Below are 288,358 nucleotides of genomic sequence, written 5' to 3' on the forward strand. Positions count from 1 at the left end.
TCTTATCATTATCCACCTAATTATTTACTATAACCCTACTCTGGCTCTAATGATCAACTCAAAATCCCTTTTGTTCAGGACATCCCCAGTCCTTTTCCTTCCCTCCCTATTTCCTTACCACTGTGAACTTAGGATTTTCTCCCTTGCCACACCACAACATGAACTCCTCTATAGAAAATATCATTTAAGTATTTTCTAGTTTTAAAATTAGTATCTAAACTATAATAGGTGTTTAAAAAATAGGTGAGGGAAACTTAGTTTTCATATTGGCTCATGTGAAATGCCTTAGGTGTGAAAAAAAAAAACCACCATCTATTTATCTGAGGACAGACTTCCTCATAAAATAGGCTTCCAGTTCTATGCAATGTTAGTCAATCTTCTCACCTATACTACCCCTCACACATGTGTTGACATAGGATCAGAAATAACGATAATGATGTGATTCAATCATTTAATGAATCTGGGTTAAATTTGTAAGTGAACTTTTGGGTAATGGGTAATAATTATAGTTATTTCTAAGACATTTACAACACTACTTTTATATTTGAAAATCTACAAAGACTTCAGGACAATATAATAATCATAGCAACATTTTATGTAATGAAGCTAAATAATTTCTTTGAGTGAACACTTGAAGCAATTAAAACCCTTCTCAGATTTTCATATGTCAAATCTAGTTGGAAGATAAATTTTTGTATATGCATTATGCATAGATATATGCTCATAGATACAAGTTCCTCATCAGGTGATATCTAGACAGATGCTAAGGAACTCATCTTGGGGGAAGATTTTTCAAGATTATGACTTAAAAAATTAAAATAAAAAAATTTATGAAAATACAACTCAGAAGAATGAATGGAACCTTCCAAGCATTATTTCTTCTCTTCATTGAACAAGAAAGGCAACTTAGTAACTTGCTTCTACAGAATTCAGACCCTTTTAGAATTTACAGGAACAGCAATAAACACCACATAATCTAAAATCCATACAATCTTACAATCTTAAAGACAGAAATTAGTCATGTGTTTTAATGATAACTTTAATGCCAAGTTATTTTGATAAAAGAAACTCATAACTCTGTTAATGATGAAGATTAGGTTAGGATAATATTAGGGTGGAGTAGGAAATAAAGGAAAGGTAACAAGTTTACTTAATTTTAAATATATATTTGGAAAATGAGTGATGGGTGTATGTGCATTAATTTTTGTTCTTTCCCATTCTTACAAAAATATGTGACTTAAATGAGAACTAGGAAATTTTTAGTTATAAGGACATGGATTCCAAGTCTAAAAAATTAATCATGATCTGGTTTTGTGTTAGAGATTACTAAAATTTTCTATGCTTAGTGCTATGCTGGTCTCTTAATATCCCCCTAAGGCCTATGTGTTAAAAGCTTATTCCCCAATTATATGCCCTTGAAGGAAAGAGCAGGACTCCAGTCCTCTCCTCATCCCTGCCCCCATCTCCCAATCATGAAGGGAGTTTTGCTCTCCCATGTGTGCCACTGCAGACTCAAAGCAATGGGGATGAAATCATGGTTTGACACCTGTAAACTATGAGCCAAATAAGACTTCTTTCTTTATAAGTTGATTATTTTCTGTATTTGTTATATTGACAGATGCTGACTACTCTGTTTAAAAATGGTCCTTTCTTTTAAATGCTCAAAATACTTCTGCATACACTTCATAATGTAGATGCTGTCACCTATGATGCAGGTAAAAAGGGGAAAAAGGGATGGATTTTAATGCTAAACTGATTAATTTTCCGTTAACACACATCCCCTTGGTGGCATGAGAATTTTGACCATTTCTATATGAAAATGCAGTGAGGGGCTGTAGCAAACTCTCTCTAGCTCAAGAATGGATGGTTAACTTTCCAGGAGTTTGGATAGCTGGTTGTTAAAATATTTGGTGGATTCAAATTCAACATAGTGGGAGTGTTTATACTGAGAATTAATAAATTCTACTAATTAGGTCTCTTTTTTTTCTTTCTTTTTTCCCCAAAGAGCCTGTTTACCAGCACAGCACTGAAAATCCCTCTGTTGCACTCTACTCCATTGTACTCCCAACCCCAGCTCTAATCTTTAGGCCTACAAGCCAGAAGGAAGGAGCCACAATCATTATGTAACCACTCTTGGCTAATAATTCCCCACAATGGTCTAAAAATAATAAAAACTGGTATTCCTAATTTTAGGGGGAGAAATGCAATAGTGTCACATCATCCTTGCTGATTGTAGCAATAAATAATCAAAGGCTTGAGACTCTATTGTTCAAGTGATTACTAGATAGCAATTTTCAGAATATACCAAATTAATATATATTTTATAAAAAGGCCCCATCTCTATTCATAGCAATATATTAATGACAAAACATAAATGTGTGGACTGTCTTGGGTTGGATGTTTAGTCAATTTATGTAAAATTTATATTTAAAAACCATGACCCAACATTAGAATTTTGTGTAATTTCACACATCTGAGTCATTTGTATTCAAAGTAAAGTACACACAGCTCAGGGCCAAAAGGTCTAAGGACTCTAGGACGCTCCTAAATGTCTCTCTGTCCCCACTATTAACTTCACCATTGGAGATGCCTGTCCCAAGATAAACAGGTGATGAGCATTAATGCTCATTTTGTAAGAAATGATGGACTCAAGAGTCTGCTCTATCAGGCTTGTCCATTCCATAATATTGGATTTAATTATTTGAATTTAATTTATTGATTGAAGTTTAATTTCAAAAACAGAATTAGCATTATCAGTGAGGATCCAGCTTACTTAAATTCTCATGAAATGAAATAGGAAAGTGTTATCTTTGATAAATTCCATCGTGCCCTGGGAGAAGCAGAGATAATGGTATTACAAAATTATCAACAAAAAATCTGCTTTTCACTCTGCCTTTACTAAAGATTTACCTTTATCTCAGTGTCTGCTTATGGAGAAACCCAAATGAAGATAAAGACCAAAGAAACCCCACTAGGTTGAAATCCACATCCTCTCTGAGGATTGGGTCTTTAGAATGCAGATGCTATGTTCTAGGCTGGGACCCATTTTCTCTGGTCTAAGAAGCTTTCCATATAGGCTGGACACTGGTGTGGCCATGCTCATCTAGCAGATAATGGCTCATTAGGACCTCGCTCTGGAGTCAAACATAACTTAAGGGACACACAGGACGTCAATGAACATACAGAAAGTCAGTGCTTGGAAAGACCAACAGACTTGGCTCCAATAGCCCCTCCTTCTTTCCTACTCCTCCTTTCCTACTCTCCTCATTCCCCAAGTAGGAATAATTCATATCTTCTTTTGAGCCTCTCCTACCCCTTGCACACTTCCAGCCTGGTACTAATCATGTTGTTGTAATCATTTGTTCACATCTATCTCATTACAATAGACAGCAGGCTGCCCAAGGATAAAGATGAATGTTTCCTTCATTGGTGTGTCCCTGCTACTCAGCAAGATGTTTGAAACCATAGACATTTTGGAGACATTTAATAAATGTATGATTAATGAATGAGTGCATGAATGGATTTTGTATAACCTCCTTCCAGGATCTTCAAGAGTAATGGGTGATGAGTCTGCATAGCAGAGCATCCTTCCCTCATGCTAAAGCAGGATGGCAGGTGGGTCACAGTTCTGCTGACATTCCAGGCTAACAATGAAGCAGGTGATGAAATGGGGCTGAGCTTGGCAGCTTCTCCCTGCTCTGGCCTTGAGGTGTTGTTGTTGTTGTTGTTGTTGTCATTGTTGTTGTTTTGTCTGGAACTATTTCTTGGAAGCAGAAATCAAGAGGCTGCCTAGCTGCACTGAACGTTGGTGCTTCCTAAACTGAGAACAGGCCCATGCTGGCCTGCAGATGTGGCCATTGGCAATCTGCTCAATAGCTATACTCAGTAAGCCACCAGTTCAGCAGAGGACAAGCTACAAGATGGTGACTCAGCCCTCTGCTCTATACAGGCATGGTGGCAACCTAGTCTCACATTAGAATGGGATGGAATGAGAGAAGTCTGTCACACATATTCTGCAGCTTTTCCAGGAACTGTACTGTCACTTCTGAGTACAAAGAATGGGGCCTACTAAAAGCCTTTGGCTCTTCTAGTTTTCCAGTGAGCACTGTGTTCTCAGTCTGCAACACAGAAGCTCCTTCCCTCAGAAAAAAATTAAATGAAAAATTAAGTCCAGACTTTACATTCCATTAGATGAATAGAAATAATCAAAAGTTTTATTCACAGTATGTATACCAGGATGTACATAAATAAATGGTGAAATAAATTATGCTGTGTCCAAGCTTCAGAATACTATAATTTAAAAAATGAATGAAAATTAGCTATGAACTGACAAATAAGTCTATGATATTTTAAGTGAAAAAGCAAGCAATCTAATTTATGCAAAAACATCCTATATGTGTTTCTGTATACCTGTGTGCTCTGCTCTGTAAATGTTTATAAGATGGACACAAAACTATTTATTGTGATAGAAGATGAGGAATAAGTTTAATGTTTTTCTATAAATAATTATAGTTTACTTAAATGTTTATATAGTGCATCTATTTCTAATTTAAAAACAAAACAAATGAGGAAAAAGAAAAATAGACAAATAGACGATATCAACAGTTTTTTTTTTTAAAAAAAGAAAACATAAAATTGTCACAAATGTATACTTTAACTAATTTAAAAAAAATCAGGATCTGGGGATATGGCTTAGAGGTAAATAGCATATTTAACATGCACAAGGCCCCAGGTTTGATCCCTGGCACTAAGAAAAAAAAATTACAAAGGGGGAAATGAAGGGAAAGGAGTGGGAATGGAAATAGGAAAGACAATAAAAAAATGATTCATACACAACTTTCTTTTGCTCATATATGAATATACAACCAGTGTAACTCCACATCATGTACAACCACAGAATGAGACCCTAATTGGAATGGGTTGTACTCCATGTATGTATAATATGTCAAAATGCACTCTACTGGGCTGGGATTGTGGCTCAGCGGTAGAATGTTCGCCTAGCACGGGCAGGACCTGGGTTTGATTCTCAGCACCACATAAAAATAAATGCATTGTGTTGTGTCCATCTACAAAAAAGATTCATTCTCTCTCTCTCTCAAAAAAAAAAAAATACACTCTACTGTTTATCTAAAAACAGAAAGTAAAAAAAGAGAAAAAGCAAATTAAAGGAACACTGAGGTACTACTTTTGTTATATCAAACTGAAAACTACTTTTTAGTGTTAATAATAAGTCTGGATAAGAATGTGATGCAGTAGAACGTGATGTGAGAGTTTATACAATTTTACAGTGGCACATTTTTCTCAGAGCAGTAAAGGCAAACTGAACTTTTCAAAGTTCTACTTTTGTATTTTACTCATCAGCAACCAATTCTAAAACTTATCTAAAGGAAATAATCAGAGATTTGATTATTGAATATTGAATATTCAGTTAGCTATGTACACGTCTTTTAATTTCCCACAAACTTTAATATAGACTATCTTATTATTTTTGGAATCACATTGTTCAAATATACATATAACTGCTTTGAAGGTCCATTTGAATTTTTACAATGTCCAGGGAGTTCCAGTGGATCCAGCTGGATTGTGCCTCTACATCATAGCCAGTCATATATAAAAAGATCCTGGTATGAAGGATCTGTGTTTGAGGGTTTGGGCCCTGCACTGGGACAGTGTTTTGAGGCATCTGTATTTTTCATGCTGAGAATAAAAGAGCTCACTTTATCTCACCACACTCTCCAGGAAACAAATGCTTCAGATATAGTCCTGGCACCAGCAAATGCTTCCCAGTTGTTTCCACTAATGCCTCATCTTTACATAAATATTACTTTTGTTGTGAGTTTTTTTTTAATAAGAGGAGAGAAGATTCTTGGGGAAAATGTTTTTTTTTAAAAAAACCAATTTGCTTTTAAAAAGTATTTCTTAAAAGAGTTATACTGTATGCTTAACACAGGTCATGTTATAAAGATCCTTGATAGGAAAATTCCCACCAATTTCCTCATTCCTTGGGAGGCACAGATCACAGGAGAAAAGGTATCCAAGTGAATCGCACTGTTTTCTGTCCCAAATTGCTCTATTCATATGAAACACATTTAAGAAAACAACGGAAACCACAACCAAACTCGTTTGAAAACCAGGCTGTCTAGTCCAGGTTTGGTAAACATCTATACTTTGCACTTCTTCTAAAATAAACACAAAACACTGGTGTTGCTGGAGTTTTGCCTGTGAGTGCTAATGAAAACACCCCACATGGTCCAGGGCTACGTGACAGGCGAGTGTTACTCACACAAGTACCTGGGAAAAGCAGCAAGCTTCATCTCTTGATATAGCTTGTCACAATGCTTTTAAATTACCTGAATTTAAACCTTTGGTTTCTCTAACGGGCTCCAGTATTTATTTGATTCTCTTGGCTTCTAATTTACAGTGTCCTACCACACATGAATTTCATTCTATCTCTTAGAGTATGAAAAATTATTCAGTATTTGGGAGAAAATAGACTGGAACTTATAATACCTCATATTTGGCTCAGTATTTATGTGACTTCAGGCATTTTTTTTTTACCATGAAAAGCTCTCTCTAGATGCTAGATGCAAAGGCACTTAATAGGAATTTTGATTATAATTTGAAATGAAATAAATTCATTTCCAAATGATGTGATCAATGGCAGAATAATCTCAAGAGGAAGCAGGATGGTCAACTGGGATGTGTATTCAGTCTGCTCCATGGCATGCACATGGTATGCCTCTGAGTAGCATCTACATACTCCATGTATGTGATGCATGTGACATGTCTGTGCACAGCTACTGGACCAGTCTGTGAGTTAGGAAAGTACTGACTCCAGGACATGTGTTCTTTGTTCACCTGTTTAATTCAAAGCTCTTTGAATATCCCAAGTGATCAGAAGATCTTTGAAGCAGGTTGTATTCTGTTCCTATCAAATTATATAAGTCTCACTTGTCTTTTACATTATGATCACAATGTTCCAGTTAATCAAATACAAATATATTTTATGAAAGAATAGATCTCGATGCAATTATGATAGGCTACTTCTTTTTGTTTTTTAAATAAAAGTAAGTTTATAATGGTCTACAGAGTCTTCCAAAATGCCTCCTGTGCAAAAGCGAAAGTCTCAGGCCAGCCCATTTAAACACTGGTGCAGATTTCTTGCTGTATGTGGCCTATAAGGAAGAAATGGTTGCCTTAAAATGAGGAGCTTCCCATGTGTTTGTAACTACATTGTGCTTAAATTTTCTTCATCGTAAGAGTCTGGATACTCTACAAGTCCATTATTTTTCAAGTCCATTTCTAGGGGAAATTACTTCCAAGCTCCAGTTTACTTATCTATAAAATATCTGTTAAGCCCATGTAAGAACTAAATGAGACTCCTAAATTGCAAGAAATAAAATCAAGAATCAATAAATGAGATGATATCAAACTGAAAAGCTTCCTCACAGCAAAATAAAGAATCAAGAACACGTACAGAAATTCTACAGATTGGGAGAAAATCTTCACCACCAGTACCTCAGATAATGCTTAATTTCCAGCATATACAAAGAACTTAAAAAAACTTAACACCAGAAAAATAAATAACCCAGTCAATAAATGGGCAAAGGAACTGAACAAACACTTCACAGAAGAAGAAACATGAATGGTCAAAAAATATATGAAAAAAATGTTTAACATCTCTAGCAATTAGATAAATGCAAATTAATACTTACACTGAGATTCCACCTCACTACAGTCAGAATGGCAATTATAAAGAATATAAGTAATAATAAATGATGGTGAGGATGTGGGGAGAAAGGTACACTGAAACATTGCTGGTGGAATTGCAACTTGGTGTGACCACTATGGAAAGCAATATGGAGATTCCTTTGAAAACTTGAAATGGAACCACCATTTGACCTAGTTATCCCACTCCTTGGTTTATACCCAAAGGACTTAAAATCAGCATACTACAGGAACACAGCCACATCCATGTTTATAATAGCTCACCTCACAATAGCCAAGCTATGAAAAACAACCTAGGGGTTCTTCAATAAATTAATGGATTTTTTTAAAAATGTGGTATATATACACAATAGAACATTACTCAGGATTTAAGAAGAATGAAATTATGACATTTGTCAGTAAATGGATGGAACTGGAAAATATTATGCTAAGTAAAAAAAAAAAAAAGACCAATCCCCAAAACCCAAAGATCAAATGTTCTCTCTGATTTGTGGATGCTAACCCCAAACAATGGGGAGGGGAATAATAGAAATCCATTGGACTAGACAAAGGGAAATGAAGGGTAGGGAGTGGGGAGAGAAATAGGAAAGACCGTGGAATTAACTGGACATAATCTTACTAGCCTTGTATACGTGACCAGAGTAACTCCACATCATGTTCAACTATAATAGTGGGAACCATAATAGAAGAAGTTATAATTTATGTATGTATATTCTGCCAAAATATATTCTATTGTCATATATAACTAAAAATAAAAATATTTTTTTAAAAAAGAAAAAAATGAAATGAGATAAGGTATTTAAAATATAAAGAAATACAATTCACCAACAAACATATGAAAAGATCTTGAAAGTCAATAGTCACTAAAGAAATGCAAATCGAAATCACAATGAAATACTACTTTACATCACCTAGAATGGCTACAACTTCTTTGAAAATTGAAAAATAACAAGTATGGAGATGATATGGAGAAATTAGAACCCTCATGTATTGTTGGTGGTAATGTGAAAATGGAAATTGAAAGCTTGGTGGATCCTCAATAAATTGAATATAAAATTATATCTGATGCCTTAATTCTACTCCTGACTACATACCCAAAAGAATTGACAATAAGTGCCAAAACAAAAATGTACATATGGATGTTCAGAGCAGCACTTTTCATAAGATCCAAATGATAGAACAAACACTTATGTCCATCCAACTGATGAACCAACTAACAAAATGTGGTATATCAGTGAAATTAAACATTATTCAGTCTTTAAAAAGAATAAAATAATGATACATACTACAGCATGGATGAACTTTGAAAATATTATTCTAGCTAAAAGAAACCAAGTCTAAAAAGATCTTATATGAGTCAATTATATCATTGAATTTATATGAAATATCAAGAATAAGCAAATTCATAGAGAAAGAAAATAAATTAGTAGTTTCCAGGGACTAACAAGGGGAGAACAGGGAGTATAATAATAATAATATAATATATAATAATAATAATATAATATAATAATAATAAGGAGCTTCTTTTGGATTGGTAGAAATATTGTGGAACTAGATAATGATGGTGTTTACACAAGATGGTGAATACAAAATGATATACTAAATGTCACACCAGTGTCATTCTAAATGGCATTAATAGTAAATTTTATATTATCCATATTTTACCACAATAAAATATTCTATTACCTAGGAAGTATTCAACAAACATTCGTTATTAGTAGTAAATAACTTGGCATTTTTATATGCTTTCAGTATTATCATGTATTGGGTCTTATGCTCTCATTATTTAATTGATGTATTTCTTCTCCAACTAAACGTTATATTCCATCAATTCACTACACAGGGCCTTATCACCCCTTTCCACACCATCCCTGAGTGTCATCAAAACCACCTGGTGAATAGATTTAAAAAGTGCTAAGCATCTTATCTACTATAGATCTTATCTGTGGACCCATTTTTGTCCTGAAATTCTAGCAGGAGAAGAACTCACTCCATTGTATCTCTACAGGGCCCCTTTTGAAAGGCACTGATTAGTTGAAATTGTTAATACAATATACACCAGAAAATTCACACTTTCACATGAATTAAACAATCATTAAAAAAAGAAAAGAAAGAAGATGAAGGAAGAAAAAGAAGCATCTGAGACTTTGGTGGGGTGTAACTGAGGTGACAGTGGAGTCTGTAAACAAGAGCTTCATTGAGTGGCTCTGATCCACAGGGAAATAGGAGAAAACAATTCTCTGGAGGAGGGAAACAGCAACTTAAAGGAATTTGGGAAGATGTGAGAGGCAAATTTCACCTGTCTGAGAATTTTACCAAGATCTTCTGTCTTGTCCAAAGCAGTTAGGCAATTATGCCTACCTGCCATACTGGCCCTCAGTATGACAATCAGTGAGAAAGAAATGGATGGATGAGGTCTAGGGTCGGGTTAAAATTCCTACCCCTCCCCTTTATTACCACAATAACTAAAATAATAACAGCTAACATTTATAGAGTTTACCCTGGGCCAAGTATTTTACATGGTTATTTTATTCACTCTGTCCACAGGCCCTGAGATAGTTACTGTAATGAACCCAAATTTTTTTTAAAAAGCAACTGTGGCTTAGAAAGGTCAAGCAACTTGCCCAAGCTGCCAAGCCAAGCCATGTTGCCAAATGATGTTGCCGAGCCTACTGGGGTGGGATTCCAGCCCATCTAGAACCAGCACTCCAACCACTCAGTAGCAGTTCTATCACCCTCTCTCACTCTCAGTGGCAAACATCAGCCTGGGCTCAATGGGCCTAGGAAAATCAGTCCCAGCCAGCAGCAGCAAATTGCAAACTGAACATTGTGGGGTGTTAGGAACCTTTGGATCGTTTTCCTCCTTGCTCCTCTGTCACCCATCTTCCCAACCCAGCTTGGCAGCTATAATTGTCAATAACCAGGCAAGGTCATTGTAGCCCCTATCAGGAGAGTATATCAAATGATCACTCTAGGTTGGGTTTGCATTTTTCCTTCATGGAAAACAAACTAATTTTAACATTATATTGAAAAAAATAAATAGTAAAATTTATAATTGGTGCAAATCTTATTGGTTGTTGATACTCATGGATATCAACAAGTGCTATGTTTAGCTTGTAGGAATATCTGTAACTTGTTTTATTTTATTTTGACATATACATGGAATGTGTGTTTATGGGTTACAGTTAACACATCTGCTTTGTCATCTGATTCCCACATTGATAACTTAGGTCTGCTTAATAAAAAACAACTTTAGACAACTCAAAACCCTGCATTGAATACCTCCTAGTTTCTACACTAATTATTATATAAATTGGGCCAATTCACTTTACATCTACACAGATTTGTTGATCTCATTTACCTGTTTTCCAAGCAGTTGAAAGGAAACTAAAAAGTTGGATACAGAATATCTGGGTGCACAATGTCACTATAACCAAATCATCTCAGTTATTTTTGTAACTTTTCACTTTCTTCCCCAGTATTTCAGCAATGTGTACAAATTAATCTACATAGGCATAATTTGGGAAAGCATAGGTAGACTTAAACTATTAGCATCTATTTTTCAATATATTTTTCTCTCCAAAGGGCTCGAAAATTCCTTGTGTATTTTTTCTAGAATTGCCATTATTTTCCTTGATCTGTAGCATTTTAATTTCATAGCTGAGGAATTATAAGGCAACAGTTTTTCCACATGATTAATTAGAAAACATGTATTTCTTCACCTTACGGAAAGCAGGGAATGTATCAGAGTTCAAACCCAAGAGTGTGTGACCAGGAGTAGCTGTCCCTTTCTTACTTGATCAGAGGAATAGAGTGATTAGATACATGTTAAAATCTGTCCATGCACATGTGGTAACGTGTTACTCCAGACACCCAACAATCCTCTGCTGCCCCCACAGACCGCCTCACCGCACACACAGGCCCACATGCCGGCAAATGGCAAAATTGATGCAACCAGATGGGTGAGTGGCTTGAGAGTTGCTCAGGCCATATGATGCAATCAGAGATTTAACTTGATGGAGATGTTAATTACTTTGTGTTCAGATAAATACTATAATGTGTGGGGAAAGGAACTATTATTTGGAGTTAACTCCTTCTTTGAAAGATGCCTTGGCTGTCAGGAGGCTGCTCTGGCTGGTAGCTTTAGGGATCTGTGCTCTCAGCAAGGCTTCCTGAAAAGATAATTAAAGGACTCTCACTTAGCTGAGTACATAATGTTTATATCAGGCAGACACTAATGAAAAAAAAAAAAACACTTCTCAGTATTTGTATTTTGACTTCTGTGTTTCTGTAGGAATCCACATAAAGCATGTTAAATTTGTATGTCTGTTAGTTCACAGGGCACTGTTGAACTTTCTTACTTTCAAAATAGTAACTGCTACTGACTCTGAAATGGAAACTAAAAAGTTGGATATAGATTGGCATTCATTTTCTTGTCTGACTTGAACATCTAAGCACCTCATTGGGAGATCATGCTGCTTATAAATAAGTACAGCATCTGTCTTAAGTAAACACCTAAGAGCCAGTGTCTAAATTAGATCATAGATGAAGAGACATATGCCCCAGATCAAATTAACAAGAGCATTAAATATGTAACTGAACCAGTTTTGACCATACCCAAGACATAATGTAAGATGATAGGGAATGCCCCAAATAGTAGCTAAATATTCAGCCATAAAATAAGTACTGAGTGGCTACTATGTTTTTTAGACTACTGCATGCTCTGGAATATATGTTATTTCTTCTTTCAAGGAAATTACAGCCAAGACTGAAGATGCAAGAGAGGGGTAAATACTAATCTGAGATCCCTAGTCAAAATTCATTTCCTTTTCCCACCATGATTTCAGTTTTGTTTGGGGAGCAGGGGCTCTGCCTCAAGTAATGAATAATGGCACCTTTTTTTTCCCTTCTCCCTAGCCTCTCTAGCTCAGGATGACACACTTATCATTGATATTTCTTTTCACCTTGGGAGAGTTATATGAACTTAGAGTGTTTAGAGCTATAGTAGCTATTTTGTAGTAAAGGTGAAATGCACATGGATGAAAATCTAATGGGCTGATGGAGGTAGCTCAAAGACATTTTTGAGCTACTGATAAAAATTTGGAAGCACAAAATATCCCTACAATTTAATATAACTATAGCCTAATGGTATCAGAAGGTATTGGAGATCATTGAGCCAAAACCTCTTATGTTGGGTTTGCATGGACTATTCAGGAACAAGGAGCCTGTGGAGGAGGAAGTACCCCAATATGAAATCTAGGGCTCAAGATGCTGATTTGAGAGTTAAAAGCATAGTTATGTGATAAAGAAATAAACTGAAAAACTGGGTGGAGCAAGCAGCTATCAAAGGAAAGTCTTAAGGGGTTAAGGGGCAAAATTACTTATGAGCCCCAAATAATAGGTCTATAAATAAAGAGAACTAAAGGAACCATCAATGGAGTCAGAGAAGGAAAGAGGAGTAGGAGCATAATGAAGAAATCAATGTCAAAGAACCCTGAAAACAGAGAGTTTTGAGGAGTTTGTAGCTATGTCAAAAGTCTCAAAAAAGTCAAAGTTGGATTTGAAGATATTTTCCTAAAAATGGGATTTCCAAACCTTTAGAGTTAGAACATACTTTTAAATTTTATCAATTTCCAGTCTGTGCTCATTGTTTCCAAAGTCTCTAATTTTGTATCATTCCTGCCACTCTATTGTAACTTTTCTTCAGGGATCAAAAATGAGCTTTTGGAGGTTAGGGTATAGCTCAATGTCAGAGTGGATATTGTTCTTAGCATGCAAGAGGCCTTGGGTTCAATCCCCGGCACCAAAAGAAAGATCTTCCCCTTAGAACTATGTTGTTCAATATGATAATCATGGAGATATCCACATGTGGATATTTACATTTAAATGATTAAATACAATTAAAAATTCAGTTTATCCATTGCATTAGCTACATTTCAAATTCCACATATAACTAGTGGCAACTATAAAGAACAGAGCAGGCATGGAACATCTCATCATTACAGATAATTCCATTAAATAGTTCTGTACTTCAGATTCAGAGGAGTATATTTTTACAGGATAAAAATGTGCTACATTTTCCAACTGCAGGTCACAATGTAATGTTAGAATAATCTGATCTTTTTCTTCTTTTGTTCCTGTCATCAATTTAAATTTCCACTTAAATGGATCATTGTGAGAAATAGTTAAAGTAATTTGCCACTATCCCCAAATGTCTCTGGTGGTTATGAATGTCTATAAAAGTTGTATAATATTATTTTCATATTTAAGGGTCTGGATTTCCTATGTATTCCTTGAGTCTGAAGACTTGATATATGACATAAAAGGAGAACATAAATGTTCACTGGGAAAGCAAGACTTGGCATTCATACTCTTGTCTGACTTGAACATCTAAGCACCTCATTGGGAGATCATGCTGTTTATAAATAAGTACAGCATCTGTCTTAAGTAAATACCTAAGAGCCAGTGTCTAAATTAGATCATAGATGAAGAGACATATGCCCCAGATCAAATTAACAAGAGCATTAAATATGTAATTGAACCAGTTTTGACCATACCCAAGCAAAGTAAATTGACCCTAAATTGGCATCATGCTCTTGGTAATCTTTAGTCAAATCAACATCTGCTGATTATCATTATTCTTGATGCAATTAAGACACAGGAGTAAGACATATATTGTACTCTATACAATATTTTCATAAGAATATGTTATTCTGGAAAAGGCTAGTGTAATATAACACTTGTAGAGATATGCATCTCTGAGACCTCTGCTGTATTTTGCTCTTCTATTGTAATCACCATTTTTATGTTTATAAACTTCAAGACTTTCTGGTGCTTCTCTCCAAAGATACAAAAGAAATGCACAAGAAGCCTAGTTATGTAGATTTACAAACTTTATCTTTCTGGCTTCATGTCGATGTCTTTCTCCTTTCCATCACACATAAATGCATTCACACATGCACACACACATACCTGGAGGCTTAGCTGGGAAGAACACCTCCCAATAAATCCACTTAAATTATAACTGCATACTTCACATTTCCTGGCGTACAAACCAGAGAAAAAGAGCATTTCTGCTCTCTTTAGAACTGGATGAGGATTATTGAGTGGTGACTGTGAGAAGACATTTTCCATTCTCCTACTCTTGTCTGCCTGTCTTTAGGAATGCTCAGGAAAAAAGAATGCTAGGCTTATTTTTCAGTTTAAAAATCACCCAGTAATTCCTGTGAGTCATCACTTGGAAGAGTAATGTGATTCCATCTCATGGCTGAGTAAACACAGAGATCTGATTTCTGGCTAGGGACAAATTTCAAAAAGCAAATATGAAGCATATAGTCAATTCTTTTTTTCCCCTCTTCTGAGCAGTCCTGCCAGGCATCCAACAAGATGGTGGCAATCACACTTCTTATGTGAATGCATGATTTCCACTTTTCATTGCTTTTGTTGTTGCTGTTGTTGTTGTTAAAAGCATGGCATTTCTTTCTTGATTGCTTTTTCTTCCAACTTGGGGGATATTTCTGATTATTCTTACAAAGTTAACTAATGAGTGAGTAAGCTTGTTTCAGGACAAAGCATGAAGGTGTATTCTGAGGGCAACTTAATATGGGAAAAGTTGAAACAAACTCTAAGATATACAAATAAAACCATTTTTTTTCTATGTGTATTCTGAGGGCAACTTAATATGGGAAAAGTTGAAACAAACTCTAAGATATACAAATAAAACCATTTTTTTCTATCTATGTGAGTTTATAGCTGAAAGATGAGTTAAAAACGAGGTATGAGGGTAAGTAGGGATGGTCAAAATATTCTATGCATTTTTATGCATGCATAAACCCATGAGGATTTGTCTCATCACCTCATTTTTCACTCCTGAAAAAGGAGCTGCAACTCATCCCTCACTCAGAGCCACGGGACTCAGGAACACTAGAGAAGAAAGATATCAATCTGGTCATTTTAGGAACTGAACTTTCATATGAGGGAAAGAATGAGACAAATTTGAAGACAGGTGGATCTAGAATGTATCTAACATAGAGGAGAGTGGCTAAGCTGAGGCAGGATCTTATTCCAGATCCTCCCATCTCCTTGACCATGTGGAATAAACTCTTGCTTAGTTAAACCATTGACTCAGTTTATGACCAAGTATAAGCCATCTCCACCTGATCTCTCTCTGAACCACCAATCTCCTTGCTTCATAAATGAAGGATTTGGAAACCCATAGAACTTTAAGGTTTCATGAATAAAGAAAGAAGGAACAACATTTCCTTCAGACGAACACAAGGCTTTACACAGTAACAGTAATTTTATTCTAGGGCTGTTCAGGAGAGAGGCTTCCCAGAGGGCATCTTGATATCCAGTTAGGGGATGTACACTTAGTGTATTTTGCTTCTTGCACACTAACTCACATAGCACTGTTCTGTGCAAAATGCTGTGTTTACTCATCTGAAGCAACTGAAAACAGGGAACCTGATTCTCCCTGGGTATTTGCCTCTGTGGAACTCTCACATAAACCAACATGATTAAGAAATCTAATTGCTGCATAATTTGAATTTTTATTTTCTTGTAGATTCCATTTGGATATAAAGGTTTATGGAGACAAGGACATCCTTTAGCGTGAAAGTTAGGGTGGAGCAGTGGTACAGCACATGTTGCTGGGACCAATGTTGGCTGGAGTTCCAGCAGCAGCACCTGCACCACACCTTGGACTTTCTCTTGCTACTAGAGCCCCTTCTGCCTTCCATATGGCAGGCCTGAGGAATGGTGGGATTGTTGCCCTGCACCAAAACAGCCCTTATTCAGTACTGGAGCAATGACTGGTGAAAATTAATATGTAATGTCCCAGCTCTGTCTCTCTTCTAGGTGCTTTGTCTACACTGACTTGGGGAGGGGGAGCATTCCCTGTGGATTTAGGCTGCATGAACACATAGTGATAGCTGGCTCCCTAACATACCCTGCATTAGCTGTCTTCCTTCCTTGTGTCACTTCTTCACTTTCTTCTGGTTGTGGACTATTGTCCCAAACAAACAATTTGCAGTTAAATTCTTATCTCAGAGTCTGCTTCTATGGAAGGTTGAACAAGGTAGGTGGTTATTAAACATTTGGCTTTTATATAAAATCCAATACATTAATATATATTAGGTTTATTTAAAGGGAACTTTTGTAATATGGTTTGTGTCACATAATCCTAAGCACTTTATAGCTATAAATCTCATAAATCCTTTCAAAACTTTCTAAGTTAAGGTACTAAATAAAAATTGTCATTGAATTTTCTGCCACTATAGAAAATAAGTACACTTGATATTTTTTAATTTTCAACAATGAGTTAAATTTCAAAATGGATAAACCTATAACTATATATTAAGATTTTTAATTATTTCTATAACTATATATAATCTGAGATAACTTGGAAGGTGAAAGGATGAATATCTAAGTATGTCACTATTTGATACTTTCAGTTAGCGTATGCTGCAGTTTCTCATTAAATTGGAAGCAGCTATAATAGTTACACCCATTTTTGCTGAATTTTAATAGTACAACTAATTCATATTAATTCAACTAGTTCATATTATTCTGCATACATAATAACAAAATGACCTCAAATAATTAAAACACATCTTATTTTAGCATATAATTTCCTTCATTAAGATATGAAATCTGAAATCAGATTTCCTGGAGTAAGATCCAGGTACTGATACTTTCAAACCATACAACCTTGAGCTAATTACTTAACTTCTGTGTGCCTTAGTTTACTCATCTGTAAAATTGGTAATCAATGTGATAATTGTAATTGTTCCTAATTCATAGGGTTTCTGTGTGGATCAATAAAGTAGCAACCATATAACGGTTAGAGGTTTCTGGCACATAGTAAGGAATCAATCAAAGGTAGCTATTACTTTCACTGTTATTACTCCCTAGTGTGGGTTTCATGATATCACTCTCCCATTCTTTGTAGAAGCATTCTTCTTATTCAGGGGTGAATCATTCCCTGAAAAAATGTGGACAACTGTGGATCGATATCCTTCTTTGCTTAGGGTAGAACCACATCTCTGTGAGAACTCAGACCTTCTTAACCCTTTCATTCCCTGCCCCCATACACCTCTGATGGCAAATTGAATCAAGAAATGAAACACAGTTACATTATTGAAGCCGAACAAGAAGTCTTCCTGAAATCAAACACTTTCCTGGCTCTCTACAACAGTAGGTTGCTAATGATGAGGACAGAGAATAGTTAAATTGAGTCATCCTCCCTCCTCCATCTTCTTGCCTTAGTGACATGGCAACTGGGTAATCACCTTAGTTCTCCTCCTCCTCCCCCTGCTGTGCCCTCCTCCTTCATCCTGGATGCTTCTCCATTGTTTGAGACCATATTACTCATTATATAATGTGTTTCCTTTCAAACTGGTATTTCTGTTGTGAGTCATCAATTGACTTGAGTGTGACTTTTAATTTTATAATTCTTTGGATGGGCAAATTTCCCCATCTTAATGAAGGATGAAACAATTGGAGTGTTGTGCATGTGCCTTTATCTTCATAAATAGGTCTTCATGGTTTTCCCCTTATTTCCCCATGTTTCAAGATTTCCTGAAAATTTAATAAATATTAAGCCTATACAGTCAAATTAGGCAAACAAAGATAAACATGATCTGTCAGAAGCAGACTATAGGATTTTCCTCCACATTCTAAAAAAAAATATTCTTTAATTATTTAAACTGCACATTTCTATTGAGCATTTACTATGTGACCAACATTATCTAGGAATTTAAAGAAAAACAAAGAGGGGGAGAAGGAAGAGAAGGAGGAGACATGAGCTTGTAATCTTTTGAGAAAATTCATAATTCAAAATCACTAAATAATTAGGCAGTTCAAATGGTTTAGTACAAATGGGATACATTTAGGAAGAATAAGTATGAGGTATATTTTGAACATTTGATTTTAAAGTTATGGTGAGCCTTTGAGGAGATCTGCCCTTCAACTGGATGGGAAGATGAAAGTGGAACATGATTAAAGGGTAAGGTGGGAGTCTGAAATTTAGAAATTAACCACTGTAGAGGTCACAGCTAGAACCACCAGATCTGAGAGCACTCTCTGGAGCTCAAGAGGCCATGAGTACAGAGAACTGAGGGGATCACAGCGGTGTGATCATTAACCTGAAATGTGATAAGAAGATCAAGTCGGATGAGAATTGAGGAATACTGGTTGAATGTTATCACATTCAAGAGAGCAATTTCAATGTGATGGAGCTGAAAGTCAGAATGCAAAGCGCTGACACTGAAAATACAAGGAGATGGCCAGATTGGAGCAGAAAAGGGATGAAAAAGATGAAAGAAATCAGAAGCAAAGGTAAATTTTAGGAGAAGCTAAGGAAATTTAAGTTTCAGGGACCCTCACTTACATGGACCCCTTGCAAGGCCTGGTGAGGAGCCCTACATATGTAATCATGTGATCAAGTTTTATGAGCTTCACAGTAGTAAAATGTTTTAACTGTAATTAATTATAAGACCTTTCTCTTTGCACTGTAATTCCCTCTCCCCTTACTGTGAATTGCAATTAAGAGGAAGTTGAATTGTAGACACTTTAGTTTGGATTTACTAGGAATTGTGGGGTACAAAGTCACATGTAGGCATATTGCTGGCTGAATAGATGTAAAAATACTTTATCTAAATACTACTGCCCATTCTATCCAAATCATGACAAGAGACTATCAACCCAAAATTGGTCAAGTGTTGTCTATTTAAAAGTTTGTAAAATATGTCACTTAAAACTTCAAATTCCCTCTAATCTTGCAACTTATATATCAAGGAAATGATGTAAAATTTCCTAAAGTGAGCAACAATTCTAAAGTTTAACATGCAACTACCAAATATGGTTCTGAGCCTGAAAAAAAAAAGACAACTTTCCCAAACTAGAGGTAATAAAAACCAAAGCTTAATCAACTATGCTAGGAGAAAAATCTGAATTATTCTTCTCTTCTTGATATAAAAAAAGTACAATTATAATATTGACAGATGAAAAGTTCTTCAAAAAGCATGATGCTTCGATGCTTCATCTAGATTTTTAAATTAGCTTTTTAAAGGACTTTAACTTGTTATAACTTGTTTTTGTCCTTCTAAATATATATTTATGTTATCTCATTCCTCTTGCTATGCTTAAATACCACAGACTGGGTAATTTATAGGTAGAGTCCAAGAGCATGATGCCAGCACTGGGCAAGGGCCTTCTTGCTGCATCAGGACATGCAGGAAAGCATTTGAATGGTGAGTCAAGAGTAAGCTGAAAAAGTTCACTTTTCAACCTATTCACTCCCTTCATAACTCATTGACCCACTAAACCATAAATGGATTAGTCTATTCATGAGGACATAAGACCCAATATTCTGTTCCAAAATATCCCACCTCTCAACATGCTGCATGGGGGATGGAGTTTCTAACACATGAAATTTTGTGGACACATCAAAACCATAGCACTTTTTAAACAAATTTTGTATACTTAAGCTTTACTCAAAACAAGGATATATTTGAAGTGCCCAGATTTGGGTGGTCTTCTGTTTTGTTTTGTTTGATTTGTTTGGGTTTTTTGTTTTTGTATTTAATGGAAGGAGAATTTTAAGGGAAATGGCACTTACTGAATTCCTACCAAGTGTGACAAATATCCTGATTTCATCCTCATAACAGCCCCTCTCTTTAAACAGTGTTGTACTTGTGTAAATGATGGAACTGAGGATCAGTTTCCAAGGTCGCTCTGTTGGTGAGTGGTATAACTAGGTTTGGAGGCAGAGCTCTCAATTTTCAGAGCCCACACCTTTTCCATCATACTACACAGTCAGCTGGATATGTGCTGATGAGCAGAACAACTTGGGGGACCCTAAGCACACAACACACACACACACACACACACACACACACACACACAAAACATAGTATTGTGGGATAAAAATTATTTGCATAAAACTTGATATTAATTTTTTTTTACTAATTGATCAACCCCCTGCAAATAGTTTCTCACTGTATCTCAAAAAGCAACAGTGGCCAGGTGCAGTGGCACACTACTAATCATAGATATTAGGGAAGATGAGGCAGGAAGATCACAAGTTCAAGGCCAGCCTGGTCAATTTAGTGAGCCTCTGTCTCAAGACAAAAAGTAAAAAGGGCTGGGGATGTGGTAGTGTGCTTGCCTAGCATTAGCCATAAGTCAGATTCTCAGTTCTGGGTGGAAAAAAAAAGCAAAAGTGTATGCCTATAATACTAAAATATTCAGTATTTCTCGACATCGACCATATTACAGTTCATTTTAACTATATAATAAAATGGAACATTGCATTTATGAAAGCAAGTATACTAATTACTAATAAGAAACTTCAAAGAAGTGGGCAATAAAATGTGTCCAGAAAGTCATAAGGCCAACATCAAAACTGGAAAACTAGTTGAATATCTTTCTTTAAAGCAAATGTCTTGTCCAGAGTTAATGTAAAGTGTGCCAATTTGGACTTCCTGGCTTGTTTCCACTTTTACTCTGCAAGCATCTGTCAATTCTCTGAGGCAAGATGTCCATTGGCTGACTCCCATGTCCTTATATAACAGGAAGAAAACAGCTCAAGCAAATGTGTGCTTTTCTAGAATGAGAACTTCTATTATGTATAAATATATTCCCTCCAAGGTCTTCCATTCTATTAAATGCTTCCACATCTATAAAGGTACTTTTAGCACTTTACGAATTGGACAATAGAATGTTTTATAAACATTGACTCGATTATCCTCTTGGGGTTCTTGAGTGTTTATAGAAAGACCAAGTTAAAAATATGTGATTATATTTCATTATTTTTAGTCACAACAAATGTCAATCAAGATGCCATAGCATGACATTTCTAGCCATGGATTTATTTATACCATCTGAACATACCTGGACTACAGGAAATAAATTATGACAGACGAGAACTTTATCGGAGGTGACTGTTATTGGGTTGAGACCCATTCTTCCCCGCATGTGAATTTCTGGGTAATTGAATTCTCTTATAGTAATTCACATTTCCTGTGCTAATCTATATAGATTAACATTTTTATAATGAATCTGCCAAGTTAGGCTATTTTTGAAAGCTTATCAAAATGATTCATTTTCATCAATATTTTTACAAGATAGAGATAATAGCTGAAGTACTCTGAGAATTGAACTAAATATAGTGTCTATTTGTAGTTAATTAAATGCAGAAACTTCTTCTGGGTGTCTATATGGAAAATTCTTTAATTGTTCTTGTCTTGTGCCTTAATATAGAACTACAATGTAGATGATTAAAGCTTCTGTAGTAAGTTAGCATCACATGTTGCAATTGGTTTGAATGTGGGAAAGTCATTGCCCTCATAACAGTATTAAGAGGTAGAACTTTTAGGAGGTGATTAGATCATAAGGGCTGTATCAAACAGTTGGGTTTGCTCTTGCTAATGGGTTGTTGTAAGAGTGAGTTTGGCCCTATCTTATTTCCTCTGTTCACCTATGATGCCTTCTGCCATGTTGTGATATGGAAAAAAAAGTCCTCACCAGATGTGACAGTCTTGAACTTGGCCTTTCCAGCCTGTAGAACCAAAACCAAGTAAACTTCCATTGTTTATGATTTACCACCTCTGTGGTATCCTGTTAAAGCAGCAGGAGACGGACTAAGACACATATTTCAACTTCAGTGAATTTCACTAGCATCAAGGTCAAATACATTTCCACTCTTAGAAGACCAATATTTGAACATTTTTTTTCTGTATTTGTTTTGGTTCATTATAATTGTAAATAATGGTGGAATTTGTTGTTACATATTCATGCATGCACACAATATAACAATATAATTTCACTACTATCTTTCCATAGTATTTTCCACTTTCCCTCCCCTCCTCCCTCTCCCTAAACCTTTTCTTCTCCTCTACTGATATCCCTTCAATTTTCAGGTGACATCTTACCCAAATCTTTCTTTAGCTTTTCTGATTTTTTTTTTCAATTTAGTGGTTCTGTTTAGTTAAACATGATAGTAGAATGCAATATATCTTATTCTAGTTAGGACCTACATCTTGCAGATATACGTGATTGTGGGATTCAATATTTGAACACTTTGATGACTTTTAAAATTTTATTTTCTATGTACATGAGAAATCAATAAAAGTTAAATGACTCTATAGCAACATACTTTGGTGTGAATCCAGATATAATCTTAATAGTGTTGCTTTATTTTCTTAAGTGACTTTGTTCTTAAATTGAATTTGATTTAAATTTTGAGTACATGTTGTCAGGCACCATGACGACTGAATCAACTACTTAGTACCAAATAGTTAACCAAAGAATTCATTTTGTTTAGTGTGGAGCATTAACATTTAAAAAACAAGTTTAGTTATTAAATTAATTGCTACATTGTAACCTTCCGTTCACATACTGCCCAGTGCCTACTAGAAGCCAATAACTATTATTTAAACTAAGGACTGAATGGTGATGCTATTATGCAACTATATCTACTTGGTGGCGGCCATAGTGAGGCAAATGCAAAACAGACCATCAATGGAAATACTTATATGGAATGGGGATTAATTTGTAGCATAAATTATGTGCCATATGTTATTTAATTTTTCCACTTCAATAGTGTTTTTAAAGATTATATCCTGGGGCACTGAGTTTGTGGCTCAGCAGTAGAGCGCTTGCCTAGCATGTGTGGAGGCACTGGGTTCAATCCACAGCACCACATATTAATTAATTAGTTAATTAATTAATAATATATTTTTAAAAAATTGTATCCAGGGAAGGGAGTGGAGTCTGAAAAAACAGTTAGACACAGGAAAGTGAAACTGCTCAAGAGGACTCGGGAACCAACTACAATAGGCAATTTAAACTTAGGTCAGTCTTCTCTTTCTGACCACAAAACATAGGTTTAGCTATGATCAAAGAAATGGACTTAATCATTTCTCAAGGAGACTTTAACGTCTTGATTCTTGACTCCACTTTGCTTCATTTAGCAGAATTTATTTCTTATACGACATTTTTTTCTCCTGGCACTGTGGATTGAACCCAGAGGCTCTTAACCACTAAGCCATATCCCCAGGACTTTAAATTTTTTTTTCTGTAAATTTTGAGACAAGGTCTCACTAAATTGCTTAGGGCCTTGTTGAGACTGGCCTTGAAATTGTGATCCTCCTGTCTCAGCCTCCCAAGTTGTTGGGATTACAGGTATGTGCCTCCATACCCAGCTCTTGTACGACATTGAAGTATAAACTGGAAAATGTTATTCAGGATCCACATACATTTTAGTGTGTCTTAACAACAAAAAAAAACTTAGACATATAAAATATTTATTATATTATATATTAACATCTTATATTTAACATATTATATTATATATTAATATCTAATATTAATAATGAGGAAAACCATGTGAACAACAATTTCCCATGCCCAGCTGAAGCATATAGGGTAAGGACTCTGACAGAATCTACCTGTATCTGTCGGGTACAGTGGTGCACATCTGTAATCCCATGTGTCTATGGAGGCTAAGGCAGAAGGATCAAAGCCGGCCTCAGCAATTGTGAGATGCTTTGCATCTCAGTGAGACCCTATCTCTAAATAAAATACTAAATAGGGCTGGGGATGTGGCTCAGTGCTCAAGTACTCCTGAGTTCAATCCCCAGTACCAAAAAGGAGATGAAAAAAAAAATCTACCTATATGTATATTTGCTTATCAAAAACAAGAACAGATAGGATCAAGAGTTTATTGTACTCACAGTAATGGCTTACTTCCATAACTCTTGAGTTCTAATGACCCAAGGCAATATAAACATCATGAACAAATAGGAATATTCAAAGAATGTTCTTCTGTGGCACTTATTGGCCTGAATTATGCTAACAAGCCTCTAGTGTTAACAGGGTTACATGATTTCATGAGGTGCAGACAGGACTTTAATATAGATGTTAAAGTATGCCAGATCTTTTCACAGACTTTCAGGGACTCTAAAAATTGTTCACTACTTAGAAACAATGCAATTTGATAGGTAACCTCAAGTAAGGAAACAAACAATGAAGAAATATCTGGCTACTTCATAATTTTACAGATAAGAAAGGGAAGACACAGACAGTTCATTTGTTTGTCTAGCCTCACAATTCACTGGTGAAATAGCACAAACACCAGTCCTCTCTGTTTTGCAACATTGCATAGCTTCCTATCTACATTGTCTATTAGATTTTTTTTTCTTAAACACACACACACTTACATATGCACAAATTGCTACAGTGAAGGAGAATGGACTAGACATGTTCCATGATGGGTGTTTCTGGATCCTGAACATTATTGGCAGAACATAGCTATTTCCTACAATGTTGTGGCATTGCCTCATCCTGTAAGAGTTCTATTTTGGTCTCTTAATTGAATGTAAAGATACAGTTGTGTGAGGGCTTGGACTGTGGCTCAGCGGTAAAGCATTTGCCTAGCACATGCAAAGTGCTGGGTTTAATCCTCAGCACCACATAAAATAAATAAACAAAATAAAGGCATTGTGTCCAACTACAACTAAAAAAAAAAACATATTAAAAAAAGATACAGTTGTGTGTAGTGGCTTGTCAGTAGTTACAATGCATGTAGTAGCCCAGGGTGAAAAAGATAACCATAGCATTAAGAACAATTGCATCTCTGTAAATATTTGATAAAAGTAATGTCTAATACATGTTTGAAGCCTTCTGAAAGTAAACACCTACATGGTTGTATTGCTTGATTCACTCCTTTACTGCAGACACAGGTGTAAAGCAGAAATCTCTCTTCTGGATTGACATAGGTAAAGGGCTTATTAGAAGAAATGAAAGGAGCTAGATATCCCCACCTTCTTTTTAAACCTGTGCTTCTTTTATTTAAAAAGCCCTCCATCTTTCTAAATTATAAATGCTGTGCCATATGTATTTTTAGTTAATTCCTGTCTCTTCTAGGCATGTTCTAACCTCCAAAAAATGCTGGGAACATGACTATTTGTAATACAAGTAGACTCCACTAGAGTGTACCATATGAGCCAACAAACCAATTAGATAAGTGTTTTAAATCTCAGGATGGAATCATTAATCATAACTTTAATCATCAAAGAAGAATTTCTGAACATTAAGCAAATATGCACATTGAAGCGGTTGGCTTGGAATCTTATTAAGAACAAGACCACAAAATGTATGTTTACTGAATTTATAACTGTTCTGCACTATGTAACTTGGCTCAAGGGAACATTAACATTACATTTTTTCAAAGGAAAAATTACTTTAACATGCGTGTCACATCGTAGGCAAGCACAGGCTATTTGAATGTAACTTATTACAGACTTTTTACTAAGGGTTTGATGGGCATCCGTTTTATGTTCTGATGCACTGAAAAGGAGAGGAGAGGATGTGTTCCAAGACAAAGCAAAAACAAAACAAACACCAGAAAATCTGGGCATTGAAATGGGGATCATCGAAGGCTAACTTAGTTGAAGGAATACAACATGAAAACTTGGTCCCCTAAGATAGTCTTAAGTGAGGAGTGCTCCCAGGGCCTTTATGGAAAAAAGTACCAAAAATGAGAAACCCAGCTGGACTGACACCACAGGGATAGCAAGGATGGATGGGGACTCAGGAGGAGCAGAGGGAACCATGGTCCTGGAACACCATGTCATCCTCTGAACTCTTAGAAACCTGGTGTGATTTTAATGCTAACAAAGAGAGATGGTGAGAGGCAGTGAGTTGATATAGAGAAATATCTCAGAGCAGGAAAATGAAAAGAGGTGGCTGAACTTTTACAGGAAGAAAAGAAGTGGCTTACAAACCCCACCAGAGAGGTCCTTACACAGCTCATCCCACTACCAAAGCACTGAAATCCTGTTCAGGAGGCAAATCATGCTTCCGCAAACCACTCCTCAGGAGTAAAGAAGAATCCCAAAACTCTCAAAAGTTTTAGAGAGAAATGCTAATGATGTTTTAAAAATGCTTCTCCAGTCATATGGATTCAATTGCTGAATAGATCACAAGGAGAAAAAATAACAAGGATATACAAGGATAGAATCAAAGAACATCAAAAGCATGGACTGTTCTCGAGGAAATTGTGTCAAAACAGCACCCATAACATTTCCCACAAATTCTATTGGTTATTTTTAAACAAGATACATAATTATACTACAAAGGACCTAAAAGCAGCCATATGTACCAGTTTAAGTTCTGTAAAAGCAGTAAAGTGATATAACACAGCTACTGAATGTGGTGGGTCATCCAGAAGAGTCTGAAACTATTGAAACCAAGATTATATTATGCAAGGAAAACATTTATTATGTGATAGTTACAAGAAAAAGATATTTTTCTAGACTATGACTGAGACATGAATCTACACACACCCACAGAGTTTAGGGAGTTGTTGATAGAATTTTCTGAGTGGGTATAGACACCTGCTTGATCTTTGTGAACAACCAAAAAAAAAAAAAAAGAAAGAAAGAAAGAAATATTCCATACTGGGAAGTGGGAGGTCTCATAATTTAGGTAGATATCTCCAGGTAAAGACAAAAAGTATCTGGGAAGATCTTTTGTGTAGGAACATCTGCAAAGAACCCTCACAGAGATGTGTTCACAGAACGAGACAGCCACACACATTGGGCTTCCTTGCCCTAGAAAGCCCATGAGAATTAGAATTACAAATAATTCAGGGTCTCATGCAGGAATGCATTGCTTGGACCTGTATCTTCACAGAATGATTGCTTTCTAGATACTTACTGCATGTTTTATCCACAGAAATACAATCATAATAACAATATATAATAATTTAAGTTGACCAGAAATATCTTTCACAAGAGTTCTGATACAAGATGGGAATGGGAGTGTTTTGTTGTCATTTAAAAAATCAGGAAAAAAAAACTTCAAAGTATATTGAATCTTTTCTTTCAAGTCAATACTTCCCTAGTCCTAGACTTTTTTTCTTTCTTTGCCTGCCTTACAATTTCCCATTTAAAATTCTTTAAAAACAATTGGACTTAGTGTGAGACTTTTTAAAACATACTTTAAGAAAAAAAATAGTATTGGAAGATTCAAAATTACTGGATGTACAAAATTAAAGAGTTATTTTATCATTCTATGAGAAGAAAATGAGAAAAGAAAAGAAGTGTTTAAAAGTGATTCTGTTAAAGATCTATGACACAGATCAAACTGCCAACAGTATGTAGCAGAATCTCATACTTAAAAAGATAGAGATAGATCAATAGAGAGAGATACATATTATATATGTAAATAATATAAAGTATAGAAACATCAAAACCATTTCATATTAACAATATTTTATAAACAAGTGGCATATTTGTGAATGATTTTTCTTTCTTTTTATTAACTTGCATTTTCCTAATCTTCTATAGTTACCTTGCAGTAATTTCAACAATAAAATAATGTTTAAATGTATTTTAAAATAAAATGTCTTATTTTCATGTAAATGCCCCTGGCATAGTCCGGGATGTCAGAATCGATGACTCAGAAGGGATCTGACTGCTGTATTTTGGGTTTATTTTTTTTTAAGTGAGTCATGGCAGTTTACTCAGAGTGAAGTAGTGCAGAAGACTATAAAGGCGGGCATTGTGCTGATAGAGCTCAGCACTTCAGGCTCTTTCCTCACCCTACCACATCCTCAAGGATACACCAAGCCAATTTAAAGGAGTCTGTTGGTCTGTCTCCCACTAGCACCGTTAACTTTGTGCAGACCCTGCTATTCACCCAGGCCTTATTCCAGAGATCTCTGCCTATTTTGCCTTGACCTCAGTTTTGCTTAGAGAGTTCCTTTCTTTATTCTTCTCTCTAGCTTTTCCACCTCTATCTTTGTGTCTCAGGTAACAACGTGTGTCTTTCTGGGTGGCTTCGTCATGTTCTGTTTGGACACTATATCTGATATCCCTTATTTCTGAAGATGTATTGAGGGGTTTTTCATGTGGGGAAGGACCAAGGGTTGTAGCTCCTGGCTTGGCTGAACTCTTTGAACAGCTCTATTCAATACTCAAGCACAGTCAACCTTGGGTGGAGAAGACCCAGCTGTGATGCTCTCTCCCAGTAGACTGAAGGAACAGCAAGATGATGGGAAGTACAGGTATGTAATACCAGAAAGCTTGATAAGGTGGCCAGTGGTCCCTGTCTATAGGATCAAGGCTCTAGCTACTAGGTAGTATTTACAAAATGATCTTCAATCTTGTAACAAGAGCCAAATAAGAGAAATGGAAAATCCTAATGGTGGCCTCACAGGACTAGTAAATGAGTCAAGTTAATGGAACCAGGGTCTCAGCATGGAACCAAAACAGTTAGAGATTCAATGGTAAGAACTAGAGGAACAAGAAAATTCAGTCAGGATCCCCACTCCAGAATGCAAAAGCTACAAAAGGCAAGTTGCAACTTTAAGACCAGGACAAAAGTCTTAAGGATTTAGTAGCCAATCCCAATAGAAGGGGTATGAAGCAGAAGGTATTGATTCAGGATCTGGGAGACATGTCAGAGATGGACCAGAAAGAGGCTTGGAGAATGAGATGGGAGCCCAGATAGTCCATAGGTATTACCACCATCATCTTTGTAGTCTTTCCTGACTTCGTATGAATTTATATAGGTTTTTTCATTGGTTTTGGCGGGTATTTTTTGGATATCAGGGATTGAACTCAGGGGCGCTCGGCCACTGAGCCACATCCCCAGCTCTATTTTGTATTTTATTTAGAGGCAGGGTCTCACTGAGTTGCTTAGCTCCTCTCTGTTGCTGAGGCTAGCTTTGAACTCTGATTCTCCTATCCCAGCTTCCCTCGCAAACCACTGGGATTATACGTATACACCACCATGTCTGGCAAATTTATAGAATTTTTAAGGCTAATTATCACCAAAGAGAATCTTTCCAAATATTTAGCAATTTGTACATTTACTAAAAAGAAGCAAGCATTTTATGCCCATGTTGTATGATCATCTTTGAGGCTGTCTTATTGTTACCCTTCCTAGAAAACTAACCTGTAATCTTAGCAGAAAAGACTTCGCCATGCATGCTGTGCTGGTCACCAACAAGAAATATCTGTTTTATGGCGTCAGAGTTATGCTGAGACCCAAAGGCAATGAAAAAAATCTATATGATTGAAAGTATTTTATATTAATATTAGAATCAATTCAAGGAAAACACCAGTAGAAAAGTCAGACCTGTGTTGCTTGCCTTGCATTTCTTCTGAAATTTAATATTGTTTTGTTTTAAATTATGAATGAAAGGAGAGGCAGTATAGTCCTGGTGTTTTGAGTCTCAGAAATATAATTTGTATACATGAAACAGATCACTGGCACCATGATATGATGCCATGATGATTGCATAATTCTTTTGCATGAACACACATACTCCACCCCAGCCAAACTAACTTTGAGAATATCTTGTAGTAAAATCTTTGCCATTGAGTTTAAGGATTTGGTCCTTATAAAATGCAAATATTTGCTAGGATGGGTAATACAATAAAGCCGTGTCCACCACTGATACCAAGAAAGAAACATGGGGATACCAGAAAGCAACAGTGGAGAATAAGCGCAGTCCAGGAGACTAGGACCTCAAAGACAAAAGAGACCATCTTCATTATTTGCCTGTGAGAAATACTGCATCCTTAAAATAAGCTTTCTGCAATCCCTTTTTACAAATAAATGTGTAAATAATTCTGTTGATTTCCCTATGACTTTTAAGAGCTGATCTCAAAATAATTTTCTTTCAAAAAAATCAAGTAAATTATGATAAGCAAAAAGCGAGCAGTTTCTTACTACATATAGCTGCTATCACCAGAAGTTCTTGTTTTATAACTCATTCAGGAAGACATATTTTCAAAAACTTAAAAGTGAGAATAGGGATTTCTAAGGAGAAATGATAAAGAATTGAGAAACAATTGAAATTCAGAAGTTTAATATTTGCTTCATAATAAAAACAAAGGTTTGTGTGAGTGAAGATATTACAGATTTTCCCTTTTATTAATTTAAAGATTAAGTTAATTTAATGCATGATAATTAATTACTGAAAATGTATGTGTTTATATATAATTTAGAAAGAATTGTTTCACTATTTATTATTTTAAATCAAGGAATTAGAGTATCTCTTAGTCAAATGCAATAAATATCAATAACCATAGTGCCAGCAAAGAACCTTGAAAGTAAAATATCATGAAATTTAGAAAGAACGTCCAACTTCAAAAAGCACTTAGGATTATAGAAGAATAAGTAGTAGTGACTATCAGGTATAATCTCAGACATTTTGTAAAGAAAACCAATTTCCCCAAATACCTGCTCTAATTTGGAAATGACGAAGCAGTATATTTTTCACATGTCCAACGATCCAAATATTATAAGCACAATAGTAAACATTTATTAATTACTCAACAATAATAGACTTCCTGGTGTCTCATCTCTCAAAAATTTGTTTTCCACATACCAGTTTGAAACACCACTACATCTTCTGTGAATATTTTTAAACAAATCATATTTACTCTTTTATGTAATCTTCAACTTGTTAGTTACCACATTTCTTTAACCTGAATCCTCAGGTTTCTTAAGAATTAAACATACAATTAAAAGTACCCATAGAATTCTTAAAATATTCATTCAGATTTAATCACAGGAAGAACTTAATGTAAACCCTTAAACCTTATAGGACTATGTTGGTCTTTTCTCTATAACAAACCTCCTCAACTATCTGTAAGTTTCAACAACTACCATTTATTTAGCTCACAGTCTTGAAGGTCAGTAACTTGGACTGAGTTCAATAGCGCAGTTACCCCAACTGGGAGGCTTGACTCATCTTTACTGGGGCTCACTTATGCATCTGCAGCTATCTGCTGAACAAGCTAGGGATGGTCAGCTATTGGCTACAGTGTCTGGCTTCCTCTCCACTTGGCCTCTCATCCTCCAACAGTTCGACTTCTTCATACAGCTGGTCATACAGTTTCAGTAGCAGCAAATGGAAGCATGCCAAGTCTCTCAGGGCCAAGCTCAGAAGGCACATAAGATTGCTTCTGCCACATTCTACTGGCCAAAGCAAGGTCAGTCCACATTCAACCTCTGATGGAAGGAGGAGCAAAGAATCGTGGCCTTTTTTTTTTTTTCAATTCCCCATAGCTCTCAATTTATTTTCTTTCTTTTTCTTATTATCTACCAAGATGTCTTCACTATCAAATTAGTGAATTAATTTGAAAGTTTATTTTCTATTTTTTTCCCTTGAAATAGTGCACATTTCTCCAGACCATATTTGTTTCTTTTCCTAGATGTCTCCCTTTTCTCTGAGGTTATATTTATGTACTGCTTTGTCAATTACAAAGTCCTTTCACCAAATATAATTCACTTCCTATAATTATCAAAATCACGGGTAGACAAAGAATTTATAATTTATAATTAGGAAACTATCATTCAGAATGGCTAAGTTGGTTATTGTAGTTTATGTGAACAGGCTCTGGGAATCAAAAGTTTATGTGAACAGGCTCTGGGAATCAAATGTTAAATTTTTAGAAGTCTTAGGAGCCAGTTGTTAAATATACCATTATTAAATATTCAATGCTACATGTTTACAAGTAAATAAGTTATATTAAAAACATAAATTACACTCAAAATTCATAAATTCATAATTATTTTACATTTTACAATTACCTGAGTTTATTTACATCCATTATATCTATGTGGTGAAGATGCTCTATAATAGTGTGCTACTTTCTGTACATTTCCTCAATTTCACATTTAGCACATCACATTTGTAGCTTGAAATCAGCAATAACTGCAAATAATTAGAGTTACTTACTTCATGAAAATTAAGATTTGATTAATTTTTTGTTGATTCCCAGACTTTTGATGTTAATAAACATTAAACTTAAAATGTGTAATGTATATATAGTTTACATTGTGAACATCACAAACAATTGAGGAAATATTCTTCCAATATCTAAAATTCTATGACATGATTTAACAAAGAAGTCTTCTCATTGATGAACAAAAGAAGTTTCAAAATACATTTTCAATACTTCAGTTTTATTTTACCCAGTAACAGGAATGAAAATATTGATCAATCTTCATGTTGGAATCACACTCAGAGACCAAGTGCTAATATTTATCAGTGCAAGTTCACATAGCTAATAAGGGTCAAAGTGGAGATTCAAACTCAGACTCAGTCTCCAAGGTTTAGTAATCTTTTTCTCAAACGCCCATTCCTTTCTATCAAAAAGATGTCAGAAGAGGGATAGGACTACAATTGCTGATGGTAGACACATGTTTAGTTCCTGTCTTCCCTTTCTTCCTATCTCATAGGTTATCTTTATTTTAAAAAGCTTAGTATCAGGGTAGTTTGATTGTATTAACATGCAAGGATTTTAGATCTTCAATTTCAGGAGATATAAGCCTATTCTTCACATTAGAGTTCAGAACTGTAGGCCAAATCAACAGTATTAAGTCCATGGGCCTTGGGTGGGCCAGATGTGCTTGCTGCCACTCATCAGCTGTGTGACCTCATGGTGTCCACGCCCTTCTTTCCCCAAATTTAAAATGAGGATGATAATAACAACAATTATGATTATTGTATGGGATTTTACTCAATTTAAATAAAATAATTAATAAAATGTACTTTGTATCATGCTTAGTACATACTGAGGATTCTAAACCTGTTAGGAATCATGAGTACTACTCTTTAACTAAGTTACAGGATGTGGTAGGAGGAAATGGATAAGTATGGCAGAAGGTATTACTTGGTTGACCCAGTCCCACACATACCCCTTCTCTCTAGTTATCTTCTAATGATTGGTGTGGGGATGGCAAGGTAACCCGATTTGGGACAATGAAGTAATGGAAAGGAAGGATCTATTTTAAAAAAAAAAAAGAACAAACATGACTTGACATTCTATTCCCATTATTCCAGCTCAAAGGTAGAGCAGGATGAGGCAATAATAACATAGATAGATATTAACATGGTAAAGATGATGGTCTGTGGAAGACAGAATGCATTCATATCCTCAGTAATGCTGAGCTGTCTGACACCTCATGCTGCCCACCTCTGCACCGCTTCATAGATGAGAAAAATGCACTCCTGTCTCCCACAGCCACTGTAGAAACATTTTCTATTATTTGTCACTAAAAGTATTTTTAACTAATAAAATGAGTATATTAGAGGTTTAAGGGTCAGAGAGGAGGGATGGGGGGCAAAGAGAGGGAGAGAATCAGAGAGAAATACTGAATTCATAAAAAATAAAATTAAGAACAAACACCTTCTGATTATCAATAGTACATATTTTCTTACCCACAATTTATTACACAGTCAGGAAATTAATAAAATGGTAGAAAATGTCAAATAAAAGGTTCTATAACTCAAGAAATTACCTGTGGGAAAAAAGAAATCCTTTTTATTCTAATGCATTCAAGAAAATGAATGCATTTTATTCTAAGATCTACCTTCAGCATTCAAGAAAATTCCTGACAGGAGACAGGAAGTCTAATCTGAAGAAAGCTTACCTAAAAGAATGAACCACATAATTGTCAGAAGGAAAAACATTTTTTATGAAGTGTGCCGTCCACACCTTTCATAGTAGAACCACACATTTCTGCTATGTATTTCTGAACTTCTAATGAAGTTCTTCTAATCAAGAATTGCCTGGATACTGGGAATATGGCCTGTAACAGATGATACTGCCTTGCTAAGAATAGCTCATTTAGGGCAAGTTATCATTTTTAAAAATAATGCTGAAGATGATAAGCAATATTTACTACATTTAATTAAGAAAACATGTTATTTTCTTTCCTAACTTCTTTTATTTAATTTACAGGGGAAAAAATAGCATCTAGCCAGGCAGGACTTCCTCTGCAACTCTGGTTTTCTGTGTATAATAATGTTAGAAAAGAAAGACACTTTCCTTTGTGAGTTTTTAAAGTTTGGTGAATAGTTGCCTGAGGCAATGTCTTCCCTGAGGCACTGTCATCTTAGTTGGTTCAGGTGCTATAACAACATGCCATAGTCTGGGTGGCTTATAAACAACCTAAATTTACTTCCTACGCTGAACGCTGTGAGAGCCAAGATCGAGTCACCTGCAGATTCACTGTCAGGAGAGAGCCTAGCATTTTTCATTATGTCCTCATAACAGAGGGTCGGAGGTCTGTCTTGGACCTCTCTTATGAAACACTAATCCCATTTGTGAGGGCAGAACCCTCAAGACCTAATTACCTCCCCAAAGCCCCACCTCCTAATGGCATTGCTTGAGGGCCAGGAGATCAATATTTAAATATAGGGGGGGACACAAATATTCAGACCCTGGCAAGCATCTTAAACAACTCACAGTATAATAAGATTAAACTCTTTCCCTTTACAGAGTATGATTTTTTTTTCCACATAAAGAAATGAAAGCACCTAGAAAGTGCTGAGTGGGAGGGGGTTGGGAGAACTGTCCCTGGTGTTTGGGTCTTTCTAGGGCATAAGGTTCTGGGCAGCCCAGAGGCAGCACTGAATAGGGAGATCCCAAAGGCCCCAAACATTTTACCCTTCATAGCCCTACTTTGGTTTCCTATACCAAACCTGGCTCAAATATTCTTTCAGCCTGATTTACATCTTCTCATGTCTGATGTTTCGACTTCCCAGTCCCCTCCATTATTCTACATTTGATTGGTATTTTATTCTTCATTCTTGTCCTTTCTCAGAATGATTTTCTCATTCTATTTTTTTTGTATTCCCTTTACTCAGGCTTGGTAATCAGAATAGCTTCTAATCCCCGCTCCCTACCTTGTGTTCCTTCCTCATTCTGTCAATATTCTGGTGAGCAGTGGCCTGGTGAGGAGGTTTCCTAGTGCTCAGTGCCATCTATTGAGTAACCTGTGCTAGCATTTCACCAGGCATGAAACTCAAGTTTATTGGTCTGCATTTTCAAGATCTACCTTCTGAAATTTGCTTACACTCATGGTGCCTAAGTCAGCTTTTTTGGCATTGTGACAACTCAGAAGAGGAACAGTATATCTTGGCTGACAGTTTTAGAGGTTTAGTACATGGTGGGCTAACTCCATTGCTCTGGGCCCAAGATGAGGCAGATCATCATGGCAGAAGAGCATGGTGGAAGGGTGCTACTCCATTCATGTCAACCTGGAAGCAGAGAGAGGGAAGGGGAAAGTGGCCACAGGGAAAATGAACCCTTCCAGGGCACAACCTCCAATAATCCATGTCCTCCAGGCATGTCCCACCTGCCTGCAGGTACCACCCACTCAGTCCATTCAAATTAGGTTACCGCTCTCACAGTCAAATCATTTCACCTCTGAATATTCCTACATTAACATGAGAACTTTAAGAGAACACTTCATACCCAAACTGTAACCCATGGTAACATCTTCTACTTCTGTGCCTGAACTCTGGACCATGAATCTGAAAGTTAATTCACTCTGTGATCATATCCCTAAAAATCTTGGAACAACAATTCATGTTTACCCAAAGTCTTAAAGACATTTAAAGAAGCAAGTCAATGATTATCTCACTTAAGCTGGTCTTTCATGCCCTCTTTATGATATGTACTTCATAAGTTCCAGTTTAAGTAATGTTTTTCTTGATGGAGCAATTAAAGAGAGTTGAGTTCTGCCTTTTTTTTTTTTTACCATCTGTTAATATTATAACGTCTGCCCCACGCCTTGGCCATATCTCTTTTTGTTATTCTTGCTCTGAATTTAGCTTAAGAAATAGATCAGTCCAAACCCTCCAAAACACCTGTTTAGCATGTCTACAAGATTCAGCACAACCCACACTTGAGTCTTTCTAATATTATTATTTCAGCTTTATGTAACTCTCACATATAGATCCTTGAAATTTTAGCTCCCTTGTAACTCTCACATATAGATCCTGGAAATTTTAGCTCCCTTGTTATCTTTTGTATGTTCCCCTTGTAAACATCTGTTAATCAAAATGCACAGAGGAAACAGCAGGGAGCAACAAAGAGGATCTGTTCTTCTAATCCCTAGTTTACATGCCTGACAAGTCCCAGAGTTCACCTCTTCGACATTATAAATAAATAGTATTATTACTTTCTTTAGAGACTTGTATCGCTTCCATTTCACCAAGAGTTCTTTATTATAGATTAATAATAAATGTACATTGGAAGTGACTCTTGTTGATTTCTTAATATACATATATTGCGATGCATTGTTAAAAGTAACAAAATTATTTGATTTTAAAAAACAACTTTTTTGTAGTTGTAGATGGCCAGCATGCCTTTATTTATTTATTTATTTTTATTTGTGCTAAGGACTGAACACAGTGCCTCACATGTGCTAAGCAAGTGTCCTGCCACTGAGCCACAACCCCAGTCCATCCAATTATCCTGTTTTTCATTATTAGAATGTGGCTTTCTAATGGAGTTGAGGTCTCCATTGCTATCATTTCTCTCTCTCTCTCTCTCTCTCTCACTCTCTTCTGTGTGAGTGTGTGTGTGTGTGTGTGTGTGTGTGTGTGTGAGAGAGAGAGAGAGAGAGAGAGAGACACGAATCTTCTCTATACAACTGAACATAATGTGGAATACTTAACAAAATTTCTCTTTTCTTTCATTCTCTCTTTCTCTTTTCACTTCAAAGCCCTCTAAATTTACAGCTCTTAGAATCATAGAAACAGACTCATTTCTATCTGGCCCTTATACTCCTTCTTGTTCTGAGCCAGGCATACTCTTCCATGGCTTGATTTTAGCCTCTGGTGACACTCTCCCACATGGGGTGACAATTATAAAATCATCTGTACCTTCTAGCACTAACATTTCAAATTTCTTTCCTCCATTCTTCATTATCACATAAACATGAGCATCTAAGCCACATGCCTGGCTCTGATGAAAAAGAAAGAATACAAGGGCCAGACAGAAGCATGTGCATGTTTATGTAATTAGTCTTCATTCCTCCACTCTCCTCTTTCTCTCTTGTTCTCTCCTTATCAAATGTTTGTTGAGTGCTTACTATATACCAAGTGCAAAGGATATAACCACGAACAGGAATTTACAGTCTTAGGAGCTTATAGATTTCAATCTCAGTGGAACTTTGAAAGTATTTAATGTGCTTCTTTCTGCAACTTAATAAGTATTATTGGTTGAGTTCTTGGCACATACATAGAACCAGGATAGGAAGTAAAATAATCAGAGCAGAGTGGCATAATGAGTTATTGAGTAAGAAAAAGAAAAATGGGCTTTAAGACCATGTCTAGATTTAAACCTGATCAAGGACCTCACCATGAGACTTAGGTATGTCACCCCCCATTCTCCTCATCTATACAGAGTGCCATCTTGTAATGTTATGAGAACTAGAGGTGTGTGTGTGTGTGTGTGTGTGTGTGTTACTAGTAGTGTGCACATGTATATATTGGTCTAATCTGGAAAAAGACTTTTGATATAGTATCCACAGGATTAACTGAAACATATTCTGTATCTTACCTACAAAAAAGAACTCATTATTTACCCAAATTATAAATCTTTCAACTGAATATTCTCCTTAGAATGATATGTCAGTTTTATTTCTATAAATTGACCTGTGAATTTCTCAACTTGATATCACACAGAAGGAATTGCCAGCTTTAAAATTTAACTATTGTACCATTGTTCTATTGTTTTGCCTAAGATTTTGCATAAAATATTCATTTTGTAATTATTTAAAGTTGTGTTGTCCCTGTACTTCATGTATAAGAATCACATATAGCAGAAAGTGATATAGTCACAGTATCAATTTCAAGTGTTTAAAGCTCTCTCAGCATTTTTATTAAAATCCCACAGTATGATGAACATTTTTTCATATGTTTGTTGATTGATTGTATACCCTCTTCTGAGAAGTGTCAGAGAAATGCAAAACAAAACTACTCTAAGATATCATCTCACTCCAGTAAGAATGGCAGCTATTATAAACAACAACAAGTGTTGGCGAGGATATGGGGGAAAAGGTACACTCATACATTGCTGGTGGGACTACAAATTAGTGCAGCCAATTTTGAAGGCAGTATGGAGATTCCTTGGAAATCTGGGAATAGAACCACCATTTGACCCAGCTATTCCTCTTCTCAGACTATACCCAAAGGACCTAAAAACAACATACTACAGGGACACAGCTACATCAATGTTTATAGCAGCACAATTCACAATTGCTAAACTGTGGAGCCAACCTAGATGTTCTTCAGTGGATGAATGGATAAAAAAAAATGTGGCATTTATACACAATGGAATTTTACTCAGCAATAAAAAAGAATAAGATCATGGCATTTGCAGGTAAATCGATGGCATTAGAGAAGATTATGCTAAACGAAGTTAGCCAATGCCAAAGAAACAAATGCCAAATGCTGAATATTTTCTCTGATATAAGGGGGGTGACTCAAAGTGGGGTAGGGAGGGAGAGCAAGGGAGGAAGATTACCTCTAGATAGGGAAGAGGGGTGGAAGGGCAAGTGAGGGGGAAAGGGAATAGCAAGGATGGTGGAAGATGATGGTCATCATTAAACAAAATACATGTATGAAGATGTGGATCTGGTGTCAACATATCTTATATACAAACAGAAATATGATAAATTGTAGTATAAAGGTGTATTAAGAATTGTAATGCAAAAAAGAGAGAGAGTTCATGTATAATGGCATAATTTGGCATGAACATACTTTATATACAGTTACAAAAAAATCATGCTGTGAATGGATAATTATGAATGTAATGCATTCCACTATTGTCATATATGTAAGAAATTTTTAAAAATCCCACAGTATGAACCAGTGTGGGCAGAAAAAGCTCTCTGATATTACTTTGGGTGTGGGTTTCAATAGATATGTATCAAGATGTTACTCTAGCCTTTCTGGGTTTTTTTGTTTGTTTGTTTTGTTTTGTTTTGTTTTTCATTGTATGCTTTATAACTGAGTCAGTCTTTAGAAAACAAAGCTGCTTCCCTGATCAGCTTGTCACCAAGCTCCACTCAGTCTTTAATAGACATACCTCCACTCCACACATCTGCAGCCCTCGGAGACAAGCCATTGTCATCCAGTGATGGGCACGTCCATTGTTGTGGGTCCTCCTCACTCATTTCCACCTGCTCCTTTTTTGACTTGGCCTGGCCTTTGCATCAATTACATGTGATTGTACTCCTCACCTTGAGACTTGTGAGTTTCTGGTCAACACCTTGAGTCTCCATCGAAGATTTTGGCTTGCATATATACCAGTAGTGCTTTTTAGCTGGGGTTTCCTCAATAGCAAAACAACATCATCTGGGAATTAATTTTCTCAGTATATCTTTTTAATCGGCTTATGTGTCAAGAACCCTGCCTTGAAATGGAATTCTTGGGCTTGTCCCTTATTCCCCCAAAGAAAGACTTACAACAAGTTTTTCTCAGCCCTGTCCAACTATATACCTATGTTTTTCTCAGCCCTGTTATTATGATGGCTTCTACATGTCATTCAATCACAGCCTGCTCTCGAGACAACACAGATGTAGTACTAATAAGAGTAAATGGTACATAAGAGATGTGGTACTAATCATAGACTGAATTTCCCTTGTGGATCTGATATCCAGTACATTTGAAATGGACATTTCACGTTGTAGCCCTCTTTTACTCACTACTCTATTGCCTAATCCTTACAAAAGGTCTATGCTTCAGTTTCTCATTTAGAATTCTAGTCTCAGCCCCAGGTCTGGGATGTACCTTAAGTAAATGAACTTTTGGGGACCCTGACTCACCCAGTTCCTGCTGGTATAGTTCTACCACTACAACCACAAACAGCTGTCCTATGACTAGTCCCTCACATGGAGTCTCATCTTAAGCCTAACTGGACCATTTGACTGGTTTTGAGCATTATCTATTGTTGGTCCCATCTACCAGGTTGGATCTTGTCCAACTTTTTTTTTTTTTTTACATCTTTTAGAATCAAAACAAACAAATAAAAAAACCTTTGGGTTTTTTTCTTATGCTACATTTTCTTCATTTTTAAACATGTTTGTTAGTGCATTATAATTATACTTAATGGTGGAGTTCATTGTGTCCTATTCATACATTATATAACATAATTTGCTCCATTTTATTTTCCAGTACTTCTCATTTTCCTCCCCTCTTCCTATTCTCTGATACCCCTGACCCCCCCACACACACACTACTCTACTGTTCTCTCTTCTATTTATTTATTTTTTAAATTAGTGCATTATCATTTTATATAAACATGTGATTCATTGTGATATATCCATACATGCATATAGCATAATTTGATCAATTTTATTCCACAATGCCTCCAAGTGCCCTCCCCTTCTCCCTCCCCCTTGATCCTCTTCCTGTACCCTGTTATCCTCTCCAGAATTACAGTTTCTTGAGGCCTCTACTCTCCCTTTCATTCCCATCCTGTGGAGGTTTTCTACTTGGTTTCCACTTCAGCATATGGCTTAATCACAGTGTGTGATAATCCTGCTTGTCTGAGTTATGGCATGTGCCAATACTAAAATAATCAGGTAACTTGTCATCCAAATCAGGACATTTATATATATATTTAGTCGTAGTTGGACACAATATCTTTATTTTATTTATTTATTTTTATGTGGTGCTGAGGATCAAACCCAGCATCTCGCACATGCTAGGCAAGCACACTACCACTGAGTTACAACCCCAGTCCCAAACAAGGACAGTTTTGAAAGTAAAAATAGGTTATATTAAATACCAGAGTAACAGTTGTCAACATGAACTCTCCCAGGCAAATCAGGTGACCCTATCAGGTGACAAAAATAATGACAAGTGTTCTATATTTTGCAGGTACACAAGCATTAATGCAAAAGTACATGTATCTTTCCTGAATGTTACCATCAAAAGAAAATCTTTGCCGCCAACAAATGAACATAATGGTCTTCATGCCCTCACTAACATGCTTGCTTATCAACTTTATCTTATTTTATTAATGTTCTTTTGAACTTTGCCACAAGGGAGACTCTAATTTTTAATGTAACATAGGGTCAATCAAAAGGGAAATCATTATGTTTTTTTTTTCATTGCCTGAAGCTATCTCTCTTCAGAAATTGTTTGGAAGCAAAACTTATTCTGTATGCAATAAAAAAGCATTTTCCACAGTCTACTATAATCACTTCTAGAGTATATATTTCATTGGAAAAATCTTCCATTTCCCCTGTTGTGACAAAATTCTGTTGTGTTCTATATATAGATAAGTGAAGTCCACCATGCACTATCCTATGAATTCTTGCAATGCGCTGGCTGTTCTGTCAGGGCAATGAGATGTAGGCCTTACCTTGTCAAGACTTCTACCAGTATTATTATTTTCTTGGCAAAAAAAAGTGAAATATAGGCCAGTATTTCTATATGTGTTTTTTAAATGTTTGACATCTATTGTCTCACTCACTTTATCATTAAAACAAACCTATGAAGCTGTATAATTAGCCTCTACTTTACAGATAAAGAAACTGAAACTCAGAAAGATAAAGCAATTTTGGTCAAGGTCATCCAGACACTGAGTGATATGGTTAGAATGGGAACTCCCATGATCTGACTTGCATGTCTGTATTTCAATCCATTGAGCACCACTAACACATGCCATAGAAGAAAAGGTACAGTTTTTGCCCCTAAAACTCACAGAACATAGAAGTGCACAATGTATATGAAAGCCAAGTGGACAAATTGTTGTTTTCCAATATCACATTGCTTCAAGAAAACTATATAATGCCTATTGGAGAAGCACTGGGAGGGGGAAACTTCACTCTGCCTAGAAGACTCTACCCTCTGCATGTTATTGAAAATAACATCTAAACTGGCCATGAGCAATGAGTAGTGACTCTGTCAGATGCAGAGAAAGGGAGGAGGCAGCCCAGTATTAACAGAGCCATGAGTTATTGGGCAAAGCAGACACTCAGTAGAAAAGGCGAGAGAAGACAAGGTGTCTGGAAACAATCAGGAGTCCAAGGCCTCCTCAGGACCTTGGACTTCGCTCTCTTGATAATGAGGTGTCTTTGAAAGCTTGTAGCCAGAGAGTTCTGTGACCAGCTTTCTATTTTAGAAAGACAATAATTGTAGCAGTATGGAGCACTGGTTGGAAGAGGCAGAAAGGAGAAGCCAAAAGGCCCATTTGAAGTGTACTATAATTTGCCATTATTGGAGCCACAGATAATCAAAATCTAAACTAAGATCCTCAAAATGATAATGGGAACTGGAAAGTGGGGAGGGTGCTGAAGAAAAGGCTTCACAATTAACAGGATCTAGAAGAAGGAAAGGGCAGGATCTTAGGGAGAGTGAGTAGAGCAAAAGAAGCTCTGCAGACCAAGCCTGCACTCTGAGAGAAGATGAGCATTTCAGGAGGTCAGTGAAAGTTATGGAAAGAATGGCTCCAGATTGTCTAGCAGGAGATGAACAAATGAAATACTCATTTATTATGCAAATAAGTGTATCAGGAGTACTACATGCCATTAAGACATGTGGCAAAACTAATTTCTTATTCCTAGACTAAAAACATTCTCTTTTATATAGTGAAATGCAAATGTATTATTTTCCAAGGAAACAAATAAGAGCATGTAAATAAAATGCAATATGGAGGTTAAGTGAGTGCCTTAGTTTAAATTCAGTAAATGTGCACTCAACTCATAAGAAACTGGGTTGAGAAATATGCTTTAGGTTTTTCAGGCTGTGGTATAGGCCTCTCAACAACACTGAACTGATGTCTTTTATTTGAAAAACAAACAAAAAAAAAACCTTAACTTCTTTTTTCTCCTTGTGCAATTTTGGTCATGTTCCAAATAATAAGCGAAGTCCATCCATGCACTAGCCATGAATTCTTGGGATGTACTAATGTTCATCCGTCATATTAATGAGATGTGGGCCCTACTTTGTTGAGTCCTTTCCTAAAGAAGCCAGTATGTTCAAAACAGAAACATTGGTCATATATTATCCTGGTTAGCATCTTTGCTGTAGAAATAAAGAAGTTGCAATGAAGTCAATTAAATCACAAGTTGCAGAAACTTCCAGACTTAGGTTTTTAGGATATCTATGTCAGAGACATATCATTTTAAATCCACATACAGGGAAGAGGCAAAATTCCCTCCCCATTTTCATCAAATTGTCCTTTTAAGAAAAGGCCACAACAGATAGTGGAGGATTGGAGAAACTTATATTCTCATAAACATTATCATTGCTGTTGTTATCAGAGAGAAATAAGATATCTCTTGGTGACCATATCTGGACAAAATGCATAATGCCAGGTATATAGACTTTGGAATATTATGGCCTGTGTTTAAATCACAGACCAGCTACCAGAAAGACATGCACCCTCCAGCAAGTAAGTCACTAAACATTTTTGGGTCATCAGTTTCATCATCTGTAAAATGATGATAATTGTACACATCTCAGACAATAGTTGGGAGTATCAAGTGAACTAATAGCTGTAAAGTGCTTTATAGGAATGCCTGACATAGCAAATATTTAATAAATATCGATCATTATTAATATCAAACATACCAAACAAAGTGGGCAAACCCTTGGCATGTGCATTGCCACATCCCATTTGAGAGCACAGTAGTCTAATTAACTTGGACTACTTATATAGAAATCCATAAACATAGTTTCTCAACCAGCCACTACCTTTTGACTATGATGAAACATATCTCACAGGAAATAGAAATCCTAGAAATAGTGCCAACTCAAGAGCACACCATGAAAATGCTTTAAGACAGCAGTCCTTACAAGTCAGGTGCATGCCTATAATCCTAGCTGGGATTGCAGTTGAGGTAGGAGGATTGCAAGTTTCAGGCCAGTCTAGGCAATTTAGCAAGATTCAGTCTCATAATAAAAACACATACAAATAGATGATAGATAGATAGATAGATAGATAGATAGATAAATAGATAAATAAATAAAGGGCTGGGGTTATAACTCAGTTATAGAGTGCCACTGGGTTCAATTCCCGGTACCATAAAAAAAAAAAAAAAGAAAAAGAAAATAGCACTTAGAGGTATTTGTGGTGGTTTTCATGTAGGAGGTGAGTTGCCTGACAGAAATAGAGAAGGCAGGCTCAATTTGGCAGACTCTGACAAGTGTAACTCCCATTTTGTGGGAGCTTCCCGGGCATATGTTTAAACTTTGACAGTGATCTTGTAAAATACCTTCCCTGAATAAGACTGTCGGTGATATTCCACAGAGGTTTTGTCTGTCAAATGATCCCTTGCACTTGACATCCTACATTTCACTTCCTTACACGGAGCTTATTTTAAGTCAGATGTGGCAAAAACAGTCACCAGGCTTAGTACCTAGAGCCTTAAACAAGTTGACGAGCCTCACAAAAATTAAGCCCTACCAATAACATTTTAGGCTCCCCGATTGGTTAAAATACATTCATCAGCTGAAGTTCCTTTCGCACTTACTTTGTACCATAACAGGGCTGCACCTGAGTGATACAGAAAAGTGTGCCGAGTTTTTCTACTCTTCAAGGAGAGCAAAATTTTAATAGGCAGAAAAGATTCACAGGCACATAGTAAGAGCATGATAGGTTTGCTGTCAGACTAATTTTTGGAGTGATATAAGCTCAAGGAGAAAAGGATAATTAAATGCTCTTCCCAGAATCAGCTAAGCAGTTAGTGGCAAGGTCAAGTCTAGAATAAGTTTTCTCAATAGTGCCTAATGATTTAATGCCCTGGATTGGATCTACCTTTTTACCAAGTTACTCTGCACCACAAATCCCTCCCACATGAATTATCTCACTTTTCATAAAACCTTTTCATAAAACCTCCCTTTTCATCAAGTCTTTCCATTGTGGTGGTTTACTGAGTGATGGACGTGAGCGCATAATGTCGGTATGACTGTTTTGCTAAGGTATCCTGCTTCTCCGTCAGTGATAAGAGGCAGTGTCGTATAAGCAGAAGTCTGAAAGGAGAAATTTAAATGTTAAGAATGGTCAATCGATATACAATTTCTGCCACCTAATGGTTTTTCAAAGTTATTTGCATGCCTGGTGCAAATCCTCTAAATGTAGGCATAAAGAAGACAAACAAGGGAAGTAAATGAATGCCCAGGAAAAGGCCTGATGGTTCAGTAATATAAGGAATGGTAACAGAGAAAGGATGCTTTAACATTTCATCATAAGTGACAAAAGAAATGTTTATTTTTAGCACGGATGTTTTTGTTTTTGATACAATAATACACTTTCAAAATGTCAATATTAAATAGAATCGAGGAATAATTAGAGAAAAGAATCAATACACTGATTCCTTGCACTACACCATATTTGAGTATTAGTTCTGAAATCAAAATTATTTCTATACAGGAATGTTCAAGGGAAAAGTAAATTAGGATAATTTGAGGGGATAGGGCAGGAGGAACAAATGTCATGCAGGGAAATTCAAAATAAAATTCAAGATAGGGAGCTTTCTGCGTTGCTTCTAGATAGAAATCTAAAAATATTCTTTAAAAAGGTTTTGAATCCTCTGTTATAAAATGGGGAGTAAATCAATGAAATGAGTGAAGTAAAATTCAAACAACAAAACACATTCTTCTTTAACTCGAAGGAGCAGTTATAGTAGGAAAGGGACACATTTGCCAGCTCAAATAGAGGGAATGATAGAGTCTTTGCTTGTCTCTGGTGCAGATGCATTCTACAAAAATTGATTTACACACTGGTAAAAATACTGTTTCTCTTCTCAAGGACTGCAAACAACTGGTTTTGTTTTATTCCTCTTCTCATAGCAGTGACAACTTTGACATACAGATTGCACATAAAATGGAACATAATGCACCAAGTACAGTCATCACTCAGGCCAAATACTGCCTTCATGTTGAGGTTTGGGAGGAACCACCAAAGAGTATATCATTAAATATTCACCATATTTCCTCTCTCCTCCTTCTCAGGAATTGAATACTTCATTGTAATATGCTCAAAGTGTAAAGTTGGTGTGTTTTCCCCAATAACACACCTGCTCTCTAAATAGAGCTAGCTTCTATTTTAAGGAGAGGCTAAGCTGAAGTCATATCCTGCGATAAATTTCTTGTTTCTTTTGCAAAGGTATTACGGTACACTGCTACTGCAAGCAACTATATCAAATCCAAGCTATATAAACATGCCAAAGAGTTGATAACATTAACTCCTTTTGATCAAATTAGTAATTCATATTGTTCACACTTTTTATTCATAAAAGCATAAGTCTTCAAATAGTCTCTTCTTTCCCTTTTGAGGCCAACATATTATATTTTATGAACTTGGAACTTTTAATTTATGGAGTCAGAAAATTTGTGTTTGCATCTCATTAGCTATGACACCTTGATAAGGTCACTAAATTCACTGTCACTTAGTCCCTTACTGTGTGAAATAAGGTGTTTTAAGAGATGGTTCCAAAGATCTTTCCTACTTCTATCTCACTCAGTTTATGAACACATAATTGAACATATTCTCAGCATTCCTGTGACTACATTAGCAATAATTATATGTTGATGGGCAAGTTAATGATATTTGTTGGTCTTATATGACTTATAACTCAACAAGTAAATCATAATTTAAGATTGAGTCTGTTTATAGATCTGTTTAGAGATTATAAGTTTAAGGAGAAATGAATTTTAACCAGATTCAATAACCTCAATGATGTTCAAGATATTGTCATGATTTGGTTTCCATATGGTCTGCAGTTTTAGATTCACAGCAAAACTAAGGGGAAACTATAGAGTTCCCATATACCATCCCCCACAACACACATCATCTTCCACTATCAGTACCAGGATAGTACATTTGTTATTTAAAAAAAATGAACCTATAGTGACACATCATTATCACCTAAATTCATGGTTTAAATTGGGAATCACTTTTTGGTATTTGGGTTTGGACAAATGTGTAATGACATGTATCCATATTATGGCATTAAAAAATTAGTTTCATAGTCCTAAAAAAAATCCTCTGTGTTCTGCCTATTCATTCCTCTATCCCTCATAACCTCTGGCTACTACTGATTTTTTGATTTTTCTAATTTTTCCTTTTCCAGAATGTGATATAGTTGGAATCATAGAATGTGTAGTATTTTCAGATCAACTTCTTTCACTTAGTAATATGCATTTTGTTAGCACAAAAAGACCAGGCCAGACACAAACTCCATGGATCATCTCAGCCTTTTATTCAGGAATAAAGTTTCATGCAGGAACAAGGTAGGCAGGAAGGGGGTGATGTCTTTGGACCCACTTTCCTGGTGGAAAATGAGCCCAAACAAAAGAAGGAACTGGGCTCATATGTGTTATACTGAAAGGTGGATTAATTAATGAGTGTGTCAGCTTGGGCACTCGGGAATTTGGGGTCTGTTTTCCAGGGCAAAATGGAAGGGAGTCTAGGGTCAGTTGTCAATTTCTAGGATTTATCTTACTTGACTGGATGGAGGGCCTGGAGTCGGTGATAGGTATCTGGAAAGGATTTGTTTAGGGAAGAATCAATGCTTTGGCTTCTTCCCAGAGACTGCCTTTCTAGGTTTGATGTACACCTCCTCCCCAGGGTTTGTTTTATCATCAGGAAAGAATGTATCGGGAAAGGATCAATGCTTTCAATGTATGGTTTTCTTTCTCATTCCCTTTTCCCAGCCTCATTATTTTGGGGTTTGTCATTCTCTATATCTAATACATTTAATATTCCTCTATGCTTTTCATCTTGATAACTCCGTTTCTTTTTACTACTGAACCATATTACATAATGATAGGTTTGGATGGTAGGAGTTTATTCATTTATCTATTAAAGGATATCTTGGTTCTTTCCAAATTTTAGCAGTTATGAATAAAGCTGCTATAAACAACAAATATGTGCAGGTTTCAAGTTTAAAACTAATTTTGGTAAGTACCAAAGAGTATGAGTGCTGAATACTGGATCCTATGGTAACAGTATATACATAGTTTTGTAAAAAAAAAAAAAAAATCTGCTGGATTATCTTCCAACATGGCTGCACCATTTCACATTCCCACTAACAATGTATGAGCACTCCTATTGCTCCACATACTCAAAGAATTTGTTGTCAGGGTTGTAGATTTGAACCTTTTTGATTGTTAAGTAGTATCTCATTCTAATTGTCATTCCTTAATAACATAAGATGCTGAACATCATTCACATGCTTTTCATATGAACCTATTTATCTCCTTTGTTGATGTGTCGATTCAACAATGTTTTATGCCCATTTTTAAATTGGGTTGTTTGGACGAAGAGCTTGAGAAGAATATTTACAGTAAACAGGGATGAGAGGTGGGAGGGAAAGGGAGTGAGAAGGGAAATTGCATGGAAATGGAAGGCGATCCTCAGGGTTATACAAAATGTCATATAAGAGGTAAGGAGGGGTAAGTCAAGAGAATACAAATGGAAGACATGATTTACAGTAGAAGGGGTAGAGAGAGAAAAGGGGAGGGGAGGGGAGGGGAGGGGAGGGGAGGGGGAATAGTAGACAATAGGACAGACAGCAGAATACATCAGACACTAGAAAGGCAATATGTCAATCAATGGAAGGGTAACTGATGTGATACAGCAATTTGTATACGGGGTAAAAGCGGGAGTTCATAATCCACTTGAATCAAACCGTGTAATATGATGTATTAAGAACTATGTAATGTTATGAACGACCAATAAAAAAAAAATTAAATTGGGTTGTTTGTTTTCTTGTTTTTAAATTCTTTGTATATTTTGGATAACAGACCTTCATTAAGTATGTATTTTTGCAAATATTTTCTCCATGTTTGTGGCATGTCTACTCTTTCTCTTAACATTATTTTTCACAAAGCAGAAATTTTTAATTTTAATGAAGCTCAACTTGCCAATTATTTCTTTGATGGATTTATTTAGTTTTGTATCTAAAAAGTCCTTGCTATACACCAGATCATTGAGGTTTTCTCATATGTTATTTTCTAGGAATTTTATGATTTCATATTTTTATTTTAGGTCTATGAAGCATTTTGAATTAATTTTTGCAGAGAGTATAAAATAGTTATCTATATTTCTTTTCTTTTTCTTTTCTTTTCTTTTTTTTTTTTTTTTTTTGCATAGGGATGTCCAGTAGTTCTGGCCCACTTGTGAAATAATGATCTCTGCTCCACTGTAGCGTCTTTGCTCCTCTATTAAAAAAAAAAAATCAGTTGACATGGGTGCATTTCTGGGCTCCCTATTCTGTTCCATTTTTCCAGATGTCTATCCTTTCACCAATACCACATTGTCTTTAGTAGTGTCACATTAAAGTAGTTCTTGAAGTTGGGTAGTGTCAGTTTCCAACTTTGCTCTCCTTCAATTTTGAGTTGGCTATTCTGGGTCTTTTACCTCTCCATAGAGACTTTAGAATCATTTTATTGTTATCCACGAAATTACTTACTGGGGTTCATATTAGGATTGCATAGAATCTATAAATCAAGTGGGGAAGAACTAACATCTTGATTATATTGGGAATTATTTTCCATGGATATGGAATATACCTCCATGTATTAAGTTCTTTGATGTCTTTCATCAGAGTTTTGGAGTTTTCCTTATACGTCACATACGTATTTTGTAGCTTTGATGTGCTAACATAAATGACAGTGTGTTCGTAATTTCAAATTCCACTTGTTCATTGCCAGTATATAGGAAAGTAATTTACTTTCATTTTATTTAGTTAGTTTTTGATGCTGGAATGAACCCAGGACCTCAGACATGCTAAGCATATGGAGTGATTAGCTTTTGTATAATTACCTTAAAGCGGAAACCTTCATTTATTAGTTTCAAAGTTTTGTTTTAGTTTGGGTTAGGGTTTTTTGTTTGTTTGTTTATTCTTTCAGATTTTCTACATCGATAATCTTATCATCTGCAAAGACAGTTCTAGTTTTTCCTTCTCAATTTGTATACCTTCAATCCTTGCTAGGACTTCCAGTGAAATGTTGAAAAACAATTGTGAAAGGAGACATTTTTTGCCTTGTTCCTGATCTTAGGAAGTTTCAATTTCTCGCAAAATTTACATATATTATTACTGGGATTTTCATAGGTATTCCTTATGAAGTTCAAGATATTTCTCTCTAGGGCAAAGGCTGTGGCTCAGTGATAGAGTGCTTGCCTGCCATGTGTGAGGCATTGGGTTTCATCCTCAGCACCACATAAAAATGAATAAATAAAATAAAGGTATTATGTCCATCTACAACTAAAATAAATTCTTAAAAAAGATACTTCTCTCTATTCCTAATATACTGACAGTTTTAAAAATGAATTGGTGTTGAATTTTGTCAAATGCTTTTCCTACATATTTTGGTATGATAACATGATATTTTTCTTCTTTAGCCTATCAATGTGGTGAACTACATTAATTAATTTTCAGGTGTTTAACTAACCTTGCATTCCTGGAATAAATCACCATGGTGATTTCTATTTGTTACTTTTTGCTTGTTGGTATTTATTTATTTATTTTTTTAAATTTTGTTTCCTTTTGGTGCTGCGGATTGGACCCAGGACCTTATGCATAATAAGCATGTGCTCTGCCCCTGAACTGTACTTCCAGCTTTGTTATTGGGTTTGATTTGCTAAAATTTTGTGTGAATTTTCATATTCACACTCACGAGGAATATTGGAATGTAGTTTTCTTTTTATAAAATATGTTTGGTATTGGTATTACATAATGTTGATCTCATAGAATGGGTTTGGTAGTGTTCCTTCTGTTCTGTCTTCTGGAAGAGATTGTAAATAATTGATATAATTTCCTCACTTAAAAGTTTGGCATAATTCACCAGTGAACACATCTGTACCTTGTACTTTCTATTTTGAAGCTATGATATATATAAAATGCCTATTTAGATTATCTCTTTCCTCTTATGTGAGTTTTGGCAGATATTATGTTTCAAGGAATCAGTCCATTTCATTTAGGTTATTAAATTTAAGGGCATTGAGTTAGTTGTTCGTTATATTATTTTCCTGTTCTTTTACTTTCATGGGATCTGCAGTGATGTCTCCTTTTGCTAGTTGAATTTTAAATAAAAAGTTGAACATTTCTGAAAAAAAAATTATCTCTGGGGATAAAAAACAGTTGTTTCTTTTTGTTTTTAAATGGCTTACAGCTGATAAACACTTAGCAATTAGTGATGCTTGATGGAAAAAATAGGTTCTTCATTTACATTTTCTATAGGAAGAGTACATATAATCTGATTTTTTGTATTAGTTTTAACTCCTTAATAAAAAAATTATATAGCTAAAATTCTTTAGGAAAAAACCTATCCCTTCAATGTGCTCCTTTGTAAAATAAAAGATGCAGTTTTAAATATATATGGAATTCCCCCAAAGTAATTCAATAGAGTTTACACTGCATACCCAGCATTCTATTTAACAGTTTTTGAACTTCTGCTCTTTATAAAGAAAGAATTCAAGACTTAATTGTGAATGTTTCTTTCATTTAACAAGTCAAAAACCACCCTTCTTGGAAATTTTGGTCATTTCCATACATATATTCTTTGGAGTCTTTTTTTTTCCAAGAAAGTCTTTCTATGATAGTCATCACACAAAGTTAATGCATTCATGCAAACATCTAATTTACAATAAATTTACAAAATTTACAATACATTTTCAATGATTTCCTGCAAATTTATTAAAATATTAATCATGCTTCTAACTACAAGGAAATAGTTATTTCCATGAGTTATTTTGGAGTCCCATGTAAATGTATTATTAATTCTTATTTACCAAGAACTACCTGAAAATATTTTGAGGTTTCTTATAAAACATTATTTCAAGATTTTTTAATAAATCCAGAACATATCAATTAAAGGTTCTATTTCTTGGCATTGTAAAACTTTTTTTTTTTAGTTTTAATTTTCAAACTGAATTTATTAAAGCACTGAGACTTATAATGAAGAGACAGATAATAAATGCAATAAACAAAAGAAATCAATTCCCCCCACAAAACCAAGATTTGAAAAAGATAAGCTTTACTTGCTATAGTCATGCTAATTTAATTTTCATTAAAATAATACAGCCCAAATTTGACTACTGTGTCCACCTCCTAAGCTTTATTTATTTGTATTTATTTGTTTTAATTAGTTATATATGACAGTTGAATTAATTTATGCACTTTGATATATCATATATAAATGGAATATAATTTCTCATTTTTCTGATTGTACATATTGTAGAACCATATCAGTCATGCAGTCATATATGTACATAAGGTAATAATGTTTGTTTCATGCTACTATCCTTCCTATTACCATTTCCTTCCCCTCCTCCCCCTTCACTCCCTTCCTCTATCTAATCTAAGGCAAATCTATTCTTTCCTAGTGGTCCCCCTTATTGTGAATTAGTATCTGCATATCAGAGAAAACATTTGGCCTTTGGTTTTTGGGGATTGGCTTATTTTACTTAGCTTGATATTCTCCAACTCCATCCATTTACCAGCAAATGCCATAATTTCATTTTTATTTAAAGCTGAGTAATATTCCATTGAATGAATATATATGTGTGTATACATATATACATAATGTATATATATTTTTTTCTTTATCCATTTATTTATTGAAGGACATCTAAGTTGGTTCCATAGTTTAGCTGTTGCGAATTGACCTTCTCTAAATATTGAAGTGGCTGTATCACTGTAGTATGCTGATTTTGAGTCCTTTGGGTATAAACCAAGGAGTGGGATAGCTAGGTCAAATGATGATTCCATTACGAGTTTTCTGAGGAATATCCATATTCCTTTCCATAGTGGATGTACCAATTTGCATTCCCACCAACAATGTATGAATATACCTTTTTCCCCACGTTCTTGCCAACCATTTATTGTTGCCTGTATTCTTGATGATTGCCATTCTGGCTGGAGTGAGATGAAATCTGAGAGTAGTTTTGATTTACATTCCTCTAATTGCTAGAGATGTTGAGCATTCTTTCATATATATAGTAGGCCTAGGATCTGACTTCCTTAAAAAGAAGTAAAATCAAGAATCAATAAATGGATTGATTCAAACTAAAAATCTTCTTTTCAGCAAAAGAAACAATCAATGTGAATATAGAGCCATCTTTACCACATGCACCTCAAATAAAGCATTAATCTGTAGGATATATAAAGAACTCAAAAAACTTAACACCAAAGAATCAAATAACCCCCTAATCAATAAATGGGGTAAGGAAATGAACAGACGCTTCACAGAAGAAATACAATTGATCAGCATTATAAATCTTCATGTTAACTTTTTCTAACAAAATATTGTTTTAACCACAGGAACAATCAATAAAAATTATTCAGATAGAGAATTAGAAACAAAACAATTTTTAACTGTTGTTTATTATTCTACAACTTTCCACTGATGGCATTGATATTTGATTCATGCATATTTAAAAAAGCATTTAGTAAAGATGTTTAGTAAAAAAACAATTTCAAAAACCAATTATATTTCTGTGACTAAATTCATTTTCTGCTATTAAAATTTGGCTTTTATGAACTATCTTTGGACTTCAATAGGACATTTAACATTTTTAACTACCTTAATTAATTTTTTCATGTTAACACCAGGATTTACGTTGTTTCTTCAGACCTCTTTTCATTTGTACACCATTCACAATGACAGTGCAATGGAAAAGAGACCAGAGTGAACCCAAAGGAGAGGTGAGATGATGAACATCAGATCCTGAGGGGATTTCCTTCCTGGTTAGTGGAAAGGAGAAGGGTTTCCTTGTTCCTTTCCAGGAGGGAGAAAATTTCAAAGTAAACGAAGAAGCTGAGGGGAAGGAGAAGTTGGTGGCTAAAGCAAGGCATACTTGTCTTCTATTTCCTTGCCCTACGCTGCTCTTCTCTCCTCTTGGCTCTGTTCAGTTAGAATCCTTTACTTAGAAGGCACAGAAATTCATTCAGATTAATTCTCACAAAGATGTAATGTAAGATATTTCACAAAAAAAGAAATCAGATGACCAGCATGCTTATGAAAAAACACACGATATCACTAATCACCAGATCAAAGCAAATTAAAACATAATAAGTGTCACTCCACGCCTGTTAGAATGGCTACATCTAAAAAGACTAAAGATTACAAGCATTGGCCAGGATGTACAGAAAAGGGAACTCTTGCACACTCTTGGTGGAATGTAAATGAGTACAGCCACTGTGGAAAAGAGTATGGAGGTTCATTTAAAAACTGAAAATAGAACTACCATATTATCCAGAAATGTCACTACTGGATATATATCTAAAGGAAATAAAATCAGCTATGTAGAAAAGACATCTGCACTTCCATGCTTACTGTAGCACCATTCACAATATGCTAAACATGGAAGTAAACTAAGTGTCCATCAATGGATGAATGGGTTTCTTAACCTGTGGTATATATACAGAATGGAAAACTATTTAGCCACAAAAAAGAATGAAATCCTGTCATTTGTAACAACATACATGAAACCGGAGGACATCTTGCTTAAGTGAAATAAGCACAGAAAGACAAATATCACATGATCTCACTCATATGGAATCTAAAAAGTTGATCTCACAGAAGAGAAGAGTGGTAGTGACTAGAGGTTGGAAGAGATTGGTCAAAGGATTAAATTTTTCAGTTGGCAGTAAATCCAAGATGTCGGTTGTACTATGATTAGTAACATGTTCTAATTTTGAAAACTGAAAAGAGAATGGATATAAAGTGTTCTTACCCCAAAAATGGTGAGGTGATACATGTTTATTAGCCAGATTTGGTTTTTCCACAATATATACATACTTCCAAACATGTAGTACACAGTAATAATATATAAGTTTACCTGTCAATGTAAATAATAAAATAAAATAGTCAATGATTTAATGCCAAAATACAGAGATTTTTGCAGATATCTATCCAAGAACAGAGACACTGAAAGTGATTATGAACCATATAAGATTCTCTCTCCCTCTCCTTGCTAATGTGGCTTTACTCTCATGACACCTCTGTTTTATTTATGCACCTGCTCCATTTGCATGCCTCTATTGTTCTCTTCTTACTTACAAGGTGGAAGTAGTTTCTGTTTCCCCCATGCCTCTGTATCCTGACTCTACATCATGCCTTCAGCTTCAGTTCCCCTTTCTAATTCACTCGGTTTCTCACTCCCTAATTCCAAATCCACAAGACATTAATCTTACTGGCTCCAGTTAACCTTTTAAAGCCAGGGTCTTGATTGTCCCTATCTACTTAGGCTGATAGATAGGTATGGGGGGGGGGGGACTATGTATTTCTCCTTCTGTATTTCTCTCATTCTTCTTTCAAATAGTTACTGAATACCTATTCTAAGCTTTTTATTGTTCTAGCCTCAATCTGTTTTCAAGAAACTAATGAATTGTTCAGAAAAAGAAAAAAAAAGCCACCTAGCAACCACTATAGAGTATTGTCATAACTGCTGCCATAAAGGGTGCTGAATTAGCACTCAGAAAGAGCACTCCAAGAGATGGGGATGACAGGGAGGCTAGTTAGGTAAGATGGGACTCGAGTGAAGTCTAAAAGTACAAGTAACTGGTTTTCAAGATAGCGGAATAGAGGAGGTCCCTTTCCTGGATGCTTCGTGGCATGAAACCAAGAAAGCAGACAAGCAGCCTCTTGGCAAGGTGGGTGAACAAAAAAAAAATGGGGGTGGACAATTTACTGGAATTTAGAGGAGAGGGAGGGGAATGAAAAAAAAAAAGGAAGAAGGAACAGGAAAAGGGAAGAACAGTGGAATGAATCTGTCCTAACTTTCATATGTGCATGATGGATGTGTCACAGTGGGTCCCAGCATGGGGTGTATCCACAGGACACTAATTTTTTTAAAAAAAGAAAACTGTAAATGGATTGAAGAAGGATGAGTGGAGTGAGGTTGAGGAGAAGGGGGTGACGGGTGCATTGGAGCGGGACTGAATTAGAGTGGATTGTGTTCCATAATTTTGTGATTAGATCAGGGTGTATCCTGGTATTGTAGATAACGAAAAAGAATAAATAAAACACACAAAATAGAAGAATAAAAAAGATCAATCCCTCCATGATACCTCAAAGATTTACTATATCTTGAATATACACAAAAGCAGGGTGGGAACCGGTGGGTACAGCTGGATCAGCAATAAATGAACCCATTAGTAAGACTTTAATGAACTCAGTGTAAGGCCTAAATTTTTAGTGAATCTTCCTCTGCAGGAACCGGAAGATGGTTGATAAAGCTTTCCAGATTTTAAACAGTATAGGTCAATATAGGTTTCCAGATTTTAAATGGTAAAGACAATCTTTTCTCTTTTTAGAGGGTTTGCTGGCTTGTTTCACCAGCATGATCTCCTAAATCTACTTTAACTTTCCAGTGTGTAAGCAATAAAAAAAATGCTTCTTAGTGCTAAAAAAAAAATAGACTCCAGTTACCACAAACCTAGAAAAATGGTTAACTGTTTTCTTCAAGTGTAGCTTAATCCTCAGCCTTAACAACTCCTTGCCACCTGATTTCTTTTCCCCAGCATGACCATAAGGGGCAGGAGAGAGAGTGGGAGAGAGAAGGTGGGTGAGGAGAAATGTGTGCTGCGAAGAGAATCTTGTTTTGAGGTTTATTCTAGAAGGGCCTCAAGGACCAAATTCAACCCCGGCATGAAGCCCCAACCCTCTCTCTTTGAAGGCACTTAACCTCAAAAGGCAGAGCAGTAGTTCTGGTTCACTTCCAAGGGGAAGCAAAGCTGTGTGTGAATTGAGATAACTCAGTGAGGAAGAGTAGTGGGAAGAAGAATAGCAGAGCACATCAGCGCCCGCCTCACAAAGACTGGCAAGCCGGCCAGGGCAGGGCATCTGCACACCTAAGGTTTGATGAAGCCTTCCATGGGCCACAGAAGTGCAGCTGGGAACAATTTAACATGAGTGGTAATAGCTGGAAAAAAAAAAAACTAACATCTGACAGAAAATCCCAGAGAGCTGGAACTGAGGCCCACAGGCTTTCTGTTTGGGCTGAAGCATGCAAAGGCTAAAAGAAGACAAAGCATAAATGGTGCCCTGAGGTCAAGACGCTCAATCGTGAGGTGACACATGGGATTCTTAACAGCCAACCAAGCTGGACTGTCTTGGAAACTTGGTTAATGACCTTTGTCTTGGCTACTACATCACAACAATATGCAGTAGCCAAGGAAAGCTGCAGAAGGCTTTCTGAAGTTTCACTTAGGTAACCTCCTGCCTTTGACACCTAGAAAACCAGAAGGTTCCCCTGAAGAGGCTGTACCTCTCAAATCATGATCCCTCTGAGTCTCCCATGGTCCTTTTCCTGGTTTGTTCAGTCAGCTGTAATAGAACACACACAAAGCAGGTGAGTCACAGCTACATGAATTTGTAGCAATACTTTTATTGGTGGGGGGGCATAAGTTGACCAATGTGATAGCATTTGGTAGAAATTTGTGAGTCCTCTCCTAATTTGTTAATATTTCCATCTTCCTTTACAAACCAGAACTATTTCTCTCAGCTCTCTCATCAAGGAGAAAGTAAAACTCCTTCTTCTAACAAGTTCATCCTTATTTCCAAGTCATATCTATTTAATTGCTTACACTGTGAACTATCATTTGCTTATAAAATCATCTCCAATTACATATCGTTGGATCAGAAACTTGAAGTTATCCATGCTGTAAATCACTTCTTTCTGTCCTAAAACCTTCTCCAAATGTGAAATTTTCTTCCATTTTTACCAATGACTTTTTCCACCTCCTAGGGTTTTCCCCGGGGAAAGAAAGGAAATTCTCCAAGGCCTCCATCTGGTCTGTACTCTCTATACAACATCATCACATGAAGTGTCATCATAGTGCCTCTTCAGATAGACTTCATCGGTTGGTTTTATGCCCACTTGAATTGTTGTATCATTTAGTCTTCATTTGATTTGGGGGAAAAGGTGGGGGTTTATTTTTGTATCATAAGTTATGCTGTGTCAGTAAGACAGATGGAAATCAGAGAGATCCAAGACGTTGAAATACAAGTATAAAAGATCACAGTTGTGTGTCTGTGTGTGTATGTGTGTGTGTGTGTGTGTGTGTGTGTGTGAGAGAGAGAGAGAGAGAGAGAGAGAGAGAGAGAGAGAGAAGAAAAAAAAGAAATTCTCCTGATTGAGTCTTCATAGAAAATTCTAACCTGCTGCAGTAGCTAATCCTTTCTAGTCACTTAGTATATTGCTAAGTTAATTGAGGCAGTCATTTTTCCCTTCCTCTTGTAGCAGATATTGGTGATATTTGTTACAAACCTAGACAACCTATTTTTCTCTCTTCCTTTCCTAAATAGGACCACAGTCATCTCTGTCTAAAACAAAACTCTCACAGTTCAACAGCCATGACATTACATTTGTTTAATTACAATGCTTATTTTTACCAACACCCAGCAGCCTATTAGTGAAGGCACATTTTTAGAAATCTAACAAATAAGCAAATACAACCTTAGATCACAGACACAGCTCTCCTATCTTGTTTTGTACAAAAGAGAGAGAACACTTATCACACCTACACACTATTCTTTTTTCTATTTCATCTACTTAAGTGCATTTTCTGGAGAAATGACACATGGTTTCTAGTATTTTAAAGCACAGCTAAGATTTCCTTATTGAGAATTAATGTGGATACCCTCTGAAAAATCTTCTGTAATGAAGTTTAATTTCTCTTTCATGCTTGAAAATGGATTAATAACTGAGAAAATAAGTAAAAAAAATAGTATGGGGGCACAAGCAGTTTAGAAGGCTATAATAGTAACCCGGGAGGACTTTGATCTGGGAAACTGCTCAGAGACTGCATTGATTAATTCTTCTGAACATATGAAGGAGGAACAATATTAATCTTACACAAACTTCTCATGAGTATAGAGAAACAGGAAAATACCCCAACCTGATAATGAGGCCAGTATAACCCAGCTAATAAAACCTGATAAGAACATTAATAAAAGCCAAACAAAAAATTAAATAAATAATTGAATATCCATATGGAAAAATAACTTGACCCTTAATTCACACTAATTGCAAATGGACTATAGATCTAAATGTGATAGCATTGAAGATATATATATATATATATATATATATATATATATATATATATATATATATATAGAACCCAGGGCCTTGTGCATGCTAGACAAGCACTCCACCAATGAGCTATATCCCCAGCCCCAATATATTTAATGGTTATTAATTTCCTAAAAAAGACACCTAAGTATTAATCATAACAACAGTGGTAAATTAAATTTCATTAAATTAATAGTTTATCCTTATCAAAAGATAACATTAAGAAAATGAAAAGTCATAGAGAGAGAAAGAAATTTTCAATACATGTATCCAAAAAAGAACCTGTACTCAAAATATATTAAAAATCACTGCAGCACAATTAGGAAAAGGCAAAAACCTAGAACAGATACTTTTTTATTTTATTTTTGTACCAGTGATTGAACCCAGGGACACTTAACCATGGGACCACATCCCCAGTCCATTTTTATATTTTATTTTGAGACAGAGTCTTGCTAAATTGTTTAGGGCCTCTCTAAATTGCTAAGGCTGGCTTTGAACTCACAATCCTCCTGCTTCAGCCTTCCAAGCCACTGGGATTACAGGCATGTGCCAATGCAACTGGCCAGATGCTTCTTAAAATAGGATATCCAAATGTTCAATAAGGACAGTGCTGAAGATCAACAGCAAACAGAAAACTGTAAGTTAAGACCACAATGACACCATAACACTTTTTCCAGCATGGCTAAAGGTTTTTTTGTTTGTTTGTTTGTTTGTTTGTTTGGGGGTTTTGTTCCTTTTTTAGATGATACTCTTATGGTTTGGATAGCAAGATAATAAGTGTTCCCCAAAAAGTCACATATGAGACAGCACACAGGAGTGGAATGGTTGGAATGTGAGAACTATAACCTAATCAGTGGATCAATCCATTGATATGGGTGGTAACTGTCTTTGCTTCCTGCTTTCCACATCCTGAGCTGCTTTCCTCTACCACAAACTTAGGCTATGATGCTCTGCTTCACCTTTGGCCCAAAGCTATGGAGTCAGCTGACCATGAACTGAATCTCTGAAACCATAAACCAAAATAGACTTTTACTCCTCTAAGTTGTTCTTATCAGGTCTTTTGGTCACAGCGATGCAAAATCTGGCTAAAACAGAAAACAAGAGTCCAAGGGGGATATAACACAACTGGAACACTTCTGCAATACTATTCAGCATAACTACTTTAGCAAAGTGATTTGCAATATCAAAGTTAAACATAAAAAATTCCTATGACCTAACAATTTGAATTTTAGGTACCTACCTCAAAGAAATGGGTACACTTTCATTCTCTAAAACACAGACCAAAATTACTAAAGCAGTACTACATATAATATCCTCCAGCAAGAAGCACTTTAAATAACTTTCAACAGAAGAATGAATAAATTATGACATATTTATACAAGGGAATGTTTTACAGCAATGATAAATGATGAACTAGTGATACATGCAACAATATGACAATTTCATGGAAATGATGTTGAACTTAAAAGTTGCCACAAAAGGGCAATTTGGGCCAAGAGCCATGGTGCATGCTAAAATACCATGATTCAGGAGGCTGAGACATGTTTGAGGCCAGCCTGGGCAATTTAGCAAGACTCTGTCTCAAAATAAACAATAAAAAGGACTGGGGATGTGGCTCTTTGGTATAGCACCTCTGGGTTAATCACCCAGTAATGGGTGGGGGAGTATATTTTGTATTATCTCATTTTAAAAAGAAAGGCAAAACTAAGCTATCATGACAGGAATTTCTTTGGGTTCATTTTTTATGGTTCTAGGGATTGAATCCTGGGCTTTCTGTATATGCTAGGCAGATGCTGTACCACTGAGCCACACACCCAGCCCTAGGATTTTCTTTGTAAAAAGCTCCCTGAGTTAGCTTTCTTGTCACTGTGGAAAAAAATAACTGACAAGAACAATTTAGAGGCATAAAAGCTCATTTTGGGCTCATGGTTTGAGAAGTTCAGTCCATGGTCAGCTGACTCCATTGCTCAGGACCCAAGTTGAGGCAGAACATCATAATGGACTGGGGCAGCAGAGGAAGGCTGCAAAGCTCATTGCAGCTAAGAAGCAGAGAGAGAGCTGGAAAAGCCAGGAATGAAGTATAATCCCCCAAGGACATGCCTAATCTGCCTAGAGTTACCACCCTGCATGCTGTACCACTTTCAAAGTATTAATCCATCAATTGGATTAATCCACTGGTGAGGTTACAACTCTCCTAATCTAATCATTGTACCTCTGAACATTCCTGTATTGTCTAACCTATGAGTTCTTCAGAAGATCCCTCATCTCCAAACTATAACACTGACCAATGATTATAATGCTAATAACCACTAATACAGAGAACCACTAATACAGAGAACCACTTATACAGAGAGGAGGTAACTGAGGTCCCCGCTGGTGAGGTAATTTGATCAAGTGCTCTTGAGTCCTATCTTTGTTTTGCTTGTGTGAATAAACATTGCCTCTGCCATTAGGGGAAAAAAAGATTCCACCAGAACTTGATTATAGTTGTTGCACACAGAATCCCAAATCTTAAATTGTTTATTTTGTTCCTAACAAACCAACTCTATGTAGATTCCACCGGCTGCCTGAGGCCTGTGATATTCTCTCTCTCTCCCTTTTCTCTCTCTCTCTCTCTCTCTCTCTCTCTCTCTCTCTCTCTCTCTCTCGGGCACTTAACCCACTGAGCCACATCCCCATTCCTTTTTTGTATTTTATTTAAAGACAGGGTCTCACTGAGTTGCCTAGGGCCTCGCAAATTTGCTGAGGCCGGCTTCAAACTCACAATCCTCCTGCCTCAGCTCCCAAACCACTGGGATTACAGGTGTGCTCCACCACAGGAAAATATCTCTCTAATTTAAGAGGGAGCAAACATTTTTCTCTCTTCCCATGAAAACTCTGTTAGATTATTTATATTATTTTAAGTGGAAAGTTAATGAGTACGCATTAAAAAACATAAAGGAAGCTAAATATATCTTTCTCATAGGTATCATTTTCATATTTCTACTTAACATTAGCTAAACCAATGTTCTGAAATCCACAGTGTTCATCTTCCAATTTTTCATGTTTTAAACTTTGTATTCATTTTTAAAAATTACTTAGAAGACTGGGGAGTAGCTCAGTGGAGAGCACTTGCCTATCATGCAGGAGGTCCTAGGTTCAATCCCTAGCACACCCCCCCAAAAAAAATCATTTTAGAAAGATCCTGAAAAGATTTGGGGAAAGGAGGGTTTCTCTTCCCATCAGGAGATTGAGAAACAAAGTGTTTGGTCCATTACAAAACATTTATTATGTTCATTCAGTGTCTTAATTCTACATGACAAAATAATAAAGGCAGAAAAATGCTAACATTTTCTGTTTTGGCATGAGCCATGTGGAATTCATTCAAATCAATAAAATTCAAAGTACCTCCAATATAAACAAAAAAGATGTGTTATCACTTTGCACATGTAGTTATTAGCAATCAAGAGAAATAGCTCAATGAAGGAAAGTAATTGAAATATTTGTGTGTAAAAAGAATTTGAAGATGAACTCCATGAATGTGGGTATTGGCAACCTTTCAAAAACCACAAGGAAAGTTAGGGAAGACTAGTAAGAAGAGTGACCAAAAATAATCACCTTTATTTCAACAAGTTAAATTGGTAGGGAGACCTATTTTGTTGTCATCGTTGTTGTTTTTCTGAAATCTTTAGGTGCTCTTAAATACTTAATTCTTTTTAAAAATTTGCTCTGTCAGAGAATTGTCACCTATACAAAATGATCTTTGGCCTAGAGATATGTTTCCTAAATCAGTGTATCTGAATCCCACCTCATTTTCTGTTGGTAGAAGCACTGATTCTTAACCTCTGTAGCTTTTATCTTCAGATTTATCAATGGTACTAAACAATAGCCATCCAAAGGCATTTTCTTTTGGGTCACTATTTTCTCATCCTTCCCAACACAGCTGATAAATTACAACCACTATTGAATTTCTCTCCATAAGTATTCTATCCTAATGCACCGCCAGTGCCAAGGGCTTTCTGAGATCTACCTACCACCAGAATTAGAGGATTGGGATCCCTCATTGCTTACTGGGCAGTGATCCAATGTGAATGCTCCATCTTGTTTCCTGCACTGTCGGGCCACTACTGGTAATAAAGTCTCAGGTTGGCATCTCTAGTTGGAGAAATCAACTCATGCCACAGAGGGGCAGGGGCAGATTTGGGCACAGGAATGTGTCAAACTGACACAAGATGTTGAAGCCTCAGTTAGTGTCCCTGGGAGGTAGAGCATACTGGCTCATCAGAGCAGTGCCACGTGGGTCCTTCATACCCTGCCACCATCAGTCATGGGATGTGGAAAGCCTGGAAGAGTATGCTCTTGAGGGAGTGATCCGTCTACCATTAAAGCAAAACCAGAGGGATTTTTCCCACAACAGAGATCCATGAGCTCAAATGCATCAGGTCTCCAAATTGACCCCAGATTGTACTTGAGAAACTATAAGTTTCCTTCAGAACTGATCTTAGTAATTTGCAACTTAGAGTGTGGACAGTCAAAACTTTCCCATTTGCTTTGGAAAATAATCCAAAATCTCACTGACCTAAATACTTGGCTCGGTGTAAGGTAACTAAGAAGATTCTTTAAATGTAGTTTTGAAAGAGATTTCTATTTTTATTGTCAAGAAAGATTACAGATGAAAAAGGGATTTTGAGGGGAAAATGATGCAATTCTAACCATAAGAGATTTAATATCAACAGACAGAAAAGGATTGTGGAGGGAATTCACAGCATACCACAGAAGGTGTTCGAGTTTAGACCCCTGCTTTAGATATTATTTTCTGAGCCCTGTGAGGACCAACTGCTAGTGAATTCCTTCCACAAGCACACCATCCTGATTCATGGCCAGTGCCAGGGGCTTTCTGTGATCCATCTACCACAAGAATTAGAGGATTTTCTAAGCTCTATGACCATTTCCAAAAACCTTAGCCTTTTCCAGTCTCCCTGAATCCAGACCAGAATCCCATAAATCTGTAGCTTAAATTCCATCCTCAGCTCTTAAAAACTTTAATCTATTCCATTATTACATCTAGTAGATATTTTAAAAATTTTAATGTAAGAGCATTAATCCATTTTTAGAGTTTTCTTTCTTCTCTTTCATCATAAAATTATGCACCACATTACCACTAGACTGTGGTCCCTGAAACAGCTGCCATTGACCAAGAGAGCAGCCCAACGGAGAAAATAGTTGTTAGTTTTCTGTCACTGGGACAGTATAACCAAGAGCATCAACTTATAAAGAGAAAAGAGTTTTTATGGCTCACAGTTTATGAGGTTTCATTCCATAGTTGGTGGGTCCATGGCTTGAGGGCCTGTGGGAAGGAAGCATCTCCCAGTAGGAGTGTGAGGTGGAGGAAGGTGCCCACCTGATGATCAGCAAGAAGCAAAAAAAAGAGGAAGAGACAGGGACCAGGTAAGGGTCTTAATATGACCCCCAAGGGCACCTCCCCAATGACTTAACTTCTTTCTACTAGGCTTCACTTTTTTAAAAAATTTTTGTGGCACTTGGTACTGAACCCAGGAGCACTTTATCACTGATTTACAGGGTTTCACTAAGTCACCCAGGCTGGCCTCAAACTTGTGATCCTCCTGCCTCAGCCTCCTGAGTAGCTGGGATTACAGACATGCATCACCATGCCTGGTTTATGTCCCAGTTCTTAAAGGTTCCACTATCTCTCCATAACACCATGTGCTGGGGACCAAGCCTTTAATATGTGGGTTTCGGAGAAATATTTCAGATCCAAACTAGAGTAATAGTTTTTGAGGCAGAACATAGATATTATCTAAGAACTCCAGAGCTTTGTATGAACTAATTTGAAATCAGCTTCTATGCACTGGACTTCATAAGGTCACACTATGCATTTCTGATATTAAGCCAATAAAGGTATTTTCAATAACAGTTTCAACAAGAACACTAAACCACTATTTTTAATCACCTTATCAAATGTAAAGCAAATTCCTTTGTTTATCTATGGACAATAATTGAATCAAATGTATTTCTTAAAAAAAACAAAATTATTTAGTATCATAAACTTAGACCTTGTGTCATGTATTAATAATCAAGATATATGGTTGGATCCTATCAATATTGTAAAAATGGAATATCAACCTTATTGTAAGAGTTCACATTTCATTCCAGAAAGGTAGGGAGGACTCTTAGGTCTAAGACTTCCTATGAAGATTAATGTTCTCATTTAGCCATAAAGGTATCCTTGGAATTCTTCCCTCTGTTCAATTAACTTGATTAGAACAATTCAGATGCAATATTTTCCTCTTATTAAATTCACACCACCCCAAATTTTCCTTAAACAAAGCAAGGTGAACATTACGTCCTTGGTCAATGAGAGCAAGTGACAATTCCCAAATTTTCTTCATTTTCTTATATTGCTCCCTCTCCCTCCTCAACCAGGTATGAGCTCCTTCATAGGAGAAAAAAAATCTAATTTTGTTTTCTATTACCTTCAGTACCTGGCACAAGTCCACTTGACAAACAGTCCCAAAGGGCCTGGAAGAGTGGGACAATTGAATACAATTTTACATTTTGGTGGGGGTGAAGCTGTGTCACATGTCAGCCTGATGGGCCTATTTAATTAGTTCCAGTGAGAAGGCAGAAGAAGGAAGTGGTGTCAGTGATGTAGAACTCAATCAGCAAATGTAACACAGGCCAGCCCGTGATTCTTCTCCTCCTGCCACCCCACAGTCACTGTCTACCGGCCTCCTCCATACTGATAATCACTGTCTGTCATGCACAGTGGCCTACGTCTGCCCTCTAGCCAAAGGATTCAAGTTGATAAAACTGTTGGTCTAGGGAGACAATGGAGAAGTGGCCTTTGGCAAGATAACCAGCCCAAAGTCCCACATCTGTGTAGGAATGGCCTTTATAGTAGGGGATAAAATCACAGACTTCCAAAGCTGCTAGAGGCCTCAGAATTCTCTAAAACCCTGTTACTAAAATTGTTATATATAAATGATCTTTATCTAGGTCCATCCACATTCTCACAAATGACAGAACTTCTTTCTTTCCTTCTTTCTTTCTTTCTTTTTGCATCACAACTCTTATTACACATATAGAGCACAATTTTTCATATCTTTGTATATACAGTATGTTCATGCCAATTCATGTATTTATTGATTTTTTTGCATCACAACTCTTATTACACATATATACCACAATTTTTCATATCTCTGTTTGTATATAAAGTATGTTGACACCCAATTCGAGTCTTCATACATGTACTTTGGATAATGATGTCTATCACATTCCACTATCCTTGCTAATCCCCTGCTTCCTCCCTCTCCCTCCCACCTCTCTTCCCTATCTAGAATTCATCTAATCCTCCCATGCTCCCCCTCCCTACCCGACTATGAGTCAGTCTCCTTATATCAGAGAAAACATTTGGCATTTATTTGTTTTGGGGGGATTGGCAGACTTCACTTAGCATTACCTTCTCTAACGCCATCCATTTACCTGCAAATGCCATGATTTTATTCTCTTTTAATGCTCAGTAAAATTCCATTGTGTATATAAGCCACATTTTTTTATCCATTCATCCACTGAAGGACATCTAGGTTGGCTCCACAATTTAGCTATTGTGAATTGTGCTGGACTCCTGTAGTGCAAGAATTAAAACCAAGAATCAATAAATGGGATAGAACCAAACTAAAAAGTTTCTTCTCAGCAAAAGAAATAATCTATGAGGTGAACAGAGAGCCTACATCCTGGGAGCAAATTTTTACCCCTCATACATCAGATAGAACACTAATCTCTAGGGTATATAAAGAACTCAAAAAACTAAGCACCAAAAAAATAAATAAATAAAAATAACCCAATCAACAAATGGGCCAAGGACCTGAAAAGACACTTCTCAGAAGAGGATATACAATCAATCAACAAATATATGAAAAAAAAATGCTCATCATCTCTAGCAATCAGAAAAATGGAAATCAAAATTACTCTAATTATCATCTCACTCCAGTCAGAATAGCAGCTATTATGAAGACAAACAACAACAAGTGTTGGTGAGGATGTGGGGGAAAAAAGTACACTCATACATTGCTGGTGGAACTGCAAATTGGTGCAGCCAACATGGAAAGCAGTATGGAGATTCCTTGAAAATCTGGGAATGGAACCACCATTTGACCCAGCTATCCCTTTCCTCAGACTATACCCAAAGGACTTAAAAACAGAATACTACAGGATTTCGTTTTTTATAGATGGATAGTGTTCCATTATGTATATATACCACATTTCCTTATCCATTTTTCCATTGATGGGCACTTAGATTGATTCCATGTCTTGGCTATTGTAAATAGTACTGCAATAAACATAATGCTTAGATATTGCCTTGATGTAACTGAGTTCATTTCCTTTGGGTACATACCAACTAGCTCTAGGATTGCTGGATCATATGGTAGCTCTAATTTTAATTGTTTGATGAACCTCCATACTGTTTCTAATAGACATTTTAATGTACAGAGGGGTTTTTTTAAAAAAGTCTTTATGTGGCCAATCTATCTTTTGCTTACTGAATATTCTGGTTACCTCAAGCTTAGAAAATATTCTTTTATCCAGACATTTATTCATTTTTGTTATTGAGTAGTTACTTTCTGCCTTGACTTTTACATTCAACTGTTTAACCCTTCTTGAATGGACATTAGTACATAGTACAAGATGAGAATATAAAGAATTTTTTATTTATGAAAAAATTGCTTTACTACAACTTACTGAATAATTTTCTATTCAATTGTGACACATATATACATTTTTGCATGTATGTGAAATTCTATGTATTATGTCTTCTCTCTCTCTCTCTCTCTCTCTCTCTCTCTCTCTCTCTCTCCCCTCAGGATTGAACTCAGAGGTGCTTAACCACTAAGCCACATCCCCTTTTTGTATTTTATTTAGAGACTGGGGCTCTCTGAGTTACTAAGTGCCTTGCTAAGTTGATGAGGCTGGTTTGAACTTGGGATACTCCTGTCTCAGCCTCTTGAGCCACAGGAAATATATGCATGCACCACCACACCTGGCTGGATTATCTATTCTTGAGTGGACAACACTGTTACTGCAGCTCTATGCTCTATGGCATGCTAACATACATGACTGGAAATTATTTTTATTCTTTTTCAAATTTTCCTGTATATCTTCATGCATATATGTTTTGACTTTTTAATTATTAGTTTTTCATATTATATTATGGCAATAGAGTTTCATGGATAGAATACTGACTTTTTGTTTACTAGAATTTCTACTTTCCTAATACAGATTGGATTTTTGCAAATTTTTAATATGTGAGTTTAAAAAGAGTACGTACTCTCTAATTAGAAGATGCAGAAATCTATACATAGTCATTAATCAGTTCTGTTATTTCATTGCTAAGATCTTCTATATCTGTACTAATTTTGTTTGAGCTACATATTTTTGAAGACTGTGTTAAGTCATATGCCATAAACATGGACCTGTCAAACATGCTTATTATTTTCTTAGTTTTGGCTTTCTGTATTTTAAGACAATGTTGTTAAATACTTAGAAGTTGATGATTTATTTTCTCATGGACTTTCTTTTAATTGCAATGTCATTCCTCTTGTTCCCTATCAATACTTTTGCCTCAAATTCTATCTGTAACATTATTATTGTGTTTATCTTTCTCTAATCTGTGATTTTTTAACTTCTCTATATGCTTTTGTTTAAATTGTGTCTATTAAAATGTTGCTGGATTTTTAGAAATCAAATTAGATAATTATTTTTTCCTTTGTGAGTTTAATTCATTGGTATTTGTTTTAATCGTTGATACATTTGGATTATTTATACATTTTATTTGGGGCTTTGTTTTTATCAGTATTTTTATTTACTTTTTTCTCTTTCCTTAGTTTCTTTATTTAATAGATTTTTTTCCATATCTCTTATTTTTTCCCCTCCTCTTTTATTTGTTTTAATCGTTGATACATTTGGATTATTTATACATTTTATTTGGGGCTTTGTTTTTATCAGTATTTTCATTTACTTTTTTCTCTTTCCTTAGTTTCTTTATTTAACAGATTTTTTTCCATCTCTCTTATTTTTTCCCCTCCTCTTTTATTTGGAAGCCATATGTTGGTATGTTGTACTTCTACCCTTTTGGTCATTATTCTTAAATATTTGTGTTTATATCTATATTTGTGTGTGTGTGTGTATACAAATATATATATATCAGTCTTGGTTAGTATTTCTATCTTCCTCTCAAATACAAAGACTTTCCTGCAATTTCTTCAGCCATTCCACCTACTATCTTGTTAATGTTATTTATAGTTTTATTTTTCTATTTTTATATAAAGATTGTTAATTATTTTAAGTAGTTTAATAATTTTTTATTTTAATTTTATTTTTTCTTGAGTTTACAATTGTTTCCTGGATTCCATACCTCCATTCTTAATTCAGTGTTCTTAATACTTCCATAATTTAGAAAGTGTTTATAAAGAGTAAATATGTTTCTGAGTATGTCTTGCTTTCTTCTTTTAGTTTTAGTCCATTTTTGTATAGTAGGTTAGCCACCCACAATTTTAATTTGGCAGGTGTATTCCTTCAGCCTTTAAAGATATTGCCCTATACTTTTCTAGCATCCCTGGTTCCTAAGGATAAGTCTATTACCAGTTTCAAGGTTCTTCCTTACAATATAATTTGCATTTTCTCCTTGGTAGTTTCGATAATTTTATTTTTTTATATTCAGCAATTTTACCATAACACATATTGATATCACTTTAGTTATCCTACTTAATATTCACTATATACTTTCATTATGAGAGTTCATATCTTTCTCCAGTTTAGCTACTATTTCTTCAACTATAATTTTTCTTCCATTCCCTTCTTCTGACACTTCTATTAGACATGTCAGAGCTATTATAGTTATTATCCATGTCTCACTTCTCCTTCATAGATTACATCTATATGCCACTCTGAGCAAGCTCTTCAGTACCATCTTTCTACTTTCCAATTTTATCCTTGACTACCTCCAATATAAAGTATATTACATTTTAGAATGTTTAATTTCAATAATTAGTTTTTATTTTTATAGCTTCTAAATGCTTACTTTTAATGTCCTTTTAATTTTATTTATTTTGTCATTTTGAATCACTATTTGGTACATAATTCCTTCATTTAACTCATTAAGCATTCTATATATATATTTTTAAAATTTTTGTCCAGATCCATATATATGTATAATGGAGAGAGAGAGAAAGAGAGAGAGAGAGAGAGAGAGAGAGAGAGAGAGAGAGAGAGAGATATTATGGGAAGTGGGTTACAAAATTGCAAATGCTAAAGTTTCTCAATCTGCCTCTTGCAGTTTGAGAACCAGAAGAGTCAGTGGCCAGTAGTATAATTCATGCTGAGTTTGAAGGCCTGAGAAGCAGGAGCACTAATGTCTGAAGACTGGAGAAGACTGATATCCCAGTTCTAATAGGTAGAGTAAATTTGCCCTTTCTCCACCTTTTTGTTCTATTCAAGCCTAGAAGAGATTAGTTATGTCCTTGATGTTGTTAACTCAGTCAATTTGACATGAAATTAACAATCACAGGTGGCTTTCTGAGAATAAACTTCTTCACTAATTGTGGAAGTTGGTCATATATGATGAAATTTTGATTTGTATACTCATTTTGAAAGAGAGATTTTAGTGTTCTGTTTTCATTTTCTTTCAATTTGCTTTTTGTATCATATTTTATTAAGATTTTCTAAGTAATCAAAATGGATGGTATGGTAATAATCCAAAACCCAAGACATGGAGGCTGTGAAAAATGAGCAGTAATTGTAACCCCAAAGAGTCCAAATTCATTATCTCAATCCCTTCACTCTGGGACTATAGAAGAATTAGCCCAGAGTGTAATTTTGGGACTCAATGATAAAGAGGAGTGGCTTGCCCCCATACTATGTCAGCTCTTTGTTCTTCCATAGTAATACTGATGGATATTGCTCTGAATGCCACTGAGATTGTGTTCAGATGTGTTAACATTTTCAATTGATTTGGAAAGAATTGATATCACCACCCAGACTTCTCACCTAGAATGTGGACTGTGTGAATTTCCATTATATCATGTCCTAAAAGGATAGTTTACTATCTCTCAGTAAACTTAAAACAAAACATGGTTCTTGATCAATATTACTAAATTAACATCCTAGGATATAGCCAAGATACAGGAACATTCAGTCTTCATATGACTTCTCTTCAGTCCTACAAGGTCTTTTCTATAATTAACACCACTCTGTTTCTTGCCATTAAAGGTTACCCTGAGCAGTGCTTCAGGCCTGTAAGACATGAGTGCATTTCTCTCCCTGGAGTCGCTTGCTATTTTGATAATTTAGATCTACATCTTCTTGGACCAGTTTCCTTCAGTCATCTGTTTCCTTTTTTAAGGGCACTGCAAGGCCCAAGGCCAGAAACACATGGCCATGGTCCAGGAACAGAATTGGTCTACAGGGCAGAGCATAGGCAGTAGCTGATGGAGAGCATGTGCGCATGTGTGTTTATGTAAATTAGTGCATGCTAGAAACACCTGCTTATCAGCCTTTGGATAAAGGAATCTTTTCTTCTAATTGTTAAGCTCTACCTCCCCTACCTTGCATTTTGTTGACTACAAAGTATTTGTTCTGAATGCTAATTGTTTGAGAAGGGGAACTATAGCAATCTAATGAATAAATATTCCACTATGCTCACATTTAATCCATTTAAAATTTATTCCAAATATGAGAATTAAAGCTTAATTTGATAAAGGCAGGAACCTGTAGAACTGTAACCCAGTTTTATTTGGCTCTGTATTTATTCAGCAGTGGGAACTTTCAAATGTTTATAGCTATTAGCATGTTAAATGCTAGAAACTTAATTAACTATGTTGATTTTAATTTATTTCTATCTGCTATTTTCAAAAGAAATGTTACTTGACCTGCTGACCACGAAGGAAAAATAACATTTAAAATATAAATATTTGTTCTAAAATTGCCAAAAGAGAATATTTGCCAAATGCAATAATTTCTGAAGTATGTCTTAAAATGATAAATAATATAATATATGTATGTACATGGATATATGTTTATTCACACATTTTTTTTCCTCAGAGATCACAAAGTTTAAACTGAAGCCAAGTTTCAAGGTCAACAAAATTCCTGATGCTACAATAACAACTAACACCCAAACAAAATAATACAAAATCTCATTAGGCAGAAAGCACATAGCCAAATGATCTTGAAATGTGTATTGCATGGGTCGTTTCTTTTGGAGCCACAAAATCAATTTGTCACAAGATAAAATATTTTCAATTAAGCATTTTCAGTTAAACCAGTTTACTATAGCACCCTGTTACTCTATTCAAAGAACAAAATACAGTATTTATAGATACTTCTTAACATTAAAAATAGCCTAGTACAGTAGCATGCCTGCAATACCAGTGGCTCAAGAGGCTGAGGCAGGAGGATTACAAATTCAAAGCCAGCTTCAGCAACTTAGTGAGGCCCTAAGCAACTTAGAGAGACCCTGTCTCAAAATAAAAAATAAAAAGGGCTGGGGTTGTGTCTTAGTGGAAAAGTGCTCCTGGGTTCAATCCAAGGAAGGAAGGAAGGAAGGAAGGAAGGAAGGAAGGAAGGAAGGAAAAAAGAAAGGAAGAAGGAAATTAAAAATAGATACCAACAATTATTCTTAAATTCTACATGAAAACAAAAGCCCTAATTTCAAATAAATTAAAGCAAGTTATTACAGGGAGGAACTTCTAAAATGTTAGTTACTCCTCCACAATTACACTGCAACACTTCAAGGTCCACAAGAAGATGAACCAGAGATTCAGATCATCCCTTTGGTTGAATTAGGTCCTTGCAATTTGCCACAGATCATTCAATTACAACAAAAAACTCTTGAATAATTGTAATAATAACCTGAGTCTTTAACCCTGTTTATACTATGGCTCCAAAGAAAAGAGTGCTATCCTGTGTAAATCTTTGGAGCAGGAAGCAAAAAAAAAAAAAAAAAAAAAAAAAGTGCCATTAAATTGGAAACATTGGAGAGATAGTTCTTTTAATAATCACAGAAAATTGCTAGGCTACAAATTAGCTTTCTACAAATAAAAAGGATCCATTTAAAAGTACATCTTAAGTATATCTTTCATCCTCAAAGTTCAGAAACGATGTGAGCCAAAGCTATTTCTCCAGGTTCCGAAATGTTCCTTCAACATTCCTTCTGAGGATTTAAATGGATTTAATCTTTATTAGAATTAAATTTAATAAAACTTCTTATTTCAAAATGTCAATGATTGGAATAGTTACTGTAACACAAGTTTTCTGTTCCTCATCCAACTGCTCATTACTAAAGGATTTGATAGTAGTACCTTCTTCAAGTTGTCCCTTGAGTTCTTAAATTCTGAAGTATCTTAAATATCAACTGTATTCATTTCAGCTGTCATTCTAACTTCTAACCCAACTCTGTCATTACTAATCACAGCGGCCCAGTTAATCTAAGCACAATACAAAAGAGAAGTAATGAGTGTGTTCTACAGGTTCAGGAAAGCATATATGCCAAGTCCTGGGTTTCTGGAAAGGGCAATTTGCATTACTGAATTTCAGAATGGGATAGATGTTAACAACCTTTGTTACAAACTCTTACACCAAACGCCAGTATCCCCAACAAATTATATACAGCATCTGGCCAAACTAGTCCAACTCCAAGAAATTCGTTATTTTTCCTGACAGAGCATTTTGTTTTGAATAGTTTTAAAGTGTATTATAAATGATCTTAATTCTATAATCCTAGGTCTGCCTTCATGTAACATCCACCAACTGGGACTCCTGTATTTACATAAAGAAAATCTCTTCTTTCTTCTCCAAGATAGCACTTAGAACATTTGAAGATAACGATGACATCTACCCATTCTCGTGTTGCCTTTCCCATTCCAAGTTAAATTTGGGCATATTCTTCAATTTCATGCACTTGCCCTTTTATAAACTTACTCAAATTTGCCTATATCCCTCTTAAAATGTGGCTTTCAGGACAAAATAAGCTGTGGGTGGAATCTGACCAATAAAAACTGAAATTGGGCTAACACCTCCCTATTGTAAATTCTGTTCTTGTGCTTTTGTTCCTTAATATGGAATTTGCTTTTTTCATAGTGATGTCAAATTGTTCATAGTTCATAAAAAGTCCCTGAGCTTTTTTATCTGATATGTTGTCAAACTAGTCTCCTTAATCCACTGTTTATCCTTTTGAACTTACATGAAGAAATTCTTTGCTTCCTTGTGCTCTGAATTTAATTGTTAAAAATAAAATCAGAAAAAATACTTAAATTCTACTAATCTAGGCAAGTCAGAACAACTATTAAAAATCTCCCTTAAATTCTTTCTGACGTGCTTAGTAGTAATCATAGCATAGATGCCATTTCAAATTATTTCATTTCATATTATGTATGTTTTCATGCTTCTTATATGGATTCCAAATTTTTCAACCTTTTAAAATCTTATGCAAAATTTCCCATCAGATTGATATAGCACAGTTTATGCATTCCTAGTTTTTATTATTGTGAATAATCCTATTTACTTCTTTGTAATAAACTCCCAGGATTATAAGCTCTGTTCAGGAATCTACAGTACTCTTGCCAAAGTGCTTTCAAATGGAAGGAGGTGCTTGTGCTAGGTTTTACTCACCTCTTCAGGAATGATGATTCTATGGACTACCCTCTAAGCATTTAAGGACATCTTTGTTTCCCTAAGGTCAAGGCATGGATCTTACAAATATTAGATTTAACTTATTAATGTTAGAAAATGAAGAGCAGTTATGATAAATCTCTACTTTATGCCAAGCATCTAGCTGGACTATACAAGAATCTGTTATAATTTGACCTTGAGTTACCTTTCATAGATAATTTCCTCCTACTCTCCTCTCTTCCTCCAGGCAGAATGAATAACTTCCACCTGTGTGTTCCAGTATTCTTCTGCATAAGTGCATGAGTAAAAGGTCATGGGTAAAACAAACAACTCATGAAACATTGTTTGATGATCATTGTCTACAAGTTTATCCCTCACCTAAACTATGAGGTTTTCAAGGGAAGAATGTGGTCCTCATTTCTCTATCACCGGTTATCTACAATTGTATTTAACATAAACAGTGAGGGTTTTATGATGAACTAAATATACTCATTCATTCTTGTCTACAATGGTACTGAAATTATAATGTTACCTTGTTATTATAAGATGCATTCCATCAATTATTGTTAAGGTTGAATAGCAGCTATGGTGTGATTGTTAGCCCTAGGTATATGTGGAGGACTACTACCAGGACTCCCCACAGATAACAAAACCTGCAGATGCTCAAGCCTCTTATATGTAATGATGTAATATTTGTATATAACATATGCATATTATTCCATACACTTTAAATCATCTCCTGATTATGTATAATGCCTAATCTAATGCAATTTTATGTAAATAGTTGTTAAATTGTATTGTTTAGAGAATAATATAAGAAAAAAATTCTGCACTCGACCAGTACAGAGGCAACCATTGTAAGTCTTTGTAGTACATGAACAAGACAAGGTGAAAAATGCTCAAGCAACCTGTGCTGAAGAGCAACTGAGGATCTGAAATAGAGGGGGACCAACAGAAGGATAGCCCTACATGTCACTTCATTTGTGTGGATTCCGCATAGTGCTCTGCACACAGTAAATTCAAGTTTTGCTTTTGGGAACTTTCTAGAATTTTAAAAAACATATTCAATTCACCATCTATGGATGCGAAAACCATAGATATAGAGGGCCAACTATGTAGCACTTATCATTTACCAAGTGTTATTTTACATACTTTTCAAACATTAACTCAATCTTCACAAAAACTCCTTGAAACAAGTGCTCTGTGAGGCAGAAGCAGAGATATTAAGTAGCTTTTCTGAAGTCACATAATTAATAAATATTAGAAACAAGATATGAATCTAGAGACTTCAGAGTCCATTTCTCCTAATCCCTATTTTATGCTGTCCCTATTTTACTCCTTTTAATATTAATTTTGATATTCACTATAATCAATCAACTAGTCTGTTTTCCTTTATATAGTATTTTATTTTGCAGTTTAATATTAACTTTGTTAAAATTTTAAAATAATTACCATCCAGGTCAAAGATGGATTATGGTCCTCAGAACCCTCCTTTCTCAATAGGTGGTCATTTTTTATATTGATTAGTCCAACTTGATATCTGACTCCCCAAAGTGGGCCCCAGGCATTCTCACATTCCTTTATTCTCCAATTCCTCCTGTAATCCTGACCCTAAACATTTTATCTGTTTCCCTTTCCCAGCTAGGTCTGAGGTTCATTTTATCTATAGCGCTTTCCTCTTAGCTTCTGCCAGCCACCACTGTTGGCTAGGGTGCTGCTCTTCCAGCTAGACAGCCTGCTCATCTCCGTGAAGCCATCCAGAAACTGCTAGGCAGACTGTACCTTTTCCTGAAAATCTTCCACTGCCTTGCCCCAACTAACAGACAGCAGCACCCTTAGCCACAACAAAAGGTTTCCTTTAAGCCTGAACCCACCTCTCCTTTCAAATGTCATAATCTTAAACTTCTGTTACACCCACAGAGACTTTGGTGTCCCATAGAGTGTTAATGTAGTCCCCCACCCTCCAAAGCACAGCATAGATAGAAGCCTAAGCCCTCAGCTTTGCATCCTCTGTCACTTCTTTGCTTATTTTCCACTGGCAAGGACACTAGTCTCACTTGCAGCATGGAGAGAACCTATTGATCTTTTTCTTTATTTCAAAGTTTAGAAAGTTTTCGTTTTTGGAAGACATTGGGACAAGAAGGCCAATGTCACACTCCTCCTTTAAAGTCTAATCTCTTTAATTTTCACCTATTAATCCACCTTTCAGGATTTGTCTGAACATGAATTTTGTTCCTCATTATATTCACATCAGCAAATTTACCATCTAAAACTTGAAAAGAGTTTTTTTTTTAGATTTTATTTCAACTGACTCAAAATTATTGTCAAATACAAGATTGCTAACAGTCACTGAGGCTCTCCTATTTAAACACTTAGGGATTCATTCATCTATACTGTAATCCAGTCTAAATTTCTCTCTAATCCACTACGTTGCCATAAAGAGACTTTAGAAAATGCATTCCTGAAATCCAGGGGGCTTGTTTACACAACTTTGCCTAATCAAATGACATTTATTTTAACTTTAAGGAAGTTAAAAAAATCCCTAGGGATTTTATAATATGTGTATTTTTTATTGTTATCTTAATTGTATTTCTCTCCCATATTCAGAAGTTATAAATGTGATGTTGGATATTCCTAAATGGCTGTTGATTATCATTTCACCATAATAGTCCCTATAGGTTTGAAATATAAGACTATCAACCAGCCAGGTCCCAAGTTTTATAGTTTCTCAAAGTTTGTCTGAGTTGGTCAGTTTTCTCAGGAGAACCATTAATATTTCAGAAGGTAAAATTGATTGTTATTTTATTTGAGTCATCAAAAATTTCTTGATCACTCGATTTGCATTAAAATAGCTATTCCATAAGAAATGTAGTATAAGTAGGTCTATTTCTCTTACAGTCATCAAGAAATACTTGGATTTTTTATTTGCATTATTTCTTTTTAAATCTTTTCATTAGAGCATCATAGTTTTACATGAGAGTAAAGTTCATTTTAACATAAATCATACACACATGGAATATAATTTGCTCCATTGGAATTATTCTGAGAAAAATAAACGAAGATTTTATTTATTCCTTTGTTTCCCCACAATCAAGCTATTTCAGTTGCTCATAAATCTCTTTCCACTCTACTCCAAGGGAATCTCTGCCTTCCTATGAAGGACTCCCTTCACTTTTTCTCCCACAGTTTCATAGACCTGTTCAAAAGCAATTTCAGGTGAAACTGGAAACACAAAGTTTCAGGTACATTTAACTCAAGTTCAGTGATCTAATCACTTACAGAATTCAACTTCTGCCTCAGACATTGCTTTGCAATACAAAATAAATTGTCAGTGGTTTAGATTTAACAAAATAGTCTCATAGCCATGACCTTTCACAACTCAGAATTAAAGTTTTCAAATGATTGCATTAAAAAAAAAAAAAGAAAAACTCCACCCTGTCCAACATTAACTGTAGCAGCAGGGAGCATAACAGAAATGAAACCCTTTCACCTTCCTATGAAATTCTTGACATGTCCCAGTGCTTATGGGCATTTCTTAGCTGAACACATACAGATGACTTTCAATTAGTTTTTTCCCCCAGCAAGTTCTCAGTATATTTTTCTCTAGTGTTACATAGCTAATACTGATAGTTTAACCCTTTACTAGTCGGACAACAGTAATTCAGATCTCTATTTTAACTTATGTGCCTTTAGGGCATGTTTATTTTATTAGTCCAGTAATCTCTTATTCCTGTGAGCAAGACTGAAAAGAATAAGCACTTTGTAATTAGGAGATTCAGTAACTACCCCCATTAAATACTAGAAAGCATAAAATCATAAAATGAGAAAGCTGGCACTGTGTTCGATTCCTCATATGCAGTGTTGTTGGAGTGATGCATTGACAACTCTAAGGGAGCAACTGTTCACTGGTATGAAAGGCATCCTTTCACTTCAGCACATCATGAAGAGCAAAATGTCCAATACCTACACTCTTTGTTTTAATCATCGAATACTATTTTGTACATGTATTCTGTGAAATCTGGGTCATTTTCCTTTAAAACATAATTATACAAATAAACCTACAACACAAACTACCTCTGCAATCACATACATTAAATTTCAGGTCAGTGATGCTTATAAATGGGCAACTAACATTTTTGCACATTTAGCTAAAGAGCCAGTTTCATTGTGAAAGTTAACTATCTTTCTTTGTGATAATTTGCTTTATTTTAATGCAGGCATCAAGCAAAAATAAAATAAAATAATATAGAGTGAAAAATATACTTGTGGACTTTTTGGGAAAGGTTAATGTTTTCACTGAACCATATTTTACAGAGTGGTAAGTATAATGGAAAAGGTTAAATCCCCATATTGTAGTAATGAGTAAATTTTTCTGTGTGACAATATGAATAGCTTAATAAAAGAAACTTGCCCTTGGGTGTATGCTAACAGAATTACCACGCATCCTTATATCACAATTAGTGACACTGCATACTCTCAGGCATCTTAGAGTATAGAAAACACATGCACAATGGGATATTATCTAATGCACCAACAATTCAAATGCACAGGCAATGAAATGGTTGCCTTTGGTATAGCATGTCTGGAATGAGATCTTCAATATTTCTCAGCAGCAGGTGCTGGGTATATAAATACACATCCAGAACTGTACATTTGGCCTCTGTGATGTCCCTTCTCTGACACTTGTATTTTTTTAAGCCCCTGATCTTATTGCTTATTTCAGAATAAGTTACCTGAAGTAATTGTCATATTCTTTAGATTAGAATAACTAGTGTACATTGTCATTTTGTGCAGCTATGAAATCTATCTAGAATACTTCTTTTAATACAGAGGAATTGTTTATTCTAACATAGGTAGCTTTTTCTTTTATAAGAAAGAACTCCATGTATTTAATTATTTGGATATAAAATTTATTGCCTAGTACACAATCTTCTTATTAAAATCTCTATGAAAGACACATTTTGTGTAGGCTACATTTGACAAGTTACTTATTGACCCCTGAGGCTCATCATCTGCTCTTGAAACAGAATGACTACATGCTTTAATTCTCTCTAGCCCACTAATAAAAGGCATTCTTTATTTTACAAGATTTGAGAAATGGCATATGCCATATAATCAAATAGACATGTCCTTATTTGCTTCATTTTGAAGAATTGGAATATCACTTTACAATCTAGGCCATTATACTATATGTTTAGTGATTGATCAGACCCATTCTGAGTTATTTAACACTGCACAGAAACTCCTAAATAAATTCTGGTTTATCAAGGTCAAGTTAGGCTGTGCTACAAGGACAGGACCATATCTAGTTGTTTAGTCTATGTGCAACATCTAGGACAGAGTCAGGTACATAGAAAGATATCAAGAAAGGCTTTGGATTTATATCTACTATAGAAACCAGATGGCATAATCACTTGCAGTGATGATTGGGCCACTCAGTTCTGCCATCATCAGAGGCTCTTCCAGGACTCAGGAGAATTTTTATTGGCCTATAAAAGGGATAACTCAAGGGTTCCATCTCAGATCTTACCTCCGAAACTATAAATGCTATCATGAGCCAAACTCAACAACAATGCTATTTTTTCACCACAATGATATTTATAAATAAAATTGTAATGATACAGGAAAATACTTTAATTTCAAATAACATACAGGAAAATTGGGATAGCACCATGATCACAACCATTTTAGAATTATTAATACACTAAAAGGAAAGATAGCAACATAACCACTCATGGTCTCTGTGTATCGTGGGTATTTTCTCACTTCTTCTTTCCCATATTGTACTTTCTTTTTTCTTGGTGCTGGAGATTAATGGAGGATCTCATGAGTGCTAAGCATACACTAGCCACTAAACTACACTGGGAGCCACAACTGTTTTTATAATAAACAGAGACCATTTCTACTTCCCTGTTATCTTATGCATTTAAAAATAATAAACAGCTATTATTTGTGCCATTTTAACACTCTCATGTTTAAAATGTTGTAAAATCACTAGTCATTTTTCACTAATTTCATTTTTAGATAATTGCTCAAATAACTTTTGCAGCTTAAGGTCCATACTTTCACAAGTAACTTAAATTAGAGAATAATTCTGTTTGTGTGGTGTTCTCAAAGATTGGGGCCTACACTAGAACTTGTACACACACACACACACACACACACACACACACACACACACACACAAACGAACATGCATTTAGAACTGTCAATCTATTTCTCCTTTTTATATTAAAGACAAATATCTCATCATTTTTATATGTTTCCCCATGTTAACCTGAATTCATGTTGGATGTTAATTATAACTAGTGAGAATCTCTGGAAAGAATCATAAAAATTACTTTTATTATTATCTTTAGAAATAATTTTAGAAAAGAAACTATTACTTGAGGTTGCTAAATATTTTAGTTCCTGGAATTGGAAATATTAATTAAGTTTTGGAATGAATTTCCTTTGTTTTGAGAAATTCACCAGGATGGAACTTTTAGTTATATAAAAATACCTACCATTGTTCCTGGAGAACATTATAATTTCTCCATAAATCTGAATGTAGTAGCTACAGAATAAATCCTTGTTCTATTGGGAAATGTAAATGGTTGCATTTTAGGTAGACTGTGTCTTGTAGAGTTAGAGAACTGTTTTCCCTGAATATGGATGTATGCCAAATGTCAGTCCCCATCACATATTCAGATAGAATTACCCCAAATGTGGGGAATACACATTTACCTATTGAGGTTGTACTATCTGAGCATTGACTGTTAGCCCATGCCCTGCTTCTTGTACTGAAGGACCAGGCATTTCCAATATCCAACTATATCTAGTTAGATAGGGTGGGTTAGAAGGGGTGGGCCTGGGCCTGGGAGAAGGAGAGACTCTTTTCAGGGGTCCTCAAGTGAAAGAATGTGGAGATTTTCTCCTTGACTGGAGCCATGGACTAGCCTCCAGACACAGGGGAATCTTCAGGAAGCTAGGCTGGACCCCCCTACACTGGATTCAAGTGACCAGGGGGGTAAATCACAGAGGCACTGAATCTTCCACATAGTCAATAAAGCATCATTGTCCTTGGCATTGCTGAGACTGGGGGATGGGAGACATGGTAAAGAAAAGGTAGTGTGTTTATTCTTAGAGCAAATCAGTCCAGCATGAATGAACAGTGTCAGGTTTCACTATAAATGGCCACAGGTGACTTAGAGTCCTGGAGTTCAGAGTGGCTAGAGGATGGGTTAGAGGATGAGGAAGTATTCCCCAGTGATTCCCAGGAAAACTTAAGGAGAAACATCTTAGAAAAGGTATCTCATATTAAACACTCTGGGCAAATAGGAGTCAGCAATCATTACGGTTTAAACAGTAAAAGTATATGACCCAAGCTAGAGAAAAGGGTCTGGAGCTTATGCATATATAATATAATCTTTACAATACACTCAAACATAGAATTTGAGACAAAGACAATCAGATGGCCCACTTTCAGTTCTCAGTTTAAGAAAGCACTTCACTCACACAAAATAAGTCTGCCATAGTGTGCTTTCAACTCTACCTAATTCCTGATACATTTTTTTTCTGACTCCACTAAGAGATTACAGTTTCATTCCTGTAAGTCTCTTATTGTTAGAAAGTTCTTTCTTATACGATCCTCTTCTCCACGCTAACTTTCCTCTCCTGTTTTATTATAGGGAGAGAATCTCGCCCTGCGCATCAAAGAACACATTAAGTCATTTCAAGTAGTAAGATAGAATAAATCAACCTTACAATCCTTATGGGCTTCAGGGGGAGTCCACAAATTATCAAAATCCTATGAATAGACTCAGCATTCTTCCAAGGAGACTGGGAAAGGGACTTTAACCACTTCTTTCCTCCATAGGCCTATGACTCCCACCGCATGTTTGAGATCACCTGCAACCAGCTCTGGGAGAGTCTGACCCTGAGGCAGAGGCAGAGGTAAATAATGACAAGTGTCTAAGGGCCACTGAGCCGGTAGAAGCATCTGGACTCCCTCTTTACGTTGTTTGATCAGATTGGGTTTTTTTTTTTTTTTTTTTTAGAGAGAGAGCAGAGGCAGGGGGCAGGGATCCTTCGCCATCCTCCCACAGACCTCTTCAACCCATGTCATTCCTTTTCATCACTTGTCTAGTGGGGAAGAGTAACATTGTGGAGAACCCTAAAAGTGCTGGTATTGTTTTTATTTTGGTCAGGCGTGAAAGAAAGTTACTTTTTTGCTCAGGTTTTTGAGAGTAAGAGAGGAGCCATCTTAGGTCTTTGAGAATCTTCTATTCTCCTCCTTTCTTTTTATCCCAGGGACCATAGTCTCCTTCATGAGGAATGTCTAGTCCAACCCTTTAAGGTGAAGGTTGGGCTCCCAACTATCAGAGTGCAGTTCACCAGTGGAGGTTCCAGGGCTGTGCAAGTCACAAAGAGCCAGTGACCTTTTAGCAACTCACCATCAAGGGATTCCAAGTCTAACCTGAGGGACTGGAAACCAGGCCCAGGTTGAGCAGGATGGAAGGGCTGAATGAATGAGAGGAGAGAGGAGAACAGTGAGGGGTAATTGCAAGAGGCCCCATTGTGTGTGACTGTGCAAGGACTCCATGGCTTGGATCATTTCACCAACAAATCTTTGAAACTGCAGGACTGCTCGCAACATGAATTATTCGAGTGTGTGGTGGTTCCTGGACTTGTGAGCCTGTAAGGGCTTTCTGGGCATCCTGGCTTTCACCCAGGCACACTGCAGGAAACTAGCACTTTCCCCCACAGAACACAAAGGTGGCTGCCTCAGAAACACCTCAATCAAGAATATACTTCCTATCTCATTCATTCAAGGCTAGGATCTCCATGTTTTTCAGGGTGACAGCTTCCTAACATAAATAAGTATATATTTTTGGTATTGTACAGGAGTAAATGATTTTCTTCAGAGCATTCTCTCTCTCTTCCTTTAGGTCTTGTGGATACACCCGTGTCTTAAGAAGACAGCTATCCAGTGTCTTTGCCCTCATTCTAAGGTGAAACTCAGATCATGAAAACAGGATCCCTGGGAGGTAACCTAAGCTAACAAGCTTTGAAAAAAAAATTCATTGGATAAAATAAAATATTTTATTTATAACACTGGCCATAAATAAGAAAATGGCCTTTTCATCTTTTGTTGATGTTATTGTTTTTTAAAAGAAACTATAACTGTGGTTATTGTCAACAGTTCTCATATATTTAAAATTAATCATTAATTTAATGTTACAGGTCCCTTTAAGTTGTTTTTATTTCTTTTTAATTGGCAAAGAATTGTATATATTTATTGTGTACAACATGAAATTTTATAATATGCATACATTGTATAATAGCTAAGCAGCTAAATTAATACTGTTTTATAAGTTTTAAGCTCAAAAACATCACTTCCTTTTAAAAAAGTATTATTAAAATCTTATTAATTACAAAGTGAAAATTTAGTTGCCAAATGATTTTTTAAAATGATCTATATCATTATGATGATATTAATATACAATATTGGTACATATGCCTAATTTTTGTATCACTTTTTCCTTCAGGACAAAAAACAATGTGCTTTTTGTTTGTTTGTTTGTTTTAAATTCACCTAAATACATGCAAGCTAAAATCTGCCCTTAACAAAAAGATATCTGTCCAAAAAGAATTATTGAGGCAGATTACTTTTGATTACATTGAAAAGGTCGGCCCAAATCTTAGACAACAAGGAAATTAGAAAGCAGTTAAAATGACGAGACAGTCTGAGATTACCAAGGGATTCCAGTGAAAGGAACAATCAAGACAACATGTGGAATTCATTTCTCAAGTCTTCACAAAAGAAGAGATTTTCACCAGTACAGAATGACCTAAATGAATTGTTGTCCAAAGTAAGAGGAGGTACTAGCTAAGCCTTCAACTGTCTTTGACTCTACAGTCCTTTATTCTTACCTAATCTTCCTATTCATATGGTCCTGATGTTTCAAACTACATCATTAACTTACTTCTTTATTTCTCTATAGTGCAAAAATATGCACATCTAATTCCAAGCTTTGGTGATATTTAAGTACATTTAAGTCAATAATTTATTCCATTTGGAAAAGGAACACGTGGAGGTTCAGTCTTCTGAGCTTGGTTCAAGGGGCTTTGATATCTGAAACTGAGTGTTAGTTGATACTGGTTAATTTTCTCCTTAAAAAAAGTTATTAAACTCATTAAGACTGAACAGAACAGTTTATCCTTAGATCTTTATTTTGTTCAGGCTCCCATAGCAATAAATTCCAGAAGGAAGGCAATATCCATTTGTCAAAAAGCTAGGAAAAAGGACTTGTGATTCATATATATAAAAAACATACATAGCAGATATTAGCATTTTAAGACTGAATATGTCCAATACAAGTAAAAATGCAAATCTTTGTATCTTGTTAAAGAAAAAGGGGAGAAATAAAATGAATTAAAGAATAGAAATATATACCTGGCGATTTCCATATGAAGTACAGTATAAGTCTCTTATTCACATGGTCCACTGTGACTCACTGGGGTGATGGGATGCCTTTATGGGGTAGGACTACAATCCTTTCAGTTCATGTTCTGCTGCCATAGGGCTGCTGTGGGAGATTGTGAAAAGCATAATATAGGGACATGAGCAAGATATGGGGATATAGAGGATGGGCATCCCATGAGCTTATGAAGGGGTGGTGCCAGTGGCTGAGGGTCACAAACGTCCTGCTTGAATGTATCCTCCTGATGATTTGGATTTAATCCTGAAATTCACGAAAATTCGGTGGAGAGTTTTAAACAAAAGAATGTGATCAGAGTTCTTTTTTTAAGAAAATCCACTTTAGCAACAGTGCTGCAGAATTCCAGAGGAGTGAAAGAGGAAACGGGAAGATGAATTAAGAGGCAATCCAGGAGAGAAATAGTGAGAGCCCAAGATAAGACAGAGACAGGTGGAAAGTGAAATGGTGCAGAAGGGAAAGTATTCAGGAGGCATTTGGGAGATGGTAGATGGCCTGTGGGGAACAAGGGAGGGGAAGGAGTCCAGAATAGAGTCAGCTGCTCTGCTTTGGACAACTGGTTTCCTTCGGGTCAGTGGGCTTATGGAGACACCCCTTTTGGAGAAGACATAATGAGTTCAGTTTTCCATTTCGGTACTAGGCACTTGAAAAATTCTTTGTACAATTGAGCCTTAGAACCTCCTCTCTGTGTGTCAGTTAGGATAGATTAGAATATTCTGCAAAAAGAAAGTACCCAAAGTTTCAGGGGCTAAAGTGAAGGTTTGTTCCCCACTAACTACATATCCTCCACGAGTAACTGAAAACTCTATACCAACCCAGCAACATGATTCCCACCCCATTTGAAGCATGTTTCATTCATTCGACCAATATTGAGCATCTACCACATGCCAGGCAGAGGAATATAAAAATGAACAAGACAAACAATAGGCAACATCTGTATCATCGGGGAGCTTACAGTCTATCAGCAAAAGTAGAAACTAAACAAATAATTACAAAACACGTTATTATGATTGCAATAAGAACTGGGAGGGTGAGTAGACTGTACAATGAGAACAGAAGAACAGGGCATGATGGAGTAATCAGCAAGTTGAGAGTTGGTCATACAAAAGTCCAAGGAACATAGGCAGAGAGAAATGCTTATGGCAAGATCAAAAGGTGGGAAAACCATTGGTACACATGTGGGAACTGAAAAAAAAAAATCCAGTATGATTGACACAATAATTGAGGGAAAGAAACAGATGACTGGAAACTGAGTCAGAGGTGAGAACACAGAGACATCATACAACAAATTAAGGCGTTACCACATTAAGCTAAAAGCTATAGGAAGTCATTGGAGAGCTTTATGCAGGGGAATGACATCATCCACATGCACATGCGTGCTGTTCAAAGGAAAATTTTACAAGATTAATTATCAATGTGTTGTACACAAGGGTGGCTCAGTCCTTCACCTTCTTCAAGTATTTACTCAAATGTCCCTCCTTCATGAGGGACCCTTTGACCTCATTGTCTGAAATGACATCCTCACTTCCCACACCAGCCTCCAGATCCGTTTTTGAACATTTTAGACAATTTACTTACTTGTTTATTTATCCTCTGCCTTCTTTTGCTAGGCAGAATGTAAACTCCACTACAGCAAGGACTTTTTTCCCTAGAAAGTACTTGGCTCCTGGGTGCTCAATGAATATTTGTTTAATTAATGGCATATCACATTATTATTTAAATCTTTATTTTAAGATGGTTTATATGTGACTGTTTATGATTTAATATACTTAGTTTAAAATAATTGTTTCCCAACTGTGTGGTCCCTAGGCAAAGAATACACTGTGATTTATTTCTAAAATATGAAAATTGCTCCTGAAGTAGAAATTCTGTAAAAAAAAAAGCACCCATCTGCTTATTAAAGCTATGGGAAAATTGTCTTAGTTAATAAAATATATCAAAACTTTGAGCATATTTTGGGAAGAAAAGAAAGTAAAATTTAGTCAGGAATCATGAGTCACAGTGACATATAAGTATTTTTATACTTGTTCCATACCCATCAAAATGTACTGCTAAGTTAACAAAATTGTAGTATTTTCACAAAACAGTAGTGATTAACCCTTTAAGCCTACTTTTGAACAATTATTGTAGACTTACTAGAATGTGTTTTAAGAATTCATCTGAAGTTGGCAAATTACAGGTTGAAACAATGTTTAGAATTCCTTGGAGAAAAGCCATTCAATTTGTAAAAAGTATCAGGCTATCTCCTTTCATTCTCTGTGCATGTGACCTCCTATAATCAATGGTTCCAGTGTATCTCAGAAATTAAAATTTCCAGAAAAATTTATTTCCATTGCCAATGTTACTACCCATGGTTTCCCATTGAACTCATTTATTTGGTATCTACTATGTTTGAAGTACTGTGATAGATATTGATCCATTTATTTGTTGGCTCTCTCATCAAACATTTATTTATCTGTACTGAAGAGAGGCCCAGATTTTATAGGCAAAATCTGATCAGATAGTTGCATTGTCAGGAAATTAATTTATATATTAAAAAATGAAAAAGACTTAAAAAAAAAAAAGAAACATAAGCCGGATGTGGTGGCACACACCTGTAATCCCAGCAGCTCGGGAGGCTGAGACAGGAGGATCTTGAGTTCAAAGCTGGCCTCAGCAAAAGCGAGGCACTAAGCAACTCAGTGAGACCCTGTCTCTAAATAAAATACAAAAAATAGGGATGGAGATGTGGCTCAGTGGTTGAGTGCCCCTGAGTTCAATCTCTGGTACTCCCCACCCCTAAAAAAAGCAATATAAAATTAACCCCATTTTTTCCCTACTGGAGAATTACCCAGGTGTGGTTTACCACTGAGCTACATCCTAAATTCTATTTACTTTTTATTTTGAGACAGGATCTCATTAAGTTGCTGAGGCCCTCAGTAAATTGCTGAGGCTGACCTCAAATTTGCGATCCTTCTATTTCAGTCTTCTGAGTCTCTGGGTTTATAGGTGTGCACTGCCCTACCCAGACCAATTAGCAATTTTAAAAGTTATTTTTGCTGTAAACAAATAAGAACATGAGATTATGATAGAAAATCATCTTTATACTAAATACATATAGATGCATTACATCAAAATTGTCACCAAAGAAGTAAATGAATTATTTTGATTATGTGTTTATCACTATAAGGAAACATGTTTGCATATTATTAATAGCCTAGTTTCTAGATCATGGAAAGACAGCTTACAAGTGACACGATAGTGCCAGATAACAATTGGACTAAATAAGGCCATGTTCATGCTGACCTTGATTTCTTGTCTCTGCACCCTTCCTTATAAATGGGACCACTTTATTCATATTTGCCAAAACAATGCTATTCAGATCAGAACCAAGCCTGATACAGGTAGTACTTAAGGATGACTTTTAATCATGGTTCTAATTTTTTTCCTACTAGCACTCCTATCAAATTTGGATAGTCTGCCGCTAAACTTTTCCCTGGGCTCTGCCTCTTTATGACATATTTGCCTGGATAATCAAGTGCTACCTGCTTGCTCTTCTGCTGCTGTAGCCAATAAATACCAAGTTGGCATGTTGAATATTACCGTTTGTATGCAATTTGGGCTTAAGTCACCTGCACCCTAAATCCTAGATGTACACTGAGGTCCACATCCCCCCCTTTTTCTAATCTATTAATGGACCCACCTAAATGAAGTGTTTGAGTACTTGTTTTTAGATGTACTTTGAGCAATGTATTCTATATAAACTTACTTATAATTATAAAAATAGTCATAAGATTATATTAGACTATTCTTCCATATATGGAAGAAAATCCACCAACTGAAGACAGCCTTGTGTCACTTAATTTCCCAATTAATTCTGCTTGTTTGCTGTTCTTCTGGAAACTTCCATGTGGGGAAAAAAATGCTTATCATAAAATGAGTACATCCCTACTTATCTGAGTTCAGATTCCCCTATGTAAGCTAGCCCATCCACAATCAGGGCCTTTCATGTACTCTGTGGGGTTAAAAGCCATAGGGCATTGTTTGATGCTAGGCACTTTGGTTTCCTGAGTCAAGGAGGCCAAGATGATGCTGGCAAAGTTTAGAGGCAGTGAGGTATCAAGTCCCAGAGGTATATGTGTAATCTTCCAAATGATGGTGACACTTAGAGCTGTTAGTGAGTATCTCACTTCCAGGCTTTCAGATGGTCATTATGGAGAAAAAAAAGAAGAAACAGAGACCCTTCAGCAATGAATTACTTAACTGAGGCCAGTACACTGTTATGAAAATGATTCTTCACACACACAGCATATGGAATGAAGCAGATGAGGTCAAGATATAGAAACACCTCCATGATAGCCAGCTAAGGCTCAGACAAGTGCAACTAGAAAAAGCACAAGAGATATTTTAAGGGTTTACTGATGTCCAAAAGTGGCAAGGCTACTGGGGGATTATAGCTCCCTGAAACTTGATGTACTTAAGCAGATGTAATCACCATTAAGGTTTTATAAGGAAGAGATTGTGTGGGTCAGGCAGGTTTCAAACATAGGTAGCCACATAGACCCTTACTGTTGTTAGAAATCAACAATATTTATGCTTGTAGTTCCAAATGAGCTACAAGTACTCCTTACTAGGGAATATATGATGGTGACGATCAAAAACATTCCCAAATGCAAAGTACAGCAACTGACGATAAATCATACAGTTGCCAGATGATGTTCCTTGTTGAATAATGTTAGGCTAAAGGTTAAAATCCCCCCAAAATTTCAAAGACACAAACAATCATATTTGTTAGTACAGATACATGTGCATCTTCAAAAGTTTGTGGAGTACTAACGAAAAATACTTTGATGTCTCCAGGAAACATTGTTTACTTATCAACTTGCTTATTTGATCCATATTTCATTACTTTTGCCCATGAAAGGGGAAACTAGGATTTTCTTGTAATGCCAATGTTCATTCTGTCTTATCAACAAAATCTGAGTGAACCTGACAGAGACTGTGGAATGATGTCAGTAGCAATGGAAACAAATTGGCTGTCTCTCTACATCTATCAGATATAAGAGATGAACCATTAACATCAGCACAGGTGTCATTAAACCAAATGCACATCTCTGATAAGGCCCATCTAGAAGCAGCTGATACAGACTTAATCCAAGTGCAGACATGATAATGCTAGAGCATTTCTTGAATTTTGTTCTTTTTATGAATATATTTAAAATCACTGACAGTGATAACAGAATGAATTGTTTTATCTTGAAAAGACAAAATTTTAAGATTAAGATATCTATTTCTTGAGTCATAAAGGAAAAGAAACACAAAAATCAACTGACTTGTTTCTCTGTGTGCAATCATTGGCACTCAGCACTATTTTAATCTATTTTCCTAAGGGAAAATGTGATCCTCGGCTGAAAACTTAGTTCTCCAAACTAATATTTTAAAAGAGACAAAATTATATATTTTATTTCATTATACTTCAGGGAAAGTTAATTTGGAAATTCTGCCATGAGAGTGGCAAAGTATGTGAATAAGCTGTAAACTTAGAGCCTGCTAATTTGGTAAGCTCCCACAACAGTGCTCTGTCTTAAGCATGACTCCTGAATGTCTGAAGCATAGGACAAAGGAAAGCACTGGAGGCAAGTTGAAAAGGAATTCAATACTGTTACTAGAAGGAGTGAGGCCTTACTTGTCCCAACCAGTTAGTTCAAACAGTAACACAGCTGTTCATTCTCATCTAGTTATACAGAACATCAAATAGCCTAGGGTTTCCATTTCTCTTTAATATTCTCTTTACTGGAAAGCCAAATGGTTGATGGATAAGAGATGTGTGTTATGCGCATGGGCACACACATACACTTGTCTCTTTCAGGAGGACTTTTTTGAGTTCGCCAGTAATCTATGTATGTTCGAATTACACCATTTGAAGGAGTATGCACTTCTCCCACCCCCACTACTGTATGCTGGAGCTGTACAAAGACAAAAGACTTTGTCTTCTGTAATACCTATGCAATGAAGTATCCAGTGGAGTCAGTCACTCCCTAAGCAACCCAGAATGTAAATCAAACAACAGAAAATGGAAGAAAAAGCAAAATAGTGAGAGGAAAACATCAAGAGATGCACACTTGAAATGAGACAGACTGTTTCAGTTCTCACATATTCTTGAGTTAAAGTTTACTTGGGAACTGACTTGGGGAGTAGCTCAGTGGTAGAGTGCTAGCCTAGCATGCCTGAGATACCACATTCAATCTTTAGGACCAGGGGAAGAAAAAAATAAATAAACCTGGGAAATCTCCTTTTTCAGACATTCTGACTAATGATAAATAAAAATGATTAATAATAAAGAAAAACTCATTCCAAAAATTCTCTTACAATCATCTTTATTTTTTATTTGTTTATTTATTTTGGTACTGGGGATTGAACTCAGGGGCACTCAGCCACTGAGCCACATCCCTAGCCCTATTTTGTATTTTATTTAGAGACAGGGTCTCACTGAATTTCTTAGTGCCTCACTTTTGCTGAGGCTTGCTTTGAACTTAGTGCCTCACTTTTGCTGAGGCTTGCTTTGGACTTGAGATCCTACTGTCTCAGCCTCTCAAGCCACTGAGATTACAGGCATGAACCACTGTAACCAGCTGCAATAATCTCTTTAAAATAGGAAGAGCACAAAATAAAACAGCTCTCTAATGTCTCCAATGACTATTTGCATGCCTGTATATGTGCTCTGCTTGAGCTTTTGAACAATCAACTACATCAGACCAATGCATGGTGGTTAGACCAAAAGAAACTTAGTTTCCACCTAGGTTATCAAAACCTTCCACCTTGGGCCATTTCCTCATGGAAGCCAACCACCATGTAAGAAATGGAACTCCCCTGGATCACTTCACTATGCATAGCTCAACCACAAGTGGAGGTGCTCCCCCTTAAACCCCAGCTGAGCTCCCAGGCAATGGCCAATTTCAACTGTCAGATGTGGGAGTGAATAAGCCATTTTGCACAGCTCAGCCTCTGTTGACTATAGCCCCAGCTGTCACCTGATTGTTACCACATAAAACATTTTAAAGGAGAACTACCCAATAGAACCCTGTTAACTCACAGATTAGTGAGAGAAGTAATATATATATATATATATAGTTTTAAGCCACAATGTTTGTTATACAACAATAGATACTGAACAGTCACACTAGAGTTAAAACAAGGAAACAAAATAAAAATACTACATTTGAACTTTTTTCACACTATAATGCATATAAAATGCACATATTCCTTTGAATATGCCAATTGTCATAGTGAGTTCATTGCTAACCTGTGTTTTAGGCAGAACAAGACTTAATAAACATGTTTGTCCTGGCTTGGAATATATATACTTCATTAACTTTGATTCTTAAATAACTTGAGTAGTTTTATGGATGAAGTGTTATACTTCCAAAAGATGATTTCATTGTTCGAATTGTATACTGAGACTTTATGCAGCCTACAATTTTTCTTGTCACACTAAAATGTTCATCCATTTTCTGGTCTCTTTCATTTTTCTCCTTATAAAAGAGAAGCAATCATTTCCTCTTTATACAAGTGCCAAGTGCATTCAACACATCAAATTTTGCTTTTTGTTGCCAATAGCTTTTTTTTTTTTTGTACCAAGGATTGAACTCAGGGGTGCTTAACCACTGAGCCACATCCCCATCCCCCCAGCATTTTTTTTTTAACTTTTTAAATTTTGAGACAGTGTCTCACCAAGTTGCTTAGGGCCTCACTGAGTTGTGAGGATGGCCTTGAATTTGTAATCCTCCTGGTTCAGCCTCCTGAGTTACTGCAATTACAGGAGTGTGCCATCATGCTCAAAAGCATTGTTTTTGATTTTGGTTAGAGATGTCTTATTTGTATGAAGGGGAATGAATATAATCCAATATGATTATTTTGGACCTTATATTTTTTTCTACTTGGACAGAAAAGCACCCCTGAATAAAATCATCCTTTACTTTTGCTTTACAAAAATGTTGTTTTTGGAGTAGGATAGGAACTGTCCAGCTCCACCTAAGGTTGTTGTCTGAGGTGATCAGATTTCTCTCAGCTTTATTTCTATTTCTCATACACCTGTTGTTTCTTATAAATAAACTGAAACAAAGAATTTGAAGACATTTGTCCTCATGTGTTGATATAAATGATTGGTTCATGTGTAATTATTATTGATTTGGGTTTTCTGTATTGAATTGGGTACTCAGAAGTAAACATTTGAACAAAATTAGAGACAGAAAAATCGGTATAATGGCATACATATGCATTTGCTCAGAAAATGGTGAATATATATATTTATAAAAATTGGGGGTTTCTTTGTAGGTAACCTCTTTTCTGACCACTGAGAGAGATTAGAAAATCTATCAATTTTTGAAAACATCAAATGTCAATTCTTATTCTTGCTTAAGATTTATTGAATAGCATTTATTATGTGCCTTCAAAAAGAATATGTTGACAAGGAATGATTTTTCTTCACCTCAATGTATTTCTTTCATTTAGTTAATTTTATTTCAACTTAGTATTTATAATTGTAACTCTAGATTCATGCCTATAAAATCCTGGCATCTCTTAATCTTTGTCACTAGAAATATTCTACTATTTCAAAGCTCCACAAGATCTTCCAAAACAACATACATTTCAAATGTTGGCACCACCCTTGACATAATTTAATTTGTATATAATAATTCTATAGTTGAGGGATTTTCATTTTTCTGCTAACACCCATGACAGGACATTGTGTGGTGATACTCTCACATTCATGGCACACAATGTATGCATAGCATATCTATCCTATGGCTCCACATATTTCCTTGGACTATATGGTATTTCATACAGTTGTAGGATTGACCTTGAAGCTATTACAATTTATTTTTGAAAAGTAAATCATTCACAGATTATTTTAATTATTATTGGAAACATGTTACTTGCTCAAAACCTATTAATAGTAAGATATGATACAATTTCACTATGAACTGTTGGAGAACCACTATGTTACATAGTATTTTAAAATTTTACTTTAATCTCCTAACTTGTTGACATATGTTGTTCATAACATTCTCTTATTCTTTTAATGTTTACAACATCTATTTCCCTTTTGTTCCTACCATTAAAATTTTGTGTCATTTCTTTCCTTTTTAAATCACTCTCACTAGAAGGATTATTGACTTTTATTGATCTTTTCAAAAATAAATAGCCTTTGGTTTCATTGATTTTATTGATTATTTGACTTTCTTCACTTTCATTGATTTTCACTTATCTTCATGATCTCATTCTTTTTGTTTATGTTGAATTTAATTTTTTCTAGTTTCTTATGGTTGAAACTTACACAGCTGTTTTTAGTTCTTTGTAATCTAAGCATTTTAATGCTATAAATTTTTCTCTAGTCACTGTTTTATCTGTATTCCAAAAATTTGTGCATTTTCATTATTCTTTAGTTCAAAGTATTTTTTAATTTTCCTTGTGAGAAAATTATATCCACAGTTTATTTAGAATGTGTTGTTCAGTTGCCAACTATTTAGAGATCTCCAGATCTCCATTAATGATTTGTGTGATTGTAATTATTCTAAATATACTGAGTTTAGCTTTATGGCTTAGAATATAATCTATCCTGGTGAAAGTTCTATGTGCAATTGAATTAAACGTGTGTTCTACTGTTGCTAGGTATAGTATTTTATAAATGTGATTAAGTTAAATTGGTTAATAGAGGCTATTTCAACTCATCTTACCCTTACTGGGTTTCTGTCCTCTCAACTACAGAGAAAAGAGCTAAAATCTTCAGGTATAAATGTGTTTCTCCTTTTAATACTTTCATTTTACCATTGTCCTATTTCGAAGCTCTGTGCCTAGACACATAAACATGCAAAGTTGCTACATACTGTTGATGAATTTTTATCATTATGAAAAGTGCCTCTTTATCCCTATTAATATTTTTTATTGTGAAGTTTACTGTCATATTAATATTGCCAGCTCTTTTCATTAGCTATATTGAGGTGTAAATTACATAAAATAAAGCTCCACAATTTTATGTATATAAATTGATGAGTCTTGAGAAATATATGCAGTTGTGTTCCATCACAGTCATGACATAAAACATTTCCATCACTTCAAACAATGCCCCTCTGCCCCTTTGCAATCAACCCCTCCCCCAATCCTGATACCTGGTATGTTTTCTCTATAGTTTTGCCTTTTCCAGAATGTCATACATCAAAAACAGTATATAGTGTTTTTGGTTTGGGCTCCTTCTAAGTAATTCCATTGTGTGGAATACTACATTTTTAAAACCCACTTACCAGTACAATAACATTTGGTTTTCCTCCAGCAGGAGCCCATTGTATGAGCTGCTACAAAATTTGAATAAAAATATTTGAATGGAAATGTGTTTTTATTTCCCTTGGGTAAATACCTAGTGTGGTATTGCTGGGTCATATAGTGAAACTAGTATTGGAAATCTGACAGTGGTGGTCTTGGACTGTCTTTCTTTAGTCATGAAGCTTCTAATTAGTGCTTGAATTAGTCCCAGCAGTTATGAAGTCATGACTGCATACTGAAAACTGCGCTCGGTGAAATCGAGGCCTAAACAACAAACTCTTGGTATTTGTAAGTAGACATATACATCCATGAGGCCAAACAGAGGTTACTTGTAGCTGGAGAAAATGTTGGGAAAATTAACATATCAAGTTCTGAACTTAATTCTATTGTGAGAATTTTAAAAAATAGATTAATATGACGATCTTTTAAAATGTCAAATACACGAAGTTATTAACCGAGTCCAAACCATTGTTGGGAAATTCATGAATAAGATACAAATATGCACACTCAACATCAAAGTGACATAAGATGTTCAAACCCTGTATTTAATTGGCAGAAATTACTTTTTTAAGGATACACATGATCACTGTCAAATGTAACCTATACTCTATTAATGACTTTCTTAATTATTCGTCCTTCCGCAGACCTCAGTATCCGTTTAAAGCTAAAGTGGCTAGTATTACCTGCCCACCCCAGCTCCCAGTTGTAACTGAGACAAGTCCAGGAACACTAAGGAGCAGAGGGCACACAGGTAAGGGCCGTGACAGTCAGGCAGAATCTGACATTTAAAATCGCCCTGCCCATCTGGGCCTCCGCTGCCTTTGACAGGCGGGCGTGTCAGAGACTGAGTGTGGGGGAGAAGGGGCTGGGCTCTGCCAGGCAGCGCGCGACGACGCCCTTGCCTTGGCCTTCACAGAGCAGAACCGGAGCAGACCTATAGCTCCACGAAGACAACGCCCGGCGCCGCTCACCGTGCATCCCGCAGTGGCCCGGCAGGTGTGAGCGGAGCTCGGGCACCGGGTGCTTGCGGGTGCGCAGCCAGCGCGCGGAGGGGTTGTTGGGCGCCAAGCGGAGAGGGTGACTTGCTGACTGGGTGTGGGCCTCCCTGCCTCCCCACATTCACTCCTAGCTCTTGCCGGAGATGCTTGTGCGCTGCCCCCCTCGCCTTTAAGCTCGCGGCCCAGGGGGGCGGCGTGTGTGAGTAGCTGGGAGGGGGCCGCGAGGCACTCCGCAGAGGGCTCGCGCGGGTTTGTCCGCCGCCGTCACCTGACTTCGTCGGAGGAACCACAGCTGAGGTGGGGGCGGGGATGGGGACGCAGCGCGGAGCTCTAGAGAGACGCGGCGGCGCTGGCGGAGGAGGAGGCGGCGGCGGGCGGGTACTCGTTCCTGGGGCTACGGGCGGCGGGCGCAGGGACCGCGGAGCTAAGGGCGGCGACCGGGCCAGGGCAGGAGGCATCGCGCCCCGGGGCCCCGGGTCCGCGCACGGCCGCACACACCCACCCGAGCAGCTTTCCTCCGCGGCCCAGGCTCCGCTCATCCTGCGGCGGGCGGCGCCGCTCCAGGGGCGGGGTGAGTACCTATGGCCCCAACTCGACCGCCTCCCCTTTACCAGGGCTGCGCGGGGATCCGGACCGGATAATCCTAGGGCGCACCGAAGGGCAGCGGCCGGGTGACAGCTCTACGGCGCGCTGGAGAGCAGGCGGGGGGCTGGGCTGTCAGCCCAGCTCTGCTCCAAAACCCAGAAGGATGAGGTGCTCAGGCACTCGGGTGACTCCGCACAGTCCCCGGCGGCCCCTGCAGCGGGATATCGGGCTAGGGAAGGGGGCCCGGGCCAAGGGCCTCGTGGGCTTTGGAGGCAGAGGCGAGGAAGGAAGGGGAGGCGAGGGCATAACATGGCGCAACGCTAGGATAATCTCCACCGCGACCGAGGGAGGACGAGCCCGTGGCTGCAGCAGCTTGGAGAGGAGGAGGGAGGTGGCCAGGGCTTGGATATTTGATTCATTCTCCGAAGCCTGCAAACTGTTGAGAGGAAACGCTGCGGCAGCTGAGAGTGGGATGTGGGGCCCCCTGTGGGCGCAGCGTCCAGGGAATAACCCCAGTGCACACCGGAGCTAGTCCCGCACCTGAGGATCAGGTTGCAGGAAAAGTGCTGGTTGAGAGAGGGACACCAAAGGAGTAAGGCGGGCTTCATTAGGGGGTGGGGAGATTGGGAACAGTGTCACGATGCTGGACTGGAGCCCTGCTGGGGTTCCGTAAGGGCTCTACTCCAGGCTATCACCCTCTGTACCGCGTTGGATGAGCAGGCTTGGCGCGTTGCTGGCCGGGAGAGGTGCTGCCAGGGCGGGGTCGGAGGAGGAGAGAGCCTCCGTGCGGAAGGAGGAGGCAAGGCCTGGGTGCTTGGAGAGTAGGGAATGCGGGTTAAAGCGGGACTATCTCTCCTTCTTTCCTGCAGAAGACCAGGCTGTAGACACGGCAGGAGAAGATGTCGGGCCAAACGCTTACAGATCGAATCGCCGCCGCTCAGTACAGCGTGACAGGCTCCGCTGTCGCGAGAGCAGTCTGCAAAGCCACCACTCATGAAGTGATGGGCCCCAAGAAAAAGCACCTGGACTGTAAGCATCTCTTTATATAAGTGGGACATGCGCACCGCAGACTCGCCGGGGATACCGGCTGCATGGCCTGGCTTAACTGTCGGGAATGCTGCAGCCTTGGGGCTCCCAGCCGGGTTGCCCCTGAACTGGAAATCTCCAGCTGTGGGGATGTCGCCTTGGGTCAATCCTGAAACCTTATCTTTTGAGCTCTGTTCTCCTGTTGACCTCCAAGGTCTTGGAGGGGAAGTTAGAGATGCTTTTCACCTCCCCTTTCTTTCTCCACAAGCCTCCCTTCTCCACGTTAAGAGAAATCAGAGGTTCCACAATCAGAATGGTGGTGGTGGGGGGAATGAAATCCTGGAAGGTCAAACTTGACCCTTTAGTATTTTCCTAAGTATATTTTGGGTAGTTCTAAAGTAGTACTATCTTTTGATCTTTTTCAACATTGCTATTGAGGTTTTGTGTGTGTGTGTGTGTGTGTTTCAGAGAGAGAGAGAGAGAGAGAGAGAGAGAGAGAGAGAGAGAGATGTCACCACACCAAACTGAAATAAATTCAAGCAATTGAATGAGGAAAGGACACTTCTGAGATAATGGTGATTTCATTTTACACATCCTGGCACACTTCTTTGTCCCTTTCTCAGAAAATGCTAGGTGGAACGATTATGCCTTGATCACAAAATGGATGTACTTTCTTGGCATTGGAGATGGTGCAATTTTGGATTAAAACACGTAATTCATCATACTTTTTTCATATTAGTTATTTAATGGAAAAAGGCTTTATTCTCATTTGGTATCTATATATTTCTGAAAGGTTTCATTTGATTAACATTGTAAGTCTTTTGTTATTGAAGGGTAAATAGGGACACTTAAAAAAAAAACAATTTCACCTACTTTGGTAGTGAGGCTCCTCCTAAGTAAGGCTACATCAGAATGTATTTTACAGTTTCTGTTCAGTCTTTTTGACCTGCTTAGAATCTTCTGTTCTATTAGATGTTTGTTGATAAAGATTCATGTTGGCATAAGACACCCAGGTATAGCATGCCCATTTCTCCATCTGGCTTCCTTTGCCCATTTGCTAGTTTTCTTTTGCTTCAGACCATCCCCCACTGCTTCTCTCCTGCAGCTGAGAGAATGGCATCAGTGTTAGAACTGACTCTAGCCCTTTCATCTGCAGAAGCAAAGCTTGAGGAGACTTAAAACTGGACATTGTAAGACTTGTCCAGCCTTTAGAACCTGTTGTCTCATAGTATTGGATTTTTTTTTTCTAGAAGCAATTCTGAAAGGAGAACACCATTACTCCTTTCCTGAGAGAATGTTTAACAAAACTTATTGATTACAATATCACATGTTATACACGAAATACAGGATAAGAGAGAGGCCACCAGGGCCAGGGCACCTCACAGAAGTGGGAATTATAAATTTATGACCAGCTCATTTTGTTGCAGCATGCTGAATCATTTAGCCATTTTTCCATCAGTTTCCCCAACTCTGAGAGGATGACTCATGTCTTATTGGTGTATGTCATCTAGAAAATTCTCATAATAAAAAAGTAGAGGTTATGGATTTGCAAGATACCGATCTATCATAAAGATGATAGATTAGTACATTTCAGACAACATTCACTGGTTTGAGCATTTTATTAAGACATTATTCAGATAAAGACTGAGTTTTTTAAAATAAAAAAATTAGTCACATTTGTCTGTTAGGTCTGGAAAAGTTCAAGTTTTTGGAAATAGGATGTTTTCCTAGTACCTTCAGCACATATTAGTAAGGGCAATTTCAAAAATATAGAAAATAAGGGGAAGATTCCATGTTAAAAGAAAGTGGCTGAAATAGGCATTGGTATTGAATAATTAATATGATTAATCATACTAGCCAAACATTTATTGAGCAGTTACTATATGCCTATCACTGAGCTTTACATTATCAGTCTGTCACCGATTAAGTCCAGTAAGGGTGATTAACTTCTATGGCTTTTAGCTACTGCATTTAACTGCCATCTCTAGTTTATTTAGTAATATTCTCCATTGGGAAGGAAGAAAAGGTACCATATTAACCTAACTGGTCTAATCTTAAGAACACCTATCCCCTTTGCATGACTCTGTAAAATTGAGCATCACAACCCACACATGTATTACAGTCTCTGTGCATGAAAATTTTTAATTCTGTCACAGAAATGAAGGAAAAACAAGCACTAAAAGACTATTGGTTGGTGTTTTTTTTCTTTTTAATGTTTCACTTTTCCAATAAATCATAAAGTAAATTATCTTCCATTTAAAACCAGCCTGTGGGTGAAATTTGGGAGGATGGTATCATGCCACTAACATATCCTATTCTCAAAAGGGATGATATGGGAAACCTAAATATATGTTGTTTTGTATGCATTTTAAGAGGACACCTTTGCTCAGAATTTCTTGTGAAGTTCCTTGACAAAGCAGTAGACTACCTCGGTAATTTGTGCACAGGTTTTAGGTAACATACCAGTTATAAAAGTGAATCATACATGTGAACACATGTAAAACATGTACATGCATAAGTAAATTTTGTCTGTAGTTACTGACGCATTCTTAAGTAGTCCTTGGTGTTTTAGTTTTGAAAATATTAAGTACTGGTTGGGAGGAAAATGGCACAAAATAATAGAATTTGGGGATTTGATGTGGGATAGAAGTTTAATATAAGAAAAATCTGATCACCAAATTGACTTTCCTTTAAGTTTGGTTTGATGTAAATAGTAATAATTTAGGTTATTGTTAGTTTGATTTGTACATACATTTTAGTTTAGAGTTTGGATTGGGAGATTATAAGAATATAGATAAGGATCTGTAGTTTTTTTAAGTGATTTGATTTGTTAAGCTCAGAATCTTTATGAAATATGTACTTAATATTAGTTAAAGGATTGGTGTAAAAGATAATCTTTTTCACTTTAGGTTGAAAGTCCAAGAAAATTACTGGGGTAAATTATGTGATTTATAAAATGATGCTTAAATGGCATATGATTTATATGTTCAAAGAATTGGTGTACATCTTGGGGTAGAATTGTTTATGATGAAGAGATGGAGATAAAATGAAACTCTATACATAAACTCTATATAGTCTCACATTTTTTTTCTTTTTTTCAGTATCAGTATGTTTTTTGAAGGTAAAAAAGATTCATGAAACCATCACCATAGTCAGCAGTTATATTATTAAATGTAAAGGATAAACTTTAATGATCTACATAAAGATTATACGTTTATGGTACTTTGGGATTACACAAAACTTTCATTCCAGAATTTATACTGCTATAATAATGTTGCCCTTTACACAGGAAAACTAAAGACCTAACCAATATTAGTTTGACATTAGTTTTTCTGGAACCATATGTACAGTCTCACCTTTTTTACCCTTGTAACTTGTTGTGCATCTTTGATAGCACATTAAACATCCAGGTCTCACCAAATATTCACCTTCTTGGTTATAGCTCTTTTCCATCTCAGTGGGTTTTCCTGCTCTGGTTTGTGGTTGATGAACTAAAGGATAGTTCCAATAAATAATAAAGTAAAAAGATACTAGACTACCCAGGATCTACCCAAGTACTGTTCCAAGGTTAAACAAACAAACAAACAGAATTAACACCTGCAGAGGGAAATTTGGAAAGTTGGCAACCCTGACATAAGATTCATTTCAGTTAATAGTGCTTGCAATTGATTCCTGTATATGCTACATTGTTAAAGTACCCTATTTAAAATCATAAAAATTCAAACTTAGACATCACTATTAACATCAAATCAGACCTAATAGAAAGTCAATTTGTTGATCAATAATCATATTTTTCCTCATATTAATCTTCCTAATACATGAATTTATTTATCCCACATAAAAATCAAGTGGGATATGAGTTCCAAATCTCATGTTTGAGGTACTAGAATTTCACCAATGATTCTTTTCCTCCCAAATTAAGAAAAAATAAGATTGTGTTTCTTATAAGAATATCTGGTGAAGATAGTAAAAGATACAAACATTTTTGATTCAAGGCAATATTGGTTCCTGCTACTTCAATTTTATTCATAAAATATCTGTAAAAAAGAAATTTCAATAGCAAAATAATGAAAATTTAAACATAAAAACTAATTTGCCTTACATAAACTTGCCTAGTACATGTAAAATATATTTGATTCATAGAAATACATTTGCAAACTAATTTAGTAGATACCATATGTTTATATTGGGGATAATAGGGCTTTTGGGTGCTGAAAGATCAAAAAAGTAAGTAAGGCTTATTAAATAAAATTAAGTAAAACAACATATAAGACTTACTGAACACTAGGATAACTTTCAATATGAGAAATGCACTAACTTCCTGTAAATCTATTTTACTTTGATTTCAGTTGTTCTCATGTAACTCTTTGATATTGTCTAATCACACCCTCTTACTTTCTTCTACTTGGGCACACTCTGTTCCTTCTAGATTTCATCAGAAAACCCAGCCTAATTATAGAGATGGTTTAGAACAGACTATATTGTTTTTTAGGCAGTCAAGAAGAGATGGAAGCAATGGGTTGTACTTTAATGTCTACCATCTATAGTAACCTCTTTTGTTTACTGAAATTAGTGTTATATCCTATCTGTCCTGTAGGTGATGGCATCTTATCTCAAATTAATTCAGGTAAGGATAGAAGCAACAGATAACAGTTATAACGTTTTACAAGGAAAATACAAAAAAGTGAAATTACCAAGAGAAACAGTATTAGTGATCTGTTGTGTAAATGCACCTCATTAATGATAAAGCCTTTATGTACTCAAACAGATGTAAGCCAGGTTTAAAATAGGCAATGTATTAAAAAGGAGAAGAAGAGATGGAAGAGCAAACCCTGTTGGGTCTCCTCTTGCCCTGCAGGGGTTCTGTTTCTATGCTTGAATAAATCTTACTCTTATACTCACTCATCCTGGTCTCTGGATTAAAAGAGAGAGAGAGAGGGAAAATATACTTCACTTAATCTGGTTATCATTTATATTACAAATCCATAAGGAATCCAGTGTGTGATTCTGTGATGTTCTTGGATTATGCTCAGCCTTACAAGAGGGAAGAAAAGAGATCATGTGAGATTCAGAGGTTGGTAGGAGAAGGGAAAGTGGAAGAGTGGCAAAGAGTCCTAGGTAATAAGAGGAAGCACACTTTAAAGATGACTTAAAAATAGTTAAACAGGGTGGCTGGGCCCAGTGGTGCACACTGTAATCCTAGTGACTCGGGAGGATGAGGCAGGAGGATGGCAAGTTTGAGACCAGCCTCAGCAATTTCGAGGCAAAAATCTTGTCTCAAAATAAAACAGAAAAAAGACTGAGGATGTAACTCAGTGGTAAATCACCCTTAGCTTCAATCCCCAGCACCAAAACAAACAAGCAGACAAACAAAAAAGTTAAACAGGGTGTCTATTAAGAAAGTAAAGATTTTTTTATGGATGTTCTTATTTTCTTCTCTTCAGAAGGATCTTTTTTGCTATATAAAGTTAAATATATTTATGTCAGTCTCAATGCTTTTTTTCCCATTTGGTGATCAATATGATTCACAGATACTTTCTTAGAACCAGTAGAAAATTAATAATTCAAACTGGTTTTTATTTTGTTTATTTTTTTGGTTATTGGGATTTGTACCCATGGCCTTTGTATGCTAAGCATGTGCACTCTATCACTAAACTCCACCCAGGCCTCAAAAAACTGATTTTTCAGATGTTGCTTTAGTGATTTAAAGCAGATGTGTATATGGAAAAATGGTGAGTGTGTATGTGTATATAATTATGCAGTTAGCAAATTCATATCTTATTTTCAATATTAACTTGCAGTATTTTAGATTAACATCTAGAGTTTAGTATATTGGCACATTAGTTTTAATGTTTAATAAAATGGCTTCTAAATACTTATTTGTACTTTCATCTGTGCATTTGGTTGCTATAGAGCTTTCTCTTAGTTTTTTATAAATATCCTTTTAAAAACTTACCTCATCCCTTGAGTTGATTGATGCTGGGATAGAATGGTATTCTGACTTTATCTTGGTTTCAATAACTTGGTAAAGAAGGTCAGAAGAGACACATGACCCTATTCCCCCAGGGCTGAGTATGCTTTCCTTAGAGAGCTGTGTTTTGGTGACTCAGTGCCTGAGCCAGACTCTACAGGGAGTGCCTTCAAATGTAATCACACCACATTTCAATCATTTTAAAAGTCACATTTTTTGCCACTAAACTATTCATTGTTCAGTTTCTTTTTTTGTTTTTTGTAAATTTATTTGACTTTTTAAAGAAATGTATCATTTGCTTGTGAATGGAAATGTCCCCCCCCCCAGTTTCTCTCTTTTTTTCTTTTTTTTTAAAGAACAGATGAATGAGATATCCTCGTGTAAATTACTTTATGACCTGTAAGAAAACTATCCCATGTACACATATTCCATAGTGAATTTCATGTTCCTGTTTATCTACTAAGCACTATTTGAAAAAAAAAATACATAGAAGGAAGAGCAGTGGAGTAGAGGAAAGGGAACCAGGGGAAGGGAGGAAGAGAGGGAAGTGGAAGTAGTAGGGTATAAGGTGGAGCAAATTATATATATATTTTTTATTTTTTTGGAGCAAATTATATTCGGTGCTTGTGTAATTATGTCAAAAATGAACCCCAATATTACGTATAACTATAATGCACTAATAAAAAGAAATTATAGGCTCTCCCTCAGGACAGTTAAGTGAAAGCACAAACCAGAGAGAGGATTGTATCTCGAAGCCCAGAGTCTTTCTTTAGATGTTTTACTTTCTCTTCACTTGTCCCAGGTGTGTGAAAATCCTCTCCCCCTCCATTGCATACAGAAAGTTTCTCTGTTAGACATCTTTAAGGAGATTCTGATGTATTCTAAGGGATTTTTAGATGTGTTATTCCTGGCTACTCAGGAGAGAGAGAAGTTAAAGTTAGATCTTTGCCCGCCTTGTGTAGTTTTGGTTTCCATTTGATTATTCTCCCAGGGTTAGCACTTTTATTTTAAATTATAACTCTTCTTTTCTACATGAATAATTCTCTGTTGTCTGTATCTTTAACCCTCCCTCCCCCATTCTTTGTATCATAAGCATTTTCAAGTACCTTCATTTAAAGTAAGCAGGCAAAACCACCCACACACAAGTGTCTCTGGACTCTGTGACCTCTTCCAGCAACCAACATGTCATCCCCTACTCTTTTTTTTTTTTTTAATTCTACAACCAAACTTCTTCAAACTGATCTCACTGTTTCAAAGAAGACATACACACATCTTCTACACCTCTCTGGCTATTCCCCATTTTCGATTGGCTTAATTTATGCTTAAAATATTAGAATTGCTGTTGGGTAGTCATTCATTACCTGGTCAACTGACCAAGCCACCGACCTGGGAGTTTTCACTCAAATCCAGTTTATGATCAGTTATTTTAAAAATTCTCTGAAATCTTCTTTAGCTCACTTCAGCCTTAGTTTACGTGAGTAATAAACCTCATCTGTAATGAAGAATAATAGTAGTACCTCTCTCACTTTTGGTGAGGAATAAGTAGGATAATGCACATAAAATGTCTACCCCAGAGTTTGATGCACAAATCTTCAGTAATCAGTTATTAGCACTGCTGCTACTGTTAACCATTTCTAGTACAATTGATACTATTTCTACTGTTGCTGCCACTAGTACCCTTACCTTTACTACCACCACTGTAACAACTACACACATATCCTTAGTACTTTGGCCCCTTCTTATCCATGCTTGCTTTTGCCCTCTCCTTTTAATTATGTCAAGTTTTACTTTAATTCCAACTTTCCTCTTTCCTGGAAGCTATATACTATTTCCATTCTTTTAGTGATTATCCTTGAGAATTTAATATGCATAATTTAAAGTAATTTCTTTCCCCTTTCCAAAGAAGTTTAGAAACTTAATTATCCACTTCTGGTTTATGTGCTGTCACTGTCCTGTGTTTTAATGTCACCATTGTATTAACCTCTAAGGCTAGCTATTATTATTTGATAGAGGCACATCTTTATTTATGTACATTCACCTTGTAACTGAACTTACCATTCCTTCCTATGTCTAGATTTTCTTGAGTTACATCTTTCTGGGGGTTTCTTCAGTGAGGCCCCTTACTGGTAAAAGGTTTTGGTCTTAAAAACTTTTATTCATGATTTTGAAGGATAATATATCTGGATATACAATTCTAGAATGGCAGTTATTTTCTCTTTGAAGATAATATTTCACTCATTTGGCTTCCATTGTTGCTCTTAAGAATTAATCAGTCAGGGGCTGGGATTGTGGCTCAGTGGTAGACAGCTTGCCTAGCATGTATGAGGCACTGGGTTCAATCCTCAGCACCTCATATAAACAAAATAAAGATATTGAATCCATCTACCAACTAAAAAAATTTTTTTAAAGAATTAATTGATCAGTCTACCTGACTTTAGGTAATCCCTTTGGGTTTTTTTTGTTTTTTTGTTTTTTTTTTTTAAAGAGAGAGTGAGACAGAGAGAGAGAATTTTAATATTTATTTTTTAGTTATTGGCGGACACAACATCTTTTGTTTGTATGTGGTGCTGAGGATCGAACCCGGGCCGCATGCATGCCAGGCGAGCGTGCTACCGCTTGAGCCACATCCCCAGCCCAATCCCTTTGTTTATATGGCTGCTTCTAAATGTTTCTGTGTGTCTTGTCCTTCTGTAGTATATATGTGTCTAAAAGTTCTTTTCCTTTTGTTTATTCTTTTTAGAACTTGTATTTCCTGAATCTGAGAGTTAATGTCTTTCATCAGTTCTGGAAAATTCTCTACCTTTCAATTATCATTGATTGTTGTCTATACCTACTCTCTTTCTTTAAGTGTCCTTCAAATACAATTAAATATATGTAAAACTTATTTTTTATATCTCTAAATATACCTTTCATAAGTTCCAATGCTTTATTTTGTATTCTGTATATTTTTTCAGGTTATTAATCTTCTAGATTACTAATTCTCTCTTTAGCTAGTGTTTCCTCCACTTTTGTACGTCCTTAATTTTTAATTTATTTATTTAGATTTTTAAATTTTGAAATTCTCTTAATTTGCCCATTATTTGAATGTTCTTGCTCACATTTTGGAGTTCCTGTCTTATTTCTTGACCATTTTTAACAAAACCAATTTTATATTCTGTGTCTCATAGACATGCAGTTCTGTTTCTATAGTTATTTGTGTCTGACCCTTGATCATGATGATTCCTCCTATATTTTTGTAATTTTAGACTCTGAGGTCATGTTGGCTAGGATTTCATCAGTGAGAATCCTGGAAAGCCTAGGGTCAATTAGAATTCGTATTTGCTTTAGCAGGAGGACCTGCAGTTGATTTCCACTCTTAGAGTTTTTCCACTTAGTTCAGGTTCAGGTCCAAAATCCTTATCTATAATTTGAAAATCATAAAAGCTCAGAAAACCAAAATTCTTTTTGTAAATAATTTGGTAGCAAAAGTAGACCAGATATAATATTTATACCAGTTATCATAAAGGTTCATATGTTGAGCTATAGAAATATTGTCATATTATGGTGCAATGTGCAAATTTTACTGGGATGCTAACATTGTGTATCTACCATAATACCTTTGTTGAGTCTGAAAAATCATGAATTGTGAAACATATATGGCTCTAAGGAAGCTAGATATTATAGAATGGATCTGTAATGTCAATTCAAATCACAAACTTGGGCAAGGGGAAAGCTGTGGTTACTGATGCCCCAGAGAGCTCCCTCCTCATCTAACCAGAGGGTACACTTAGTGGAGCATGTTTTCCTGTTGACTCCCTTTGATAAAAGGTATTATTTTAATGTTTGTTTGCTTGCCTTTCTAATTTTACTAAGGATATAACCCAGGGAAAAATCACAGCTTTATGTGAAGGATTTTAGCTCCAAATGGTCATAGTAGTTAATCCTGAAGGCCTTGTCTCCTGTTTGCCATGAGAGACATCAAAATCCAAGCTTCTAGGCCACTCAGATTAACAACTGCCTTTAGGGCAGTGTTTCTCTTCCATATTCCTCTACTTTGTAGTTTTCCAAAACCTCTTTCTTTTTTCAGTTCTGCAGATTGCTTTCATTTTCTTGTGAGTTCAATTAAATGGATGGAAAGATGCCTGCAATATTTATCTAGATTATTGGGTGGTTTTTATCCTTGACAAATGACCATTTGTGTGCTGGAAATGGAATCACCCTGACTTCCTGTCTTTTGTTCTTATACACACACACACACACACACACACACACACACACACACACCCTGTAGTTCATTCTTAAGCACTTTATAATTCATCAAATTTTCTAAATTGTGTATTATTTGGGGGATCTTTGCAAATGTTTTTTTTCTGTATTTTAATTATTTTAAGTTTCATATCTAAAACCTAGCTTTAGTCCTTCCTTCTCAGACCTTAGATGGCCACTGTGCAGAGCATAGATCCCTCTCATATCATTCACAGAGCCAGAGTGGGATTCTGTTTAGTAGTTTTTCCTTTCTCTGGTCTGAAGTTTATTTTGGGCCACCTTATTCTTAATAATTAACGGAGCAATAGCAGGTTTGGGGGAATATTTGTTGAATGATTTTTTTATTACATACTTCATATTTCCCACATGTTAGACCTTTCTTTCCTCACAGACTTTCTATTTAAAGATTTTACTTTTATCACTCTCAGAAGAGCAAGGAGATAAATTTGATACATTCTCTCAAAAGACCACAAAAGCAATAGAAGTGGAATATTGGAGAAAAACAAAGAAATAAAACCATTAAATTGCTCACTGTATGTAGATAATCCATGTTTCTTGATGGCTACTCAACATTTGCATTTTTGTGATATGATAAAAACTGGGGGGAAATTATAACCTTGATTTGAAAAGTTAGAACAATGAGCAAATTAGTAAATTGGAAAAAATGTTAGATATTTAACAAGTATATCTACAGTATTTTAGTTGAGGATTTAGAGCATATGTGTACTTCTCTGTGTACTTCATCAATAATTAGATATTGAAATGATTAGGTATTAATATTAGAGAAAATCTGTTGCCAGCATGTTGTGTGTGGATATGTGTGTATCCATTTTTCTTCAGTTTGTTTTTAGTTGGTTAAGGTTGGGTAGCATTGTTTTTCAATATTCACTTTTTAATTCATAAGCATATACATCATGGTGAGGATGGTTATAAGAGAAAACAATTTCAGAAGTGACTACAAACTCTGAATTTACATTCCACTGAGATTATTCACTATTTAGTGTTATTTTTCACTAACATGATAGTATTACCATTGACAAGTTGAGAGATAAGGCTGGAGATGTGGTTTAGTAGTAGAGAGCTTGCCTAACATGTATGCGTGAAGCCCTGAGTTCCATCTCCAGCATTACCAAAAAAAAAAGCAAAAAATCAAGAGCAACAACTTGGATTTAGAAAAGCATGAGAAAAGGAGGGAACAAGCACCTAAAACTTAGGGTTGTTTTGTCTTTGTAAAGAGAGCAATAAATGTTGGACATGTTTAATTTTGTTTTAATGCTGCATTTGGAGAACTTAGAAATTATTTTTCGTGTTGAGGTTTTCAATAGCTTGCTTAGAATAATCTCATTATTTATTCATTTAGCAAATATTTGGATATTTCCCAAGTGCAGGAATTGTTCCAGGAGGCAAGGATACCATGGTGAACAAGATACATACAGCCCTTGGTATCAGAGAGCTTGCGGCTTTGTAGGGGAGATAGAAAATGAAAGAAATAATTGCAAATGATTAAAAAAGAATTCAGTTTTAACAGGGAAGGTGAAGACCACAGTTTAGGTAGGTTGCATAGGAAGTCTTGAAAGACAAATAGTACACATATCAGTGAGCTGTGAGCAAGGGCTGCTGCAGGTTCTGTCAAGGAAAGGCTCACAGAAAGCAAGGCTCATTTTAGGATTAAAGAAGTTGAAGTTGGCTGGAAGACTGAGTTAGGGAGGCAGAGAATATTAAGCAATGACACTTCAGCTGTGGATGGACATTGATCTGGAGGGCCTTTGAGGTTGGCTCTCAAAATTGTCCAGCCACTTAATTTTTACAAATAAAGAAGTTGAGTCTCCAGAGAGGCAAAGTCACACAATCTGTATGTGTTAATAATGATTAATTCTTACTACCCATCTTGGCAAGGGTTAATGTGTCATTGTTTTGCTCGCCTAGTTCTAACTGCTACATATGTGCCACAAGATTTTACCATAATCTCATTATTAACTAAGTTAGTGTTAATGTGTAGTGTGGAGCTCATAGCCCTTCCAGTTCTAGCAAGGTAATACAATTAGACTGTTACGTGTAGTTTTGCTCTGTTGTTTTTTCCCCTTACCCCATTTAGGTTGCAGTGTGTTCATGATTTTCTGGTCTCTTCATTAACTATTTTAACATAAAATATTCTGGTTTGGATTACTCTTACATGAACATGAATGGCAGGTTCCACATGAGGCTAATTTGAGGCTACACTAGTGAGTTGAACCAACTGTTTAACACCTGCAACTCTTCACTGTTTTGTGGTTCTCTACTTGTTCTTTTTTTCCACTATAATTCTCACCATGGTTCCAAAGGAGTAGCTTGATTTTTACCTAAACTTTTGCATTGAATTGAACTGCTCTAGTGACATTGATACACATATATATGCATGCACATGTGTGCACACACACACATATGCATATATATATGCAGTGGATTAGAGATTTTACTTTGGTCCTTATTGTAGATTGTACTAATCCTTTCATGGAGTGGTAATGTGAATTAAGAAGTATTTCTTCAGCATTAATTTCTCAGCTAGAAAAGGAGTATGAGTTGGGTAATCAATTAGTGAGAGTATAAATGGGCATAAATATGCAGGAGAGTGGGTTGTCAATATCACTCAAAACCCTTGAAAATCCTTTGATCCAATAATTTGTCTTCTACAAATGTATCTCAGAAAAAATGGAGAAAATTATGCATTCAAGGGTGTTGTGTACACATTTGTGTATATATACACTCAGAGAGAAAGAAAATTAAATACCTAAATACTTTATTTTAAAATGATGGTGTCTCCAAACCATAATATACTAGACAACCTTGAAAAATGAAGTTTTAAGTATTTTGGCATGGAAAAGAGTTTACGAAGATCTGGTTTTCATTTTTTAAGTATATATATCCCAAAATAATGTATATTTTGGAAGAATATATGCAAAAATGTTGTCTATGACTTTTGCTTTCTATTTTATTTCCATATTAATAATAACTTTTGTTTGCATGTTACAAGAATATAGATCAAACTAGTTTTGGGGGGAAAGAGAAAGAATTCAGCTCTGGAAACCAACATGAGGAAGAGGCAGGGATGAAATTGAACTCCTCTGGTTCTTGCCTCACCTCATATTTCTATTTCACATAACAGTTGTGAAGCACTGCTTCATTCTTGTGGACTAACTTTCTCAGAGAGTCTGGAAACATACTAAGCTCCCAGGCTCACATCATTACAACCTCACTGAGAGAAATTGACTCTATTCCTTTAGCTAAAGTTTCACAAAATCATAGGGAATCATTTTTATCTCCTTAACCCAGGTCATGATTGATCCATGTATGTGGCATGATACTATGACTTTCAGTTCCAACCAGAGCTATGTCATTGAGAATCCCAAGGGCTAGTGACCTGATACAGTTTTATTTCTTGTTCCTATCACTGCCTGCTCTGTGTGGTTGGTTCCTTCCACTCCTTCTATCTGGGTTGTCTCCTACCTGGGGTTGAGCTTCCTTCACTGGCGTCTGTGCATCTGACTGAAGAGGGAGGAATACAGAAAGGAACATATTGCACGGAATAAAACCAGATCTAGACATCATTTCTACTTATATTCCATTGGCAGGAACTCAGTTAATGGTCTCACCAAAATATTGAAGAATCTGGGGGGGGGGGAAAGTGAGTTCAGGAGAAGGAAATGGGTTGTGAATACATAACATTGACTCTACCATGCTCATAGGGAAAAAAATTGGGTTATTATTTGTCACCTCTATCTTTAAATTACTTTCTTTATGTCACTGAATTTATGGAGATTTCACTGCTATGGTAGTGTGGTCACTAAGATCTTGTAATAAACTAGCAACTATTAATTGTTTTCAAGGATTCCAGATAATTCTGAAAATGGATAATTAATGGCAAGCCAATAGATTTACTACATATTCCTTCATCTATAGTAGACTTTGCAGAGTTATCTTTACTGCAAAGCTTTGATTTTGCCTTAGATTTCATCCACGCACAGTACTTTGTATTTCCACCATCCATTGTAGTTGACACAAGCTGAAACAAATTTGCTATCTCTAGTCTAAGCAATTTCTTCATCCTAGATATTGAGACAGCTGCTCATTGGATTCACATAGATGCCCAGAACTGACATTCAGCATGCACAGCTCTAAGCCAGTATTCATCTGCCAGTGACTTTGTCTTATGAACTAGTAATTTAGTGATTTATGTGTCTAGGCCTTGGAAGGAATTGTTTCTCTCTCTGCTGATATTACTCAATTGCCTCAAAAATTTTAAACTTTCTCCAAGCATCAAGTCTGTTATTACTCAGTCACCTTAAAATATGAATAATGCAAAGCATATTTGAATTTTAGTACTCAAGAACTTTTCTTTGGGTTGCTTCTGAGCACCTGCATAAATATGGTTTCTTTTCAATTTTAATATCACTCTTGATTCACTTGGCTTAGGTAGAATATATTAGCAATCTCCATTTTTCCATAAGATTTAAGTGAAGAAAAAAATCAGGGGGAGGATAAAAGAGGGGTTAATATGTGCCAAGCACACGACCATATTTATATATGGTCATATTAATATGGTTAATAGCTATATTAATATATGGTTAATATATGGCATGGACACATAGATTGCTATGAGCACTGTGAGGTGAATTCTCCTGTCCCCAGTTTACATAAGAGGAAAATAAGACGAGCAGAACCAGAAGCTCATCCAAGGCCCACCACTAAGAGGGAAAGAGTTGAGATTTCCTCGGGGTTCCTCTTGCAAGGCTCATGTGTGTTTTCACCTTTGCATCATGCTTTTACTCATCTGTCTCTAGTGTCATGAGTAGGAATACTATAAAACAAAAATCAAAAGAGGTAAAACACTATATGATTGATTTCCAGAGGGAAAAATTGGGTGATATCTCAAAGCAATTTATTAGCTAATTAGCTACATGAGTTTTACCTTGTGAAGACCCATCTCTAGCTAATGGGGGAGTAGGAGCCAGTGATTGTTCCTGAGCCTGTCTCACCCTCATCAGGTATGTCTTTGGAAGATTTGCTATTAAAACATTAATTTTACAAATCTTGCTAACTAAACACCTTGAGAGGTGCTGGGAGTATAGCAGAAAGTACGGGTTTATCATCAGAGGCCCTAGTATAATTCTAGGCTGTTGTTGCTTTCTAGCTGAGATCTTGGCCAGATGAATTTAATTTCTTTGGAACTCAATCTCCTCTTTTCTAAGGAATCATGGGGTTATGGTAACAATTAAATGAATATATTTGCTAAAAACAACAACAATAAACTTCAACCCCAAATTACTCTACAAATTATTATTATTAGAGGAAAAAGTGTTTTGAAACCCAACAGTTATTTTCCTAGGTATCTTTCAAGTATTGTATGCAGCAATAAACATGCAGAAAGAGCTCAGTCTGAGCTGCTCTGTGCTTACCTTTGGCATCTGCTGATAAATGGTTGTTTATTACTAGAAGATATAGTTTCATAATTTTGGTTTTGTTCATTAACAAATGTTAGTACTAATTGTACTTCATTTTAGTTTCATAATTTTGGTTTTGTTCATTAACATGTTAATACTAATTGTAAAAACAAAGCATAATATATATTTGATTAAAATTATCTCCTAAAACACAATTGACTTTAGAATATCTATTATGGTTTTCTTTTATTATTTTAGAGTATTGAGACTTGATGATATTGTTTTAGACTTGATTTTTTTTATTTTAAACTTTTCAAATAGGCTTTTAGTAAAAGAGAGTTATTGGTTCTTTAAGAAAAATAGTGGTGTTTGCACACTGAAATGTTTAAAACACATAGAAAAAAAGGTTAAATTACATGAAATGATTTTATTACTGAAATTGGATTCTTCATGGTTAGCATTTTATTCTGCTGTTAGGTTATAATTGAAGACATAAATGGAAATGGAGAGGACACTAAATATAGTTTTTCATTAAGCACTAGTACTTTGCTGTTGAGAAAAATTCATAAAATACTTGAAAAAAAGTTGGCCTGATAGTGAAGTTAATTATGATGATCAATATTTGAAATGAACCTCAGTATTTACATTGTATGTACTTTTAGTGAAATATATCCAAAGCCCTTGACAATTTTTAGTACTAATGGAAAGGCTAACAAAACTGAATAGGACGATATAACAAAATTGAGTCAATAAATAACATTAAGCTTACTGATGTTCAGCTGGGCGTGGTGGTGCATGCCTGTAATCCCAGCAGGCTGAGTCAGGAGGATTCACAGTTCAAAGCCAGCTTCAGCAACTTAGCAAGGACCTCAGCAACTTAGCAAGACCCTGTCTCTAAATAAAATACAAAAAAGGGCTGGGGTGGCTCAGTGGTTAAGTGTCCCTGGGTTCGATCCCTGGTATACCCCCACCTTCCAAACAAAACAAAACAAAAAAAAAAGAAAGAAAAAAGAATACTGATGTTCATTGTTCAGGTTGAAGACATTTTGAAAAACTGTTAGTACATAACTGAATCATTTTAAATTTTACTTGTAAAAATTTAGTCCTTATACTCAACTAAACTAGTTAAACTAAGTGTAGCTGTGGTTTAAAAACATAACATTTAATAAGCTCTCAGGTAAAAAGTAACTTTAGGGAGGTCAAATAGGTCATGATTACGAGTTCTTTTATTTTTAAACATTTTTCTGTGTTCTTTTGTTATTTATTTCTTAAAACTGCTATACTTACCCAGCCTCTATTTAAAAGTGTGAAAACAGCAAACATCTGCCTTGACTTAAGAGTACTATTTTTTATTTGAAGTTTTAATTTTAAAAGCACAAGAATTAATTTTCATAGTCGAGCATTAGAGTTGAAATGCATGAGAAATTAAATGTTAGCAATTTCTACATCATAGCATGACTCATTGTATCTATCAGATCTTAATTATCTTATTTTAAATGATGTTATATTATAGTTTAAATAATATATTTTATATTACATGAAAGTTATTAGAACTATTAATGCATTTCCCATAATAATTTAATAATTATTTCCAGACTGCTAGTTAATATGGAAATCAAACAAACCCTTCCTATCTCATTTTTCTTATATGTGCATGGCAGAAGAGGTAAAATTGAAGGGTGTTAGAGAATGAGATGCATAAATTGCCTGTTATAAAACTAAGTCTCTCAAGCTACAGATTCACTGTTCCTGGTTAAGAACTTACTCCTATGAAAATGCAAAATATTTATTGCTGGTGGCCTTCTCTTTCCCTGGAGGTTTGTCAGTCAGTATGGATACAACCAACCAAACAAAACACTTGTTCAGTGGATCTATTGCTTGAGCAGAGAATTGAGTATTTTATTATTAATGTGTAACTGAGCTACAGTTTGTGTTTTCTTGGACCTACAAACCTTCTTTCAACAAGTGCTTCCTAACTAATTTTGAGATCTCAAGATATGTTCTTGTCTCTTTTGAGATACATACTAAAAGAAGGATAAGGATATCATAGGTCAATTAAAAACTTGTGCTAAAGGAGAGATACTTCAAAAAAATGTTACATTTGTCTGTAACATGTTATTATTCATTCCTCAATAGATTATTCATCTTAGTAACACTAGGAAGTACTCCTTGAAAATTTTTCAGATACTCAAGTTATTGCTTTCATGATCATAATCATTAGGAAAACCCTCAATTTGTGATATTCCCTTTTATCCTTATGTTTAAGAAAACTTACCAGAGAAAAATCTTATATTAATCATGAATGCAAAGAAGATTTTAACTGATTACTTACAGATGAGGAGTAGGAAGAGATGGTTAAAATTAGTGAAAGTGTTTTAATATATAAGATGAGAATAAAGTAAATGATGAGAAATGAGAAGGAAGGAAGAGAGAAAAATGAAAGCAATTATAGTAAACTACTTAAGATAAAATTTTCTATGCCAACAAGAAGATGGGGAGCTAACTGTCAAAATGGAATATGTAATACAGAAAAGAAAAATGAGCCAACTAAAATGAAGAGAGGGGAGGACTGGAGACAAATACTTGACATGGACCCATAGAAAATTAAAGATGTGATGATTATATTCACAATTTTTGAGGAGTGATGTCAAGTTTTATTTAATAAATTGTTTTCTAAAGGTATGACCTTATTCTTTTTTTACTGTCTTCTCTTACAATCTTGGTACTTATGTTACAGGAGGAAGGGTACACCGTCAAACTGAAATTGAGTGAATTTTTGCTAAGTTTTATTTACTTGTGTGGGGGGAGTATCAGGATTTGCCCCTAGGGGCACTTTACCACTGAGCTACATCTCCAGACTTTTTTATTTTTTTATTTTTTTTTTTATTTTGAGTCATGACTGTGCTAATTTTCAGACTGGCCTAGAACTTGGGGTCCTCCTGCCCTGTCCTCCTGAGTCACTGGGATTACAAGCATGTGCCACTGCACCCAGCTTTAATGAATTTTTCACTGCAGGCTATAATATATATATATTCTACTAGGCATTGGTTTCCTTGCTTTTATGGTTTTATAATCTGCTAGAAGAGCAAAAACAGAACATTTAATTTCAAGAGATTAATTGGGTAATTGATTGAATTACTATGTGCTATCTGTGTCATGCTATATAGTCTCATATATATATAAAGACCTCAAATATAAAGAGATGGCTGACAATTCAGTTACCATAATGACTGCTGTGTTGTCAAGCTGTCTTGACCTGCCCTCAGTTCCCCTTTCTTTGCAGGGTCCTAAATGTCTTTGTCACTAATGTTCTAAGCTTCATTCTGAGCCATGATAGGTGTCCCACCTCAAGGTGAAAGGTCTGGGACCACAGGTGTCTGCATTACCTCTGAGCAACACCAGATTTCGTCATTGAGCTCAGTAAGCAGAGAATCTTCATGAACCTACCACTGAATGAGACACTGCAAGAAAACAGAAATGACACAGCAGTCTCTGTTGAGAGCCTTATAGGACAAATGTATCCGCAAGCCAATAACAATACACCATCACACAGGATATAGTGGAGGTATGACTGATAGATTCTGAAAGCACAGAGCAGGGAGTTGGCCACTTTTGCCTAAAGTGAGTCAGGAAATGCTTTTCAGAAGTGGTGATGTTTGGCTTGGCATTGGGTAACAAACAGGAGTTTACTAGATAAAGAAGTGTGACTGAAAATGGCATGTTTTTAGTGCATAAGAAAAGAGAGGTAGAGTGAAGCTGTGTAGAATCATGGAAGCCAGCCCTATTAATTATAAAGGAATGAAAAACCCATGGCAAAGTTTTAAACAGAAATGTTCCATTATCAAAAATTTTTAGGAATTACATCTGGTTGAGACTCTACATATATATTAGACATACATTAGTGTGTCAAGTGATAGTAAGAGCCCAAACAAGAATGTTATGAAGGGCATAAAATAGAGAGGCATGATTTGAAAGGAAATTCAGATATAGGAACTGTGGGGCCATTTTGGAAGTGTAAGGAAGGGAGGTAGAAGTCCATTGTTACTTAAAATTTCAGACTTGACCTACAATGGAGTCAAAGTTCTTGGGTGTGAAACATTTTTTTAAGACATCTCACACTCAACACATCCAAATCTGAACTCTCTTTCTCATCCTTTCTCCTGTTTTTTTTTTCCACTCAATCATCCACATCTCAGGTAGTAGCAGCATCTTTCATCCACTTGCTCAAGGTGAAAACTTTTGAAGTCTTTCTTGACTCCTTTCTTTCTCTCCTACCCCATTTTCGTCAGTCAGGAAAACCTGTTGACTCTACATCTATACAAAACATATAGAGATGTGATTACTTCCACTGCCATTACCAATCCCAGCAACCAGCATTTCTTCATAGGATTTCTATAATAGCTTCCAATTCTGCTTCTGTCCTTCTTCCTTCCCCAAGTATATTCTCAGTACAGCAGCTCAGGGAGTCCTTTCAGGACTTGACTTCTACCATTTCTACCTCATACTGGGCTTCAGCCACACTGGCCTCTCACTGTTCCTGGGCAGGTCATGCAGGTTCCCCAACCTTGGCACCAACTTTTCACGGCCTCAAATGAATACTCTTTCCTCAGATATCTGGATGGATGGTGGGGTGGGCATGATGTGATACATGGTATAGAGGAAGAGCAATAAAATAGGTAGGAAGGAAACTATATTATTATCTTAAGTTCATACAGGTATAATTTGAAAGTTCTAGCAAAAATTACATTTTAGCTTAATTTTAAGTGAACTTCATCACAAACATATGGCCTATTTAGGATATTCTCATCATTTTCTGAAGGACATGAAATAATGTGCTACTCAATTTTTCCTAAAATACTGTTTTTCATTATCACAGTATTAGGTAAGAGCAACTAATTCTGTACGATAAGCACACATTCATTTGAAGTGACTGACAATTTTACCACAAATCCCCCTAAAATGCCTCATTCTGCCAACATTACAAGAACTCACCAGACCCTAGTACCAGCTCAGCAAGCTGAAGAGTTCACAGCAAGGTTACATGAGGCATAGAATACCTAACTAATTGCAATCAAATAAATCATGTTAAATCTTGGATTATATCCATTCTTTAGGGTCAGAACTTAATAAACTTGACCTTTATCAAGAAGTTTAGAATTTAATTGAAAGTTGTTAACCAAAAAGACAAAAACTAGTGAACATTGCTTTTTCTTAAAGCACTAAAAATGCCCTTTAACAAAAATATGAACTTTCATGCCCATCACCAACAAAAAAGCATTATTGTCAATTAGTAAAAGCATGCAGTTCACACACTAGTAAGAATTCCTGTGTACCACCACCACCCCAATAAACACTTTAGAAGTTGCCATTCATTTTATTTTCACTTAGTTGTATTCTCATGGGAGATAGCAGTAAGGAAAAGTTTGATCGAGCTTTGCTAATTGAAATTGGAACTAGTAAATTCAGTATCACCATTGAAACACTCCATTAATTCAAATGGATATAGTCATTGGCCTTAAAGATATTTAAGCTGAAGTATATTACACTTGAAATTTAGCTGAGCCATCTAAAGCACTAGGTAGTATAAAAATAAAGTATGAAAGTGATCACTTCCCTGAAAAACAGCCTGGGCTCAAATTGGGCCCTAAATTTAAGTAATTTGTTAGCTGAATTAGTCACCAAAGACCTACTAGCCACATTTTAAAGCACTAAGCTTTGTCACTGCTTTGAACAAAGGAGACTCTTCTTTAATATTTAAACTCTGGCAAAACTCATTACACTCTACCCTCTGTTATTTGTTAAATACTTCTGTGGCCAATAACTTGGGGAAGAAACTAAGTAGCAAATTTTATGAATTACATAAATAGGACCAGTTTATTCATAAGAGTACTGAATGTCATCAAAATATTGCTTAAAGTAGTTAGCCAACATCCTTTCCCTGAGAGACTTCATCTAATATCATCTGTTTTGCAGGCTGGTACAAGAAGAACTCAAGTAAAAGATATGAGGAAAAAAATCAGGGTTGACTGTATGACGTAAAGGAAGAATAGAATTGAGGCAACTGCATGCATTCCAGGTTCACAGCAAATGTTTAATGCATCTGCTGTGTGCTTAAGCTATATCAGTGAGCAAATGGTAAAATGCTTTCCTTGTGGAACTTACATTTGAGGTAGGGGTAGAAGAGTCAGTAAGCAATAAACATAGTAACCAAATTAAGTACTATATTAAAAGGAAAAAAAAAACTTTCCTGAAGTTATTTAGAGTAAGAGTGCAATTAGTTTGAACAGATGTTTTGAGAACCTTGGTTTGGTCAAATGCAGAGAGGACTGGAGGGATGGCAAGGCACTTGATGGGACTCCCAGCAGTTCACACACAGATGCTTAGGAACTGGGAGGTGGTGGTTGTAGGGAAATTGTGAAGTAAGGCTCGAGTTGAAGACATGAAGAAGTTCATAACAGTGTGGTGTCAACATGGATAAAAGGAAAGAGTCAAATGAAAAGGTTCTAAGTCTAGTTTAGCACCACTGAATGTTAAAGAAGGAATGAATTAGTGTGTGATGGTCTTGAGACCTGCTAAAATTAGGGATACCCCATTTTTGTGTTGGTTCTTGCTTCAATTCTTTTTAATAACAATGAGATAGATGTTTTCTGGCAAGGAAAATCAATGAGTTTATGATTCCCTTGATTCTGTCTCTTAGTCTGTGCCAAGCAACACAGTAGGCATTGTTCCTACTGTTTCTGGTTGTCTGTCAGAAATAGTGTTCCAGTGCAGAAAAGGCCCTGTACCCCCATGCTGGTGGGGATCCCTGTATGGCATGGAAGAGTGTTCCCCAGCCAACAACTGGCATCCGAGTTAACGTGGGGTATGTTCTGGCCCCTATTATAATAACCTTATTTGAAGCTAAGTGTGGCACCCATTATAACTCTTGCCTTGTCTGGACCCGAGGGACGAGCTTTGCTTCTTTTTCTAACAGGAATGCAGATTAGCAACGGCGATGGATCTTTAAAGAGAGTTTTTACAAGTTCTATGCAGATATTACATGTCATCACCCCCCTCCTTTTTTCGCCACATGTTTGTTAACTTCTGGGAAATAGACATAGATCTTGTTGTAACTCATCTTAAGAATAATTGTCATGGTTTTCTCTCTCCATCTGTTCTTTTGAAAAAGAGAGTCATTGCCCAGGAGTGGGGGTGGAGGTGAGTTGGGATGGATTATAGGCTTTCCTGTAACTCTGATTACTTTCAGTGTGATATTAAATTGTTTCTCATTTTTTGAAAACAATTGAATAACTATTGCAGGTTTTTAAAATAAGGAGGAAAGGAACATTTATTCTAGTTCTCTCAAAAAAGGTTTTTTAAGCTGGGCATGGTGGCACATGCCTGTAATCCCAACAACTGAGGAAGATGAGACAGGAGGATTGCAAGTTCGAGGCTGGCCTCAGCAATTTAGCAAAGCCCTAACCAACTTAGCAAGACTTTGTCTCAAAATAAAATTTAAAAGGACTAGTATTCCGCTGAGTGGTAAAGATTCCCTGGATTCAATCCTCAGTACAACAACAAAGTTTTCCATATTCACTACACATTTCAGGAATTATGCTGGAAAAGCAGAGCTCATGGTCTAATAAAGTGCAAAGATATGTTAACAAACCTGCTGGATATTGTGAGATGAATTCTAAGGGTACAGAGTGCCATGTGTTTGGCAAGGTCCAAGGAAGCTCAAAGGAAGTATTGTCTGAGCATCCAGAATGAATGGGAGCCTTCAGGTAGAGGGATGGAAGAAGAGAATGCCAGGTCAGGGCAACAGCATGTTCAGAGACATACAGGTGTGAAATAGCATGTGTGGTTCTGCTTAGAGGCAGCTGTGTATGAAAAGCTAGCAGGAGGCCTTGTCAGACTTTCTCAACCTGTTTCCTTATTTGAACCATAAAACAGAACAAGATTTGAGCAACTACTTTCTCAATTTTCCCAGTGATAGTATGTAACTAGTCCAAAAGCATGAAAGAGAAATCAATTGGTTATATATAATGTCTGCTTTAGGGTAGTAGGGAACTCAGGTTGAGAAGGACTGTATTATATGCAACTATTCATGTTCTCAGTAGAATAACATGATCACATCTTTGTTTAGAACTATACTTTTAGGAGCTGATTAAAAATGGCAAAAGAGTTATTGAGCAATTGTGAATCGAGTAGAAGATAGTAAGAACATTAAAATAGATGGAGAAATAGTTTTAGAGCTATGTAGGAGGCAGGATGTGTACGAGGCTGGTTCACTGAAGATGGAGAACAAGAAAGAAGATGAGGATGATGCAGCGCTAAAACACCAAAGTGCCTTTGTGGGCAGCAGTACCATTACCTGAGCTACACAAGGTAGGTTTGAAGAGCCTGGGACGATTTCCACTTTTGTCTTGCTGATCCATATTAGATTATTCAGGTCTAGAAGAAGTATAGGCATGGATGAGATTGCTTTATAAAAATCTTGACACAGAAAAGAGGAGGACTGGGGAAGTCATCTTGTGACACCAATGTTTAAGGGATTGGAAGAAAAAGAAGGGTCAGTAATGTACACTGAACAGGAAAGGCAGAGATAAGAGGCCAGAAAAGTCTGGCTCCCCAAACCCAGGAAATATGACTTTAAAAACTAAGTCAGCATTTGCTGTTTTATCATTTATTATAGCCATTCTGAGTAGGGTGAAAGATTATCTCATTGCAGTTCTGATTTGCATTTCACTGATGGCTAATGATATTGACCAATTTTTTCACATATTTGTTAGTCATTTATATTTCTTCTTTTGAGAAGTGTTTGTTCAGATTATTTGTCCATTTTTAATTGGAATACTTTTTTGTTGAATTTTTGAGCTCCTTATATATTCTTATATATTAACCTTTGTCAGATGAATAACTGGTGAATGTTTTCTCCCGTTCTATAGGTTATCTCTTAACGCTATGCATTGTTTCTTTTGCTGTACAGAAGCTTTTTAGTTTGACATAATCCCATTTATCAATTTTTGCTTTTGTTTCCTATGCCTTGGGGGTCCTATCCAGAAAATCATTATCTTGAAGCATTTTCCCTTTGTAGTTTTAGATTTTACATTTAAGTCTTTAATCAAATTTGACTTGACTTTTGTACAGGGTCAGATAAAAGGACCAAGCTTCAATCTTCTGTCTATGGACATTCATTTTTCCCAGTGCTATTTATTGAAGAGGCTGTCCTTTCTCCAATGTATGTTTTTGATGCCTTTATTGAGAATTAGTTGGCTGTGTTTGCATGGATTTAATTCTGGTGTCCTTATTCTGTTTCATTGGTCCATGCATTTATTTTTATGCCAATACCATACTGTTTTGGTTCTTATGGGTCAGTATTATGTCTTGAAATCAAGTATTGTGATGCCTTCAGTTTTCTTTTTGCTCAAGATCTCATTGGTTATTTGAGGTCTTTGAGCTTCCATATGAATTTAGGATTTTTTTTTCTAGTTCTGTAAAAAAAAATAGTGGTATTTTGATGGGGATTGAATCTGTAAATCCCTTTGGTTAGTATGAACAATATTAATTTTTCCAGTCCATGAACATGGGAGGTCTAGGTCAGTACTATTCAATGATACAAAATGGAGTTGGGAGGAGACCAGAGAGTGCCCGTCAGCTTTGGCAGGTTCAGGACTCTGATGACCCTGGGACAGATGCAGTAGGATGACAGGGACGATTGGGTTACAGTGGGTTCCCAAGAAGAAATGAAGAAAGTATGAATTTATAGATCTACAGTTTGACATGGGGTCAAGAGAGGACTTTTATGTTTCTTTTCCCTCAAAAAGGGGCTATTTTGAACATATTTTGAAGACACAGGGAAATGGTATTTTAAAAATAATAAAGAATATAAAAAGAGTAAGAAAAAGGATAGAAAGAAAGACCTGGGGGAATTAGAGCCTAAAAGAAGGTATGGGAAGGAGGTGAGGACTTTTCCTTTTCTATGGTTGAGGAAGAAAGAGTGGACTTATCATGTCACCAAATGCAAGGATGGTCCAGAGAATGTGAGGAAAATGCCTGGCAACTTGTATTGCCCTGTAACTTAAAAGAACATTGCTATGTGCTTGTTGCTCTCACTTCTGTTACCTGACAATGGATCTCTGTGACCCAGAGAGTTTCAAATTTAAACTCTATTATCTCAGCTGTTTTTTGAGTCCTGGATTTCTGCCACCATTCTTCATTATAGACTAGATGGGGGAATTGATCATCTTCTGTGCAAGATATTGTGTCCAGTGTTGACTAATGTTCTTTTAACATTAGTTAAAAGACGAGAATTAAGTTTGGAGGAACTAGAGCAAAACTAATTGCCAAAATATCCTAAACACTGGTCGTAGCTCTCTTGGGGTACTACTCCAACCTAGTTTCAGGCCATGAGATTTCCTAACTTTTACTCTAGATATGAAATTCTCACGGTCAAATGTTCTATCAGGAAATATTTGACATTGTCTGGAGATATTTTTTATTGTCTTGACTGGCAGAAGGAGGGCACTAATGGCCTCTTGTGGTAAATTCCAGGGGTTCTGCTAAATATCTACAATGCACAGAACATCACCACCACTGCCACCCATCCACCCCACCCCCAGCTACACACACACATACACACACAATCAAGACTTATCTGGCCCAAAATGTCAATAGTATCAAGGCTAAGAATCCTGTTCTAGACTAAGCACTGGAGGATTTAAGAAAATACCTTTGAAGTTTTATATCATACTTCTTAGTTGTGAGCATGAGAAGTTAATAAGGAGATAGGAAGAGAGATGAGAATTAAGTTTGGAGGAACTAGAGCAAAACTAATTGCCAAAATATCCTATATTTGTGAAGCTCCTTGTCCAGTGAGCATGCTCAGAGCACTTAGACATGGATAGTTTTAAAGAAGAGTTGGATCACTAGAGTTTTTGGCGGAATGTAACACTGCCATTTTTTCTTCCATTTTAATAAAGGAAAATGAAAAGATCAGAGGTTATTAAATAGGATAGGAGAGAAGTATCTACACAGAAAGTTTGAAATTTTAAAACCTTACCTTTTGAATTGTATAGTAGGTGTGTCTACTAAAGGGGTTAAAGATACTAATATGGGTAAAGTTTCAGGCACAGATATTGGTATAGGTATGAATGGGCAAAGGGAAATTGTACTATGATGAACTTTTAGCCCTACATTTTTAGATTTTATTGAGAGAAGTTCAGCTGTCTCTTTGACATAAGTTAGCTGTGTGAGTTGAAAGACTTTATAAATATATTTGAGTTAAATCTGAGAGCTGTAAAAAGACACTGAGATGTTTAATAAAGAGCTGTTAAAACTTGAGTAAATGAAGCATTATCTGTACTATAGAAATGTAACTATATTTTGATTTAGCTTAATGTTTTAGAAAGAATATAAGTAGACATGGGTAATATATAACTTTGTTGCGCATCATGAACACTGAAGCTTTTTCAATCTTAGAAAGTGCTTTCTAAGAACACTGTTCCTTCAGAAGAATGTTCTTTTTTTTCTGTACTGCATTTTTAAATTGCATAGGGAGTTTTAGATAAATGGAGAAGTACATTCCAAAAGCCACTCTAGCAGGAATAGAGTCCATCAAGTATTTAGATTGTAAATTTTTATCACTTTACAAGATCTTTTCTTGAACCGTACATGAGGGGAAAGGAATCCCATGCGGTAGTGTTCTCCCTATTTGCAGAAGCATACTAAAGACCTAAAACAGAGGCAAGGCTAGAATGCCAGGAAGAGGGAAAAAGAAAGGACAAAAGGCCATCATAATCTCCATGTTTACTTTGAGATGCTTGTTTAATGACCTTTACATAAGGGCACACTCCTGCCTTTAAGGTAAAAGTATGATCTCAAAAGCTATAGTTCAGAATTATAATGATGTATCTGAATGCCATGGACCATTGGTGTCAAAAGACAACACTTGGGATCATCGATGAGATTTAAACAGACAAATATTCTAGAGGAATCCTCTTGAACTATACACTTGCTACTTTGGCTTTTTGAATAACTCATGGGTAAGCTTTTCTGCTAGCCTCCAGGCAGTGTGATAACCAAGGAAGCAACAGTATTGGGAAGCTCTTCAGACACTAATCAGCTGGGGAAAGAGTTCATTGGCAAAAGTGTCCTCCAAGACACTTCCCAAGCAGAGAGGACTGTCACTTAAGGGGGAAAGGGAGCCCTCATATCCAGTCACTGTAAGCATCTAGCAGGCAGGAAGATGGCTCAGGCAGTGGCTGGATGAAAGTAGACTTGAGATACCCAGCTCTGGAATGAAGTCATCTTCTACAGTTTCTTTCCTCACTGAGAATGAATTCAGGGTGGTCATTCTTTGAGGGAGAGGTGCTTCTTCAATTTTTATTACCCCAGTAGTGTGTCTCTGTGTCTCAGAGGGGATACACATAGTCAAAATGGATTTGCTTATTAATGACTTCCAGCTTGGCTGATGACATCCTCCTTGACAGAAAAGGATAGTAAGGAATTGGGTTCTTCTGGGTAGACCTCAGTGAACTTCTCCAGGCTGGTAGACCCTGAGAAGGGACACTTGAAGAACTCAGACCAAGATGTCCAGGATCCCCCAGAGAATATCAGACTCAGGATCTGAAGAGTCAATGCCATCAGAATCCATGGGGAGATGTTCTGGAGCGGGCAACTAGGCCTGCAGCTGCTGCAAAGGTGCACATAGTCCAAGGGTGAGACCCAGACTTGGTCCCACTCCATTCCTATTGGCCTCCACCTCTACTTGCTCTTCCATATCAAGAGCCTGCATCCCCAAGTGCTGTCTTAACCTTTGGTTCTCAGCTACAAGGCCATGAATTTTCTCTCTTAAAACCTGATTTTCTAGAAAAGAAAAATCTCTTTTTCCAAATCTACTACTTGTTCCATCTCACTCTTTTGAGCTTTCTTTCATCCTAATTTTTTGGTTTCCTCCTCAGTGTCTTCTTCCTCTCAGGGCTCAGATGCATGAGGTGCTGTTACTTGTGCACCTGGCCACCAGTGCTGTCCTTTCATGAAGAGCAGGGCCTGGCAGTGGTGGCAGGAGCAACCTGGCCAGACTGTGGGGAGTCCAAGACTGTCTAGAACAATGTCCTGATTAGTATTTAAGTTCTTCAGGTATCTCACCACAGCCTGTATTAATCCTATTGTACCTGAAATACTACAGAAACTAATTGTTGTTAGAACATTTTAAGGATTGAAAACAGTGTTCTCTTTGGAGATACCAAAAAGATCTTCCCTGACCTTGCTCTGCAAACTATAGAGAAACTAGGATTTTTTTACCTGCTGGATAGATAAGTGTGGAATGACTTGGTTGGTGGATGCTCTCAGCTGTACAGGGCCTTTCTACAGAAAGAGATAGGGCCTCAGGGGCTGACCTTCTCTTAACTTTTCTGCTGCTACCATCCACCATCTGTTTTGAATTTTTAACCAGTCTTTACTTCTTTTCTCCCACATCATTAAGTGGTCTCAACAACTTCTCTTCAGTGTTTCTACTGAAATATAAAACATTTTTTCTAGTTTTCCTTGTTTCCTGGTAACTAAGGGTATAAATGGAGAGAACCCTTAAATTATTTTTTTTCTTTTCAATGGATATTTTGTTTCTCTTTTTACTTAAATCCTACATTAAAGAATAAATATGTTTTCAGAGCTAAAGCTCTATTTCTTGATATTTCAGAAAGAAAATAGACTCAGGTCTTTTTTGAATGTTTCCTCCTAGGAAGTAAGATGAGGGCTTTGAAGAATTAAAAACAGTAAGGCTTTGGGTAAGGTCAGAGAGATTTAATGTTGGGAGATGCTGCCAAAGATTCTCACCTAAGGGAGAAGAAGGAATGGAATGTGGTAGGCAAGATTCAGTCCTGCATGAGACTTGGAATGAAAAATGGAAGAAAATTCTGGAGACACCTTCCAGATAAGGTTCTAGAGACAGCAAAGAAGAAAAATCCCAGATGCTTGCAGCAGCAGTTGCCATTTCTGAATACTATTTATTTTTAGGAAACACAAGTTTCACATATGTGGGTAGGAAGCTTGATTGGAACAGAAACCCGATGCCTTGTTTCTGCTGTTTGTGTCCTATCTCTAAGGCACTGCCTTTCCTTATGGCTCCAGAGCGCTCTACAGGAAGTGATGAACATAACGAGTTAACTGAGGATGAAATAGCTCTTCTTTTCTGAGGATAGAGTAGGAAGTGATGGGCTATGGTTGAAGCATGGAGAATGTGGGTTTGATGTTTTAAAAGACATGCAGGGCTACTCAGTGCTAGGATATGGCAAATTTATCAACATGGTAAAGTCTTCTTTAGAGACTCCCCCAAAATACTGTTTTGGTGATAACTTAAAGACAACCTCTTAAAAAGCTTTTTTTTAGCCCAAGGTTATGTGAAAGAGAAACCAAACCTTAAGGCCATCATGTAAATAGGTCATGCTTTAATTTACCTGACACACTTGAAGACTAGACATAGGTAGTTGATCATCTTGTGGCAGTAGCAGGAAATAAGAAACCCAAGCTGCATGTATCTTTTAAAATCTCCCTAGCAACCGAGTCAGCAAAGGCCATCCTTCCAGCACTTGCTGCCAGCTGAGAGAATTGGCTTGAGATTCTTTGAGGATTGCCCAGTACATCAAGATCTTCTGTTTCAGTGGTCTTTTATAAAGGGCCATCTCTTACCTCTACAGTGCTGTCAACTTTTTTAAAATTATAGGTATATATTTTTGTACTGGGGTTGAACCCATGGTGCTTTACCACTGAGCTACCTCTCCAGCCCTTTCTAAATTTGATTTTGAAATAAGTTCTCCCAGAGTTTCTCGTGCTGGCCTCTAACTTGCAATCTTCCTGCTTCAGCCTCCCAAGTAGCTGGGATTACAGGTGTGTATCACCATGCTGGCTTTACTTATTGTTTTAAAGTTCTGTTCATATAAATTGTTGTCTACTTCTAAAAGCACAGAATTCATTTGAGAAACCCATAATAATTTTTAAGAAAACACTCAGAAGAAGATGAGCTATAAAAGCAATGTTAGTATTAAGGCTGGTGAGCATATGTAATTAGTTCTACCCCATAATGAAGACTAGGGCAGAAGGTCCTATAATTTGTTTAGGGTCACATTGTTAATCCTACAAGTAGCTATATACAAATCCTGAAGGACAAAAACATAATGTTCCAATTTTTGTTGGTAAAAATTTTCTGTAATCCCAGGGACTGGCAGTACTTGGCACAAGGGCTACTTTCTTTCCTCTACCCCACTGCACCACTCCAAAGGCATAGTAGTATGTGACCCTGGTTTTCAACTCATGTGGGCAGTTGGGATATTTGGAGCTAAGTCATGGGGCTGCATTCTGGAGTCATGCTCAATAATGCATAATGTTTATTTTGTGAAGTTGCTGATGCCTGAAGCTCAAATTGGACCATGTTTAGAACATTTGGGGGTACAGTTTGCCAGTGCTTCTTAAACAACGGATGGACTCTGAAACTTTGCTTTCATGTGCTGTGTTGACAGTGAACTTGCCATTGGATGTAGCTCAAACATGATCAGGACAGAGCATGGAGATGCCTCTCAAGTAAGGTCAAAGAGAGTGACAGCAGAAGTTGATGGAAAGAGAAACCAAGTACAGGCACATGCCGCGTCTCTGCACTTCTCTTTCTTTTTTCCAGAGATGGTGCAGAAGGCAATTCATCCAGCTGTTCAAGTGCTACAAGCTCATCATTCTTGATTCCTCTCAGTACCTTATACCTGTCCCCAAACTTCCCACCCACCCATCCAATCTATCGGCTATTCCTCTTGGCTCAACGTTTGGAATATCTGCAGTCCTACCTTTTGTTTTCTACTATTGCTGCACTGGGACAAGCCCATCCTCCCCTCTCCCCTGAACTATTGAAATCACCTGCTTTGTTTCTTTAACTCCATTCTCCTCACAGAGTCTGTGCTCCTTAGAGTTGCCACAACAATTCTTCAAAATATAAACTGGGTTGCATCACTCCCCTGATCTAAAGGTTCCAGCAACTTCTCAAAATGTTTTGAGTGGAATAGTAAATCTTTCCTGTGATCTGTGACACACTGAGCTATCAGGAACCTGACCATATCTCTATTTGGCAACTCTCTCCCGTTACACTGGTTTTCTTGCTTTGTCTTGAACCTGTCAGGTGTGTCTTCATCTCCAGGCCTTTGCATTTACTGTTTCCCCTGCTTGTAACAGTCCTTCCCATGATGATTGATTGACCCTGAATTTTGGTCTCTTTGACTGTCATTTCCTCCAAGAGGCCTTTTCTGGTCACCCTATCTGAAATAATACCAACAATCTGTATCTGCCTGTCTTTGTATTATTCACCCACCCTGTTATTTTCTTTATTTTTCATTAGGCTTCTCATCTCTGCCTGATGTTGTATATCTAGTTTCTCTATGTCCTCTCCCTTAGAGAATGTGAGCTCCTTGAAGGCAGACCCATGTCTGTTCTGTTCCTTGCTCTATCTCTAGCTAATAAAACAGTGCCGGGAACACTGTAGTTATTTATTAATAAATGAATCAATTGAATTAATTAACAAAGTATGCCAAGTCCTTTTCAGTATAGGTAGCCAAAGGTGACTGATTATAATTGTATGTTTTTGCTACACACACACACACACACACACACACACACACACTCCTTATAAGATATCAGGGCCTGTGCTGGATACTTTGCTTGTCTTATCCAGATAGGTGCTTTTATTATACCCATCATAATAATGACAAAATGGAGGCTCAAAGAGACAGCTTTGCTCAAGGTCACACAGTTATTAACTAATAGAAAATAATTAAAGTAGGTCTGGCCTGACTTCCAAATCTTAACTAGATAACTGTGCTATATATTACATCTCCTAATTTTTAATGTGCCAAAATCCTATCAGAGAATAAATAGCATAACAGGGATTTTTTCTGTATATATTTTTACAAAGGACTACAAAAATTATAGAATATATATATTTGTTCCTTTGAGATGAAAGAAGTTACTCAAATACTCTAGAAACTAAGTTTCATGGAAGATCACGTGCAGTAATATAAAAATACAAATAAATTATTCAGTTGTATTAAGTTAAGCAAAATTTTAAAAGCTCCCATTTCATACCTTTCTAGTTAAAGAAAAATGTTATGCAAATAAAAGCCATCGTGTTGGCACATTTACAAGATGCTTTTCCTTTCCCTCTCTGAGCTTAGTGTCTATTCTTTTATTTCTTGCCCTTTTCCTTCCTGTCACCTACACTTCAGGGCCATCTTCTTTTGCTCTTGCTGTCCTTTCCTTTGCTCTCATTTGTGTAGCTGTCAGCATGTCCTCTTTAGGTGTCACTCCCTGCAAGCCCCCACTGGATAATTTCATTTTATGGAGAACCCTTAACCTCTCCAAGATGTGCCCCAGTTCTCCCAGAACTTCTCACCCTCTCTTCTTTTGGGAAGTGAATGGGAGGCCCAGCCCCCTTCTTCAGGGTCTCTTTCTTCTCAGTCTTCCCCATCTTACCTCAGAACTTCTGGATGCAAGATTTACACCATATAAATTCTTGTCACATTATCAGGTGCTCTTTCTCCATGAGAATAAAGTAGTCCTTCACTCTTTCCTAAAATATAATACTTTCCATTGTACCCTCTATCTAGTTCCTGTAATCAACTCACTGAAGCTAAACTTCTGAGCAAGTAACCCCAGATGCCTGGAGATATTAAGGAGCAGCAAGATAGACAAAAGGTGTTAGAATTGGAAGATACCTTAGAAGTCATGGGCCTGGTTCTTTTGTTTTGCTATGTCATGTTTCAGTTTCTATCTATTAGCAGGTATTTGGCTATATGTAACAGAGTGTTCAAACTAAGGGCTTAACATGATTTGCTATCTTCCTTAACAGTAAGTCTGAAGGTGGAGCCCACCAGTATCATGCAGACCCAGGTGTTTTCCATGTTTTCTCTCTGCTACTTCAGCTAATTGGTGAAGTCTGGCCTCCTATCCTGAGGTGGTCATGCTCTCACACACATACACAGCTATAGCCTTGTGAGGGAATGGAGATGTATTCAGTTTTCATGCATCTCTGTATTACAAAGGAAAGCTTTTTCCCAAGTGACCCCAGCAGACTGCTGCTCATACTTCTATCTAGGAGGAAGCCAGGATTGCCCCGAAGTGACATGTTAGCTTTCTAACAGGTAGGGCATAGACAGGGACAGGATTCTTCTGATGCAGAAGAGGGAAAGAAATAGCTATTGGTGAGATAACATTCACGTCTGTCATTTGTACTAAGGCTGACAAGAAAAACTTCTGAATCATCCACATCACTTTTTTTTTGTATTGTCCAAATTGAAAGAATTTGTTTCTGTTTACAAGTGTTTGTAGGTTTAAGCTTCTCAACTAACAAGAGATAGCCAAGAAGTAAGGGAGGGTGGGTAGTAGTTTTTGTTTTTATAATAAAAAAAAAAAACAGCAGAAATTTATTTCTTATAGTTCTAGAGATTGGAAGTCTAGCATGGCCAGGCTCTGGTGAGGGTCTTCTAGATCACAGACTTCTGACTTCTCATTGTGTCCCCATGTAGCACAAAGAACTAAGGAACTCTCTCAGGTCCATTTTAGAAGGGCACTAATTCCTTTCCTGGGAGCTTCACCCTTATGACCTAATCACCTTCCAAAGGACCCTTCCTCATACTGTTACATTGGGGCTGAGAATTCAGCAATGAATTATGAGGGGGATGTAAAAATTATTCTATAATGGAGGGATGGAGGAAAGGACAGAGGGAAAGGAAAAATAAATTTAAAATAACTAGTGTATAATTTTGCATATATATTAGTTCATGTGACACATAGTGTGAGCTGCTACTATGTGATAAAATTGTATATTAGTCTGTCACTGGACTTTGTTGTATAGCTTCTTATTTTCTTTTTGTGGAAGCTCAGAGTTAGACAATGATATTATGCTAAAAGAATGGCCAATCTTTGTTCTTCTTTCTGGCATTCAGTCAAAGGGAACTTGTCCCAGTAGAGCTTTATAAATCATATAATTAAACTTAGGACTGAGATTTTTAGATGTAATAGAGGATACCTTTCTAAATTTAGGCTGCTGACAAAAGTATATATAACAATGAAACAGAGAGTAACTAATCCTAATTTTTGATTCAATTATATCTGGTAAGAAATATTAAAGGAAAATTTCTTCTAATACCTACCATTAATTTTTAAATTATTTTAGATTGAGACAGATAATAAGCCAGTTATAACCATCTCGAATTATTGTGTTTTATATATGTCAGTTATATACATCAAGGCCTGTGTTAGGTTTCAAGGATCCAAAGATATAGATATGACTTCATTCCTACCTTTAGAACCTATAGCTCTAGTGGAGGAGAGACATATAAACTAATTACTATAATTCTGTGTAATAAGGACTACAACAGTGGTATATAAGGTAAGAATTAGCATAAATGACATTGTCTATTCTGTAAGGTAGTTAATGTCATCCTCATTGCTAAGTGCATAAATAGAGCCACAGAATGATCCAGCTAACTTAAGTAGCAGAGTCAGGCTGTGAACTTGCTTCCTAGGCTGCCTGGAAGAGAAGATTGAAGTCTCTCTTCCATTTGAAGGCAATATCTATCAGAAAAGACTCCATGGTAAGAATTATTAAAGGAAATTTAACTATTTGAGATTGACCCTGGGACATAAAACCTCAGTAGGGTGATAGCAGAAACATTCTAGGAAATGAGAACAGCACAAAAAGGTATTGTAATTTATGGCAGAGAAGATATCAAGAAGGTAGTTGAATCTTCTAATGAAAGGCCTTATCCTCAAGATAAAGTATAAGATAGAAACCCTATACTTAAACTTATACTTTAATTAAATATCTTTTGCTCAAGTTTTAAGGTATAAAGTATAAACCTGAATTATTCATATTTAATTCAATGGACAGAATTACTCTTTTCCCTTTTTTTGTGTGTGTGGAGGGTACTTGGGGATTGCTCAGGGACACAAGACCACTGAGGCACATCCCCAGCCCTGTTTTTTGTATTTTGAGACAGAGTCTCACTGAGTTACTTAGCACCTCACTTTTGCTGAGGCTAGCGTTGAACTCGCCATCCTCCTGCCTCAGCCTCCCTAGCCTGTATTACAGGCGTGCACCACTGCACCGGGCTCAGAAGATTTCTCTTGGGTAGTTAATTTGCCACAAATATATCTAATTGTGCTGGAGGTGATCCAGAGAAGAGATCATAGAGCAGTCCAAACAAGAGGCAATGAAGGCCCTCTAACAAGGCCTATCTAATCTAAAAGATATAAGTAGCCACAGATTGGAGCACTATTTAGATTAGTTGCTATTTTTTATTTTAGTGAACAATTGTTTACAATGACTAAAAGTTATTTTCCCACTACAACTATTTCTTTCATGTTCTTGTGAATGAGTTATCTTACCTCAAAGAGGTTTTCTAAGATAAATTTTCAGTTGCTTAAAATCTCCCAAAAGAGAGATGCATAATTTGTGGCAAGATGGTACAACAAGGAGGGTCAGTATATACACTCCTGCCCAGAACAACTGAATAAAACTAAACAAAGGTGTATTAAATAACATCATTAGTCATTAGGGAAATGCAAAGAAAAGCCACCATGAGATGCATACCACACCTGTTAGAATGGCAAACCAAATTAAAAAGACCATATCCAAACTTGGCAAGGATGTACAACAACTGGAACATTCATACACTGCTGGGAATGTAACATGATAGAAATGTTTTGGAAGTAGTTTCTCAAATATCAAAAATTACTCAACTAGTCTACTCCTAGGCAATTACCCCAGGGAAATGAAAGCTTATATCCATTTATTTTATGAGTAATTGTGTATAAATACTCATAACAACTTTATGTAATAGCACTGGAATTACCCTCAAATTTCATTAGCAGGTAAATAAGGAAACAATTTTGGTATGTTTGTGTTATGGAAATATATCTCAGCAATAAAAAGGGTCTGAGCTATTGATACAGGTAACAAGATGAGTGAATCTCCAGATAATATTTCTGACCACAGGAATCTAGACCTTTTCCCCACCAAAGAATAGTTTGATTCTCTTTATATAAAATTTAGAAAATGTAAACTAATTTATATTGACTGAAATTAAATTGGTGGTTGCCAAGGGGCAGTAGGGAAGGGAGTAAGGAGGGGGAAGAAAGAATGTTAAATGGGCATGAAGAAACCATGAGGGTTGACTTAGGTTCATTTATTTATTTTTTTGTGAAAATTTTATGAATGCATTTTTCTAAATTTTATCCAATAGTATACATTATAATATGTGTAGGGCTTTTTTTGGTAAACTATACTTCAGTAAAGCTGTTTTTCAAACTACCAAAAAGATACCAGCTATGTCTTCCTAAGTTTAAAACTTTTAATTCTGAGGACTCAAATATGACAAGAAGCATTTAAAATCTCTTGGATTTCAAGAATATTTTTTTCTGAATTTTATAGCTATATTTTGCTTTCATTTAATTTTTAAAAAATTCTTTAAATGGAAACCAGTTTTTTTTGTTGTTGTTGTTGGTGGTGGTGGTGGTGGTGGTGAAGAAGTGGAGCAGTAGAAACATACATAATCTACTAGTAAGACCATAATTTGATGTCATTACAATGAAAAAACATTTTCAAGTTAAATGTGTGCATGCCCCACTATTGAACAGTTCTCTTTCTAGGTACATATGAAAATAGCAGTTCTAAAGTGATTTCAAGACTCTTTTATGCTCTTAAGTTATTGAGGAACTTTTGTTTATATATTGAGTGCTTTTGCTTATGTCAGATATTTACTTTATTAGAAACTAAAACTGGGAAAGTTTTAAAATATTCACTTTTAAATGACAGTAATAAACCTATTGACATGTTAACACAAATTATACTTTTAGGGGAAATCATTATTTTCCAAATGAAGAAAATTAGTGAGAATGGTGGTATTGTTTTATAATTTCACAAGTCTCCTCAGTGTCTTTCTCAATAGAAGACTGTTTCTCTATTCCTATATTCAATTTGCTGGAATGTATTATTTCATTTGAATATAGGAATAAAATTTGGCCTTACAGACATATGTGGTTGGAAATAGAACTATCTAAATAGCCTTTTCAGAAATTTTTGTATATTCTTCTTTGGTACTACACAACTGTCCAAGAGACAGTTTCTTAAAAAGAAGTTGCATTGTTGAATATGAACCACATCTGTGATCATTTTGTATTCTGTCATATTAAAGTCTGTTGGTCTGTCTTGTACTTTGAATGGATCTTTTACCCATGCATTATTTTGTAACATTATTCACTAGTCATTGGAAAATATTAGTTTATTGAGTTATTCATATCTTTCAAACGTTTACACATTTCATTACATAATTATTGATAAATGAAATTAATGTCACCAATAATATCAAAAGATTTTCTGAAAACAGGAAATATGTCAAGCTTGCTGTGGGAGAGTTGTTTAAAATTTTGATGCTTGTTTGAAAGATTAAATTTTGTCATTGATAACTAGTACTGTCATTTTCTTTGAAGTCACAAGCTCACTTTTTTTTTAATCTTTGAAAAAATATCTCCCACTCTGTTCTAAGTCTGAATCACTATAGTTTGAAGTCTGTCAAACATTTTTTAAAATGAAAATAGTGGTTCAGGAAAAAAATAGTTCACCTCAATTCAATCTGGAGTTGCTTTGCTGTGAAACAGCTATTGATCCTTTTATGCATCACAAAAGTTTTACGCACACTTCCCATTTAGTGACATAGAGCAGGACAGCAAACATTTTCTATGAAGGCTCAGATAACAAATATTTGGGGCTCATGGATCACTGAGTTGAGTTGAAACTGAATTTGTTATAACTATTCAACTATGTCATTGTCGTGTGAAAGCAGCCTCAGATGATATATAAATAAATGAACATGGCTACATTCCAATAAAACTTTCCCAACATAGGAAATTGGCAAGATTTTCCCAGTAAGCATATAGTAGGCCAGCCCCTGATATAGAATATTAAAAAGATTAGTATAATAGCAGGGTCAGTGGCACATGTCTGTAGTCCCCACTACACTGAGACAGAGGCAGGAAGATTACCTGATTCCAGGAGTTTAAGACCAACCTGGAGAACAGAAAGACCCCATTTCAAAAAAATTATATATATATATATATATATATATATATATATATATATATATATACAGTAAAAGTTATTATTTTCATTAAATCTTGAAATATATATACATATGTATGGTTTGTGTCTCTCTTAAAACCAACTTTCCTGCACTTTCAATAAGTAACATTTACTAGACTATCAGCCCAGAAATCTGGAATAGTCCTAGATTGCTTTTCCTTTGCTTGTAATATTCATTTGCTCACCTGCAAATCCAGTCAATTGTGTCTCCTAAATATCTTTCTGCTCCTTTCATTATCTCCTTCCATCTGCACTGCCTTCTCATCAGTTCAGTTTCACCTCTTTCATTCCTGACTCTCAACGAGGCTTTTTAACAAACTGCTTTCCTGTCTTATAGAACATCTTTCCATACAAAGGAGATTGTTCCTTGTCCTGTGCCTCTCTTATACCTGTCATATGGTATTTAATAGTCACTGAATAAAATAGTCATCTGTAAAAGCCAAGGTTTTTTGGGGGGTTGGTATTTTTCTGCTGAAAGACTAAAAGGAGCTCCTCTTTATCCAAAAGATGAAATTCAATCTCTCAAGTGTGAAATATGACACTTTATTGTCCATTCCCTAACTCTTCAGCTTAAGTGTCCTCCTTCCTATATATCACACATACCTAGCCCACAGATCACTGTGGCTCTCCAAGGATACACACCTTTGAAGGACTTATACTTGGTACACTTGTTAAAAAATTTAACCTTCTCACTTTCTCCCATCCCATTGCTTACTTCAGGGACCCACTCAACTTTCCTTCCCCATAGATTCTTTCCTAATGCCCCCAATATATTCTCAAAATGCTGTGTATATAATAGTACTTACATATGATTATTTTGAGCACTCACTCTCTCAGACATTTTGTAGCTTTTATAATATTCTGAAAGGTAGTAATTATTTGCCCATTTGAAAGATGAAGGCTTGAGTTAAAGAGAGATTAAATAATTTTTCCAGATTACACATTTAGTTGGGTTTGAGCTAGGCTCTGGATCTGGGTTTTCTGCTCTATCATGTTGACTTTCTTTACTCATCTCTTATAGGATTTTAGCTCTTACTACATGTATTTGTCTCCTCTGTGTTTATAGAACCCAGTTCAAAAATAAAATGAACAGAAGATTTGTGACTGGCACAGAATCTTAAGGACAAAGTAGATACATGATATAATCTCAGGAAACCATATTATAGCATAGTGAGTTTTTCTTTTTCAAAGAGGTATTTATGTTTGGGGGAAGAATGTTTTTTGTACATTTTGCTCAAAAATCATTTATTTTGCAGAGCTCTGAAGCACTGTACAGGAAACAGACATTAACGTGACAGCCTCCATCTTTAAGGAGTTTTGGTGTGGCAGGTTTGCATCTAATGTGAAAAAACAGCAGGAACAGAGTGATTCTGGTGTTAAATTAGAGGGTTTTCACATGTGGGACTGTATTTAAAAAAAAAAGTACCAGGAAAGCTTTCCTGAAGGATGAGTAGAATTGCAATGAAAGCAAATACTGGGAAAATATTGACAGTATAGGAATGAGTGAAAACTGGAATTTGAAATAAATATAAAGCATATATAATTTATATATATTTATTTTAATCTTCTCCATTTATAATTCAAACAATTACTAATATCCTTAAGTTTAAGCAATAAGAGCCACTTCAGTGATGGACTGTCAATTTTTGCAAACCTTGTTTATTGTGGATAGAGATAATGTAAATGTGTAGCTTAATGATTATTGGGTGCAAATTTTGAGTAAGAAAAAAGGGTGGATTCGTCTCTGCATTTGTTGCATGGGATGTCCTAGGAATTGGGGTATCACATGTGGTTCTCTGCAGGGTGGATATGGCTTATAATAAAACCCATGCTGTATATGCTGTTCTAAGAAGTCCATCTGTGCCATGGAAGCACTCACCACTGCATTGCCTCGGTGTGGCTTAGATTCTGTTCTTTTGTTCTTTATCACATGACCTTTATTTGCCCCAGATAACTTTTTGACACTAAGCACTTTTTTTGAACACTGAGCACCCCGTGTTTAGCACTATATAATCCCCACTATACCTGGAGTCGTATAGATATGGACATGAATATATTTTAAAGGTTTTACTGTCTTATAAACTCAGGTCAAATCATAGTAATTTAAAGCATGCATGATATTCTATGAAAGCTCAGATAAACATAATGGAATTTTTCTTTCTTTGCTTTTATTCTGACACTCACATGATAAGTATATTAATTAGCACTCTTCAAAATTAATCCCAGTGATTAATTTTAGCTATCATGCTTCAAAAAACACGTGTAAGTTTTTACCTTCAAATGGTGTTTAGGATAAGTGCCTATGCATTTGAGACATTGTTTTTAGAGCAAAACAAGACTAACAAGTCTTAGCTCTCCTGAAGTTTGTAATTTAAAAAATAATATCAGTCCAAAACAGATAAAATTCAGAAAAGAATTCAACTAAAAAAATAAACTCAAGAATACATAAATAAATACATTGGGTAAATAATATACTTACTGTGTCTATTTATAAAACTATTATGGTTTAATTTTTTAAACCAGTAATTTCGAAGTAATGGTTTAGTGAAGAGGATTAAATATTTAAAGTCTGAGGTGAATTTGTATATTTAATGGTTAACACCATTGATTCATGTCTTTTATTTTTGTAGACTTGATCCAGGCTACCAATGAGACCAATGTTAATATCCCTCAGATGGCTGACACGCTCTTTGAGCGAGCAACAAATAGCAGCTGGGTGGTTGTGTTTAAAGCTTTAGTGACCACACATCATCTCATGGTGCATGGAAATGAGGTAAGCTAGATAAACTAATTTTGGGGAGGAGGTGGGTGGGTAGAGGAGGAAGGCATTTATGGAAGAACATGGCAATGTTAAAAGAGTATGGCTCTTTAAATTTTTGTTAATTTGGAGAAGAAGAAATCCATGGTTCAAAATCACCTGGACAAAATCATAATCTTTGGGGCTGGAGATGTGGCTCAAGCAGTAACGCACTCGCCTGGCATGCGTGTGGCCCGGGTTCGATCCTCAGCACCACATAGAAACAAAAATGTTGTGTCCACCGAAAGCTAAAAAATAAATATTAAAATTCTCTCTCTCTCTCTCTCTGTCTCTCTCTCTCTCTCTCTTAAAAAAATCATAATCTTCCATTTGATTATTTTTATGAAAATAAATTTAAATTAGAGCTGGTCTTAGAGATACCAAAATACTAAACATTACTTGTGCCTAAAACATAAATACTATATAAGCCTATTAGTGAGGAAAAAATTGTTGTTAGGGTAGAGGAGCAATAAGACTATTTTCCCCTTAGAAAATGTTCCTTATTCCTTTGAGTGAAAATGGCTGTTATAAAATACTTAATTTTGGAAAATAATGATAAAATTACAATTATTCCTTTTCTATGGAATACCTACTAAATTCTATGAAGTTTTCAGTATTCCTATTACATGCAGAAATTAAAGATCATAGAATTTAATTCTAATTTAGTGGGTATTAGTCAAAGTTTTTCTCCCTTAGAGAACATCAGAAAAATATAAAGCATTATGACCAATAAAAGAGATCACAATGAAAATTTGTTTAAAAAAAAAACTTCCCTTTGGTCAAAAATTTTTTAAAGGTCTGATTTGATAATATGGACATTTAATTCTAATTTTTGTGTTTCAGAGATTTATTCAGTATTTGGCCTCTAGAAATACATTATTCAATCTCAGCAATTTTTTGGACAAAAGTGGATCCCATGGTGAGAATATTTAAATAATTATCTTTGCTAATGCTTTGAGTTTAATGGGAGGTTATTAATGTGGAATCACTGCAACTCATAGCTTAATAAATATTTATGTTTATATTTAAGAAAAATATAAAGTAACTATATAAAAGTAATTTTTAAATATTCAATTGTAGACAACTCCATATTAATTTTATTTTTTATCATTTTTGATGTTCAGTTCAAAAATTAACTGTGGGTATACTAGACCTATAGATTGTTTATGAAGGTGCAGAAGACAGTGAAATGAAAGATGCCATCTAATTTTTTTTAATGATTTAAATATTAAAGAAATTTTCTTTATAGACTTATAGAGTTTGAAATGCAATCATCTGTTCATTCACCATACTTATGGCTGTCTATATGGCAAACACATCAAGCAGGTAGACTATTAGCAGAGGGCTACTTGGATTAAATATGAAACATGTTGTTATTGAAACAGTGAACAAACATGCAAGGAAAAATCAGAAGAGACATTGTGTACAAGGATGGTTGAATAACTAAACTAGTTATTCTGATTTGGCTCCAGAAATAGGAATTTAAATGAGGTCTGCTGATACATTATTTGACCTCATCATTTAAGGAGTTAAAAAAAATTCTTAGTACTACACAAAGTATCTTATTAATTAATTTTATTTCCTCTCCCTTCTCCCCTAGGTTATGACATGTCTACCTTCATAAGGCGCTATAGTAGATATCTGAATGAAAAGGCTTTCTCATACAGACAGATGGCATTTGATTTTGCCAGAGTGAAGAAAGGGTATGATATTTTTCTTTCCCGTGTTTACTGGAACAGGATACGTCCTTGAAGCATACTTGATTTATTTTAACGAAGCTTATGTGCCAATTAATTTTGATCATGAAGGCCTAGTTTCCAACCACCTGAAAGATGATCAATAAATAATGTTATAGAAGTTAGCCATGAGGTTGCCATATGCATTACTTTGTTCATGTCTTCATGCAAAGAAAATCTGAGTAGCTGCTCAGAGTTTACATGGTCTGAAATTTTATTTACTAAAATTAATGCCAAATTCTTAAACACATGAACACCTTTAAATAATTGAAGAGGGAGAGAATTGGCTAGAGGTATTTAAAAGTAGAGTGACAATAGATGACAATAGCTATTTCAGGGGTTTTGAGGTAAAAATTAAAATGCATGTGTTGTGGAATCTGTTTTGAAAGAAGTAATACTGTCCTAAGAAATAAACACATTTCATAATCATACTAATTATTAATATTACCTATTGATTAGAAAACCTCATTGAAATACTTGAATTTTAACCCATAATTACATTTATTTACCTCTAAATAGATGTTTGAATCTCGTCAAGAGTGTTCAGCCAAAAGTTTGTACACATCTTTTATCTGTTCCTAACTTAAAATAATGGTAACGTATTGTAGAAGGTTTAATATTTTTATTTTCAGGAACCCACATGAAAAGATATATCTGTATCTTTGTCATAGCTGACCTAAACTTAACTTTGAGCTACCTTTTTAGCATAGTGATGGAAAATGCAAACTTGCCTTCTCAATATATCAGTTTCTTCTAGGTGAATACTTCACAAAACTAGGGTTTTTTTTTCCTGCATCCCCTTATCATTAGAGATGATTCTAGATCATACACCATCCTCTGACTTCTGCCACCATTCCTGATGTTCTTAGTTTATTGTGACTTCTCTGTAATATGTCCATGACCTTCTTAGAAGACAGTGCAACCCCGTGTGGGCCCTTAAGGACACTCTGGGATGCTTTCTCCAGTGCTGGGAAGGGAGAGACTCTGAAGGTGACCACTATCACCCTGGGTATTTCCTTCAACTGTTGTGATACTGCCACTCCTTGACCATTGCTGAATGCAGGGACTCCCTAAGAGGTTTGCCGATGTATATAGGGCACACTGTCCCTTCTGATGCCCCCTCCAGCACCAACCTCCAGTCGGGTGTTCTACCGCTAAACTGCCATCTCCATTTGAGCAACAAGTACATGCCAACATGCATTTCCTCACTGGATGGTGATAGCATTCCCAGGCCTACAGGTTTTGTAGACTTCCAAGACATGTTATCTCTTTCTCAAAAGAACAAAAAATGGCTATTATTTGTGTTACAGATTTTTAAGAATCTATTCAAAAATTCAACTGACCTCTTTTATCAGGCTGCATTGCTTTTCTGCCTGAGAGTAGTGCAGATAGAAAGAAAGCATCACCTGTGTGGTTGAGGATTGAGATTGCACAAGAGGATATAAGAATGGGAAATAGCCACAACCTCATAATGCCTCATGTTGATCTCACAAGATGAACATGAACATGGGAAGGGGGTATAGCTTGGAACAGTGTGTGTGTGTGTGTGTGTGTGTGTGTGTGTGTGTGTGTGTGATGTATATCTTGGATTTCCCGTAAGCAAGGAAGTTTTATCCTTTTCTTTTTAAAACTTATTGTAGGGCTGATGGCGTAATGAGGACAATGGCTCCTGAGAAGCTACTAAAGAGTATGCCAATACTGCAGGGACAAATTGATGCACTTCTTGAATTTGATGTATGTATCTCACCAGAAAAATGTTCCTTATATAATCAATATTGCCTTTCCTTTGAAGATGGGCTACAGGTAAATCCAGAGATTTCCTCAGGAAGCAGCTTTAGGTTTTTTCCTTCATTTAAATAAATTTGATGAATACTTAGACCGTTAAGCACAATAGAGAGGATTTGGGTACCCCAGTTTGGAAGTAGCTTGTCAAGTGTTTAAGTCATGGAAAAATATGAGTCTTGAATTCTTGGAACCTTCTGTTCTGAGCAGGATGGTGGTCTCCTATTGTGCTTGACAGGATGAGGTATCTACGAGATGTTACCTGCAGGCAGCTAACTTACTTGATCTGCCGTTGAAAATCATTTTATGGGGATAGCTTAGGTGACACTGCACCAAAGAGAATTAATTATCTTTGGTTCTTCCTGGCAGTGTCAGTGATTGGTGTCTTAAATCTATATCTGTATTTGGCTGTGGTGGCAGCAGCTACACTAAGCCACACATGTGATAAAGTCACATAGAACTAATTACATACACACTCACAAATGGGTACAAGTAAAACAAGGGAATTGGAAATAAGATTGGTTGATTGTGTCACTGTCAATATCCTCATTGTCGTATTGTTTTTGACTATAATTTAAGATGTTCCCTTTGGGAGAAACTGGGTAGATGGGATATGAGATCTCCCTGTATTACTTCTTAAAACTGCATGTGAATTTACAGTTACCTCCAAATAAAAAATTTAAATAAGAAAACCTGACTCATGAAAATAAGACATTTTTTTTCACATGTTGGAAAAAATTTAACTCATTTCATCAGCTTTTCTGTATTTTGATAGTTGCCTAAAACAAAGGCTTTCCTCAAATATTAGAAGCTTAAAGTCTCTGTTAAGATTATGTGACTTAGTCTGTAATTGAGCCCCGTCATACCACCTAACTCCTGTGAAATTTCAGTAAAGGCAGCAAACCATCTTGTTGGTTTTGATAGATTTTACAGTAAGGACTTAACTACATATCTATGGAATGAGTTGCTTCTCTTAATTTTTTTTCCTTTCCATTTATTTTCCTTTGCTTTATTCGCCCTTCGTAAGGGTTTTTTTCTGCCTTAAAGGAAAAAAGTCATAAAAGCAGTGGGGGGTGGAGGGGACAAAGTCTAAGAATTGTGAACAAAGACTGAGGAGTGGGAAGAAAATATTCTTCTTTGTTGGTAATGGCATATTTAGTAAATGGTTGAATGGCTGTGAGTCTCAGTGTTTTAGAAGTAGCTGGCTAACAGGCTGGGTTTGTGACTCAGTGGTAGAACACTTGCCTAGCATATGTGAGGCACTCGGTTCAATTCTCAGTATCATATAAAATAAATAAAATGATGATCTATTGACAACTAAAAAAAATTTCTTTAAAAAAAGAAGTAGCTAGCTAAGATACAACCCCTCCATTCTTCCTGAGATCCCTACAGGCTCCTTGAGCCTGAACCTTCATGGTCACAGAGACTTTAAGATAGAGGAGATGGAAGAAATGTAATTTAACCTGGTAAAAGTAATAGAAAATCAGGTGTCCAAACACTGAATTTGACTGATCTGTGGTTCATTGGTCAACAGAATGTGTATACATCTTTAACAGCCTAATTTCATTAACTTAAGTTAAACTAAAAACTAAATGCAGAACAAGATGCCATCCATCTTTTGATATTATTATTGTCACTAAAGTTACATTTGTAGAATACAAGTGAATTTCTTAGTAATTGGATTTCTTAGTAAAATTACACTTTAATGTGATTTGGGAAAAATATTGAGTTGATGATATGCAGCTGACATTAAATTTTCATCTGTTTCCAGGTGCATCCAAATGAACTAACAAATGGTGTTATAAATGCTGCCTTTATGCTTCTTTTCAAAGATCTTATCAAACTTTTCGCTTGCTACAATGATGGAGTTATTAACTTGCTCGGTAGGTGAAACTACATAAACTTGTTGGGCTGATGGGATATGTGGTAAAACTGACAAACTCTGTGGGATGAGTCTGTTGTCTCACTTCTTGTGCAGTAAAGTGACCCTTGGCAGAAGCAGTGTTGTGTAATAAACCATGATACTGAATATGTCCACTGATGATGGTGCTAGCAGAGCAATGTGGACTAGAGAAGGACATTCATTTTTAAGATATTTCAGTGTAGAGAGTTTGCTACTGTCTTCTCAGGTAAAAGGAATTAGTCATCAACCTGTTCTTTGGTAGGGGGCTGTCTCTCTGGACTAGGATGCTATGATGGAAGCTTAGCATTGATCTTGGGCATTGGCTGACTGAGAACTCAGTGGTAATGATAGACATTATCAGCCTTGGGGGTGGGAAGCCTGTGTCATTCAGCCTATTCACAACTTCCAATTCTGACATCATGGCCACTTCCTATGGTGTTCTCTTATCTCTGATTATTGAGAGCCTGTTTGTTTTGCATTCACATGAGATAAAAGTAATCTTGTGCTATTTATCTATTCTGAAGGTCCATCCACTGTCATTTCCCCAAACCTTCTTGTCACCATGCTTCAATTTAATTTTTCCAAGTCCCTTGTCATCCAGGTCAATCATTGATTTGATGTAGTTCCATGTGTCTTGTCAGCTTTCCTTTGACATAAAGTAGAAAATTGGATACACTGCTGAAAGTTCAATTTAGTAGGAAGATTTCTTTCTACTGTCAAGGTCATCCCTTTGTGGAGATATGATTCATCAGATCACTTCCAGCTGGTTCTAGCATGAGGAGCCATCTCTAAACCAAACTTGAATTTTTCATTCTTCAGAAGCTGGTCATAAGGAGCTCCCCAGAGGCCATAGGTATGATTTGAGGGAGAAATGGACAAAACAGCAATATAGAAGAGAGAGTAGTTACACTGGGAAGATAAACTTTCTGTTCATACAACCTACCTGCTGATTCATGACCTCCTTAAAACTGATCTCTTACTAAAACTTCCATTTAATAATGGAGTGTACTTGTACTTATTTACCTTTATGGTTTTGTATATTAAATAACACCCACTTTAGGTCTGAGTATCACTTAAAGTTCTGTGATCAGAATCTAAGTCTCTAGAAGTAAACCAACAACAATTTTTCCAAAGGAGTGGCTATCTGAAGATGTGGCTGTGCTCTATAGCACAAGAGGCCTATACTGGAGCATTTCAGAGGCATTCTATAATATTTAAATCTGCTGCAAACATTTTGAGTACCTTTAGATCTCATAGAATGAAGCTCATGTAGCTTCAGGTTGGATTAGTTGTGGAACCTGGGATAAAGAAGGGCATTTCACAATGACAGAGGGGTCAATTATCCAGGAAGATATAACTGTCCTTGGTGTGTATGCACCTAAAATCAGAGCATCAAACTACATGAGGCAAAAACTGACAGGTCTGCAAGGAGAGAGAGATGAATCCACTAGTACAATTAGAGATTTTACCACTCTATCAGAAATGGACAGATTCCCCTAGGAAGAAAACCAGTAAGGACGTATTTAAACTTAACAACATCAATGGAATATAAAGGACATCCACAGATTATTTTATCCAACAGCAGCAGACAACACATTTTTCTCAAGCTCGCATGGAACATTCATCAAGACAGATAAAAATCTGGGCCATAAAACACATCTTAACAAATTTAAAAGAATATAAATAATATAATGTCTGCTTTTAGGTCACAAATAGAATTAATCTAGAAATCAGTAACAACAACAAAAACAACCACAAAAATCGGGAAAATCCCAAAATAGGTAGATATTAAGCACCATACTTCTAATTAACACATGAGTCAAAGAAGAGATCTCAAGAGAAATTCCAAAATAGTTTGAACTAAATGAAAATGTAAACAAAATCTATCATAAAATGGGGGCTGGGGGTTGTGGCTTAGTGGTAGCATGCTTGCCTGGTATGCATGGGGCACTAGGTTCGATTCTTGGCACCACATACAAATAAGTAGAATAAAGGTCCATCAACAACTTTAAAATATTTTTTAAAAACCTATCATAGAATGTGGGATTCAGTAAAAGCAGCACTTAGAGGAAAAATTATAGCATTTAATGCATTTACTAGAAAAAAATAAAGGTCTAAAATTATTCACCTAAGCTTCCACTTTGGGCAAAAAGAAAAAGAAAAGCATATTATCTAAAGTAAGAAGAAAAAGAAATAGTAATAAATTAGAGCACAAAACAATAAAATCAGAAACAGAAAATCAACAGAGAAAATTAATAAAACCAGAAGCTGGTTCTTTGAAAAGATTGATAAAAGATCAAGTCTCTTGCCAGCTAACTAAAAGAGGGGGCAGGGAGGAAGGTTACTTTACTAATATCAGAAATAAAAAGTAGACATCTCTACAAATCCTACAGACCTGAACAGGATAATAAAAGAATGCTATGACCAACTCTGTGCTCACAAATTTAATAACCTGTATGAAAAATTTCCCAAAAGACACAATTTGCCAAAATATACACAATAAGAAATAGGCAATCTAAATAGGCTATAATGTACAAAAGAAATTGGATCAATAATTAACAACCTTCCAAAATAGAAAGCACAAAAACCCCAGATGGATTCACTGGTAAATTCTATCAAACATTTAAATGAAAAATTAAACCAATTTTTTATAGTCTGCTCCAGAATATAGTAGAGTAGGGGATGTTCATAATGGGTGAGGTTATGCATGTGTGGAGTCAGGGCACATCTGGAAAATCTCTGTCCATGTTCATTTAATTTCGATAAAACTTTTAAAAAAAAGGAAAAAGTCTTAAAACAAAATTGGGCATGTCCCTTTCCTATATGCACACTCAATCTGATTAAGGTCCCTGTTTGAAGACCTGGAAAAAGTACATTCAGCAGTGTTCAGTGACCTTCATCAGGATATATGGATGTCACTAAACTCATATTGCTGGACCTGGCTCAGAATTTCTAATCCAGGAGATCTGAGGTGGGGCCTAAGAATTTGCATTCCTAATAAGGACCCAAGTAATGCTGTTCCTGTTGGCTTGAGGACTTCAATTTGGAAACCACTATAATTAGAGCCACTATCAGATGCGGGAGATTTGAACCCACACTTTTTTGCATGTTCACCCAAATTGATAATTATTAATTACATTAAAATCTAATATAATATTCTTTCCTGCCTAGCAGCTTTAGAATCCATTCTAATTCTCCAGATTTTTGCCTTAAAGTTAAGGTTGCTAGATTCAGACAAGTACTCCCTCCCCACTTTTTTTTCTGAATAAACACCCTAACTTTCACAAGAGAGACCACAGTAAGGCTGTCTGGAACTTTCCCACCTATGCAATAATTCAGTAACTCACAAGATCAGACTCCTGTCTGACTTTCAGCTATGACAACCCTGTGGCTGCAAGAGATAAGATTATTTTAGGGGAGGAGTGCCTTTGTCTGAACTTGCCTTAAGCCAATAATTTAAAGTCCTGTGTTTTCATTTTCTTTTTGAAGCTCTCCAGTGGAGACCTGAGCAGCTGTCCACTCCGTGTTTCCATTTGCCTTGTTCCTGTTGTGGTTCCTATCCCATGGTTTGATAAGCTGCATTCCAACTGCTCATTTCACAAAAACTTAGGTGGTAATTTAAATAATTGACTTGCCCCTGTATAGAGCATGGACTTTAAGGATCCTATTTTCCATTAGACATAGGGGATGATCACTTTCATATCTAATTGGGTTATATATCTAACCCCAATTTGACAATTTGAAAGTCTGTTTTCTGCATCTAATTCAGGTACCAAATACTGTGTCTATTCAAGAAACAGAAACTGCTCCCAATATTCTAAATAGAAAGGAATTTAATGAAACTTGAAGCTATAATGCAGAGATTGAGGAGTCATATCAAGTGGCTGTGGCTTTAATCATTACTCCTCAAAATCCAAGAAGCCAGCTGGGTACAGTGGCACATGCCTGTAATTCCAGCAGCTCTGGAGGCTGAGACAAGAGGATCACTAGTTCAAAGCCAGCCTCAGCAACAGCGAAGCACTAAGCAACTCAATGAGACCCTGTCTCTAGTAAAATACAAAAAAAGGGCTGGGGATGTGGTTCAGTGGTTGAGTGCCCCTGAATTCAATCCCTAGTCTCCCCACAAAAAAAAAAAAAATTCAAGAAGCTGGGGTAGAAAGTAAAATGCTGTTGGAGAATTATTTCACATGTTGATGATCTAACCTATCACAAGCAATAGCTGAAAAGGCACAGAAAAGGAAGGTCTCTTCAGTGTTAGCTTCCAGATCTCCCACAGGTCTGTCTCATTTGTAGTGCTAAATTTGTACCCAAAACCCTGGCTTTAGAAGAATCCAGAGAGAGAATGAAGGTCTGATGCACCAATCATCAACATCAAAGTGGTCTTAAAGGTTTTATCTTTAGTGGATAACAATTCTTGCCCTACATGCAAAGTTTAAAACCAAATATATCTTTGTATCAGGTTAGAGTTTATCAGTAAATCAGATAAAGTAGACTTTCCTATTATCTTTCATGGCTACACTTACTTCTCCTTCCCACTTATAAATGAAAGCTTTTGCTAAAGTTCACTTCTAGCCATTTACTTATTTGCTTTTTCTGTATATTTTTCATTGGGAAACACACACACACACACACACACACACATACACACACATGACTATTATCTCTATTTTGATGAGTCTCAAATCCATTATTGTAGTTCTTACCTTTCTTCTGAACTTCAGTTTTGCATGTCTTAGTATTTGTGGACACTTAAATTTAGATGTTGTGTTCTTACCTAGAACTCTGAGTATCTAAAACTGAACTTTTAAACTTACCCTTCCTAATCTCCTTATTTCTGTTTATATATAATTAGTCTTTTAAACCTGAAACATCAGTTATCTTTGAGTTACTCATCTTCCTGAAATCCACAGCCAGTCAGAAAAAATTCTCTCATCTTGTTTTATTGCCATTTTTGCTTCAGGAACATGGATTTAGTGTCTTTGCAATTAAACATGTTCAGTCATGTGATTCTTCTCTAGTGTTGTCCTGAACAGCTACTTAAAGATCTTCTACTCTACTTTCTCTTTAGGAAGACTTCAGAGAGAGAGATGGTGTTAAGAATGCAGTTAGTTTCTCTTTACATTAAAATAATAACAATTCAAGTGCTGACAGTGTGGCTTAGTGGTAGAGCATTTGCCTAGCATGGGCAAGGCCCTATGTTCAACCCCAGAAATGCCCTACGCACAAAACAGGAGAATAATAACCACTCAAGACTCCCCCTCCTTTAGTACCAGGGACAGAACTCAGGGGCACTTAACCACTAAGCCGCATCCCCAGCCCTTTTTATATTTTATTTTGAGACAGGGTCTCCCTAAGTTGTTGAGTGTCTTTCTCAGTTGCTGAGGCTGGCCTTGAACTTTCTATTTTCCTGCCTCAGCTTCCCAAGTCACTGAGATTACAGGAGTGCACCACCATATCCAACCATTCAAGACATTTTGTTAAATGTAACTTGAAAATGTTAGTCTACTGGCTACTAGCACAAAGGGAGGAAAGTTGTGCCTTTTTCTATTAAAGATTTTTCAAAAGTGGTGGAAATATGTGTTCTTGCCTTGTAACATTGTGGTGAGGTGCTGCCTTCATTCAGCATTGTCAAGCTGCTCTTGTTGAACTTATCTAGAACACAGATATGCAAGAGAGTATCCTCACTGTTATGTTTTTTGTTTACCAGATAGTGCTAGAAACTAAACTTATAAATATTTTGTGGGTTAGTTTAATAAAGGACTTCCTGACCGGTACTTTACAGGTAATGTTAGGATCAGTTTTGATGCTACAAATCTTCACAAATGTTTTATCACTATCATGAAACTTACTTCCAAGAAAAACATTCCCGACAAATAGGCATTAGTAATAATGGAAAAATCTAAGCTTGTCTCTCAAGAATGAGATCCCTTTACATTTGGTTTCTTTCCTAGGTTACCCTTCAAAAATTAATACTAATATGCAAAGGAGATTTATCAGAACTTTGCAAATATTCATGTTACAAAGGTCAAATGTGATCATTTCAAATACTGAAAGATATGTTATCTTCAGTATAAAGAAATATAGAGTGTCATTTTGGGGTGACCTATCCCTTCTGTAAAAGAAGTACTTTCTCTAGATCCTACCCTGGTCTCTGAGAACAAGGGAACCTCATATATAAGTATATAGTACAAGCTTTGCATATATAAGTATATAGTACAAGTTGTCTTTCTGTGTTGTTACCACTATTATAGAAACAGCTGTGAGATTATAACCTGAAGCTATAGTGATTTAATGTGTTTTTTTTTCTAAATCCTAACTACCATGGAAAATATAGAAATCCAGAGGAGACAGAGAAATTTTTTTTTATTTTGATGCAATTGTTTATTTTTTTTACTTTGTTTTGTTTTTTAATGTATTGGGAATCAAACCCAGGGCTCATGCATGCTACACACTGAGCTACATCCCTAGCCCCTAATGCATTAGTTCTAAAGGGAAATCTAGATTTTTCAGTTTGTGTCACTGCTTGAAGATCAAATAAATAAATTTAGATTACAGTAAAAAAGTAATTTAGATATATGAAATTGTTTATGTGAAGATTGTTTATAAAGAGAGGGAAAATTATATTTTTCCATAATAAGTTCTTACTTTCAAATTTTTATATGGAAAAAAAAGATTTCTTATAGTGTCATGATTCTATTGATAGCATTGGGAAAACAGGATAGAGTAAATAAGAAAATATCCTCAAATTTAGCCACTTTTTGAAAACCTCACTTCTCTCTCAAATCTTAACAAGTAAAAAACAGTGAGTGTTTCTTTTCTTGATCTTTTGGCTTCCCTTAAATACCCTACAGGGGAGGTCTGTGTTAAAAGTAAAATTACCTGAAGACTGTCAACAGAAGGTAATGAGTAGCTGTCCTACATAATTAGTTCTTTGCATAATTATATATTATTAAACTTTTCTTGAGAAAATTAAAAATACTTTGAGGTAGTAAAATTACATATTGAATGACATAAAGAACTCCCAATTATGAAAGACTATAAAAGTAGCATGTGTTTAATCATTTGCAAATATAAAATATTGGACTTATAAAGAAGATACTTGACCATCAGTTATAATTCATTGCTCTGCTGTGTTGCCATCTACAATGTCAATAATTATTGACTGAATGAATAAAGTGCTGGTTTTCCTTAAAACATAGATGAGAAAAACACATTTTCATACTGCAATTATAACAGAGCTATGCTAACTTAATGACTGTGAATTCTAGTGTTGGAAGTGCAAAAGAGAAAAGTGAAGTAATTCTATCATTTTTCAGTCTATAAGGTTGAGAAAAAGATAGAATTATAGGCTGCAAAGTCATAACAGGTTTGGTAAACCAAATGTTATTCATAAAACTCCTCTATTTTGGAAAGATCAGTAGAGTGAACAAGGCGATTGAGGGGGTGGAAAGAAGGATAGAAAAGGGAAGAGCAATGGAATGAATCTGACCAAACTTCAAACTTGCAGATGTACGTACATGAATATAGCACAGTGAACCCCAGTATCAAGTATATCCACAAGATACTACTTTTATTTCTTTATTTGTTCTTTTAGATAGATATTATTCATAAGTGGAATGTAACATCCCATTCTTGTAGTTGCACATGATGTGTAGTTTCACTGATTGTGTATCCCATATAGGAAAATAGGAAAGTTATATCCAATTCATTCTACTGACATTTCTAGTCCTATCCCCCCCTACCCTTCATTCCCACTTTGTTCTTCCCTCCCCCGTCCTTATTGTGCGTTAGCATCTGCATTTTAGAGAGAACATTCAGCCTTTGGGATTTGGGGATTGACTTATTTTACTTAGCATGATAGTCTCCAGCTCCACCCATTTACCAGCCAAAGTCTCATACTTTTTTAAGGCTGAGTGATATTCCATTGTGTATATATACCACATTTTCTTTATCCATTTGTCTGTTGAAGGGCACTTAGGTTGTTTCTATAGCTTAACTGTTGTGAGTTGAGCTGCTATATACATTGATGTGTGCCGAATGCCAAGTGCCAATGTCTCGGCTTGGCACAGAATCACGAGCCACCACACAGCTTTGTAGGTTCAAACAGCAATTCTTTATTCCGGATCTCACACCAGCTTCCACACGTGTTCAGGGGCAATTCCCAATATGTCCGATCCCCAATCCTACTCCACGAGGCTTTTTTCAAATCCCATTTTAATCTCACGAGAACTCAAAGGGAACAAGCAGCAGGAACACCCTAATCCCAGCAGCCATAATCTTCAACCTCAACTTCCCTAAAACCCATATTCTTAAACTGGGAAACGCCTTAAACCAGGAACACCCTAAACCTAAGGACCGGGATACTTCCTCAAACCTGCAGGATACTTCCTCAAACCTGGATCCACCCTCCATCACCTTGAGCAGGGTCATCTTACTAAAGCATACATGCAATGTCCCATCGAATGTCCTAAGCAGCATGGGGTACCCTGGCAAGGAGATTTTGATGCGTCATACCTACTTGGTAATGGCCCTCAGCAGATGTGGCTTTGCACAAGACACTAATTTTTTTAAAACTATAAATAAATTGAAGACAGATCAGTAGAGTAGAGGGATGGGAGTGGGGAAGGAGGGGGAGGAGGAAGTGCTGGGGACTGAATTAGAGAAAATTATATTCTATGCTTTTGTGTTTATGTCAAAATGAATCCTATTGTTTTATATAACTAAAATGAATCAATAAAAAAGGTTAAAAAAAACCTCTATTTTATAATAAAAATACATTATAATGTTTGAAAGAAATCATTTTTGACCCATAAAAGCAGCTATTAATTTATATAGAATACATAAAATTTAAAGAATTCTTTAATTCAGAAAGATTTACAGATTATCAACCTACTATATACATATAGATAGATAGATAGATTGATTGATTGACTGATTACTGGTTTATAATGACCTGATAATAAAATAGGGATGCTGTAGAATACAGTCAGAAAATTTGAGGCTGTTATTAGAAAGAATTTGTTATTTTCTAAGACTAAATACTGTGATATATAGATCATGAATTGAACCTTTTAGACAGTTCATGTATCTTTCTACTTTAACTTTTTATTATTTAAATAATCTCATATGAGATATATGACTACGTTAAACCATACACCTTTCTTAAACTACTCAGATCCCTTTTAATAATTATAGGTTTTGGTTCTAAGTGTTTTGATTCAAACATTAAGCTTTAAGTAGTAATCCCAACATAAGCTTGGAATAAAATAGAATACTCCTTTCAAATTGCTTATTACTTTATCTCTTATAGAAAAGTTTTTTGAAATGAAGAAAGGACAATGTAAAGATGCTCTAGAAATTTACAAACGATTTCTAACTAGAATGACACGGGTATCTGAATTTCTCAAGGTTGCAGAGGTAAGTAATATCAATCTTTTTTGGGAAATGTAATTTTAAAACTACTAGTTCATGTATCTGTAGTGTATAGCAGAAAGCATAATTTGGCAAGATATCAGCCACCAAGTCACAGTGATTGGACTAAGAGTGGCCTTAGAAGTCATCTCACCCAACCTGTTATTCAGAGCTATAACCTACACAACCTTCTAATCAAATGATGATTCTACAATTTTTCTTGTCTAATAAGATCATTTCTGCATTGCACGATGGTCCTTTGCAAGATACTCTATCCTCCCTAATGGCTATTTTTTATTCCTCATTACTGAACCCTAGATTGGCTTTAGAAAAATCTGTTCATTGTTTTTAACATGTAAGTCATAAATTCTGACCTTCCTTACATTGTCAATGATTGATGCACAATAAAAAATAAAACACAAAGGATAATTCATTTTATAAAGTTTATAAATTGTTTCTTTAGGTTATTTCTTTATACCTAATCATAATAACCATAATTATATAGTTTGTGATCCTGAGGCTATCTGTAAGTTGTTACTTTTTTTTTACAAAATCCAATTATTGAATTTATAATACTGGTTTGAAAATTTTAATATTGCTATTGTAGTCTTCTGGAAGGATGATCCATGGGTTTCTATCTCACATGACAACTAAGTGATTCCTAGAGACTAACCAAAGTGCAGTGTGACGTAAATCTGAGGCTCAACAGCAAAACATACAACACCATGGGTTGTGGAGCATTGATGCCATCCTGTGTTATTTATCATTCTGAGAATATAACCTAAGGACACATGTTTTAGACACACAATTTCAAAAGTGTCATAAGGCACACATTATCTTTCAGGCCTCATTTATTCACAGTAGTAGTAATTGTCTCACTCAAATGAGATCAAAATACTATCACAAAATGCAGATTCTTGAACTTCAACACATATAATACATAATCAGAACGAAAATCTGTTTTTAAAAATAATATAGGAAGTAAGAGATAAATATGAGCTTATATAGGTTACCTATACACTAAAGCAAGCATGTTTCTGTGTGTTTACTCTTGGATTTACTGATGTTGGTTGTCATTAAGAAAGAATAGGACTGCTTAAATTTTTACTTTTGCTACTACATAGATTTTATTGTCTATTTGGTATGATTTTCCCATGGTTTAACCATAATTATCATAAATCTAGTAGAATTATGCCAAAGCACTCAGAGCAGAAGATTATTTCATTGTTCCACTAAATCCTGAGACACATGCCCCTCAATCTTCCCCTTTGTTACTGGGTGTGAGTAAGGTCCTGGACATGTGACAGTCTGAGGAATATACGTCTCTAATCAGCAGAAAGGCTGGGCTCAAGAGCTCCATGAGAAAAGGGCTGCTTATTTGTCCACTCTAATTTTTACATGTAAATTTGATTTTATTTATGCCTATTGATACCTCATGTTAGCACTAGCTAAACTTAGGCCATTAAAAGAGTCTGTCTTTAAATAACTGAATAATAAATAGTGCATTTTTATTTGAACATTATAAGTAAGATTTTTTATAGAATGGATACTAATTGGCAACATTATTTTTAATAGAATAAACATTTAGACCACAGTGTAATAACCCTAACCATTTGTAGTTTCTTTCATATTTTAGTTGTGTTACTCATAATTTGAAGGCAGTGCTGAGTGATTATGATCATGATTGGTTAATACAGAAAATTTTCAACAGATGTGCAAACCTTTTCTCTCTACCATACAGCACTCATGAGGTATATGGGTTCATACTTTGTAAAACTACTTGTAGTTAGTACATTTTGCCTGAATAGTCCATAGAAAACTTTTAGAATTTCATTGAAAAACTATAAATAAAGATGGAGGTATAGCTCAATGGTAGAGTGCTGGCCTATCATGTGCAAGGCCCTGGATTTATTTCCCAGCACCACAAAACGAAATAAAACAAACAATGCATACATGCATATTGGATATTCAGGAAATGTTAACAGTAAGTTGTCCATCATATAGAGTAGTTGAACAATTTTCATGTTGTTTATTTGTTTTTATGGGGTGCTGAGGATTGAACCCAGGGCCTTACTTGTCCTAGGCAAGTGCTCTACCATTGAGCCAACATTTTAGATTCTTACACTGAATTCTCCTAAGGCAGATAACTGAAACTTTGTAAAATGATTGTTGTACATGTGTTTGGCATTTCTGCTAAACACTCTTCCTTTTTGTAGAAACAAGTTATTCTTATTTGTCTCCCAGAATGTTTATAGATAGAGAGTAATAGAATTTCTGTCATACACCTCACCTCAACCCTCCAATCACATTGTGCTTCCAAAGTTCAGGGCAGTGAAAATAGTAACCTTGACAAGGGATTCCTACATTGTATCTTTTAACAAAATTATCCATTTAATGGAAGCACATCACCTTTTTCCAAAGTGATTCCAGTATTAGATATTCATAATATATTCATTTTTAAAAATGCTTCCACCATTCATATTAATATTTTTAAATTCACTATGCAAAGAGATATTAAAGTATAGTAATAAATGGAATGAAGTTACTTTAATCATTCATAATAATATAAATGACATTAGGGAGGCCTCAGTGACTTCTCTAAATCCAGACATTAGTCATTAGAAGATAAAATCTGAAATGCTGAATTACAGCATGATTGGATCCAGAGAGATGAGGGGCCAGTGCTCTATATCCACAACTGGTCTCAACAGTGGATGGTTTTGCTCCCCTCTCCTCTTTAGGGAATATCTGGAGACACATTTTTAGTAGTTACCCTAAAGGTAACTACTACTAGTCACCCCTAAGGTCACCCTCTATCCTACTAGCATCTGCAGAATAGAGGCCACAGGTGTTGCTAAGCATTCCACCATGCACAGATCAGCCAACAAAGAATTATCTTGCCAAAATCCCAATACTGTCAGGCCAAGAAAGATGGCTCTACCCATTAAAAAAAGAAAGAAAGAAGGATAGATAGATAGATAGATAGATAGATAGATAGATAGATAGAAGGAAAGAAGGAAGGGAGGGAGGGAGGGAAAAGAAAAGAAAAGAAAAGAGAAGAAAAGAAGGAAGGGAGAAGGTAGTCAAGACACAAATGGTTTGGGGGTCTTTGTTTGTCTGTTGCAGTACTGGGGATTGATCCCTAGAGCATTCTACCAGTGAGCTACATCCCTGGACCTTGTAATTTTATGTATTAGGGTCTCACTAAGTTGCCCAGGCTGACCTCAAACTTGCAATCCTCCTGCCTCAACCTCCCGAGTAGCTGGGATTACTGGCATGTGCCACCTTTCCCTACTACAAATGAGTATTTTAATCTCCTATTTGCTATATTGCCTTCTTAAGAGCCCAGTGATTTTACTTCATGCATTTGCTTCTGTGTTTCTTTCAGCATGATCAAAGCACTCCATTTCTCAAGGAGACCTTGATTTAACCTACTCTGTTTCTTCAAGCATCAATTTCATTATCTATATAAAGTGATAAAATTAAAAGTGATATATTATCCTCAACTTTTTATTTTGAACTTACAAAAAATTTTGGCAATTTTCAAATCTACAAATCTATTTTCTCATATTTGCTTCCCCTCCCCCTCTTTCACCCACTTACTCCCATGCTGTCCAAATTACCAGTTTGCATATGTTTTCACCCTGTAATTTCACTTCTGCAAATATATTCTACACATACAAAATGGTGTGTGCAGTATTGCTTGCAAGAGACTGGAAGCAATTCATTACTCAATGACTCATTAAATAAACCACAAGACAGGGAAATTCTATATAGATTTCCATACAGCTTTCTAAAAAATGAGGACATATACTGGGCTCAGTGGAGCATGCTTCCATTGGCTTGTGAGGTTGAGGCATGACAGTTGCAAGTTCAAAGCTAGCCTCAGGAAAAGTCAGGCACTAAGCAACTCAGTGAGACTCTGTATGTAAATAAAATACAAAATAGGGCTGGGAATGTGGCTCAGTGGTTGAGTGCCCCTGAGTTCAATCCCTGGTACCCACCCCACCAAATGAAGACATTCTGTGCTTTGATATGGATGTGTCTCTAAGATATATTACTGCTCAAAAAATATAAGTTCAGTGTATATAATATGCTATTATTTGTATGAGAATGGCAAAATAAATGCATCTATTTATTTCTCATAAATGATTCTCTCTGTGAAGGAGAAGATGGAAACTATACCCTGAACAAGTTATTAAAACTATGTAAACATTCAGGGTCCAGAGAACTTAGTAGGCATGATTATTAAAATTTTGTCTAAGCAGCTTCTTAGATTTTAGTTGCTATTAACCATGGAAGATACTTTAAATTTTATGCTTCATTTGATTTTTCACTTACTTTTGGATTCTAGTAAAATTTTAGAAATTTGTTATACATAACTATATTAATAAAATCATTGCTCTGATGAGTGGAAAACTCAATAAAGAGCATATGTTTAAAGTGAGCTATAACTATGTATGAATTCTTTTACACAAGATTGAGCTGTGGTTTTATTCTTTGTGGTGATCTTCCATTAATTGAAAACAATTGTAAAAAATCCCACTAAGTAATTTCTTATTTTTTAAATCCACAGCAAGTTGGTATTGATAAAGGTGACATTCCTGACCTCACACAGGTAAGTGACTTTCTCAACGGAAGAACTCAGTATGCATGAAATTATTACTCCAGATGTTGTCACAAATAGGCATATTTTTCTGTGCTTAATGGATTTTGAATTTAGGTCAACCAACTTTCTTAGAAATTATTCTATCTTATCTATTCTTTCTAGTTATTGACTATGTTTCTGGAGGCAATGGGAAAGTTTTCCTGCCCTTAAGATGTAATTTCTTCTTCAGCGACAACTGACTTTACTAATTGAGTTCATCTTTTCATTCGTGAATTCGAGTCAGAAGGAAACCTTGAATAATGTTTTAAAAAAGCTATGAAAAGCCACTATTGGTAGGCAATCAGAACATTGGAACTTTCTTTCCAGCTTGTCCTCCTAGTTTTTCAAGGTGTCCCTTATGTGAAGAAGGCCAGAACTCAGATGTCACAGTCCTACTACGTACGCTGAGTCTGTCACCCCTGTGAAGAGAAGGAATTCCTACACATAAAAGAAAAACGATTTTTTAAAAAAATATAGTGGTGATAGATCAGTGATTTGGGGAGTGTCCATCTAGTAAGCAACAACAATAGAGGGGCTCACTTATCAATCCTTTTATCTGTCAGGAGAGTACAGCATCCAACTCTTGGGAGAGAACAGGGCGTCATTCACAGATGCAGAATAGTTGTACAACCCTTCTCATAACCGAAAGAAGCAGTTTTTGCTTAATCACTCTGTAATGGTAAATTTCAGTCCCAAATAGCATGTCCTTTAACTAGAAACAATGTTGTTTTAGAAATGATGGGAGAGAATATTGAACTGCTATCTTATATACCATGACAAATATTATGAATTTTTCGGTCTATAAATTTTAAAAGTCATGTAATAGAAGAAAATCATCATAATAAGTTACCCACTTTTTAGTAATATCAGTTTGCTATCCTTAAATGTCTTTAAATATTTACATATTTAAAATGTTGATTTTTAAATTTTTATTAAAAATTGGGAACACACAAAAAATAGTTTTCTGCATGTGTATTATTAAAATACCTCTCAAATATCAAGAACTCTTCATAAGTAAAACTTAGCAGTTCAAAATTTGATGACATGTGTGGTTTTTTTTAGTTTAAAAACTGGGAGATAACTCTTTCTATTAGACAGAATATTCGTATAAAATATTTCTGCTACTATGAGACAATAGTATTCTTAGAGTAAGTGTGTGCCTGAATAAGATATTAACATAATTTGAGTAGGGAAAAAATTAAGGTTACATAAAATATTATTTTAAACTCTCTTTATTAGGGGCTGGGGTTGTGGCTCAGTGGTAGAGTGCTTGCCTAGCACGTGCAAGGCCCTGGGTTCGATCCTCAGCACCATATACAAATAAATAAACAAAATAAAGGTATTGTGTATGACTAAAAATAAATAAATAAATAGATATTTTTTTAAAATATCTTTATTAGAAGTAAATTTATCTTTGTAATTCATTAAACAAAAATGACTAGTTTCATTTATACATGCTTTTATCCAAGATAGATAATATAAATTAACTTTAAGAAGATGTACATTAAAATATTTATCTCAATGAACTCCTTTTAGAAATGAAAAGTCATCTTTATTTTAACACTGTAGACAAACCTCACTGTAAGACAAAATGAAAACTAGATATTTTGTTAAGGAAAGGAGCTCAGTTAAGAATAGGTCCTGACATCCATCACATTCCACTATCCTTGCCAATCCCCATTATCCAAAGTACATGTATGAAGACACGAATTGGGTGTCAACATACTTTATATACAAACAGAGATATGAAAAATTGTGGCATATATGTGTAATAAGAATTGTAATGCAAACAGAACCAAAGTACATGTATAAAGACATGAATTGTCATGAACATACTTTATATACAAAGATATGAAAAATTGTGCTCTACATGTGTAATAAGAATTGTAATGCATTCCGCAGTCATAATAATAATAGTAGTAATAATTCATGACCTCAGTATAAAAAAATCAAACCAGATACAAAAATCATAAAGTAAAAATTACTTATTTTATTTAAAAAAAATAAAATCCATTAAATAAAAAAAATAAAAATTAAAAAAAAAGAATAGGTCCTTCTTTGTCTCAGTTTGGGCACAGTCTGAATGGACATTAGGAAAGATTTAAGAGACTACTTAAATATCTTTTGGTTTTTAAAACTGGAGAATGATAAACTGGGTGTGGTGGTACACACCTGTAATCCCAGCTACTTGGGAGGCAGAGCAGAAAGATCACAAGTTCAAGGCCAGTTGGGGCAAATTAGCAACATCCTTAAATAAAAGATAAAAAGGACTGAAGATGTAACTCAGTGGTACAATGCCACTAGGTTCAATTCCCAGTACCCTAAAAAATAAATAATAAAAATAAAATAGTAGCATATCATTGACAAAAGGCTGTGTATACATTCACATACTTGGGTTTAATATTTAATAATACCATATATTTATTATAATTTATATAATTTCTGAAGAAGTCCAGAGACATATTGTATTTAATGATACAAGATGTTTGTTTTCATAATTTGGGGAATAGACTTCACCCTCCCAGAAGCAAAATCTTCTAATAGAAGCTGTTCTGTGGTAGGGATTCATTAGACTCTGGTAGCAGTCTATCCTCTGCTTTTGTAATGACCTTAAGAGCCACATAAACTCAGACATTAACTTTTTAAAATATTTTTTTCGTTGGACACAATATCTTTATTTTATTTCCTTATTTTTATGTGATGCTAAGGATGGAGCCCAGCATCTGGCACGTGCTAGGCGAGCACTCTACCGCTGAGCCACAACCCCAGCCCAACATTTATTTTTAAATTACCTCCTCAGAAAAATTCACCTAGGGATGGGGTTGTAGCTCTACGGTACAGCGCCTCACATGTGTGAGGCACTGGGTTCAGTTCTCAGCATACGCATATAAATAAAATAAAGGTCCATTAACAACAAAAGAAATTTTAAAAACAAAAATTCATCTGGTCAAATTTTCCTGTGCACATTTAAATTCATACAAGAGTATAGTATGCTTCTGAAATTTCTTAATTTTTCTTTTGGTATTATGGGAGACAGAGCTGAAGGTCCTCCATAGTTCTTATTTAGAGCCTCTTCCACAGGGCTGATGGAGGTCTCTAACCAAGCTAGGGGTTTAGACCAACTATGACAGTACAGTAGGTCTGAGCTGAAACTTGTGATGTTCTGAGTTTAATCCTTTAGGTAGCGTTAAGCTAGGATTAGTTGAGAAATGAGTCATAAAAAACAGATTGTATGGACTCAGTTTAAGTCCCCCAAGATTAGGTTTTGCCGTCAGGCTTCTCCATGGCTACCATGACTACTGAATCTAGCCCTAACAATAGACAAAAATACGTAATAGGATAGCTTTAAAGAAGTGATGTAGACCAAAGGGACTTCCTATAAAAATCAGTTCTCATAACTAGTAAATAAATAAATAAATAATAAATAATTAGAAATCCTCTTGCAGTAAAATGGAAGAGTTTAATGTATATCTTTTAGGTTAGAGAATACACAGTAAGTACCACGGTAGTCATCTGTAGCCCTTTATAACTTGTTCATGTAATCATCACTGCATTTAAATGATTATGCCAGAATGGTGCATGTCTGAAATCCCACAACTCAGAGGGCTGAGGCAGGAGGATCACAATTTTGAGTCCAACCTAGGCAACCTAGTAAGACCCTTCTTAAAAAATAAAAAGTGCTGGAGATGGAGCTCAGTGGTAGAGCACCCCTGCATTCAATCCGCAGTGTAATATGTGTGTATACATACACATACATATACATATATAAATATAAATATCAGTGAAATTTTCAAAATACTTTTAAAGATAATGTTTCAGGTAAGAAGTAAATATTATGTCGGAACTAATATTTTCCCCAGCACTTTCAAATGGTTTCTTTCAGGCTATGATAAAAAAATTTGAATCTTTTGATTGCTCCTTTTACATTTGCTTTTAATGATGCTTTACGATCTAAAGCATCTGGATTGTAGATGGATTCTCCCTTTTGGATCCTGGGCATTACACTCAGCTATTAATTTATTTCAAGAAAATGCTTTTAAAATATTATTTCTTTGGGGGGTGGTGCGTATGTGTGTGTGTGTATGTGTGTGTGTGTGTGTGTGTGTGCGTACGCGCGCACGTGTGTGTGTTCCCAATTTAAAATATCTCCATTTATGAAAAATATCTTAGGATTTGATGTCAGGAATTCTGTTGATCTGAAAACTACTGGTAAAGTCAAGTCTCCTTTTAAAGACTATACCCCCATGCATTGGTAACCATGGAAATATTGTTGTTTTCTATTAGCTCTCATAGTCTGATTTATTCTTTGGGTTGGTGTTTCCATCTGATTTGATCATTGACTTTGCCATTTTTTAAATGAGAAAATAAGTAGGGTGCTAATTATACTTTGTTATCTGGAGTTTCTTTTACAACAGCAGAGGCACGCTCAAAGTTTTGCTCCTTGGAAATGTAGACCATTTTCATTTATTGTATCCTTCAGTCCAGGAAGTCCTTAAAGCATAGACAGTGGAAAAGGCACACAGTCGTGCACTCCTAGACATTAATATTAACATGCCTTTCTTTTTTTTTCCCCAAGACATTTTAAGAATTTGTTTCTCTTAGATTCTTTCATGTCCTTATAAGAAATGTAAATTATAAAGCACTTTTAAAACCTCTGGGATTAAAAAGCTCCAAATTTATTTTTGTGTACTGTGTATTGCTAAATAACCCCCTTTAAATCCAGAGTCAGTTTTACAGGCTTGAATTCCCTTGTCAGATTTCTATTTCAACTCATGTGATTTTTGTAACTTCTACTTCATTTTCCAATTTTTTCAGTTAAATTATTAAGAATTTCTACAAGAAGAATGAAATTTCAGACTATCTTCATGGTGATTTGTTTAAAATACCTAAGGAACTTTAAAGGAGAAAATATGACCTCTTTTGTTATCCCATAAATGTTGTTCTCTATTTCATGACTATAAGTATCATTTGTTTTTATTAGACAGTATTTTAAATTTAAGTCTAGCAAAGGATCACTGTTTCTTTATATTGCATATAATACTCAGAATTCACATCTTCTGACAAGAGTTTCTATGACTCAATATTTTTTTTCCTTATCATATCCCAACAACAACAACAAAAAAAATTGAATGTAAAAAAGTTTAATTCATATGCACAGGTCTCCTAGTTCCATCATCATTACCATGTTCAGCATCACCAACAATTAGCATGACAATTTTTGATTTATCAGATATGAATCCATCTAAAAATTTTGAAGTCACTTATATATTTTTCTATATAAATATTGTTTGCAATGTATGTTCTGTTTTCAATGAGCATTTCTTTATGGCTTACAACTGGGTATATAAAGCAAAATTTCCTTTATCTCTCTTAAAAATTTATTTTTTTAAGACTTACAACTATACCCTTAGCTGCAGCTTACTGGAATTTGTTTTTTTAGTTGATTTTTACCCTGAGTTATATCTTAAAATTCTAATTTTTATGCTTTTCTAAATTTATTATATCCTGATAATTTTTTATTTTATTTTTTATTTAGTCCAAAGCTTTTTAGATAACACTGATAGAGCTGTCCCTTCCCACCACACCTCCATCACTTGGATCAAGTTAATATTTTCATTCACTTAGTAATTTTTATATATTTGTAAATTGGTGTGTTTTGTTTCACTTAGTATTTACATTTACAATCATATAATTATGTGAATAATAATTATATAAATTTTGAGTTTATAAGTCTATCAATAAAATTTAAATAAATCGTATATATTATATTATATAAGTTTAGAATATATAATATATATTCTAAACTTTTAAAATTAAAAAAATAATAAGAATTTTATTTTATCATTAAACATATAATTTAAATGTAATTATATTAGTTTCTTCAAATTCTGTAAGTCAGTTTTGCAGTTAACATAGTTACTGTGAAGTCCTTCAAAAGTAGTTTCACATTAAAGAACAATTATCAAAATTAAATGTACCTGTGAATGTAGTTTGTTGTTTCATTCATTCATGAAATGCTTTTCTTTGAGTGCCTGCACTGCTGTTAAGGTCTAGTTTGGGTGAAAATTATTTGAGAAAGATGAAATTAAATTTATAATGCTTGAGAAATAGGTTGGGTCAAATATTTGTATGAAGTTATTATTTCTCTTCTAATATACAGTATATCACTTTTTATTGCCTGAAATTTTATTTATAGAAAGAAACATTCACGACCTTCTTAATTAAGAGTTGAAATGTATTATTTAGTCTGCCAATGCACAATGCTTTATTCTATACATAAATTAAATAGCTCAATAATAAAAATTTAATTATTATGTCTATTAAATTGTATTCTTTTCCCCCCAACTCTCACTTAGTCTCCATTTTTAAATATGATAACATTTTTTTCTGAATATTTCAATGTGAGATTTTACTGTATTTTCAAATTTCTATGAATTTATATTTGGGCACTTTCTCTCTTCCACTGTGGCTTTATGGGAAGGTTGTGAACTTGATTTGAGTATACTACATTCAAGTAATATCTTAGCAAAGTCTGTCCAAGGTAGCCTCTACACTGAAAACCTGCTGAAAGTTTATTTGGTATGCAGGGGAGTTAGTAAAAGATGGGCCTACCTGAGATTCCATGGATCTTAAATATTTAAACACCAGAAGAACCTCAAATGAAATTATCTCACATGAATATTGGGCTCCACCCATAAACTTCCACCCTGCAAAGTTACAGTGATGTTACAGTGTGTTTACTTTGAAAGAAAACAATGCAGACATTTATTTTTACTTTCTTATTGTAGGCTCCCAGCAGTCTTATGGAGACCCTTGAACAACATCTAAATACATTAGAAGGAAAGAAACCTGGAAACAAGTACGCATTAGTTGTGTATTCTAAATAAGATAAAAAATACTAGGATCGTTCTTTATAAGAATGAGATTTATCATGGTAAACTTATACTACTATAGTTTCAGGGTATGCTATATTGTAATTTTGGGGGGTTCCCACAGAACCCCTGCCCTTTGTGTTACTTGTGTCAGTAGGACCTCATGAGTAAGCAGTCCACCTGCAAGCTAATATGGCAGATTAATAGATTATTCCTATATTGACTGAACTTGCTGATTTACATATTTGCCCTTAGAAAGAATCCATAAGACAAAGGAGTTGCTCATATTTAAAAATTAAAACTGTAATGGTTGGTCATGAGTAAAAATAAGCACAGTTTTACAAGTATCCTGAACACTGTTATGTTACCAACCCCAGTGTGAAGAAAGCAAAATCCTCAAGTATAGTTTCCAGGACTTTAGTATCCCCCCACTTAGGCATGGCAGAGCTACTGACATTTTACTCAGATCTTTTTATAGAGGAAGTAGCAATCAAGCAATGATAAGTGCACTTTACTGGATTTTTTTTTAACCTTTGTGTTTGGTACTTATAGTTTTGATTGTTTTTCTTTGTTGCATGCAAAAAATGTCCAGGTTCCATTTTTACATCTCTCCAGCAGGAATGAAACTTTTCTGTTCTTAAGACCCAGTCCTTTCTGGTCTTTGTGCCTGGTTCAGCTGTAATTCTGCCAGTCTTGGATGCTTACCCTTGTCCTGCCTGGGTAACTCTTATGCATCCTGGGAGGGCTACCTGCAGTCCTAATTTCTGATGAAGCCTTCCTAACGATAAACTTCCCTGTATTATGGCTATTTTTTTTTAACATATGTGACTTCAATAGATTTTTGGTTCCAAAGGTCAGGAACTATTTTGTACTTCAGTATCTAAACAATCAATGTTGGTGTCCCTGTAGAGTCAACTTGAAATCTGTCATCGTTGATGATACCAGCTTTACACTATTTTATTTAGCTTGACAGCAGGAATTAGCAGAGACAACCTATGAACTGATCATTGCAGGGTTATAGGCTGATCATGGATTTCACCTATGATAGAATGGTCAAAATGTCACTTTTTTCTGCTTTCTTCTTTCTGACTATTCTCCCAAAACCTAGGCTTGTACATCTTGATGTTACTTTTTTGCTGGTTATTTTATTAGCTACGTGATGTTTCTGTCCTCTTTTCCAAATGAGTACAGTAATCATTGTATGTTTTCGATGATAAACAACAGTAGAGAAATCTTTCAGGCTACATGGAGAGCTACTAGGAATGATGGATGGCAGAACCTCTCTAGGACTTTGTCAAGACCTTACTACAGTCTGCCCCACTTTAGGTGTGGCCATGGATGAACAGGTTTTTGATGTGAGACTACATTAAATCGCAGCAGTCTACTTATTACTGGGCCCATCCTCTATTAGGGAATGTGGGAAGCCCAGTGATTTGCCTAGGGATTACAATTACACAGATGGAGGCAGGAAGCTATATGTCTCTCCTCCTGTGGCAGAATGAGCTCATTAACTAATGAAACCTACAGGTCCCCTAGAGTTGATCTCTCCCTTGGGCAGCTATAGACACACCCTATAAGCCAGTTTCACCTTGATCTTTTTACCTCTGGGTGCCTGTACTCTGCTTAGGCCCACACTTTGCCCTTATATTTCATTGAAGCTACCAGCAAGCTGCTATTACCAGAGATGCTTCTTTCCCTAGCTCCAATAGGTCTCCTCAGCCCTGACTTCAAATCTAAATCTGCCCCCTTGTGGCCATTGCAAGCTAATTTTGGAAAAATTAGCCATGGGTGTTTAATTAACATTTCTAAAGAGGTAGAATGAAACTCAATAATATTCCATTTGCACTGCCTTTTGCCTAGAATAATTTTTCTCTCCCCTTTAAAATCATTTTATGCTTGTCATATTTCTTTTCTGAATTGGCTGAGACCACATTTGAATTGTCTTTTGCTTATTCCCTATTTTGAAAATAAATAAGCTATAATAGCTAACTATTTTCTTCTTTGTATGTTCGTGCTTACCTGGGAACTTAAGTGAAGGGTGAGTACTACATAGAGTGACTTTTTTGCATTTTGTAATTACTAAAAATGCAAAAGCACTCTTTTAGATTCCACCTGTAGTATTGAGAACATTAAAATTGATTTCATTTTACGCATCTGTGTTTTTTCATTATGCTTTATTTTTGTCTTCCAAGGTGACTGGCATAAATGGTTTTACTTTCTTTTGGTCTTCTGGTATCTAGACTAACAATCTATTTTAGGTATATAAATATTTCTCTTCAATTTTAGAAATCAAAGAATTTTTATTTGTTGAGTAGTCAAAAGTTTCCCCCCAGAATATTGCAGAAGTGCCAAAAGACTTTTATAAAGAAAATGGATTCCCTGAAATTGTTTTCTTTGTTCATCTAGTAGCAGTATAAAACTATTCCAAGTTCTAATCAAGTATATACATAAAATGAAGCATTTAGAAATCTCCGCTATGTAAAATATTTATGCTCTTTATATTTAGTACCTTATGTCCACAGATGTTTACTTTTGAAATTGTGTGTGATATGGTATAATACACCCTTGTGAATTATTTGTTTCTACTAGTCAACAGAACAAAAGGGAGACATTTATTTTATCCTACATGTGTGTTTATTAAATGTGAACAATACAAGAAACCAAGATGTCTTTTGTAATTAAGATTATTTGGAAGATGAAGATAGGTTTTTCACATCTCTGTCTTTTTCTAACATTTATATGCAAAACTATGTAGGGATTATTGTTGTGAATAAGTAAGAAATAACAAAGTTTCCTCTTTGACAGCTTACTATTACCATATTGGAAGGCAACCTTGGTATTTGCTGTGTTCATAGTAAAAATTCATGGATTTGATCATAGCATTGTACAGAATTTAGAATAGATTACCCGATGGTTCATTCATTCCCTCTAAAATTATCACACTGTGTTACTTTTTCCACCTCAGTTCACTATGTGCTTGATTTCTCTAGAAGAAAAATTTTTAAAAAGTATTGCTCTTTAATAAACATCATTACCTATATATAAAAGGTTATAGTATTTTCTTTCATTAAGGGCAGTGGCCAACAATAAGATGGGATCTCAAGCAAGGAATAAATACGAAGCAGCAATTTATGTGTTGTGTAAGAATGGAACAAATGTACTGGCTCATTTGTGTTTTTAGGGGGGCAAACTGGAAAGGGTACCGACACAGGCTCTGGGCAGCAGACAGACCTGGAGTAGAGCCTTGAATTTACCATTAAAGAATGATGAGACTCAGGCAAGCTGTTAACCTTCTAAGCCTAGAAGCCCTCCAATTTTATTCAGTGATTAACGATGCTTTTTAAAGCTACAACCCATGGGAGATCCTTTGGTTCTCACCTTTTTGTTTATTAAATCAGGACAAAAGCCAAATCTGGCCAAGGGGAACAGAGGTCTCCCATCTGGACAGCGTAGTTTCACACAAAATATATTTTTTAAGAATTCTGGTTAATTTATTGGTTATAAAATGAATAAATGAATGCATTCTTGTTGAAAATTTCAAATAATGTAGAAAACGCCAGGTGCTATACAGAGTGCTAGGATATAAAACAACAGGATGAGTTCCTTCCCTTCAAAGAACGTAGCATCCAGGGATGAAGACAGATAGCTAAACATACAATTAAACTATGATGTGGTAAGTGGGATAATAGCTCAACAGAGACAGTAGAGATTTTCATTTGCTCATCCATGGAATAACTACAAGTACCATTTAGTAATCCTTTCTTCTTGGGTGTTTTACAAATGGATTCCTTTGCCAATTATATTTTTCACAGTTAGCTTTGAGTATAATGTTCTCTAACAATAAGAAATTCAATTCTTATTTTTTTACTTTATTCTTACTACATTTTTACTTTATTCTTACTACAGGGCAGAAGATATGATATCATTTTTTATTTATTGGCTGGGGAATGTATTTCAAAAATTCATGCTTATTCTCAATTCTCTTTTCTGTATTAATATTTGTCATTGTGTCAATACTGCAAAGAATTTACTCATGAATGTTTCCTGAGAAATTAATTTAAATCTAAGAAAGAGACCATGTCAAATGACATGCTTTCTTTTTCTTTTTCTTTCTTTTTTTATTGTTGTTATAAAAGGTGGAATTAGAGAAATTATTAGTCAAAAATGTCTTATGCTGTACTAGATTTTTAAGTTCCTAAGTAAGTTTCTATAGTTAGAGAAAATACTGTGAATCTCTTTCAGTAGACCGTTTGAAATGAGAAATTATAGATAAATATACATGGAAAAGATATTAATCTGGCATATACTATTGATCAATTGGTGGAAAAGGATCATAATATTGTACAAAATTCCAATTACCTTCTGCTAGTTTTGTTTTGCTACTACTATATGTGCTATTTTCTCTGTAGATGAGTAGAACACCATCTTACTAAAATGTACTGTCTTCATTTTGTTTCACGATTCATTTTTCCACCAGTTCATGTGAGTAAAATGTAAGCTGTTCAGGCAATTGTTTATGGATCCTTTTCTAGACATGATGTACAATGGTCAATGCTACCAGTAATCTAACTTTTAAATAATATTTAGTCTTTGTGAATGTCCCTTTATTTCTCTTAGAAATAAGTTGCTGCTCTTTTTCAAAGTTCCACTAGTCATAACAGAATGATAGAAGTGTTTTTTTCTAGCGTTTTTTTTTTTTTTTACAGCCATGAAAATAAAAACAGACACACTTCAGGAGTGTGAATGTGGATATTGAGTCATATTTCAGACTCAGGGAACACAGAGATATTTTTTCTAGGCTTTCTGCTTTTATGAATTACAATATGATTAAAAATAGCAATATAAGGTTAGCACTTATGTTAACCTTAGTGAGTTTTTTAATTTGTTAAATAATGAGTTTTTATAAATTATATACAACATGCTTTTTCTCAAGTCTTGGCAAATCTTTTTAAAACTGCAATTTTGACAGTTTGATTTTAATGGGGCATAGGCAATAGTGATTGGCTGAAAGAACTGAATAGCTTGGATAGAGAAAATAATTTTTAATTCCAGAATTTCTACTACTAGTAATTAAGCCAATAGGAAATACTGAAAGATGACATTATAACTGAGTAAAAGATTAAAGAATACTTTAATAGCTTATTCATTACTTGGAAAAAAAACTATAATCAGTTTAATCTAGACAAAGTGTTATCAAACGTAAATGCTTTTACAAATGTATTCTTGCGTATTCAGTTTTAATTTTCTTATGTTGCCTTTTAGATCTGGTGCTCCCTCTCCATTAAGTAAGGTAAGTTTGTTTTTGTTTTTAGTGTGGTTTTTTATAACCATTCTACCATCTCTGTAAAGTTCACTGGCATTAAGTATATTTATATTGCTGTACAACCATCAGCACATACATTGCCAGAAATTTTTTCATCTTCCAAAAATGAAAGTCTGTATTCAACAAAAATTCCCATTTACCCACCATCCAGTCTCTGACTCTATGAACTTGGTTACTCTGGACAGTATCTATCTTCTTATGACTGATTTATTGTACTTAACATGTCTTCATATCAGCCACAGTATAGCATGTGCCAAAATTTCCTGCCTTTTTAAGATTAAATAATATTTCATTGTATGTACACACCACAATTTGTTAATTCATTCATCTATCAATGGATACTTGAGTTGCCACTATCTCTGGGATATGATGAATAATAGATGCTGTGAACATGAGTATAAGGATTATATGATTCCTACTTTCAATTCTTTGAGGTATATATCCCAAAGTAGAATTGCAAGGGATATGGTTTAATTTTTTTTGAGAAAAGGTAAGATGTGTTTCTATATGTTCTCCTTTATATTAAGCTTATCAGTACCATGTAGTATAGTTATATGTAACTTATTCCTCTATTGGTACTAAGTATTTAAAGTAGGAGAGATTTTCACTTCTTAACGTTACAACTGCAAACAAACGCATCCATGTAATATGTTACTGGTTTGAAAGCATTTTCACATACTCTGAATCAGAGCCTGAGATAAGTAATATACAAGATACAAAGCAGGTTTTAATGGCAGAGAAAAAAAATGTAACTAGGCATCTTCCCACAAACCAATCTTTAGACAGTCTGCTGTAGTAGTTTTAGTAACTCCTTTACCTCCCCATCTCTTTATTAGCATGCTGAAAGACAGGATTAGGATTATCAGTGGTAAAAGCATTTATTTCCATAGGTCTGCAGTTCACATTGGCCATTGTATCTCTCAGGTGAAAGTGTAATAGACGTGCTCATTCCTCTTTGGCAAATTTCACTGAAGAATAGATGTCATTACAGACATTCAAGGCTATCATTTTGACTGTGCTGCTGATTCCCAGACACCATGTACTGTGCCAGTGTCCAGCTGGCTGGCTGCTTAAGATCCCCTCAGGACCTCAAACAAACAAACAATCAAATTAAACAAGCAAGCAGAAAACTTTCTGGTTTTTCTAATAGAAATCCAGGTTTAAAACCATCATGTCTATGTGAAAAATTCCAACATTTGCCCACTGAGTAGAGTGTTATGAAATGCAGGATGGAATGTTTCAACATTCTGGCCAAATAAAATTACCTGACATTTTCTTTTCATAATATGTTTATTTTCCCTTGCTCTCATGTCTCCACTGACATTATTATTACAGGGCATCTTAATGAGCATTTGTAGGCCTTCGTTTCATTTCTGCATTAATGTTGGAAAGATCTATTTTCTGTCATTAAAGTCCCAGTGTTGTCATAAATATTCACTTTTTTCTGAGCTCATTTACAAATAGTGCCTAAAATAAAAGTATTTTAGAGGCATTGCTATTGTCCACAATGGATAACATATAATCAGTTTTCATTAGCTTTTCCCATTCTGTTGATAACCTTTTGTCTTCCGTTTGGAAGATTAGTACTTTTGTTGAAGAAAGGTTTGAGTTGAATTTTTCTAAAAAATAATATTTATACCTCTCATGTGTGTCTCTCTTGATTGCTGAATGTTTGGTAGTTTTATATCTATTGAATGCTGACTTCTTGATTAGTTATATTCTAGGATGAATAGATATTAGATGAATACTATTTAAGTATTTGTAGTAGTATTTATAATAAACTATTTTGAGTTTATTATAAATTCTTCATCTCATCCAGTCCTTTTCTTAAATTATTATTTTTAAAACTTCCTCTAAATTTTGTTTATTGAAATCCAACATTCATTTATGGCAATAACTGATAGCCTTTGCTTGCTCTTGGCCTTTGTGTATTTTATTTGCTCTCATATTTCATTTCCACTTATAGAATTAGTATCAGCAGGTTGTTTTGAAATGTTCCATTAAACTTTCTCTTATGAATACATGGAAAATAAAATACACTGGGTAAAATAGAATTATGATAGCTACTATACACAAATTTTAATTTCTTAATATGTTAGTTGATTATTAACTCCTCTTCTTTAAAAAATAGTTCAGGAAAACAAGTTTTCGATTTTATTTTACTTTTTATTTTTACTTATTTTATATAAGTTTTAGGATATCCTCAAGCAGTCAGTGACTTGAATCTTGCTTGTGAATTGTTTCCCAACAACTGGGAACTACTTAGGTTGAATGCCTGGATATTAAAGTAAAAGAACTTCGCATGAAGTCTATTTAGTGTGATAAGGAAGAAGGATGACCTTGGTTTTATAGTAAATATTATAACTGATAATTTTCAAAATATTTGGCAGCCAGTAATATTCTTCTCAATAATTTTATATTCCAGTATATTTAGCTTTGATTTTAAATACATGAAGAGAAGTCATTGCAGTGTTTGTCCAAATATTTTATCAAAATTTTAAGTATATTGAGCACAGCAATTGGAAATCACTATTTTTTTTTTTTTTAGAGAGAGAGAGAGAATTTTTTAAATATTTATTTTTTAGTTTTTGGTGGACACAACATCTTTATTTTATTTTTGTGTGGTGCTGAAGATCGAACCCAGCACCCGGCACAAGCCAGGCGAGCACGCTACCGCTTGAACCACATCCCCAACCCCTGGAAATCACTATTTAATGACTTTTTAAATTTTTATTTATTTTTATTTTTTTGTGGATAGTAAGTTTTCCAACATCTGTGAGTTCCATTTTGGACACCTTGAAATGCCTATTAGACTTCTAAGTGGTGATGAAGATAGAGAATTCTTGCCAAGATGTACATTTGGGAGTTTTTAGCAGGTAGCTGACATTTAGAACCACGAAACTGGAAGAGAATCCAAGAAAGTGTTTCCAAGAAGTCCAAGGACTAAGTTTTGTAAAGGATAACCAGAAAAAGAAACTAAGAAGGACAAATGGCTCACAAGGAAAAATCTGAAGAGTATGAGGTTTGGGGCTCCAACTGAAGATAGTAATCATCTGTGTCAAACGCTGCCAGCAGGTCATATAAGATGAGGGTTAAGGGAAAATTATAGTAGAAAAATAAGCAGAAGTCAGAAAATTGAATAAAAAAATAAAATTAAAAAAAAAAGAAAATTGAATAACCCAAAATGAGCAGTGTTCATAGCTGCACCATCAAGATTATAGGTGAAAAAAATTTTTTTAAGTATATTTTATTTAACTTTTAAAATTTAAGGCATGTTTTATACAGGAATGATTATTACAATTGATTATTACAATTCTTGATTTCAAATTTTCTTGAGATTTTTTTTTTTCTCCTATGAGGAATTACCCAAAAATTGCTGGGAATGTCATAGATCTGCAAAGCAAAACTCCTTTTGCTCTGTGTCCTGTGGATTCATATTTGACAAGGGTGTGTTGTGCATCTTCAATTTCAGTCTTCGCCAGCCACAACCGTGACGTCTCCTAATTCTACACCAGCTAAAACTATTGACACATCTCCACCAGTTGATTTATTCGCCACTGCATCTGCGGCTGTCCCAGTCAGGTCAGTCAATGAGTATGCCATGAACTGATTGTTAATATTTTAATCAGGTTTTGGTTTTCTTTTCATGTATGGTACCCACATGATTTCACCAAACGCAATCACTTCCTGGTAATGTGATATCTGAGATTGTTTTTGACACACAACATATCAATAAAATCTCTTCATGATTAAAATAAATTCTCTCACACTCTTGCAGGTGCTTAGGCTTGTACCTCTTTGATGTTTAGAAATATCTAAGCTATACAGATTACCTTGTTGCTTACACATTTGGGAAAGGAAGAGGAAGAATGATGAATGATGCACATACCTGTAGGTTCTTCTGATATTGGCTGACCTGGAAAATGTCTACTAAGATTAGTTTCTTCTTGTGGAAAATTTAAAAGGTGTTTCAAAATGCTTTAAAAATAACAGCAACGACAAACTTGGAGTTGTAGGCCAGTTAGGTGGGCACACAAGGAACCCAAACTCAGGCAATAGGGAAAAGCTTTCAGGGTATTTCTAATCAGCTTTCATATCACCTGCGTGTCAGCAGTAGTGAGAAAGGTTGGTCTGATTGTGCATTCTGTGAAATCTCAGAGCTACCAAAAGAATCACCAACTTGTTGGGGCTTCTTCAAATAAAAATTTTGGCTCAAGTCTTTGTTCTTTTGCTTTGAGACCTTAAGAGGATTCTTATCTCCTATTGTAATACCTATAAATGTGACTATGAATACCTTGAAATTGGAGACTTGAATTTTTAACTGAGCCGTAAATTCAGGGATCATACCCATGTTAACTATATGTTTTAATTGCTTGGTTCTGCTTTTTATAATAGCAAGCAAGCTTGGTAAAACCAAGTCCTTTCTGCTACTGCATTAAGATAAATTGCTTCTTATGAAATCTCTGATAAGACTCTTAAGCTTTTTTTTTTTTTTTTTTTGGTGGTACAGGGAATGGAAACCAGGGCCTCACGCATGCTAGGCAAAAGCGCCAGCACCGAACCATACCTCCAACCCCTGATTAAGCTCTTAATGATAAATATGTTTTCCTTTTCTGCTACTTAGTCCACTTGTATTTATGAAATGAACATCTAAACTAAGCAATGTTTTTAGAGGTCTTAAAACAGTTTTTGAAAACAGCATAATCCTTTCTTCAAAAGCATATTGTTTGGAAAACTAATATGTAAACAAGATAATAATAGAACTACTGTTTTGAAAAAAACTTCATATATTATAATCTAATTTAGGAAAAAGGTATATTCACAATTAATTATTGACTTTAGTATTCCTTGGTTTATAAATTCTTTACAAGACATGAATTTTTTCCTATCTAAAAAAATTTTAGAAGTAGAGGAAAAATAATCTTCAGGTTATGATTTTTATTGCCATAAAGAATACTACCCATGGATCAAATCCAGCTCACTACTGTTGTAAATAAAGTGTTACTGGAATAAACACGTCAATTTATTTCTGTATTGCACCATGTCTTCTTTTGTGCTACTGTGGCAGAACTTTTATATCTTCTCAAAAGTCTTTAGGAACAGCTTAACATTATGAAATTTCAACATCTGATTTTTAAAGTTGTATTTTCCTTTCAGCACTTCTAAACCATCCAGTGATCTGCTGGACCTCCAACCAGACTTCTCTGCAGGAGCAGCAGCAGCTGCGGCCCCAGCACCGCCACCTGCTGGAGGAGCTACTGCATGGGGAGGTGAGTGGAATGGAACAGGCCTGACATTCTACTGGCATTACAGGATTATTTTTATTCAAGTAAATTGTTATATGTACCTTCCAGTCATCCAAAACAATGTTAGAAGCTTGGAGAGAAAATGCTAAGAATGATATCTACTGATTGAAGTATAAACTGAGAAAGAGACAGAGAAAATATAATACAGTTTAAATGTTCAAGTAGTTAAATACTTTTATTTTACATACATGCTTATATTTTAAAAATTGTAACAAAGGAAGTATTTTTTCTTTGTAATTCTAAGATTCTGATTATTTTTAGAAATTATTCTCTACAGATTAGTGCTTTAAAGGAATTGAATATTCCCGTGAATTTATCTTACTCAAGGCAGCATTTCTAATTTGGCTTGATCTGGTGTAGTTCTTGGATGGCATTAGGCCTGAACTGGTTTTATTCACATTGTACTTGACTTCATAAAATTGAAATCTATTACAGAATTCTTGTTTGTGTCAGAAAAAAAATCCACACTACTCTGATCAAGAATAATCATATCTAAGCAGTTATTTCCTGTTTGATTCATGGATCTCAGAAAAATCTACCTTTTATAAATATTTATTAAAGGTATTTTATACTCATATAAAGTTAAGGTAATTGCTACAAGATTCTCAAAGCTGCAAGGAGTTATTTTTTAATATCATGCTCTATTACATCAAACTATCATAATAAAAATTTTCAAAACATGGCACAACTATAGAAGCAGCACAAGTAAAAGACTTAGAAACTCAGTAAAAGGAAATCAGTTAGATGATACAGCTGGTTCAGAGAGTGTTTTGAGGAACTGTGTGTTCATAGACACTTAAAAAAAAAAAAAAGAATGTTCGAATAAGATGGTAAAACTTGTTAGTACCTTGTTAGCAACAAAAATCATGATCTTGATCCCAGACAGAAATAATTTGCATCATTAGCAGACAAGATTTGTAACTTAATAGATCCTTTCAGAATCAGTCTTTATTTAATAGTAAATAGCAAAGTCAAATGAAGATACATAAATAATTTTGGGGTGGACTGATATATAGTATATCAGCATAACATCAGAAGTACATTCTGCAATCTCTTAATCTTAATTCCAAGTTTTTGGGTAACAAAAATGACAGAAAGTTAACTACTTCAGAAATAAAATTGCTAACTACAAACATGAACATTTTAAATGTCGGCTTATTTACATTTTAAATGTTCAAACCTTCTATATTGAAATGTTCAACTCCTAACTCTGAAGTTTTCAATTTGTTTAGATTGTTCTTGAAGCTTCATTTAAATATATTAAATTTCAGCTGAAAAACGAAAATATTTATGAGGGTATTATTCTTGTGTGCCCTTTTTCATTTTGAGATTTTTTTAAAATAGTTTCAATTTGCTAATAATATCTTTTCATTACAGTAATGTTTTACACAATGTATTATATTTTCCTGTTTAAGAATGTTTCGAATCAAATACCCCTAAATCAAATTTTCTCAGCTGTAAAATTCATGTAAGTGACTTCAATAGAATTTTACAATTTAAAATTTAGTTTTAATTATAAAATTGTAAATGTGTTTGTTAAACAAAATTTTTTCAGTCATATGTAGATGAGTTATTTTTAATTCCTTCAGTCATTTAAATAAAAATGTCTTCATATTTTCCAAATTTAGAACTTACTGACCCTTTAGTGATGAAAGGAAGAGGTGCTTTTCTTTTTCTAACCTTTACCACTAGAGGGAGCACTTTTAATTATCGGTACAAAGGCACTATAGGCTGGCTTCTAGAAGCCTTGGTTTAGGGATTTAGGGCTGGATGGTCCTTCTTCTTCTTCTTCTTCTTTTTTTTTTTTTTTCCCCTGAGGCAGGGCTTTACCACTGAGCTGCATTCCCAGTCCTTTTTAATTTTTATTTTGAGACAAGTTTCACTAAGTTGCTTCAGGGTCTCACGAAGTTGTGAAAGCTGACCTCAAACTTGAGAAACCCTTGACTCACTGGAATTGCCAGTTTGGGTCTCCACACTGGGCTGAATGGTCAGCTTTTCATGACTAGACAGCATTTTTATCACCACAAAACTCCATAATTGCAACATTTCATAGCAAGAGAAAAGTTTAGGGTGAAATACTAATAAGTAAATTCTCTAATTTCTAAGCAAAATAACACAATTTATAATCCTTAAAAAATTGAAGTAAACAACTATAATGTGAAAGGGAGAAATGATAGTTACCATCTCTTTGTATTTAAGCTGCTAATTCCTAGTGATTGAAGACGATGCTATATTGTAACAGCTGTGTGTGGGGTAGTGTATTTTTTGTAGTGTTAAACAAATGTGATTATTTTCAATGTCAATTTTATGTTCTCAGTGTTTTAGATATCTTCTAGAAATTTTGTTTTACTGAGTTCTCACATTGTTTTTGAGGCCCTAAAAATAGCTTCCTAATGAATTTCAATAAAATCTCTTCATGATTAAAATAAATTCCCAATGGCATTCATAAATTTAAATGTAAGCCCTGAGATATATCACACAACAGAGTATATGTGAGAATGTCCCAGGACATTTGAATGCTTAACCTGAAGTTATTATGTAATTAAGAATAACCCCTCTTAGGTTGTTTATTTAGGATGCTAACTGTAATTCCACTGTTGGACACTAAGAAAGTCTGAACCTCCTGGCAGCAGGATGACCTCAGAAAGTCTGAAAAGCTTTAATGCCTCACAGTGCCTCTCAATTCTTCATACATATTGTCATATAGTTGTTTTTAAGTGTCAAAATTATACATCACATTGAAAAACATCAGATAGTATGAAACTGATGAAAAAGAAAATATTTTAGGTTCTAGTTTCTTTCTCCTAGCACCTAAGCTTCCTTTTACTTCTTTGGTACTGGTATATTCTGTTATCTAACCTACAGCTATTATAAAGCTCAAAGTTATTCTCTGGCATTCCAGGCCTAAATTATATATCAAATGAGGAAGGTTGACCAAGTTCAGCTATCTTTTCTTCAGAACTGATGTTTGTAGTACAGTGAAATCAGCCAAAGCAGATGAAATGATATATCTGGTAGGAAGTACAATGAGTTTTTCATATGAACAAACACTGGAACAGTACCTATGCACTCTGCCATGCTATTATATAATATAAAAAGATGCCTGAATTCTCAGGTAATTTGTTGAGGCCAGATTTCAGGTGAAGTCTCTTGACCACCCTTGCCCTCCATTTTCCCATCTATAAAACTGGAAGTTCCTCTAAAGGATCCCTAAGGTCTCTTCCAGCTTGAAAGTTCCATGGTAATAACAGATAGTGCATGTATGCTTTAATCACAAATGGTCTGGGAAGGTCCATAAAGCCAACATATCTTTATTCTGTGCCTGGCCCGGCTTGGGTATTGGTATGGTCGAATGTTTCAGCTTGAGCTCTTATTTCTTCATATGCTGCCGCACGTTGGACATCAATAGACCTTTTGGGAGAGGGTGAGTAGAGCTTTATTTTCAAACTTTTTTTGGACAGACTTCTGTGTCTTAGTAACTGTCGTCTTTTGACTTTTGGGGATCTGGTTTATTTGTCCTTTCCTTTCCTTTGCTTCCATTTGCCCTCCTTCTCTGGTGAAATGCAGATTCTTTGGCTGCACTTTCCTCTGTTCCCTCTGAAGCACAGATTTCAGACCCGTTCGCACCAGAACCTACCCCTCCCACCACAACTGCTGAAATTGCAACTGCTTCAGCTTCTGCCTCAACTACCACCACTGTGACGGCTGTCACTGCTGACGTGGATCTCTTTGGAGGTTAGTCAGTCACATCTCTACTCTTTAATTTTCCTTTCGGGATGGCTCAAATTACCTGCGAGTTAAGGCATCTTTTTACATTATATAACAGCATGGCAGAGTGCATAGGTACTTTTCCAGTGTTTGTTCATATGTAATTATCTTTGCTAAATCCATCAACTTTGTCCCCTTTTGTAGCTGAGGTTGCAATAGGTTAAGCTTGTTTGATCTCAGTTTAGGATTTAAGTTCCTGCCAGAACTCTGATCCCATACATGCTCTTGCCCTGCAGTCATTACATATGAATGAGACAAACTTCTCTGTCATATTCACGTTTGACTTTGGGGCCAGATTAGAACCAGCCCAGAGACTATTTGAAGAATATGGGAGGTAAATACTCTTAAATTATTTATTAATATTTAGGATGAAAAACATGTAAGAATAGCTCAGATTTGGAGTTCTCTAAAGAAAGTTTAGGGGTATGCCTAATTTTTGCAACTTTCAGCTTGTTCTGTCCAAGTTAAAAAAAGCATCATCTTGGACTTTGGAACTTTGAGACAACATCTGAAGCAGTACTTGACATGCTGATTGAAAACAGGTTTAGGTCAGTCTTTGAAATGATTGTCTAGAAATGTGCTTTCCAAGCAAATGTAAAATACCCTAGACTCTGCCAGTGTAATATTCCTGGACCCGATGAACCATCTGAAGGCAGTTTATTTATATATTTCCATTTGAGTGGAGCTGGTGTCCAAACCTAGAGAAGTGCACATATCAGATACAAATACTGAGTAGTGTTATAGTCATTATAGTTTTGTATTTCTTCATTACCATATAATATCTTTACCAGAGCATTTTGAGAATGTAGTAAGGAATTTAGAGGGAACAAATGATAGGGCAGGAGGGACTTGGCCTGCCCTGGTGGGATCAGTGCCCTCCCCTGGGAAGACACACTTAGGCACTGTCACATACCACTCATCTGCGGCCCTGCCCCAGTCTCTGAGGTTGCCCAGGATAAGTAGTGCTTAGCTGCTTGTCACGGCATTGCAGTCACTGGCTCACAAGGGAGATTTTGTTCCCCTTCACCATGCTGCCATGCCTACAAGGAGAAGCCTGTTTTCCAAAAAGCAGAGGAGAGAGGGTTACACACCCTTCAATGTTTTATTACGAAGAGTCCCCCAAAAAAGAAAGTTGGTGTTTTCAGTTATACCACTGTATCGGAAATCAAAATTTTAAGTTTTAGCTTAAATATATAAAATCAACTTCTTACCTCCCTCTCCCCGCCCCCTTTATTGGTGTTGGGTTTGGGTGGTTTCCCATAGGTTTCTGTTAATAGAAAAACTAGAAGGAAAATGGAAAATGTGGACAGGATAGATAATGATTATGTGCTGAAATCTTTCTACAGTTTTTGCTATTTAAATTTTTGGTTTCTAGTCCACCTGTTAGGAGTTTGATTACCTCTGAGAAATCAGTCAACTCTATTTTGTGTCTCTCATAGCCTTCTTAAATAATAAAACCTAAGATATTTCTCTGAAATAGTCTTTGGGCGGTTATGTGGTTTGTCCTTGTCATTTGTCACTACTTTGATTTTATTTATCAAATAGGAAAATATTTATGTTTGAAATTTTTTTTCATATGACATTCTTTTTTACCTTTAAATACAAATTTCAAGGACTAGTACTTCAGTCACATAACTTAATGCCAAAGAACAGGACTGCCCTTGTGATCAGTATTCTTCCTAGCCATCTGGCTGGAAAATGAGCAAAGATGAGTTCATCTGCAAATCTCATCATAATCATTCTATTGATCTGCATAATTCTGTGAAGTGTCTCCTGGCCTCTGACAGCTGTCAAAGCTCTATCCTCTGTCTCCAGGTGTCTATATATTTCACTGTTTTCCTGTTATCTTGCATGTGCTTAGTTGGTTTATAAGAAGTCACTTAGAAATTTTACTTTAAATAGAAACATAAACTTAAATCTCTTTGAGCATATTGTGTGACCATTTTAATATATTGTCTCTCTAAATTGGGCAAGTGGGAAAACTCTAATAAGGTCACCAGTTATATTTTGTGTATTCAACTTTAAAATATATCTTCTTCAGGTTGCAAGTAATATTTATGACAAGTAAGTAGATTTCTATGAAAATAAGCTTAATGGCTTTCAATTTCAGAAAAATCACTGTTTAGTTTCATAATTATGAAATCCAAAAACATTTAAGTTTTTCTGTCTTTTAGTATTATACATGAATTATAGATTTGGAAAATAGAAAATATCTGTTGTTTTTAAAGAAATATTCAAAGTGATATCCACATAGTATTTTAGTCCTATCAATGCAGGTAGTTCATTTAAGTCATTAAAAAATGTCTTTTCAGATACATTTACTAAATGCTTTATTTTTTTAAGGTAAACTTTTAAGAAATAGAATCTGCTTTTTGTGGTCATGCAGAACAAAATTATAAGGCAATAATATGCTTAACAATTCAGTAAAATACATAGATATTGATAAAAATGAAAGACAAAATATTTTAAAACATCCTATTTTTCATTTATGCAAACTTCACTAACATAACACATGGGTTTATAGCAACCTGGGATTTTCCAAGCACTAGAATGCTCTGTTGGTATTAATTCCTCAACATACCCACAAGGGGACCCTTTTAATGAACTTTTGTCAATTTGTGAACAATCCTTCATGCAGACAGGTCTGTGAGCATAAAACAAAGCACCTCGAAACCAGAGAACTTAGCTCACAAGCCTGACTCCATTTCTACGAGTTAATTAGAGAAGTAAGTTAATAGACCTTCCTTAAAACCAGTACTTAAGTACTTAAGTAAGTACATAATCACTTACAACTAGATTTCCTGTAAGCGTTTTATTATCTGGGGTAAAGGGAACCAGACATTGATGACAATGGTTGTCTTTGTGCTGAGTATAGGAGTGGTAAATGGCATATGTGGCTGTAGTAAACTGGAGATCAGTTCTGACTAGGAGAATCAGTAGGTACTGGAAGTTTTGAGAAAGTAGTCATGTGATTAAAAGTATTAGAGGAAAATTCTTTTCAGAGTGCTAGAAGGAAAAAAAAAAAAGAAAAGAAAGAAACAGTAGGTTGCAGCAGTCAGCTCAGTTTGCTGGTGAGGGTCTGGCCCTCTGAGTCCATAAGTATGGAGGAGCAGGAGCATGCATTTCCAGGAAATAGCACTAGTTGAAAAACTGGCAGAATGTAGAAATGAACTGCGAATGGCTAACAGGGGGAAAATAACTGGATTGGAAAAAGCTTGGTTTGCAAAACTAGAAAGATAATGCTGCCACTGATAATGGGGGGTGGGGGAGCTAGGTATTCAAAGAAACTTTTCTTGTCTTTTTTTTTTAACAACATGAAAATTTTATTTTCCCCCACAATTCTGAGGGCTGACTGGGCCCCGTGGGGCAGTTCTCACTCAGAATCCTTTTTGTGACCACACTTCAACAGTGATGGTGGTGGCATCTGGAGACTCATTCATACCTCCTTCTCCTGGACTGAGCAGACTCAGACAGCTGGGGACTGGAGCTCCTGGGGATTTTACCTTTAAGAAAAGCTTTGACAGAAGGAGATGAGTTAAGTTCTTAATGTTTAGTCTTAACAAGAGCAGCATTTAGAAGGAGATGTGTTGGTGACATGTGGCAGGGGAACCTTCTCCTAAGGGTGGAGCTATAAATACAGATTTCACCTACTTAAACCTAAGTGATAACCTAGAGAGCCCATGAATATCTCCTTGACCCCTGACATGAATACATGTATCATCTTAGAAGGAAGGAATCATTTAATAGAAGGCCTCATGGTACATAACAGCGCAGTACAGTGGGGAAACACACACACTCCACCAGACAGCTACAGGCCAAATCCAAACTCTGCCATTTGCTGGCTGTATGACCTTGGTCAAGTTATGCGACTTTTTAGAATTTTGACTATATATATATAGTCATGTACAACATGATGTTTTGAAATACATATATATTGTGAAATGGCTAAATCAAGCCAATTAACACATGTATTAGCTCATGAATCATTTCCTATGGTGAGAACACTTAAAATCTTTAAGCCTTGGTTCTCTTAGCTACAGAATGAAAGTACTAGAAGTACAAGATAGTTGCAAGATTCAGATTTAATAATGTTGAAACTATGACTACTGTTTGTTTCTACTCTTCCCACTATTATTGGCCTCCATTCCAGGTCATATAGGGATGAAAAGAAAAACAGACCTGACAAAGCAGAAAATGTATGGTCCCCTCAACCTCCTCTTATACTTTTCTTGTGTTTTTCTGCCCTTCTCTTAGGGTTTCATGGTGCTTGAAGTCTTCTGGTATCTGGGGATGTAGTTTTGCCTGTCCCTCCATGTAGTTTTCATTCCCCAAAATTATTTATTGGGCCTCCAGACATGACATATATTCCCTCAGTATAGCTGAGAGAAGCAGATCAAATTACTCTATATGTTACTTGTGTTTTTATAAAGGCCCTTTGAAATGAGTCTCAAAATTTGGTGCTTTCATATTCCACAAAACACTAGGCCTTGGTGTGTCAATTAAATGTGTGTTGTACCTAGCCCAATTTGGGGCATATGGAGGTCAACTGAGAAGCAAGTATCTTGACTGTAGGACTTCCTAGATCCTAATATCCCAAATAAATCTCTGAGGAGGGGGATAAGGAATATACTGTGTGGCATTTCCCAACCATATTTAACAAATTCTTTCTTTCATTTTTTTTTCCTTTGTACTGGGGATTGAACCCAAGGGTACTTTACCATAATTAACATGGTGTGCTGGCAGAAGTGCATTGGGAATGCATATACCAGCCATTTATTAAGTAGGTATTTTTAAACTGGTCCTGCTGGATGTTAGTGAACTTCCTCCTATAAATAAAAGTGTACTCATCGTCTTATTTTAATCTGTCAAAAATAAATCATTTTCCAAAAAACTAGGAAAATACAATAATATTTTAAAACAACAAATTTAAGTAGAAATGAAGAAATTATAGCATCATGACCTAATTTGTTTATCTTTATTCCTTTAAAATAAGTATTTGATGCTAATTTTCTTGGATAGTAAAGACTTAACATTTATGAATAGTTAGTAAACTTTTCATGTTGACAGTATAATTTTGTCTGTACTAGACCATAAAAAATTTTAAAATTAAATTGTTTACATTGCCATCATCTATTTAATATTATTTGCATCAAAAAAAAGACATTGTAGTAACACAGTGAATAAGTATCACCTGGACATGAAAGTTTAATGGCTTAAATTACATGATAAAATTATTTTTGTATTTTAATTTTCACATCCATTAATTTCTAATGATACATAAAACATGCTTCTCAGAGCCCTTATACAATGAGAATCTGGTTGGATCCTTATAGGCCTCAGCAGTATCGATCCTCCTCCATTTGCATGTTAACTAACATGAAGGTGCACAAAGAATAATCGTTTTATGATTGCCAAAAGTGCATGGGCCATAAAAATGCATTTTTAAAAATTCATGTTGTATAAGGGAGCTTTCTTCACAATTTAACTCGGTTCTTTTACTATATTTTCTTCTCTTTTATTCCTTTAATTTCTGTTGTTTTAAAAACCGCGCCCAAGATGCCTTTGCAGCTTCTCCTGGGGAGGCCCCTGCAGCATCCGAAGGGGCCGCCGCACCAGCTACCCCAACCCCCGTAGCGGCAGCACTTGATGCATGCTCAGGAAATGGTGGGTTTACAGTCACGAGCCCGTCTGTTACTTTTCTGTCCTAATGTGAAACCCATGTAGTTAGATGTGGCCATATGTTTTTCTAATTTTATTTTCTTCTGAGTGTAAACTATCATTCATCATAACTGAATAAATGGTGCCAGCCTGTAAAACATTAAGACAATGAAGTGCATACTTATCAAAATTGACAATTCCTCACAATTGACAATTTTTGTCAGTGCAAGTATGCTCTCTTAATGTTTGTTTTTTTTTTTTTTCTTCTAATGCCATATTGTACTCTTTTGTAACATTGAGTTCAACTATATCGGCATGTTTTAATGAACTTTCAAAGCTACCGAACTGATTAGATTAAGGAAGCATTTGAAGGATAACAACCACGGATCCTAGACTATAGGCTAATCTCACAGCACTTTACAGTGTTTCAGATTCTTAATTTGTGGTACCTATACTATATTTATTTTTTTTTTCTTTAGAAAAACATTCTAGTCACTGACCCCTGCTAATAGGATAGTAGTTAAATCCAAGCAGCCTGAGGCCTAGCTAGTGTGTAAATGTGTGTAAGCTGTCTCTTACCGGTACTTACACCACTGTCTCTTGTCTCTTTCCTTGCTGATGCTCTGTATGTCTCCACTTTGCTTTCCAAAAGACCCCTTTGCCCCGTCTGAAGGTAGTGCAGAGGCGGCACCTGAGCTGGACCTCTTTGCAATGAAGCCACCTGAGAGCAGCGTTCCTGTAGTTACCCCTACAGCTAGCACAGCCCCTCCAGTTCCCGCAACCGCCCCTTCTCCTGCTCCCGCCGCTGCAGCTGCCACTGCTGCCACTACTGCTGCCGCAGCCGCCGCCGCCGCCACCACCACCACCTCCACCACCTCTGCCGCCGCAGCCTCCACCACCGCTCCTCCTGCTCTAGATATCTTTGGTGGTAATTTTTTTTGTTCTTGTTGTTGTTGAACTCTTTCCATCTGATGGATTGAATTCTGGTCCTTGAGATGTACTGCGTAGCCAAGCCTTCCTGCATGAGTGCCCTGTCACTGAATGGTTCTTTAGAAACCATGTGCTACTTAATTCAGAATTCTGCCAACTGCTCATTCAGAACCGGGGAGTGGTGCTGTTTCAGGCTTGGTTTTCAAATTGAGTAAAGGCATGTGTGTTCTTGGTCTTAGATCTGTTTGAGTCTGCTCCTGAAGTTGCTGCAGCGCCTAAGCCAGATGCTGCTCCTAGCATAGACCTGTTTGGTACAGGTAAAACCAAAGCAATCCTTTGTTTTTCTTTCAATTTAGTTTTCTTAGATGTTTTCATGAATAACCTTTGTACTCACCTGTGATAATGCATTCGTTAGATTTGTGACTTTGATTTCAGCTTTCTGCTACTTACTTCTGCTTGGTTTTGGTTTGTTTCACTTTTGGAAGATGCTTTCTCCTCTCCACCACAAGGGGCCTCTCCTGCGCCTGAGAGTACTCTCACTGCTGACCTCTTATCCGGTGAGTGCTTTGCCAGGGCCCAGCCTTCAGAGCTGTCTCATGGGGGTTATACCTGGAGAGGCCCATGCAACAACTTGAGAACAGTCTTATGTTCTTTTAAACTCAGAATCCACTTATGAAAAAGGTCTCAAGAAAATTTCACATTAAATCTCTGACTTCAAGGAGTTAAATTTTATTTCGTTTGGGAACATATGTATTTTTAAATCTATTTGATTTTCTTTTTTTATTATTGTTTCTTTTTAGTTATACATAATAATAGAATCCGTTTTGACATAATAAAAACATGGAATCTATCATCTTCTAGTTCAGTCCCAGTACTTCTTTACTTGCTTTTCTTAACTGCTAAGACTGTACACAATCTTCTGCCTGGAGTTAACCATGCAGTCTCAAGGTGCCATTTGTCAAGGCTCCTGGTTTCATTTTCCGTTGAATGACATGCACTTCGTGTCTGCTTCACTGCAGTGGATGCATTTGCAGCACCATCTCCTGCAACCACTGCCTCTCCAGCAAAGGTGGAGTCTTCAGGCGTGATAGACCTTTTTGGGGGTGCGTATCTCTCCTCCTTTGACATTTAAGGAGTCTCTTTTATTTTTTTCCAGAGTAGTTTCTAGATCTTCTGTTTCATTATATTTCATCATTTTTTTTTCTTTTGAAGTAAAGTTACTTCTGTCTCTTAAATGTAAACTTATTTTTCTAAGGTCTTTTTTATTTCTTTGCCATCATCTCCTTCATCCTCATCAGATCATCATAATTTTCAGTGCATGACCTAACAAAACCAGATAGTTTTTCATTTGAAGTCTTCATTTTTTTTCAACTTTTTGTTCATCCGAATATATAATCACCTGGTTGTAATTTCCTCATACTGTTCTTCCTTGATGATTCTGATCTGTTGGTTAAATCAACATTCCTAAGTTCTTAAAAGTGGTATAAACATAACCCAGATAATTCAGAATTGAAAACAAGCCAGCCAAAACTGAAAGCATACATATTTGATGTTATACACTGTGTCGTATGGTTTATTTACATTGATTTTAATGTTTTAAAATTCTTCCAAAGAATTGGAAAATGTTTCCCTGACTTAACTATATTCTCTTCTTCCTTTATATACCTTAAAACAGGAAGATATATTGAATTAATTGTTAAGCTACTTATTTGGATGATAAATCTAAAGTCTTCGGTTAGTAGTCATTTTACAGGAAAAGAGTTTGGAGTGACTTTGTGAAGATCCATAATGTAGATGGCTCTGGGCTAAAATACCATCTTTTGCAAGTAATGCCCACATTGAACATCTACTGCACATTGAGGCATCAAGGATATGCCATGATGAGTACATGAGGGTTCAGAGATGTCACAATTTCTGATATTCTGCATCTCAAAACTTGGGTCCTGAAGTGCCCAAATGCTGAAACTTGATATTTAGGTGCAAGTGGAGTTGCTACTTTTGCAGCTGCATGAATTAAGTTTATTAAAGTTAATGGGGTTCCTAAATATAATATTTTAGAACTCTTTTGAGAGAATAAGCTATTTAGAGGATAATTCAATTCACTCAATCACCATACAGAATGTTGTATCTATGCATGTCTCTGCATGACATAAAATTACTCTTACTCCCTGTACTTACTGTTTACACTCTCTTACTTTTTTGCTGCACCATGGATAATGGATAGATGCATTTGGAAGTAGTGCTTCTGAACCCCAACCTGCACCTCAGGCTGCTTCTAGTTCATCAGCATCGGCAGATCTACTAGCTGGTAATTAATAAAATTAAAATAAAATAATATTTTGTAGAAATATGAATATATTTTATATGTAACATATTACATGAATTGCAGGGTGCATTTCTTTCTTTACCCTTCAAGATATGAAATTGAAAAACAAGCTATTATATAATAGAGGTTGATTACTTCCCAGGATTTAATGAAACTAGTCTTAAATCACAGTTGTACACAAGTCACCTTGTGGCTCCTAGTGTGCTCATAATCTGCCTTACTTTCATTCAGCACATTTCTTTTTGTTTACTAAAACAGAAATATGCTTGTGTAGCAATTTTCTTATGATGCCTATGCCTATGTGGTTTTTGAAGGCATTGGTGGGGAAATATACCTTGATGTTTGAGATTTGGTTTTAGAATGTGTAAATCACTCTACAAGAAACTGTTAGATAGATTTCTACCACTAAAGTGAAGCAGTTGCTACATATATCATTTGGGTGATCCCAGCTCAGCAGGACTCTTGTGTGGCACAGATTAACATGATTTGCCTAAAATAATTACTTATTGCTGGGATAGTATAGATAGAATAAAAGAATAATTCAAAGACAGTAAAATTCAAGTATCAGTTACTGATAGTCAGACCTAGAAAATTATTCGTTAAGACCCCAGTAGTAAATTTAGGTTCACATTACGAATGAACTTGCAAAATGCTGTTGGCTTACATTGTCTAATTTTACTTGTTCACACAACAGGCAGCATAGCAGTGGTACCACAGAGGCCTCAGACCCTCACATGTAGCTTCCCATGTTCCACCCTAGTCCCTCCCCACAAAGGATGCATTTTGGTTCTAAGGTTGACAAGGAGTTGATGTGAGTGTGTTGTGAGTCACATCCGCACAGGGAAGCCACCACATCTAAAATCTCTCAGCTTAAATACCTTGGCCACCATGTGGTCCTATATAGGGTAAGTTTCTGGTTTAAATGTAGTTGTAGTCTGTAAATTATAAGTAGTATGTGAACAGTCCTGACACCAAGTGTAACAGACTTGGAAAGTTTGTTCTTTGACTGGAATTGTGTAGCGGCAGATCCTAAGGGACCCTCCTCAACCTTTAGAGATACAGGAAATCTGGCTTGTCAGGTCTTTCCTCAAGAAGCTGGAGGAGGTAGCAACAGCACAGCTGTTAACCTTTCCTTCCCTCAGTAATTCAGTGTGGTTTCTTCAGTCTGTCCTAGGGGCAGCAACTTTCCTTTTTCATCTTTCCCATTTTCTCCAGATCCCTTAATCAAACATGACACTCTTATTTGCTAAGTCCTCTCATTCCAGTGACAGCCAGATGGTATTTTCCTATCCAATTCAAAGTCAGAGGTTGGTGACAGAGTCAAGAGGTTTAATCCTAGAGGATGAGATTAGGATCTAAAGCATGTCTGGAACAAGTAGACAAGGTTTTGTCACCAATACCAAGTGAAATAGCAGGTGCCTGAGGCCCTGGGAGAAGTATGCAAAGAATTTCAATACTAATGTAAGCCTATTCAACTGACCTGTCCATTCTGAAATCATAGTAAAATGGATTAGAGAAGAGAAAATCAGTGATAAAAGCTACAATACCATTTACATAGGTCTTATTTATTGGTCACTTCCATTTCTTCCTCTGCATCTTATGATTCTTTCAATGGTGGGAAAAGTTGTGCATTTTTCACCTTTCTTGTTTCTGTTTTTTTTCTATTTAAATCAATTAATATTTAGTGAAAATAGGTATATGTGGGTGTTAATGTCTAATTTGCTTTCAAAACAATTTAATTTATACATATAGGAACATCTGATTTACTTGGCACAGGCAGCTCCTCCTTCACCTTATACCCTGATGTAAGAAATTTTAAATTACTTTTCATTTTGGTAAGGTTTAATTTTAAGGGCCAGTTTCTCATACTTTCCTCTGTTTTGCTTATTGAAAAACATTGCTCATACTTGTTTCACTACCAAAGCCTCAGGAAGTTATGTTCTTACCCCCCCAAAAATTATCAATATAATTCTATCCTGTGAACTTCCCTAATCTCCTCCCCAGTAAGCCCTGCTAATATACAGAACACAGACATGTTCATTTTCATAGTCTAGCTGATAATAGCTATTTCTGTGTTTTCACATTGCACATTTTTGCTTAATGGACATCAGTAGAACAAATATTTGGAGCTCTGCATTGTGGCAGTTTACAGTGAAACTTGGCACTTTCTTTGTACTTATGTATGTGTTTTTGTAGGGAAGAATCATCCAAGCCCAAAGTCTGCAAATAAAGAAGAACATTAAAAAGCAAATGAGCCTAATCATAGATAACAAGCCTACAAATGTGGCCAGATTTAAATCTTCATTTGAACCAAAAAGAGAGAGAAAGAGGAGAGATGTATTTTGTGAAGATTTCTCCAGTTTTATATTATTAGCTGTTAGCAATGAACCTGTTTTGTGAAGAATATAAAAGAAAATAATACATTTACACCATCATGGGATTGGTTATTGGGCTGAGGACTTTCATCTCAGCCTGATTAAGATTAGAATTTTTTTAAAGAGAGAGAGAGAGAGAGAGAGAGAGAGAGAGAGAGAGAGAGAGAGAGAGAGAGAATTTAATTTTTTTTATTTAGTTTTTGGCAGACACAACATCTTTATTTGTATGTGGTGCTGAGGATTGAACCCAGGCCTCACACATGCCAGGCGAGCATGCTACTGCTTGAGCCACATCCCCAGCCCCAAAATTAGAGTTTTTTGAAAAAAAATATGTTTACATGTAAAAACTATATATATAATTAAGTGTTAAAAAGATTTTAGATATTCTCTCCAAACCATTCTGATTATTTGTAGGATAAAGATATTATTCATGGCAGGTGCAGTGCTGCATCCTATAATACCAGCAGCTGGGGAAGATGAGGCAGAAGGATCACGAATTCAAAGCCAGCCTCAGCAAAAGTGAGGCACTAAGCAACTCAGTGAGACCCTGCTCTAAATAATACAAAATAGGACTGGGGATGTGGCTCAATGGTCAAGTGCCCTGAGTTCAATCCCTGGTACCCCAAAAAAAGAAATAAAAAAAAAAGAAAAGAAAAAATAAAGCTACCTTTTTTGCTCAAGATACACAAACTGAAAATGTCAGTGTTTGAAAGATATAGAGATTCTGGATAACAAAGGTAAGAATAGAATGAAGAAAAATTAGATGTATTTGAATAATATGCCTCTGAGGTCACCATCAAGGAGGACAACCATAGACACAAGTCCAAGGTAACTGTACCATAAATCTGTGTTAGGATAGGAAAGTGCCCTGTCCTATCTTTAATCCCAAAGACAGGGAACAATGTGAGCCAACTTAACGAAGCCCTTTGTAGTTTTGCATTCCTTCTCTTAACCACATTTTAGCAGAGCCACAGAATTCCTTGAAGTGAGTTTTAAACACCAAAATGTTTCATGTGGAATTAAAAACTAACAACTTCTACTAAGGGAAGGTGTGCGGAGGGCCTACTAGTTCTACCATCCTGTGTAGGAGTAGTAATCAATCTGAAAGCATCAGACAACAGGCTCCGAGACAACTGCTCCTAAAAAAATACTATTTCAGACCCATTAGTGGAATGTATTAATAACTGATTGCATCTCTGACAATACATGAAACAATATCATCTTTACATTAATGGAGCAAATGTTAGGTTTCAGGATAGTATTGTGGAAGTGTTTTTATTTACCAGTAGTTTTAAATTTTCACTCTCCTGACCAAGATGATGTGATGTTTAGGTATATTATGATGCTCAGGTTCAATGTATCTGTATTAATAGTACTTCATTAATTGCCTATGTTCCTTTCCCTTTGGAAAGATACATCTGTAAGCCTAATCATCTGTGATTAAAAACACCATATCTGCAGATGGTTGAGGCCCTGGAGGTAGTTGACTATTCAGCTATCGCAGGACAGTTCATATATGGGACATCTAGAAGCCCATTTGTTATTATCCTATTTCCAATTCCAGTCTATAGAGCATCTTTCTTAATATCACTTAGAACCATGCAGAAAGATAATGGTTTGGGTTTTTCTATTATTTACCTCTATTTCATGGCTATAAAGCTTCAGTTACTTAACAGAAGTTTCCCAAGCTCCTCATTTCCTGTTTAGTTCTTTATATAGTATAGCAATAGTGGATCTCTTCTTTAAAATAATCAATTGATCATTTTATATCACTTAATATGTATTTAATTACCCTAGACCTGTGAGAGCATATGCTTCATAAGAACTGAGTATACTGAAGCCAGCCATGGTGATCCATACCTGTAATACCTTCTACTTGGGAGGGTTAGAAGATTACAAGTTCAAGGCCAGACTGGGCGACTTAGCAAGACCCTATCTGAAAATAATAAAATAAAAAGGGCTGGGAATGCAGCTCCGTGTAGAGTATTCCTGAGTTTAATCCCCAATGCCAGAGGAAGAGGGGGCTGAATATCAGGCAAAAAAAATTATCCTTCCAGATGTATGTTTATGAACCCAAACAAGGATAAACTCCAACCTTATTCCTGGGTGTGAGAAACAACAGTCCATGTTGTGCAGTGCCAAGGAGCCGGGGCTCTGGAAGCTTCTTCAGTGGAATCCTGGATCTGTCAAAACATGACCTTGGGTACATTATTTAATCTCTCTGACCTCAGTTTTCTCATCTGTTAAACCTTTTGGGGTGGTTGTAAGGATTAAATTAGCTAAATTAAATGTATGTTTTAGATTGAACCATATGAAATTACTGTTTTTGTGAGATCTCAATGATCAAATTTAGGCAGTTCATGTGTTTCAAATGATTCTACCTAAAAAAGAATGCTTACAACAATGCCTGGCCCTTGGGAAGCCTCATGCCAATGTCGGCTTTACAGTTCACTTCCTTAGAAGAGGCACTGATTTTTTTCAGGGACCATTATTATTTATTTGCCTGTAGATTTGGTGTTGGCTTCAAGTGAAACACATTAGCACTAAGCAGATGAACCCTGTAAGAAGGTATGCTTTTTCCTTTTCTTTCTGCTGAATCTTGGCTAAGTTCTCAGTTTCTCTGTAGTCACTTCCTGGAATGGTAGTGTTCCAAAGATAGATCCTACATCCTAAGGTACTTTCCAATACTACTACACTATGATTCTGGAATCTAGTGTTCTTTCCTTGGCCAAGTTTTCAGAAATCCAATCAAGTGCAGCTATCACATTCACTATAACAAGTACACCATATAACAATAGTGTAAATTGACCACAGCCATATTTAGTTAGAGGAATAAGGTAATGTTTTTTTTTTTTTTTTTTTTTAAATCAGCATTAACACAGCCACCCATCTCCCTAAAAACAAAGCAGTTACATAAAAAAATAATAGTTACTTCTAGCCTGCCTTTTCTCCATGTTATTGGTTTTTAGGGATCTGAAAATTATATTTTCCTCAGTAAAGAAATCTAGAAGTGACACTAATGTCACTCAAATACTAAAATGTGACCACTGTGAAGTTGAAAATGACCATTTTCTAATAAGGAACAATTTATCCAAACTCATGATTTTGTTTGTTTGCTGTGAAACTGGGGGTTAAAACCAGGGCATCACAGATACTAAACAAATGTTCTACCACTAAGCCACATCCCCTATATAGACCTTGTTTTGATACAGGTCTATATAGGTTGCCTAGGGTGGTCTTGATTTTTAGTCCTCCTATCTCCTCAGCCTCCTGAGTAATTGGGATTACAGAGTTGTGCCACCACACCCAGTTGAATTTTTTTCATGTATGTATACAAGGAAAGCATAAACCCAAGTCACTGTCCATTTCCAGGAACAGCAAGGCATAAATATTATGCTACCTCCTTTAAAAAAATTGGAGAGTTTAATGGACATTATTTTCAAAATTATAAATTTGTTTTATATAAATTTGAATATAACTTTAGTGAATTTTTTTGAATCATTGTGTTTTTGCAAACTGTGAAGAAGAGATGATGTAGCTAGTTTTGAAAGAAATGTATGTCCGTACTGGGTATAACAAAGACTTCTAATAGTAATTAATTCTTTTGATAGAATATCAATTGGTGCCTTAAGAAATCATGTGATGGGAATTTAGAGTATTTGCCTACCATGTGCAGAACCCTGGATTTGATCCCTAGCATGGGGCAGGTTGGGGGTACACTGCACAAGAAGGGAAGGAGAAAAAAACGAAGAGACAAAACTTATTTCCTTCACAGGTTGCATATTTTCATACAGAAGCAATACATAATAACTTCTTCTCTTTCTGTTACTTGAAAAAAGTCATTTTCTTCCAACCTTCAAAGATCAAATATTTAATTGGTGGTTTGGTTAATTTTCACCAATCTTTAATATCTCCTTATCTTCTATACTCAGAAATGTCCTTTATTCACCAAACATAATTCAATGTCTTAGGCACTGTGCTGAATATTCATGAAAAGACAAGAAAAAAAGATACAGCTTCCAACTCCACAATACCATCTCTGGGTTTTGGATTTGGGGAGCATGGGGATAAAGATATATGATGAGGATCTGGAGATTATATTATAAACTCCTTATAAGGAGTAAAGTGGAGCTACATACCAGGCACTAAAGACAATGGTGTGAATATGAGATGTGGGTGGTGGGTGGTGGAATGCAGCTGGCAGCAGTGGGAGGCAGGATAAGGCAAGGAAGATCTCCCAGAGCAGGCATGTGGCACAGGGAATGATGGTGATAATGCAGCCCAGTATGTAGGGATGATGAGGGGCCAGTGGGCAGACATAGACGGGACGACTGCTCTACAAAGGAATTCACATTAAAGAAAGCTGAAAGCTTTGAGAAAAGTAACCTTCAAAATTTTCTACTCAAAAAGATCATGCTGGGTGCACTGCAGAAGCTGGATGGGAGGAGGTTCACACTAGAGACAGGACCTCCCACCAGCCACCCCCATATTTATAAATCCCAAGAGCAGTGATGGAAGGGACCTATTCTTGGTAACAACGTTAGACCTAAAACATATATGAAAAATATTAAGGAGGATTTGATGCGTGTTTTTCTAAGTTATATTTTATTATACTACGCCAATGTGTGCAACTAATACTTGGTATTGATTTGAAGAAATGTAAAATGTCCATGTAATGAAAAATCATTATCTGAATTTTAATCCTAATGATACTTTCTTTGTTTTATGTTCTACATTATAATAACTGATTTGGATGCCACAGGTTTTCTTAATAAGGGTATATATTCTTGGGCTGGGGTTGCTCAGCAGTATAGCACTCACCCAGCACATGAGAGGCCCTGGATTCAATCCTTAGCACCACATAAAAATAAATAAATAAAGGTATTGTGTCCAACTACAACTAAAAAATAAATAAATATTTTTAAAAATATGGGTATATATTCTTCTGTGCTATCTTGTTCATAATCAAATTAAGTCTCTAACTAATACATGGCATATTAAGATACTTGGAAAACTTTTTTAAAAATTCCCCAGTTTCACTAATCTACATGAATTCATTTCCTTTTCAGTTTTTTTTTTTTCCTGTTGTTATGGCTTTTACCCACCTCTCACTGTTTTTGCTTATATTTTTCTGCAACTATTTTTTTTTCAGGATTTGGGGGTTCTTTCATGGCCCCTTCTCCATCACCAGTGACTCCAGCTCAGAATAATCTGCTACAGCCCAATTTTGAGGCAGCTTTTGGAACAACACCTTCAACGTCTGGCAGCAGCTCCTTTGATCCTTCAGGTAAGGCAGTGATTTTCAAACACTTTTGTCATTTATTCTGATAAATAAAATGCACCACCTAAAGTTCATGCATTTTCAGGAAATTTACAACAGGAAAATACTGAGTGATAACCTGGTGCTAAAACTTCACAAAATCTCTCATTCTATACCTTAAATCAAAATTTCCAATACATCTTGGTAGCCTTAAGAATAACTGCAATCCTTTCTGTTTCTGTTTTCTTTTTTTTTTTTAGCAGAAATCTAATTTAACATGCACATCATCTATATGCATGAGTGTACATGCACATGATTTATAGCTGGTAAAGGGAAAATAAGTGCTTTGCATTCAATCTTTGTACAGTCCCTGAATATGAGGACACCCCTCCCCTTGCTGTTGCTTACACCTTGTGAAGCTTGCATGGCCCTCAGTTTTATAAAGTGAGACACAAGTAGTTTCTTTGCTGCCTTTAACCTTTCGTCACTGCTGTCACTCTGTTTGTATTCTCTTCCATTCTCTACTCTTCCCACGCTGGGTCCTTACTACAAATTTTCAATTGGTGAGTTTTTGGCAATTAAATGTGTTTCAGAAACACCCTAAATCTACTCCCTGCCTGACAATTTGGTTGCTTCTATTGCCAGTGCCTACTTGAATGTTGTCCTTCTTTACTTTAGAGTTACTGTATTGTGTTTCTCATAGATATGTATAGCTTTTTGATAAAATTCAACAACCACAAAGTTTTTTATGTAGCTATTAGCAATATCTCATGAAAACCCTGAGTCTGTATTTTGAATGGTCTTTCTGTATTCTAGGAACCGAATAAGTGATATATGTTATGTGGTGATCAGGAACTACCACGGATGGCATTTTATTTCTAATATCTAAAATACCTTTTAATTTAAATAGTCCCTAAAAGTAGAACCAAAATTAATTTCAGTTATGAGAGGAAAATTAACATTACTACTTCTTAAGTCAACTGTTTTTCAGATACTTATCTCTAGTTGCCAAACATTAGATCAGATTTTATTTTGATATTAATTTCATAGAAGACTCAATCTTCTTTACTCATTTAAGAATAATTTTTAAAGTACACATCTTAGGTTTCCAGAGTAAATAATTTAGGTTTTGCTGTAAATCACTACCATTTTGAATAAAAAGTGCTTTAGTGGTTGTTTTTAATAAGAGTAGCAATGGTTACCACTTATTGAGTGCCTACACAGAGCAAGCATTATAATAAAAATATAGGTATATATATTTAACTTAATCTTCACAACAAAGCTATATATTAGTGGTACTCTTCACATTTACAGATAAGAAAACTAAAAGCTCAGAGAATAGCTTTCTCAGGGTCTCACAGCTGGTGAGACATGCAGCTGAATTGCAGCCCCAATCTGTGTTCTTTCCTGTACATTATACAGCTTTTTTTTCCCATTTTTCCATCTTTGTTCATGTCCATTAGTATTTCCATACTTTCTGAGTAGACATACATAGATATGTTCTTAGTGTTCTAGTCATGAAAAGAGTGAATTACATGCCTTCTTTTATAAGAATGTATATTCACTTATTTCCATAATTTTTCAAGATAATAACTCTTTGATTTTGAACATGGCTCATTTTTCAATTATTCTGAACCTGGTCTATTTGATTTCCAGTTTTTGATGGTCTAGGTGATCTTCTGATGCCAACCATGGCACCAGCCGGGCAGCCTGCACCTGTCTCAATGATACCACCCAGTCCTGCAATGGCAGCCAGCAAAGCCCTTGGGAGTGACCTTGATTCATCTCTTGCCAGCTTAGTAGGCAGTGAGTAGTTTAGTTTTCTTTAACTGAAGCATATGTTAATTGGTTTTTCTGTCTTTTCGTGCTTTGTTTCGGGTTTCACTCATAGGTACGTTTATCAAGGATTGGATAGAAATACTTAGTGTTTCATACTATACAGTTCCTCGGGAGGTAAAAACTTGCTACTGCATCTTCTCATAAACAGTATGTATGACACTTAAAAAAAAACCTCGGGGTAATTCACCATGTTAATAAGCTAAGTAAGAAAAGCATATGATTATCTTTCTTGTATTTTATTTATTTATTTAATTAGGTATATATGACAACAGAATGCATTTTGATTGATTGTACAAAATTGCAGCATAACTTTTTATTTCTCTGGCTGCACACCATATAGCATCTCACTATATGTGCAGTCATACATGTATCCAGGGTAATGATATCCATCTCATTCTACCATTTTTCCTGCCCCCATACCCCCTCCATTGCCATTCCTCCCTTTACCTAATCAAAGTTCTTCCATTTTTCCCATGCCCCCCGCCTTTATGGATCAGCATCCATTTATCAGAGAGAATACATCCATTTTTGGTTTGGGGGGATTGGCTTACTTTGATTAGCATGATATTCTCCAACTCCATTTATTTACCTGAAAATGCCATAATTTTATTCTCTTTTAACTCTGAGTAATATTACATTATGTATATACACCACAATTTCTTTATCCATTCATCTACTGAAGGGCATCTAGGTTGCTTCCACACTTTAGCTATTGTAAACTGAGCTGCTATAAACATTGATGTGGCTGCATTACCATAGTATGCTGATTTTAAATCCTTTGGGTATAGACCAAGGAGTGGCATAGCTGGGTCAAATGGTAGTTCCATTCCAGGTTTTCTAAGGACTCTCCATACTGCTTTCCAGATTGGCTGTACCAATTTCCAGTCCCAGCAACAATGTATGAGCATGCCTTTTCCTGTACATCCTTGCCAGTGCTTATTGTTTGTATTCTTGATAACTGCCATTCTGACTGGTGTGAGATGAAATCTTAGAGTAGTTTGATTTGCATTTCTCTAATTACTAGAGATGTTGAGCATTTTAATCTAAGTCATCAAAAAGATAGTTAAGGAGCATACACAAGTGTGAAACCAAGTTCATTATGCATAATAAGTACTTAATTCTCCAACCATTTGAAAATTAGAATACAATAAATTATATTAAATGCAGAATATTTACAAGTTATGTATCTGAGTTTCAGTCATTCATTTAACAAATATTTATTCTATATCAGGCATTCTTCCAGGCTTTAGAGATAAGTCATGAAGAAAATAGATACTATTTCTATCCTTATGGTCATTGGGAAGGGCAGAGACAAACAGTAAATAATTGAAAATAGGCAAATTCTATAGTATGTGGAGTCACAACTGCCATGGAGAGAAACAGAACAGGCAGAGGGGAAGTGGGAGCACTACAGGTAGTAGAAGCCTTACCAAGAAAGTAAAATTTGAGCAAAAAATTGAAGGTAAAGGAGTAAACTATGTAGCTATATGAAGGACAGCATTTACAGGCCAAGGAAGAAGTCAGTGCAAAGACATTGGGGCACAAGATAGCCTGGCAATTTCAAGGAATATGAAGGAGACTTGAGGCTGGAACTGAATAATGAAGGAGTAAGGCCTAGGCAATGAGGGCAGTTATAACAAAGATTGACCTTTCTTTTTAACTCTGAATTTTAATTTCCATTGAGATGAATGTTTACCATTGCAGATATCTTTCATGACTCCAGACAGTATCAAAACCTTAGCAGATCACTGATACAGACTTCTTTAACCTATGCATCGTCCTGTGTACAAGCTTTTTGTTTTTCATTCATTGCTCTTGTTTGGGGCATCTATGAAAATGCTTTCATGACACCCGAGGAGAAGATAATTGAGTGTTTCCTTCAACTCACTGGGAGATTTCATGTGTTGAATACTATAATATATCACCTAAGTCCCCCTTCATAAATAAAGAACTCATATCCTATGGTAGCCTAAAAGTGTTCAACCAACAGCCCCAGTTTCAACCATCTTTGAGAATTATCTCAGCCGAAAAAACTAATCCACTCCAGGAATGACTAAACAGTCTTGAAAAATAACAAATTTGGAGGATTCACATCTCCTAATTTCAGAATTTCTTCAAAGCTATAGTAGTCAAGACAAATGATGCTGACATAACAGTAGATGAATAGATCAATAAATAAAAAGCCCAGAAACAAACTTTCATGTATATAGTCAAAATCAATTTTGACAAGAATGCCAAAACCGTTCAATGAGGGAAAAGCTAATATTTTTAATAACTTGTGTTGAAATAACTGGATAGCCTCATGCCAAAGAATGAAATTAACTCTTTATATCACCCACAAAAGCCAATTCAAAAGGAATCAAAGATATAAATGTAAACTATGAAACTCTCAGAAGACAACTTAGACATAAATCTTCATGACTTTGGATTAGGCAGTGGCTTCTTAAATACAATACCTAAAACACAAGCAACCAAAGATAAAAAGATTAATAGGAATTCATCAAAATCAAAACTTTTTGTGCGCAGATGATACCATGAAGAAAATAAAAAGGGGGGGGTAGGAAAGATAGTAGAATAATCAGACCCTATGTATGTATGTAACTATATAACCAGTGTGATTATACATCATGTACCACCAGAAGAATGAGAAATTATACTCTATTATATATGATGTATCAAAGTGTATTCTAATGTCATGCATAACTGATTAAAACAAACTTAAAAAAATTTTTTAAAGCAAACACATATTTCCTAAAGGACTTTATAAATGTATAGGGGATTTTTACAGTTCAATAATAACAAAATAAATAACAGTTTAAAAATTGGCAAAGGACTCAAATAGTCATTTCTTCAAAAAAAAAAGTTATAAAAGTAGCCAGTCAGTATGTAGAAAGATATTGAACATCATTAGCCATCAAGACCACAATGACAAAACACTTCACAACCACTAGGATGTATATAATAAAAAAGACAGATAACAAGTGTAGATGAGGATGTGGAGAAATTAAAACCCTCCAGTATTGCTTATGAGAAGGTAACACAGTAAAAGTGCTATGAAAAGAAGTCTCACAGGTCCTCAACGTGTTAGCGTAGAGTTACCAGACGACTCAGCAATTTCACTCCTATGTATATGGAGTGGAAATCAAAATACAGATCTATACAAAAACACGTACACAAATGTTCACAGCATTATTACTTATGATAGCCAAAAAGTAGAAGCATTCAGTGAACGAATGGGTACACAAAAGAAGTATACATACAAAATGCATATTATTTGTATTTAAAAAGAAGGATGTTCTGAAACTTGCTACATCATGGATAAACCATGAAGTTATTACACTAAGTGAAATAAAGCAGGCCCCAAATACCACACATGACATGATACCGTTCATAAGAAGTGTTTCCAATAGGAAAATGGGCAGAGGCAAGAGGCAGAGAGAAAAGGGAGAAAGAGGAGTAACCACCAATGAGCACGGGGTTTCCATTTGAGATGGTGTAAATATTTTAAAATTCTTTGATGGTTGCACAATTCTGTGAACACACTAAAAGTATTGAATCGTGCACTTTAAAAGGTGAATTTTGTGATGTGAATTATATCTCAGCAAAAAAATGTTTTTAAAAACACTTCCCAATGTTAGCCAAAGCTTCTGTAGAGACTGAATCTCTGTCTCGCCCAGTGGCAGTTCCTCCTCTTCTCTTCCAATATTGTGTGATGATTATTTCAGAACCTTCCTTGTAGGCACCTGGCTGCAGTAATGCTGGGCCTCAGCTTACAGGCCCATCTGCCACAGAAATGCAGAAGGGGTTGAGTACACACATCTGTAACACATCTGCTTATTTTTGCCTTTTTTTGCATCAACAGGCATAAATATGTGGTTCAGCTTTTTAATTGTTTAATACATAGAGATTTAGAGTTTAGTCTTGTTTTGAAAAATAAATTTTAAATATGACATTTCTTTATCTTTCACAAACAAAAATGACAAGCCAAGCCTGTTGGCACATGTAGTCCTAGCTGCTTGGAAGGGTGAGGCAAGAGAATCCCTTGAGCCTAGGAGTTTGAGGCCAGCATAAGCAATAAAGTGAAACATTGTCTCTAAAAAAATAAATAAATAAAGACTGAAATTACGTATAATGGTTTTTGTATTTGGTGTTCTGAGTTATAGAATAACATTTTATTCTATTTTGTGATGTCAAGATTTGGACAAAATAAATATTAATGTTCTCTAACAAATCAACCTGCATTTATTAGGACCTTTGTACTGGCTGTTAACTCAAGCTAGAAAGCTCTAGGTTGTAGGAAATGAGGGTCAGGACATCTAGATCTGGAAGCAACATTTTATGGGTGCCACAGCTCAGAGGGATAATTCCCAAAGTCTGAGTTCAGGCACAGCAGGACTTTCACTTTTGTACATAAACAAGTTTGGGGTACATCAAGGCAAGGGAGTTTGTGCAATTCTATTGGAGAGTGCATTCTACATTCCTTGTATGGGTACAAGCTTGTCAACAACCTAGGGACTCAGCTCATACAGCCTAGGGACTTTTATTGCACTGAACCCAAAGGGGAATTGTTCTCTCCCCACTACATTATTTCCTGCTTCTACTACTGCAGGTAGCTGTTACCTGCTGCAAGCCTCTATGGTTAAATGTCAGTAAGCAGAGCCAGTGTGTCAGTGTGCAAAACCACAGCTTGTCAGCTTTTAAACTGGTATTGTTCATGTTCTGTTCTTTGACTTTTCTTCACAGTATTTCCCAGTTGCCCAGAACAATGTCTGATATAAGTAAGCTCATTAAATCTTTGCTGAATTAATAAATGAATGGAAATTAGAGTAGAATGATCGAGCCAGCTGGATAGGGGTTTTAAGACTACCCCCACATCCACTGATACACTAGGACTCACAGGACTCAGCATACAGTTATACTTACAGCTGAGATTTATGACAGCAGCATAGTTAGGTTGCACAGCTGGATCATAAGGAGAATGACTCTGGTAAAATATATATGCAGACTTCTTATGTTCTCTCTTTTCTATGAGGAGATGTTTAGCCCGCAACCAGTACTGGCTTCATGAATGAAGGTTTGTAATATGAGAAACCTCTAGGGAGTTTTGAATTAAAGAGACAAGACTCTAATTACCTTTAAACCATCTCCAAGATGGCTTCTCCTACCTCCAGCTTCAAGCTACCTATTATGGTATCGAGGTTGCCTGCAGAGGAGAGAGAGAGAGAGAGAGAGAGAGAGAGAGAGAGAGAGAGAGAGAGAGAGAGAGAACATGCCAGGGAGTAGACTTTTATTGGGGAACAAAAAATTCTGGGGAAAATCCCATCCAATGAAGATTAAGGGGGCAGTGTCCCAAGGTCAGGTGCGACGATTGGGTCTTCAGGAATTATGGCCAGACACGCCTCTACACGGACAAGCCCTCGGACCTGAGAAGGGTGGAGAAAGCTCTGGACACAAGACGTGCCTAAGCGCCTCTCGCCCAGCCAGGGAGATAACTCAAATCATGTTCCAGGATGGCCTCCCACAGAGATGAGCACACTCTTTCCCAGGAATGTGTGTGAGACGTTTCTGCCCAGGGAAGCCCTTCAGAGTCTCAGCACCCAGGGTCCTTACTGGCTGCCAGACATGTGGGCACTCTCTGCCTGGCATATACCAAGACTCCAGGCCTGCAGAAAGCAGGCAGGAGTTCAGCATAACCCCCATGGATGTATGAAAAGTCTAGGCCCAGTGAGCCAGTTATCACCAGTTATTATTAATTATAATTTAGACAAAGTTCTGTCTTATTGTAATGAGAGCTATTTACTGGTCAAACCTAAGTGTCCTCGGATAAGTCTGCTCCGTCTACTCTTTTCTGGACACTGGTTCATATTAAAATGTGATCATTAGGTCTATCATGAAGTAAAAGAAAACTCTTAAATTTATAGATACATCTCTTAATATAGTTTTTTTAATAACTGAATGTGTGCAAAATTTGGACTTTCTCTAAACTTCTGATTCTTTGATTTCTTAAATATCATATAAGCTGACCATAGACATTTATATCGTTTTTTTCTTTTATCTATTTATAGATCTTGGAATTTCTGGTACTACATCAAAAAAGTAAGTGCTTTGAAATTACCTGGTTTCCTTTTGACAATGTATTTCTATTTATTTGAGACTATCAAACATTGCATTCATACAACACATTCTCAGCCTACATAATTTCAAAGTTGGTTTATATTTCATTTGGGGTTTTTGTTGTTATTCTCCTGACACCTCCAAACTATTGCTCAGCTATGAAAAGGAGTCATATATTTCTGTCTCCAAGATTGTCAATGTTACGTCTAGAAATCCCTGGGGATGTGCTTTGAATATTTTAATAGCTTTACATTCTATATTCATAACGATCTTCCTAGCTAACATTGATTTCAAATAGTCTTTCATGGAGTATCAGTTTCAAGGAAAAATAGCAAACAATGTACCCTTTTCTTAGATGTATGTTTTGTCATTTAGTTAGGACACATTTTACAGAAAGAGGCACCTTACAATCACTGTAAGTCAGCTTATAGACACGATATTTTGTGTGAAACCTTTATTAAACCCTCTAAGAATCCAAAAGATGGCATCACTAATGCATGTTAAATTAAACACCATCTAAGAGTTCAGGAGGTATTGTAATTTTATTTGGAATTTACTATAATGAGTGAGGAATTCAGATGGATTTTCTGGCATACTTTCCTACTTATATGTTATAAGAAATTTCTATTATCATTGAGGTCCAAATTATATATGATTTTTTTTTTCAAATGTTTATGAGATTTCTTAGTTACAATATGATAAGACTCCTCTGTAAGTTTCAACCTATTCTCTTTTTTACCACTTGACTCAGAGTACTTTTTAAACCCAAATAAAAGAATCCAAGGAGCCATGCACCCTTTTTTTCTAATTCTAGTTTTTCATCATTTATTTTGCCTGCTTGATTTTAGGGGAGATCTTCAGTGGAATGCTGGAGAGAAAAAGTTGACTGGTGGAGCCAACTGGCAGCCGAAAGTAATGCCAGCCACGTGGTCAGCAGGTGTTCCGTCAAGTGCACCTTTGGTACGCAACCCTCAGAGCCCAGGGCAGTGTGGGCAAGTGTATAGAGCAGGGTGTGTTTTGCTAAACTTGACCACTGACCTTGTAGTTCATCTTCCACATTGAAGAAGTATAAGCAAGATGCAGACTTTACTGAAATTCAAATTCCATTGACTTTAATAATTATGACTTATTTTTATTTTAAATATTTTCAAATAGTAACTATGTTTGCTCTCTGTTTGAAATTATGGAAATGGTTTTTCAAAAGCATTTAATATCACTTGACAATTATATATTTTATCACACTTCTTGCTAGTTTCCTGATTGTCAATAAATAATGAAAGCTTTTTTTATTACTAGGAAGATTGGGCAGTTTTCTACTGTGTAAGTGGCATTTTGTTTTGAAACTCTATTTAATTTTTGCTCACCACTTTTAAAATTCAAACTACTAACATCATCTTTTCCATAGAATTTGAATAGATTTAATTTTGATATTTTAATTTTCTATATATGCCTCTATTTAAGCAAATCTAGGCAAGTTACTGTTTCCCAAGGCCACTTACAGTTTTCCACCTTTGCTTACCACCCTCACCTGTCTACATCATACCCATCTCTAAAGCTCCCTTGGCATCGTTCTTTCCTTGTTACTGAATTAATTCTTATTCATCACTCACTACTCCCAGCTAAACAAACATGCATGGAACTAAATTAATATAAATTAGAATGTAAATGTTGTGCTAAGTGAGAGAAACCATACACAAAAGGCTACATAGCATAGGATTCTGTTTGGATGCAGCATCTGGAAGAAACAAGTCAAAAAAAGAAAAGAAAGGAAAAGAAACAGGGAGCAAATTACTAGATTCTTCTGGGGAAAAGGGAAATTGGAAGTCTTTGGGGGTCTTAGAAATGTTCTGGGATTAGATAATGGTGATGATTTCACAATATTATAAATATACTGAATTGTACAACTGTTAAAATGGTAAATTTAAGTAGTATGTGAATTTTAGCTCAATAAGACATTTTTAAAAGAAAGAAAATACTAATGATAGTATTTCTGATTCACTCTTTACCCATCAATCAAAGGCTAGGTGATAGACTATTTACCAAACCCTAATTATATCATTAGGACTTAAGGCTATGAAGGGGAAAAAGGTTTTATTTATTATCAAAACAAAATAAACTTGCAGAAATTATTGATTAATACATTTTTAAATTGCTTTAAGCTCAAAATAACCTTATGCCAAGTGGCATATTTTGGAGTGACATATTCTCCTACCCTACAACATCTTTTGCCTAGTTTATAATTAGATTATTAGTGGAGCTTTAAGAGATTGTCATACATTCTTTTTTTTTAATGTTACTAATTATGATTATCAACCTCACTGTACATTAGTAATATTGAGTCTTCTAATCCATGAACCTGAGATAGCTCTGTTATATTTTCATTAATTTCTCTTAACTTTGTTTTGTATTATATAGGTAATTCTCATAATTTATAAAATATTTTAAAATCCATATGTCTATGAATATGTATGCAAAATTGCAACTATTTCTTTTTTTTTCTTTTTTTATTGGTTGTTCAAAACATTACAAAGCTCTTGACATATCATATTTCATACATTAGATTCAAGTAGGTTATGAACTCCCATTTTTACCCCAAATACAGATTGCAGAATCACGTAGGTTACACATCCACATTTTTACATAATGCCATATTAGTAACTGTTGTATTCTGCTACCTTTCCTATCCTCTACTATCCCCCCTCCCCTCCCCTCCCATCTTCTCTCTCTACCCCATCTACTGTAATTCATTTCTCTCCTTGTTTTTTTTCCCATTCCCCTCACAACCTCTTATATGTAATTTTGTATAACAATGAGGGTCTCCTTCCATTTCCATGCAATTTCCCTTTTCTCTCCCTTTCCCTCCCACCTCATGTCTCTGTTTAATGTTAATCTTTTCCTCCTGCTCTTCCTCCCTGCCCTGTTCTTAGTTGCTCTCATTATATCAAAGACATTTGGCATTTGTTTTTTAGGGATTGGCTAGCTTCACTTAGCATAATCTGCTCTAGTGCCATCCATTTCCCTGTAAATTCCATGATTTGTCATTTTTTAGTGCTGCATAATACTCCATTGTGTATAAATGCCACATTTTTTTTATCCATTCATCTATTGAAGGGCATCTGGGTTGGTTCCACAGTCTAGCTATTGTGAATTGTGCTGCTATGAACATTGATGTGGCAGTATCCCTGTAGCATGCTCTTTTAAGGTCTTCAGGGAATAGTCCGAGAAAGGCAATAGCTGGGTCAAATGGTGGTTCCATTCCCAGCTTTCCCAGGAATCTCCATACTGCTTTCCAAATTGGCCACACCAATTTGCAGTCCCACCAGCAATGTACAAGAGTACCCTTTTCCCCACATCCTCGCCAGCACTTGTTGTTATTTGACTTAATAATGGCTGCCAATCTTACTGGAGTGAGATGGTATCTTAGGGTGGTTTTGATTTGCATTTCTCTGACTGCTAGAGATGGTGAGCATTTTTTCATGTACTTGTTGATTGATTGTATGTCCTCCTCTGAGAAGTGTCTGTTCGGGTCCTCGGCCCATTTGTTGATTGGGTTATTTGTTATCTTATTGTTTAATTTTTTGAGTTCTTTGTATACTCTGGATATTAGGGCTCTATCTGAAGTGTGAGGAGTAAAAATTTGTTCCCAGGATGTAGGCTCCCTATTTACCTCTCTTATTGTTTCTCTTGCTGAGAAAAAACTTTTTAGTTTGAGTAAGTCCCATTTGTTGATTCTTGTCATTAACTCTTATACTATGGGTGTCCTATTAAGGAATTTGGAGCCCGACCCCACAATATGTAGATCGGAGCCAACTTTTTCTCCCTCAGACGCAGTGTCTCTGATTTGATATCAAGCTCCTTGATCCATTTTTTTTTATTGGTTGTTCACAACATTACAAAGCTCATGACATATCATATTTCATACATTAGATTGAAGTGGGTTATGAACTCCCAATTTTACCCCAAATGCAGATTGCAGAATCACGTCGGTTACACATCCACAATTTTACATAATGCCCAATTAGTAATTGTTGTATTCTGCTACTTTCCCTATCCCCTACTATCCCCCCTCCCCTCCCCTCCCATCTTCTCTCTCTACCCCATCTATTGTAATTCATTTCTCTCCTTGTTAATTTTCCCATTCCCCTCACAACCTCTTATATGTAATATTGTATAGCAATGAGGGTCTCCCTTCATTTCCATGCAATTTCCCTTTTCTCTCCCTTTCCCTCCCATCTCATGTCTCTGTTTAATGTTAATCTTTTCTTCCTGCTCTTCCTCCCTGCTCTGTTCATAGTTGCTCTCATTATATCAAAGAAGACATTTGGTATTTGTTTTTTAGGGATTGACTAGCTTCACTAAGCATAATCTGCTCTAGTGCCATCCATTTCCCTGCAAATTCTATGATTTTGTCATTTTTTATTGCTGCATAGTACTCCATTGTGTATAGATGCCACATTTTTTTTATCCATTCATCTATTGAAGGGCATCTGGGTTGGTTCCACAGTCTAGCTATTGTGAATTGTGCTGCTATGAACATCGATGTGGCAGTATCCCTGTAGCATGCTCTTTTAAGGTCTTCAGGGAATAGTCCGAGAAGGGCAATAGCTGGGTCAAATGGTGGTTCCATTCCCAGCTTTCCCAGGAATCTCCAAACTGCTTTCCAAATTGGCCGCACCAATTTGCAGTCCCACCAGCAATGTACAAGAGTACCCTTTTCTCCACATCCTCGCCAGCACTTGTTGTTGTTTGACTTCATAGTGGCTGCCAATCTTACTGGAGTGAGATGGTATCTTAGGGTGGTTTTGATTTGCATTTCTCTGACTGCTAGAGATGGTGAGCATTTTTTCATGTACTTGTTGATTGATTGTATATCCTCCTCTGAGAAGTGTCTGTTCAGGTCCTTGGCCCATTTGTTGATTGGGTTATTTGCTATCTTATTGTCTAATTTTTTGAGTTCTTTGTATACTCTGGATATTAGGGCTCTATCTGAAGTGTGAGGAGTAAAAATTTGTTCCCAGGATGTAGGCTCCCTATTTACCTCTCTTATTGTTTCTCTTGCTGAGAAAAAACTTTTTAGTTTAAGTAAGTCCCATTTGTTGATTCTTGTTATTAACTCTTGTGCTATGGGTGTCCTATTAAGGAATTTGGAGCCCGACCCCACAATATGTAAATCATAGCCAACTTTTTCTTCTATCAGGCAAAGAGTCTCTGATTTGATATCAAGCTCCTTGATCCATTTTGAGTTAACTTTTGTGCATGGTGAGAGAAAGGGATTCAGTTTCATTTTGTTGCATATGGATTTCCAGTTTTCCCAACACCATTTGTTGAAGATGCTATCCTTCCTCCATTGCATGCTTTTAGCCCCTTTATCAAATATAAGATAGTTGTAACTTTGTGGATTAGTCTCTGTGTCCTCTATTCTATACCATTGGTCCACCCGCCTGTTTTGGTACCAGTACCATGCTGTTTTGGTCACTATTGCTCTGTAATATAGTTTGAAATCTGGTATCGCTATACCGCCTGATTCACACTTCCTGCTTAGAATTGCTTTTGCTATTCTGGGTCTTTTATTTTTCCATATGAATTTCATGATTGCTTTATCTATTTCTTCAAGAAATGCTGTTGGGATTTTGATTGGCATTGCATTAAACCTATAGAGAACTTTTGGTAATATCGCCATTTTGATAATGTTAGTTCGGCCTATCCATGAACAGGGTATATTTTTCCATCTTCTAAGGTCTTCTTCTACTTCTCTCTTTAGGGTTCTGTAGTTTTCATTGTATAAATCTTTCACCTCTTTTGTTAGGTTGATTCCCAAGTATTTTATTTTTTTTGAGGATATTGTGAATGGAGTGTTTTTCCTCATTTCCGTTTCAGAAGTTTTGTCGCTGATATACAGAAATGCCTTTGATTTGTGCGTGTTGATTTTATATCCTGCCACTTTGCTGAATTCATTTATTAGTTCTAGTAGTTTCTTTGTAGATCCTTTTGGGTCTTCTAGGTATAGAATCATGTCATCTGCAAATAGTGATAATTTAAGTTCTTCTTTTCCTATTGTTATGCCTTTAATTTCCTTAGTCTGTCTAATTGCTCTGGCCAGTGTTTCAAGAACTATATTGAATAGAAGTGGTGATAGAGGGCATCCCTGTCTTGTTCCAGATTTTAGAGGGAATTCCTTGATCCATTTTGAGTTAACTTTTGTGCATGGCGAGAGAAGGGGATTCAGTTTCATTTTGTTGCATATGGATTTCCAGATTTCCCAGCACCATTTGTTGAAGATGCTATCCTTCCTCCATTGCATGCTTTTAGCCCCTTTATCAAATATAAGATAGTTGTAACTTTGTGGATTAGTCTCTGTGTCCTCTATTCTGTACCATTGGTCCACCCGCCTGTTTTGGTACCAGTACCATGATAAATGCTCATCAGATATATGATTTGCAAATATTTTATCTCATTTTGTAAACTATCTTTTCATTTTCTTGATAGTGTTCTTTGATATTCAACATTTTTAATTCTGATAAACTCATTATACCTAATTTTTTCTTTTAATTCATGTGCTTTTGGTATCATATTTAAGAAACCATTGTTTAATTCAAGATCTTAAAGCTTTTCAACTGTTTCCAAGACTTTTATAGTGTTATATCTTAAATTAAGTCTTGGACCTATTTGTGTGTGTGTGTGTGTGTGTGTCTAGGTCCAGTGTAATTATTTGCATGTGGAAATCCTGTTGTAGAAGAAACATTTGTTGAAAAGACTATTGTTTCTCTTTTAATTGTTTTCAATACCCTTGACAAAAATCATTTGGCCATAGAGACATATAGGTTTATTTCCATATTCTTTCTTATGTTGTATTAGATCTATATGTCTATCATTATGCTAATAGTATGCTATTTTGATTAATGTAGCTTTGTATTAAGTTTTAAAACCAGGAAGAGTCTTCCAAATTTCTTCTTTTTAAAGACTGTTTGGCTATTCTTGTCCCCTTGCGTTTTCATATAAACTTTAAATTCAGTTTGTCAATTTCTAAAAAAAAGGGGGGGGCAGTCAAAATTTAGATAGGAATTGCCTACTGCATTCTTTCTATTATTATGTCTTTGAATCCATGAACAGAGACCAACTTTTCATTTTCTTAGTTGTTCTTTAATTTCTTTCAACGATGTTTTATGATTGCCAGTATACAAGTATTATACTCTCTTGTTAAATTTATTTCTAAATATTTTATTATTTTTTATATTATTATAAATGGAATTATTATCACAATTATGTTTTTGATTAATCATTATTAGTATAAAATGAACTACCACAATGATTTTTATATATTGATCTTATATTCTCAGCTTTAAGGAAATTATTTATTAGTTTTGGTACTTTCTTGTTTGAATTCTGTGGGGTTTTCTATATTTAAGATCATGTCATCTGTGAATAAAGATAGTTTTATTCTTTCCTTTTCAGTCTGCTATTTCATCCTTTTTCCTGCTAATTTTCCTGGCTGAAATTTCTGGTGCATCTTGTTCTTGGAAGAAATCTTTCAATCATTTACCTTTTGGGTTTGTTTTTTTTTTTTTTTTTTGGATACCCTTTGTCAGATTGAGGACTTTCTCTTCTTTCCCTAGTTTGTTGAGTAGGTTTTTGTTTGTTTGTGTTTTGGTTTGGGTTTTGGTTTTGGTTTGGTTTTGTCATGAAAGGGTGTTAGTTTTATCAAATGTTTTTTTTTTTCTGTATCTATTGAGATGTTTGTTCATTGTGATTTTCTCTAATTTGGTCTTGAGGTCTCTATTAGGAAATGAATATAGTCCTGCCCTAATGGGGCTTCAGGGCAGTGATTATGAATGTTCACAGTGCCTTTAAAGGACACCTTGTGAGCCACCAAGTGCCTAAATGCCTAATTCGTGACCAGGTATCCCTCTCATGGGAGACTCGTATAGTGGCAAATAAATTTAGCTAAGCTGGGGAGCAGAAGATGGGATTAGAGTAAGGTAAAATGCCACAAAACATATTGCTCTTACCAAGATTCCTCTGATTTTCAATAAGTACTTCATGGATTGCTGCAAATTTTTAGATAGTTTCTAGAATCCAGTAAAGATAATTCTGACAGTTGTTGCCTGCTTTTTCATTGCTTTTATGGATGAGAGGATTTTGGAGTCCCTTAGTTCATCATTTTTGTTGACATCACTATAGTATCTTCTTCTTTTAATTAGGATTTGTTCTAATGATCGAGTTAAATGATTACAGTAGGATTAATTTTAAACAAGAGGGAAATATTAGGAAGTTTTGATGCATGACTGAAAACTGAGCCCTGAACTTGATAACAGCACATGCATTCTGTACTATGTGCAGTCTTCTAAAGGCTTTCTATTCTGAGGATTAATTTTAGTCCTTGTGCAACAGCCAAAAGTTAAAAAGAAGCAAATAAAACATAGAAAAGAGTAATGTGAAACATAGAAAAGAATGATATAAAAGTGCGAGAGGCGATATTGGCCAAATTATATTGTTATATATTTTGTGCATGCATGAATATGTAACAAATTTCACCATTATATACAACTATATGGAAAATATGGAAAAAATTTAAGGGGGAGTGGAAGCCAACCATTAAAATGTAAGTGAAAATAGGATCCTCATGTCTAACCTGTCAAAGGAAATGATAGGAAAAGAGAAGCTTAGAGAAGCTTAATTCATTCCCAGTGAGGGTGAGTATAAGGAATTTGAGAGGAAGCCCAATGTTCTTGCAAGCCAGCAAGTACAAACAGTACTACCAACAGTGAACAGTACTACCATCAAGTTAGTAACTTTGTTTATATCATTGGTGTAGTACTAGAGTCATCTGCTTTTTAAACTTAAAACCAAAATTTGAGATTTCTTTATATCTCCACACATAAACTTGAAATACATTCATTTTTAAATTATATTGTCATTTTAAAAACAAATTATTTTGTTTCTTTGTGTGTGTTTGTTTGGGGTGTGTGTGTGTGTGCATGCGCTCATGTGGTTTTGTGGGTATGTGTGTGCAGCAAGGAGCAGTACCTCCAACCAGTTCAGTTCCTCCTGTGGCCGGGGCCCCATCTGTTGGACAACCTGGAGCAGGATTTGGAATGGTGAGTGATGACCTATTCTAAAAATTGTGATTGACATTTACATGTTCTTTGCCAAATCCCAAATTATCAAATACTCCTACAGAATATAATTCTCCTCAAAATGCAGCAAACTTAAAAAGTTACCTGCTTCAGGCCTTAAGTGGCCTACCATGTTGTTATAAAAATCAGTTATAAAATACTTAAATTCTGCCACCAAATTTCAGTACATTGTTATGTCCCTTTTGGAATAACATATGTTAATCATAATCTTAACACAATGAATCAAAATCAGCCCTGAATCACTATACTAGGACTTTTCACTAATCAGCAACTTTTAGGGCCATAGAGAAACAAGTTTTTATCTCTTCAAGAGTTATGCTTGAAGAAGGTGAATGAGCAGCAAGGCCTGGTGGGGATGAGGATGCTGTGTAGCCATCTGGCTTGTATCCCTGCTCAGGGACTCTCCCATCTGACAGCCTCAACACCCAGAGGTCAAAATAACCCATTCCAGTTTTTCACCCACCTGGAATCTTCAAAAATTGTGAGAAGCATATAAAAATCATCCTTGTTGGGGTGTCACCCTGGTGACTCTGTTGGGCTCTAAACAAGTCTTCCTTTTCAGCCTCCTGCTGGGACAGGCATGCCCATGATGCCGCAGCAGCCAGTCATGTTCGCACAGCCCATGATGAGGCCACCCTTTGGAGCCACAGCTGTACCTGGCACACAGGTCTGTCTCTTCATGTACACACATCAGTGACATTGACCCCTAAGTATAAGACTGTCACGTGGTTAACCATTTCAAAAGTGTTTTTACCTAATGTGCTTCTCATACCTGTTGCTTCAGAAGTGAAGGAATCAGAGAAGACAGATTAGCAAGAGTGTGAGGTCTTGAGGGAAAGCTAACTGTCCTCAGGTCCCTCTGTTCTTCTTTTACTTAACTCAAAATGGTACAGGAAAACAACCAGGCATGTGAGGCATCCAAGGCATAAGGCATGCATGAGTACTTCTGATCCGTGGTTTTATTATGTGTTTCCAGAGTTAGCCAGAAAAGTTCAAGGCATAGTCCTCCAGGCTGCCAACTCTGCCCAACACTTGTGACACATCAACAGCAGTGAGTTTGCCAAACTGCAAAGTCTCAGGGAACTGTGCCATAAGAATCTCCTCTCTTCAAACATCAGCCACGAGTTTGGGAATCCCCAGGGCCACCATCATCTCAGACTAGCTAGCTATAAATTTGAGGTTTTCCATGACCACCCTCAGATTTGATAATTCTCTAGAATGACTCCCAGAACTCAAGAATGTGCCAAATTTAGGATCACAGTTTTCTTTGTAGTGAACAGATACAAATTAGATGCAGCTAAAGGAAGAGGTCATGAGTGACATATAGGAGAACTTCAAGCATGAAACTTCTCTGTCCCCAGGGATGTGTTCCTCTCCCAGCATCAATGTATGACAATCCACACACAGTGTTGTCAGCTCAGGAAGCTCACTCAAGCATTAAGGTCCAGAGTTATTGAGACTTCATTATATAAGAATGATCAGTTGAAAAAGGAAAAAAAAAAGCAAGATTGAGAGAGAGAAATATTAGGTATGAGTTAAGTTCAATTTCTAATCCTCCTCCTTCTGAAGATCAGGTTGGCATTATGTGGCAGGTCTTTCTGGCATGGCCCACCTCCATGCTGAGTTATTTTGTCAGCATAATCTAGAAAGAGCCCCTGGGAGTCACCTGGTTAGCATAATTTTATCAGGCAGGTTGCAGGAGCCCATCGTGAAGAGCAAATTTTCTGTCACTCAGAAAATCACAAAGATTTAGAGGTCACCTAGTAGGATCCAGGACAAAGGGAAAATGTGTCTTGAGGCAAAATTCCTTACTATGCCACCATGTGCTCCCTCCGTTTACCAAGATGTCAAAAGATATGCCCAATAAATGCACTTTGTTGAACTGCTGCTAATACTCATCGTACTGATGAGTTATATCTATCTGGCAAGGTAGAAACATATATGTGGAACCAAGGAGATCTTCACCATTGAGAATGTGACTTGGACAGAGTCAGCACCAAATTATAACTTTAGTAGCAGCACGCCAAACAAACTGAACGAAATAGCTCAAGTAGAGTTTACTGATATCAATGTATGGTTTCTTTCACTCCTATAACATTTTTAATTTACTAAGTGGATACTTATCTGTAGGATACTTACTCTACACTTTCTGAGTATACTCTAACCCCATTTGCTTTCTTGATCCGCATCTAAATCCATCTTCTACTTGTTCCCCAAATTTGCTTTCAACTTCTTCACTTTAATACCTCAAAAGCCACAGTGATCAGGAGAAAAAAAAATGGTGGTTGTTGAAAAAGACAACTTGGAATATGAGAAGCCCTAGCCTTCATGGCCATAACAATACACTGACTTCAGGACAGGTTTTCTAGTCTGCTTGGAGACCAAGAAACCCTGCCTATTGTTGTTTTTTTGGAGGGTATGAGGAAGGTTTGGGACCTACTCATGGGTTAAGTTTAACCTTGCATGCTTAAATTCTAAGATGAATTTCACTGTGTTTCCTTGATGGTTGAATAGACCTGTGAATATTTATCATATTTGAGGAAGACAGAATGTTTCTGTTTTAATGAACAATGTTTTTGAAGTTGTTTTTTAGTCTTGTATTTGGTGTGTTGAAAGCTTTAGAAAAAAATTAATATAGAGAGATATATGTGGAACCAAAGAGATTTCATTAATATAATCTTATTACTAAAAGTAATTGTTTTTCTTGCATAATACCATATTTAGCATCAATTATTTACCTAATTTGGAAAATAGATGATATGAAAATATATTGTTTTAATCAGTAATTGAATTTAGAATAAATCAGGGAATGGTGTGTCAGATAATTTTTACGTTTTCTATTTACAAGAAGCATAGTAACCCCAGAGTATAAAATAAAATGAGTTTGTAGCTTCAGAATTCATAGTAGTTTTAATATTAATGATGCCTGGACTATCCCAATATTCGTTAATTGGTTGATATTGTAACATTGTCATCTCACCTGATTATTAATTGTGGACCAATTCTACAGTTTCTTCCAAGCAATTTCAAGGTTGGTGTTTATTTTTTCTGAGAATTCAAGTAAGCATTATCTCAGTTCTACAAATGGAAATTTGACAGATAGATAATGCAGTAGTTTCTGGACATAGGAACACATCTGAAAATCCTTAATTCTGGAGCTCTGCTTCCTGAACCAGTAAAAACATACACCCTGCCCCAAAGTCCCAGAGTTCTGAAATTCCTATCATCTTACAAGCATGGGAAATTAATTAGATTCAAAGGATAGATGTCAGGTATTACTCTAGACAGAGTGAGTGAGATTTTTAAGGTCTTTACCCTGACATTCCTGCAGAAGCCTGCTTCCAGAAATTATTTCTGTCACAGATGAAAATCATTTAGTTATTGGTTCAGTAGAAGCAAAATTAGTTAATTCTTTTTCCTTTTACTACAAGACCCATATGTTTCTTTCCTGTAATTATTTAGCCTTCTCTGTGAGCTGGACAGGTGGGACTGGGATTAGAAGTCAGTGGTGTTCACAAATAGAACCCTAAAATAATTTATGTGAAATCCTAGCATATTTAGTTAATAATATTAAGTAATTTCATAAGTGGCTGTCTGCAAACTTTCCTTTCAATTTTCCTTTCAAACTGATTGTCACTGTGAAAAAAAGACATTTAAATTTCTTTATTAGTTTAGTAGTACTAATAACTCAAAGTAAAAGTGTTTTTATAGAAAAAATGATCACTTTTGTTTGTTTGTTTGTTTGTTTGACTATATATTTGTAATATCCTTATGTGACTAATTTTTTACATCTCCCCAATTCATGTCCATATTGTTCTACCAGAGTCCCCAAATTTTACTTTGGCTAAATTTGATGTCAGGAAATTTCAAGAAAGCCAAACAAATATCATTTGAATTGTATTTTACCACTCCAAAATCAAACACAACACTGTGACTAAGTAGAACAAAGTAGCTTTAAAAAAAAAAAAAAAAACTTTCAGCCATCTATTCTTCTGCATGTTTTTTTCTGCAATATATGTTCTGCCTAATGCTTACCTATCTCTCTGTTTGCTTTCTATCTCTGCTCTTTGGGGCTGGCTTTCTCCCCGTTAGCTTTCTCCAAGCCCTACACCTGCCACTCAGAGTCCCAAGAAACCTCCAGCAAAGGACCCATTAGCGGATCTTAACATCAAGGATTTCTTGTAAACAATTTAAGGTATCTTCTATTGAGATTTTCCTGTGGACTTTTAATGATGAGCTATACAATGCTTGGCTATTTCAGATATGATATTTGTTCTTTCTTTGTTTTGAGTGGATATGTATAATGATAACTCAAATGTTTCAAGTTTTAAAATCGATATTAAAAGCTATCATTATTAATGATTTTTTTTAAAAAATTTACTTATAAAACTAGGAGGAAGAGACCACACCTGTAATTAGTGGCATCTACCTGTAATCTCAGGAAGCTGAGGCAGGAGGAGGGAAAGCTTGAGGCCAGCCTGGGCAACTTAGCAAGACCCTGTCTCAAAAATAAAAGATAATATTTTTTTAATGGATGGGAGATGTAGCTCAATATTACAGCACTCCTGAGTTCAGTCCCTAGTACCACAAAAGAAAGAAAAACTAGGAGGGAGAGAAACCTCCAAGTTGTCCTTATTCTGAAAATCACAAAGATTATACTGAAAATACAAAAGTTGCCCAAACTTCTTGATAAATTAGAAGATTAATGCTTTATTCCATGACTGAAATTAATAGAAAGCTAATATTTGTAATATTAATTTCTAACAATCTAGTTTTAAGTCTCATCAATTTCATTAAAAGTGACTCATTGTGAATTTATGGAAGGAAACTTATGAAGGAATAATGTTTACTGTTAACCCTGCTGTTTACTGTTAATGGTGGGTAGGTTCTTAGCAAATATTTTGCTCAATTAAACTGCTTTTCTTTTACATAGTATTTTTCATATCTACTTCCCAGGTATTAATGTCTTTGAACTTCTCAGTAGGAGATGAAACTCTGCACAGTAAACTACCCAGAATTAATTTTTTATATAGCTAGAAGAACTGATTCTTGATAATTGAGAGATTTACTCAGGGTCTGGCAAAAAGAACAGTAAGAATGTGGAAGCTTTTGGACCACTATCCAGTGGTACTTTCATTATACATCTACTGCCTATGTATATTAAAAACTCTCTCTAATGCCTACTGAGATTTCTGTGGAATTCTGCTTTGTAATCATTTTTCTTATATACCAATAGGATTAATAACATGTCACTTTAATATCTCAGTCAAGTCATTTCTCCTCAGGCACACTTTTCCACTTTGGATTGGGTTGATTAGGCATAAGTAGATGTTGGTATAAGTAAGACAATGAGCACTTATTTCATAGCAATTAGTTTCAGGAGTAATCGAGAAAACTGCCTTGAGTAGCCTTTTATCAACACTTGTTAAGTAAATATTGCTGTCATCACATGCCTGGAACTTCAGTGAGTATCAGAAAAAGAAATGCTTGAGAGAGTCCCTGCCCTCAGGGATTCACAGCCCAGAGAGAGGCAGACACAGAGGATTCTATGAGTTCTGGCTAAGCCTTAAGACACCAGGAAAGGTTTCTTGGCAGAAATGACTGATGAACAAAGTGGAAAGTGGTGTGAGAGAAGAAATTGGGTCGCCAGGGATAGCTCCCTTCTCTCCTGTTCTGTCACTTCAACTGTTCAGTGAGTGATTCATTGAACACAGTAATGAAATAGAAGCAAAAAATAATAGAAGTCACTTCCATTCCAATGTTTTCTTTTCACTCTTCTATTTTAAAGGTTAGCTCTCCTTAATTTATCCTGTCTTATAATTAAGATTGCTAATAAGTATCTAAAGTTCAAAATTTGGTTAATGTAATCTTTGTTTAAAATGAAACTGTGCATGGAAAATTGATTTTTTTTTTAAGTTTCCTGATTTTTTTTTAAGTTTCAGTTTTAAGGGACTGAAATTTTAAGCTTATTTTAAGGAACTTTGGAAAATACACAAATGTGAACGTGTTAATATAGAAACCTTTGGTATAAAGCTCTTCTGTAGTAACTATGAAGTAAAATTGCAGAGGTCATAAAATGTTTAAGGGATGCATGATAGTCTGTTTTCTAACTAAAGTACTTTTTTCTTCACAGCTGCAATTTTTGTGACTGAATAGGAAAAATAATGAGTTTGGAGACTTCAAATAAGATTGATGCTCAGAGTTTCAAAGTGAGCCACCAGTACCAAACCCAATGCTTACTCATAACTTCTCTTCCAAAATGTGTAGCACAGCTGTGAAAGTGAACGTTAGGAATGTGTACTACTTTAGCTGTTATCCCTACTCTCAAAATTGTAGTGTATTTGGGTTATTTGTGTGTTGTATGATGTAAACAATGAATGGATGTTTCCGATGCCTATAGTGCTTTTCTGGACCTTGCCCATGGACGGATGATGCAGCTGTTGTATGGTGAGCCATTTGGAAAGATGTGTCTGTGTTTTCGAAGGTTTCAATGTATATATAACTTTTGGACAAACCCTAAACTCTTCCCATAAATTCTCTTTTCTTCTGTATCTCTGTTACAAGCGTAATGTGATAATAGTAAGGAAAACACTCTTAAATATACAAAACTTTTTTCCGTGTGGAGTACATTTTTCCAATCACAGAAACTTCAACTGTTGTGAGAAATGTTTATTTTTGTGGCACTGTATATGTTAAGAAATTTTATTTTAAAAAAATATAAAGGTTAACGTCCATAATAAATACTTCTCCTTGAAGCTACCTTATCAAGAATGAAAAATCATATGGGAAGAATTCCATATTTATCACTGCTATATTAAAATATATATTTTAATTATATTTGCAGGTTTTGCATCTAAATTGACCTATTTATTCATTCTTGATTAAATGCACTGAAAAGTAAAGCGTCCGTTTCTATCACGTCTGTGAAAATGCAATTAGCAATGTGCTATTTACGTGATTATGAAAGCACCCCAAGGTATATCTGTAATTTAAAGATTACTGCAAATGTTTTTACTTCACTGTGGGTTTTATGTACATCTGTTCATTTAGTATTTCTTTGTGTGTTCTATAGGCTAGTGTTTTTCCATCCTTCAACTGAGCTCAAACTAGGTTTTGTTGTACCATTGTGATTAGGATTTAAACTTATTCAGAGAATTGTATCCTTTACTGTACATACTGTATTCTTTAATTTTTAATTTGTTGTCATACTGTCTGTGCTGATGGCTTGGCTTAAGATTTTGATGCATACATGAGGTCACTGTTGATCAGTGTTGCTAGTGGCTTGGCAGCTCTTTGTAAAAGCATATTGGGTTGGAAAGGCATTTGCCTATTTTTCAAATTATTTAATAGATGTATGGTACCATTTAAAAGTGGTTGTATCTGAATTTACTGTGGGGATAACATACACTGTAATGGGGAAAAATTACCTGAAACCAATTTCAAAATGGCTTTTCTTTGTATTTCGGTTTAAAAACCCAGTGCATGTACGCCCTCTGAGATGCAATAAACACCTTGAACAAAGAAAATGCAAACATAACCTTTCTCTCTCTCTGATTACTTTTAGGGAAAAGGTCTGTATCAAATGACATAAATAGCATACACAAAATATTGGGAGTTTTTAAATATTTGAGGTGAGACATACTGTCCATGCCAATATAGTTTTGATTATTTTTTAATAAATTTAAAAGAAGGTGAAAAGTCTTTTTTTTTTCTTTTCACTTTTGTGATGCTGGGGATTGAACCCAGAGCCTTATGCATACGAGGCAAGCACTCTACCACTGAACCACAAACCCACCCCAGAAAAAGCTATTTTAATGAATGTTCATTACACTTGGGACTCCATGGCTGGTACCAAATAAATTAAAGTTCCATGTTCCAAATATCTGTTTATTTTTAGGGCGAACTTTCTTTTGAAACATGGAATTAAAGACTTGTAATAATTTTTCAAGAATTCTCCATGGAATTTGAAGAATAATGACCTTAGATTCTCATTGACACACACAATTGCATATACAATGTTAATCTCACACAAAATTGGAATTAGTGTGTGTGTGTGTGTGTGTGTGTGTGTGTGTGAGAGAGAGAGAGAGAGAGAGAGAGAGAGAGAGAGAGAGAGAGAGAGAGACAGACAGACACTGGAGATAGAAGACAGGAGAGCTTTACCATTGAGCTATATCCTAGCTGTATTATTATTTTTTTTTTTTATTTCAAGACCGGGTCCTGCTAAATTACTGAGGCCTGCCTCTCCCTTGCAATCCTCTACTTCAGCCTCCTAAGTAGCTGAGATCATAGGTGGACCTGACTAGATTAGCCTATTTTTTAAAAATTGGGTGACTTTACTCCTACAATTAGATTGTTATAACATTTCAAAAAGTAGTCCAATCTTGGGGCTGGAGATGTCACTCAGTGGTAGAGCATTTGCCGAGCACCCACAAGACTCTTAATCCCCAGGAGCACAAAAAATAAAGTAGTTCAATCTCAAAGTATTTCTCAAATGAAGCACATTCTTACATATATTTTAAACTATCTTCCCTTAGATACCTAGGATTTCTATCTTGAGAACTAACTTTCAGAAGCTAGTGTCTGATTATGTAATATGATTTCTAGAGATTACATTTAATCATAAATTACTTTGTGGTCATATTGTAATAAAAATGTGTTTTAGATTATAAAATAATTTTAAGATTAATATTGCTTTTTAAATAAGCTTTTTCTTCATCAAGTCGTCCATTGGTGAAATTATTAATATTAAGTCAAAAGCGGTAAGAACATTATTTTTAAATCAGACACTGGCACTTCACTATGCTGAGATTCTTGGTGTCCTTGTAGGGGATTTGTCTTATAAAGGAGATGCTGGATGAGGTTCTCTGAGTACTGAAAAAGCTAATCTCTGGGGATAGTTTGCAAGAAAGCTCCCTTTTACCCATGGTGCTCTTCTACATGGTGAGTGTATCTATACTATCTTTACCCTGCCTCACTAGCCAGACCTGTCCCCCAACACCACCCTCCCCACGATTATGCACAAGCACAAACACACACATGCTGTTCTGTGTGTGACCACAACAACTACTGCACAGGAACCCCAAGCACTTGCTGGCCTACACCTGCATTTTCCTTACTAGCCCTACCAGTGAGCCTATTCCTGCCCCTCAGAGCACAACCTTCATTGGCCTTTACAGCACTTCCCATATTGCATTATAATCAGCAGTACAGGAGTCAGCCGCTCAAGCCATTCTGAGCCATGGAGGCAGATGTCTCCTTCTGCCTCTGTCCTCACCAAACAGCACTTGAGCAGGTGCCAGGTAAGTGTCTGCGGAATGAACCCAAGTGCTTAGAGTTTTCCACTTACCTGAGCACTGGGTTAATATCATCTTTCTCATTACTAAAAAATAACTCAGAGCGCATTGATTGCCAAATGTTATTAGTTGTTTTTTAAATCTATTTTTAATTGACAAAGTATAGTCATGTATTATTGTGATGTTAAGATGTATGTATGTAATATGCAATGCTTGCATCAAGATAATGAGTATGTCTGTCACTTCATATACTTATCTTATGTGGGAAGAACATCTGGAATTTCTTCTCCTATGATGGGTATGCCAGTTAGCTCAATTTAGCTATTCTGCAATATATGCATATTTTAAAACATCATATTGTACACATTAAACACATAAAATCTTATTTGCCAAGTAAAATGAATTATTAAAAATATTATAATACATTATTAACTAAGTTACCATGCTGTGCAATAGATTTCAAAAACTTATTTCTTCTGTATAAATGAAACTTTGCAACCAATACCTCCTCAACCCCTCTTCCTAACCTCCTATGGTCACCATTCTACCTCTATGAGGTTGACTTTTTAGATTCCAAATATAAGTGAGATGATATAAAGTTTTCTGTGCCTGCCATATTTTACTTAGCATATTGTCCTACAGACTAAACCATATTGTTACAAATTATGCCATTTCCTTCTTTTTTTAAGGAGTAGTATTCTATTATACAGATATACCACATTGTTCTTATCCATTCATCCATTACACTGTGTGCAACAGTTGTGATATGGCACCATCAATGACATATCTCTGCTATCATGAATAATATTGCAATGAGCGTGAGAGTGCTGACAGCTCTTAAATGTACTGATTCAAATCCTATGGATATATTCACAGTAATGAGATTGCTGGATTGAGTGGTAGTTCTGTTTTATTAGAGTTTTAATAGTTCATTGTAAGTTTATTGTAATAGAAGAGCTCACACCCATTAAACACCCATCTTGAACTGAGAATTAGAATCCTTTTATATATGTATAATGGTGGAAGGGTGGGTGTCTCCATGTTCAATTGTCTCCTTTGTTCTCTATCTAAAAAAGAATGAAGACTTTTTGGGGAGGAATCATGAGGCTTAGAAGAGAAGAAAGGAGTTGGATATAAAGAGAAATGAGAACTCAAATCACAAAAAGATAAATTATGCAAAGACCTCTTTCTTTTCTTAACATTTTTGTTAAAAAGTGTCCCTTAGTGGGAATGTCTTGCTGCAGTGATCACATTTTATATGTAGAAGCACTTGATGAAAATCAAAATGACCACCTCTTTTAGTTAAGTCATATTGGTTTATGCATTCTGTGGTAGTTTTTAATCCTCTGGGAATTTAAGGAAATCTGTTTCTCGTGGCCTAGCTGACAGCAGATTTCATTTCTGAATACATCATTGAAATCTGCTCATCAATGGAGAGCTAAGACAGAATGACGTTTTGTGATTCAGTGACACAGTTAGCCCTGGTCCAGCTAAACCCTCAAGAGGCACAGCACTTAATCATCTGTTCCCTTTCCACTTGTGGCTTGCATGCTTAAGTTTGCAATATAAAAGTATTCTATAATTGATTTCCAAGCATAGATTCTCAAATTTTTGGTCTTAGGACACTTTTATACTCTAAAAATGTATTGAGGATCCCTAAAAACTTTTGTTTTATGTGAGCTATGTCTGTCAGTATTTACTGTGTTAGAGATTAAAACTTACATACTTTTAATTAAAATCAAAATTCTGTTTAATTCATTTAAAGATATAAATATCAAAACCATTATATTTTAACAAAATATTTAATGAAAAATTACAATTTCCAAAAAAAATTAATTTAGGAAAATGGTATTGTTTTGCCATTTTTGCACATCTCTTTAATAAAGACTTAGCACAAGGCAACTGCATCCTCATTCCACATTCAGTCTATTACAATAGTCACGTCAGACAGTTGTTGGAAAATTCCACCGTTTGCAACATTTGTAAGAAAAATTCATCTTAGTATTTTTATGAAAACAGTTCTGACCTTACAATATTATTATAAAAATGATTTTGACCTCACAGGCCCATGAAAGTATCTCTGGGATCCTTGGGAGTCTACTGTTCATGCTTCTAGAACCACTGCTTTAGATCTAAAAAAATTAAGCTTACCAGTTAATATATTAGCTTGTGTGTATGTGTGTGTTCACCACACACAACTATTATTTGTTGAGTGACTTCAAATGCCCACCTCCACCCTCCCCACATTACTTTTTTTTTTCTTTTTGTACAGGGGATTGAACTCAGAGGCACTCAACCACTGAGCCACATTCCAGCCCTATTTTATATTTTATTTAGAGACAGGATCTTACTGAGTTGCTTAGCGTTTTGTCATTGCTGAGGCTAGCTTTGTACTTGCTATCCTCCTGTCTCAGCCATCCAAGCCGCTGGGATTGCAGGCATGCACCACTGCACCTGGCCTCCACATTACTTTTTAAGTGATTCTGAGGCTTATAAAGGAATGTGATTCCTGCACCAGACTGCGTGGAAGGAAACCTCTGCTCCACCACCCAGTTACTTAGCAAGCTGCTTAACTTCTCCAAACTTGAGTTTCCTTGTCTGTGGAATGGGGACTTCACACACAAACACACACACATACACACACACACACACACACACACACATAAATAAAATAATGAATGGAAAATGCTTGGCACAAAGTGTTGCTCAGTACATATTGCTGTTGTTACTTTTTTAAATTATTATGGTCATTTTTGCTATAGATTTTTTGGTCCTCAATTGTAAGAATACTAAGGGGTATAGAAGAGTATCAAAATAGTCAATGATGGTAATACTCCTTAATAAAGCAAATGTAAGTGCCTGTTCCACATATAAATACAACTCATATTCAGCACAGAGCGGGAATGGGGAACCATCTGGGAGATGGTACCTGAGTGGCTAGGAAGCAACATCTGTCACAGAGATGAGATTCCATTTCATGGAGACTCTTTCTTAGAGTTCCCAATATCTTATTTTTGTGCATGTGTTGCAGTGGAGGGTGTATTGTGGATTGAACCTAGGAGTAATCTATCACCAGTCTGGCCTGCTTCAATAGAATCACATGTGTTTTTTTAACTTTCTTGTTAAAGTCTCCATTTCATATTCTGAAACAGGCTCTCCCTAAGTTGCTGAGGCTGACCTCAAACTTGTGATCCTTCTGCCAGCTTCCCCAAATCACAAGAATTATAGGCATGTGCCACCATGCCTGACCTAATGACAATTTTTAAGAACATAAATGAAGATGCAAATAGATGCTTTTGGCCAGTGATAGAATCAAAGGTGTTTCTAAACTTCGAACACTGACTAATTGTTTTAATCAAGAGGAAATATTTGGTGATGAGTTAGACTGAAATGAAAGATGCCACTGAAGATAAAAATATTCAGAGTGGGGGCTGGGGTGGTGGCTCAGTGGTAGAGTGCTTTCCTTGCATATGTGAGGCACTGGGTTCGATTCTCAGCACCCCATATAAATAAATAAAATAAAGGTCCATTGACAACTAAAAAATATTTTTTAAAAAAATATCCGGAAAAGGGCTGGGGATGTGACTCAAGCGGTAGTGCGCTCGCCTGGCATGCACGGGGCGCTGGGTTAGATCCTCAGCACCACATAAAAATAAAAAAAATTAAGATGTTGTGTGTGCCAAGAACTAAAAAATAAATATTGAAAAATTCTCTCTCTCTCTCTCTCTCTCTCTCTCTCTCTCTCTCTCTCTCTCTCAAAAAAAAAAAAAAAAAATCCGGAATGAACGTAACAGTATGGTGCAGATTGTAGCCATAGGAGCTGAAGAAGGGAGATCATTTTGAGCAAGAATTTATGGTTACAAAAGACTGTTATATGGACCAGCACCAAGGTCCCAGACAGCAGGGGGCAGGGCTTGGAAAGGTTCCCCTTATTGGGGAGACAATCAACTTGTAACAATCATATTCTCTGTTGTTAAATCAGTCTTTAATACTAAGTTCATCTCCAGGCACCTAACATCTTTGTGCTTCATCTCTTTTTCAGTGTAGAAAACACCTTTGAGATAATTTAATAATCTTATAATTAATAATTTTATTTTCAAAACCTCAACAAGAAGTTAAATCTTATAGTCTCAAAAGCCCTATAAATATATCCTAAGGGAAGCTGGCATTACTTTTCAAATCATTTGTATTTTGGAATGTGGATTTCAGTAATATTGAAGAACAGGAGATGAAATTCTGACCATATTTCAGATGAAAATTTAGAACCAGATTTTTAAAATTCTTTTTCTTTCCTTAAGGAAAAAAAATTATGGTTTCAAAGCTAAGTTAAAAGGAGCATCTTATTTAAAGCGGAAAAGAAGGTGTAGCTGCTATTTTGTCAGAACAACATGTAGTTATAACCTTCTGGGTGTCTATTAACTAATGGCTTAGTTCCCTATAGAGTGAAGTAAGACAGAAGAGGCTGGACACCCAAGGAATTTTCAGGAAGCAGTTTTATTGACTGTAGGGTCCAAAGTGTGGCTTGTGCCTAAAATTTCCTCCTCTAGACAAAGATTCTAGAAATTCTTTGAACTCCAGTGGGAGGGGGAGGGGCTTGGAGGTTCATATGACAAGTGCTTTTTGTTCCAACCTCTTTTGTTCCAGGAAGAGATTCCTTCACAAGTTGTTTTTTTCTGCAAACCTGGCATTTACAAAAAGAGGAAACTACCAACTACGATGCTCTTCTGCACAAGTTTTTTCTGATAGCTGATATCCTGTATCTGACAAGATGAGGAACTTATATATTACAAATATGGTGGGGAGTTCTGGGTGGGGGTCTCTGGCCTGCTTCAATAGAATCTCATGTTTTTTTATTTAACTTTCTTGTCATGATTTTTTTTATGTATAGACATTACAACCTTAGGACAAGTATCCTACGGCATCTTTTAACATACACATCCAAGAGTGAACTCCTTATGTTTCTTTCTCAAGCCTAGTTTTGCCATCTTGATGAGTGTTCTATCTACCTGGTCTTCCAAGCCAAAAGTTTGGGTGGCATGACACCTTCAACTCTGGAACTTCGCTATGCTGATATTCTTAGTATCTTTGTAGGGGGATGTCTTGCCTCCTGCTTTCAGTGGCACAAAGTGTACTGAATATTGTACTTTGTTTTTTGCTTGTTTTGTTGTTTTTGTGATGCTGGGGATCAAACCCAGGGCCTCAGATCCTGAGAAGCTTCATTTCTTGCCATTGCTCACCACTAGGAGGCACCAACCTCCTATAGCAGCAATCCCAAGGCTGCGCTCCACTCCCCAGATGCCTGGTTGATAGGCTAGCAAACTGCAACTCATCACTCAGAACCTAAGCTAGGTCTCACCTCCTCTAAGAAACCTTTCAGTTTTGTGTTTTGCTTGGTGATTTTGATTTCTTGCTTTTGTATTTTGATGCATTGTAATTATACGTAATAGTGGGATTCATATTTGTACATACAAATAACATAATTTGGTCAATTTCATCTAGAAAATTTCTTTTCATCATACCTGCCTACCCTGATAGAGTTGATTCTTCTCAATGTGCTCCGTCAGTGTGCTCCTTATACCTTAATTTTTCAGAGAGAGAGACAGAAACAGAAAGAAAAAGAGAAAGACTTCCTTACTAGATTGTGAATTATTTGAGGAAAAATAAATCTAGAACTTAATTCAATATCCTAAGTGCCTAAGACTACACTCAGTAAATTTGTTGAGCCACATTGATTTAACATATATTATAGGAGGGGTTATGAATTAAAAAAATATAATTTCCAGAAGATAATTAAAACTGAATTTTGTCATTAATTTTAAAATGATCACATATATTTACGATTTTGTAAATTTGACTCATTTCTTATAGAAAAACAGTATTATTACAATGCTATTGCTAAAATGCATTTCCAGTTTATAAAAATACTGAAAAGAATGCCATCTGTATATTTGGTTGTGATAATACCACCACTGTCCTCACCAAACTGTTTGTGAAGTAGTTTATCAGAAGAAAAATATATAAATATATTTCTTTCATATATATATATATATATATATATATATATATATATATATATATATGAAAACATTTAATCCAGAAGAAGACGACAAGCATCTTTAGGCCTAGAGGAAAGGTGCAAGAGGTGGGGGAATAATTGGTTTAGAAAAGTCAGCTGTTGTCAAACCTGGATAATCATCATAAGTACTTGGAGATCTTAATCAAATTGAAATTTCTGGACCCTACTCTTAGGGATTCCAGGGTAGGTCTCGGTTGGATCCTGAAACCTGGCTTTCTAAAATAATTCCCACGTGACTCCTACAAGCAGCCAAATTTGGAAGTCACTAGGCTGAGGGAAGCCACTGAAATATCATAAATTCAGGGCTCATAGTATGGAGCTCTACTTGAATGTTCTACATGACTCTAGCAAAGGAGAGACTTTCCAAACACTTCTGCATAGGAAAGCCACAGAGTGCTTTGCTTCATCTAGCCTAAGAATTGAGACATCTAGTTACTAGTCATAAAAAGGTGGTCCCTATGACATTATGAAATGTTAAGTTTCCACCAAAAGTCAAGCTCTAATTTTGTAGTAGAAATGCTGCTATTTGTGAGTCAATGACTGCTCAGGACATCCGTTCAGGGAGCCACATCAGTCACGTACTAGTCTACGTGAAATGGCACAACTGCCCATTTGGTGGATACAATAGTGTCACTTATTTTCCCAGGCCACAAAGAAAGCCTTTTCAAAGTCAATGTTCCAAGCGCAGTGGCAGAATACTAAGTTCAGTTCCACCTCAAAAATAACGCACTTTTATTTTTAGGCAATTGCTTGATAAAGTAGTACTTTTGTTTGGCAATAGAATCTTGGCACCAAGCATATCCTGAGTTTTAAGAAAAAATAAATAAAAACAGCACTTTATAGGTATTGCGAAGAAAAAATGTTTTCTTTAAAGTTATGCCTTCTAAGATCATCAATTGCAAATTTCTTGAACAACTAATTCATTCAAAGTAATTTTAAGGAAAAAAGTGTCCTCCTAGACCTTCTTTCCAGTATACACTATTATATTCTTTTCTTCTATATCCTAAAATTTGTGTTCTTCTTCTTCTTCTTTTTTTTTTTTTTAATCTGGAGTCTGGATCAGGAGAAGTAATTTAAATTCTAAGTAAAGCAAAAGTTTTTTTTAAAAAAAAACAAAAAGCCTTGACTCCTCTCAGCAGGAAGGACAGGGCTGGTTAAAGAAAAGTGCCTAGAACAGGAAGAGGCTTCCTTTCATTACCTTTCAGAATCTCAGGTACTCTAGGAATTGATTGCTCGGTAAGTCCCTGAATTGCTGAAATTGCCTCTTTGAAATAATAATTTCAAAGAATTCTTTGATGTACAAAAAATAAGTATAAAAATTGGCCAGATGTGGTGGTATATGCTTGTAATTCCAGCTACTTCAGAGAATGAGGCACAAGGATTATTTGAGCCCTGGAGTTTGAGCCAGCCTGGGAGACCCAATTAAAAAAAACAAAAGTAAAAATTTATGAACAACTCTGATCTTAGTTATTGCTATAGTCTGAATATGTCCTCCCAAAATTCCCGTGTTGAATTCTAATTCCCATCCTGATGATATAAGAGGTGGGACCTTAGGAAAGGATTTGGGTCATGAGGGCTTCACCCAGATAAAGGGGTCTGAGGGAACTCAAGCTGCTACCTCGCAAAGACACAACAAGAAGTCACCATCTATGAAGAGGGGCCTGCACCGGGCGTTGAATCTGCTGGTGCCTTCACCTTAGACTTCCCATCCTCCAGAACTGTGAGCAGTAAGTTTCTGTAGTTTATAAATTTCGAGCCTGATATTCTTTGTTAAAGCAGCCCAAATGACTAAGTCAGTCATATATACAGTTAAATCTTTTTCAAAATAAACTTTGGATTTAATTAGGTAGCACATCAGAAAGGAAAAATATGTTAAGTTACTTCTGCCCACACAAATCCATCTGACAAGAAAAAGAATTACCAAAGTGAAATGTTATTTATGTAAAGGAAAAAAAAACTCCACGATTTTAAATTACAGTTGTTTTGTAAAGTTATTTGAATTCAACCACTGATAAGATTCTCAAAGCAGTTAAGTCAGTAGAGCCCTTTGTGCACAGTAGGTGTATGTGAATATTTGTTTAGAGAAATAGATTTAGTTTAACCTTCTGTTTCAAATATAATAAGTATTACAGGAAAACAATGTGAAGCAAGACCTTCTAGTTAATCATACATAACAGTGGTCCCAAAGAGGTCATATAAAATACACGATCTTTTTTTTTTTTTTTTTTGAAAAGAGAAGAGCATGTAAGAATCAACAAGATATCTGCAAATCAAATGAGTTAAATTTTATACACACACACACATATATACACAAGTATGTGCATGTATATGTGTGTGTGTGTGTGTATGTGTGTGTGTGTGTGTTGCAGTACTAGGAATTATTGAACACAGGGGCACTCTACCACTACATTCCCAGCCCCTTTTATTTTTTGTTGCAACAAGTTCCCACTAAATTGCCAAGGCTGGCCTCAAACTTACAATCTTCTGGCCTCATCCTCCAAAGTTGCTGGGATTACAGGCATGTGCCATTGTACCCATCTTAAAATTTACATTTTTGAAAAGTGTATTGAATGGTTATTTTAAGAAAATTACATGTATTCATATTTTAACCCTAATCACCTATTTTACTAAGCATGCTACAATATTCTGAATTTACTCAAACCTTAGAAATTATGTATGAAGAAGAATAAAAAATAAAGACTTTGTGTGTGTGTGTTTGCAAGTGTGTTAATACACAGAATTCACCTTGAAATAGTTTTGGTTGCAGTAATCACATAGCTGTGTCCCCCCAAAAAAATCTGACCAAAACTTTTGAGTTGGTAGCCCTGTATCACTAGAAGCAATTACAAAATACAGTTCAGTGAGATATGCTTAGATTTAAATAGAATCATTTTTAATTAAATGAACTAATACTTTCTAAAACCCTGAAGTAAAACACATATACAGATACAGTAAGAGATAAGACTGATTTATTATAAATTTTTATTGAATTATTTTTAACAAACATTATAAAAGAATATGCATTTGTGTTGAATTTCAGCTACTTTGGGTATCGTTTACAAAAATCACTTATGATAACCTAATCAAATATTCCTTTGCATATTAATCAAAAGGATAGCCTCTCATTATTTTAGGGCCTATCTTAAAAATTAATTAAAATGAATTTGTAGCCCTGGCAGAATTAGTGACTCTGTGTCAAGAGAAAAGAGAACGTGACTCTAGAAATTGCCAGGAAAAACAGACCAAAAATCAGACCTGCATTTCCTAAATTTTTAAGGACACACTCAATTGTAAGTCATTAAAAGTCTTTAAGCATAATTCCCTGAACTAACCCTCTTTTACAGTCATTCATAGCCAAACAGTTGTTTGATGAATTAAAAAAAAGTATGTATTGTCCCAGTACAGCTGCTGGACTTAGCTGCTTATGCCACTTGATAATCAGAGTATGTGTACAGCCTTGGTCCCTAAAGAAGATAACTAGAAACTTTTTTAAAAAAAATCCTATTTGTAAATTATATTCTTTTTAATAAAGGACATATCTAAAATTACTAGTCAGAAAACTCGCCAAAAGAGCACTTATGGTGCTATTAAGAAAGCTGAACTTGAAGCTGGTTGTATAGCTCTGTGTTGCAGCGCTTGCCTGGCATGCAAAAGGCCCTAGGCTCAACATCCAGCCTCACATAAAAAAGAAGAAAGCAAGCTGAACTTTGCCAAGAGGGAAAAGGATCTCTCTAGGAAAAGACTGCAGAATTCCTTGTCTTAAAAATATAGCACCTTATACATAGTAGGATTATAGCATAAAATGATGTGGCTTTGGATACATGATTCATAACTTGTAAAAAGTTTTCCCTATGCATATATAAAAATTTCATATTTTGAGTATTAAAAAATTAAGATCTTAAAATGTCTCAGCTTTCCTATTTTTAAACTAGTTTTCTTTTATAAAACAAAGTATTTTCCCCATTTTTAAATAGATACTGCAGTTGCTATTGTTTAAAGCTGTAGTTGATAGTTTATAAAACTTATTCTGATTTGTAATTCTAAAAACAAACAAACAAACAAACAAAAAACTAAACTTCTCAGACCCAACAGAAAAACAGTATAAATTCTGAGGGCAGGAGCTGAATGGATCCACCTCTGAGTAGCACAAATTGCAAACCTTCCTCTCTATTCCTGATTTTCCTTGTGTTACCACATACCTTTGTATATGCAGTTTCACATTTTACACATAACTGGCATCCTATTAGGGCCCTAAGAATAAGTCCATTGAGAAATCACATTATTGTACAAGTTTGAAGTTTTAAAATGTCTAATTTCTAAGAAGGCAGAAAGAAACAAAAATCTGTCCACAAATAAAACTTACCACCGTGTAAAGAGTATATACTTGGCACTCAGGTGCCCCGCTAAAAATGTTCTTACACATTTTTAAATGTATGAAAATCTCCTAAATTGTAAGAAAATAAATTTGTAAAAATGCTCAAATGCTATTGATAGATTCAAGTCCAAGCATATCCTATGAGGTGATCTCACTAACGAAAATCAGAATAGGTTTTCTTTGCGACTTAGATGATATATAACTTTGTATCAGCTTTGTCTTAGCCATAAGCACAATTGGCATCATTTCCGTGGATCCAGAGGCAAATCTGGGCATATTTGAGTGGAGTGATGCGCACAGCAACATTATAGTCCTTCTGAACCCCATGGACATCCACCCACTGGTGGCCTGAATAGACCGCGATTATTTTGCGCTTCCAGTGTTTTTTGTCTGGCTCTTTGAGACGCAGATAGATCCCAGAGCCAGTGGAGCCCGACTCAGCATCGCAGTATTGATAGAGGAGATCACTGGATTCATCAGACACGCTACAAAACCGGTAGACCAACTGATCAGCCCTGTCGTTATCAAAGCCAGAGAAGTGGATCATTCCTCCAGGCATCTTCTTGATGGCCGGACTGACTCCTAGTTCCATATACTTCTTCTTGTGAGCGCGCTTCAGCTCCAGGAGCGCATAGTCATAGTCCAAGGCCGCATCCCCACCTGCTCCTCTCGTCCAGCCTTTAGGAATATAGGTATTCTTGACCCGCGTCCACTGGAAAGAAGGCTTTCCCTCCCCCACTCTCTGACCCCGACCCAACTCGACTCTCCCTCTTCTCGTGGGTCTCTCCTGCAGACTCACTTTGGTACCTTCCCTTTGGTCACTGGCCTCAGCTTCTCTCTTGCTCCTCTTAGAACCTCTGCGCTTCTTGCCTCCACCTTTCTTTCTCATCTTCAGCAATCCTACCCTTAGCTTTTTGCTACCTTTGACATAGTCCTTTCCGTCATGAACACAGTGCGCGGCTGTGAGGACATGATTAGGGGAAACGAGGATGCCACTGCATCCCGTGGAGAGTTTGACCGCAGTGTTGAAAGGGAAATTGGTTAAGAACCTTTTGTCCAAGATGCTGAACCTGCTGTCGGTGCCATACACTTGTCTCTTTCTCCTAACAGCTGCTTCTTTTGGAGTGCTATTCTGAGTTGGCTCAAGGACCAAACCTTGAACTTTCACCCTGGTTAAGGTTCTAGTGCCATTCTCAAAGACAGTCTCATAGGAAAGAGAATCCTCCAATTCAGAAAGGCCAGGAGCCGGGAGTTCTTTCTGGCATTCGATGCCACACACTCTGTTTACCACCATCCTGGCGTCTGCCTCGAATGTGGGGCTGCTGAGATAGAAAGTCCTTTCACTGACAACCCGGGGTATTTTTCTCAAGTGCCACATAAAATCTTGTTCCATTTCAGATCCATCAATGAGAGTCCACCCAGAGGTGAAAAATATCAACCAAAGTAGCATATTCTCCATTTTGTCATTCAATTTTGTCCTTAAAAATAGAAAAAGAAAGAAATGTATAAACATACACTTGTTTTTTTAATATTTTTTTTTCTGTTGTAGATGAGCACAATACCTTTATTTATTTCTCTTTATGTGATGCTGAGGATCGAACACATGGCCTCACACATGTTAGGTGAGTATTGTACCCCTGAGCCACAACCCCAGCCCAACATACACTTGTTCTTAAGTGTCAGTCAAGGAATTTTTTTGATGTAAGACACAAATTTATCTTAAATTGGTTTTTCATTTAATATTTTATGACAACTGTTCATTCTGATGTGCTTAATATACCAAAGAATAAAGTTTGGTATATATCAAGGACTGAAAGTCACCAATTATCCATACTGAGAAATACATAGAATCTCACTTTGTATTTTGGAACACATGATATTAATGATCTATGGGGTAATAAATATATAAAAAGCATTCCTGGACAAAAATAGAGGCTGTATAAATCATGATTCTGTGGAACTGCTTCCCTAGTTAGGTATTCTTTCTTTCTTTTTAATACTATTATCTTAGTCTTACAACTTTTTAACTAGTTAGGGATTAGAAAGGCAGTTTGTGAATATCGAGTGATAACTGACAAGATGATCTTTTACTATGCAAATCATTGTACTAGAATATGGATATCAAATATAGAATTTCCCATATTCTTTAACATATAAAACATATGTCCTTCAACGTAGTTCTGTAGCCAGATTTTTCAGAATGGCCTATCAGAGTCCAGTTGTATCAAGTGTAATTTCATTTGTTGGTTAAATATGTCATACTGGTTTTTCAGTCTATTATGTTAATCAAAGATCATGGCCAATACTTTTGAAATTTTCAATCCCTTCAGTCACTTTCAAGCCATACTAGGCACAAAGCAATGAATAAATAGGTGTATTTCCCACTACATGTGTGCTCAGCTAAATATCCTTCCAGCAGTTGAGAATAGTGATTGAGAGCCCAAATCTTTTTTTTAACATTTTTTAGTAGTAGATGGACACAATATCCCTGTTTTATTTATTTATTTTTTATATGGTGCTGAGGATCGAACCCAGTGCCTCACACATGCAAGGCAAGGGCTCAACCACTGTTCTACAAGCCCAGCCTGAGAGCCCAATCTTTACTTCTCAACCAAAGGATATGTTAGACCAGTGCTTCTCAGATTACAGTCACAGAACCAGCAGCATCAGCATCACTTGGGAACTTATTCTCAATTCTCAGAGCCCACCCAAATCTACTATTAGGAGCTCTCCTAGCAGAGAGGGGGGCGGGTTTCCTAGCTATATTTCATCTACACTTCCAGATGATTCTGAAACTCAGTAAAGTGTGAGAATTACGCTGCAGCCAAGGCCCGGGTGCAGGAGCTTGGCTCTACCAGAAGGCAATGTTTCCAGGGATGATTGTTTAACTGGGTTTCAAATAACATCTGTTTTATCTTTGTGTACAAAATAAGTTTATACTGACTCTGCTCTTTTCTGTGTTGGCAACTGCATATGCAATGGCTCAGAACTCGATATAAAGAACAAACAGAACTTAGGTTTATATAAGTGGTTGAACATGTCTGAAAAAAATCAAATCCAGTAGGCCTGTACGCAATGCCTTCAGCATCCAATGTTAGGCTTCATGCAATGGCATCGGTTTTCCAGCCCTGTTGGGAGCTCCACTTTAATTCACTGCAGGAAAAAAGCCATGCCCACATCTATCCTTGGGCAGAGGAAGGGCAGTGCCTTGTAATATGACCTCAAATCACAATAATAAGAGGACATGGCCTTAGTTAGCCTGTCTAATTTGGTCTGTAATTTAAAATTGGACAAGTGTTTAAGGACACTTTCTTTTGGAAAAATCTAAGTTTGCCTTGTGGTAGAATGTCAGTGTAAACGATAGCTCTTACTGATGGAGCAGTCCACAGTTCAGTGGATCCATCTACAGATGCTCATCATCTGAAAAGCACCAACTCCCTGACCTAAAGGGACATGATCCTTTTGTAACAACTTAAGTATTTTTAAAACTCTAATATTCCCTTGACTTCCCCCACCTTCTCCTCTTTCCTGTCTTCTATTATAATTGTGACTTTACTGTCAGTTTCCAGGTGGCTTGAATTTAGGGTTTCAAATTCCAATTTTGGTTAATGAAAGTGAGATCGTAGTCATTTCTCTCCACCATGAGTCAGTGTACACAGAGTTGATTATGGGTTAGATCCTGGAACCAAAAGGACTGGAAGGGGATTAGGGAGAAATAAGGCTGTCTGCTTATGTAGTCATAGGAACTTTTAATGATGGCATAAATGTACTTCCACATTTGTACCTACTCTATTAATAGACATGGCCCCACATAAGTACAAGAGATGATTTATTGCTATTTTCTGTTGTTTGTTTATGATTTCTTATAAACGTGGAATACTGGTAGTGTTTAGAATACTCGTGTATCTATACCATCATAATGGTTACAAGTGCAGATCAAAGACTAAGATCAAAGAATGACTTGGGCACAGTTCCCATCTTTCTACTTACTGGGTATTTGAATGTAAGCAGTTCATTAACTCACTAGGGTTCACTTTCCTCATCTGCAAAGTGGGATAATAATAATGTGATTTATAGATTTAAATGAGGTAATATCTGTAAAAAAAATTGTCACTAAGCCCACAGCATAGTAAGCAGTCAAATTACTATACAGCAACAAACATGTTATTTTATAATTATTATGCTTTAGTGGGTGAACATATATCACTTTAAAACTGGTTCATAAGCCAACATTAGAGAATATATAGTTTCAAAAAAGTCAGTCTTACAGTTAAATATTTTTATTTAACTATCTTGAATTTTTATTTCAAGATAGTTTCCAATTCACTCTCAAATGCCCTTCTTCTTTATTCTGTTTTGTGTGTTCAAGGACAGCTTCACTTTAGAGACTTCTCAAATGAATGCCTTCCTAATTACTCATTTCCCTGAATATCTGCGGCTTTGCACTATATTTTTCTCATCACTATTAAACTTAAGTGTGGTTAAATACACTTAAGTGAGTAAACACAGCCACAAAACACTTGAATTGCATTCCCAGGTTCTCATTTATAGCCTGGAACTACATTAGGAATTCTGGAACTTCATCAGGTCCTCAGCCTAAAAAAGAAACCAAGTCAATGTCAAAATAATTTCTCTAAGACAGCAATCTACAGTGAAAGAAAAACCTAACTTTGTGAGCAGGTATATGTAGAGTATAAAGAATTTGACTACAATATAACATAATCATACTCTATAGCTCAGTTTCCCTCTTTCTCTCCTTGAGAAGTTTATAGTTTATAGGTAGAGCAGGCAGATCAATGAAAGATTAGATAGATGGTTGCTCACTATACTAAATATTTCAAATTAATTATTTGTCCTAAATATAAACAAATATGAAGATGCTGACTTTACCACCAGAGGACCTGCACTGAACTGCATTTACTAGTGGAAAGATGCATGCTTACCTAAACCTTTCTTTTCACCTGGTCCCTCCATAATGTGCAGTGAGGTAGTTGTCCATACTCATGTAATAGTATTCTGACAAAATACACAATTTTGCATTAACCATCAAACATTTTCTGGAGGACTGGTGTGGGTCAGGCACTATTCAGCCAGATCAATGACCCTGTAGGGCCCACACCAACTTCTAATGTGTATGTTAGGACACACCAGTCATGGCATAACTACTTTTTTGGCTGTCCTTTATTTAGCCATTCATGATACCAATCAACTGTCCCTCCCAAAACCCCTGCCTACATTTACACACATACCTAAATGTGAAGACATGTGCTCATCTCCTCCTCTACTTTCATCTTCCACCTGTTCAGTAAGGACTCTCATACAACAGGGAAACCTCGTGGTCTGACCCAGATATTATAAATAACTGTAGGCAGAAATGATGCCTTAGGCAAAGTGCTACAAGCTGGAGAGGAGTCACAGTAAACAAGCATAAAGGAAGCATTAAAGACATGGGTTATGTTTTGGAAAACACTTGTAAAAATTTCACAGTCACTACTGAGCCTTAAAGAAGAATGAAATTATGGCATTTACAGATAAATGAATGGAGTTGGATAATATCATTGCTAAGTGAAGTAAGCCAATCCCCCAAAACCAAAGGCCAAATGTTTTCTCTGATAAGTGGATACTGATCCATAATGGGTGGGGGGCAAGGGAAGAATGGAAGAACTTGGGATGGAGCAGAAGGAAGAGTGGGGAGGGGGAATGTGTGTGGGGGGAAGATGGTAGAATGAGATGGACATTATTACCCCCAAGAATAATGTGACTCTACATTATGTACAACCAGAGAAATGAAAAGTTGTGCTCCATTTGTGTAAAAAAAAATTTTTAAAAACTTCATAGTCACTTTCAGTTTGGGAGAGCAGTTGCAGAAAAATAGATAATTTATAAAGTTTAATTCCTGAGTTACCATATCCCTTACTGAATGTTAATCACTGGCAGGAGCAATATTTAAGCAAAAAAGTATGTGGTACTATACTGATGAGAAAATAGCATTGTCAGTGACATAACAAAGACGGAGAATAAGAACAGGGGTATTTGGATGATTGTGAAGCCAGTAGACTTTAAAACCAAATCATCTTTCCACTTACTAGCAGTGTGACTTTGTTAAAGGTGCCTAATCTATCCAAAGATTATTTTCCACATCTGTTAAACAGGCACAATATTTTAGAGTACTTTGAGGAGAAACTGATTTTATTTCAGAAAGTCTCAGGATTAGAAAAGGCCATAATAAATCATCTAGTTTAGCCCTATATTTTAAGGGCTTTTTTTTCATCTCAAAAACTAATATATAGGTCACCATGCCCAGAGCACAGTAAGGACTCAACAAAAGGCAGCAATAATGGTGTTGGTGATGATGATCCAACACCAGGAGTGGAAACCTAAGGCATAAATCCAGGCGTAGTGTTGGGTGACTGTAGTCCCAACTACTCAGGAGGCTGATGCAAGAGGATCCCTTGCATCCCTTGCCAGCCTGGGCAACATAGTGAAGTCCTGACTCTTAACTAAAAAACAAACCATTTAGGTAGATAGTGATAAGGCATGTCATGCATCTCTAACTGCTGTATATATATATATATCTCAGTGTAGTATGCAAAAATGGCCTCCAAAGTCATCCACTCCTCATCCCCCAAACCTGTGGATGTGTTCCTCCCTGTGAAAGAGCTGATGTAAATGTGAGTAAGTTAAAGATTCTGAGATCTGGGGACTATCCTGGATTATCCAGGTGAGTCTTATACAATCATGTGGGCCCCTATTAAGTGGGTCAAAATAAGACTAAGTTGTAAATAAGCACAGGTCCAAAGATGCAGCCCCATGACCCACAGAATGCTAATGGCTTCTCCAAGCTGCCAAAGGTAAGGAAACAGATTCTCTCCTAGAACTTCCAGAAGAAGCTGTCCTGCTGATCTTCTTCAAACTTCCAGCCGTCAGATAAGATAATCAATTTGTGTTGTTTTAAGTCATTAAAGTTTTGGTAACTAATCACAGAAGCAATAGGAAATTAGAACATTTATTAAGATGAGAATCTAGTTTCTAAAATCATCTGCCCTAGATGTTTAAAAATAATGAAATACTAGGAAGTGATATGAAGTAGAAAAGAATTTTGGTTTATGGGTCTTAAGCACACATGAAACTATTTAAGAAAAATTATACAGACATTCAATTTAAGAACTAAAAACAAAAGAGCATGATAAGACCTGATGGTGGTATGGAGCAGTACTACTAGAGAAAAACAAGACTTGGAACAGGGTAGATAAATGTGTTTATTCATCAAATGCCTACTAACTATTCTGTGCATTATTCTAAAGACTTTTTGTCACCAGAATCTCTGATAATCCTTCTTTGCTACTGAGTTGAACTATAAATTCCTAAGCTCTCCTCCAGCTCTAAAGTAACCATGAGTGAGAAAACACTATTTATTAATCGATTCTCCTCAAGAAGTTTTCGTTCCTGCTCCTCCAGAGTAGGACCCACTTGCTATCTGTGTTGCTACCACTAGATGGCAAAGTCATCCTGCTCATGGCAAATCTAATGCAAACATTTAAATTGCATCCACTCAGCTGTGAGAATTTACTGTAAAGCATGGGAGATGGGGTGGAGGAAGGGGGCAGGTCTAACAGGCTAATAATATACTAAACAGTTGTCACATATGGAATTTATCACCTTTAGAAAACCCACCTACAGGCCCCAGAGCCCATCCTGATGAACTGAGGGCTGATAATGCTGTCTCCAGCCAGACAATTCTCTGGCAGGTGGTTTTCCAAAAACAGTTACAGTGCCAGCACACTTCCACCATGACCTACAGCACTGCTAAACAGTCAGCCAAACGTGCTGCAATTCATTTCAACGCTAAGGGAAATCGTGAATCTGCCAAATATTTCACATGTTTATCAAATACTTTATAATCCATTACTAAAGGATAAGCTCTCCACTGAGTCCATGCTGAGGGTAAATGGCAAGAAAATTCATTGACAATGTGCCAATTTCTACTCAAAATATCATACCATAGCACTATTTTCAAGTTTAGTTTCAGGAATGGAGACAAAGTAATGTCTGCTTTAAAAGTTTGGCAGGGCTCAAGGGAAAGGAAGATGGTAAAGTTTCACAGTTGATTATTTTACAGTAACCCAGAACTTCTGTTTCTCATCACAATAAAAAAATAAATAAAACCTGCCTTTGTTTTTTAGCTATTTTTCCAGGACATGTACATCTCAATTTATGCAATAGATGTGCTGTGTGTGAATCAAATTTGGGCTTAATGGCACTAAGGGTACCCCAAGGGAACTCTGCAAGCTCTTTCATTTGCAGATTTATGAAGTGCGCAGCATATGGCTCCTGACTTATCTTTGTGTTTTTCAAGTTGGACTTTGAAATCAAGGAATATCTGTAAATGTATTAGGTTTCCAAATTTTCGGGCTTTAAAGCATTTTAGAGTCACAATGTTTTTTAGCAAATCATACTACCAGTGTTACCTATATGAAGGTCTTTAATTCTTTTATTTTAAAATTATAAAACACTGACTTGTGTACCACTAATTTGACTTTGCTCTTCCCTCTTCATCTCAAAGTTTCCATCTGCAAAGTTAACTCAGTGCTAAGGTGAGGTAGCTTCATCCTTCCAAATTCTAGTCAGATTCTACTGTTAAAATGTAACATAGTTGTTAAATATTTCAGCATTGGGTGCAGAAAGATCAATAATTTACTTGATGGAAAAATGAATCCACAATAGCAGTTGGTTACTTTAACATTAAATGAGCACATACTATTCTAATCAATCTCATATTTTAAAACATGAAAAAGACTCTTGAGAACACACAGGTTTCATAGCTGTCTGGAAGGCAGGGGGTGTATCTAAATCTACCCCTTCTCACACTAAAGACATTTCTCTAGTATTTCCTAATAAAAATAAAACTCCATATGATGCTTGGTCATCCCTTTAAGCTTAGATGTCTTATTTGGCTGGAATTTTAATATTCTCTCTTCCAAATAATAAACCAGATTCTAAGCATAATTCTTCAGGCAGCAGAATATGACTTTAAGAATTCTCTGTAGAGACAAAGGTACTCGGAATAAAATGAGAGTTGATATCAGAAGGCAGAAAGGTTAATAAAGAGGGGGGCTAGATATAACATGCAACTTCTTTGTAAATCAACGAGAGTGCAATAAAATCAGAGCAATCAGGCAAGAGTTTGTCCACAATTTTTCAAAAACTTTGTAGTAGAAAATCTCAACTACACAAAGTCAAGAGAAAAGAATAGGAAAGTCAGGAAGAGAAAAGCGTAACCCCCGTGTGCCCATCACTTAGCTTCAACAATGATCAATACTTTTGCCAATTTGTTTCATCCATCTCCTCCACCTTTTGTGAGGGGAGGCACTAGGGTATTTTGAAGCACGACTTCCATTTCACTTCAGCTCCTTATTTTCTAAATGGTTTCTACTGCTCCTTTTGCTGACCCAGGCAACCAAGTTGATTATGAAGGGGGCGCAGGCGGGGGGCGGGGTGGGCGCTGGTTTTCATGGTTAACTCTGCCAAAGAAGTTTTCAACTTTTCCTGGAAAGTAGACTTTCCAGGAATGGGTTTTACACCTTTCTCAGAGGCATCTGTTAATAATCATAAAAATAAAGAGGGTCCCCTCTGGTACTGCTTAAGTAGAAAGAATTCCATTTATATTCCAACGCAAACACTGTGACTGTTAAACCGTGCACACTGGACAGTCCAGGGGAAGGGTGGTTGGCCTCTTTGAGGGCTGCAAGTGCCCTGCTTGAGCCTTTTCTTCAGCGCCCTCCAAAGAAGCTGTCCTCGTGTGGGCTCTGCGTCTCGGGGAGACGTGCAGCTTCTGGGATCCCGCCCTTCCAGGGACTCCATCCTTACCTGTAGGAGAATTTCCCGGTCCCAGGCGCTGCCCAGATGGGATCAAAGAGCCGCCGAGGCGGGCCGCGGGCACGGAAGGAGGGCGGGGCACCGCGGGCCGGAGCCTGGGACGGCCGGAGCCTGCAGCTGCGGAGCTGGGGCCGAGACTGCGGAGGAGGCGAGAGCCGAGCTGCCGGCGGGGAGATGGGAGGGGAAAGGGGGCGATGACGCGGGGCGGACGCGAGGGGAGGAGGTGGGCAAGAGTCCAGAGAGCCGAGGGGGATGTCCTTGAAGGTGACGGTGGATCCATCAACTCTTACCCCAGTGTCCCTACACACACACACACACACACACACACACACACACACACACAGCATTGGTTAAGCAACAGTGGGGAAGCTCATGAGTGGGTTCGTGAGAGATGTCTGTCCCTGTGGCACCCCTTAAATAGTCTCGAGATGACACTCTAAAGTCGGGGAGGGTTACTCGAGGAAGTTGTTCCTGAAGTCTCTTTCCCATGGGCTTCCTATGGGGACCCCGCTGTCCATGGGAATCAAGAGTATCTAACCAAACTTGTCCCAGCCAGTCTCTACTAGGGACTTGGCCTCCCTGGACCCACCCTGCAGGGCCAGTCTGTCTTGTGTCAGCGCCAAGAGCGAAGGTCGCCTCTAGCCCAAGGTTCCCACCAAACCCAGGCCCTATGGGAGGGCCCGGGACCGCAAGTCGGGATGGTGGGGACAACCCTGGAAGCATCCAAGTCCGCCTCCAGGGGGAGCGCGACAGTTTTCCTCCATTAGAAGAAAACTAATCTTGGCTTTTTCAACTTAGGGTTAGTATTCTTTAAGGTCCTTTCCCATCTAAGTCTCAAACAAAATTCTAACCTTGTCCTTTCTCTCTGGCCCTCTTTTGTTCCTCTCCTTGGGGGAGGTGTTCCTGTGGAGTGGAGGTTATGTGAGGAAGGAACTCTTCAATCAGCTACTAACCTGGGTGACAGGTTGGGGCAAGATGCACTGATACAATAATGGGTACAAATTCCATCCTGAGGGCCAGGACATCAAATAAGATCACAAGTACTTATAACAAAAGATATTGGCATGTCCCTTATCACTTGGTTTATTTCTGGTGTGTTGCATTTCTCAGATTTTTATGTATTTTTTAACAGAATGAGATCATAACACACAATTTTGTTTTCTCACTTGAAATTTTCATTCATGCATTTACCCATTTAATTAAAGTCTTTTGGTAATTTTTAAGTTTTGTAGTAGAATTGATTCTGAAACTCTTTCTTACCAAATGGAATGTGAGGAAGTTAGGAGAAAGCCCAGAACTCAGAATGGGAATCCTGTCTGACACTAGAGTTGTGTACCTTGGGCCTCAATTTCTTCACCTGTTAACTGAGATAGTGAGCTAGAAGAGCTTGATTATCTACAACTCTCAAACATTTGGGGAATGTTACTGCTGTATAAATCCAGAGGGATATGGTATGGATACAGGTCTGATTCCTTTATTTAGTGAACATTTCCCATCATCATCCCATAAAACAGACTTCCAGTGCTCTCACATGTTCATGGTCCCTTCCTGAGACTTTGATCCCAAAGCCCTTTGCACTTTATTTCTGGTCCAGGTTATCATAGTACCAGATTGACTTTTGATCTGGTCCTGATGTTTGACATTTACTTCTTCTCTGGTTCCAGGGTTCTGGCTTCTCTTAACATGGTGGATTCCTTCTCCCGGCTTACTCTATCCCCTCAAGTTTTCTGAAATCCAGTGCAAGCAATTTCATTTCATTTCATTTCTTTTCTTTCCTTCCTTCCTTCCTTCCTTCCTTCCTTCCTTCCTTCCTTCCTTCCTTCCTTCCTTCCTTCCTTCTTTCTTTCTTTCTTTCTTTCTTTCTTTCTCTTTCTCTTTCTTTCTCCTTCCTTCCTTCCTTCCTTCCTTTTTCTTTCTCTTTCTTTCTTTTTTTTTTTGAACATAGGCTTTAGATGTATTTTTTACATGTTTACATGTTCTCTAAAATGTTCATTATATGTTCAAAATCAAGGACACATGCTACTTAAATTGACAAAACTATGTTATTGTTTTCTTATAGCAAACAGAGCATTAATCGGTTCTATCAATAGTAAAAATATCTAGAATTCAAAAGAAAAAAAACAGTCCAAATTGTATGGGTACCAAGGAAAGGAAGGACTTCCAGTAAAAGCAATTTCTAGACCCATCCCCAACCTATTTGGTTCCCCATTCTGGTGGTTACCATGGTTCTACATTTTTCGATGTTCCCCAACCAGATTTCCATATGGAAATTAATAGCTTATACAGTGTAACTCCTACCATTTTAGGAAATAATGCATTGTAAGGAATGTTATCTCTTTTTTTTCTTACATTGAATTTTAACTTTATTCAATCAACCATTATCTATTCTTTCATTTCATGACTGTTCAGAAATAAAGTTAAACCAGAGAATATGTTCTATTTCATGTGTCATGGATAATTATATTCCTCAAGTGAACAAATTAAAAAATGTAAATTTTAAGAGTATATGGGCTTTTAATACTATCACTATAATTAATAACACAGTAAATAGGTTTTCACAACATTAGAAGGAACCTAAAGTTAATAAAATATAATCTGTTTGTCATGTATGATAAGACCTAAGAAAGAGGGCTTCCTTACACATTGTATTTCCCATGGTATAGGGGCAGAGTCCTTAGGTATGTCAGGTACAGCAAAAGACAGACTTGATATGGGAACAGAAGGAACAGGAAGGAATACTGTATATCAGAGAACTTTGAGCTATGTTCATAAAGCTCATGGTTCTACCTTCACAATCCAGGAATGTTCCTATTCAGCCAATGGACCTTGGTACATATTAAAGTACAAGTGGGAGGTGGTAAAGAGAGTGTAATGGGTACTCTCCTTAACACATCCAAGAAGAAAGAGCCTCTCCATCTCATCCATCTTGTCATGCCTGTTGTCTTTCCAATCTTTACACATTCCAAAAGCCCAGTTCCGAGAGTCTTCCACATCCACCTCCCAGTAATATCTGCCAGTGGTAAAATCCTAAATACCCCAGGCAAGAAAGCATTCTGACTTTGGAGTGATCCAGGAGGCACCTTGAGGATTACATCCAACATTCATACTTCTCAACTCTCCATACAGGAAGACTGTTGGCTCTCTTGGATACAGAGTAATATCAACTTGGAAACAGTTAAGCCTGTTGATTAGTCTAGTGATGGGCCCTGCACTGAGTTCTGGATTCACCGGCTGGGCTGCATACAGCTGCATGGATTCAAGACTCTGCAGTGTGTCTCCAGGGGCATGGAGTAACTCCACATCTGGTATATGGCATATGTCCTTCAGCTCCTCATACATTCCTCTTAACATCTCCTGTATATTAGCCATTCTGGTTTTACTTTATTTGAGTTGCTGAAAAATTTCCTTGCCCTCCTTTTTCAGCCTCTCTAGATGATGCCATTCTTCTTTTTGAAAAAATGGCAGGAATGTTATCTTTAAAAAAATTTTTTTAAGTCTCATAGAAAAGTTTATAACCCTCTTTCCCCATGCTCCTGGATTTAGTCTTCAAATATTACGTCTATAATGACTGAAGCTTTTTTCAAACTACTTTTGTGTATGTGTGTGCACATGCATGTGCTGGGAATTGAACCCAGAGCCTAGCACTTGCTAGGCAGATTCTCTACCACTAAGCTCCATCCCCAGACATTTTAAAATATTGAGATAAAGTCTCATGATATGGCCCAGGCTAGCCTCAAACTTCTGATGCTCCTGCTTCAGCCTCCAGAGTAGCTTGGATCATAGGTGTGTGCCACTGTACACAGCTTCAAATTACTCTTAATACAACACAAGCCCTTCACTAATGTACCAACAGAATTTACAATCACCTATCCTTTGTGAGAGGTGAAGCTTAATGGGAGCAAGAGATATGGGACCAAGAGGCCCTGAACATTTCAAGCCTTTAGGGACATTGTGGCCTCAATAGAAGAAAAGTGGTTACCACTGTCAGACCTGGCTATGAACAAGACAGTACCACTTAGCTTTTTTTCTAGACTTCCTAAGAAACACAGACCAAAATACAATACTTCCCTTTGGCTAAATCTACTTTGTAATGGAAATGTACTTGGAAAGTTTTAGCTATGGAAAGACAGGAAGAGGAGATGTTTCATGGTTCATGGTCAAGGTCTAAGTGACAACTCAACCTTGCAGGAGGTTCATAACTTGTGGCTGGAATCTTCCCTGTTAACTTTTAATCCCATTTCATACATTAGGTAATAGTGTTCTACATGTTCAAAACTTCAGGACCCTTTGGCTATGGAAAAGAAAAAGAAAATTAAGCAAATGTGATTTTAAAAAAAGATAGGGTAATATTTGTCCTCAAATTAGATTAACTCTTATAGAAGCTACCTATGACCAGCTAATTTGAGAAACAGTTACTGACTTTCCACAAACCCACAGATTCATTAATGTTCTATGTGGCTTGAGGAGGAACAATAACATGTTCCCAAAAGAAATCTGAAAGTGGGGTTCCTTGGAGCCATTATGGTACAGCCTTCCTCCATTTGGACCTGTTCTGTCTCATGGACAATGTTGATCTCTCCATCCTTTGTGATACACTGGGTCTGGATATTTGTTACACTGTTTTTGAATAATTTGTTTCTATGTATGCCTCCTGAATAGAAATGTGAAAGCCTCACAGGCAGGTAAACTTTTGTATGTCTAGCACCAAGTACAATACCTGTAAATTAGATGTCCAATAATTGTTAACTGAGAAAAATTAAAAGATCTTTAAAAATATACCAGAAATCAAGAGATTATCTATCATTCTCATCTGTAGTTTAGAGATTATCAAAAGAAACTGTATTTCTCACAGAAATCACTGAGACTTAACCTAGATCATCATAAGTAAAAGCTCTGCAAAGGACATGAACTCTAGGGAATGTGGCCAGGATGAACACTGGGCCCCAACCAGAAAGTCTGATGGGGACAGGATTTCACAAGGCATTTCTGAAAGATAGAGACTCTTATAAACTGAATTCATAGGAATGGAAAATGGGACTAATGGAGCAGAATCATTTATATCTCAAACTTGGAAATTCATGATAGTTTTGGGGATTTTTTTTATTATTACTACACTTTTTTGTTGTTATTCTGGAAATGGGGATAAATAACTAGAGGACATGAACAAGGCTTCAGTGAAGATATTTATCAAGGTCAAACCTGAGCAAACCTCATGCATCCAACCACAAAGAATAAAGGCTATTCCTTTTGTTATTGTTTGGTTGGTTGGTTGGTTGGTTGGTTCTGAGGATTGATTCTTTGCACATGTTAAACAAGCACTCTAAGTGCTTCTTAGAAGCTCCACCTCTGAATATGGCTGCACTGGGGACCAAGCCTTTAACACATGGGCCTTTTGGGGACAATTCAGATTGAAACCATAACACTTTCCTTTTCTCCATATTCCCCCAAGATTCTGAGTAGATCCAGAGACAAAGCATTAATTAAATCATACAATCTTTATAACATTTAAATAACCTCGTGGAGGATGAACAAATGGGGAATGACCATCCACAAATATATGGCAGTGCATGAAAAAAAATGGTCTTAGAAGAGACTGATAATTCTGGGAATTACATGTTATTTTATGTGGCTATTATGATGGGTGTAAGGAGAGAAAGTGAGAAATGAGAATCACAAACAGGCTGAGCCACATTTGATCCTATGGGACAAATGTTTCAGATCACAGATATTTGGTGTGACCAGTAAATAGAAAGTTTTCCATTAAAGTCTGTAAAACTGATTTCTAAGCTTTTGGGGAAAAATGAGATCAGGCAAATCTGGTCCACATTGCCTCATCAGCTGAGGTTAAGCAGGAGGTAGCAGTTAAGATGGAACTGGCCCTCTTAAGCTTAAGCCTGTCACCACTCCTATTGTCAGCTCTGCATCCAGTTTCTACTTATCTCCACAGCATTATTGTTTCTCTCCTTCTTAGCCAACTGCACTATTTAGGGGCTAAGGGCTACCAAAAAAGATAAGGTCCATTTGCATATCAGAAAGACAATCCCAAAAGCAGTATGAAGGGAGAGAGAGAGAGAAAGAAAGAGAGAGAGAGAGAGAGAAGAGGTGAAATAGAAGATTAAGCTTATAGTTAGAAGAGCAACTACAAGTTGTAATAGTTCCAGTTATATCTCATGACACTTAAAACTAGGCAACAGCTCTGGAGATGGACAGAGGACAGATTCCAATGAAAAAACTGAGTGAGCTAATGACTGAAAATGAGAAATAAATAAAGGAAAGGGAACATTGCACAGCTTAGAATAAACCAAGGTCACATACAAGAATATTTAGTGCAATGATTTTTTTATAGTAGCAAAAACAAACGAACAAACAAACAAAACCCACAGAAATGAAGCGAAGGTCCATCAAAGGAAAATGGTTTGAATACCCTCTGGTATATCCATACTTTAGGGCATTATGCTGCCATCATCAGAAGTAAATCAGATCCAAACTAGCTGTGTTGGATGGATTTCCTTGGAGTGTAGTTAAATGACATATAAGATGATCCCACAGACAGAAAAACAACAACCAAAAATATTACATATGTATGTATATGTGGATATGCATACGTACGTATATATGTGTGTGTTTTATTACAAGTAGCAAATAAAGGAAAAGTTACAGAAAATATTATATTTTTAATGTGGAGGTAAGTAGAGGAAAAAGCAATAAGGAGAAAGCAAAAAAATCTATATTTTAAAAGTCTTTGAATTTTTAAAGAATGTATGACTATTTCTGTCAAACTGCATGTGCATTTAGACTTAAAATGGTACATGAAATTGTAATAGAACTTTAGGAATTCCAATTGATTTTAATTTTATTATATTGCAGATTAATTATAAAAGTTGTATAAAACTCCCATAATATGTAAACTAAAAATACTTAAAAATAAAAAATAAAATACATTAATTTTTTAAAACCCACTCTAGGTATGTTTTCATTGTAGACGGACATGAATCAAGGTCTATTTTTTCAGTCATTTCAACATTTCTCTCATATTAGGTCTTAGTTCTACTTTAGCTACTTATAAACTGGGGGAACACAGATGATTTACTTAATCTCTCTCTGATTTTTCTTACTGAAAAGTGGAAATAAGAATCTGAACTCTAAAAGATGTTATTAGGATCAGATAAAAGAATATCCACATAGGTCTTCACAAAAGGCAGTTTCTGTATTTAGTACTATTGGAAATCACTCTTAGCTCCTGTTTCCCAAGGTGACTTGATTGATGGTTTCAGCCATGGCCTTAACTTCCTCCCTACCGATACTTTTCTTCCCAGTTCCAGTGATAATGGCCCCCTCCTTTTTTTCTCTACTTTGATCAGTTACTTGAGGCCAACAAAGGAATTCTGAGCTGCATCCAGTGAGCGGGCACCAGGGTCCACATAGAGGGTCGCCCTCATCCTATTTTTAGCTAATTGACTTCCTTTAAAACTTTCCTTCAGCCAGCTGCAGTGGCCCATGCCTGTAATCCCAGTGACCCCAGAGTCTGAGGGGGAAGGATCGAAAATTCCAAGGCAGCCTGGCAACTTAGTGAGACCCTGTCTCAAAATAAAAAATAAAAAGGGTTGGAGATATAGCTCAATGATGAAGCATGCCTAGGTTCAATAACCAATACCACAAAAGTAAAATAAAATAAAAATAAATAAATAAAACTTACCTTTGAAATCAAAGTATGTTTTCAAAACTGATCACATTTAATTTAATAAAAGTCCTTTTTTGTAAGTTTTTGCAACATTTTTTTTGGGGGGGGAGCCAGTAGATATCTTTTTTTGCTTTTATAGTATTTCTCACATGTAAAGAAATGGATAAAAAAAATGTGAACTTAATTGTAATACCATTACTAAGTGCAAGATTAGCTAATGTATTTATAGAGGTACTACTACCCTCCCCCTACCCCACCAAAATATACTAGAAAAGACTTGAACTTTTAACAAATATATGGACAAGTAGTTTTGAAAGAACTAAAAATCACCTTATATTTGCATATTTTGTTTAGTATTTGTATTCTTGGAGCAACCAGAGATACTAAGATATTTCAGGTAAGGCTGTACTATGATGGTACTGAAGTGCTTCATGGTATTATATTTTATTTTTCACCAAGGAATTTCACTTAAGACTGGATAAAACTTGACCCTTTGTTTTGCTGAGTTCTCTGTTTCATTCTAAAATATATCACTTATATGGAAAAATGTATAAATGTATTTATAAATGTAAACCCAAGTCACTTGAAACTTTACATCAAAGGTTGGCTTATAGAGTGCAGTACATTAAAAGTAGAGCATTCCATTTTTAAATGATATCTTTTTTTTTTTTTTTTTTTTGGTGGTAGTGCTGGAGATTGAACACAGGGCTTTGTGCATGTGAGGCAAGCATTCTATCAACTGAGCTAAATCAATGAATGGGCCAAGGACCTGAACAGACATGTCTCAGAAGATGATATACAATCTATCAACAAATGAAAAAATGTTTATCATCACTAGCCATTAGAGAAATGCAAATCAAAACTACTCTAAGATTTCATCTCACTCCAGTCAGAATGGCAGCTATTATGAAGACAAACAACAATAAGTGTTGGTGAGGATGTGGGGAAAAGGCACACTCATACACTGCTGGTGGAACTGCAAATATGTGCACCCAATATGGAAAGCAGTATGGAGATTTCTTGGAAAACTGGGAATGGAACCACCTTTTGACCCAGCTGTTCCTCTCCTTGGTCTATACCTAAAGGACTTAAAAACAGCATACTACAGGGACACAGCCACATCAATGTTTATAGCAGCACAATTCACAAAAGCTAAACTGTGGAACCAACCTAGATGCCCTTCAATAGATAAATGGATAAAAAAATGTGCCATATATACACAATGGAATATTACTCAGCAATAAAAGAGAATAAAATCATGGCATTTGTAGTAAATGGATGGAGTTAGAGAAGATAATGCTAAGTGAAGTTAGCCAATCCCAAAAAACCAAATGCTGAATGTTTTCTTTGATATAAGGAGGCTGATTCATAGTGGGATAGGGAGAGGGAACATTGGAGGGATAGAGGAACTCTAGATAGGGCAGAGGGTTGGAGGGAAAAGGAAGGGGCCTGGGGTTATAAATGATGGTAAAATGTGATGATCATTATTATCCAAAGTACACATATAAAAACACAAATTGGTGTGAATATACTCTGTATACAACCAGAGATATGAAAAATAGTGCTGTATATGTGTAATAAGAATTGTAAATTGTAATGTATTCCACTATCTCATATAAATAAAATAAAAAAAGAAAAAGAAAGTAGAGCATTCCCGAGCCCAGAGCTTTACCAAAGGAACAACCAGGAGATAGACATTAGGATTCTTGGATTGTTTTTGTTATTGTGTTTTATTTGTGTAAGAATTTCTTGACAGAGTTTCCTTCTTTTTTTGTTTCCAAATTACACTTTGATCTTCTTCAAACACAAGAGAATTTTTTAAGATTTCCCAAAACAAGCCTTCAGATGTGCCCACTGTGGGGAAAATTCTATTCCATTTGTTTTCCAAATTAATACACAGACAGAAATCAACACTGACTCAACATTTATAATGTCTCGGGCATTGACTTTTTTGACTGGCTAGTCCTTTGTTGTAGGGGGCTGTATGTGCACCGTAGGATGTCTAGCAGCACTCCTGGCCTCTACCCACTAGAGGCCAACAGCATTCCTCCAACCCTCAGTTGTGACAATAAAAAAATATTTCTTAACAATACCAAATGTCCCTGGAGAGGCAAAGTCACCCCTGGTTGGGTACAACTCACCGTCCTAGACACTTCCCACCAGATAATTGTATGTACTCCTTATAATGGAGTGAATATACTTGCCCAAGGTCTCATGATGGGTTAATGAATGGGTTCTTGGACTTCAAATTCATGCTAGTGTAATTCTACAGCTGTTCTCTTTTGAGATCATGTTGGAAGACAGAGAAAGTGAGACAGACAACAGAGATCTGACTTAGGTTCTGTTACAGTTTGGATCTGGAATGTCCTTAAGAGGTTCATGTGTTGAAGTCTATATCCCTATTGCCACAGTGCTCAGAGGTGGGGCCTTTGGGAAGGTAACTGGATTGTGAGGGTTCTAACTTCCTCAGTGTATTGTTCCATCTATGGATTCAGAAGTGAATGAACTGTAAGTGGTGGGACTTCGTGGAAGGAAGGGTCCTGAAGGATGTGCCCATGGGGACTCTATCTTGTCCCCAGCCCCTTCCTCCCTCTCTCTGCATTCTGGATGTCATTGACTGAGCAGCTTTCCTCCACCATACCCTTCCATCATGATGTACACCCCAGGCCCAGAAACAAGGAAGCTAGTCAACCAGGGGACGAACTTCTGAAAATGTGGCCAAAAAAAGTGTTTTCTCTTGTTAAGTTGGTTTTTTGGAGGTATTTCTTCACAGCAATCAAAAGCTAACAGCGTCAACATTTCTTAAAACATTAAGTTTCTTCTGAATGCTATTCCTTCCTAATCCTTTCGTGCATCCTCAAACTCCATCCTTGTTTCCATGGTGTGCTTATAGCTGCCATCAGCCCCCAGCCCTGCCCCCAACAAGACTCTCAGTTGAGAGGTCAAAGCTGACATGAAGTATTTTTAGTTTTTTCCTCTTCATCTCAAAACTTTCTGGCACTTGTTAACTTTCTTTAGCCAACTCCTTAATCAAATAGATCTCCCTCTCCTCCCTCCCACTGGCCCTGTTTCACAAATCATCCCTGTTGCATGTATCCCTATTAAAAATCTTCAGTTCTTCTCTAAGAATGAAAACACAATTATCCTGCTCTGATGGTTAATTTTAAGCTTAACTCTTCCCTGGGTTTTCAGCCTATCAGTCCACCCTATAGATTTTGGATTTCTTAGCCTCCAGAATTTATATGAGCCAATTCCTTAAAATAATTTTTTCTCCATATACATCCACTTTGTTCTTTTTCTCTGAAAAACGCTTCCTAAAAAAAACATTTCCCCTGAAACTGTTTTGTATCTAAGTTTAAATGTCCCCTTCTCCACAGAGTCTGCCCCACCATCCTTACTCCTTCCTCAGATGGCGTTGCTCTTAGAGCCCTGGTAAGGTGATGTTTGAATGCTGAAGACTGTGCACAGTGAGGACAAAGACCATATCTATTTCATTGTTAACATGTTGCAAAGTATGAGGCACAATAATTTGAACATAGTGGGACAATAATATGAAGCATATTTACTTGAAATGTCAGACTCTAAATAATGTTGAAAATAATTATAACTGAAAAAAAGCGACAATATCTTTTTGATATTTCTAGACTTAGATGTTTGATTTTGAATTGTGTTTACTAAAAACATCCATTCTGGGAGATTTCATCCTCTTTTCTTTTTAAAAGGAAATGTTTTGCAGAGAGTTGCAATAAAAGTGCAACACAAATGCAAAAGCTTGTAGTTTTGTTTATGGAACTTCAAGATCAGAGAAACCATCCCAAAATCCAAGTGGTGATGAACAGATAGAGTGAGTTGTTGTGGAATTGAATTATGTGTTTAACTAAATTTCTTAAGTCAATAAGGGGGGGGGGAAGCAACAGGGTTGAAAGAAGGCATATTTCTAACGTTAGTGAAAACAGTTATATTGGATGGAATTTTGACCTTTATGCTCAAAACCAGAAATTATGAAATTATGTTTTAAAACAGAAACATATTTTTAAAGAATTATAAAGAAATGTGTAAAACACAGGGGGAATTTGCCACTGATTTTGTTGTTGTTGTTGTTGTTCCAGGGATTGAATCCAGGGTGCTTAATCACTGAGCCACATCCCCAGCCCATTTTTTATTTTTTATTTTGAGATGGGGTCTTGCTAAATGGCCTCTTGCTTAGGGTCTCACTAAGTTGCTGAGGCTGCCTTTGAACTGCCTCAGCCTCCCAAACTGCTGGTATTACAGGTGTGTGCCACCATATCCAGCACACTAATATTTTTTAAATGTTTTCAACAATGCTCAGAAGGCTCATACTTGAAGAGGGAAAAAACTTGCCCAAAATAATAAAATCAGTACTAATCAAATCACTTTCATTTTTTTTGTCTCCAGTTCTACAGTTCTTACCCCTGTGAATTTATAATTTCCCTACTTTATTGCAAAATTTTTCAAATATATAATCTTCTATCCATGTAATTTTAAAAATACATTTCAAAGTAATTATAGGCAGCAGAACACTTTACCACAACCAAGCAGGGTGGATTCTAGGTATGCAGAACTGGTTCATTATTCAAAAATCATTAATATATTCCATCACATCAACAAACTAAAGGAGAAAGATCATGTGTTCATATTCATGGATACAGAAAATCATTTGAAGAAATCCAACACCCATTTATAAAAAAAAAAAAACTCAGTAAACTAGAAACACAGTGTCTTAGTTTGTTTTCTTTTTTTTTTTTTTTTAAAGAGAGAGTGAGAGAGTGAGAGAGGAGAGAGAGAGAGAGAGAGAGAGAATTTTCCAACATTTATTTTCTAGTTCTCGGCGGACACAACATCTTTGTTGGTATGTGGTGCTGAGGATCGAACCCGGGCCGCACGCATGCCAGGCGAGCGCGCTACCGCTTGAGCCACATCCCCAGCCCTCTTAGTTTGTTTTCTGTTGCTATAATGGAATACTACAAACTGTGTAATATATAAAGAATAGAAGTTTATTTTTAGCTCATGATTCTGAAGGCTGGAAATTTCCAGGAGCATGACACTGGCATCTAGCAAGGTCTTCGTGCTATATCAAAATAGTAGAGGCCGTCACACAGGGAAACAGAGCAAGCAAGCTAGCAGGTCTCTCTTCATCCACTTATACATCCACTAATGCTATCACGAGGGCCCCAACCTCATTACTTTGTCTAATTTTAATTACTTCCCAAAGACTCCAACTCCAAATATCATTAGTATATAAACTTAGGGATTAAGTTGTCTACATGTGGATTTGGGGGGATAAATTCAAATCGTAACAGAGAGGATTTTTCTAAATCTGATAAAGAGTACCTATAAAACATTTATAGTTGAGAGCATGCCTAATGGTGGGAAACTGGATTCTTTCTTCCTAAATTTGGGAATAAGACAAGAATTTTCTTTCTTACCCCTCTTTCCTATTCAACTTCAAGTAGAAAGCCTTAGCTATAGACCCGCAAAAAGAGAGGGATGTAAAAAGCATAAGAGGGGAAGGAAGAAATAAAACAGTTTTTGTTCTTTGTTGGCATGAAAGCCATTGTGGACTCCATTTTTTTATTCCTCTTTTTCCCTCTGGCTTCTATATATGAGAGAAAACATTCAACCCTTGACTTTCTGAGTCCACCAGCCCTTTTTTATATTAGTTTTTATTTGTTATTTTTAATATATCTGACAGTAGAGTTCATTTTGATATAATTATATGAACATGGAATATATCTTATTCTAATAATATTGTGCATTCCAGCCTTGAGATTCACTGTGGGATATTCATATATGTACATGGGAAAGTTATGTCAGAGTCATTTCTCTTTCCTTTTCCTATCCCACCTTCAGTCCCTTTTGTCTAATCCACTGAACTTCAGTTTTTCTCCTCTCCCTTTACTGTGGATTAGCTTCCATGTACCAGAGAAAACATTTGACCTTTGGTTTTTTTGAGGAATTGCTCATTTCACTTAGCATGATAGTCTCTGGATCCATCCATTTACCAGCAAATGTCATTAAGTAATTCTTCTTTATGATTAAGTTATATTCCATTGTGTATATGCCACAATTTCTTTATCCATTCATCTGTTGAAGGGCACTTAGGTTGGCTCTATAACTTCACCATTGTGAATGGAAGGGTGATCAGAAAAGTGGAAGTAGACCAAGAACGAGGGATAAGGGGAGGGGAAGAGGAAAAATTGGGAAATGAAGTTGACCAAATTATGCAACATGTGTGTAGAATATATCACAATTCACTCCAATTTTGTATCCTCATATTTAAATTTTGTGTCTTATAATGATATTTTGGAATCTGCTTTTTTAATCCAGTCTAACTACCTGCCTTTCAGTTAGAGTCCTTTCATATTTAATGTAACTATTGATATGGTTTTAAATCTACCATCTCATATTTTTTCTATTTGTCTCACATATTTGTTATTTCATTGCTCCTCATTTAACTGCCTTCTTTTGGATTAGTCCAGATGGGATCTTTCTATTTTGTCTAGCCTATCTTCTTGGGATGGCTTTGATGATGTAGGGAATCAGCTATTAACTCAAAAATCACGAGCACCAGAATTCATAGTCACAGTTCTTACTTTACACTTTTGTATTTCCTGTGTGAAACTGTCCAGTTGCAGCCAGCTGTGGGGGCACACTTCTATAATCCCAGCAACTTGGGAGGTTAAAGCAGGGGGATTTCAAGTTCAAGGCTAGCTAGTGAGAATTTGTCCCTATTTAATAAAGTAAAAATAAGGGGATGTATGTTGCTATGTGGTAGAGCTCCCTGGTTCAATCTCTAGTCCAAAAAAAAAAAAAAAGAAACCACCCATGTGATGTCCTGTTGTAAGGTAAGTGCATGTGTGTAAATATGTGTGTTGGGCATATGTGTGTATAAAAATGTGAATATACGGGCTGGGGTTGTAGCTCAGTGGTAGAGCACTTACCTGGCAAGTGGAAAGCAGAGGGTTCAATTCTCAGCACTGCACATATACAAAAAAAAGATCCATTGACAACTAAAAAATATATTTTTAAAAAATGTGAATATACTTGTGTCTGCACATGTAGTACACAAATGGGCCATGTGAATGTTGCCTTTAATTCCTAAAAAAGTGATGAGTTTAAGAGCATGATTCATAATTAAATTATATCACTTCATTGATTTCTGAGTGCACTGAAGTAATTGGTTAAATGACAACATCAAACTTAACTTGTAGACCAGAATTTAACTCAGGTATTTGAAGAAAAAAGTTGTGTGTTCATTTTCTCTCACAGGATGGATATGAATAATGTCTGAATTTAATGCAGTGTGTATTTCCATATCTTATAACGAAACTTACAGAAAGCCTTAGGAAGATGTCAACCTGTGCTAACATGGGACAAATAAATATTGTATCAGTTTCATGTCCACATCTTTTTTTTTTTTTTTTTTAAAAAAAACTGTTTTCTTAAGGAAATATCTTCCTCTCCCTCTGGTAACGTGGCTGAACTTTGTTTGGAAAGCTACAGGGGAAGAGAGGTTTTTACGAGAGGTTTGGGGCAGACTGTGTGGAGAAACTTACTTCCCTTAGTGATTAACATGATCCCAGCTGGCATTGCCTAGGTATGATGCAAGCCTGTGCATGTGTGGAGATTATGCTTAACAAAGGGTTTGCTTTGTGCAGTGCTGAAACTACACTGGGGAACATTTGAGAGACAATTCTGTGGAATGTAATTTTAATTAAAGCTAGCTTTTTGATATAGTTAAGGACCTCACTATATAAATCTTAATATTAATTTCTTTTGCCTTGCTTTTTTTTTTTTGTACTGAGAATTGAACTCAGAAGCACTCCACTACTGAGCCACATCCCCAGCCCTATTTTATATTTTATTTAGAGACAGGATTTCATTGAGTTGCTTAGTGCCTTGCTTTTGCTGAGGCTGGCTTTGAACTTGCGATCCTCCTGTCTCAGCCTACTGAGCTGTGGTGATTACAGGCATGCACCACGGTGCCCAGCTCTTTTGCCTTGCTTTTAACACTATGATTAAGGCCAAAGACACAGTTATTCAATAGATTCATGCACCGTTTTAAAGTATTTATAGTGCTGGGTATTCTGCCAGACAGCACAGGTATTCTGAAATGCAAAAGTCTGGTCAATATACATTTATTAAATTACTATTCAAGGAAGACCCAGGCAAGTAGGAAGAGCAACAATATAAATGCAAATAACCATAGTAGAAGGTAGACAGTGACATGCACTGTAAGTTTAAACAAGATGCTCTGGGAGTTCAGGTGGCAAAGACTGTTTCCACCAAAGCTGGGATGAATCAAAGAATGCTTCGTGAAGGAGGGGACATTTAAGTTGGGCCCTAAAGGATGGATAAAAATTTGATAGTAGCTGCTGCCATGGAGGATATACAGGGCCAAAAGTGAGGTAATGGATTTGGAGAGAAAGGGAGCCTTTATGTTTGTTTGTTTGTTGTTTGCTATATAAAGTATAAGTAGGAAAGTAGTGAAAAATAATTTTGAAAAATAAGATGGACTACACCAAGGTGAATTTTAAAGGCTAATCCAGCACTGTTACTCATTAAACAATTAACAACTACTTATCAATCCCCTTACATGTTCTGAAACAGGGCTGGCTGTTGTAGAGATGTATTGAAGAATGACGCATGGTCTGTGTGCATACAGGACATAAAATACACTTTCCACAAATTTAACTTATCTCTGCCATATTCAGTTTTATATATATTCTGTTTTTTAAAGTACTTATTTATATGTATTTACTTGTGTTTATATTCAACTTTACATTGATATTTTATTTACATTTACCTATCATTTACAACATTGGTTAGAAAACTAGTTCCAACAGCAAAATAGTTTTCTACTGATCTGCCTGTGGCTACTTTTGGCAGTACCTACACCATTCCTTGTTAAACTTTAGTCTGTCACAGTCATAGAGAGTTCCATGATCTTTATTCTCTTCCCTTAATTTTTAAGCATACAGAACTTCATGAGCTAGGCATACTATCCAATATTTAAACATCTAGCACATATATGAACACTACTTTATAATTCCCCTGGCATTGACCTTCTATCATATATTCTCCCTTGTCTTAGTCTATGATGGGCTGAATTTGACATTGCCTGCCCCCTCCAATTTATGTAGGCTGGTATACATTCACTTTCTTTCAATAATTCAATCAAACACAAGTCTAGGTATTGCCGTAAAGGAATTTTGCACATGTGTTTAAGGTCCATATCACTTGATCCTAAGATAGGCAGATTGTATGACTGGACCTAACATATTCATGTAAGTCCTTTAAACTTGGTTCTAGAGATAAGTGAAAGAAGACATCAGAGATTCTAAACATGAGAGGGATTCAACAATAGATAAAATCTTACATTTGTCAACATGTACTTGGAAAAAGATTCTTCTCTGCAGCCTCCACATGAGAATACAATGTGGCTCATAATTTGATTTCAACCTTTAACACTAAGCAGAGAACCCAATAATGCTGTGCTGGGACTTATTTTGTTTTGCTTTTGGTACTAGGGATTGAATTCAAGGCCTTTAGCATGCTAGGCAAGGGCTTTACCACTGAGCTATATCCCCAGACTCTTGCCTGGACTTCTGACTCACAAAACTGTGTACCAATTAATGGATGTTATTTTAAACTGCTGACTTTGTGGTAATTTGTCATGCAGCCAAAGAAAACTAATACATGGTCCATTTCTCCTATATCTTCACTTCTTCCATATTTAGCCCAAGTCTGCTGCTTACAATTTAAAAGCCACTCTTCTCAGGGAAAAACAAACCTCACATTTTCACCAGGAATGTATTATTGGTACATTTTTCAAGTATTGCTCTCACAGGAGGTTCAGTCAGAATTCTAAATTACACCTCCTTTTCTTTTTCTTTCAAAAGTTATGAAGTATCTCAGGTGCAAGGAAAAGTCTAGAAAATATGATAACAAATGACCTTGTACCTCATTGTCTAAGTTCTCCAGACATATATGAAATCCCTGTGTACTCTGTCCCAATCCTATTCTAGCTGTTTCTTCACTAGAGGTACCTGGTCTTGAATTTGATATTTCCCATTCCACACATGATTTTCTTTAACATGTGTGTATAAATAAGTAATACATTTTACAATATTGTTTTGTGTAATTTTTGAACTTTATGTAAACAACATTCATAGTCTCTACAACCATCTGTAAGCTGTTCTCTCTTTCTCTCAGTGGTTTTGTCTTTTTTAGAATCGCATTTTGTATCTAGTATCTCTGGCGGAATGTTTGGCTGTCCCCCACCCAGGAATTTACAAGGATGTTGGGAGGAATGAAACATAGGCATCAATGGTTATTAAATAAAGTTTATTGCTCACACAGTAAAGGGCAGAAAACTTCCCCAAAGAGAAAGGGTTGGGTTCAGATAGGAGAGTGAAGCAAGAGCAAAGCCAAGAGAATGGCTTGGGGTGGAGCCAGGGAAGAGTTCTTTTGCACTGGCTGGGGGTTTGTAAGGTTTGGACTCCTAATGTGTGCCAAAGGATGAGTGGAATGCACTGACCTTCTTATCTAGATGGACAACAGTTGTCAATGCTCAAACATGAAAAATGAAGTTAGTCTCTTTATACAATCATGTTGGAACATATACCTCTAGCTAGGTTATTTTTTAAAATTTATTTGTTTTTATTAATTAATTAATTTTAATTAGATACATATGACAGCAGAATGCATTTTGATTCATTGTACACAATTGCAGCACAACTTTTCATTTCTCTGGTTGTACACAATGTAGCATCGCACCTTATGTGCGGTCATACATCTACCTAGATGATGTCCATCTCATTTCATCATCTTTCCTGCCCCCATAACCCTCTCATCACTGCTCCCTCCCCTTTGCCCCATCAAAGTTCCTCAATTTTTCCCATGTACCCCCCCCATTATGGAGCAGCATCCACTTATCAGAGAGAACATTTGGCCTTTGGTTTTTTGGGATTGACTTACTTTGCTTAGCATGATACTTTCCAACTCCATCCATTTACCTGCAAATGCTATGATTTCATTCTTTTTTTAATGCTGAATAATATTCCAGTGTGTGTGTGTGTGTGTGTGTGTAATTTTCTTTATTCATTCATCTACTAAATGGCATCTAGGTTGGCTCCACAGTTTAGCTATTGTGAATTGTGCTGCTATAAACATTGATGTGGCTGTGTCCCTGTAGTATGCTGGTTTTAAGTCCTTTGGTTGTAGACTGAGGAGTGGGACAGCTGGGTCAAAAAGTGGTTCCATTCCCAGATTTCCAAGGAATCTCCATACTGCTTTCCATATTGGCTGCATTAATTTTCAGTCCCACCAGCAATGTATGAGTGTGCCTTTTCCCCCACATCCTTGCCAACTCTTATTGTTGTTTGTATTTTTAATAGCTGCCATTCTAATTAGAGTGAGATGGAATCTTAGAGTAGTTTTGATTTGCATTTCTCTAATTGCTAGAGATGTTGAACATTTTTTCATATATTTATTGATTGGATGTATATCTTCTTCTGACTGTTCAGCTCCTTAGCCCATTTATTGATTGGGCTTTTTTTTTTTTTTTTGGGAGTTAATTTTTTTTTTTTGAGTTCTTGATACATCGTGGAGATTAGTGCTGTATCTGACTTGCGTGTGGCAAAAATTTGCTCTGAAAATGTAGGCTCACTCTTCACCTCATTGTTTCTTTCGCTGAGAAGAAGCTTTTTAGTTTGAGTCCACCCCATTTATTAATTCTTTTTTATTTCTTGAATTTTGTGAGTCTTGTTAAGGAAGAAGTCAGTTACTCTGACAGGATAAGGATTTGGGCCTACTTTTTCCTCTATTAGGTGCAAGATCTCTGTTCTAATTCCTAGAAAAATGATGGTTAGATTCCACAAAATAGGTGGCAATGCCTTGATCATATGCTTGTCAGGACGAGGACCTCTTCCATTCTTTTCAAGGGGAATGCTAACCTTCTCTCCTTTCATACAACACTAGTTAGGTCATTTTTAGTGTATTTATAGTATTCTATTCTGTGATTTGATTACATTACTATTTATCAGTTCTTCTTTTTGAACATTTAGATTATTTCTAGTTCTTTATTATCCCAAACAATTCTACAGAGAACATTCTTGTACATGACTCCAAGTACATATGGGAGAATTTCTCAGAGTATAATTTTAGGAATAGAATCGCTAGGCCACAGAGTATGAATAGTTTCACCTTCACCTTTAAATTGCTTTCCGAAGTGGCTTTCATGGATAATGCTCTTTCTAGCTGTGTCTGATAGTCCTGTTTCTTCACATCCTTTCAATACTTGGAATGGTCAGACTTTTTAGTTTTTGCCAATCCAATGGGTGTGATATGGAATTTCATTTTCAATTTGTATTTCTTAATTACTGTTAAGGTTTGGATCTGTAATGTTCCCAAAAGCTTATGTATTGAAAGCGTGGTCCATAATACAGCAAATTTCAGAGACAGGACTACTGAGTGATAACTTCAGGTTGGTGGGGTATGGCTGGAGGAGGTGGATTTCTGGAAGCATACCCTTGGGGACTATAGCTTGTTCCTGGCATTCTGATCACAACGATGAAAAGCTAACACAATTACCAATCTTTTCCTATTTTTATTACTCATTCAAGTTTCTTCTTCCACAATGAACTTCTATCCTGTCTTTTGATCTTTTTTTCTATTAGAATATTTTTTAATGACTTGGAGGACTACTTTTAGATCTCCTAAGTAATAATCCTTTATCAATTATATACATTATAATTAAATTCCTTCAGTTTAGAATGTCTTCATTTAATTATGATATCTTTTAGTGTACATAAAAAGTTAAATTTTATTTCCCTCAAATTTGTTTGAGGGGAATGATATGAAATAGAGATTAAAATATTTTTTTCTCAGTGTAGACAGTCAGCTATTCTAGAATCCCATCCCCAGTGATTTTTTATGCCTCCTCTACTGCATCACAAGTTTCCATATATAGGTGAACCCCATTCTAAGCCTTCCATCAATTTATTTGTCTATCCCTGTGGAGTCATGCTGTTTTAAATCACATTGTTCTAATTACTATAGTTTCAGGATACAAGATACAAGATACCTAAGAGAATGAGTCTCTTGTTGGTCTTCAAAATTATTTTGGCAATTGCTGGCTATTTGCTCATTCATATGGACTTAGGGTAGATTCATTAACTTTCATCAAAAATGCCTGTTGGATTTTTGGATTTCAGGAAAACTCATATCTTTGTTACTGAGACTTGCCATTCATCAACATTAGTTTCCTTATTGTCTTTTTTAAAGTTTCATATTTTTCTTTATAAAAATATTTCACCATTATAAAATATTTATTCTAGTGGTATGCTTTACTGCTATTATACATTAATGATATCTTCAAAAGTTAGACTTTTGGACTATTTGTTGCTGGTTTTTAAGAATATAGTCTTGGGGCTGGGGTTGTGGCTCAGTGGTGGAGTGCTTGCCTCATATGTGTGAGGCACTAGGTTCAATTCTCAGCACCACATATAAATAAATGAATAAAATGAAGGTCCGTCAACACTAATAAATATTAAAAAAAGAATACAGTTGGTTTGCACAACCATTATCTGTTGATTCCCCTGGATATTTTAATGTAGGAAAACAGAAATTAAAAATGATGACAATTGTAAGATTTTCTAATTCTTAACATCTCTATTTTTCTCAGGTCTTACACTGAGTGAAACTTCCAGTAGAAAGAAAAATAATAGTCATATTTTTGTCTTGCTCCTTATTTGTGTTTCCTCATTTTAAAGCATAGTTATAGTAATACCATGAGACTCTTGTTAACAGATGTTACAAAAGGAAAGTTGTCTAGCCTATAGTAGACTATCAAAGGTTATTTTTTAGTCATAGACTCAGGAGCTGAGTATATAGTAACTAGTTACTAGAATTAGACGTCTAAAACATTTCAATATTTGCATGAATTAAAATTGAAATGTGGTACTTATCAGGATCTATTAACTTATATTCTACACTTTTAAGTCAGTTTTCCACACATTGAATAATTTTGTATTTCCCAACTGTCTTTTGCTATTAATTGTTCCTCAGAACCCAAGATATTATACAAAGGAATAGTATTAAATACTAGGGATAAAAGGATAGTGCATTAGTCTATTTGGGCTGCCATAGAAAAATTCCATAGACCAGATGGCTTAAATAGCAGAACTGGAGACTAGAAACCTCTGATCAGGTCCAGCAGGGTAGGTTTCTGGAGAAAGCTCTCTTCCTGGCTTGCAGACTGTTGCCTTATAGCTGTGTTCTATCCTGGTATGACAGAGCCAGCTCTTCTGGATTTTTTCTTATAAGAACACTAATCCAGCAGGCTCAGGACCCCACCCTTACGATTTCATTTAATTTTAATTACTTCCTTACTCCAATTATAGCTACACTGGATGTTAGCACTTCAATGTATGAGTTTTTTGAAGATTTCATTTTAGTTGTAAAGCTAAAATTGGTTGGTTGATGATAGATAGCATTCCCATAGATCACTCAATAGTATTTGTTATATAAGAAAATGAACAAAGTATTAAAGACTCAAAGATAGTGGATTTCAAAATTAAACACAACCATTGAGGGAAATAGTATTCACTATAAATGGGTTTCCAATTCCTATAATGGAATCCAATTTCCTTGGATATAACTTTTTACTTAAAATACTTATTTTACTTATTTTTTCAAGAGACATAGAAGATACAGTATAATCTATATAAAATCAAATGTTAACCTATATATTCAAAAAGTACTATGAGATTAAATAATGATAAATAATGGTGATGGCTTAACTACAATTGCAATCATACATTTATTTGGGTACAACTAGAAAATAATATCCTTGTACATTTCCCATATCCAAATAGGAAGATATAATCTGATAGTTTTGAATATCTGTATATATAAGTATTCATTCTAAAAAGATTTATTCATTCTAAAAAGATTAACAACTATTCAACATGCTAGAATACTTCAAATTTTCAAAATACATTCATACTCCATTCATTACATTCACATTTCAAACTCACCAACATATTTATGTGTTTATTTATTTAGTCATACTAAGGACTGAGCAATGGGGCACTCTATCCCTGAGCTACATTCCTGGCCCTTTTTATTTTTTATTTTGAGATGGGGGTCTCTCTAAATTTCCCAGCCTGGCCTTGAACTTGAGATCCCCCTGCATTGGCCTTCTGCCCAAAAGAGGTACACACCATCATACCTGGCAAAATTTCATCATTATTTTACAGGTACTTTAAAAGTGAAAACTTTTTAAAGAGAAAATATGTCTTAGAAATGAAGGATTCTACCAGGCACAGTGGGGCACACATAATTCAGCTACTCTGGAAGCTAATGGAGGACAATTGTAAGTTCACGGCCAGCCTCAGCAATTTAGGGAGACCTTTAGGAACTTAGTGAGGCCCCATCTCAAAATTAAAAATAAAAAGGGGTGGTAATATAGCTCAGTGGTAAAGTATTCCTGGGTTTAATCCTCAGTATGAAAACAAAACAAAAAGAAATGAAGGATTCTCCTCAAAATGAGGACAGATTATTCTGATGTCCTCAGGTAAGCACACTTCTTGGCACATAGTAAGTACTAAATTTCTAGTAAGATGATTGTTTGAAAAGTATATTTTCAAATTGCAAATTTGTCTGACAAAACTTAATCTTCTGTACATGCATGTTGTTTGAGATAGTCTATCAGAACACTGATTCTCCTGGGAAATCTGCATTACAAAATCTTGCACCTTCAAAATTGAGAAAGTACACTTCTCATAACATGTGAATTTTGAGGGAGCATATCATTCAGTCCATAATAGACAGCTATTTAGATACCTCCACATCAGTGATTTTGCAGGTTAACAGGTGTTCTCCACTGTCTTTATAAAAGGCACACAAACTCATGACTTGACAAATACTCATGGCCAGAAGACTGTTCATATATGAACCCTGCCCTACTGTCCCTACATGCTGAATGGCAAACTTAAGAGTTAATGTGCTGATTACTAAACTTGTTCATGCCAGTCCAACTTGTTATTGTAATTATGTAATTTGAATTAATTTAATGTAAACATAAATATGAATGTCAAAAGTAAAAAGGTTATTGTTTCTATGAAAACAATTGAATCCTTTGGCAACAGTTAGTAGAATTTTAAAAAATTAGAACTCTGCACCATGATCTCCTATCTTAAATTCTTGTTCTACTTCTACTTTAATGAAACTGAAAGTGGATGTTACAGCAAATGCCTTCTACATATCATTAATACAAAAAAAGTGGTTAAGGAAGTCCTGAAATCAGCAGATTCCAAAAAACAGCTTTTAATAAGGGCAAACAAATCATATACATATATACATTTTATATTAAAATAAAACATTTAGGCAAGTTTTTATTATTTTGAACTGTCTTAAAAAGGATACTGCTGTCTACTGTGGTAATTGGAGGGACTTTTTCTGTGACTTCATTTTTTAACTTTTGTAGCTGGTGTGTGTGTCACAGTGGAAAATCCTGTTCTATAGATGGACATTATCTTTCATTCAAAGATTCACATTTTCAATAGATGTTTTCCTTGTCCTGACAGCACAAATATTTTCATTTTTAAATAGAGATACCACAATGTCAGGAGCCCAACTCTTTACTCAGATTCTCTCATTGTCCTTTGGGTTCTCAATACCATCAGGTTCACCAGACCCTGTTTATGACCCTCCATGTGTCTGCCATCAGTTGTTCTTTCTTTCTTTCTTTCTTTTTAAAAATATTTATTTTTTAGGTGTAGATGGACACAACACAGTGCCTTTATTTTTATATGGTGCTGAGGATTAAACCCGGGTCCCGCCTGTGCTAGGCGAGTGCTGTATCTCAGCCCCAGTTGTTCTTTCTTTAGAGACAATGGAAAAAGTTTCTAGAGAAGGGCATCTCCTCAATGTCCCTTTTCCCATGCCAACCCAGCAAAATCTTCAGCTAGGGGTGAGGTGGGGAGACAGTCACTTCAGCTAAAATCTGACCAGACAAGGAAGGTCTTTAAATTGCTACCTAGCAAAAATCTTTGCTGATTATAAGCATTTATTTTATCAGCATCATAATTGACTAAAAGAGTTCTCTGAGTCTTAACCTAAATGGGCAAGTTATATTTATGAGGGAATGATATGAATTTATGGTTAATCCCCATGACTAGTTCCATTGGATTGTCTAAATAAAAATGACTTAGGAACATAGAAGCCATAATTAGAGGGAGCAATGAGAATTTTCTAAATCAATGTGAAAACAGTGGTAGAACAAAAGAGTCTTAGAGAAGGGAGAAACATTGAAATCCAAATAAACCCAAATGCTTATTTTACAGATGAAGAAATTGCCAACATGTTTCTTACCAGGAAAATTACTCTCATTTGGAGAGGACAATTTTTTTTTACTCTGTAGAATTGTCCCATAATTTGCAGGATGTTTAAGCATCCCTGGCACCTGGCCACTAAATATCAGTATGACTCACCATGACAACCCAAGTGTCCAGGCATACTTCCTAAGATGCCTGTTGGAATTATGCCTCTTCCTCCCTGTTGGAAATCCTTAACAAGGTACTCATAGACAACCTGGAAACATGCAAACACAATTGATTCACTGGCAATAGTTCTTGAACTTTAAGGGGCATGAGAATCAACCAGTGACCTTGTTAAAAATGCAGGCCAAATCATGCGTGGTGGTGTACACCTAAAATCCCAGCAACTTGGGAGACTGAGGCAGGAGAATGGCAAGTTTGAGCCCAGCCTCCACAAATTGGTGAGGTCCTAAGCAACTTAGCATGACTCTATCTTAAAATAGAAGTTAAAAAGGGATAGGGTGTAGTTAAGTGGCAAAGCACCCCTGGGTTCAATCTCCAGTGCCAAAACCAAACAAACAAAGAAACAAACAAAAAAGGCAGTAGATTCAGTAGATCTGAAATGGAGCTGAGATTCTGCATTAGTTAGCCAATGCATTAGTTCATGAATTTCACTTTGAGTAACAAGACATGGAGGATATTTGAACTGACTTGGTGTCCTTAAGAGTTAATCTCCTATCCAGCATTGTGGCAATGGAACAACATAAAACATACCTGCTATGTATATGGGCTTGTTAAAGAGATTTGCTCTGGTTTTGCCTTGGGACTCTGCTTCTCTTCCTCTGATCCCTTCCCATGGTCACCTGGTGGCAACTCTCTCTTTGCCTCTCTGCACAGCAGCCTTCAGACTATTTCTGTTTCCAGGGCTCAATTTTATATAAGACCCTTCCTTATAGTTTCATGCTCTCTGGCCCTACCCAGCTGTAGCTCCTGGAACCTCAGCTGAAACCAAAAGAAAGGCACCTGCTTGCTGAGTGGAGCTGGCACTTGTTACTTGTCTTGGTAACAGAGCTGATCAAAACAATTTCCTGACTTCTAGCTCAGTGTTTCTCCCCATTGGCCCATGTTCTTATTTTCCTTCTATTCCTACCAGTAAGCAAAACTATGTGTTACTCAGTATATCTGTTTAACTTACCAGGAAACTGCCTTCCATTCTGCTTCAGCAAGAAGACTCTTTATGTATCAGTTTCCTAGAGCATGAGGTAGAAAACTCCCATATTTAACAAATGGCATATCAAGAAATGTGTCCCTGATGACATTGTTGTCCATTTTTTTTTCTCCATTCCAGCCACTCGGAAGTAGTTGGTGGTAAGATTTTGAGATGTATCCATTTCCTACAGTAATAAAACAAGGAGATGTAGAGGAATTCAATTACTACTTACAGAAAATTACCTCCAGATTCTCCATTATCTTTTTTCTTTGATCCCTTCTCAGCCAAGGAAACAGGACAGAAAGACATCAAATTGGATGGGTAGATACTTTATCAGGAGCAAGGTACTCTGTAACTCTACAATGTCTGTTTTAGCTTACGTTCCCCTGGAATTATAGCCTGAGACAAAGGTTTGTGAGGTTGTAACTCATTTGTGATGGGACTCCATGGAGAAGCATGGCAGAAAGGGGGATGGTGGAGATGAAAATAAGAGCATATATTATATGCTCCAGGTGACTGGTATTTTATTCTGCCTGCACCATCTGTGAAGCCTTACATAATGCATCTGAGAACTCCAACTAAAGGACGAAGGAAAGATGCGTTTTTCTGTCAGCTCCCACATCCTATTAGGATAGGCCCACAGGTGTGACTTGATTTTCTATACTTAACCTTGGGCTTCCATGTTGTGAGTGGGCTTCTCATGTGAGTGCCTGAGAAGTCACAAAGGATCTCACTGAATGGAACCAGTCAAAACCTGTGAGGAAGTGCTAGAACAAGAGGTGGAGTTAGGCCAGGTGTGTTAGCCTGTAATCCCAGTGGTTTGGGAGGCTGAGGCAGCAGGGTTGCAGTTTCAAATTCAGCCTCAACAACTCAGAGAGGCCCTAAGCAACTTAGGGAGACCCTGTCTCAAAAAATTTTAAAAAAGAAAAGAAAAGAAAGGAAAAGGGCTGGAGATGTGGCTCAGTGGTTAAGCACTCCTGGGTTCAACCCCTGGTATAAAAAAATGGATTTAGGTGAAATTTTAAGTTATGAATAAGATAAAGTAATCCTTCATACGACGTAGAATATTTGAAATGGCTGTGGGAGTCCTGGAAAAAAGGACACATTTTACTTGAAGTATCCTAGCACAGGCTCTTTTCTGTATTGAAACTGTACTTTCCCAAAGTCATACTTCCAGCCTGCATCTTGTAACCCTGCTTTATCATACATAGCAGGGCCCATGTGGGGAGTCTGGAAACTGATCTTTAGGGAATTACAGACTCAATTTAGACCAAAGGATTAATTTTCCATACTCAGCTTTGTAAAGCTGGATATCCACATGCAAAATAATTGGACTGGTACATTATCCCATATATTAACTCAAAATGAATTAGATACCAAAACATAATGGGAACTATAAAACTCTTAGAAGAAAACAGAGGAAACAATTCATAACATTGATTTGGCAATTATTTCTTGGATATGACACCAAAAGCATAGTCAACAAAAGAAAAAATTGATAGATTGGACTACATCAAAATTAAAAAAATTTATCGCAGGGACACAATCCATATAGTAAAAAGGCAACCCACAGAATGGGAGAAAATATTTCAAATCATATCTGATAAGGGGTAGTCATACAAAATATAAAGAAATCCTATAACTCATCATCATCAGTGATGATAATGTGTGTGGTGTAGAAATACTCAAATTCATCTTATATCCTCTTCTCCCACTCTGCCATCAGAGTGCCAACAGGTCTACCACCCTAGACCCAGAGACCTACTGCTTGACCCCCACAAATTCTGCCACTTTCATTTCATTTCCTGAAAAATCAGGAACCCAATTAAAAACTGGGCAAAAAGTTTGAACAAGAATTCCTTCAAGGAAAATATACACATGGCTAAAAACCACATGAACAAATGTTTGACATCACTAATATTTAGGGAAATAGAAATTAAAATCCTAGTGAGATACCACATCACATCCCTTAGGTATAAAAAAATGGATTTAGGTGAAATTTTAAGTCATAAATAAGATAAAGTAATCTTTCATAAATGTAGAATATTTGAAATGGTTGTGGGAGTCCTGGGAAAAGGATACATTTTACTTGAAGTAAAATTCTACCAGACCTGTAGTCTGGTAGAACTGCCATAGCAAAATATTATAGATTGTGTGGTTTAAAGAACAGAAATTTATTTCCTCATGGTTCTAGAGCCTGGAAACACAAGATCAAGGCACTGGCAGGTTCAGTTTCTTCCAAACCCTCTCTCCTTGACATGCAAATAGCTACTTTCTTGCTGTGTCTTCACATGTATTGTCTTTTGTGTGCTCATCTTTGGTTTCTCTCTGCATATCTTACTTTTCTCATAAGAACACCAGTGGAATTGGATTAGGGCCTAACCTAAAGGTTGTCAGAAGCCATCCGTGTACTATACATGAACCAAATCGGCATGGAAGACTTTGGGTAGGAAAGTCTGGTATCTGGGAACTGGTAGAGGTACTCCTGCTGGTGAAACTGCCCAAATACATGTAACATTCTACCTAGTTCTGCCAGGTTCCACATAGCACAGGAGATGGGGTGACCTGCTGGAGCCACAAGCAACACAGCCTCTCAGAGATGGGTGTGGCTTGCCAAGATGCTAATCAACCAGTTGATCCCAAGACACCATGAAGCAAGATTTCACCCACTGAAACCTTATGCCTCCCTTTAATGTACTCCCTTAAATAAATAAACAACTGGAGCCATTTTCTAGCTGTTCTGTTCCAGTTCTGAACTGGAAGAAACTATCAGGCACTCCCTTAAAGCTATTTTTCTGATTTTGTCTCTTATTTCTTCACTAATTACTTCAGACTGTATTTTTTTTCAGGTGGCTTATCCCCTTCTGAGCAGGAAAAATTACCCTGGCAAGGTGCTGGCTGTCTCAAGATAGACTTTATTTTAATTTAATTACCTCCCAAAGGCCCTGTCTCCAAATATGGCTATATCATGAGACAATACAGGGCGTTGAAAGTTCAATATACAAATTTTGAGGAGATACAATTCTGCTCATAACAACTAATACTAAAAAAGAAAAAAAAACACACAGAAAACAACAAGTATTGCTAAGAATTCGGGAAAAAAAAATGGAATCCCTGAGCATTATTGGTGGGAATGTAAAATCAGCTTCTATGGAAAACAACACAAAAGTTTTTTTAAAAAAAATAAAAATAGGGAGCAGTGTGAAGAAGAGGAGCCAAGAATGACACCTGACCAACCAGAACCTTGTGCTGCTGCATCTCCTTGGTAGTTTCTACTTCCCTCTGCAATCAGGGTCATGCCTAGGAGAAAGGCTGAAAGAGGTGTGAATAGAGAAAAAGCCAAGGTGAAAGATGATCCACAGAGAAGGTCTGCAAGGTAGTCTGAAGAACCTGCTCCTCCAAAGCCAGAGCCTAAACCTAAAAGGACCCCTGCAAAGAAGGAAGAGATAGTGGTACTCAAAGGGAAAAGGGGGAAATCTGACACTGACAAGAATTAGAAGAGCCCTGGTAAACTGGAGATGCCCAAACTGACCAGTCACAGAAAGCTGAAGGTGCCACAGAAGCCAAGGGATGTGTGTGCGTTTTTGATAACTACTGGTGACTGTACATTTGAAATACTTTTATCAAGTTTTTATAAAAATGCAAAATTTTGTTTTTCTTTTTTTTTTAAGACTATGTTATTAGCACACAGAATACTTCATTGTTATTTAGGGGGTAGGAAGGAGCATACGTTGCTTGTAGTATATCTCCAAAGCTGGATTGCTGTGAGGAAAATGTGTTTCCCTGCTAATTTTGAGAAGCTTCCTCTTGTTTCCCAGAGAAATTCCCTGACATCTGCACACACAGTCACCTTGGCACAAATGCCTTGTGGTGTAGAAAAACTCAAATTCATCTTATGTTCCCCTCTCCCACTCTGCCATCAGAGTGCCAGCAGATCTACTACCCTAGACCCAGAGACCTGTTGGAACTTGACCCTCCCCAAATTCTGTCATTTTCATTCCACTTCTTGAAAGTCAGGGTCGACTTAGAGAAAGATATTAAACAAATTGCTAAATGCGAAATGTCAACTCTTTCTAAACTTTCCCTATTCAGAGTGTCACACTGGGTTTTATAGTGGATTTATGATTTTGGTAGTTCAACTAATAACAGAGTTTGAAAGTTGTTGTATCCTGTTGACGACTGTCAGCCCATGTCCTGCCTGAAATAACATGATTGTTTATGAAGAGTATCCTTAATAAAACTGGGTATGGTTTGAAAGAAAATTGAAAATAGAATGACCATGTGTTCCATTTCTGGCTATATAACCAAAAGCAAGCAAGCAATGAATTCTCAAAGAGAACTGGTTTTTAAAAATGAGCCAAGTTCATAGCTGCATTTTTCACAATAACCAAAAGGGGGAAGTAGTCCAAGTGTCCATCAACTGCTAAGTAGATAAACAAACTGTAGTATATACGTATAATGGGACATTATTCAGCCTTTAAAAATAAAAAGAAGAAAGTTCTTACACATATAATAACATGAATAACATTGAAGACATTATGCTAAATGAAATTAGCCAGCCAGTATGATTCCATTTATATGAGGATCTAGAGGCGTGAAATTTATGGAGACAGAAAGTAGACTAGAGATTACCTAGCAGGGAGGGCAACAGCAAATTATTGTTTAATGAGTATAGGAGTTTCAGACTTCAAACAAAAAAAGAGTTCTGAAAACTGCACAACAATATGAATATTCTTAAGATTACTGAATCTTACACTCAAAAGTGGTTTAGGTAATAAATTTTAGTTATGTGTATTTTACAACAATGAAAAATAAATAAAACAAACAACAACAATAAAAAGCTTTGGAGGTAAAAGAGGAGGGAAGCCAATAGAAAATGGATGGAGGAGTTGGACACAATGGATAACACTGAAAAGCAAGTGGAAAATTTTAAACCTTTATAAAACTGCTTCAGATTACTAAATAGGGAAGTTTTAAGCTACTAAATTTTGCTGAAACAGACAAACGTTTTATGAGTTCCTTTTTTTTTGGTTGTCCAGAAATATGCTGCAGGTGTAAGAATGAACCCTGTAAATCTTGATCTTTTCCCCCGCTTTGCCCATTAGAACCAGAAAACATATAAAAGCAGCCACCAAACAACCCAGGCCTCCTCTAACAGCTGCTGCACATTTGCAAGGTTCTCTTTGGAAACCACTGGTTCAGGATCCTAATGAGGTTATTACCAATCCAGCTGTACTTGAATTGGTAATAAGAGCAGCTTGATGACATTGGCTTGCAAGCTATTCAAACAAATTGGAAAATCTGGTAAGAGAGTTACGTATGTGTAGTTATCAAAGTACTAAGTCACACCATTAATGTTACAATTATGTTTCCTAACACGCAGCCATCTTTGAACATCTACTAGAAATCAAAAGCCATTGCCTGATAAGGCAACAGGAAAGTGGTAAGTACCAAACCTGTATAAAATTGTTCTACTTTCTGATCAGATTGATTTTCCACTTGGATTTTGCTAATGTTTATGCAGATGTATCTACCATTTGTTCATAACATTCTAAGGATTCTTGTATAACCTTCTTTAAAGACATAAGATGGTATATAATTTATCATAATTACATTTTAATTTATCTACTTCTCAATTAATTAAATTTTATAAGCAGATGCTATCAGCAATGGCTTTATTACTGGCAACAGTTACTATAATAATCAAAATAAATGTTAGCATTTATGAAGAGTTGAAAAGTGATGACAAAGCTGAAAATGATGAGAAGAAAATTTATTTAAATGATTAAAACCTGAGTCTACTATATTCTGAGTTGTTGGTTTTTTAAAGGAAGTGATTCCCATTGTCTTAAAAGTGCTTCACCACTTTACTGTTCAGAGAGTTTAATATCATTTATCAGACTTTAGGAAATTCTGTATTAAAATTTTAATAAAAAATGGAAAACCCAATTTGGGCACTAATCTTTGAGAGAGAGAAATACACTTGAGCATGCATAGATAAGAGTAACTACAATGGAAAAGTCTAGAATCATTTTGCATGATAAATGATTAATAAGATGAGGAATACTAACTTGGAGAAATTTTGAGGGACAATATTTTCATGTTAAAATATTTAAAGAATTATTAGATAAAAGATAAATTTAATTTTGGTGGCACTAGAGGATAGAAATATGACCACTGGGTGTAAGTTAGAGTGGAGAAACACTTTCACCAATATAAAGATAATAATGATATCTCTCAACCTGAGTGAACATGGAAGTGGGTTCTTCCCTAGTCAGGCCTCAAATGAGATCACAGCCTTGGGCCACACTTTGTTTTCAGGCTCATAAGACCCTAAGCAGAGGTGCTCATCAAAGCCTTGCTAACATCCCCTATGCACAGAAACTATAAGATTAATGTATATATATAGTTTTAAGTGGCAAAAAACTTTAATAGTAGATAATTAATACACCTTGGCATCAGGGGAAAGGGAGTACCTAAACATGGGTCTTCACTTCTAATTCTATTCTTGGTTCCTTTAGTCCTTGAACAAGTGTTTATTGAGTCCCTAGGTATCAATCATATATTAATAATGTTGATAAAAATGCTTGTTCACCTAAGGTCTTCCATTTTTGTTACATCCTGGCATCCTCTTCAATGTCAGGCAGTCCTCAAGGGTATTTAGCTTTCTCTACTGTCATCTGCTGAGGTTTTCATAGCAAATTCTTCTATCTGGATCTAAAGACCTCTCAAGTTCTTCATGCAAGTAGGGTTGTATCTGGACCATTCTCAGTCAGAGAACATAACTGGCTGCTTCCTGAGCTGGTTGGACTGTGTGAAAACTCTGTAGAACTGCATCAGACCTTTGGCCTATTTGCAATTGGTCCAATTTCATCAGACAATTTGTCCCTTAATCACCTCTGCTTCATATTTTCCAGAATATGGTGGCCCATACTTTATGGACTTGAGAAGGGAGCGCAAGACAATGCCCACAATGTTTCCATCGAAATTGGTCTACTTAGGACACAACCAGGTCTCCTGTGAATTAGATAAAGTAATCACCTCTGAGTCATTGCAGTCCCATTCACTATGGTTTGGTGTTTTTGTGGGAAGAAAAGGCTTCACTTCCCCAGCTCAGCATAAGAAACTAGGGTTAGTTAAGGAGATATGAATTAGATTCTACCTCTCACTTCCTTCTTAGATGGGTACTTTTTCCCCTCCCCCCCTTTTTGGTACTGGGGATTGAACCCAGGGATGCTTTATCACTGAGCCACATCCCAAGCCCTTTTATTTCTTTTTTAAATTTTGAGACAGGGTCTCTCTAAGTGGCTGAGGCTGTCCTCAAACTTGTGATCCTCCTGCCTCAGCCTCTGGAGTTGCTGGGATTACAGGTGTGCACCACTATACTTGGAAGATGGGTGGTGTTGTTGTGTTTTGTTTTTTTTTTTTAGTGCACAAACTGCAAGCCATATTGACAGTTTGTAGTGTGGGCTAGGTGGATAGAGGCCAGGATACATTTAAAACCTAACACTTTTGTACTCTAACTCCCATTTCCCTTCCCTCAGCTCAGAAGATCTTCATGTTTTCAGAAGATGGGAAGGGAGAGAGTATGGAGGAATTGGCTCACTTATTCATCCAGATCCTCTTGAAGAATTTGAAAATTTGTCCTGTTGTGGTAACAAATGCCCGTAACCACAACTACTCAGAAGGTTGGGGCAGGAAAATTGCAAATTTAAGGCTAGCTCAGCAACTTACTGAGATCTTGTGACTGTTTCAAAATAAAAAAATACAAGAAGCTGGATATGTAGCTTAGTGGTAAAGAACCCATGAGTTAAATCCCCAGTACAGAAAAAAATATTAAAAGTTTGAAATCTTGTTTTACTTAAAGTAACCCTTTTGAAACAATGTAAGTTTTAGATTGCATTACTTGTAGCCCAGATGGGTAAAAGTCACAGGGTGAGAGATATAGAGCAGAACTCATCACTACAATTAATTGATGCTAGCATTGCCAAACATTGCTCTAAGCACTTTACATCATTTAATCCTTAAAAAAGCCCTATAAGATGACCATTTTGGCCTGATTTTATAGATGATGAAAGTGAGGCTTGTAAAGTTAATGTCTCCAATACTGCAGCCTTAAGGAAGCAGAAAGGGGATCTAAAACTGTAACTACCTGATGCAAATAATTTTGAGTTAATACTTTTAGTTCTACTATATGCCTAGCATTGCTGGATATGCTAGGGCTATATCAGCTTTAAACCACCATGCCACTTTAGAACATGTTGGAGAGTTGAAAATTCTGAATCACCAGAAGCAAGCCTAGAAACAACTTGTCTGATATAGTTTTTATTAAATAGTAATGTATAGCATTCATTTGAATAAATAGGGAAATTAAAGCTTGAAAGAAATAATCATTTATTCCAGTAACTTCAAGAATCAGAACACAATTTCCCTTTATAATTCCCCCAAGTGTTAATTAAACTTTGAGTACACAGTAATATTTAAGAAACTGCTATAATGCTAAGGATGTGAGGATATGACTAAGGATATAGTCACTAAGAATGTGACTATACTTTGGCGGAGTACAAAGTCAATGAAAAAGACACCTTTCAAAAAGAATATCTCAAAGCATTGGCTGAAGTGTTGTTCAACTTGCTGTTGGATAATATACAATCTTGTTCAACTTGCTGTTGGATAATATACAATCTCATAGAGAATTAACTACTCAGGTATTTGAGAAATGGAGATGTGGAATCAGCAAACCATAATCAAACTGTCTGCTGGTTGCAACAGGCCCAAACTGTCAGTCACTCTTTGGGAATGTGCCATGAAATATTTACTGCAATCAGCAGGAATCATAAATGATACAATGTAGCATGGCTTCAGATGGGCCTCTGGGAGAAATATCATATAAAGCTCTTCTGTTCCACACTCTTTAATTCAAGGAGAGTGACAACTAAAAGTCCTTGCATTTACTATAATTTTTGTGTAATAATTCAGGAATGCACCAAGAGATAATAACAGAAACTTCTGTTCTCTACTTTTATATCATGCAGTGAATATACTGTTTTTCTTAGCATGTGCACCACTGTTGATGTGAGAAATCAATATATACTTTTGAGCATTACAGTACTATGAAACATAATGGCAGGGTCTCTCTTTTTCTCTTCCCCCTATTCCTGAGTGTGCCTAAGGGAACATTTAACATATAAAATACATATATGCAATATATAATAACTACAATTAGTGTAATAAATGATAGAGAGAACTGTATTTGCCTTATCTGGCCATTTGGCTACAATGTTTCATTCTTGTGTTCTTCAAATCCAAAAGGTGATGTGTTAAATATTATCTATATGCTGATGACTTCCAAATGTACATCTTGAGCTCAAACTCTTCCCCAAATTCTAGACTCATATATGCAGTACTTAATTCACATTTCTTTTTTAATTTAACTCATGTCGTCCTCCCAAACTTATTTTCCCCAGTATTTCCTTCAAGCCACAAATCCATGTGCCCCCATAATTCTTCCTTTTCTTACATCTAATCCATTTGAAAATTATTCAATTTCAAATATAACCTGAATCTGCTCATATCTCTCCTCTTCCTCCTCTTCTTCCTCCTCCTCTCCTTCTTCTCCTTCTTCTTCTTCTTAACTGGAGATTGAACCCAGGGCTACTTAACCACTGAGCTACATCCCTGGACCTTTTTTATTTTTTTGTTTCAAGTGGAGTCTTGCTAAGTTGCTGAGGCTGGCCTCAAACTGGGCATCATCCTGCCTCAGCCTCATGAGTTGTAGGATAATTTGCTTCTCTAATAAGTTCTCTTCTTAGCCCTACAGTTCACAAATACGAGTTAAATTTTGGTCTCTTGGCCATTGGTGATAAGACACCTCAAATTCATCTAGTCTGACTTTTACTTTTTACAAAAGATGTTAAGTATTAACTATTTTTTAAAGTAGAGTAAAAAATTAACAGCTTTTTAAAAATTCTTTGAGAGCACCAATGTGATAGAATAACTTTATGCAGATTCCCACTGTGGTTGACAATGACTCTGTCCTTGACTAAACTTGAATCAGATTCTTCTGAGCCCTTTTCTTGACCTTACCTTGGCCTGTAAGAACTGCAACTGAAAGCACAATTCTTTCACTTCTCCCCAAACCTCAAGAGATGGAACAAACATTAGAATAGTTTCCATCAGCTCAAGGCTGTGTTCCTAAGAGGACAATCCCAGACCTCTTAAAATGTGTGCCTGAGAAAACTCAATGCTGTCAAAAGAATTTACCATTTAGTCCAGCCAAAACAGGCCCCTGACCTCCCTTTCCTTGAGCACTTATTTTAGAAAACTTGCAGTTGTGAATTTACTTTCTCTTTGGGATTTATCTTCTACATTCCAGGAATATCTTTCTCAAGGACCTGGGCGCCATCACTTTGAAATATAATCTTCAAGAAGTTTAGCCCTGCCCCCACCCAGTCTGTGGGAGAGTAGGAGCCTAACTGTGATAAGCACCAACACAATGAACACATCCCCACTGACATCCTTCAGTATTTCCCTTGAGCACATAGAAATGTTTTTAAAAAGACTTCTGCCTTTTGTTTCTGCAAATTTGAGTTAACTTCTATATACAAGTCCCTCTCCCCACTGTAGTTAACTTAAACAAAGTATGTCTTGTCATTTTTCATGAGTGTCCGATGAGCAATTTTATTTAACATCATGAGCTTGCTAATTTTAATGCATGGCAAGTTTGCTTCTATTGCAGTGCAGTTAAAGTCGGTTAAAGTCTCAGAGACTATGTACTACACCTAGCCAATATTTTAGGCTCCTCAAGATGATGATATTCCTTCACTCTCTCTTTGCTTTCATGGGAGATGAGTTCAAGGAAGGTCTTAAAGATGGAGCTCTGTCTCAAAAGAGAAAATGATAGTACTCTATCCCGAAGTGATGCCCAGACATCTACATCTCCAAGCCCATCTTGATAATCTAAATTCAAGCCACTCAGAAATCATGTTATTATCCCATGTGGGTCTTATAGTCTCAATGACTGTGGTACCCCCAATTATAGCAAGAAGTTGACTATGGGGTCTGGGGTTCAGGAGAGATATGAGTTTGAAGACAAAGATTTGAAATCATCAACATTCTGGTGTAACTGGCATAGTGAAATTACCCAGCAAGAGCAGGTTGACTATGAGAAGATAAGAGGACCAAGGACAAAATCTCCTAGCAAATGCTTATGTTTTTGGAAAGGGTGGAAGACTATACTATCCAGCTTTTTACATACCATAGTACATAGAAAATAGCATTCATATAGCACCCTGTAGGTAAGTTATATATAAGTAAAAAAAAATATTCTTACGAATATTTTTACAATCAGTCAAGAAATTATGACAGTTGAAATTATACTTAAAGAATCTCTTAGCTCTTCCTTTCTTATTGATAAATGTAATAGCAATTTTCTCATAAAGATAAGAATAGCTTTTTTTAAGAACAGTTTTGAATTCAAATTCTCTCCTGATGAATGAACATTGCTAGGATATTCATACTTCAGCTACAATGGATATTAATATCACTGTAGTTAGAACTACATATTTAAAGATGGAATTTGGTCCTCTACTTGAAGCTCCAATAGAAAATAACCCCTACCTGGATTCTTTGTCACTGCCAGCTGTGTCTTAAGCTATGTACTCTCTTCTTTGGGCTACTAAAGTTGATGTCCAACTTGGCCTCTCTTAGAACTAGAGAACTTACTAGAAAGCAATAAGTTCTTTAAGGTTCTAGAAAGAAGACAGATACATTTTCAGGTCTACTCTTCTTCAATGACCCCCATAGGAGCCCAGAATAAAAGTAAAATGATAGCAACCAACCAGGAAGTTCTGCAATGCCAGAATCCACCTGAGTGACACAGTTAACATCTCTTTGCTTCCTGCCTGTTAGGAAGCTCTGAGTTAAAGGAAGTCAAGTCCTCAGGAGGGAAACAAGTTAAGCAAGAGAAAAACAAATGAGTGTTATATCCCAGAAACCAAGTAAAGGTGTGGCCCAGGAAGCCAAGTGCTGATGATACCATGAATAGATAAGGACCAAAAGATCTTGGTGGGAATAGTTTTAATAAAGTGGAAGAAGCCCAAGCATAAATTGCCATGGAGTATAGAGAAAGACAGTGAGAAGTGGGGACAGCAGAGGTAGACAATTGTTTTGTAAACACTGGTTGCCACTCAGTTTCTCTAGGGTTCCTAGTTTCATGTCTTGTTTTAGCAAAATATGGTTTAACACCTGCCCCATAGGATTGCTGGAAGGATTCAAAGAATTAACATGAAAACTTTTTGAAAATTATAAGGAATCGGAAATTTATATATACATTTATATATTATTGGGAATGTTTAGTTATATGAAATCCTGTGATTCCTCATATACATTCCCTTCCCCACAAAAGCCATCTCTTTTAAAATCTGAACTGAACGAGTGCCAATAATTTTGATCCTCTTTTATGGTCAGTGAAAACACAAGTAAATCACCCAGGATGCCACAATAAAGAAAAGAGAGGGCTGGGGTTGTAACTCAGTGGTAGAATACTTGCCTAGTACAGTGTGAGGCCCTGGGTTCTATGCCTAGCACTGCAAAAAAGAAAAGAAATGATGTTGGTGAAGATGTAGTAAAAACGGTGCACTCATACATTGCTGGTGGGACTGCAAATTGGTGCAGCCAATATGGAAAGCAGTATGGAGATTCCTTAGAAAACTTGGAGTGGAACCACCATTTGACCCAACTATCTCTCTCCTTGGTCTATACCCAAGGGACTTAAAATAAGCATACTACAGTGATGTGGCCACATCAATGTTTATAGCAGTTCAACTCACAATAGCTAAGCCATGGAACCAAACGAGGTGCCCTTCAATAGGTAAATGGATAAAGAAAATGTGATATATATATATATATATATATGAATGACATATGTGTGTGTGTGTGTATATATATATATATATATATACACACAAAAAAAAATGGAATATTACTCAGCCTTAAGAAGAATGAGATTATAGCATCTGCCAGTAAATGGATGGAGCTGGAGAATATCATGCTAGTTCTAAAATAAGCCAATCCTAAAGAAGGAAACATCAGATGTTTTCTCTGATATGTGGATGCTAATTCACAATGAGTGGGTGGGGTTAGGGAAGAATAGAGGTACTTTGGATTAGACAGAGAAGAGTGAAGGGAGGGGAGGGGTTTGGGGGTAGAAAGGATAATAGAATGAATCAAACATTATGACCCTATGTACATATACGATTACACAACTGGTGTAATCCTACACCATGTACAACCAGAAGAATGAGAAGTTATACTCCATTTATTTATGCTGTGTCAAAATGCATTCTATTGTCATGTATAACTAATTGGAATAAATTTTAAAAAGAAAAGAAAAATACCCTTAAGAGCTGTCACTCTATGAACTATTGTATTTACTTTCTGAAAAAAAAGTATTTTTTATTAATAGTGACTTAACTTTGGCACAATGCTGAGAAGAAGCTGAAAGACATAATGATTCATTTCCTCAGGTTTGCAGAGAATATGAATTCTGAGGAGACCTGGAAATATAGATTTGAGCTGCATGTAGCCTTGGCTGGGCCTGAGAATCATAATAGAAGAAGACTGCTAGAAGGATTCACCAATGAACCTAGCAGGGATATTTTATATTTAGCTAGAGGAAGATCATGTTCCAGAAGAAAGGTTCCTAGACTAAAAAACTTGGCTTCCTGATCTGTTATGTTTACAGTTGTTAAACTAAGTAATAGGTATGGGTGGTGCTAAAATGGTATCAGTATAGCTACAGGTAATTGCAACTACATACCCTCAAATATTGGAATTGGGTTTACCTTTGAAATCCAACCATTTCACTTTGCCCACATTGCTATATGATTACCTATACAGACCACTTAGCCGTTGGTTTACTTACGAAAACATCACATGGGTTGTGGCTCAGTGATCAAATGTATGCCTAGCATGAGCAAGATCCAGATTTCAATTCCCTGTGTCAAAACAGAAATAAAGATTTCAAAACTATTTTGAAAATAATCTAAGACTTACATTGTGAAAACAATTAATATTTTCATTTTCTGAAAGCTGGTGTCAAATTAAAAATTAAAACAAAGTTAAATAGACAAGTAAAACTTCATACAAGGCAAATTGCAATGGGGAAGAATAAGGCAGAGGAAGTAAGGTTTTTAAAGGTTTGAGGTGAGCTGGTAGGAAAGTACTGGAAGACATTAGGGGGAAGTCATACACCAGCTGTTTGCTAATTGGCTTATCCTAAGGGGAAAAAAAATCAACTTCTCATATCTTTATGACAGGAGGTCGTTTTGCAAGGTACCCATGAATTTAGGTTCCTATTCTCCCACAGGAACTGGGAAACAAGGCTGCTATTGCCTTTGATGATTGCATTTCAAAGAGATGGCTACTCTACCCTTGAGGAAGATATTACTGAGTTGTAAAACTGGTAAAAAGATTTTAAAAAGAGTTCCATATATCTCAAAGAGAAAGAATTTATAAGTTTTCTAAAGAAAATGCTCTCAAAAAATGGAGGCCAGTGGCCTCCATTTACAACTCTTCCCAGGAGGGGAATCTTAAGACCATCTTGGTCAAAGGTCACATGCTAAATCATCATATAATATTGAATTAATTCTTGCTTAATGTAATTACTGCCAGCCTTATAATCTCAGCAATTTGGGAGACTGAGGTAGGAGGATTGCACATTCAAAGCCATCTGCAGCAACTTAATGAGGCCCTAAATAACTTAGGGAAACCCTGTCTCAAAATAAAAAGGGCTGGGGATGTAGCTTAGTGGTTAAGTACCCCTGGGTTCAATCTCCAGGAATGAACAAACAAATAAAAAAATGCCATCTCTTCTAATTGCTATAAACCTCTAATTAGCATTATCCAATAGAACATTCTGCAATGATGGAAATGTTTTATCACCTGCACTGTTTAATATAATAGCCACAAGCCAGACAGGGCTATTGAGCTATTGAGCATTTGAAATGTGGCAATTATGACTGTGGAACTGAATTTTAATTGATCAAAATTGAAATAGCCACGTTTGAGTTGTGACTGCCATATTGGACAAAACAGCCTTCAACTTTAACTGATCATCATTCTATCAAGAGAAAAACTTCTGCTACCAAATGTCATGTCTATGACCTGGATCCATCCTCAAAGAGACACCATCATTGGAACCTATAGACACTGTACTAACTTTGGAGGACAGAGATGAGAATTAAGTAAAACACTATATACAAAAATACCCAGCAATATGCCTAATACAGAATAGGTTGTCTGCAATACTAGTTTCTTTCTCAGACTCCTTCAAAAAGCCCATAATAAACTATGCAAAACCATGAAAGTCTAGAATGTAACAAACAATAGGGCCTTGGTGGTGTGGGTGTAAAGTCCCTCATTGTTACAATACAGATGCTCTGGCTGTTTTGTGGTCTACAGGAAGTTATTCAATTTTGGAAATAATCACTCTCTTTCTGTTGTCTCAAACAAATGCCAAATGTGAAAATCATAAATTGTAAGCATTTGGGTTACCCTTGAGACATTTAATAATAATGTACTCTTGCATGATAAAGATGATGTACTCTTTTCCTTGGAAGAGTTAAAACTAACAAAATCCTTTATAAAGACTACAAAGACATACTCTTAAGATTTTTTTATGTAAATGCATGATTTTATAAATTACATGTTTTAAAAAGAAATTATCTCTTCTTCTGGTGGTGAATTATATATTTAAGAAAATGGGATACTCGGGGGAGGGGATAGCATATTTAATGATATTTAATGGCAGAAAGGAACAATTTTGGCAAATGTGTTTCAGAAGAATATGAGGATCTTTGTATACTACAATTAGCTTTCATTTGAAATGAAGCTGCTATAGCTCCAGACTTCAGGAATTTCATATTTTTGAACCATGGGCTATAGCTAGTGTCTCCTACATCTGATGTGACTTTCTCCTACCTGTCACACTCTTTTGTGGCATTAGAGACTGAACCCAAGGATGATCTAACACTGAGCTATATCCCCAACCCTGCCTCCCTGTTTTTGAGACAGTGTCTTACTAAATTGTTGAGGCTGGCCTCAAACTTGTAATCCTCTTGCCTCAGCCTCTTGAGTCACTGGGATTATAGGCATGTGTCACCACACCTAGTTTGATGTGGCTTTTTCTCTTTTGTTAATTACTATTATGTATTTTCATTCGTTTACTGGTTTCATCTCAGTGATTTCTTGGGAATTGTATAGTCATAAGTTGCCCCAACAGATGGTAAAATTTTTATAACTTGACCAGGATATTTATGTGAAAGAATCATATTGAATGAATTGTTCTTTCTGATTCAGGAGGTTTGGGGTGTTATATTCAACCAAAAGCAGAATACTGGAACTTCTCATCTTAGGTTCTGCCACGTTGACATTTAACAATTAGGACATTTTAGCAGGTCATTTCATAATTTTTCTGAGTAGGGAGGTGTTCTACACTAACCTTTATTCTGAATCTTATGCCAAGCAGATATGACTCACCACTTGGCTAGAAATGTTTACCTTGTTTAAGCAAAATTAATGTAACCTGTGCAATTCACAATATTCAAGTTATGAAACTAGCCTAGGTATCCACCAACAGGTGAATAGATTTTAAAAAAAGTGTAATAATTGGTGTTTTATTCAGCCATAGAGAAGAATGAAACTATGTCATTTGTAGGAAAGTGGATAAAACTGGAGAGCATCATGTTAAGCAAAATAAGTCAGACTCAGAAAGTCAAGGGTTAAATTTCTTCTGATACCTGTGGAACTGAGAGGGAAAAAAAGGTGTAGTGTGTGAGAGGTTAGGGGAGTGAGAATCTCATGAAAACAGAAGGAAAACCAGTAGGGGAGAGGAAGGTGAAATGGGAATTGGGAAGGAGGTGGGAAAGGCAAGAGAAATACTGGAAAATGAAATTGACCAAATTATGTCATGTGTATGTACAATTATTTTCACAATGATCCCCACTATTAGGTGTGATTATTATGCACCAATAAAAAATTAAATAAATAAAACTATTCAGGTTTATACAATGTAGAAATGATAAGGTTATGATTTGCTAATAAAGACCATTAAAGTAAATTCTAATAATACTTTTAAGATATTTAATTTACAATATTCTTTTATTCTCTCAGTACTGGGGATTGAACCTGGGACCTCACACATGCTAGGCAAGTGCTCCTCCATTGGGTGACACCCCCCAGTCCACTCTTAATTTTTAAATCAACTAGGAAACATCTTAATTTTATGTAAATACTTACCAAACTTAGCATAGACTTTTAAGAATATTAAATATAAATATCTTTATTTACAAACATTAGAAAGCTAAACCAAAAAGAATTCACAAAATTGGGAAGTTTAAACATGCTTACTCTTTTGGAAAAACTGTCACAAAGTTAGTCCCTAGAGACATGGTTTGTTGTTTTACTTCTATATTATAAAATAATCTTTTTATAATATTTTTGTATGAAAGTCCAAATGTAATGACTCAAACCCCTGAAGTAAACATTTTTGATTAATGAGACAGTCTGGTATACACTGATACCTTAAAAAAACTTAAGTACTCAATTTTTAAAAAAAACATGATTCTGAATATATTCAGGGTATAAAATAATAAGTAGCTATATTGTTTCATTTTCAAGTGATTTGTGGCAGCTAATCCTATAAGCCCTAATCCTGTAGTAGGTAGACTAATTCTTTCTAAGAACTATCCCTGGGACATTGCCAGTATCTGCTTCTGTTTTCATTGTTTGACTCAGTTTTCTGAGTTTATTATATAAGTTTTACTTAGACGATCACCCTGGAACATGAGATCAGTGTATAATTTTCTCACTTTGTTAAGAATTTTC

General features: G+C 36.1%; 2 protein-coding genes, 1 non-coding gene and 3 pseudogenes across 33 annotated transcripts; 2 read left to right on the forward strand and 4 right to left on the reverse strand.

Moving 5' to 3' along the window:
* Positions 1-98,519: 98,519 nt before the first annotated feature.
* On the forward strand, positions 98,520-218,798 carry Snap91 (synaptosome associated protein 91). 31 transcript variants are annotated; one of them, XM_026410531.2, is made up of 29 exons: positions 98,520-98,649; positions 140,062-140,204; positions 141,072-141,147; positions 141,829-141,931; positions 143,605-143,698; positions 145,518-145,629; positions 154,960-155,066; positions 159,637-159,678; positions 166,497-166,567; positions 168,613-168,618; positions 171,843-171,870; positions 175,376-175,485; positions 177,061-177,173; positions 180,619-180,633; positions 180,777-180,944; positions 186,534-186,641; positions 187,288-187,563; positions 187,805-187,882; positions 188,051-188,122; positions 188,585-188,668; positions 189,790-189,873; positions 197,419-197,553; positions 199,183-199,332; positions 205,431-205,461; positions 206,328-206,423; positions 206,455-206,465; positions 214,498-214,574; positions 215,176-215,280; positions 218,706-218,798. In XM_026410531.2, the coding sequence occupies exons 1-29, from the start codon at positions 98,520-98,522 to the stop codon at positions 218,796-218,798; spliced, it is 2,718 nt and encodes a 905-aa protein (XP_026266316.2). The 31 variants fall into 31 exon arrangements, with proteins under 31 accessions (XP_026266316.2, XP_026266324.2, XP_026266313.2 ...); XM_026410539.2 differs by having other exon boundaries at positions 199,198-199,332; XM_026410528.2 differs by lacking the exon at positions 206,455-206,465 and having other exon boundaries at positions 206,328-206,439; positions 214,491-214,574.
* On the reverse strand, positions 126,368-131,758 carry LOC113198016 (uncharacterized; annotated as a pseudogene).
* Positions 218,799-234,580: 15,782 nt separating the features above from the next.
* Positions 234,581-235,819, reverse strand: Prss35 (serine protease 35). Its single transcript, XM_026411325.2, has one exon. It carries the CDS (start codon positions 235,817-235,819, stop codon positions 234,581-234,583), a length of 1,239 nt encoding a protein of 412 aa, XP_026267110.2.
* Positions 235,820-246,919: 11,100 nt separating this feature from the next.
* On the reverse strand, positions 246,920-251,735 carry LOC113198064 (tripartite motif-containing protein 51 pseudogene; annotated as a pseudogene).
* Positions 251,736-263,795: 12,060 nt separating this feature from the next.
* On the reverse strand, positions 263,796-263,917 carry LOC113198697 (U6atac minor spliceosomal RNA). Its single transcript, XR_003302887.1, has one exon. It is a non-coding gene; the product is annotated as a U6atac minor spliceosomal RNA (small nuclear RNA).
* A 9,851-nt stretch (positions 263,918-273,768) lies between these two features.
* On the forward strand, positions 273,769-274,073 carry LOC113198059 (non-histone chromosomal protein HMG-17 pseudogene; annotated as a pseudogene).
* The last annotated feature ends 14,285 nt before the right edge of the window (positions 274,074-288,358 follow it).

Source organism: Urocitellus parryii, chromosome 8, assembly GCF_045843805.1.
Source record: "Urocitellus parryii isolate mUroPar1 chromosome 8, mUroPar1.hap1, whole genome shotgun sequence".
Taxonomy (NCBI): domain Eukaryota; kingdom Metazoa; phylum Chordata; class Mammalia; order Rodentia; family Sciuridae; genus Urocitellus; species Urocitellus parryii.

What these genes read in the sequence shown, in the direction of transcription:
- Snap91 (XM_026410528.2), top strand. Translation starts at nt 98,520, where the DNA reads ATGTCGGGCCAAACGCTTACAGATCGAATCGCCGCCGCTCAGTACAGC. An exon ending in CAGCTCCTTTGATCCTTCAG is followed by an intron (nt 197,554 to 199,182) that starts GTAAGGCAGTGA and finishes TTTGATTTCCAG; the next exon opens with TTTTTGATGGTCTAGGTGAT. An exon ending in CTGGAGCAGGATTTGGAATG is followed by an intron (nt 214,575 to 215,175) that starts GTGAGTGATGAC and finishes CTTCCTTTTCAG; the next exon opens with CCTCCTGCTGGGACAGGCAT.
- Prss35 (XM_026411325.2), bottom strand. Translation starts at nt 235,819, where the DNA reads ATGGAGAATATGCTACTTTGGTTGATATTTTTCACCTCTGGGTGGACT.